Here is a 275,609-nt window from a genome sequence, read left to right as displayed (position 1 = left end):
CATTTGCCAATGTGAAATTGTGTTCTTTGTTACGTTTCTTTAATTGGAATTTTAGTCTTTCTCTTTTGGACCCTAGTCTCTTACCTCTTTCCCTTTCTCGAGCTTTAAGCCATGACCTTTTGGATCATACACTCGCTCCTCAGGTGGCTCTGTAGGAAACAGCTTCTTCTTTGGCTTGTTTGTTCTTAGTTCAGGTTCAATGAAAAGCTGTCAAAGCAAACGTCAGCAAGTTCCTTAATTTCTAGGGCTTAAGGTTTTTCAAACTTCATCAGACCTACCTCAATGGATCCAATGTTGGTCGCACCAACAGCAGCAAGTGCCATAAAGCCTTCTTTCCATTGCCCTTCAAGCACAACCTGTTAGTTAGATTAACAGCTGATGATCAATGTCTGGAGCAAAAAAAAAAGAGCAGACATATTTCGTTAAGACAGCTACAATGAATCACAAAATTTACCCTTTCATTTTCGACATAGAGATTCCTTATTGTTCTTGTAGCACGCTCATTGACAGGAAACAACCGGCCTGAAAAAGAGTTTCGAGAGATACTAATAGTTACAAAAGTCTAATTACGCATAGGTTCCAAAAATAGTTGCAAAAGCCCTACCACACTGGCTGTATGCTTAAATGAGAGGACAAAGAGTAACCAAACCTGCAAAGTGTCGACGAACCCTTGCATTCCAGTCAGCCGGAGAGTGTATCCGATGATAATCCCCTGGTTTCAGGTATATCACACAATAATAGAGCCCCTTCATTGGACTGCAACCAAGACTTGATGAAATAAGCGATTTTAACAGTACAAAGATGTTTAAGGTTGACTTGTGATTTTCACTAACCTAGCTGAGATGTTCTCCCGTAATTTTGGAGACGCCAAAGAGACTCTCAACCAACAATTGTCGCTCTTATCTCCAACAGCTTCTTCCTCGGACTCATTCTTACCTTCAGGTTCCATGGGAAGCAGAGAGTTGTTTCCTAGAAGAGCCGGAACAGAGTAAGAATGTCCTTTGACTTGCTCGATCATCCCTCTACTTCCTTTTAGCTCCCCAAACCTTAGAACGGTGCCATCCACAGGACTAACCTGATATCCTCGAAATATTAGAGAGCAAACTACAAAAAATAGTCTGCATGAAAAAAAAGTTACAACGTTATTGTTACCGGTTACCAGACAACAAGGATCGGGGTCGATAGGCCTGCAACCTTCTTTCAAGCTACGAACAAAAAAATCCTGTAGCGAAAGATATTCTTCAAGAGGCCGAGCTGCTTCTTCAAGATCTGAAAACACAGATAGATCAACTTTTTTTTGTTCTCTACATAACTCCAGATTCAAACCAACAGGAGAAAGAGATCATACTTGAATGGAAAGCTCGAGCCCAGGCTTTATAAGCATACGGGCGCATCCAGACTGGAATTTCCTGAGAGGAAAAAGACCTAACAATTGAAAACCAACCATGTTCAACAGTTACTACAAAAAATGCTACAACAAGAAGAACTCACCAGACTCATAAAGGAGCCCCAAGCCCTTGAGATTGATCGCATAGGCAGAATTCCAAGGAACGAGGCCTAGACAATCCCACGGATGAACACATTAAGATTCGAGAGCTTATGGACATTGAAGACTAATAAGAGAACAAGAGCAAAAAAGAGTTTTACTTTAACATCTTGGTGGAACTCAAGTTCAATTCCCATTTCCCGTTTCTCTTCGATCTGTTCATCAACCAGTAGAAAACAATATGAACCAAACTCTATGGAAAGAACCTTGACAATGTCTACCTACCAAATTGAGTCACTAAATTACCTTCTTGTCTTCATAGAGCCGTCTAGCATGAAGAGCTCCAAGCATAAGAATAGTAGCCATTGTTGCTCCGGGCAAAAGAAAAGCATTGCCTAAATTGAAGAATGCAAACAACGATTCAAGCTCAAAACCATAAAATTCAAGTGTAGTGTGAGAAGCAAATTAAACAATTCTCAATTGTAATCTCAGGAATTAAATGAGCTTCATGTATTGGAATTACCTTTGGAATCTCCGGTTCCAACTCCTCCGCCTCCGCCTCCACCGCCGCCGAGAGGAGTGGCGCGAGCGCCGAAGTTATTTGAACGGATATTGTTGAGGAAAGAGCTGAAGGTTCGGCGATGAGTATGGTGGAAGCGGCGGAGATGAGTATAGCGAGCCAACAGATAGACATTATGAGTAAATCGAGGTCTCATGGCGGTTATTTCCGGTGGCCCTTTTGCTCTGAGAGGGGTTTTAGTTAGGGTTGCTGCTGTTTGACTGTTTTGGTTGGTTGAGAGTCAAACAAACAAACAGTTTTCAACGACAACTAAAACGACTTCGTTTTCCTCTTGCTAAACAAAGACATTTTTATTCTTATTGGGCCTTTTGATAGCCCTCACTTTTTGAGCACAAACGAAGAAATTCGAAAATTGATGATTCAATTCACCGAAGAACACTGATGTTGAAGGTGTTATCCATGGCTGAAAGAGGTCCGATGCATTGAACTCCGGCGTTATTATTAACCGAAACATCGATCTGACCATACTCTGCTCCGATTGAACTTTGATCTCCTCCACAAAAAAAAAAAAAACTTGGGATCTTTCTCCAAAATCGATCATCGTCCTCTGCGATCGACTCGTCGCCATCACTCGATATTTAAAAGCTTCTTCGAGTATTGCTTGCTCTTATTACACGACGAATCGGTGTTTTCTCAGCTTTCAGGTTTGTCTCAAATCTCAAATGTTAGATCGGAATTATTTAAGATTTCGTCAATACACATTTGCTCCATAAGATCACATAATTTGGTTTTAATTTGAGCCAATTGCTTCCGTTTTGATTGTATCGTAGGATCTTCTCCTAATTTTGGTAGATTGGGAATTGGGAATCATTTTGTGAGATTTCGCGGTGACGTATAAAGCTTAACTCGAAATGGAAGATAGAGAGAATGCGAAGAAGAGACTAGTGTTTGTGACTGTGGGAACAACAAGTTTCGATGCTCTTGTGAAAGCAGTCGTGACTCAACATGTTCAAGACGAGTTGCTCAAGAGAGGATACACTCATCTTCTCATTCAGATGGGTCGTGGTACCTTTTTCCCAACTAAGGTTTCTTATTTTCTCTTCTCCACTTTACTTGATTAGTCTGTGCTGATGATAATTCGATTTGGGGCATAATTATGACTGAGTAACCACCATCGGAGAGTTATCCATCCTTCAATCTGTTAGGCTTATTACTCTATCATTCATCTCAATTTAACAACATTGTAGCAAATAAAAGAGTTACAATTTTGGTTTCTTCTCAAGTATCTTTTATCTTTCCTTTGCTTGTGTTGCTCTTATGTGTTTTGGTCTTCTCATTACTGATCCAGTGTGATGGAGCGGATGGATCGTTAGTTGTGGATTACTTCACATTTTCCTCATGTATCGCAGATCATATTCGATCTGCATCGCTTGTTATTAGTCACGCTGGTTAGTATAGTTGACAACTTTTAACAGTTTTAGAAAACCAGAGACTGATTTCGAAATGCTAGAATGTCATCGTGTATCAACTCTCAATGTTGCAGGATCTGGAAGCATATTTGAGACACTAAAGCTAGGGAAACCATTGATTGTGGTAGTGAACGAAGATCTGATGGACAATCATCAATGTGAATTAGCTGAAGCACTTGAAGAGAGGAAACACTTGTACTACACTCGTCCTCACACTCTTCATCAAACCTTGACGAAAATGGAGTTGGAGTCTCTAGTTCCATATACTCCAGGGGACGGAACCCCTGTTGCCCGCATCATCGACAGGTTCCTCGGATTCCCTGATGATTGAGCTGACATATGAGAAAACATGTGTTTTGTTTCCAGATTCAACTGAATATATGCTCAATGTAACTGGTGTCATAGATTCATTTTCATTAGAGCAAGGCTTTTACTAATGTTTAAATGGATAATCAGTTTTGGTTCAATTGGTATGTAATTATGTATCATACTGAACCTAATTTTTTTAGCTTCGAATAAAGAGTTTAATATATTGGACAAAAGTGGAATGAATCTATGACACCAGTTCCAATTGTCAATGGGATTGGCATTGCAAAGGTATTACGATAGATAAATCTCAAAACTGGAAATAGATAACAAAAACGTAAGCAAATATAAAATTCAGGTTTAAAGCATACTTAGAACGCAATTGTATAGTCTCCAAAATTTGCAAAAACAAGTCATCTTGCGAGAGATAAAAGTGCAACAACATGGAACCTAGACGATGATAACAGTAATAATAAAAGCAAAAGGCAATCAACGGTAACGACGAAGGGAGAGAGAGTTGTTCTTCTTCCATGTAGCTCTGCGAGATGGACGGTTCTTGTGGTTGTTGTGTCCCTTTCCACGAAGACCTCTGTTCTTCTTTCCCTCGGAAGTAAGTCCTCTGAGCTCACGGTGCTTGTGAACTGGGTTGCAGATCCAGTTAATCCTTGGGTCATTACGGACAGCATTGTGTGCCGGGTCAACCAAGATGATCTCGTAGTACTTGTAAGTCGAATCCTATTGAAAACAATTGGTAAGTTAACATCTGTATACCAGGAATCAACAAAATTAAAGAGTACTGGATTTAGGGAGTAGTAACTGTACCTCGTTGAGCCAGTAAGAGTTGACAACTCTGAGACCTCCCAATTTCCTGCCAGCACGCTCCTCAGCAACAGAACGCTTGCTACGCTGGAACTTGAGTTGTGTCACTCCCTGGTTTGTAGGCTTACCATACACAATACCCTTGGGCACTGGCCTCTTGCGTCCACCACGTCTCACACGGACACGGTACACAACAAAGCCCTAAACATAAATGAACAACCAAACTAGATTAGTAACAGGTTGTAAAGCCAAAGCTAGAAGAATATCATTACAATTCTCTAAAGACGAAATGGCGTGCTTCAAGAAACCACATAACGACTAAACGAGATATTCTTCTAAATCTCTACTAACAAGGTAAAATAACATCAGAATGAACCAACATAGGCTAGATCATACACAGATATCAACAAAAACATTTCGCTATCTACACTTAAAGATCTCATTTCTACCAAAATCAATCATCAAACCGTCATTATATAACAAATAAATCAGTAAAAACTAGAACAAAGACGAGGAATTTGGGTAGAATGGAGTCACCTGCTTGGCCTTGTAACCCAGACGACGAGCCTTATCAGGACGAGTAGGCCTGACGAGACGAACAATCGAAGGTTGCTGTCTGTACTCCCAGCACCTCACCCTCTGGAGAAACCTCATCACATCGGACTGTTTCTTCCTCCAAAGCTCCGAAACATACTTGTACGCACCTAAGGTTCACCATAAATCCATCGAATCATTAAGCTAAGAAGTAGTTCGCAATAACAGATCCGTAACACATACATCATTTGAACAACAAAAGAGACGCTACATCGATCTAAGAAACGAGGATAACGGATCTAGACCAAGGATGGAGAAGATCGATTTACCCATTTTCGAAGTTTCGCAGAGCCGCACAACACTGGCGCAGTGAAGGGTTTGTTCCTGATTTAAAGTAAAGGATTAGGGTTTTATCTCCACTGGGGCTCTTTATATTATACAAAATTGGGCTACTTTTATTAAAAATATAAATAGCCCATAAGCGTCTACCATCGTTGGGCTTTGAAATTCGGATTAAGCCCATTATCCCCAGTCCCAGCTCTTTTACATACCCCTTTTAGATATTTGAAAATGATATTAGGTAAATTAACCCCATCCACACTATTTAAGGGGTTATTAGTTTGAGATTTAAATAGAATTTTAATGACTTTAAAAGTTATATAAAATATGTTATTATTCAATTAAATTTTTTTAAAACTCTCTTAAAATTTAGTGTTATTAGTTGTGGATTTGTGAAAAGTTATCTAATTCTTCATAAATCTAATGTTATTGGATTAAGAGTTTTATAAAGTTATTAAAATTTTATGTTATTCAAGTAAAACAAAAGAATTTTCAATTGTTAATGAATTCAATTATTATATTATTAGTTTAAAATTATATATTATTTTTTTCATAAAAAGTCATAAAAACACTATCATCAAATAGAGAGATTATGAATAGAGTCCATGACTTTTTGTTGTTCTTTCGTAGAAAATGATATAATGAGCGTGGGTCTTCCTACCCATGTCAATGCCAACATTATTATAATTTCATAAAGACACAATTTGATGAGATGCGATGTGAGATGGTATAGAGCTTCCAACCGACGATGGAACCACATAAGACATCTATACACAACAAGACATGACGGTGGAGACAACAACATTAAGGGCTGAAGAAGCTTAAAAGAAGCTTTGATTCGAGATTCGTAAGCGACGATGGTGGAGGTGGACACTCTGAACCATCAGTGAACACTTCGGCGACAACAAAAGAGACTTATTAATAACGAGGTTGAGTCTTGTTCCTACAACAGATACCTACGACGATCCAGAACTGGTATATATCTCAATAATACTAAGATCGCTAGAGAAGTACTTGTCATCAGAGATGGTGATGAAGAAGCACATTTGATTATGAACAAATCATATGGATACAAAGATAGAGGTATAGGTATGTAGAGCTCCAAGAGAAGGAAACTAGAAAGGAGAAGGTATTGGTGTCGACGATTGCTGCACAAGAACGTGCACGAGCTGACCAAAGCGATGATGGAGACGGTGACTTTGAAACCGGCCGTGTCAGTAGCGTTAGGAGCAGAAGCCTTTGTCTACACGAATGATGTCTAAGAGAAGCCACATCTCATATTAGATGATGTTTGGGATTCTGAAAAATGGTTTTATTAAATTTCACATATATATACTTTTTGAGATGTATGTGAAAAGCCTGCAATATGTATAATAATGAAAAAAACTTCTAGTAATAAAACAATGTTTATGATGAACATATCTCACCCCATAAGCGTAGAGGATACATTCTAGTAACAACGTTTATAACAAATAAATACAATGTTTGGTATCACTCCCCTAATCCACACAAGCAAAGAAAAGAACAATATTTGAAAATTTTAAAACTTCAAGATCTTCATGGCATGCTCCATGTTCCTATAGCTTCTGCCCACATACTAGCAACTATTGTGTCTCTCCAATTATTAGTATAATCTCTTTGCTGAGATTGGAGAGTTCCGTATCTCCATTTCCCTCATAACTGTTTTCTTTGTGACCGATATTGGTTTCTTCATCACTGTATTCTTTGGGAGGAAACTCATCGGACCAATATTCTCTACGAAGAAAGTTATGTAATCCAGCATAAGCTAACAAGAGTTATGCTTGTACATTAAAAGGAAAAGGCGGTGCTGATTTCAAAATCAGAAAATGGGATTTGAAGATACCAAAAATTCTCTCGATCACATTTTTCAAAGATGCATGACGCAAGTTGAATAACTCATTTTGATTACTAGGATCACAATCTTGATCTCTAAAGTCTTGTAGATGATACATTGTACCTCTGAATGGAGCTAAAAAATTGCGTTGATTTGCAAACCCACAATCAACTAGATAATATTTTCTAGTAATTCATATATGAATATGATAGAACTAATATTAATAGTTATATTAACAAACGAGAAGTAATAATTTTCTATTTAATGCATATGTATATATCTTTGGGAACAAGTAGCTTGCTCTTACTTCTCGTTAAAGCATCACTTAATACTTTTGAATCGTGAGTTGTACCTTCCCATCCACTAAGGACATATATGAATTCTAGATCAAAGTTACAAGCAGCAAGAACATTTTGTGATGTGTATCCTTTCCAGTTACGATAACTTGGTGCATCAACAGCAGACACCATTGCATGAATGTGTGTGCCGTCGATAGCTCCAACGCAAACCTGTAAAAATTATGAATATTTAATTAAATTGTTTTGAAGCGTAATTTGAAATAGAATGTGTAGTAAACATACCTTGAAATAAGGATAACAGCGTGTGCTTTCTCTTATTTTTGCAGGAACTGTGAGTCCAGGTTTGACCATCCAACTTGGTGCAATCATGTTTAATGTATCAAAAACTTTGTGAAAATTTTTACTGCAGCAAAATTTGATCTCATAAATGTCATTGTATACTTATATCTTGAGCTTTGACCAATGATGAGCAAAAATGTAGCCACCATTTCTTCAAGACAAGTCTGTCGGGTATCTCTTAAAGACGATTTTTCTCTGATAATATCCATAATTTCAAAAATACTTCAGAGTACATAAAATATACCTCTCGAAAGCGTTTATGATCTCTCTTAAGAAGTTTCTTGAGGTAAATGTAGCCATTCTTGTGATAGGCTTATGAATTGACCACTCAATACGTTTGTTCATACAGTAAGCTCTTGTCGTATATTATCGTTGTAATACCAAAATGTCTATTTCTGATTCGTCATCTTCATGATGAGATTCATCCTCTTCCCAATCGTGTGATCCATGATATACAGTCCCTGGAAAAAAAATTATTAATCAGTTAGATGATAAATATGAATAAAGATAATTCGACGTGCTTATGTTTGTTAAATATACGTTCTAGTTCACTATGTATCAAACATATAAACACAAAAGGGAATTTCTGGGAATAAATATTAAATTCAATTCCAACTAGGAAAATATTGTCTCACCAAACAAGAGATTAAAAATATAAAAGAAAACTCAAAAGCAATAATCATATAGAGCCAACATTGCTCTGAATCCAACCAAAACGTTCTTCTACTGACATGTCCATGAAGACATTTTTCATTCCAGGCGAGTGAATCAAGATAACTGCTTTGTAGCGAATTTGATTTTCTAAATTAGGGATTTCCTTCATCGGTTCCTAGACATTGTTTTTTTTTACCTTGTTTTTCCTCAGCTTCCCGTCTTAGATTTTCTCTCAGCTTCTCTTTGTTGTCGTTCTTCTCTTTGTTGTATGACATTAAGGATCCTATTACTAACTATGATCATAGGATCCTCCTTATCAATTTTCAGCTTATCCACATTGCTAATAGCTAAGGTTCTAGGCCTCTTCCTTGAAGGAAGTTTTTCCATCCGTCCTTTTGGATTTGTGCCTTGAAAGGGTGGTGATATATCACATTCTCTTGACCATGATGGATCTTGACATGAATGTTCGAAAGCTTCATCACAGTTAATGTTATCTCTCACTCTTTTACTCTCCCCAATAAATCTTCGAGCTTCAGTGGTATCACCTATTCCAATTGCGGAACCACCGGTAGCTAAGCCACATCCAAATATGAGTTGATGATCCTCAAATTTTTTGTTTGATTCATATCGTAGATGTTTATGTTTAAGATGTTTCTGTAGATTAAAATATATATATATATATATATATATATATATATCACTCATAAGATATGTACATTTAAAAATAATGTTGTATGCTTAACCATATATAATCAAATACATACCTTGAAGTACTCTTCCCCACACTTCATCCGGAGCGGTGAACCTTTTTATTTCATGATCCCATTCAAATCAAGAATTGAAGGTCTAAATAATTATTGTACTTGCCTCTCAAGTACTTCCATCTACTTAGGTACTGATTGTGATTTTTTTTTTTGCATCAAAGTCTTTCATTGAGAAATGGTACAAAAATTTGCTCCACAATTAGCTTGCTAAAGTTACCGCTATTATCACGCCAGTTTCGGTGAACTCCATTAATAAGTAGCTCTAATAGCACTTTTGTCTCTTCTGGTCTCCACTGACTGTATGGACCTAAGCTGCATGGAATCGTCGGTCATGATGCGTTTCTCGCTCCCGAAGCGCCCTCGGAATCGCTTGGAATTGTTTCGAAATCGCGATTCTAAAAATGAGGCGTTTGGGTGTGTGGTGGAAGCGAACGATTCAAAGTTGGAAACGCCATGGATACAGGTCGGAAGCGTCAGTGGTGTAGATTTGAGATAAAGAAGATAAAGTTTCAACGACAAACCACTCTATTGGGCTTGTTTTTCTTAGACATTTGAGACGCAACTTCTTTCATTCCTTTTTAAGTTCAAACTTATTAGACTTTTAGTTAACTAGTTATATACCTATATCACTAAAGCTAAATTCTAAGACGCCCAATGTATTTTTAGATCAAAGTTATAGTGTTCAAGAACCAAACAAATGTTACAACCCACTAAATTAATGATTGGTTCTTTCCTTAAACGATTATTTAATTAAGACATGCACTTCAAATTTGTTGCAGTGTTTAAATTACGAATCTGATATGTTTTTCTGTTTGTTTAATATATATATTTATATGTACATCTATAACATACATGTATACGCTTCGAACACTTATCCGCTTCCTAATTGTTTAAAAAAACTTGCTTACACGCTTCTAAACACTTTCGCTTTCTCGTACCCGCTTTTGATTCCATACATATTAGGTATGGATCCTTTTCCTTACTCTTTTGGGAATTTCCCATTAGCTAAACATATGTATATATAAACAATGATAAAAAAAATATTGATAATCACTAGATTATCTCACTCAGTCAAAGAAACGAAGAATCAAACACCCAAACATAAGAAAGATATAATAATATATGAATACAAAAAGTAATGCATCAGAGAGAAGATGAGAAAACCTACTGTAACTTGGAGATCGAGTATGCTTTCTTGATAAAGCCAAAACCAACGCTTTATTACTTTGGCAAATATGATTATAAGCAGGAGATAATTGTTTTTGACAAAGGCGCTCAATAAACAAGAGAATATTGTGCAATATTTTTTTAGAGATTTTTTGAGAGATTTTACAAGATTAGGAAAAACAAATCAGCAAGGTTTCAAAAAAACTTTCTAAACAATCTTTTAGAATCCTTTATTTTATATTTTCTATGATTTTTTTTTTGTCAACCATTGGACCACAACAGGCCGGCCCATTAGCCTAATCCCTACATTTGTAGGGAGCGGGACTTGATTTTTGATGTGATGGTGTCTTGTGCATTAAGGACTTACCTTTGGCCACTGCACTAAGATCACTTCACTATATTTTCTATGATTTTATTTAAAGTCATTAAAATTCTCTTTAAATCTCAAACTAATAACCTCCTTAAGAGTTTTTTTAAAAGTCATTTTTGCTTTTGTTTATTTTTCAAAATTATTTCAACATTATTTCTGCAGATCAATTGGTGACAGTTTTTCCTGTGGGAAAGTTGTTAAAGGGTGGAGACCAGGGTTCGAGGAACGTCGGGCGCACCAATAACCTACTGGTGGATTTGGGATATCCACAGTGATGGGTTAGGATCGATGTCCTGCAGAACCAGCTTGGAGTCCGTTGGGGCGGCTAGCGGGAGACTAGCAGGATCCACGAACGGTCCATTGGAGCAGCTAGCGGGAGCTAGTGGGATCCGCGGGACGGGTTGTCACAATTATTTAGAGAAGTAATAAGAAAATAATTTAAAAAATAAAACAAATATTCAATCAGGATTCGCCAGTTTTAACCAAAATATATCGCCTAGATCAAATAACCAATTTATTTTATTGAACTAACATAAATCGCAGTGTGTTGCAACTATTGAGCGTCTAGTAACCATCTAAGCCAATATATTGAACATTGGTCTACGCAAATGAAAGATGATGGCTTGGATACAAAAGGTGAAATATATAGAGAATGATGAATAACATGAAAAAAATACTAATATACTCATAGATAAGCATCTATATATTTTTCTATTACAGAAAATAGTTCAAACATACGTATTAATGTGATACAAGCTTAATAGGGGACATAGTTGATCTTGTTATAGTTTACTATAAACTCATATATACACGTAACACGGGAACAAAAAAACTATCAACTATATGATAATGTCTCATGTTAAGAATAATCTCCTTAAGGCATGATGGAATGGAGAATTTGTCCTAAGATAAATCTTCTTTGTCATTTCCGTATTGACCTCTCGTTGGATGCTTATAACACATGCTCATTGAGTCATTGTGTACAACGAAATTTGACAAACCTAAGGCGTAAATTACGTAACAACTACCACAAGTGCACAAGTATGTTTTTGTTGGATATAACCCCAAGTTAGGTCTTCATTAATATGATATTGTCTGCTTTGGGTCGAGATGGCAAAGCCCGCACGGGTTTATTATTGGATTCTTTTCCAAAAAGCTTTATATTAAATAGGGTTGGACTTGACTTATATATTAGAAACTTCTTTGCTAATCTTCCAATGTGGGACATTAGTTTGTTTCCCAACAGTACTCTCCCTCAAACCAAGAACCACGAACCACAAACCTTAGGTCTCCTCTTCAGCGAAATCTTGTCACCATTGACTCGGTGCTCTTTATTCGCAAGGTATTCTTGAGATACCCTTCTTATCGTGTCACATTGAGGGGTTCTCCCATACCGACCATTAGCCCATACCCACTTCTTAGGTCTACTTGTTTCAACTTAGGCTTTGATACTAATTGTATAACACATATTTGTGGCTAAGTCTATATCTTCTAGTGTTGAGTGCAATATATATGAGCATAAAGTAACAACAAAGAGAATTTGTTAACAAGGTTCAAATTTTCCTACATCTTCGGGACCTAGTCCAAAACAAATCCACTAGAACAAAATTACAATTACAATTGCATATGATATCGAGCACTAGTGGGGCTATGCCTTACACCTTGTGTGTATCTTTCGAAATACCCTGAAGCACACAAGTTTTCATGAAATGTCCTCTTAGTATTTATAACAATTGTTCAACCTTAGAGTTCACAACTTTCTAATTCTACACTAATAAAATAACTCTTAAATAAAACTAATCCTAATTCCATAACTTGGTAGGATTAGCATGGCTTCCACCTCGAGCTATTTCCAAGCTTATTCCAACAGTTTTACTGTTCTTCATAGTCGCACGTATGACGGATCACTTTAACTACTTGCGGTACATAAGTTTTCTACTTTTTCTTTGTTTCAATCTTTTTAATAGAAGCTACGTTGATATATTAAAAAGTTTTTTTTGGTTTGAATAAATTTTACACTCAATTCCAAAAAAAATGCAAAACTGGGTACACTTTCTTATTTTTGTCGTGGGGAAGGAGAATCAAATAAATACAAAACAATCTAGTTCATAGGCTTATAAAAAAAACAATTGTATAACCCTATCCTATTTCCAAATCGTTTTTTCCGTTGTATATTCATGAAGTAATTTGGTCCATTGAATATCAATCTTCTCAGATCTGATATCTGCCATATATAGTAATTACTATATAGTATTTGCAGTGGTCAATCGAACTCACATTTGGTATATGTGATGCTTTCAGCTATTATCAGTGATTATCACCCCTAATTATCACTGGTTAATGTAGTTAAACTTCGTTTTCTCAATTATATCCTTTTTATGACCTAACTTTCAATGTAATATCAAACAAAATTGGTATGAGCTACGCCATATGTTTTTTTTACGTGTTTCAATTTATCACATTTATCAATATATATATATATATATATATATATATATATGCGTGTTCCCATTTGATTATAATTTTTTCTTTTCTTTTTGTCAGATATGCTTTTATTGATGAATAGAAATTTTTCATATTGTTATTTATGAGAGATTAATCATTTGTTTTTTTTTCTCTCATCAGTTACATCATCATTAGAAATATTTGATATAATCTTATTATGAAAATATGAAATTAATTGCAGTGTATAAATGTACATCAAGTGTAGTGCTTTGAGAAAGAGAACAAAATAAACCACAAAAGTGTATGTGTTCCATTTTCTTAACTCCGTTACAAATGGCTGCTCAAAATCTCTCCTTCAGTTCAGCTTTTGTTTGCAACAGTCATCATCAAAACACTCAGCATTTACCTTGCAACGCGGTCTCCAAAATGACCTCGGCTCATGCTGTCAGTACAGTCTGCCGCCGTTCCGCCAATTATCAGCCGCCTCTTTGGGATCATCAATATCTCCTCTCCCTCGAGAATATATATGTGGTACATACAAACAAACATATCATACTACTACTATACGTGCACAATTTATTTGTTTTAGGTTAAAACAAAAAAGATAGTCCATTTTTGTCTCCTAAAATTTGGCGTTATACGTTTAATTAGTGCTAAATAAGCTAGAACTTTTTTTTATTTTGTTTTAATTAACATACATATGCTTTAAACATGACCTGCATAGTATCATAATAACTGTATATACCTAGCTCTCTCTTTATATATAGAAAGAAGTTGAAACCACGGAGAAAGCTAAATTATTGAAAGAAGAGGTGAGGAAGAAACTACGTGAAATTGATCAAGGTTCTGTTGAGCAGCTAGAAATGATTGATTCTCTGCAACGACTCGGAATCTCGCATCACTATAAACACGAAATCCATGATATTTTGAAAAATATTCATGACCAACGCGGCAAAATCGAGAGGGAATCACAAGATCTTCATGCTACATCTCTTGAATTTTTTCTCCTAAGGCAACATGGTTTTGATGTCTCGCAAGGTTTTTTTTACATATAACACTATTATATTATAACAACTTCTAGTTTAACAATCATGTGACTAGTCAAGTAATATTTTCAAATAAGTAACTAGAAGGAGTTAAATAGTTCAGGTTCTTTCGTTATAAAAATAATAAGTATTCAGATTTCACATTGCAGATGATTTTGACGTTTTCAAAAGTGAGACCGGAGTATTCAGAAGAACTCTAAGCAGCGATATCAAAGGTTTACTCTCTCTATACGAAGCTTCTTATTTTTCAACTGATTCGGATTTTAAACTCAAGGAGAATAGACTTTATGCAAGTGAGCGATTAAGTGAATTTGTCGCGGAAAGTAGCAAAACTATTCGCAGAGAAGATGAAGCTTATATGTTAGAGATGGTGAAAAGAGTACTAGAAACGCCGTACCACTGGAGCATACGAAGATTAGAAGCAAGATGGTACATACATGTTTACGTAAACAAGCATGATATGAATCCTCTATTGCTAGAGTTTGCAGCACTTGATTTCAACATGTTACAAGCTAATCATCAAGAAGAACTTAAACTAATTTCTAGGTAACTATGAAATAAATTCTATACATGTGTTGTGTCTCTCATACTGGATTATATATGTTTATAATTAGCTGATTGTTACAATTTAATATAGTTGGTGGAACAGCACAAGACTTACGAAACAACTTGATTTCGTGAGAGACCGAATCACAGAGAGTTATTTTTGGACCATTGGAATATTTTACGAGCCAGAGTTTAAATACCACCGCATGATACTCACCAAAATATTTATGTTAATTGTGATTATGGATGATATCTACGATATCTATGGTACAATAGAGGAGCTCGAAATTTTCACAAATGTGGTCGAAAAGTAAGTTTATACAGTATCTCATTGATACCATTCAGAATTATTTTTGAATTATTATAATCATTAAAAAATACAAAAAGCTAAGTATATATATATGAAAACTATAATGCGACCGTTTTAATAATAATTAACTGTTGTCTTCTACTTTATTTAGGAAATTAAAAATGATTATATTACATCAAAGATATATATATGTATAAAATATTTAACATATATAGAGTTTTTGAAATGAAAAATTGTTTACCTCTAAATATTGTGCTTCAATAAAAAAAATGTGCTTCAAAAATTCATGATAAAAATTTAACGAAATAGTTAAATGTTTAAAAACTTCCTTAAAATGATGTAGGATACGTAAAAATATCTTATTCTGAATTGTGTTTCACATGATGCTAATTATTTTGGTCAACCACCATGATATAATATAGACATACTCTTTTTCAGATGGGATGTGAACCATGTTGAAAGACTTCCCAGATACTTGAAAGTGTGTTTTCTTTTTCTATTCAATGAGGTCAACCAAATCGGATACGATGTTCTCAGAGACAAAGGACTTAACGTCATTCCTTACCTCAAACAAGTTGTAAGTTTTTCTATAAACCATTTATTATATAGAAAATGTTGTTACAGAGTTTTTTTTTTTTCGTAGTGGGCGGATCTATTTAAAACATTCCTAACGGAAGCGAAGTGGTACAAAACTGGACACAAACCAAGTTTCGAAGAATACATGCAAAACGGTGTGATATCGAGTTCTGTCCCAGCGATACTGCTCCACCTTTATTTCGTCCTCTCTGACCACATATCCGACCAAACCCTAACTGATGTTTCCAAAAACCACCACTCTGTTGTCCGGAGCTGCGCCACCATTCTCCGTCTTGCTAATGATCTCGCCACCTCAAAGGTACACTTGAATAGTTAATTAGTTGCGCGTAAATTTGGTATATATCCATCTAACTCATAATTACCATAGATAAATATTGATTCTTCCAGCCCAAAAATTTTCAACAGATCCAAAAATGATTGATGGTGATTTGACGAATTGTACTAAATAATTTTTTTTTTATTGAACAATACTACTATATAATTTATTTATGTTTTCACATTCTAGAAAAAGTGATTCTCTTGTAAATTGTACCATTTACAACATATACATTTTAAAAAATGGGTTTGCTATATAATAATAATACACATTTTAATAATAGAAATTTAGTAATTTACAATAATTAGCTTTTTAATATTTCGTGATTATTCATATATAATCATTTTTTTAGCTTGAAATGTTTTCGCTATATATATTTTGTCATTATTTGGTTACCTGATAAATATGAAAGTGAGTTTGGATTGTCATAATGTAAAGCTTGAGAGATAACATGAAGAACAATATATATATATATATATAAATCATTTTGAATCCCCATTATAGTCCCCATTATATTTATTATAAAAGATAATGAAGATTCTTACCAATTGAGTTTCAACTGATTTTTTAAAAAATATTGAAAATATTAAACTCCCAAGACACATTTTAATTTCTAATATAGTTAAAATGAGAAGAAGAAAAAAATCTGTAACTTCATAATTACCATTAAATATCATTAGGTTTCAAGACTAATTTGCTGACAGACAAAAAAAAACAACACTAAGTACGTACTGAAATAGTTTCATGAACTCCGAAAATATATATATATATATATATATATATATATATATATATAAGCACTAAATTTTAGTTATTCACAGGAAGAGATGGCAAGAGGAGATTCACCAAAGTCAGTCCAATGTTACATGTACGAGACAGGAGCCAGCGAGGAAGAGGCCCGTGGACACATGCAAAGTATGATCAGTGACTCTTGGGACGTCATTAACTCCGATTTCAAAAGGGCACACACTTCTTCACTTCCTAGTGGTTTCGTGGCAGCCGCCGCAAATCTTAACCGAGTGGTACAGTGTATCTACCAGCAAGGTGATGGCCACGGCAGCCCTGAAAAGACCAAGATCGTTGATTATATCCGCTCCCTATTCTTCAACCCCGTTCCTGTATAGGACTGTAATTTTAATTTACCGTACAATAGATAAGTCATTAAAACAAAATGTTTGGTATAATTGAACAAACCTTATTTTTTAGAGTTACTTTTCTCCTTAGGGTAATTTTTTTGGTTTTGGAATCAGCTCTCTAAATCCAACTAGAGCTTGAATCATTTTCAGACGCAAGTTAAAAGTTAAGTTGTTAACAATTAAATTCATCTATCTGAAAAATAGATGTACTTGCATATTTAAGGTCTCCTAAACGACTATGGAGTCCGCATAAATCAAGTTATACGTTAAAAGTAAAAATCAAGTAAAAATTGTTTGATGTTATTTCAAGTTAATATATAGAAAAAAACAAAATCAGTTGTTTGACTGAATTTCATTTCATATTAAATTTCTCATGGCAAACTTTCATTTTTTTGTTTATACGTCAATTATACTTTAACTCCTAATACATTTATGAAAGCATGATTTTAATAATTTCCCTGCATGATTTATAATATTAGTATTCAAAAAACATTCTTAGATGAGACGGCTCTTTGAACAAAAAAAAAAGATGAGACGGCTCTAAAGTCATTCTGTGTCGTTTTTAACCTCAAGATCCCCATTTCACTTCTTTGTTTCTTTTGCCTATTTGGAATCTATCTCGTAAAGGAATCTCCTGACACTGATCACAAGATCTAAGTTGGAGTTATAACATCGCAGTAACTTATAAAATCCTATGAGCTAAAAACTCCGGTGAAACTACGTAAACACAAATAATTTACACTCGAGCTCCTGATATTATGACATATGAACGACAGAGAAGTGAGAGGAGCATGAAGGTCCCATGAGATAACAACGTAAAGCTATATTATATACAATTGTACTGTCTTTACATGGACTGTTGGACATCGGCGTGACGTCTTTGCTCACATGTGATTGTTCTCCACCTCTTTTGTTAGTGGTCCAGCAAGATTTCCCTCTCAGTTGTCATTCAAGACAGATATATATATATATATATATATATATATATATATATATATATATATATACGTGCAATCACATGGAGACCGAGTCGATAGTTATTCTTTGGTGTTTTTATTAAGATTTTTTTCCGAACCAAGAGACAAGGTTGCATGGAACTCTTCGTATGTATTGATCCGGATATTAAATTAGCCAATAAAATTACTCAGTTCGGTTCACTATTTGCCATGCAATTACCATGAACTACACTGATCTATCTCGTACTTGCTATCAAAAGAAATCAGTAAGATATATCTATTTTTCTTATTTTTTGGTGAAGACAGTAAGATATATATTTTTCTTCTTTTTTACTCTATTTGAAATAACATTATAATATAGTTTATGAAGAACTCTCTCAACTAGCAACTATAAGTTCTTATTAATTTTCAGTTTGTGAGCATATTAAAATACTCTTATATATGTGATTTTCTCTTAAAACTGAAATTTAACTCTTTAATTAAGTTATGTTAAATTTCGATGTGGAAATGTTTGGTTCCTAGGCTATCAAGAATAAAATTAAGAAGAAAAGTAGTTAGAGACGTGTATCCAATAATAAAGATTGGTTGGTGTCGAGATCATATATACTGTAAATACTGTATGTGTTTTAGCCTTGAATGATTTGATCACAAATTAGATAAGGTTTTGTCTTAAGATTAGCTATGTTACTTCTAATATACGTCTACGTTTTGAGAACGTAGACACATTGATGGATCACATCTGAATTTGTGTGTGCTACTGATTTTGGTATTTCATAATAAACGTCGAAATATGTATTTCTTCACTAAATAATTTTAGGAAAAAAAGATAAGAGGATTGACTGAATAGTGAATACATATTAATCTTATACTAGATAGTTATTCGTGTTGTACATCACCAGAGATATTTGCGTAAACTTTACTGTAATTTGTTAGTTAGAAAATAATAGTAGAAGTTTTATTAGATTTATTATATACATTATATAATATTTTACATTTAATTTACGTAGTTTGATATTCTGATTTCAACCCGGTACATGATATAATGTTCAAATCCGTGAATTATATAAATTTGATAATATTTATAAGATAAAACAAAACCCGTGTAACATCTGCGAACCAAATAGTGACATTTGGGGATGGATGTCGATCGACACCAGCTTTTCTGGTTCGACCATATTGTTTTTTCGCGATTTTGGGTTGGTTTGGTTTAATTGGTTTGTCCAAACCGAGTATATAAGGGGAGAAACGACGAAGTTGAGGGTTTTTGGGTTGTTTTGGGTCGCCGTTTAGTGAGAAAAGAGAGAGAAAGGAGAGAAAGCGTTTTGAGAGATTTTGGGATTGTTCTTGGTGTTTTTGGTGAGATCTGTGGCTGTGGAAGGGAGAGCTGTTGCTGGGAACGAAGGAAAAGCTTCTTAAGGTGTTGTTTTCACCGTTTCTCAACCAAATCTTCCTGTAAAAGAGGTGAGTGCTTGACCATGGCTGATCTAAGCCTGAGATCTCTTTTGTTTTGGCTGTTCTTTGTTGTTTGTGGTGTTTTGCTTGCGTGGTTTGGTTGATTTCATGTTTCCTTAGGTTCCTGAATCGTTTGGGAGAGTTTGGGATGGATTGGAGGCGATTTGGAAGGAGGTTCGACGTTCGGTTTCATGCAGATCATGTCTGCGAAGGCGGTGTCGATCGACACCAGTTAGGTGTCGGTCGACACCATGGTTGTGTCAGTATCGGTCGACACCGACCTAGCGTTGGTCAACACCAGATATAGCCAAGACTTGTTTTCCTGGTTTGATGTGTTGTTTGTGTTTTGTTTGTTTGCCTTAATAATAGTATCTCAGTTGCTTGTGTATATAGTCCAGTAGATGGGAGGCTGGTCTCACTGATTGTTTATGACAATACTCACGCATCTCAATTTGTGTTTGTGGTGCAGATAAAGGCAAAGTTTGATCGTGGAATCAAGGCGATAAAGAGGAGGATGATCTAGGGTCTAGTTGTGTGTTGTTGGTTACTTGGTTATATTGTTGTTGATGTTGGAACCGTGGATAGTATTATGCTAGGTTGTTAGATAGAATGGTTAGGAATGTAATTGTATTGTTAATATCTTGGTTTTGTATTGTTGGTATGTTTCCGCTGTGCATATTGGTTGTTGATGGGTTAATTAAGTAGTATGAAATGTTTAATTGTATACTATTATTAAAAAAACGGGTTGGTTTGTTTCAACCCGTATTGAAGCGGTCGTGTTTAGAAATCTCGATTTAACATTTTTATTTTTTTTTCTTTAAGCTGTATTTATTATATTGAATAAAGTCTAACATTTGTGATTTCTTAGATTTTAATAAGATGTCATTGCGTCGATGAACGTTGCGAAAAAGATATGATAAATCAGATATAGTATTTTATATTTTTAAAATATAAGTAGTGTTGTATCTTAGTTTAAAAATATATCTGTAATTATTAAAAGATTTATGGATGCAAATATTTAATTTTAGTTTATATATAAAATCAAGTTTTATAATTGTTATAAATAGTTTGTTATTGTTTCCTAAGATTTCTGAAACAATAAATGGAATCTGAGTTGTCAGAAAAAAAAATGGAATATGGTAAACAATTTTATTAAATAATTTCAAAAATATTTTTTTCTTATTTTATAAACCAATATAATTTTTTTGTTAGTTATTAAATTAATTAAAATGCAATGACAATTTTTGTAATATGCCACATGATAACAAGATTAAAATTCTAATAACATTGCTTAGATAAATATACAGAGATATATTATGGTAATTTGTTTTAGCTAAATTATTTTACATTCTCGGTAAAATTTGAAAGAAACCTAGCTATATTATTTATTTTCAATATTTTCTTCGTAACCATTTAATTTGTAGTCTAATATAATTTGGATGGATGTAAATATAAATATAAAATAGCATATTTTTGAAGAATCTGGTTGAAATCTAATTAGATTCCAGTACTCGTTCTTGTTCCTTTAAAACGACAATCATTTGCAGACTTAATTTGTGTTAGATATTTCTGCAGCCGGTATGGATCAAATGTATGTGGAAGATGAGACGCTCACAATTATATCACGTGAATGTTTTAAGCTAGCTCTGTGTTGATAGCTTTTTGTAAGATGGTGCTTGAATCTTGGCTTTACAGTTTGCTCCCAACGTTGTACTTCCATAACATTTGTATCCACAAATCTTGTATGCACAAAAATATCTAGGCCTCTAGAGATTTATTTTCGCACGCTTAATACATTAGTTTCGCAAAAATATTTTATTTAAATTTCAGATATTTTGTGGGACGTTGAAAGCAAGAAACCTTAATAAGATTGTGTGGATTATATAATTCCGAAATGTTTTAGCCATTACTTCTTCAAGATTTTTTTCTTTCTGGTGTAATACTTCTCCTTGGATGTTTTAATCAAGATATTTTTTCTTTTTTGAAAAAGTTTAATTTAGATATTTATGAGAACGCGAAGTCTCACTGAAATTTTCTTGCGGGTTTGATTGTATCCTAAATCGTGACTACATTGATTTAAACAAATATTATTTCCCTAGACCAGAAAAAAATGAAAATTATCTTCATAATCTGTGGTCCGAAACCCAATCCTTAGACTGTATAAAATATCATAGTGGAGTCTACAAGACGAAATCATCAAAAATTATAAGTTTTTATAGTTGAAGCAAAAAAATGCCTAAACGACAGACTCATACGCGTTACATTTGCAAGGCTGAGTCGGAAACACCATCACAGCCTCTTGTTGCCCGTCGCTCAGCAAACTATCAACCGTCTCTCTGGGAGCACGAGTATCTCCTCTCGCTCGGTCATACATATGTGGTACGTATATAAAGATGTACACGACGTCGTGTTAAATATAGCTATATATATAGTATATTACTATTCAGAAAGTTATAATAGTGATGATATTTTATACTATACAGAAAGACGACAACGTCGAGAGAGCTAAGTTATTGGAGAAGGAAGTGAGTAAAATGCTGAACGAAACGGAGGGTTTACTTGAACAGCTAGAGCTCGTAGACATTTTACAAAGACTCGGAGTTTCTTATCATTTCGAAAGTGAAATCAAGAAGATTCTAACGAATGTCCATGGAAAAAATGTAAGAGCACACAAAAACCGGATAGATCAAAGGAGATGGGAAGACTTATATGCGACTGCTCTCGAGTTTCGACTCCTAAGGCAACATGGTTTTAATATCACACAAGGTTGAAAATCGAAAATACAAACGAATATTGACATATAATCCATATTTTAGATTCTCGATTATAACTCAAACTTTAGAAAACAAACAATTTAATGTTGTTTTCAAGTTCTGACTCTATATTCTGTTTTTGGATGTTAACAAAAAGGAACACGATCATACTATTTTTTTTTTATATTAACATGTTTTACATAATCTAATAAAACTGCAATTCTTTATTGCAGATGTTTTCGACAGGAATTTCGGAGATGGTTTGGATAATGAAGACATCAAGAGTGTTCTTTCACTATACGAAGCTTCATATCTCTCGACCAGATTTGATACTAAATTGAAAGAGACCATATATTTTACAACAGAACGGCTTAGAAACTTTGTGAAAATGAAGAAGACAGAGACCAAACCTTATGTTCGGAAAATGGTAATTCATGCTTTAGAAATGCCTTACCATCGGAGAGTTGGAAGACTAGAAGCAAGATGGTACATAGGCGTGTACGGAGAGAGACACGACATGAACCCTATCTTGCTCGAATTCGCAAAACTTGATTACAATATCGTACAAGTTATACATCAAGACGAGCTCAAATATCTCTCTAGGTACGTTAACTTAAGTGACACATGATTCATGAACTTTGACCCTTTTACTCTTTATGTTTTTTTTTGTGTACCTGATTTCTCACTTTGTATATGTTTATGTTAAGTAATATATTATTCATTGTTTATTAATTAATTCTGAATTGAAATCTCTTGATTTCTCATCTTTTCTAAGAGTGTAAATAAACATGAATATATATATATATACCGATTAAAAAAAAGTTTGCTCTATCCAAGGGCATGTTAGAATTAATTATCATATTAAAAATGGTATATAACTGATTTAAACTTAGCTTTAGTAGTGTAGATAGTGTCGTACTGTCGTTGCTGACTATGAATTAGCAGCTGGTGGAGCAAGACGGGATTAACTAAACACCTTGACTTCGTAAGAGATCGAATAACAGAGAGTTATTTCTCGAGTGTTGGAGTAATCTATGAGCCTGAGTTTGCTTATCATCGACAAGTGCTTACAAAAGTTTTCATGCTTATCACAACTATCGACGATATATATGATATTTATGGAACAATGGAGGAGCTCCAACTATTCACAACCATAGTTGAAAAGTAATTACTAACCAAAATATTTAATTTGCTATACAGTATATCTATTTGTTTATTTCTTCATTGAATTGAAATTTTATGTAGATGGGATGTGAATCGTCTTGAAGAACTTCCCGAGTACTTGAAGTTATGTTTTCTCTGCCTCGTCAACGAAATTAATCAGATTGGATATTTTGTTCTCAGAGATAAAGGATTTAATGTGATCCCTTACCTCAAAAAATCCGTACGTATTCTTGTTACTACTACTACTATTCATGTATGGATTAAGCGTGTATTGTTGTCATTTAGTTTAGTGATACAGTACATTAATTAAGTTCAATTAGCTTTAGATGTTGTTAACGTATCAATCGCTATCACATTGAATTTTTGCTTCCAATCTTAGGGGAAACAAACGAATACTAACGTTCTTTTTACTTTTGTGAAATAATATTTTCAGTTGTATGAATCTTTATATATTTTTTTTCTCTGAATATCTTTATAAATTTATTGTGTCTCTCTAGTGGGCAGATATGTGTAAAACGTTTTTGAAAGAGGCAAGGTGGTACAAAAGTGATTACAAACCCAACTTTGAAGAATACATGCAAAATGGTTGTATCTCAAGCTCGGTCCCTACAATACTTCTACACTTGTTCTGTCTCTTCTCCGACCAAACCTTAGATATTCTTGTCTCCTATCATCACTCTGTTGTTCGAAGCTCTGCCACCATCCTCCGTCTCGCTAATGATCTCGCCACTTCTTCGGTCAGTCATGGTTAATTCCATAATGTAACATACAATATATAAGTTTTTAACAGATCATGACAAGCGTTTTCAAAGCAAAAATTGCAAGCTGACTTTTAAAATAAAGAAAAAAATTCAACCAGAAGAAAGAAAAAAAAAAAGCTGAAGAAAGAAAGTGACTATACGAATATATACAAGAAGGATTCTCAAATAGCCGGAACAGTAGGACGACGTTTTGGGGACTCACACAAATGTTTCAACTTTATCATGTTCAATGAGGTCTTAAACAGATAGTTGTTTTAACAGGAGGAATTAGCGAGAGGTGACACTATGAAATCCGTGCAATGTCACATGCATGAGACGGGCGCTTCGGAAGCAGAGTCACGTGCGTACATTCGAGAAATGATTGGTGTGGCTTGGGATGACTTGAACTTGGAGAAAAGGAGTTGTATGCTACATCAAGGTTTCGTAGAAGCTGCGGCTAATCTTGGACGTGTGGCTCAGTGCATTTATCAGTACGGTGATGGCTATGGCTGTCCCGACAAAGCTAAGACCATTGATCATGTCCGCTCCTTGCTCGTCCACCCTATTCCAATCGATTAATTAATTAGTCTCATATATAATGTCTTTTTTTTGGGTGCAAATATATAATTAATATTAACTCACAGATATAGGATTAGTTCAAAGAGTTGAGATGCATATATACTTCTCGCCTCACATTATATATAAATTGTGTACTTTTGTTAGCTTTTCTCAATATCAAGAGCTTGTAAAATCAAGTTAGATATGGTTTCAAATTGTAACATTTAGAAGTATAAAAAAATGAGGATAGTGGCTAGTTTTTCTTTTACGTCATCTTCAAAATTCTCATCTTTGTATTATATAAAATATTTTTTAAAAATGACGTATTAATATATATTCTACAAAATTCATTCTTTAAGTTATAAGCACTACAAAATAATTGTAAGAAAGAACAAAAATAATATAAGGTCTAAACATGAAGCCTCTTACCAAAGAAAAGATGCCTAATGCCTTATAGGCCCAACTTCCTAAAAAAATCATAGGTACAATACAACTGATGAACGCTCTATCAGAGATTCAGAGAGCCTAGAGATCCACGAAGTAGAAAAAAGAGAGTGGTCCGAAGATGGGTAGGCCAACTGATCCCATTGCTTTAACAATGTTCGTTTCTGTAATAGTGATTTTGTTTTCTGGCTTGTTACCTACTCATTTGATTATATTGAAAGCTAAATACAAAATGGATACCGTAAGATTTTTTTTTTTTTCAACCAAACATTAAACTAAAAGATGACTCCAAGATTGGTTGCCCAAGCTGGAGGAAAAGAGTTTACAAAAGTAAGTTCAGAAACTAAAGATCTTGAAAAACGAGCTAGACAATCTGCCCTCGCGTTTGACGTCTTCGGAATCTGGGTCAGAGTGAAGGAGGGGAAGGATAATTTGAGAGAATGGAAATCTTCCAGTAAATTCGAGAAGGCTGTCCAATCGTCTGGGGCCTGAACCATCGCAACCAGCTCGGAACTATCCGACTCAAAGTTCTGACAATCGACCCCCACCGCCCGAAGAGACTCCATAGCCCAAATTAAGGCTTGTAACTCCGAATGAAGAGGTGAAGGGCTGCGTCTAAGGCTTCGTGCTCCCAAAAGTAGCGTCTTATCTTCACGATTACCATACCACCATCCCAAACCCACCAATGGATCTGAACCTTTCCAGGAACCATCAACCTGGCATCGAGAAGAAATATCCCGTACCTCCAGGGATGACTGAGAATCCAAGTAATTCGCAGAGAAGGACTTAGCCTCCTCCCAAAGAAGTTTATCGTTAGACGCCTGATTTATGATATCAATTGGCTCTGCCTTGATTCCCTGAAAAACCTTCTTATTCATGTCCTTCCAAATTGTCCACAAAATCCATAGAAGCACATAACTGATACCTGAACCCCCGGAATGGGAAGAAACCCGCCAATAGAGAAAGTCTAAATTCGAATACACTGATCCATAGGGAAAGCCATCCAGGAGCAGTTGAACATGAGACAATTCCCAAACCATACGCGAACATACGCACTCAAAAAGAGCATGGTTAATAGACTCCACCTCATAGCCGCACCGTTGACACGTAACATCGCATCGGACACCCCGATGAGCGATCCGGTCCATCACATGAAGAGTACCAGACGCCACCTGCCAGAAAAAATGTTGGACCTTAGGAGGGACTTTAAGTTTCCAAGCTTGTGCTCGCAGGACTGCACGATGGTCCGTATTTGACTTCCTTAAGTAGTTCCCTAGCTAGCCTATAACCCGATCTCACCGAATACTTGCCGGACTTAGAATAATGCCAAATCAGGCTATCCGATTTGAATAATTTACTAACCGCCAAACTCCGGATAAGCAGAATGTCCGCTGGATCCATAAACTCCTTTAGAATAGGCATGTGCCAATCCATCATAAGGGGATTAATTAAATGGTTGACCATCATATTAGGATGTAGGACTCTCCCCCTACCATTAGCTGGTTTTGGCTAGTGATCCAGAATCCAAGGATCTCTCCATACCGAAATATTACATCCAGAACCTACTACCCACCGTACCCCTTGTTCCACTAGTCCTTTAGTTGAGAATATGCTCCTCCACGCAAAGGATGGAGAATACGGTTTAGTTGCCAATAAAAAATGTTTTTTCTTAAAGTATCGACCGCGCATCACCCGAACCATTAAAAAGTTCGGACAATGAATTAGCGGCCAAGTGATGGATATATTATAACAACATATCAAATACTTTCTCAACCAAGTGATGGATATATTATAAACATGCATGCAAAAAGGAAGAGAAATGGATTTTCTTGAATTACGCTAGCAGGCTATAGACTGATGTATGTAAACGTCAGCTCTCACACTAGAGATATAAGTAATAACACGATAAGATCCGATAATAATTGTATTCCTAAAATTGGAATTAATTAAGGTTAATTATAGGCAAGTTAAGCTAATAATACGGAAGGAAAAAAAAACATAACATTACCGTTACCATCTACTTAACAATAACGTCTCCATCCACATCTCTCTCTTTGGATCGAGAGATCTCCGATCCATTCTTCTCTGTCAGCTAAAATCCCCACTTCAAGAATCGCAAAGATCAATTCAAGGTATACATGTCCGTTTCTTGATTTAATTAGGGTCTCTTCTGTTTTTTTTTTTTTTTTTGCAGTTACTAGAATCTCAAATGGATCATTTTTTTTTTTTTGGAATGATCAGGTTTATTGATCTATTGCGGAATTAGGGTTTGAGAGTTTGAATCGGAGATTAAAAACATAAAGGAAGCCCTAACGGGATACATATATAAAATCCGTGATGGAGTGTTCATCACGCATAGATAAATTTTGCAATTAAGGGTTTTAATTTCTTTTTTTTTTAAGATGGTCAATGTGAAAAGCCCTTTACGGCTATTCATAGAGGTTTCGATAAAGGAATTAGTTAGGGGTTTCAGGAGACAAAGGATCAAATGGAGAAACGCGTTTCTTCTCGGTTCTATAATGACCACCATTGTGATTCTGCTTCACACACCAACGTTTTCAGTTTTCTCTGATGATGATAAAGTGACCGAGTCTTCTTCTTCTTCTTCTTCTTCTTCGCCTATTTACTTGAACGGTTCCCTGCATTTGAATATCCAAATTGTTAGTGAAGCAAAAGTTGAAAGTTTTGATGCTCTTACAACGACTCCTAAAGTGCAACTGAATGCTTCTGAAGAAAGTGGAACCGCTCTTTCAAGAAAAAGGCGAAAAAGGAAGAAAAGAAAGAAGACTAAAGATGAGCTGATTCTCCCTGATCCTCCACCAGCACCACGGCATGTTATATCTTCTTCAGAGGTCAGAATCAGAGGTTTTTTTTTATAAAGTTTCTCTGTGTTTTTATCTCAACGCACTCCAATGCAATCTCTACAATGGATGAGCAGAGACGTGCTCGTTCCTTCCCACCCAAGAAAGCTCTTGCTTATGCAAAACTGGAGATTCAGCGTGTCCCGGAGATCGTAAATGACACGGATCTGTTTGCTCCGGTGTTTCGCAATCTCTCTATTTTCAAAAGGTATATACAAATCTCAGAAGGGGACCCAAGTCCATTTGAACCAAAGTTAACACATGTTCTTTCACCCTTGTTATAGGAGCTATGAGCTTATGGAATTAATACTTAAGGTCTACATATATCCTGACGGTGACAAACCCATCTTTCACCAACCACATTTGAACGGTATATATGCATCAGAAGGTTGGTTTATGAAGTTAATGGAGTTGAACACACAGTTTGTCACAAAGGACCCTGAGAGGGCTCACTTGTTCTACATGCCTTACAGTGTGAAGCAGCTTCAGAAAACTATCTTTGTCCCTGGATCACATAACATCAAACCTTTGTCTATCTTTCTTAGAGACTACGTCAACATGCTATCCATCAAATACCCGTTCTGGAACCGCACTCACGGATCAGATCATTTCCTCGTCGCTTGCCACGATTGGGTAACAGAAATTTTTATATTTAATTAACAAATCACTACAATCTTTGTTTTGTTATGATCTCTGTTTCCAAAACCATCCTTGTGCAGGGTCCTTACACAGTGAACGAGCACCCGGAGCTAAGACGAAACACTATTAAAGCTCTCTGCAACGCAGACTTATCAGACGGTGTCTTTGTCCCGGGAAAAGATGTTTCTCTACCGGAAACTTCCATAAGAAACGCCGGGAGACCACTACGCTACATTGGAAACGGAAACAGAGTTTCTCAACGTCCCATCCTCGCTTTCTTCGCTGGAAACCTCCACGGTCGTGTCCGTCCACAGCTTCTAAAACACTGGAGAAACAAAGACAACGACATGAAAATCTACGGTCCGCTTCCACACAACGTAGCTAGGAAAATGACTTACGTGCAACACATGAAGTCAAGCAAATACTGTCTTTGTCCAATGGGTTACGAAGTGAACAGTCCACGAATCGTTGAAGCTATATACTACGAGTGCGTCCCCGTGGTGATAGCCGATAACTTCGTGCTACCGTTCAGTGATGTTCTTGATTGGTCAGCGTTCTCAGTAGTTGTGCCGGAGAAGGAGATCCCACGGCTGAAGGAGATACTGTTGCAGATTCCTATGAGGAGATATCTGAAGATGCAGAGTAACGTGAAGATGGTTCAGAGACATTTCTTGTGGAGCACTAAACCTAGAAAGTACGATGTGTTTCATATGATACTTCACTCCATTTGGTTTAACCTTCTTAATCAGAACCAAACTTCTTCTAATGATCATGATCCTGATTCCTGACAACATCATCCTTAATTATGTTTGTACATACAGTATATGTAAGCACTGAAAATATATATTAAAAAAAATATTTCCATTAACAAACGCGCCTTATCGATTAAGAGGCTCCCATATTTTATATCAATGGGCTTAATAGAATGGCATAGATGATCCTCAACTGAATGTGCAGAAACTAATCTTTCATGTTTATGTTATAAGCTCGCTGATTCCACTCGATTTATTATTATGAATCGGATTAGTATCTGTGACACAAGAGCGTTAAATGGATACAACATTGGGGATGCTAGATTCGATCTTTTTCTTGTTTATCATTTATAAGTTTTAGTTTACCAACTATGGATCGTTAAACACAAAAATAAAAATAAAAATATGTATATATATATATATATATATTTTTATTTTACATAAAATAAAAATAAAAATATGTATATATAAAAATAAAAATAAAAATATGTATATATATATACATATATATAGTTTGGTGCGATTTATTGTTCTTCTTGAAAATAAAATAGATTAATTCGTTGAAAGTTTAGTCCGCTCCATCCGTAACATGCACTTATTGAAAAGCCAAAATGGTAAAACAATTTTAACTGAAAAACATTTGTTAACGAAAAAAAAAATTATGGCAAGAGATAACAACACTATCAATACACTAGAATTACCAACTGTGTTTATATTATTAATCATATTAGCAGAGTATATACTGCACTGGTAAAAGGTTATCAGTCATATTCTTCTATTCCGTTTAACTTTCAAACGATTTAAATAATTCTTCAACTGTCATCTTCATTAATATAAAAAGATATATGTATAAGGGAGATGTTGTTCTTACAGAAAGAAAAAGAAAAAAATCGTAACAAAACCTTTATATATTCTGATCCTATATACATCGGAGGATTAATGTAATCAGTCACATGTACTTACATATATGAATAATTACATGAATACTCTGATATCCTAAGAAAAAATTTTGAAAGTACATCATGAAAAACTATTTCTGTGAACGGACTGAAGTAACGTATTATTGGAACGGCCCTATCAAATTTAAAGAATATGACAAAGTCTAACGACCATAACATAGACTTAAGACTGACATACACACCCATACTTAGACCGGTGGTCCTCTACGCAGTATTGTCTGTGTCTGCGTATATTGGTCAGTATAACCCTGCATATATACATATATTTTTAACGTAACGTTTTGACATTTGACTTCCACTTATTGGTTTAAAATTAAATTGTGAAGCTATGTCGCAACAACTGCTACCACGCAATACACTGTCCTTTTCTACTCTTAATTGACTTCACAATATTTATATAGTGTCCCCATCTTTTTAAATCCTTCAAACCCGACCCTATAAATATTCATGTTAAATAAAAATGATAGAAAACGTTTAAATTATAGATATATACGACATAATAGTTCATACAAAATTATTCCAGTGAAATGCCATTTAGTATTTACAAAAACTTCATAATTTTCTATATAGAATCCATATAAAATGATGGAACCATCCATCTCAAAATTCATGAAATTCTTACTATAAGATCATTTAAATTAAAATATGTGTTTATTAAAAACTACACCGTGCTAAGATTATATATAAATAATTTCAAATCTTTTGTTCACAATTTTTGGTTTACGGTCTCAACTCCCAAGTATATTCAAGATAATTTTACAATATAAGATATAGGAAAGAAATATTTGCAAAAATATACTCCTTTCTTGTTTTATGGGTGTTTTAGAGCATTTTAGAAACTTTCACGCAGAAAATGAACTATACTTGAATTTATGACTTTATTTTTCTCATTGGATGAATTGTTTAAATTAAATATTTAGTTATATATTTAATGTAAGAAAAGCAAAAAAAAATTAATAATAAGACTGTATTTAATATTGTTGTGCAAATGTTTGTAAAGCAGTTTGGGAGGCACGAGATTATTAAAAGTTCCAACCTTTGTCCGTACAATGTTGGACCGCAGAGACAGCCTCCATTGCTACGTGTCTACCGAAAATATCTTACACGTCACAGTGTAGATTCTCACTTGTCACTTCTCTCTCAAGTATACTTTTTTTTTTTTTTTTTGTCTCTTAAGTTTGCTTACAATGTTGGACCGCAGGGACAACCTCCATTGCTACGTTGTCTACCGTAAATATCTTAAGTTTGCTTACATTTTTTTTTTGTTTTTTTGCAGTGTCTCTCTTGTAAAAAGAAATTTATTATGGACACACTATAATCTTGGAATGGTTTAACTATATATCCTAAAAATTATGAACAACTAGATTTCATAAGTGTGCCTAACAACAACAACAATTAATAACTTCGGTTCGGCTAGAAATTGATCGACGATATTATTGGTATCAAATTCAGCCACATATATCTGACTACTAAAGTTTATTAGCATTTTTTTCAAAAAAAAAATGTTTATATAGCATAAAAACAAGCCAACGATAGAGTTCACTCTAACTAACTAGGTGGCTGAAACTTATCTCCATCAGTAGATATCTTTAAATGGGGTCAAATTTTAACAATATTCATATTTTAATATAATTGGTTTATTTAAAAATGTGAACTATTAAAAAAAAAAATTTTGGCAAATAAGAGTTTAAATGTGTCTTAAAGTGTTTGTGCAGAGATACTATCGCACTCTCTCTTATTTTTCTTAATTTTTTTTAACAAAAAGACATTTATTTTGTTTTAACCGTTATTACACCTATTGGTGAACCAGTTGTAAAATTCTCGTAAACGCATCTATTTTAAAACACAAAACTAATCATTCAAAACACTTAATAACGTTTAAAACCGCAATCATCCGCTTCTGTAATCTCCTGCAATCATAACCGCAAATATTGCGTTTAAACCAGTAAAATCCTAAATATTTTTAATGGAGATGCCCTTAAAGGCCATCGTTTCAACAATTTGATTTTGTATAGAATTCAACTTAGTAATGGAATTCGCAAAATTTTAAGTAAACCATGTCATGATGTCAAACATTTTGTTGACGATCAAATTGTATTTAATAAAAGTTTGTTGACGTTGTCTAATTAATGCATATATATATATATAGAGTATATATATATATACTATTACTATGTGTGTATTTGTGTACTAAAATATGTGGAAGACAATGATGAGAGTAAAAGTGTCCACATCACTATGTTGTTACTCCCATTTGGATTCTTGTAAGAATATTTACAATAGTTTTAATATTACAACATCCACTTTTTTCTTTTTAACATTTCACATTATTTTTTCTTTATTCTATATCATAATTCAACACATACATCATTTTTATACTCTACAATATTTTTGTTTAACAAAATTACAACAATTTATCCCACCAAATTTTATTTCATATTTTTCACCTTATTTATGTTTATTTTTTGTGACTATATATTATTAATCATATTTAATATCAAATGAAATTAAAATAAATAAAATAAAATAAATTTTATATAATAAATTGAGATTTTGTTTGGTGATTTATAGAATGATTTTGAAACTGATAATTGTTGGGAATTTGGGTGGAATTAAAAAAGTTATTATTAGGATCCATTTAAAACAAAAGGACGGGTAAAACAATAAACAAGAGTTTACGAAGGCTGATAGCAAAAATATAGTAGAAAATATGAGTTTTTTTTGTATGTTCAAATTAATTGAAACAAGTCTCTATTTATATAAAATAAAAAATAATGAAATTTGGTATAAATATATAAAAATAAAATTTTCATATTCTATAAGATAATTTATCTCAAATAACTAGATTAGATAAAAAAAAATATCTAAAATTTCACTATCCAATAGAAACATGATATATTTCTTTATCTAAATATTATCCTACAATTAAAAAAATAAACCAATCAAAACATATCATGTGGCAAGCATAACCCAATATTTTTACGCTTCAGTTCCGTTGAATGTCTTCAACTCAGTTGTTTCTACCTTACTTTTTTTTATTTTTTTTTAACAAACTATTGTATTGTTTCAACATCGTAAGTAGTCTAAGTGTATAAACTATGAACCACATAAATTTAATATGTTGTTCTCGTCGTATTAAATTTAAATTTTTATCCGGACACTAATTTTAACAGATCCAATTAAATACAAACACATATACAATTAAACTTTTTTTTTCTTTTCCATCAACTTACCTAGGGACAATAAATTAAAAAGCGACAGATTAATATTCTGTTACTGAATAAAATTTTTTTTTCTTATCGTCACTCTGTTACCAAATAATCTATCCTATAGTATGCGGTTTGAATGATTTAAAATAAGTTCATAGTAATAAAATACAAGAAAATTATTCTCGTAATTTGTCTAACCCTTTTAACTGCTTTGAATAGCATTTTTTTTTTGTCAAACACGATACTTTTTTTTTGGTAGGGAGGCCAAACAAACACGATACTTAATAGATTAATTAGTTGCAATTACAAATGTCTTTTAGGGCATGTTTTGCCAGAGCATCAGCTTGGAAATTATCGAGTCTAGAGATATGAGAAAAACTACACAAATCGAAACGATCCGAGAGAGAGTGGGAATCATATAGAAGCCCGCAGAGTTCTTTTGGAGAGGTCTTCCGATTGAGTGCTTGGACTAGCATCTGCGAGTTTGAAGCAAAGGAGATCTTGTTGAAACCCGATTCAATGGCAACTCCCAAAACCGTGAGAGTTGCTAGTGCTTCGGCCATCAGAGGTGATCGGATGTGGGTTGCCGTAGATTCACCTTGGAGGAGGATGTCACCGGATTGGTCTTTGAAGATCCATCCACAGCCCGTGTTCCCATTAACCTGCCAGACTGCATCCGTGAAACAGGTAATTGGGTTCTCAAAAGGTTGTATCGATCGTTGTCCAAGGATCAGAGATCTGGGTTGAACTGGTGTCCGATTGGATTGAGTCTGTTGGGCTTCCTGCCATTCTTTTGCCCGTAAGATGGCTAGAGAGATAATTTCAGTAGTTTGGATTTGGGTCTTATCAAAGAGTAGGCGGTTTCGAGCTGTCCAGCGAGTCCAGATGATCCAGGGTGCAAGGGGACCAGTCGCTATTCCAGTGGGAGGGAGGCATATGATCTTTGTAGATTCCACAAGGCCTGTTTTGAAAGATAGGGTTAATTCAGTGTTAAATCGATCTTTAAACGGTACCTGTTTCCAGACATTCACAACAAAGGGACACTGGAAAAAGATATGCGCTTCAGTTTCTGGAGCAGTAGTTTTAATTTCGGTGAGCACTTGAGATTCTAGATCTCCTTCTTCCATTTAAATTGGTTTTCAGGATTTTGTGGTATAGGTATTGGTATTGGATCTTGAACGTGTTTTTTCTGTTGTAGGGCTTCGTAATAGCCTGACTTGGCTGAATAGATTCCATCAGGGGTCGGGAGCCACGCCCAAGAGTCTGATCCTCCTTGCTTACTTGGTTTAGGGTTGAGGATGTTCTCCTCATAAAAGGGGAGGATTCTTTTGATCAGAGGAATATTCCATTCCTTAGATTGAGTGAGAAGTAAATCTGCAACTCGCAAGTGTTGGTCCTCTTTTTGTGGGGGTCCGAGAGGAGAAAAAGGTTGGTCTAAGGAGAGCCAAGGGGTTCCCCATATCGGTGTTGCTTCACCTGTTCCAAGTAGCTTGCTCAGGTCTGTCTTTAATAACTCTCTTCCTAAGCAAATACTCCTCCACCCGTGTGATGCATGATTTGGGACAGGACTCTCTAAGAAAGATGTGGTTTTATAGTATTTACCTGTTAATACTTTTGCAAGGAGACAAGAAGGTTGAGTAAGAATCCGCCAGCTGATTTTTGCTAAAAGGGCATCATTATAGCATTGTAAGTCTCTGAAACCCAGTCCACTGTCTTTGAAAGATTTAGTCATCTTGTCCCAAGCAATCCAACACATCTTCCTCTTGTCAGGTTTCTCATCCCACCAGAAGCGGGTTAGAGCGGATTGGATACGACTGCAGAGGGAATTTGGAAGCTTAAAGCACGACATTGTATAGGAGGGCATAGCTCCCAGGACTGACTTAAGCAAGGTCAGTTTTCCAGTGGAGGAGAGGAATTTGGAGGACCAGCTGAGAGCTCGTTGTTTTATCCTGTCTACAATCATGGTGAATAGGTCCTTTTTCTTCCTCCCGAATAACTCTGGTAGCCCGAGGTATTTTCCTTGTCCTCCAGTTTTGTTGATGCCAAGTTCCTGCTTAACCCTTTCTTTGATATCATTTTTGGTTTTTCTCGAGAAGGTAATGGAAGATTTGTCTTGGTTTATCTTTTGTCCTGAGGCTGCTTCATATTTATGCAGGATCTCCTTTAGTTGTCTGACACAAGTTTTATCTGATTTACAGAAAAACATAGTGTCATCTGCAAATAGGAGGTGGTTGACCCGTGGGCTCCCTTTTGCTACCCGTATCCCATGTAATTTACCATGAACTTGTGCTTTGTTACATAAGCCTGAAAGTACTTCACTACAGAGAATGAAGATGTAAGGAGATAGTGGATCGCCTTGTCTGATACCTCGACTTGGTTTCACCATTCCTTTGGCCTGTCCATTGAGGAGATAGGAATAGGATACTGAGGTGATACACTGCATGAATATATTAGTCCAATGAGGGTGGAAGCCCATTCTGGTAAGTACTTCTTCAATAAAACTCCACTCTAATCTCTCGTAGGCTTTACTCATGTCAGTTTTGACTGCCAGGTAAACTCGTTCTTGTGCCATGGATTGTTTCAGGTAATGAAGAGCTTCATGCGTGATGAGGACATTATCCGTGATTGCTCGACCAGGGACAAAAGCGGACTGATTCTGAGATATGCAGGTTTGTAATATGGATTGCAGTCGTTTTGAGATTATTTTTGCAATGATTTTGTAGAAGATTGAGCAAAGTGCTATTGGACGATAGTCAGCCACTCTTTTCGGACTAGTAATATTTGGAATCAGTCTAACATGAGTGTGGTTTGAGTGTGCCGGGAGGGAGCCAGAGGTAAAGAAGTCTTGTATCTCTGTTGTGACCTTTCCGCTTAAGGTGTCCCAATTTGGTTGATAAAAACTTGCTGAGAATCCGTCGGGTCCCGGAACTTTATCCGGATGGATGTCAAAACAAGCATTCTTGACTTCAGTTGGGGAAGGTATCTTCAGTAACTCTTCATTCATTGCTTCTGTAATACATGGTGTTAAAGCATCCCTTACTGTTGTGGACCTGGTTCTTGCAGTCGAGGTAAATAACTCTTGATAGTAAGAGGAAATAGTGTCAACAATCTCCTGTTCTTCATAGATTGCATCTCCCTGCTCTGATTCAAGAACTGATATATTGTTGATCGCCTTACGACTCTTTGTTGCAGCATGGAAGAACCCAAAGTTCTTGTCTCCTAAAGCTAGCCAGAGTTGGCGGCTGCGTTGTTTCCAAATCTCTTCCTCTTTTTGATAGGCAATTGTTAACTTTCTGTTTAGATCATCCAGTAGGGCTTGAGGGCTCTTGCCTCTTCTAGTTGATCCCTGAGGTCATTTACAGTCTGCTGATTGTTTTCTTGTTGTTCTCTTGTCCAGGTTATAATTGCGGTTCTGCACAGTTGAAGGCGTTTGTCTACTACCGCATCAGGGCAGGCGTTCCATGTGTCACAGATAAGTTTTTTGACTTCTGGTATGTGCCTTAGTCTTCTATCATAACGAAAGAGACCTTTTCTTCTTTTGCGTACAGGATCGAAGGAAGATACTAGAGGGCGGTGATCAGAGCCTTCAAAACGAAGATATTCACTTCTTCCTGACGGGTAAGCAATAGTCCATTTGCTGTTTGCCATAACCCTGTCTAGTCTGCACCTGACAATGTGTGAGTGTCTTTTCCCTCTCCAAGAGAAAAAGTTTCCTGTGTGTTGGAGATCGAACAGGTCGCAGGTAGACATAAGTGATCTTAAGTCAGAGAACGATCCTTCTGATCTGGGTGGGCCCCCTTTTTCTCATTGCACCCGATGATATCATTAAAATCTCCCGGTAGAAACCAGGGCTCAGATCGAGAGGATGTTTGCATTTTTAGCTTTTCCCAGATTTCAACTCTCTTGGTTCTATCAGGTTCTCCGTACACGAAGGTAGCAAAGAAATATCTGCCTTTTGCTTTTATTCTGGTATCGATTAGGTTATTACAGGAATTTAATATTTCCACTTCTAAGCTTTGTTTCCAGAACAGGGCTAAACCACCTGCCCCTGGCGAGAGGGGGGGAACCAAGTGGTGGGAAGGATGGTCGAGCCATTGTAGGGATTGTAGCACCATGTCATTCTGGTTTTTGGTCTCCATGAGGAAGATGAGATCATGACATATACGTTTCTTTATGTCCTTCAGTCTCTGGACTGTTGTGGGGTTCCCCAACCCACAACAGTTCCAGCTTACAAACCTTAAGGAAGAGGGGTCGGCGGATTCTGAAAATCCACCTTCTTCTTCCTACTTGTCGGGGAAAGGGAGACTCTTGGTGAAGTTGAATGAGCTGGTTGGTGAGGAGTATCGATGTCATGGGTTTGGGCAGTTTCTTGTTGAGTTCCCGAGTTTTGTGTTTGGGGTTTATCTTTTGGAGCAGAGGGTCCTGAAGCTGTTCTGACTGGTTTTTTCTGACTTTGCTTTGACGTACCAGGTTTTGATCCGCCTTTCACTTCATTTTGTTTCCTTGGGGAGCCACGAGTGAAGTTCCATTTTTGGGTTTTTGCTCCCAATAATGCTTGGTTTCCTTTTGCAGGTTGTTTTTGGATAGGGGGTCTACCTCGTCCTCTCTTGCTTGGTTCACCTTGGTCTTGAGCATGGGTAGGGGAACTGGTCACTGCTACATCGAGTGTAGTGTGTTTTAGTGAGAGATTATTAGGTTGAGGGTTCAACAGAGATGCATTAGCCAGGTTAGCTTCCATTATCGAATTGGTTGTGTTTTCCATTAGATTTTCAGTTTCACCTTGTAGTACCCTCATGCGTCTCACTGCACTCTCTTTTGGATCAGGATAGGCCATGTACTGGATTGTGACTTCTCTCAGTTCGTTTAACACTTGTTTTTTAGAGGGGAGTTGGGATCGATCCACTTGGATTCCCAAAGGTGGTGGGGTTTGAGGATCAAGGCTTGAGATATTTCTTTCCAGTGGTGGTCTTCTTGCTCTAGAAGATACAGAGGGTTCACCTTGGGGTTCCACTGATGAGTTTGATTTTTCTCTCCATTGTAGGTTTCTTGGTGGGGGAGGATGATGCCTTGAGTTCTTGTTGTGATACAGGTTGGAGGCTCTCGTTCTAGAGATCGAACGAGAGGGTGCTCTGGGTGAATATCTTCTAGCAAATGTATCCCTCTGATCCCGTGGGACAGGTCTTGTTTCAGAACGCGAGTGGTTTGGGTGTTCCAGTTGTTCATAGGAGCGTTTCCTAGACTCGAATTTGTGCCGTGTTTGGTAGCTTCTCTCCGAGTCTTGTGTTCTAATGTGTTGTTTTGGTGGTAGGAAGTTGTCCTGAGGTGTATAGTAATTCCTCGACACTGATGTACGAGTCTCACCTGAAATGGCTTGTTTTTGTTCAGTGGTACTTCCTTTCTTTCCACCTTCAATCCCGGGCAGTGATACTTGTAATGAGAGAGCCGCATACAGTAAGTACAGTAGTTTTTGAGGTTTTTGTACTCTAAGCAGATTAGGGCTTCACTGCCATCTGAAAACTCGATGATTGTTTCCTTTGTTATAGGTTGTAATCCATTAATGAGGACTTTTAGTTGGATCGACGAGGTGGAGATATTCCAGTCCAGAATCTCGCCAAGCGCTTCGCCAATAGAGAGAACCATTTCTTTTTTCCAATAGTGTTTTGGAAGGCCTTGAACTTCGAACCAAAAGGGGATCTGTGAAGGGAACGATGGTGAGATAACCGGTTCCCATCGTTGGAGAATAACCATCCATTGATCAAAATGATAAGGTCTGTTATCCATGACTTGATTGAGGTCTTCTTCGAGTTCAAATTTGAACTGAAACACACCTTGACCTAAATCGGCTCCCTCTGCTTTTCCTTTCAGGTTCCATCGATTAAGAAGGAAAGGGAAAATAGCCCACATACGTTGGTCAGCGGGGTTAGTAAGTCTGCCTATTAGAGTGAGAGAGTTTTCCCGAATTAGGTCTGTTGTATCCAGCTCTGGTGCCTTTATCCGCTTTTGGGGAGGGGTGAGTAGTTCATATCCACACATTTACCTTTCAGATGGTATGGAATACGGTTTGCCATGGAAACTCAAAGAGTTTTGATTCGCAGGGTTTGAAAAATAAAATTGATTGAAAAGGTTGTAGCAGCGGGAAAGCAGTTTTATATCAGGAAGGTTCGAAAGCAGGGGGTTCCTCAGCAAGCAAAGGTGGAAATAAATACAAAGAGGGGATTAACGTAATACCAGATTAGCAGAAACATTGAATTCTGGTAGGTGAAACTCTAAGATTTGCCATCGAGATGTGAAGACCAGATGGTTGGAGTGGGGGAGAAGGAAAATAATATTTTAATCATTTTTAACTGATAGAAACATAGGAGAGACTATCAGCAATTCAGCATTTTCGAGTTATAATCAAGGAAAAGGTTACTTCTAGAGTGGCACGTTGGTTCATATGTAAATTTGGTGTCGAACATATAATTTTACTAGGTGTTGGTCACGTACCAAGTTGTGCTCATCTTCATGATCATAGTGAGATTTGGAAATCTAGTAATATGTTTATGTTTTTCTAGGAAGAAAAACAAAACAAAGGGTGTCAATGAAGCAATCTGGGAGAGACACGCTCAAGGCTTGTTTGGCCCACTCAATTTGTTACTTTTTTGCTTATCAATTATCTCTCGCTTTTCTATTCCGGTTGGAAATGTTTTTTTTTTTGGAAAAGAAATTATTATTAGATATGATCCAGTCTTTTATCGTCCGATTAATTTTTAGGGTAAATAGTTATTGAGTAGCCAATTCACCTAATTATCTATCAGATGGTACTATTTCGACTAACAAAATTTAGTAATTTTGTAATTTTATATATGAGAAGTTTTAATTTCTCTCACTAGACATACATGATAACTCCTACTCACATCAGGTAAAAAGTATACTATATATATACCTATTTACCATCGTTGTGTGGTTTGTTAGTGTTTTCTTTTGTTGAAGATGTCAGTTTAGTTAATATTATAATATATGAAGTTGAAATTTCCCTGGTGTATATAATTAAGCATATAATTGACTATTAATGTAATCATATATATTGTTATGATTTAGAAATGTACGGTAAAATTGTTGCATACACTGATACACTGATTTCAAAAAATCTGTTGTTTAGTTAAGAGTTTGAATGTAAAGAACATATAAAAAGTAAATCACAACAATAGAGGAAGAAGACATGAAATGATTCCACTAAGTCCAAATTTAATTTTAATCATTATTTGTTTTGTATTAGTCTACTTTTTACGTCATAAGGTGACTATATATATATATATTCTCAAATGATATTTTCTGTAGTTCTAATAGTTTTTACAAACTGTTTCCATAGACAAACCACATTGATTCAACATATTTTAATAGAGATTGCAAAGCTCTTTTTATTATTATTTTATCAAGAAAAGTACGAAGAATTAAGGAGAAAAAGTGGTCTTCGAGCCTAGAGGCCTAGGATCCTCTATCCCAATTTAGTCTCGTCATCATTGTCATATCACATCATCGTGTTTCATTTAGATTAGCAAGTGTTAATAATAATTAAAAACTGTGCAAAATTATTTTTATTTTTCGAGTTTGGATTAGACCGAAGCATCTCCAATTTCACTCTATTTTAAAGTTAAAACTCTAATATAAAATAATATTTGCTTTAATTTTATTCTATATTTAACTCTATTTAATGATAGGATTGCTCAATATATATAGAGTAACTCTTTTTTCACCTCAATTTTTTTACACTAACTATATTTTAGAATTAAAAATAGAATAATACATTGAAGAAAAACAATACTTTATTTTAGAATTTTAGAGAAAAAAATAGAGATATACATTGGAGATGATCTGAAGACCTAATTACACAGTATAATGCGGTTCGGTATTTTTTTTTTTTGAACAACGCGGTTCACAGTTATTCTCTACATTTCCCATTTTAAACTTAAATATCCATGTTTTATAAAAATAAAGTTTAACTAACTTCTAGAGTAAACTTGTTTTCAGTATAATACTTTCGTAAAGTTTAAATAATTTTTAGAATAAATATTTTTTCAGTAGAATAATTCTGTAAACCAAATTGTATACCGGTAAAATTTACATACAATTAAATCAAATCAGAAGTGGAACAAACTCGAATGAGTTTCTTTTTAATTTTATACATAATATCAGAAACCTCTTAATTCTTAAGTAAATGAGTTATCGCAACATAATTTGAATTTTATATCAGAAATCTTAGATGTTAATCCAACATACAGCTTTCTTTTTTGAGTAAGTAATAGATGATTATTTGTTGTATTGATCCACTCTCAAATTATCAATACAACAAAAATAATAAATTTTAAAATGTAATTAGTATTAAAAATATAATAATCATTAAGAATTATGTGCAAAAATTAGCTCAGAGTAGTATGAACAGAAGTTGGCCTCCAATTTTGTGTGAAACGTGAAGGCTTTACATCCAGAAGAATAATTCTCCATCCTGCAAACATATTTTTTCACACTCCCGAAGATATATATGAGCTCTCTCGCAACGAAAAGGTTTTCTAAACATCAAACTATTGATAGAAATACAACTAAGTAGAAATGTAAATTAATAATTAATATCTGATTATTATTTTTTTTGTAAGAAGCCACTTAGGTCAAACAAGAAAGAAACCACAGCCGACATGAACATGAGATTAGTTTCTAGACGCAATATTTATTATGACACTTTGGTATGATCAGATCAATTAAATAATTAAATTGAAAATCTTTACTGACATGACATCAATTAATAAATAATAACATATGTAATGCAGCATCAAAGCTCAATCATATTCAATTCTGTTGCTATTATTTAACAATGATGTTAATTTGGTGGTCTATGCAACACACGGTTCATACCCTCCCACATAAAGGATATTTTCTAAGGCATTGTATGATATTTTCTACTAAAATCAATTATCCAAGAGACTATTTAGCAAAATATTGCTTGGATACTTGCTGCTAAATACACAACAGCATCAACATCAAGCGTCCGTGCAAAACAAGCAGTAAGCGTGTTCTAATTCGCGACACAAAGTGTCTCAGTCATCTTTTGATTTAATTAAAACGTTCAAATTAAGTTTTATAAACATATAATTTACAAAAATATAATAAGAATACTCAAACTAAAAAATATTTGAATTTCTGATTCAACTAGTCACCAATTTTGTTGACTAAAATTCTAATACCCATAACAATTTAGATATATCCATTACTTTTGTATGGTTTGAAAATCTTTATTTGTTTGTTTTTAGTTTCCCTTCTATAGGACTTTAACTCCGAGAACATCACTTCGTCCGTCAGCTTTAACTCGGAAAATATTACTTCGTTCTTCAGTTTAGCTTTCCTTTTTTAGACTATATTGTATTCTTTACTTGGTGTGAAACCAAGTTATAAATAAAACTTCGGATGAAAAAAAAAAATGTATATCCATTACTTTTACAATGTATTGAACGAAAGAAAAGCAACAGTATAAGAAGTGTTCCGAAAAAAGGTAAGAAGTGTTCACAAAATGATTACAAACGGACAAAGAGAATAGGAGAAAAGCACGTTTTCCAAAGTGCTCACCTTCTTTTTTTTTTTTTTTTTTGATAGAACGTATAAAAAACTAAAAAAGTCCTGAGTACAGTGATAATTGGTTTGATAAAAAAAAAGAAAAAGAACAGTGATAATTTGGAAAATGTTTATGACATGTGCAAATGCACGTAAACGAAGTTTTATACGAAAACATTCCTCTATTTCATTACAATTCCACCTTACAAAGTTTATTTTATCAGCTTTTTTAAATTATTTGGCAGAATGAAAGATTGTCATTGTTGGATATGGGTTGCGCCCAATATGCCACTCAGCCCAACATAACAAGCTAATTTTAATTTTGGCCCGATAAGATTGTGAGAAAGTCATTAAATATTCCGTAGAGGGCAATTTCGACAATTCGCACCGGGAACCCTACGGAACCCTAGATCAACAGTCCGCTATAAAAGGCAACAACATTTATTGGGATCACCATTCGGACTGTAGGACAATACCCTGAGAGCAATACTTTGCATCGAAAATTGTTATTGTCTTTTGTGTAATTCATTTCCGCTTTCGAGCTCGTCATTATTGGCTTGTTAGTTCTCATGTGAACTGACGAGCTCAATCTTGACTCGTGTTAGTGACGACCTCACGTTTTTATCGTTAATAAAGAACTAGCTTCACTCTTTCCCCAAAAACCTTTATTTACTTAGTATTGTGCAATCCCCGGTACAAACAGTCATCATTCGGTGTACATCTTATTCAATATGTTTGTTATACCATCAACAAAAAAAAATCTCACGCAATTGGTTTTTACTAGTATTATAAAAACAAAAGAGTGGTGTTTTTTTGGTAAGTCAACTCTCAAATAATTCTCAAACAAAATGCACAACTATTACAATTCATCTTGGCCACCATAGACATCTAATTAAAATGGTAAATGAATCTGATTGCCTATATATTTTGGCGATTAGTATATATGAATTCTGATTCAAAAACTACTTTGTGTTATGAAAAAATGCAAAGTTTGGTAACTTTTTATTTTTAAATAAACTATTATAGAGAAATTGTTAAAAATATTTTTTTTGTAGATATTGTAAATCTAGCAGGAAAGTTGTTGTTCCATTGATATTTACAATACTTTATATACATCGATACTAATCTCTAAATGAATACTATGAACGTGATACGTCAAAACTATTTGATATTTACATAGTATTCCTCAACACTCCACCTTAAGATGGCGCATGAAGGTACCGAATGCCCAACTTATGAAGAAGATGATCTAATTGTGGAGAACCAAGAGCCTTAGTAAGCATGTCTGCAACTTGATTAGAAGTGTGTATCTTAGCTGTCTTCAATACACTGACCATAATTTCATCTCGAACAAAGTGACAATCCATTTTCTTAGTACGTTCATGGAAGACCGGATTTACAGCAATATGTAGGGCGGCTTGGCTATCACAATAAAGTGTAATCGGGTCGGGATGAGAAATACCAAAGCATGAGAGTAACTCTTGATCCCATTTCAACTCATGTGTGGTATAACTCATAGCACGATATTCAGATTCCGCAAAAGACATTAAAACAATCTTTTTGTTTCTTGGTTTTCCAAGCAATCGGAAAACCACCGAGCAAAACAACATAACCTGTTAAAGATCGTCGCATTAGTGGACACGCACCATGATCTGAAATGGTGTATGTCGTTAAACGTAGATCAGTATGTGCAGCCAACAGGATGCCTTCCCCTACTCCTTTTAATTAATGAACAACACGAATAGCAACATCCCAATGCTTCATCTTTGTCTGTTTTAAAAATTGAGAAGAATGTGAACATGATAAAAACGTTTCTGACATGTAAAAGTAAGATAAACAAGTCGTCCAACAAGACGAAGATACTGAGCCGGGTCAGGAAGCAGAGTACTATCATCTCTACTCCTAATCATGTTTTGTTGACGTTCTTCTCTAATAATCTGTTGATACAACTGAGACAGTTTGGGAGGGACCCGATGCTGGTTATAGTTGAGCGTACCGTCCCAAATCTGACTGTATCCAAACCATTACGAAATGTATTTATACATTTTTCATCACGATCCTCCTCCAACTGTTTTGCAAGTTCACCACACGAACATCAGCGAATTGGTTTATAAACTGCAAGTTCATCCCACATTTTTTTAAGTTTTCCAAAGTACATCATCACCATATCTCCATGTAGTCTGCAGTTCACCATATCTCCACGTAGTTCACTAATTCTTGGACCATTACCAGCCGAAAACTGTAGTTTCAGATCATCCCATAAATATTTCACATCTTCAACCATTGAAACAAAAGTTCTGAGAGTTGGTTCACTACAAGAAAACAGTTGATTTGCGACGGTATTACGCCCTCGCATATTTGCGACGGATTTACGAGTAATTTGCTAGAAACAAGAGGGTACTTGCAATTCCCTCGCAAAATTTGCGACGGCAAAATCCCTCGCAAAATTTGCGACGGCAAAATCCCTCGCAAATTTGCAAGGGAGTTAATACAGTTTTGCGAGTCTGCGAATATTCCTCGCAAAAACCTCGCAACTCCCTCGCAATATTTCGACGGGTTAGCGATGAAATATTCCGTAGCAAATTTGCGAGGGAGTTGCAAGGGACAATGATATAGGCAGCCACGTTTTCCCTGAGTGTAACTGTTTTGTCGGCAAAACAGTAAAAGTCTCGCAAATCCCTTGCAAGAACATAAAATTTTTAAATATCCCTCGCAAATCCCTTGCAAATTTCCCTAGCAGTTATTTTTAGTAAGCCTATAAATAGCAAGTTCATGATCCATGGAAACCACAACACAAAACACTTCCAACAAAAACACTTTTACTACTAAAAAAAATCTTGTGAAAGAAAAAAAGACCTAAAAAATTTTAAATTCTATAATAATGTTTGGAGGCGGGCAGCATGAGATATACACAATGCGACAGTAGATGTACAATCACAGAGATCCGGAGACCGGTGATGTGACGAGAGAGTTTTGTGATGGGTTGCGCGCTTTCATGTACCAGGCGACAAACCAAGACTTTGCTCGTGAAAACGGTACAATATTTTGTCCATGTCCTAAGTGCTGCAACGATAAATATTTGGAATTTAATCTAGTGAAAAAGCATCTTTATAATAGAAGATTTATGCCAAATTACTATGTATGGTTTTGTCATGGAGAGGGTTGTAGCAGTAATGTTGGAAGTAGTAGTATGAATTATGCTGTTGATCAACCTAGTAATTATGGGCATCAAGAATCTGATCAATTTGGTTTTTATGGCTATAATGAGGAAAATAGATTAAACTACTGCTGCATTTCCTGAGAATAATACGGAAGAACCCAACGTAGATGCACAACATTTTTATGCTATGTCAGATGCTGCAAATCAACCTATCTATGATGGATGTAGAGAAGGGCATTCTAAGTTATCATTGTCATCTAGGATGAAGACAATTAAAATTGATAATAACTTAAGTGAGAATTGCATGGATTCTTGGACTGAACTCATTAAAGAGTATTTGCCAACTGATAATGTATCGGCTGAGAGCTACTATGAAATACAGAAGTTGATTGCGTGTCTTGGATTACCATCTGAAATGATTGATGTGTGCGTTGACTATTGCATGATTTTTTGGAAAGATGATGCTAAGTTGCAGGAATGTCGGTTTTGCGGGAAGCCGAGATATCAACCTACTCAAGGAAGGACGCGAGTGCAATATAAACGTATGTGGTACTTGCCTGTTGCTGATAGATTGAAACGTCTATACCAATCAAAACGGACTGCAGCGGCAATGAGATGGAACATTCTAATGAAGAAGGAGAAATTACACACCCATCTGATGCAAAGGCGTGGAAACATTTTCAATCGGTATATCCTGACTTTGGTCAAAAGTGTATGAATGTTTATCTTGGGTTGTCTACAGATGGTTTTAATCCATTTGGTATGTCAGGGAGGCAGTATTCTTTTTGGCTTGTTATATTGACGCCATACAATCTTCCTCCAGATATGTGTATGCAAAGTGAATTTCTGTTCTTGAGTAGTTTGGTACCAGGTCCAAAGCATCTGAAGCGAGCTCTAGATATCTTCTTGCAACCTCTGATTCATGAGCTGAAGCATCTGTGGTATGAAGATGTTCAGACATTCGATTTGTCGCGAAAACAGAATTTCAATATGCGGGCAGCGCTAATGTGGACGATTAGTGGCTTCCCTGCGTACAAAATGTTATCTGGGTGGACAACACACAGAAGATTATCATGTCCTTATTGTATGGATTGTACCGAGGCATTTCAGTTAAAGTATGGGCGAAAACCTTGTTGGTTTGATTGTCATCGTCGGTTTCTTCCCTTGCATCATCCGTACCGGAAGAACAAGAAGTTGTTTAGAAAGAATAAAGTTGTGTGCGTTCCTCCACCAATTTATGTCTCTGGAAATGATTTTTTTGAGCAGATTGATTACTATAACGCTCAAGAAACATGTAAACGTGGGGGTAACTATCACACAACATCAAACATGCCAGATGGATATTGAGCTGATCACAATTGGCACAAGCAGAGTATTTTTTGGGAGCTTCCATATTGGAAAGATCTTCTATTGCGGCACAACCTTGACGTGATGCACATCGAAAAAACTTTTTCGATAATTTCATCGTTACGCTTCTGAATGTGCAGGGTAAAACAAAAGATAGTATGAGATCTAGGTTGGATTTGGCGGAAATATGTGCAAGGATCGATTTACATATTACAAGAGATGGGAAATTACCAGTACCCCAATTTCGATTGTCAGCAGAGGCTAAGAAGGTGTTGTTCGAGTGGGTTAAATATGAAGTGAAGTTTCCAGATAGATTTATCTCAAAATTTTCAAGATGTGTGGAGCAAGGCCAAAAATTTTCAGGTATGAAGAGCCACGATTGTCATGTCTTCATGCAACGGCTACTACCATTTGTATTTCTTGAGCTCTTGTCAACACATGTTCATGAAGCTATTGCATGTATCTAAGTATATAATAATATATATTTATTTATGTATTGATATATATTTTGTTTAATTAATTTACCCATGAATTTTTTATACTTTGGTTCGTAGGTATCAGAGTTTTTTTCCGGGACTTATGCACTAGAACATTGACCATTGATGGCATAGAGCAGTTACGAGAAAATATTCCAGTGTTAATTTGTAATTTGGAGAAAATCTTTCCTCCTGCTTTTTTTGATGTGATGGAACATCTTCCAATCCATCTACCACATGAAGCTGATCTTGGTGGGCCAGTGCAATTTCGCTGGATGTATCCTTTTGAGCGGTTTATGAAAGCACTTAAAGGAAAGACCAAAAATCTTGCCAGAGTTGAGGGATCGATAGTCGTCGGGAGTTTAACAGAGGAAACGTCTCACTTCACATCATACTACTTTAGCCCCACCGTGAGAACCAAAAAAACACGTACTCGACGATATGATGACGGAGGCGTTACACCTACATATAACGTTCCTGATGTTCCAAATATCTTTGCTCAGATAGGAAGACTTGCTGAAAAGTTAAAGGAAGTTTGGTGGGAAGATCAAAGCTATTGTCGAGCAGCTCACAATTACATCTTGAGGAATCTAGATTATGTTCAAACTTTTGAAAGATATATTTTTTTAAAAACTAAAATTAATTTTATTTTCTAAGATAACAAACTAATAAATCTCTATTTTTAAGACTTTTTGAAATGTTGATTCGTGAAGCATATCCGAATTTAGAAGAATCTGACTATAAGGCTTATAAAGAGCGGGATTTTGCTAATTGGTTAAAATACTATGTAAGTATATATATGAAATAAATTAAACTATACGTATTACAATTTTTAATTTAAATAAACTTATGGTCTAAATATCTTTTTCGTTTATATAGGTTCAGAATGGATGTGGAAATGAACCCTTGCCTCTTTGGTTGCATGAGCTCGTTCAAGAACCAAGAGCGAAAATCACTACCGCTCCGATGTACTTTAATCGCGGTTATACTTTTCATACGTACGCATATGGAAGTCGCAAAGCTACAACAAATTATGGAATCTATGTACAAGCTGGTGATAGCGATTTCTATGGCGTTTTGCAACAAATATTAGAAGTTGATTATCGAGGCCTTCTGAATCTGAGATGCGTACTTTTCAAGTGTAACTGGTACGATCCATCGGCCCGAGGCGTTCGAGTAAATAATTGGGGAGTTGTTGATTTGAATGCGAACAGATCGTACCCCAAATTTGATCCTTTCATCCTAGCATCACAAGCACAACAAGTGAGCTTTCTGTCCTATCCTCGTTTAAGGCCAAGACGTGAAATATGGTTATCAGTCATTAAAGTTAATCCTCGAGGCCATCTAATCGGGTTAGTTGATGATCAAGTCGTGTTGCAACAAGAAAATGTCAGTGAAATTTCCATTCCAAACATATCAACAGAAGATGTTATCCACATTGATCCACAAAAGAGGCAAGTAGAAGATGTTGATGATATTTCTGAAGAAGAGGGTGAATTAGACGAATTTGAAGAGTCCGATGATGGAGAAGATTCTAACGATGATAATGTAATTTCTAGTAGTTCAGAAAATGAATCTGATTGACCAATTGTAGTTTTTGTTATTTTTTTTTTAAATAAGATTTATCAATTTGCGATGGATTTGCGTTGGAATTGCGAGTGAATGCTTACAAGGTCTCGCAATGTCGTCGTAAGTCCCTCGCAAAAGCCTATACCCTAAACATTATTTGTGAGGGACTTACGACTATACCCTAAACATTGCGAGGAATTTGCGATGGATTTGCTAGTGATTTGCGAGTGACTAGCGAGGGAATCTTGCTAGTGATTTGCGAGTGACTAGCGAGGGAATCTTGCTAGTGATTTACGAGTGACTAGCGAGGGAATCTTGCTAGTTCTCGCAAATACGTCGTTATTCCCTCGCAAATTATATACCCTAAACACTAAATGCTCAAACCCTAAGCTTTTGCACATTGCAATGGCTTTTTGTGTATCAATGTGGATAACATCTTCTTTTGATATGTTTGCAATGGAAATTTTAACATCTTTCAAGTTGCAACACAAATTGATCATCAACTAACATGATGATCCTCTAAACCCTAAAGTAGAAGATGTTGATGATGTATTTGAAGAAGAGCTTGAATTAGAAGAATTTTAATTATCTGATGATGGAGAAGATTCTAATGATGATAATGGAATTTCTATTAGTTAAGAAGATGAATTTGATTAAGCAATTGTGTTTTTTCTTGTTTTTTCAAAAAAGATTTATCGATTTGCGAGGGTTTTGCGATAGATATGCGAGGGAATGCTTGCAAGGTCTCGCAAAATCGTCGTTAATCCCTCGCAAACCTATACCCTAAACATTTAAATATTGCGAGGGAGTTGCGAGGATCCCTAGGTAATCCCTCGCAAAATCCTAAACCCTAAACACAACTGGAGTCTAGCTTATCCCTCGCAATATTTAAGTATTTGCGAGGGATCCCTAGGTAATCCCTCGCAAAATCCTAAACCCTACACACAACTGGAGTCTAGCTTATCCCTCGCAATATTTAATATGTTACGAGGGATTTGCGAGTGACCCTAGTTAATCCCTTGCAAATCGTAAACTCTAAACACCAGTAGCCTCGCAAATCTCTCGCAATATTTAATAAGTGCGACAGAGTTGCGAGGGCGCATAGGTAGTCCCTCACAAATTTTGTGAGGTTCCAAAAAGTTTATATATACAAACTCAATCGAGTTTGAGCGAAGCTCAAACCAGTCGCCGACAAAACCTAATCTTCTTCTTCTTCCTCTTCCTCCTCCGATCAAACCATCTTCTTCCTCTTCCGATCTAATTCTTCCTCCTCTGATCAAACTATCTTCTTCCTCTTCTGATCTGGTTCTTCCCCCGATCAAACCTAGTCTTCTTCCTCTTCCGATCTGCTTCTCTCATCTTCCGATCTTCTTCAATCGCAAACCCTAATCTCTCGTCTTTCGATCTTCTTCTTCAATCGCATTCTGAAAGGTATAAACCCTAATCTAATCCAATTTTGATTTTGTTTTGTATTTGGTTTTGATTTCATTTTGTAGAAACCTAATCTCGTTTTAATTTCGTTTATGTTTTTGTATAAACCCTAATCTAATCTCGTGTTTTTTATAAACCCTAATCTTGTTTTGTTTTTGTTTTGTATTTGATTTTGATTTCGTTTTGTATAAACCCTAATCTTCTTTTAATTGGCTTTTGATTTCGTTTTGTATAAATCCTAATTTAATTTTCGTTTTTATTTGGTTTTGATTTCGTAATGTATAAACCCTAATTTCGTTTATAAACCCTAATTTGGTTTTAATTTCGATTTTGATCTATGCATGTTACTGATAATACCACTTTGTATTAATTACTAATTTTGATTTCGATTTTCTTTTGTTATAGATGTTTGGAGGCAACGATTATACAAGATTCCTGACGGATCAAGGTTTAACCTCTCCCACTGCTTCTAATCGTCGCGGTCCCTCCGATTCTAACAACACAAACCCCAGTTCTCACAATAACCGCCGTGCAACCTCGCAACCTTTGCCTGTGACGCCTCCTTCTAATACGCCTTCACCATCTCATTTGCATGGTGGCACTGCGCCGAACCCTGACATTACTACATCTCAACCCGCGCGTTCCTCCTCTACAGTCATGTCCCAACATCTCAACAACCTGACTTTGGAGGAGTTACTCGATAGTCCTCGACGATCTGGTTTAACTAAACTAGATCCTCGCCGACCTCCAGGAACTCTGTGGTAAGTTTGTTTTATGTTTTTAAACGAACCCCTCCAATAACCACCAATCAACAAGTCTTTTGGAGAAGGCGGCTAGATATCAAAATTGAGAAAAACGGTTGAAGATGGTGGTTACAACCTATTTTTGGTGGTTACAAACACGAATCCTAACCACTATAAAAAAACAATGTTTGGCATCATAAAGAGGTTGCACAGTTCTTTTTTTTTTGGGCAAAAGGTTGCACAAATTTTATTTCTTTATTCACTGTTCAAATCATAATCTTGATTTAATATGTGTTGCTATTCTTCTCAATATTTTTTTTATGAAAAGGTTAGTAAGCCAAAAACAAAGAAATTTAGTAAATCAAGATTGTGATTTGAATAGTAACATGTTATTTTTTAACGAAGATTATGATTTTGTTAATATCTTATAATGAAGATTTAAAAAATATACATTTGATAATTTCACTAATATCACATCTGATCATTTAGTTAATATCATTGATATATATTAATATTTTATATTATGAATTAGATAATAATTGATCATTTCATTTCATTTCATTTTTTCATTTTTAACTAAATTAATTTCAATATTTTATAATTTATTATAACTTATATTATCCAACCGCTGTAATATTACATTATTACCAATCAAGCTAAATACTCAACCGCTTTCTTTTACTCTACAATTTTTTCTATCCGCTAGCTTAAACCGTTTTCTTTTTAACCACCTTCTTTACAACCGCTATAAAAATTTTAGCCGCTTTTTTAAACGTGGTTACCAATCGGAGCCTTAGGATATATCTTAGAGGGATGTGGTTTAATATTTGGAGTTCAGAATTTAAAATTTAATTATTTTAAATATAGAAAAGAGTATTATTGAAAATGGACAATAAGATATGCTATTTATATAAAAATGTATAGAAAACGAGTATTTTTACAAATGTTTATACTTTATAATTCATTGAGTATGAACAGTTTGATATATATATATATATGTAATTTATTAATTAAATTTAAAGTTGTAGAAATAATAACGAAAAGTTGGATGTGAAACTTAAACTTGAAAAGAAAAGTCTTAAGACAGGGAGAATATAAAATTTAGAGAACTGATTTCAAAAAGTGATAAAAGAATTCTTTTAAATTTGGTAAAAATAATACAATGATTAGGGAAAATAAGGACACAAAATGAACAGAAGAATGAAAATCAGTACTAACTAAAACGTACATTAAATACACCAACACATTTTAATTAATAAATGGGCCAATGGGTCCTTTAATTTTTTTCAACTTTATAAGGGCCAATAAGATGATACGAAAAAAGGAAGAAAATAAAAGTGGAAAATGGAAAATTAAAAATGACAGAAAAGACCATCAAGTTTGTCTCTCTTGTACTAATTTGCCATTTTTTCTCTTGTACTAATCTGTTCTACCTGCCGTGACTTTGGCTGCTGTATAGATTTCTCCTCAACATTAAAAAAAATATATGTTTTGAAGTATATATTCCCGAATAGATGTCGAGATATACTATCATTATAAATAAATGTCATAATACAAGAAGTACTAACCAATATAAAATATAGTGCATGATATACTTTTTCTTACCTTCGAATAAATGAGAAGTTATTTTGAGAGCGATTACATAACGAATAACAAATACAAGGTGTCATAATGATAGTAATAGTATATCTCGATTACATATGTCGATTCTAATAGCAGTACGTATACTTTTTTTTTCTTGCTTGAGTTATTCGAGAAAGATAGAAACATAATATTGATCTCAGATTTTTTTTTTTTCAATAATTAGATTAACGAAATAAGCCCCTGAAATGTATATATTCTTTGCCGGCTCTATGGAGTACTAAAGTTTATAGTCTCTGTCACAGAACTAAAAGATGTGAAAATAAAAGGGTCAAGGCCCCTAAGTAATAATAATGAATATGGAAGATAGCATCCCAATAAATGAAGAAACTTTTTCGGTAATTACGTACGTATTTGTACAGAAAAAGAAATTAAATAACCTGTACTTACTTACACATCACACATTCGGAAACTTACTCACACGTTTAAAAAAAAAAAAAAAAAAAAATCCAAACAAAGACAAAAAAAGGTACAAAACGACATCGGTTCATTATTTACCGAGAACCCCACCGGAAAACTCATTCGCCGGCAAGAATTTGCCTGCTAAAAATTCTCCAAGAAGAAAGGATCTTCGTAAGGAAACGAGTCCCAGAACCCATCGACTTTGTTGTGATCATTCACGTCTAGCAAAAGATCAGGGAGGTCGGAGAAAGCGTCGTCGGCGACCGGAGATGACGTCACAGTGCTAGAAGGAGACCCCGGTGCTTTCCAGTCAACTGCAGCAGCTGCTGCTGCGGCTTCTTGAATGTCTTTAGGGTCGGCGCTCGCCGGTCTTGGCAAATGGTAAGCTAGCTCCGGGAAATTGAGGTGTGCTGATCCACCTTTGATGGCCAAAGCTGCCACGTCGTGTGCACGCGCCGCCATCTCCGGCGTTGAGAAAGTGCCGAGCCAGATTCTTGATTTCTTTCTTGGTTCTCTGATTTCAGACACCCATTTCCCCCATTGCCTCATTCTTACCCCACGAAAAGTCGGATGCTTAGAAACACCCTTTTGCTCATTTTTAGTCTTTGAACTCTTTCCGGTTCTCTCCGGGGCCGGTGACCGGAGATTACGTTGTGAACCGAGGGAAGAAGAGTCTTGCATCTAAAAGAAATTTAATGTAACGAGAGAGAGAGAGAGAGAGAGAGAGAGAAATTTTGGTTGGAAGATTATAAAACTAAAATGTTTTGTTTTCTTTTTTTTTTGGTTGTATTTTGGGGTGTGAGAGTTTGGTTTGCTTCTTCTAATATATACATCCGAATACGAAGCAATTATTCTTGTGTGTATGTGTTTTTTTTCTTAATATGTATAAATCAAATATTAAAAGCTAAAAAAAGACTTGACTACCTTAAGATTTTATTTTCTTTTTCTTTTTGTTTTCCTCTTGCAATGATATTACTGTACTTTGATATAATAAGATATTCATTATTTTAGACTTGAATTGGACACTTGTTCGTTTGTATCAACTCCTAGTGTACTGTTCTCACTCGTTTCTCGCAACAAATCATCTAGTCCTTCCAAATTCAAATATATATGTAGTTGAACCAGGCCGCATTGTATTTAGCTCAAATTATTCTGATTGGTTTTGAACATAAAAATAAGAAAACGGCCTAAAATAACTAAACCACTAACCCAGAATATATAAATTGTAATGGAAATTGATATTACTTTATGAATATGATTTATTAAGAATCTTAGGTAAGATGATAATTGAGACATAAATAAATTAATAGATAAGAAGGTTATCACAAAAAAAAGTTTATAGATAAGAAAAATGTATTTTATTTATATATATATATATAAAATATTTAAATAACCAAAGTTATATGTTGATTTAAGTTTGCGAATCAAGAGTGGAATAAAACTTATTTTGTAATTAGGAGTAATATTAAAATTATACACGAGAGAGATTTATATTGGTTAAGCTAAGCATAGAGAGCTCCTTTAGAACTTTGAAAGAGATTATTATTTGTTTTCGGTTTCCATTTTAGATGTATGAGACTGATGTTCGACACTCATATAATTTTTAAATCCTGACATAGGCTTTGGTCCATCATTTCATTAAAGCTTGAAAGAAACTGTTTTAGTGTAAATTTACCATTTTCTTCTACATGTGGATATTATAACATCATATCTATTTTGTTTTTTCCTGTGTATGAAGACATTTTCACATGTACAGTAATTTTTAGGGGAAAAAAAGATTCAATCGTAAGTTGGGGGTCCTTATTTCCTTTTATTTTACTTTTACAAATTTTCTTCTAATTTCCATCTTTTGTTTTTTTGCCCAAAATTGTAATATCTTCGTTCCCCCGACCATGACCCATGTCTCTGCCTACAAAGCTAACCCATGTTTTTCCACTTGGATTAAGTTTGACAAAAGACAACAATTAATATTAACGAATACATCCTAAATCTCATAGTAGTTGATAAATTTAATCGTGCATACGAGTTTTATGATAATACTCCCTTTCTATTTGTTTACTTGTCATTTTAAAATTTAAATTTTGTTTTATAATAACTATCATTAAGATTTTGATGTTTGGTAAAAATAATAATTTTAATCCAACTATTTTAATTTTTTAATCAATAATATGTATATATATATATATTGAAAGGCTATATAAAATTGACAACTTAATTATTTTTAAATTTATTTATGTGAAAAACCTTTAGAAACAATTAATTTTGAATCGGAGGGAATAGTAAAAAAAATTCTTAAGAGTTATTAACTTAGCAAAAAATAATAATTGTCTTCATGAATTCTTTAAGCTTGATTTCATTTCTTAACTATATATATATATATATATATATACATGTATTTGTTATAGAATATATTTGTACTATAACGACAGAGACAATTATATTATAGTTTGAAGTTGAGATTCCGGAGCATCTTTTAGGACAAAACGATGATAACTTTATATAACCAGAAATGAGACAATAGTAATTAACACCGGTCAGTCGTCAAATGTGCTTGGACCTGCTTGGACGTTTGCTTTAAAGTCTCTATAAACAATCGACGGATTAGTTTTGCCCTTGGAAATTTGCGAATATACGGAATAATTGTAGAAGTTTTTGATATACTTTAGAATTTAAAGAAGACGCATTTTTAGTAAAGAAATTGATTAGAAGGCTGCTATGGACGACGCACGTCCGCAAAACGACGTAAACACATGTAGTATATATCTGTACATATGTACAAAAGCATGATGTTGAAAAAATCTGTACATTATCCATCATTTAGACGGAGCAAGTTACGTATTAATATTATCGTGGGGTCTGTTTGACGATTAAGACGAAACAAAATAATAATATAAACAAGTGTTATATAATTTACAAAGACTATATGATAACAATCTAGTGGTAACTTATTACTGTAAATTGTGGATTACAAATTTACAATTAAAACATCAGTTTGTTGTAATTTTCTAAAAACAGTTGGTTGATAAAGTAAATTACAACCAAAACATTAGTTTGCACTTTGCACTATATTAATTCACCTACTAAATTCGGTTATTAAATGCTTAATAAATACAAAGGTCTGGAAGTCTTATGTCCGAAAATGATGCTACTTAAACAAATTAAGCGCAATCCTGGAAACAGATTCACATGCGTGTTCCAATTTCAGCAAACCCTTTTTTTTTTTTTAACAAAAATTTAAGCAAAGCCTTTTTCTATATATATTGATGATGCAAACAATGCATTACATTCAAACTGTGAGTTAACTCCCAAATCAACAAAGAACTAACAATTTAACTTTATTTAACAAAAAAAAAAGATGGTAACAATTCGGATGTAATACTAATTAATACACAGCCGAATTGAATGCAATTCGATTCGCCATTGCAGGTAACGTCTAAAATCCCGTCTGATTCGAAAAAAGTTTTATGATCTTAAAAATCTAATTATCAGTATACAGTATTATAGAAAAACTTTTTGATCGCATTAACTAAAGAGACTTTCTATGAAAACAACAAGTATAAAACACGTTTTTCAGTTACAAACCACTATTTATGACAGCTAAACAAGATTTTCAGAAGAAACAAAAAATCAATCTAATTTATAGTAAAGGGAAAATTACTAGTTTGATCCAAATTAAGCAGTTAATTGCTAGATTAGCTCATAAAATTTGAGGGTTAGTTGGGTTATTTTCATACCTAAAATACCTTTTTTTGTTTTGTTAGAAAAAAAAAAATCAATATTACCCTTGATTAAAAATTCCTGCAATTTTGTTTATTATTTTTTATAATAAAAGTCTGCCAAACATGTAATGACAGATTTTTTGTCCATGACAGATTTTTGTTGGCAGACTTATTTTGAATGGCAGATTAATTTGAAAAGTTTGACGGCAGATTTGTTTTTTATGGCAGATTTATTTGAAGTATGTAACGACAGATTTTTTTTGAACACCAGATTTTTTAAACGCGAGAGACTTATTTATAAAGTCATGACATATTTTCTTTATTTTAGACAATTTTTGAGGAATTTTGTGGCGGATTTTTTTTGAATGTTGTAACAGTTTTTTTTCTTCCTTTAAAAAATCTGTCACATTGCGACAGATTTATAAACGGAAAAATAATTACTAGTTTGACACCTAGTGGTAACAGATTTTTTTTTAGTTATGACTGATTTTTTGATTGAAGGAAAAATCTGTTGTTTGATAACAGATTTTCTAAAGTCTTTTTAAAATTGTTATATTGACCTACATTCACACTATCTGTTGTGGCAGATTTTGTTTTTTCTTATGTTATGACCGTTTTGTTTTTTTTTATTATAAAATCTGCTGCTTAATAACAGATTTATTATATATGAATACAATGATAACATATTTTTTTTGTTAATATAGTGACAGCAGATTTGTTTTATGTAATGACAGATTAATTATTTTAGAGGTTACTGACATTTTTTCTTATATTATTGATTGATAACAGATTTTTTTTTCAGGGTAATGATAGATTTATTAGTGTGTTTTGCGACAGTTTTTTTTTTATGGTTAAGCGACATACTTTTTAAGTAGGTGACATATATGGCAAGAATCTAGGGTTTTCCTTATTCTTTCTTGTTTGTCTCGTGCCTCCCCCAATATCGACTCTAACTTTTTTTTTTCTCTTTTGGATTCATCTTATTTTTCCATAGATTCCTTCTTCCTTCCCTCCCAATGTGGATTTAATCATGCTATCTTTCATTATGGGGTTCATAATCGACTTCTCTGTTATTTTCCTTTTAGGTTCTTTTTTTTTTCAACGCCTCATTCACGTTAGAGTGCATCGTTATACAATAAAGAGAATATGAAGCAGGTGATTCTCGTTTGTAGTAATTGGATCTTCGACAACAATAAATGGTTGTTTGTTGTCGATAATGAAAGGGGTTCACGAATTCTAGAATGTAATAATCTAAGCAGTTTTGATGATTGCATTGGAATGGTATATGAGGATTACAGACCGGATAACAAGGTATTTGATGTTGTGTTGAGTTACAAGATCTCGACGAGGTTATTGCAGGATTTACCCGCTGATACACCACCAGTTATTATTGATAATTCTCGTCAGTTGCACACTTTTCTGGGACAATTGAAAAGGGATACAGGTCGTCTTTGTGTTGAAGTGAAGAAGAAAATACAGACTGATTCGAATCACAAAGGTAAGAAACGAGGAAGAGATGAAAACGATTTGGTTGGAGAAGAGTATCTTGATTTAACCAGCAAAGCAAAACATGAAGAGATCGATGAAGATGATAGTAGATTTGATTATTGTGATGATTCTGATGATACGAGCTGATTATTGTGAAGATGATAGTAGCAAAACATAGAACTCTTTTTAGTTGCCAAATTCTTTTATATTCTCTTGTTCTTTTTAAATCATAAGACATGTATTATATTGATATATAACTCTTTTTTTTTAAAAAAAACAACCATTACAATGTAGTACGTTCATATATGATTACAAGTGTACCACAAGTAATCCTAAAAACATTAGATAATAATTCTGAAAATTATTTAATCATTATGCATTTAAATTTAAAATTATAATCATTATGTATATTCGTGATATATTATGAACTTGCATAATGTAGTGAGTTCATATTATATTTACGTTTGTCCACTAATCGTAAAAGCATTAGATAATAATTCATGTAAAAAAGACGAGAACGTAGTAATTCACATGCAAAAGAAGAATAGTCTACAATGATAACGTTATTAAAAAAATGTAAGACAATGAAACAAAATAGTCTACAAGGACTCATCCATGAGGGAAGGGATTTTAATATCTTTAGCTCGAGAATATGAATCAGACATGTTCGGTGGTATGGCTAGTTCTCCAACTTCGTCATATAACTCCGCTGCAAGCTTAATCCGAAGAGCCAACATGTTCTCATCGCAAAGCCCATCAAATGCTTTCCCAAGAGCTAAACATTCAATATACTTTAGAGCGTACATACCACAATCACCTGGATTTTCATTCCGAGAGACATTCTTCTTCACCCTTCTCAATTCCAACATATGTTTACTCTTCTTACGGATCGTCTCAGGAATCATGTCACATAACATCGCTGGGATTATTTGCCTTAAAGACAAACATTCAAGAGCCATTTGATCGTCACTCACCATGCTTGGGATGCTATCATAGATGTAAATCTTATTACCCTGCAAGTCAATATCCAAAGCCACCCAATGGTTTTCATTGACAAAGAGACAAGCATATAAGTTATCCACATCAATCCACCATTTCTTGTGCATAGCTGACTCCTCCGGAAATTCACCATAAGCGTGTTTCACATAGGAATCCCTAAACACGAAATTCTTAGGCCCCATATCAAACTGTCTATAGTCATTTCGCAATGTTGTGATCAGATCTTGATCTAAGAAGGCAATGCGTTGTTTAGGATAAAGACAAGGCTCACGCATATATCTTCTCCGGAACATAGCCATTGCACAACCCATGTGCTACATTCAAAAAAACATAACTAGAATAAGGAAAATAACAGTAGTCATTAAATCAGTTGTACAAAAATAAGCAAAAATTTACTTACATGATCTGTCAACCATCCATAGTCATTGCTTGGCCAATGTTTCCTTGGAGTCATAATTTTCCAATAGAATCTCACAGCTGCATTGCTGGTGCTAAGTGGTTCTTCCCTGTTATTGGTTAAAATGAGTTAGTACAAATATAGATAATGATGTAACTTTATTAAACTATTAAGAGTTGTTGAAGTATACTTATCAAGGCTGAGGAAATCCATAAGTCTCTGATGTTTCTCATCATCTGCAGGCTTAAGATGATCGCTGAGCTGAGCTTCACCCTCTGTAATGATCCGCTTGACTGTCGAGTTACCAAGGTAAGGATATTTCTGCGATTCCGCCAATTGTGGGACGCGTCTTGGCTGCTTCGAAGGTCCAGGTCCATCCAACTTCGTTAAAGCATCTCCAATGCTTTTTAGTGTCACCTCGAGTTTCTTACTAGCTAACTGATCCTCCTGGTTGGACCATGTCTCTTCAGAACTGGAAGCTATTTTCAACTGAGCCTTCTGAACTTGGGTAGTAATATCTTCAACATCGTCAGAATGATGACCATTTTTCTTCTTTTTCTTGGAAGTGTTCTTCTTCTCAACCTTAACAGATTCCTTCTTCTCAAAGAGAGGAAGATTCTCTGATATCTCATCTTCTTCCTTCCTCTTATTGTTGACAGTGTATACCTTCCTCACAACCCTTTGAGTGAGAAATTCATCATGTGATGTCTGCTTCATCTCAACAATCCATGACTGCAACCAAACAGAACATTCCACAAAAAGGTAAGAAAACTATAACGTGATAAGTTTTTTAAAAAAAAATAGATCATGAGAAGTGAAAATAACATGAGAACGTGATAAGTTTTAAACAAAAAACAGAACATGATAAGTTTAAAAAAAAAACGGAACATGAGAAGTTAAAAAAAAAACGGAACATGAGAAGTTTAAAAAAAAAAAAGTAACGTGTTAAGTGAAAAAAAAACAGAGCATGATAAGTTTTAGAAAAAATCAAAACGTGATAAGTGAAAAAAAAAATCTGAACATGATAAGAGAAAATGTAACTTACAGGTGCTTTACTTGTTCCCTCATCATCTTCAATGGTGTGCGAAGTGGCATATTTTGGTCCATCAGCGTCTTTTGGCTCTTTTCTTTCTTTCTCCACTGCTTTAATCCTCTCACTCATCTTCTCTTCTAACACAGTCATTTTTTTTTCAACAAATGTTTCAAATTTGCTCTCCAAAGCATCTAATCGACTGTTGAGTGTTTTGTCCAAGTCAGAAATAGTCTCATTCATTTTCTCAATCGCCCTCCAAATATCCAAAGAAATTGACTTGTCATCCTTACCATCCTGCAATAACATGTTCCTTAATATCATAATAGAAAAGACAAAAAAATGGTAATCATGTTCGGTGAAGGATAACGAAACCTTACCTCCATGTTGGTTACATTTTCTCCTTGTTCACATTTTAGGATCTCTTTTTCTTAGGATTGCACCCTCTGTTGTCATTCACCTTATCAGCTTCAACACTTCTTTTCTTCTTTTATGAACTTATACCAACTGTTTTGACACAACTCCAAGCATCTAGAGACAAACGGTTATGAATAAGATCTTTAATTAGCTCGTCTAGGTGTGGATCCGTATGCTCATCTGCGTCAGACCATAGAGGATACATGTTTTCCTCTGAAACATGAATCATTTGCCTAACACGAACCTACAAGTCATGAATAAAGTGATTAACATTGGTAATAACTTTAAATTCACACAAATTATTTGTTGATGTCAAAAGTATTTTTAAAAAAAAAGATAGTAACAAACTAGCACCACTACTAACCTGTCCATGAAACTCCTTCTCGTTTTGGATGAAGTTTGTGAAGTTGATACGTTTTCGAGATGATCGCCAATCAAGAAGTGGAACACCAGTGGTTTTTGTCCTTCTAAACCCATAACTTTCTCCTATTTCAGTAACACTCATACAGCCAAATTAACATAGCATGAACACACCCGTGTATGGTGTATGAATCTCTGTCATAGTCAACCATCTTAACAGAATTCACTAGACTACTAAAAGCAACCCGACCCCATGGATGTTTTTCAAAAGAAACTGGATCTAAAACTCTCTTAGTGGTCGCCAACAGGATTCTAGATGTATGATGAATTCCATGTACGCATATTGACAACAGACATAACCTACCAACCATCATCCTCTTATCAAGATGCCATGATTTGCTAGAATCAATCACCTTTACCAACTCACTCCACATAGGACCATCAAGGGTTGTTGGTATTTTCATTTCTTTCCAGAAATCATGGTGATCAACATCAAAGTTGTCTAAAGGGTCAAACGCATCACAATTTAAGCTTGTTATCTCCGCAAACTCATTTAAAGAAAATCTAATAGGCCTATCATCGATCAAAGACCAAATCTCATGAATGTTGTTGATTCTCAGCTGATGTGTGAGTAGAAAATGAACTCTCTGCGCAGCCCATGTGTATTCCAATTCAGCAAACTTTATAAACACTCCAAGAGATGATTTCTTCAGATTATCCCACACGTCCACACCTAATCCTTCTCTCAAAATTCCAATTTTTGACACAAAACAATGTGGTTCATACTCCTATGTTGGAGAGGCGATTTCCCTTCTTCATAAAGTAGAGGAGGATATTTGATGCTATTGCTTGATGATGTCATTCCTAAACATACAAAAAAAAGAATCAAATGATAGGATAAGGTAGCAAACAATATGATAAATACTAAATTTGACCTCATTGATGAAACAAATCTCTCATTTAGGAAACACAAAATTGTTAGATACTTCTAATCCAAAAACAAAAAACAACTGTTAAGATAAAGCTAAATCATTCACAAGTTGGCAGTTTTAAAAAGACACACACACACAATACTTATAAGTGTGTCGTAAGGGCTGCCATGAAAGAAGTCTAGAGAGTTAAGATAAAGGCTTCAAAGAGAAACAAATAAGCATTCGAGAGTACTATTGAACAAATCGACACACACAAAAAAATATAAATTTGAGACCATGATCTTAACTCAAGATTGAACAAATCTACAAACAAAAAATATATCAATTCGAGACCAAATAATGCAATACTTCAAGACCCAAATCAAATCGAGACAAAATCTTATCATATAGACAAAAAGCCTTACCGGATTTATGAAGAACCACCGACCAAAGCTATTGGTTCCACCAAATCGAGACAAAATCGAGCTTGAAGTTCCACAAAAACTATTGAACAGCAAGACCCAAAACAAAAACAGGGTTAATCTACAATTGCAAACAATTCAGTAATCGTTTCTAATAAGGGAAAATAACAACACTCATCGCCGGACAAAATCGACCACCCCCGAATCCACTATAGTTCTTATTTCGCCGGCGGAAAATGAGAGCCAACTACGACCGTCTGTATGTGGCTGTAACAAAAGGGGACCAGTGAATGCTCTTCTAATTCGCCGACGCAAAAACCCAACAGATCGAGTTTCTTTTGGTTTCCCGTAAAACCTCTCCGTCGCCAGCGGTTGTGTCTATGTCTCGTGTTAGAGAAATAAAACCAAACGCATATCGGGTTTGTTTTGTTTGATAAACTCGATTTTTTCTCTTTTAATTTATATTTTTTTTTACATTTTATTTAAAACACCAAATTGGACTTTTGGTAATTTAAACAAAAAATTGTGTTAATTTAGTTTTTCCTAAAGAGAGAATGTCAATCGAGCAATATTTTTTCAAATGTGTCATTCTGGTCCATTTTCACTAAATAAAAAGCATATGATAAAGAATTTATTAATTTAGGAAAAGATTTCTACAGTGTGAAGATAAATTACTAAATAATTACGAAAGCAATCAAAGAGAAAAATGTCAACATTTGACATGATCTTCGTACATACATTCCAAAATTATAACATCCCTCAAGAGTAGAAACGATCAGTTTATTATTAATGTTTCTTGAATACTAAATTCCACCGTATTAGCTACTACTACATTGCTACATATATAAGGGCATCGCCAGTTTTTGAACCGGCGAGTTTATTCAAAGCAATAACCGGAACGTTAAGAAGAAGCAAATCAAACGTGCGATTAACCATATCGAGCAATCAAGTAAAACAAACTCTTTAGAGTCTAGCGGTACGAAGTTGCTGCTTGAGCACAGGTCGAAGGTATTCATGGTACCCGTCAGGAACCACCGAGTCGTTCAATGGATCCTTCCACGCTTCCTCAAACAGTTTCGGGTACACATTACCGTCGTAACGGCCCAGCACCGAGTTCAAGTAATGGTCAGTGTAATTGAACGCGTCCACAAGGGCAACCGCATTAGGACGAACCTATAGGAAAGAACACAAAATGTTAGAACTCAGCTTTTTTAAGGAATCAAATGTAGTGAGTAAGAGATGTAGAACCTGAGTGTATAAGGAGCGGAGCTTGTCGTTGGCTAGCGAGGCTTGTTTGGGAGTGATGGTGTTTGTGGAGAGGAAATCTCCGAGGTGTTTGTGAAGGAGATAGAGAGCGTAAATGTAACACAGATTATTCAGCTGTTTCTTCACTCCTTTGCCTCCTATGTCTTGCTCTAGTTTAGCTATGAACCTAACCGAGACAAAATTGGCAAAATTCAGGAGCTGACACAGAGAGAATCGCTAACTTATTTGATACGTGTAAACGTTTTTTGAAGAAGCTTACTTGGAAACAACAATCAATTGGCAATGCGCAATTGCAGCCTCAACCAGATCAGCCAAGAGCTCTTGGAATCCTATAGACAGAAGAAATGTTTGAGAGTTTGGTCTTTTGCCTTAGGATTCTGGATTCATGGAGTTAGATGAGTACCTTGTTCCTGATTCTCAAACTTGCTCAGATTTTTGGCACAAGTAACAGCCATTCTCAAAGCCCTAGCTTCAAAAGCTTCCAGTACCGCATCAGGGTTTAACCAATCCTCAGCTACATGCCCAATAAATAAAACCAACTATATCATTAACTCGGGAATCATATCGAGGAAAGATCATTTGTTTGTTTTTGTACCAGGACGAAGGATAGAACATATAAACTAAAAAACTCACCCTTTTGAACACCAGAACGACATTGCAAAAGATGTACTGCCCGTCCCATATAAGCAGTTGTGCCAACAGGAACCTTTCCAGATCCCAGCTGGGAGACGGTCTTCATAAGGAATCGAGCAACCTATAAACACAATTTCGAACAATAGCATAAATAACCACAAATGTCAAGGAGGCTTAGAGTTTTTCTTACTGTTGGAAATATTGGGGAAACAACAATGAACAAAAAAAACTTCAAAAGCTGTTAAGTGTGTTTTGCACATCAAGTATCAACCAAGAAAACAATCACAAATTACAGGTGACAAAAGCCAGAAATAGGTGAAATTGACAAAAACCTGCAAATATTTATATCTAAAAAGGTACAAAACTCACAATACGAAAGCATGTTAAATCAAGAACTCACAGCCGAAAGACCAGAGAGACATAAAATGAGAGCCACGTGCTAAGAAATCTATATGTGCTGACAGAGACAGTATTATTCTAGTCAATGAGAATAGCTCCCAGTTGATAATAAGTACCTGTAATTGCAGCACAACATTGTCTCCTTCGTATGTGCAGGCAGGAACATACACCGCAAACAACTCAGGGAGTCCACTGCACCACAAGTAGCCATGTCCACCACATAACTTACGACATTCTTCAATGCCATCCTGCACCCAATATAACGCTTAGGCTGAATTTTTCAATTCTAAATATAAACCTCCAAGATAATGTCAAGGAGGGAACAAAATTTCCAACATGTGAGCGGTTGTACCCTCAGAGCAACTAAACCTATCAGTCTAGTCTAATGAGCAAAAAGGATCAGCTCCGGAACATACCGCAGTGGCTGTGGTGGTGAGAGATTTCAATCCTGCAGTGCATGCATGAGCCTCTGGCAGAGTTGCGAAATCACTTGCAGCCAGTCTTTCAGTTACATCCGTGTACAGCCATTTTAGCCACTCTCCAACAAATCGAAATGCATATGCAGATGCTAGCAGAGGAAATAGCCTGTTCTGCTGAGTTTTATAATCAATCACCTGTGACAACAACATAGAAAAATATTACATCCCACCAACATAAATTATTCACAAGACGTTAATGATTGTTAAAAAAAAAAAAAAAAAAAAAAAACTCTACAGTACCAAGTCAAAGAAAACCACTTCAGCAGAAACTTACAGAAAATCTGCCTACAAGTAAGTTTTTAAGGTAGAAATACTTTGAAATTTGCTATGATCCAACATCAATCAATAGGTGTACACAGCTATGAGTATCCTTGGTTATGAAATGGGTATAAATGAGTACCTGTGTCTCAATGCCACCGTTATGTGCGCCAAATTGCCTCCGCACTGCACTGTACCTTGTAGCTATGCAAACTGCTCGAGATAGTGCATTGGAAGCATCTGCCACAATTGTTTGTCTCACATACACCATAGTACCATACACCAGCTGCTTAGGAACATCCGATGGAACATATTTTCCTTCCCTTGTAACTTTTGACAGCCTGAAATGTTTTGAAGGAGGAGAAAAATGTAGAACTATAAGCCCGCATTTAAGCAAAAGCATTTCCTCTAGAACTATCATTACATCGTGAATGCTTATTAAAATCAGACCATAAAGGCAAAGAGGGATGACCTCATGAGCATTTGATCTCTGGGAATGCGAACATGATCAAACATAAGAAACCCGTTGTCCATTGAATTATATGCTCCATTTCCCATCTTCGTCCCAATATCACCAACAGTTATATTTGGAAGAGGAGAATGATCTTCTAAGCTGCGTAGTTGCACAATGAATCCTGGAAGAGGAAGTTTAAGTAATCAATACCGGAGCAAGCAAAATTGAAGGAAAAAAAAAATACTAAACCTTTTTCTGTTTCCGGTACATACCATGGACACCATAGTCTTTGCCGTCAGTAATGAGACGAGCGTAAACAACAGCATGGGTAGAAACTTTTCCCAAGCCACCAGGCCACCACTATTCAACAACCAAAGCAGATAAGAATCTTACACAACTAAGTCACTGTGCATAATAATAATAATAACTCAAATCAAAAGGCTTCCTAGTCATCAACTCACTTTGGAAGCAGTCTGAGTAGGCGTGTGAATAACAAACTCATCCGTCTTGGGATCAAAGGTAGCAGTAGTCTCAAGGCCTTGAACATTAGAGCCATGACCAAGCTCAGTTTGTGCATAACACCCGATAATCTGCATCTTATTCGCCAGCGACAACCACTTCCGCTGCTGCTCCTCAGTGCCCTGCCCTTTAATAGCAGGCACAAACATTCCCTACAGAACAAAAAAAAAATAAAAACATGAATCAAAGAATCAAAATGGTGTCATTAGAAGTCATATATATTGATTGATAAAGAAAAGAGTACCCAGTGCAGATCAACATAAGCAGGCTGATCAACAAAGTGCCTCAATCGTCCTGCTTCTTCCTCTGTAACCAACCAACAAAAGACTGATCAATACAAAAAGACTTGAGAATCAACGAAAACAATAAGGAGCGTGAGAAGAAGGAATCCTTTATACCAGTGAGACGAAGCTCGATGATCCTCTTGAAAGCATGAGCACATTTCCTCAAAGTGCTCTTAAACAGCTCCTTCCTACTCAACCGAGCTCTATTGCTTTTCTCAAATACCTATATATATATATATATATATATATATATATATATATATAAACAAAGATAAAACACGAAAATTCAACAAATCGAACACGATGAGAAAAATCCCTAAATCCTAATCGGGAGAACAAAAAGAAGAAGGAGAATTGAAAATTGAGAAGAAGAAGAAAAGAAACCGGATCGGAGGCGACGAGGCGGGCAATTCGATCGGAAACCTCAAAAGCGTGGCGGGAACCAGCCCAGACGATCTTCATTTCGTCGACGTCGAACTCCGCCTTGTTCCTCTCATCAGCAAGGTGATCAACTCCTTCCATGATTTGGTAAATTTCAAAACTTTCCAGAGATTATTATTAAGCGATGAAGATTGGTGGCCAAATTGCCTTTCTTCTTCTTCCTTCTACCGATTTAATTGCACAAAAGTAGTTGAGCGAAGCAAAATATAAATTAAAAACTTTTATTTCGGAGCTAAAATAAAATAAAAAAAGAGAAAACAAAGACAAATCGATTTCTTTTTTTTGGGGGAAAATACCAAAAAAAACCTAAAATTATTTTTATTTGAACGTTTAATATTTAATAGTTTTGGATTAAAATAAAAATATATTATTTAAAACCCAAAATAATAAATGTTATTATTTTTATATTCACGATTTTTTAACAAAATCAAAATTCCAATTTATCCCTGATTTCTAATTAATTATTAAGATTTAACTGAAAAAATTTCGGTTTTTTATTAACCATATCAAACCAAAAATTAATCCCGGTTATCTATTTTTTTCTCTCTTCGTCCTCTTTCTCTCTTCTTCATCGTCCTCTTCTTTCTGGAAATTTTCTGTTTTTTAAAGCAAAAGAAACTTAATCTTTTTTTGACTGTGTGTGCCCGCGTAGGGGAGAAGATTAGGTGTTTCAGAGAAGTGATAACGTTTGCAGAACGTGACAATAATTATGATATTCAAAGGTATCAGTCAGATTTTGCTCTGATTTTTTTGTTATAGCACCTCTCTCTTTTTATTTTAATTTCGTTTTCTTATTCTCTGTAGCAGAAATTAATTGATTGTGTCTATGTTTTCGTGTTGGTGCTTGGTCTGAATTTGACGGAAACCAAAAAAAAAATCTGGAATTCAAACAATATTAGAACAAACAATGAATCGAATTTGTCGTAGGGTGTTTGGGATCCAAAGCAGACGTAACCCAAAAAGGAATCGAACTCCAATCTCAGATTCCGATTCTTCGTCCGAGCATCCATCCCAGACGAGCCAACATTGTCGTCAAGTTCCAGGATCTGTACGCTTCATCGTCAGAAGGAGATGAAACGACGACGATTAGAGAGAGAGGAGGAGGAAGAAAAAAAGAAAGAAGTAGAATTCCCGGTTTAAAAAGGAGTCGATTAAGTTTCTTTTGCTTTAAAAAGCAGAAAATTTCCAGAATCAAGAGGACGATGAAGAAGAGAGTAGGAGGAGGAAGAAGAGATAAAAAAATAGATAACCGGGATTAATTCTCGGTTTGATATGGTTAACAGAAAATCGAAAATTTTTCAGTTAAATTTTAATAATTAATTGAAAATCAAGGACAAAATTAGAATTTTGATTTTATTGAAAAATCGTGGGTATGAAATAACAACATTTATTATTTTAGATTTTAGATGACACATTTTTATTATTTGGTTTATTTTTATTCCAATCTAAAACTATTATGTATTAAACGTACAAATAAACATAATTTTAAGTTTTTTTTGGCATTTTTCCCTTTTACTTACTTTCTTTCTTTCTTTCTTTATTTATAAATTGATGAAATATTTTGTATTTATCTCATTTGACTCAGATCTCATTGTATTACTGTGTGACATAGATAAATAAATAAATAAATAAACGTGGAAATGAATCAATTTTTGGATTCTTTTCCGTACTAGTTAATATTTTTTCAACGCATATTGAAAACAAAATTAGATGGTCGGCACAAAAATTATGGAATTATATCCATTTTTCCCTCATATGGAACACATATTTTAACTATAACCAAAAAAAATCTATAGTACGTTATTAGTGTAGTACTAATAAAGTAAATAAATCAAAGTAAATTAAGACGTGTAATAAAAAATTATTTCCCGCCGTATGAAAACAATAAAATATGAAATAACGAAATGACATGCATCTCAAGAACATGTTGCTAAGACAAGAAAAACAAAAAAAAAGAAGAAGATAAAGGAATTAGACTAAAAAGATAAGATAATGTTTTGTTTTCTTATCTTTTAAACGTATACAGTTGCGTTATGGGCAGTTCGAATATAGAAAACACAACTTGTAAGTTGTAACGTACTTCTACGTATAATGATTTTTCTCCATGAATATTTTACCTTTGCTCTTGTCAACAGTGTATGAAGATTTGTGCTCCAATCTCAAGAGTACAGTTAGGTTAACCAGGCATTTATATCGTTTTGTATTGTAATCGTAAAAGACAAAACATATTTATGCTTTGGATAAAAGACATTGTCGTTATAGACCACAGACAAATTCGCAACGTGTATAAGTTTGGTCCAAATACGTAACCGCCCACTCAAGTTCCACGAGTTTTTTTTGTGCGTCTTTGACTAAATCATTTTCAAGTCCCACGGGATTCCTTTACATTTCACTAATTTTACATTTCGTAACCAAAAAACTTAGACTAGGAGGAGGAGGAGGAGGTTGCGTAGGTTAGCCTGAAACGCTCCTTAAGATAGTCGCCGGCCAGAATAGGCGGGAATCTACACGATAAAAAATATATGAGAAACGGACTCAAAACTTTTATTTTTCTACCATTCAAAATCAAAAAGATTTTAACAAATGTGCAATGGAGTAAAGATTCATTCAACCACAGTTTTCTCAAATACCTTGGGGGACAAGTTCCGCTGCAACAACTCTCCAAGCATTTTACATTACAATCTGGATTGGGATCTAAGAAGAACACCACCTACAATAAACTTCTCCTCAAGTTAGCTACTTTTGCCCAAAACTTTATCAATTTGTAAGGAAATTAGAAAGAATCAGGCAAAGTTACCGAGTAACGTTCTTTTCCAACCGGCATCACTCTGTGCAATGTAGACCTAAAACCCATTCACATATATTACATGAATAATCTTGAAATGTTACCTAGAAAACACACTCTAAGACTGATTAAAATTTACCGGAACATTCCATTGGTCCATCTCTCCATCAAATCACCAATGTTGACAATAAACGCCCTACAGTTATAGAAAGTCCCCCGGAATTCAACAATTATTTCTAATCAACAAGCATCCAAAATCCAGTAGCTATAAAAAAACGCTAAACTTTACCCTTTTATTCCAGGGACATCTTCCCAAATGTGTGGTTGTTTCGATTTGTCTCTACAAACCTATTGAGTTTTAACAGACGGTGTAAGAACATAGGGTTACTAAAAGAAGACGAGTATGAGGAGAGTTACAAGAAAAAATGAAAAAATAATTAACCTGAAGCCCCGGAACTCCATCAGTCAAAAGAAGAGTGACCATTCCATAATCTGAGTGAGCTGAGGCACCATATGTTTCTACATCTGACGAAATCACTTCACCTATATATATCATCAGAAGTGCAGAGATCAAAATCTGACTCGAACTCCTGGAATATGGATCAATTCTCACTGATTACATATGTTTAGATACATGTTCCTCTGGTTTATGTTAAGATCTAGTTCTTACCAAAGTCAATCAAGATTAATATCAATCATCAATCCAACCAGAATCTGATGTACATAGAGATACCTGGATAGCGTAAGAGGCGAACAACTGCTGCAGGATCATTCAGGGCTCCCACTTTTTCGAAGAAATCCTCATCTAAATATAATGCCAAGGCAATCAAGCCGAGCAATTTTCTACCCACGGACCTTAAAGCAGCAATGCAAACACACAACTAGCAAGTTGACCCAGGAGAAAATAATCATGAAATATCATAAATCTCCTTATATTTAGAAGTTGATTTATCAAGAACACCCATGGCCCAAAGATACTACATTTGTAGTTTTGTACCACCAATGACCAATGTAATTGGCTACGATAAACTATATTTGTCCCTACCATCGAGGTTCAAATCCAATTGTTGATAATGAACTTGAAAACCTATTATCAACTGAGGATCTATAGAGAAGACAGGGCATGAGGTTTTAGTTAGAGATTCATTTTGCAGAAGAGCGACTAAAGAGCAGGTGCTTACAGGATATTCTTGTAGTAACATTCCATGGTTTGTCTCCATGATGGCAAGAGATCTATATACATACACCGAACTCGTAAGAGAGACAAAGAGATTGAGATCAAAACAGATTAAAGAAACAGGTAGTAGGAAATAACCTTGAGAAGGCCATTGATTTGGGTAACGTTGAGCGAGAACACCTTCGAAAGAGCCAAAATAGAAGCTTTCCTTGGAATCACCTAACAAAGAGAGATCAAATCTTAAAGACCACCTCCAGCAACAAAACAAACCATATGCAAGCCATATACAAAACCACCAAACTGAATGAACCTATGGAGGTCACGGACGGGTCAAGTTTCTCAGCGTACAAAGGAGTATAACCAAGCAAATCACGGCGGAGTAAAGCCATCTTCTTCTCTAATGGAAGATCAAAGAAGCCTTTGCTCTCTTTAAAAACCCCTTTTATTAATTCTTCCTCGATGCCATGATTCTCGACATAAAAGAATCCATGTTCAAGACATGCCTAATTTTACCGACATAACAAAACAAAACAGTTTATCAGCAATCATAGAGAGAGACATGTCTTAAACAAATACCCAGTTCAACTTAAGTATACACAAGACCTCTCTTCAATAACCCAGACTAAAACCGAACAACTCAAAAAAAATAAAAAAAAACCCAATCTTCGTCAACTGATGGCTACAGGTACTAGTCCTATCACTTACTAATCCACAACTGAAATTGGAAAAATTGAACTCATGGCAATCATATGACTGCTGAGAAAGAAGAAGCAGGTAATCTAGTAGAAGAAGCAGGATACAAGTAACAGAGAAGTGAAGAAGAACCTGACGAATCAATTGTGCGGTGGAGATTTTTTCCGGCGAAGAGAGGTCGATGATCGGAAGTGGAAGCGACGTCCCCATTCTCTCTGTTTGGAAATTGATTTTGCTCTGATCGTTTTTGGCTTGTACGAGAGAACCAGACGTATACTGGAATACGACTTCGTTTTAGATAAAATAACCGGAACCGAGTATTTATTTGAACCGAACCAATCCGAAAAATATTTGAAGGGTTTGTTTGTGTTTTAGTACATTTTTAGACACTTAAAGCAGCAGTTGCTAATCAAAATTTGAACCTCGTTACCAATTACCATACATCTTTATCGCCTTTTCTTTGGAACCACAAGGTAAGCTTTTGCCATTGCAACGACAGTGCCTCCATCCAGTTTGATTACTTGTTCATCAACCCACATTTTGAAGTGTTTCCATCAATTTCATACTGGCTGCTTGTGTCTGCGTATACCCTCAAATTCTCAAAACCTTGTTCACTGTGGGACTGTCACACTCGACCTTTCTCTCTCTTACAAGCTTCTCGACCATATCTCGATTTTGGAGCTTACCGTAGTGAGTAATCATCGAATTGCAAGGTGAAACTTTGAAGAGGAATCCAAGCTCTCTCATCTTCTCAATGGTGGCCTCAGTTTTATCCAGTGTATTCTCAGATTTCGTATAAGAGAGCTCAGGAGAGTGGCCTGAGTAATCCCTCATGTTATCGGGAATGCTTTGGAGGAACTTCTCGGTAGTTCCGGCCGATATGACAAGCAACTGAAGCAAAGGATTAGGACATCAAAAATTTTAAGGCATTTTTTGTAATTTTTTAATGAAGTTTTTATATACATCTAAAGACTTTTTATAACAATAGAGACTTTAATATAAGTGCAAATCATAGTTTTGAGGTTAATTGTTAGTTTTGGTTTTGGTCTTTTTTCCTTTTGAGATTAAGTTTGATTTGTTACACTATTAGATAAACCTTTTCATCAAATCTAATGTTTTGGCTTTGGTTTGTGTTAATAAAATTTAAAAACATTAGACATAAAGTCTTATATACTACTCTCTCGATTTCATAATATAAGATGTTTTAGAGATTTTTTTGTTTTATAATATATGATGTTTTTAAGTTTCTATGCAATTTTTAGATTAATTTAATTTTTTTATATTATGCAGTCTTGTTCTGATTGGTTGAACTAGTGAAAAATAAATATTTTTTAATCTGCATACTTTTAGTTAAAACATCTTATATTTTGAAATGAAAGAAATAATTGGTTAAAATTTTCTGGTAATATACAAAAGGGCATGTTTTTTAGTTCTGCTTAGGACACTTGTAAATGCCAGACCCGCTGCTTCTTGGCTTCTTCCAAACCAAGAGATGAAACCATTTTATGGAAACATCTGTTCCAAATACGGAATCATAGTCCACAAGGACCACAACTAGTATATTTGACCAGTCGCAAATAATACAGCATCCGTGATATTGTTATAAGTACTTTATCACCTTTAATAATTTATTACAATAAGCACACGACTCAAACCCAAACATTGGAACAGGTTTTATTAACGTAGAAAACTCAAACATTTGACACATGCATGTCTTATTTAAGCAAATGTGGAGGAGCTTCTCATATAATACGTCTTTTAGCCGGAACCAGAATACGAAGCGAGAGTTTGACTGAATCGCTCGTGGAAATAATCTTTGACCCGGACCGGTGGAAACCTGATCAGGCAAGAAATTCACAAATCAACCGTACGTTTAAGCTTTCTGATAGAAGACCAAAACTTTTTAAGTTATCACAATATAACGAGAGTTATTAATATACCTGGGAGGAGAAGTTTCACTGCAGCAGCTCTCCAAGCACTCCACAACGCAGTTTGGGTCTGGATCGACGAATACAGCCACCTTCAAGTAATTAAAACGAACATGTTTATGTCACGATAATGATGACGATTAGTAAAAAAAAAAAGAGACTAATTCAAACAAATTACATCGTACGTACCGAGTAACGTTCTTTCCCCACCGACACCACTCTATGCATGGTTGATCTTATAATCAAGAAGCGATATATCTTAATTAAGTCAAATTATTCATCCTAAAAATGAGAAATATTGTAAACTAAAAGTATAGATGTTTTATTTTTTAGGTACCGGAAAAGACCATTAGTCCATCTCTCCATAAGGTCGCCGATATTGACAACAAAAGCCCTGTGATTATAATTTACACAAAGTCATCTTAAGTTTTAGGCCTTAACTACAAATAGAGTCAATCAAAACGCATATGTTTATGTAACTTACCCTTTGATTCCAGCGACATCTTCCCAAACCTTTGGTTCTTTATCTTTATCCCTACAAACCTTTTAGTACGTACGTACGTACGTAAACATTAATTATTAGAACTAAAACAAAAAGATTAAAAAAAAAAAACAAAAGAAACTCTCAGTTTTTAAAAAATATATATGAGATGAATACTTGAAGGCCTGCAACTCCATCCGTTGCAAGAAGAGTTATCATTCCAAAATCTGAATGAGCAGAAGCCCCACATGTTTCTTCTCCAGATGAATCCAACTCTCCTATTATATATAATGTGACAAGGAGGGAATCTAAGAGTAAAATAAAGAAACGAGCAGTGGTGGTTTTCTCATTTAGAACACAGGTTTGGTGGAAGACCTGGATAACGTATGAGACGAACAACTGCTGCTTGATCATTGAAGGCTCCCACTTGTTCAAAGAAGTTTTCCTCTAAATTCAATGCCAAAGCCACTAGGCCAAGCAATTTCTTACCAACAATATCCCTAAGAAGCAACAAAGACCAGACCAGTAAACAAAAACCACAACGTACAATCCAATATATAAGTACGAAAAAACAATAGTTTAGAAGTATTTTTGGTCAGCATAAGCAGAGCAAGTTTCCTTCTACTTGCATGACATTTTTATAGTAGTATTCCATGGTTGGCCTCCAAAGCGGCAGAAGCTCTAATACAAACATCCATAACCCATCATATAACATAATCAACATAACAAAATAGTATTTGATAGAAACAAAGAGGTTCAAAGTCCCAGAGACTAATTCTTGCTAAATATGTTTTTATTGTAGGTTAGGCTCTTTAGTTTCTATCAGTGTTTTAAACCTCAGACCAACCCCGCAAGGTCAGACCTTTAAACTCGCGACCTGATATGGTTTTGTTATATGTTAAAAGCCGTAGTTTTGTTTACCTGTTAGATTTCATGATCCTACTGGTTAGCAGATCAAAAAAATAAAAGTCTTTTGGTTGGAACGTTTTGAGTTTATTTAGTTGAAATTCCGTTTACAATTGGTAGCTAAAACAAACATTTCAGTAAAATATCATCTATCAATTATTATTTTATTTTTGCTGATGTTATATAAGTCAAAGATAAGATTTTTTTTTTATCAACATCTGGACCAAGAAAAACGGAAGAAGTCATGTTATCAGACTATTAAATTAAGAGTTTAAGATAACATTCATTATTAGTACAGTTTATATTATAATAAAGTAAGAATATATATAAATATATAAAGTACTAGTATATTTTAAGTTATTAAATTATGATATTGATCCGGTTTGGTTACCTGTTTCGTATTAAATATATATACTCTTTGTTTTCTACTTTTCTATTTATATATATAATTCTCGAGGGTTGGAAAATAGTTTATTATTAAAGAGTGACAATTATTAGAGAAGATTAATAGGAGTTCCATTATCAAATTCCTCAATTTCTTTATTTGTAAATTGTAATCCCGCACTATCATCATCTATTAAAGTATCAATTTCTATAATCTGTACTGTATTATCTTCTTATAAGTATTATATATCAAACAAATTTTACCTTCAAGAGGCCACTCGTTAGGGTAAAGTTGTCCCAAAACTCCTTCAGAAGATCCAAACGTGAACATCTCCTTGGAATCACCTTTTACATGAATATTTTCAATCAATCACACTTTTCCTTTTTCTCAACCAAAGCCAATTATAGAGATCATTACAACATGAATCTAAAGTAGTTGGACCAACCAAGAGTAACCTATAATATAATATAATTAAGAACCTTTGTACTTGGCAGAGGATTCATGTTTCTCGTCGTATAAAGGTGAGTAACCACGAGAACCACGACGAGCCATCACCATCTTCTCATCAAGACGAAGAGAGAATAGTTTCTTGCTCTCCGTTAACACTCTTTCCATCAACTCTTCCGAAACGCCATGATTCGTGAGATAGAAGAATCCATGATCCACACAAGCCTTATAAATATATATATAATCATCAAAATATCAGTTTAAAATCGAAATTTGCGTAGTAACATAAAGAAGCAATTACCGTTAAGAGTATATAGATAATACAATCAATGACTTCGCTTTGTTAATTTCCATGAAAAAGAAAGAAAAAAAAAAAACACGTAAAGGAAGAAGAAGAAGAACCTGACGAATCAATTGGGAAATAGAAAGCTTCTCCGGAGAAGTAAGATCGATGATCGGAAGTTTCAGAACCGTTCCCATTGTTTCTTCTGATCCCTCTATTCAAAATTCATACATTGTTTGACTCTCCTCCGCTTGTGGTATTCTTTTTAAGCAGCTGTCTGCACTTGTCAGTATGTCCGTACGGCGTCGTTTTTTGTTTTATTCCTTAACTTTTTGACACGAGTTTTGATATACACTGGGCTTTAGGCCCATTAAATATAGGACTACCGTTTTTTCATTAGCTCATGTGGTTTTCCCATTAAATATAGGACCACCGTTTTCTAAAAATGCTCTTACAGTTTGCAATTCAAAACAATCAAATGTGTAATTTGTGTTGTCTAAAAAAAATCGGTAAAAGAAAATAATAAGACAACTAGATTATGACCGTGCTAGAGAACGGGTTGAAATTCATTTTATTTATATTATAATTTTTATGTAAAATATAATTTATGTTATTGTTTTTAAAAGTTTTTTTGGATAAAACATTATGTAATAAAATCATATGCTAAATATGATGGCTTGAAAAAATACACCTATTTTTTAAGTTTTATATTGTTAAATGTTAATGATTCTAAATAAATACTCGTGCTATAACACTAGTGAAATTTTATTTTATACAAAATTTTGTATATTTTAACATTTTTAATATGTTGTATTAGATTATATATGTCAAGTTATTTCAACAATGTATATTCTACATCATAACTTGAATGTCATTATAAGACATAATTTTGTAAATTTATTTTTTAAAAAGTGAGTTATTATATTATGAGTAATTTAATTTATTGTCATACTTTTTGTTTTAATATACTTGGTTTCTTGAAATTCTTTCATATTATAGTGACATATTATTGACATTGTTATAATAAGTCAATTTAGAGTGTTGAGAGTTTCTAACTTTTATGTCAAGTTTCAATATATATTAAAAATATTTCAAAATAAATTATTTAAAGTTTATTATATTATATAAAATTATAAAACTCAACAAAAAAATATGAAATTGAATTTAAATATTCAAATTTTGACCTGTTACTCAGTAAAAAATTTAATTCAATAGATATTATTTTTAAAGAATAATATTACTAAAGCTTGAATATTTCATAGATTTTACAATTTATATTTGTTTTTAAAAATTCAACTTATGGTATATCCGGAAATAAAATTATTTTTTAATTATAATAAATAATATGATAATTTATTTGTTTCATAAAATAGACTCATATATAAAAATGAGAGGTGAAGTATAATGATAATTAACAAATTAATATATTAAGTTAGATATCAAAAGATTTTATTTGATGAATAATTTAATAAAGAAAATTAATATAGTAAGTTAGATGATATGATTATTTAGAATATTCTCTTTAAGATTTTCGTTATAACCTATTTGTAACCAATTAATCTATCAATTAATGTATAACATATTTGTAACCAATTTATTAAAATTATATAGTTTACAAAACAAAACTTAGAAAAGTCAATTATATAATTAATTTTATGTAGACTAGGCGGCATATAATGTATTCATAAAATATAATATCAACTACAATAGTTTAACCAAAAAAAGTTTTATGAACACCGATTATGCTAACACCGTTGATATTATTACAATCAATTACAGTTTGAGTTTAACATGTAGTTTACAAAGGTAAGGAAAACGTTGTTGGAATCTCCATCTTTGATTAATAATGCACGAGAAAAAGATAGAAGAAGAAGCCGAAGGAAGAGTGTGAAGAAGAGGAAGCGAAGAAGAAGTGTTGTGTGCGTAGGAGGAGGAAGAAGAAGAGTGAGGAAAATGGCCAAATGGGCCATGGTGTTGATTGAAGGTCCAAATGTTAAATGGATTATTTTGTGTTGTTAGGATCAGACAATTAAAATAAGTAGTTAAGATAAGATAAGTCTGAGTGTAATTAATGTGTTTGTACATTTAACAAGAAAGTAAGAAGGAAGAGAGTTAAATGGCTAAACCTAATATACCAACAAACGTTGATATGTACGACATATACTCTCAGTCAATATATTTGATCGATACTATTATGATTGTAGATTATTTGTTCATTAATGGACCTGATTTAATAGGTTCGGCCATCAACAGATTTTAGAAAGAAAAAAATCTTAGGACAGTGATTCCTTAATTAATGGAAGATTCAATAATAAATGCAGGTGGACCATAAATCTAAATATTGATGATACCAATGCCACATCCACAGAAGACATTTTGCCCAAACATGTTTTCTCTTATAGTTTTTGCTTTATCCATCATTGGACCTCTCCTCGTTTTATCACATTTTTAAGTATGGTGCATACTATTCAACTACAATGGTAACACACATTTATTAAACCGTCTACTGACAAATTCTTGCAGAACCCTAATTAATTCAATCATTTTCTATTGCCAAGAAGAAGAAAAAAAAAAACTAAAAAATATTCCCTCTTTCATAATTAAGTTTTTGCTAATTTAGTTTTAAGTTCTTCTTGTTTAGTCATTTCATAGATGAAAGATGGGGATTAAATGATTATATAGGAAAATTACAATCAGAATATAATATAGAGCCTTTCTGTTTTTTTTTTGGTGGAACAAAGGAGATGAACCCCATTTTATTCAAAAAAAAAAAAAAAAAATTACAACCGAATGTTTCGAGGGCGCACCGATCCATTTACATCCTCTAAGCAAAGAGAACTAACACAATCAGGACTAGAAGTAAACATATGAAACTTAAAGGAAGAGAAAACGCATAGTTTGCCAATCCGTTCGCAAGTCCCTATACACATGTGAGATACGAACTATCCAGTCCTTTGATAAATAGTCATAGCACAAACGTACTAGGAAAGACAGTGGATGAGAATCCTCAATCCATGTTCGTAGAAAATAACCACTATCTCCGAGTCGACCTCCAGCTCTAAGCGCGAAACACCTCTCTCCCACGCAATATAGAGGCCATAATAACCCCCCCCCCCCACAACTCCGACAACGGTGCCGAGCATATCACTATGTTCAAAGCAAAGCCCCCGCACCACAACCCATCACCGTCTCTCAAGACCCCCCTACTGCTGCCAATCTTGGATTCCCACGTGAGGCACCGTCTGTGTTTACCTTGAACCAACCAATCGTAGGTGGTGTCCACGCAATCATCCTCTCCTCTCGCCGAACACCACCAATACATTCCCTCACACGTTGATTGATGCTCATATATTTCACCTTGTTTTACCTTAGTTTATCTGCACATTTTGCATGATTTACTAGTTTGTTTAGCCATTATTGAGTAATTTTAGGATTGTTTATGCATTAGAGTAGGTTTGCATTGCATTGCATTGCATTGTTTCTTGCATAATCAGGTGATTTAGGATCCAAAGGAGCATGGAGAAGTGTTGAAGGAGAGTGGAGCTATCAAGAGAAGCAGACGAAGGAGCTAGAGCAGAGAAGAACCAAGGTCCGGAAGTCCACTCAACCAGACACTCGACCGTGTGAGGAGAAGGACTCGACCGATTGGAAGAAGCAGAAGAAGAGCTCACTCGACCGAGCACATGGTCGAGTTGACCGAGCATGGTCGAGTTGACCGAGTATGGTCGAGTTGAGCGAGCAGCCTTCCTATTTTGTATTCTAGCCATTTTAGGGGTTCCCTTCCTTCCTATATAAACCTATTGTACTCTATGGCCGCCAAGAAGCCACTTTAGAGAGAAAATATCTAAATAAACCTAGTTTTTACCCTTTTGGGAAATTTCTACTTTTGCTTAGATCATTATCCACTTTTTTCTTGTATTTTTCTCTAGATTTCTGATACTTGTTGGTTCCATAACTTTCTAAGTATTAAGAATTTGAGTTTGCTTCTTTGTTCATTATTGTAGATCTCTGTCTTATCTTTCTAATCATGCACTTTGCTTCTTTGTTCATTATTGTAGATCTCTGTCTTACACTGTTCACTTTGCATTTAGTTTCTTATTCTTAGTAATTTTACATCTGCATTTCATCATTGTCATTAGGGTGTTAGTATAAAACCATTTTCATATTTGGCTTAACTTAGATAAGTGTTCACATCCTGATTGCTTGCATCTTACTCATTATGGATTGCCATCTCTTATATTACAACAGCATAAGAGTAATTGAAACCTCTTGCATTCCACCTGATCATTCATCATTATCACTGCTTATGTCTCTGTTTGCATGTTGCATACATTCATAGCATAAGTATTATCATCTTCACCTCACACTGATATCACTAAAAAGATTAGTTTCAATTTGGCGTCGTTGCCATTTGAGTAATTATTTGTAACATTCAGGATTTACACAAGTTTAAGATTAAGTTCTATTGATCACTACTGATTAGCCTCTTCATCTACTTGGTTGTTTTTAATCTCAGGTACCAACTCGAACCAGCACTCGACCGTATGCACGATCGAGTGTGTGATCGAGCAGCCAACCAGATTTAGTCAGTATTCTCGTCTCAATCTTCAACTCGAGCCTGTGCTCGACCGAGTGTCAGTTCAAGCTAGTGATCGAGTCAGTTGATGCACACTAGATCCAAGGGCAGCCAGAATCTTCAGAGGTACCTTAATCATATCAACCGTTTACCAAGAGATTTGAGGCAACAAAAAACCAGAATCCTTCAGGAACAGGAAGAACAGTTACTGATGGATCAACAAAACAACCAAGATCAAAGGACAAGGCACATTGGTGCAGGAGATGCTCCAAATACACACAATCAGAGAGCTGGCATAATACCTCCTGCAGTAGCCAACAACAATTTCAAAATTAAAAGTGGGCTAATCACAATGATTCAGGCAAACAAATTCCATGGTCTGCCAATGGAGGATCCTTTAGATCATTTGGATGAATTTGACAAGCTCTGTGGCTTCACCAAGATTAATGGTGTTAGTGAGGATGGCTTCAAGCTCAGATAGTTTCCCTTCTCACTTGGAGACAAAACACACCTATTGGAGAAGACACTACCAACTGGTGCTATTACTACATGGGATGCTTGTAAGAAGGCATTTCTAGCTAAATTCTTCTCTAATGCTAGAACTGCAAGGTTGAGGAATAAGATCTCTGGTTTTGCTCAGAAGAACAATGAGACATTTTGTGAAGCATGGGAGAAATTCAAAGGCTACCAAACACAATGTCCACATCATGGGTTTAGCAATGAGTCTCTACTCTCCACACTATATAGAGGAGTCTTACCAAAAATCAGAATGCTATTAGATACAGTCTCTAATGGAAATTTCCTTAACAAGAATGTAGAAGAAGGATGGGAGCTAGTAGAAAACTTGGCACAATCTGATGGGAACTATAATGAAGACTATGACAGAACTGTGAGATTTGTCACTTCTGATCATGATGATAAGTATAAGAAGGATCTGAAGGTTGTTCATGAGAAGTTGGACAAGATACTACTCAGCCAGCAAAAGAATATCCATTTTCTTGGTGAAGAAGAGACTTCAGCTCAAGATGAGGAGAATGAATTTGCTGAGATTTCCTATATGCAGAACCAAGGAGGCTTCAAAGGTTAAATCAGTTCAAAAACAACAACCTCTCCTACATGAGCATCAATGTAGCAAATCCTGAAGATCAAGTCTACCCTCCTCAACAACCTCAACAGCACAACAATTATGTACCCAAGCAGCAATAACAAGGTTACCAGGCTAAAGAGCTATGATGCAGCAATTGCTACTTAGACAAGCAAATGGGCAGCTTGAGACAACCAAAATGTTTGTTGAGATTAACCAAAGGCTGGATTCTTCTTATAATGACCTGAACATTAAGTTTGAGAGCTTGAATTCTAAAGTCAAGTTCATGGAGAGCAACATTGCTTCTACATCAGCTCCTAAGCCAAACCAGCTACCTGGTAAAATTATTCAAAATCCAAGGGAGTTTACAGACAAAGCAATCCATTACTATGAAGAAGATGTCACCAAGGACAGTGAAGTTCAAGCTGGGGAGGTTTGTCTCAAGTTGAAGCTCAGAGTGAAGGTTTTTCACAGCAGACTGAAGCAGGCAAATCACTCGACCAGATGCTCGACCACACACACGACCGACTGATCGAGTTGTTCCCACAGAAGTTGTTAAGCCTGTCAGATACATTCCTCCTGCTTACAAACCACCTCTACCATTCCCAGGACGTTTCAAGGAACAAAAGCTGAAGGAACTCAGGGAAATAATTGAAAAAAGGGAAGTGATGGCTTTGAAACAAGAGGTTGTCATTGAATTCAAAGAAGAAGAGAGAGGACCTGCTTTGGAACAGTATGCTCAATATCCTCTCTAACAAGGTATGCTACTTGAGATATCAAAGCAAAAGGCTCAGAATCAGGACAAGAGGGATCTTGAGGAGATTGGGGGAGTTATTATCCCAACTAAACTTGAAGACCCAGGTCCATTCAATCTGCCTTGCTCCTTTAGCTACCTACACTTCAACAAATGCTTGTGTGAACTGGGAGCATCTATCAGTGTAATGCCTTACTCTATAGCACAAAAGCTTGGGCACACTGAATTCAAGTCTTGCAACCTCTACATAAGTCTGGCTGATGGATCAAAAAAGGATGTGGTTGGTAAATTGGAAGGATTTCCAGTCAAGTTGGGAAAGGCCAGAATTCCTACTGATTTTGTGGTTATAGATATGGATAAGGAGCTAGATCCTATCATTCTAGGAAGACCATTCCTAGCCACTGCAGGAGCTGTTATTGATGTTAAGAAAAGGCTGATAAGCTTGAACATAGCTGAGGGTTTAACCATGAGATTTGATATCAATAACCCAACCAACATGCCCACTAGAGGTCAACCTTTTGTTATTAAGGACAAGAGGGATTATGAGGTCCCAAGTGAAGTAGAGACTTCAAAGGCTAAAGTCTCATCTCATGAGGAATCAGTTGAAAAGCTCAAGGCTTCAGTTCAAGAGTTGACTGATCTGGTGAAGGATCTTCAAGTGCAACTCAACAAGAGGTCTTTGAAGAAAGCAAGGCCAAGGTTCAAACTTGAGAGGAAACAAGGTTTTATGGGTGAAGTGATCATGAATCAGCTTCATGGTGATCAAGTTGAACCAGGGTGGATTTCATCACCTCCTTGGTCTCCAAACCAAGCCTGAAAAGGCATCAAAAGTCAAGCTTAGAGACTTTAAACAAGCTCACTAGGGAGGAAGTCCCTAAGGTATCATTGTACATAAGTTTAATTTTCCTTGTGTTTTTGATATTTTTCTTTTATGTTTGTGTTGGGCAGGCTTTTATATGAGAGTATAGATGGGTTTGAGAAGAATTGGACTTGTAGAAATGGATTTTTGAGGCCACTCGACCCCACGTGGTCGAGTGCGGGTCGAGTGACAGCAAAAGTGAGTCAAAGATTCCCAATTCAAATTTTGAATGGAATGGACGCTCCACCCTTGTCTTTTTGTTCCCTTAGCCTCTTTATCCCAACACAAAGTGTGTGACAGACATACCTACAATATCCCAACACTCCTGGTAAAACATTGGTTGGTAACCATCAGGACCCGGTGCCTTAAACTTCCCCATACCCTTCACCACTGATTCCACCTCCGCTTCTGTGTAAGGTGTGGCCAAAGAATTTTTCTCCATGACTGTAAGAGAAGGGAACCCCACCTGTGGCAAACTCTCTACAACCACATCCACATCCACCAAGGAGTAGAGTCTTTGATAATATGCGATTGCAAGATCCTCCAATTCCTCTGTAGCAGAGATCCAAACACCCGCATTATTTTTCAAACTCTCAATATGATTGCGTCTTCGACGTATGATCATTGAAGTATGAAAATACTTCATATTACGATCACCCTCCACAATCCATTTCTCACGGGATTTCTAAAACCAAAGCAATTCTTCCTGCTCAAGAACCCTATCCAATTCACAAAACAAATCCTCCTCCTTAGCTAACAACACATCCATGGGAGCCACTTCCAACAAGTCTTGAACTGTACCAATTTCTGATGTTAATTCTGCCTTCTGTTTATTAACATCCCCAAAAACTTCACGGTTCCACCTCTTTAATCTATCACGTCATCCATTCAAAGCCACAGGAGTAGTTAGTTGATTATTCCAGGAGTTAGACAACAGCTCCCGAAACCCCTCATGCTTTAACCAAGCCGCCTCAAAACAAAAAGGTCTTCTCTTTGGGTCCCCTCTACTCTTCAGGCACAACTGCAGGTACAATGGAGCATGATCTGATGCAAAAACCGTCAAGTGAGTCACCACAGCCTCTTGCCATTTTAACCGGGCATGGGGACAATACAAAATCCGATCTAACCTCTTGGCAATGTATGTTTGCTCAGACCTTCCCCTATGCCAAGTAAAACGGTTGCCCCTAAATCCCATATCAATCAATGTACGATCATTAATCCACTCACCAAAAGCCAAGGAATCCAGAGACAAGCGGCCATTACCACTTGTCCTCTCATCCAACCTTAAAATAATGTTAAAGTCCCCACCGATAACCAGAGGACCATCCACTCCTCCAATCACTGACTTGAGACTCCCCCATAATCCACGCCTCCGTGTAACGGAGGGAGCAACATATACAAATTGACCTTCTCCATGTTTAACTTGATATTCGCATGAATAAACTGATCTGTCGAAACAACCACTGAGACTACACCCACCGTTGACCTCCACAGCAACGATATCCCTCCGCTCTACCTCATCGCATCAACGCGGAAGGAGTTATTGAAGCCCAAATTCTGACAAATCTGGCTTGCTCTATCCCCACTCGCATGTGTTTCAAAAAGTGCAAGGATATCTACACGAAACTTCTTCATCATGTATCTAATCGATCTTCTAAAATTGGGTTTATTTGCCTCCCCCCCCCCACCCCCGCAATTCCAGAACAGACAATCCATCAGATTATTGTTGTAGATAAAACGAATCACCGGGGCTAACCGTCAAGCTACCACCGCCTTATCTCCCAACACCGGTGGATCATCAACCCGGCCCACATCACCAGCTTGCACCCCTACATCCAATGCCGCCGATGCCAACACAGCGTTTCTCGTCGAACTTTGGCCCGAGAAGCCATTTGCACTTCGGTCATTTCTCTCTGTTGTGAAAAACCTCCCGATCTTCCCACGAATCCATCCTCAATACACAGCAGTTTCCCCGTCACCGAAACCCCCCCCCCCCCCCCCCCCATACAGAGTTGGACCAAACACATTACAAGTGAAACCTTGACATAAGAGGACTGGCTAAAAATCATTAGCCAATGATGCTTACGTCTTTGATCCTGGACAACATCTTCTCTTGAGATAAGTACTATTTTTATGTCTAATAAGCACGTCTATTTTCATTAATGACTTTAGATATTAAAAAGAAAATATATATAATTATATTTTTTGGTAAAACGTTTTAGATTTTATAAAAAAATATTTAGTGAAAAAAACGTTTAAAAGAAAAAAAGATATATATATATATATATACACACTATTTTATAATAAAATATTTTAAGAAGTATATATATATATAAAGAAATGATGCTTAATAGTTAATACAAGTTGGACACTCATTTATATGATTATTTATAATGTTTGTGAATTAATTTATTTGTTTAATCACAAATTTAAATCTAATTAAAATTAGATATAATATCATGTTGAAATATTTTAAATCATGTCTCCAATTTTCTTTGGTGAATACATTGAAAATCTAGTAACAAATTACTAAATAATGATTATTGATTATATTTTCTTGGCATCATTTCTATGAGCAAGTTTAAGTCCAAGTATATGACCATAAAAATTCACTAGTTCTTTAGAATAATCTAAAGAAAGTAAATGGACTAAAAGTCTATAAGAGAATATATACAAACAATTGAATTCCAATTATAACCATGATTATAATAGAAGATAATATCATTGTTGGAAATATATTAGAGAAAATATATTCTACTTGTCATAAAATATTGTTGTCATGCTGACACAATATAATGAAAAATATATCTTAAAAATATTATAATTTTGTTATTTGTGAACGAGTAAAATAATGTGATGTTGATCATGAATCACATCCTATTGTTTTGCTCTATTTTTGTGATTTATGCTATAAAAAAATAAAAAAAAAAGCAGCACTAATGACACTAGTCAAGAAAGTTGGTATAAAATGGTCATGAATTTGGATAAGATATATAAAGTCACGGTCAATGTCGATTAGTTTCTCCACTAGAAGTGAATAATAAGTATTATAGGTACTTATCTCATATACATATATGATGATGAAAGAAGCTAGTGTGAGACAATTTTTACTATTCACTACAATATTAAAAAGTAGTAGAAAAAATATTGAAAGCTCTTAAAAAGTATATATGATATTGTCTATGGGAACACAATTTGATATTAATGTGTTATAATCTCTCAATTAGTCTCAAAGTTAAAAGGGTCTAAGATATAATACATGACCCAATTTGAGAACTTTATTGATTACAAAGTGGGATTCAAATCGAGATTGATAGACATGAAGTGTCATCATCTCCAGGGGAGAATTGATGAATCCCACATACAGAGGTGATAGAAAAAAATTTAAAATTATGTTCACACCCAAAATGAGTTTAATCACTCATATGATAGAGCAAATCTTGAAGATTTGAAAAGTAATCTTGTTGAGACAATAAACAAAGAAAAATACTTTGAAATCATAAGTATTATTACCCAAGACAATAAGGGGGGTGTATTGAAACAATGATTTTGGAGGATTTTATGAGATTTAGAAAATTTGGAAATTTGATAGATTTTAGGGAAGTTGATATAATTTATGGTAAAATTCTTTCAAATCCCACCTAAAACAATGAGATTTGGATTTCTGTATTTTTAACTAAACAAATCTCCTCAAATCCTCCAGAATCCCTAAAACTTATTAAAATCCAAATCCACAAACTGTTTTGAATAACAATAGATTTTAAAGTAGATTTTTAAATCATCAGTTCAGTAACTGTGGATTTCAGGAGACTTTTTAAAATCTATGATTGAATAACATAGGATTTGTAACTTTTACATAAATCACTTAAAATGTCAAGTTGAATACACCCCCCTAAAAGTATTTTAGAGATTACATGGATTATCTAGAAGATGAAATGCATTATGAAAATCTCATTGTTTGGCATGACCGGTTAAGCCATTCCGGTTCAGTAGTGATGCGAAAGAATAATCAGAAATTTTGAAAAAAGATTCATTAGAGAACCTAAAGAGTTTTCGTAGTGATTTCTTATGTGTGCTGCTTTACAAAGCAAGCTGATTATATGGTTTTCACCGACCCCATGAATTTGGACAGTGTCAATTTTCTGGTACATATACAAAGAGATATTGTGGACTGATCCACCATATATATTTGTAATCAACTTGCAATTTCGAGTTTGCGAGAGTATTTGGTTAATTGACAATGGTGGTGAAACCTCACTATGTAATTGACATAAATAACTCTATTTGTCAATAAATTCGCATCAGGCCAACAGATTATCATGAGTACTCCCCATTACAATTGGGTTGGGTCAGAAACCATATATATCCCTTTTTTTTTTTTGGCAAACACCATATATATCTCATTTAAATGTGTTATACATATTGAGTTGCTCCACCACAGTGAATAAAATGAGATTTGAAAGAATGTTGGATATAAATCTCTCTTGATGATTGAATATCTCGAGATGCAGAGTCTGTTGTTTCGGTGAGTCAGTCTTTCCAACATGAGGGGGAGAAAAATAAACAACTGAAAAGAAATATATTGAGAGAAATTATCTTGATCCTTGTACTTTAAAATGTGCGCTAGAAATTGAAAAGATAATTTAGTAGCGAAGATGCTAGAATGCATTTTCTGATCTTAAGTGAAAAATTAACATATAACAGCTATGCTCCGATAAATATTAATATCTTAGAAGAATAAGATCAACTGCTAGTAAGTCTAAGAATCGCATGAAGTGTGATAGACATATGGTTCCAAATAGAGTTTTGTGCAAAAAAACCTTCCAAGTAATTTTTTTTTTTTTTTTTTGCAAGAAAACCCTCCACATCAAATTAATGCAGGTCAATACTACAATCTCAAAAGTCACTGGCAATATAATCCTTCTATGTATCGATGACGTGGCAATTCAAAAATCTTGTTGTTTTGGAAACAAATAAACGGCAAAGCATTGATTTTTTTTTAAAATTTTTAATAAAATTAAATAAAACAAAAAAATCTCTTATTCCTTCCCCGTCTTCTTCTTCTTCTCCCTTCCTCATCTTCTTCTTTTTTCATTTCTCTTCAACAGAATCAATGGCACTAACAGCGTGAACCCAAGAGCAAAGATTGATCTAAGAAATCCGATCAAGGAGCTCGAATATTTGTTCGTCTTCTTCCTTTGATTATATATATATTGTATGCAGCAAACGAAATTTCCAATTTCAAAACCTAAGCCCCTAAATCCAAATTCGAGAAATTGAGATCAATTTAGTATTAAAAATGAACCTTCAAGCTTAAAATTGAATACCTAATTCATAAAATCGAGTTTTTGTGTATAGACCTTCGGCCCCAATTGTGACTTTCAAAACTTATGCAACCTCGGGTACCGGAGATGACAATTGCGGAGGTTCCTTGCCGCGTTTACAGTCTCCGTGGTCAAGCCATATGCCTATATATTCGGTTTCCGGCCTTAGAACGGCGCTGCGTAGAGATCTGAGGAGAAGCTCGTGTGCTCATCGTGTCCATATCTCCCTCGCTTTGAAAGGTCTCGCCAATAATTTTGATGTCCCTTTCTAGAAGTCAATTTTGTGAACAAGAATGTTGTTTTTGTTATTTGATCTGAAATTTGGATTCTTGTTTGATTGATTTTTAGGGCTTGATTATGACTATATACCAATGAATTTGCTTAAAGGGGATCAATTCGATCCATGTTCATAATTTTTTTCTTTCCAGATTTGATTCCTATTCACAGTTATAGAGAACTTTGAAGAATTCGAGCTCCTTGACCAGAGTTCTTGCGTTAATCTCTGTTTTTGGGTTTACACTTATTACTGTTAGTTCCATTGATTTTGTTGAAGAGGAATCGAAAGCAGAATACGGGGAAGGGAGAAGAAGATTTTTTTGTTTTCTTTAATTTAATTTTTGTTAAAAAAGATATGAAATCTCAACAAGTTGAGTTATGTCTAGAATAAAAAGGATCCAAAAAGCAAATTGACGTCGTAAATATTTTTGCATGCAGTATTACAGTTAATGATGTTATGGATCAAATCGAGGATCATAAACCGCGATTTATAGAAAGATTTATTGAAAAGTATACACAAAGAATGATTGGTTAATCATTGAAAGAAGTAACTATGAAATAGTTCAAGTCTCTTAAAGATATAATATTTGGACTTGTAGTCCTTACACTTAAAAGTATAAAATGAGTGGAAAATATTGGGATCTTTATGAGAAATAAAGTACATGTAGTAATACAATGATTCTCATAAATACTTGATATTTAATATTTGAAATGCACTCTCATATGGTGGAAGCAACTATGTAGATCCCTAATGAGATTGAAAATAAGGCAAGACTTGATTTAGTCTATTTAGAAGGTTTTCAAACTATAAGAGATATCTCTTAAAGTAATTATATTGCTAGAAGCAATACTTTATAGTTCTCGAGAATATTGTAAAAGCAAGAGAAAGTCTTGATGTCTTTTGACACATTTGGAGAGAAAAGGGTGAGAGTTTATCTCTATGAGAGAATCTTGTGTGTAGATCATTGTTGTTGATCTTAAGGATCTCAAAGTGGGTTGAAAATAAATCGGGAATAAGATAGAGAATATCTTAGGGTTGTATAAATCCGAGATTGAACACTAATTGTAATTGTGTTCAAGAAATATTTTCAACAAAGTTTGAAGACGTAGACATTCGCTGAACCTCGTTAAAAGAAAAATTATATGTGTCTCTTGTCTCTTCAGCACTTACAAATGGTTCTTGTTAAAAGAAAGGTACAAAAACAAGTGCAAATATGTTGATGATGAAAATGTTATCTAATCTCCAGTAGAGATTTCACATACCAAGGAATATATGGAGAAATAATCAGTGATGAAATATTATTCCTGAAAGATGGAGAAATCAGATTGTATAGAATTAGATATTTCATGAAATTTCTTGAGGTTACAGATTTGACATCTGATAAAAGAGATGTTATCTCAAGATGCTTACATCATCTTACATAGAAAAATGGTATTGTAGTACCATACTAAGATGAAGATTGAAAGAGAAAGTTTTACAAGGAGATTATGAAGAACTCCGATGTATAAGATGATTGTTTGGAATATTGTATGTAAAAGAAGATTTGAGCTTATGTTCGATCTTCTATATGAAAGGGGTTCAAATGACTTTAAGTTCAATGACCTAGGAGAATATATGATGATTATCATATGAGTTTGTACTTTCAAGCTCTCTGTTTATAACAGTTCAGAAAAGATGATATATATGATCATAATGCATAATCTGAAGATGATGCTTTCAAGGGGAGAAATATGATCATGTGCGTGGTTGTACTCTTTTTTCCTTACCATGGTTTTTATCTCATTGGGTTTTTCCATGATAGGTTTTTAACGAGACAACAAAAAAACACGTGAAAGATAAACACCTGAAGAGAAATATTATGATTCCAATAGTGAAAGACTATAATCTTCAAAGTCTTTAAAATACATTGATGAGATTGTGAAAAACAAAGATAATGATAAAGATGAGTCACTTGCGAGACTCATGACCAATAGAAGAATGGCGATACACGTTTACTACAGATTCGTTCAAGTGAAGATTTGGCGAACCATTTACCATGGCGTTTTCAACCACTACTTTCAAGAAGCTACTTCATCATATTGGATCGATCATCTCGAAGATTTCAAGTGATGTACTCAAGAGGGGGAGTCAAAGCGCACTGCACTCTTTTTCCCTTAACCATGGGTTTTTTCACTGGGTTTTCCTCGTAAGTTTTTTAACGAGGCAACATCTCATATGCGCATTTGGGACTACATTTTAATAATGGTCATCCAAAAGGGAGTGTTATAAATAATTATATTATTGTATAGATGCCCATTATCGGTCCATTAGTGTAAACCTACATCATAATATTGTATCTCTATATATATGTTGTATCATATGGAATAAAGAATAATATAAGAGAACAATTCCCTAAAAATTTTATTCTAACATAAATATTTCTTTTGCCAACACTCAAAAATTGCAATCAGTAAATGGTATTGCTCTATTTGATTATACTCAGGTTTGCTTTAATGTCATATACTCCCTCTGTCTCACATAGTTTGATGTTTTGGAAAATTTTCTTTGTCACTCAAAGATTGATTTTCTAAATATTTTTAGTGGAAAAGTGGAGGAAAAGTCAGTAAACTAAATCATCACACAGATATATGAATAACCACAAATAAAAACAAATAAATTATCAGAAAAAATAAATAAAAAAATAGTTACATTCTCTCTCTCTCTTAATATGTGTGAAAAGTACTAAACATCAAACTATGAGGGACAGGGGGAGTATAACATTAGAGTATGTGCAGTGGAAGTTTTTTGACAAGTCTTTCACCTACAAGAAAATATATAATATTGAAAAAAGTAGGAAAGAGAATTATTCAGAGAGAAGTTATTTAACAAAAATACCATGAACAGTAACTTTTTTTAGCCAAAATGCCACTTTTTCCTTTTCTTTTCCACAATGCCACAACATTCACTTAAAAAGATATAAATGCCCTTCAATAAACACTATGTTGTTGATAGACAAGATATAGATGATGGACAAGATGAGGATGATGGACAAGATGTGGATGATAAACAAGATTCGGATGATAGACAATATGAGGATGATGGACAAGATGTGGATGATAGACAAGATGTGGATGATAGACAAGATGCCGATGATCAACAAGATGCAGATGATAGACAATATGCAGATGATAGATAAGATGTGGATGATGGACAAGATGATATAGAGAAGGATGTCAGCGAGAAACTCAATCCTCCACATCATCTTTTGGTCCAGAGTTATCTACATCATTCTCTTTTGGTCCATCATCCTCGACATCTTTTTTTGGTCCAACATCTTCTTATGGTCCACCATCTTCTTATTTCGACAACTTTATCCTTTTTGTCTAATTATCTTTCATAGACAACTTATCTTTAATAATATGGATAACTAATTTGAACTCGTAGACAACTTCGTTATTATAATTCTCGTAGACAAGTTATAAAAACAAAATTTGTGGACAAGTCTATGACTTCCTCTAATAATTTGTCCATTAGATCTCGTCCACGACAATCACTCTCTCATAGACAACTTATCTTTAATAATATGGATAACTAATTTGAATTCGTGGACAACTTCATTATTATAATTCTCGTAGACAAGTTATAGAAATGAAATTCGTGGACAAGTCTATGATTTCCTCTAATAACTTGTCCATTAGATCTCGTCCACGACAATCACTCTCTTTGATACAAGGGTCTTTTCGTCTTTTAATCATATATGAACAGTGAAAATGTGGCATTTTTAGAAAGATGAAGAAAATGTGGCATTTCCCAAAACTTTTATAAAAATGTGGCATATTTGGCAAAAATCCATTCAGAGAGACTTTGAGAACTTTGTAATAGACTCACTTGACACATGTCTAATTATAATTGTTACTAAGTTTTATTTATAATTTTAATTTTAAATAAAAAAATAAAATTACTTAAAATTTATAAAAATAATAGATTTGAGAGACTAATAGAGGTGCGCATGCTCTTTTTCGTCCCAACTTTTGTTTTTGTTTACTTATTAAAATTCCGACCAAGCTCCAAAGTCCAAACATGCATATTACATTTGAAAATTCATTCTAGTTTTATACTTTTATTCATAAGCCCAGGGCTATATATGTAAACGAAGCTTTGGAGCCATATAATAAAGTAAAGAGATCCTAAAGTATCCATGCCATGAACGAGATTGCAGGTGTGGCACAACTTTTAAGCAACATAAAACTACTTCCATTTCAAAATATAGGATGTTTTAACTAAATCACGTAGATTAAGAAGTCTTTATTTTTAACAAGTTTAACCAATCAGAAACAATATCGCATAATATAAAAGACTAAACTAATCTAAAAGTTGCATAGAAACTTGAAAATATCATATATTATGGAACAAAAAACTTCTCTAAAACATCTTATATTTTGAAACGGATGGAGTACTAATTAACAATTAATTATGGTTCTGATTGAAGCAAATGATTAGTGCCGTTTTTGATTTAGCAGTTAATCGAATGCGCCAGCTCAGCCAGTCACATGGCATAGACACGTGAGACCAGTTCCCGAACCACAACCTATTCCCAAAGCACACGCTTTGTTTGATTTTGTGTTTGGAAATGCACGTAGCCGCACGTGCGGCGGATTCTGTCATCGATGGACGATGGCACGATGGTGGTTTCCTCTAGGCTCCAGCTTTCACTGGACTGCTATGACTCAGGTCAGGTAAGTTTCAGTGATCATTGTATAATCCAACCAAACAAATTTGTAATTGCGTGAATCTGACCCCAAAACAAAAACAAAAACAATTAATTACGTGTCAATTTGAAATGACAATAGAAATATTTTCTTTCGGTGTTCATCAAAAATAGAAACTATAGAAAGAACATCCCATCTAAATCTAAACTTCTTTTGTTGTACCACAATTTCCATATATTTATATTATAAAATATCTGAAGTACAATAATCGGCTCAAAGTATTACGACAACAAATATTGATTAGACATAGAAATCCTCAAAATCCTTCCACCAGTTTTTTAGAATTATCAACTTATAACAATAATAATAGTAATATATTGACCAAATTTTTATATATAATGTTTTGGTTAAAACCACAAAATTTTTATGTATACATATTTTTATATAATTTATTACACTTAAAATATGTAATATTATTAAAAATAATTCAACCAAAAATAAAATTCATTGCTTGGCAGAAGGTTGCGATTTATCAAATATTTTTTAATTTTGCAGAAAATTTATATAAAAATAGATGAAGTGAATTTTTTTTTTAAAAACACTTTGATATCTTATACGATAATCACTTTGCATATCTTTTTTTTTATAGAATACATATCCTTAGTGGGTATTTTTATATGAAATGTTGAATATGTGCATGGCGCAAAATATAGTTTCAATACTATATATAAGTAGCTACTATTACATTTGTTCGTTCTTTTGTTCATTCCATATTGGAAACCAACTGAAAGCAGTTCCATTATTAGTAACCTTTTGGTTTCTTTGTTAATTTTTTTTTAATGGTGATGATATTACCGTGGGTTAGTAAGAATCGATCGTGCTATGTGTTTTTTTGTTTTTTCCATAATTGTTTCCTGGTTCTGTTAGAACATCGAATTAACCCTTAATATTTTGTAAGATATACATTTTGTGCATGATTAACTATGTATAAAAGGTGTATTGTTACTTATATCTGTTAAAATTAATCATTAAAGATCAGTACAAGTGATCTGATGAAGTCCGAAATGGGAACTCATTGGATTTTGGGAGATTCTTGACAGTTGAGGAGATGAAGCGTTATGGGGTAAACGAGGACACACGTGTGCTTCGCTGTCTTAGGATTCTGAATCGAGTGTGGAACTTCGAGCTCCACGTCCCTTCCACGTGAAGATGGTAATGGTCGAACCAACTTGCCTTTAGTTTTCGATCCCTTCCTGTCCTTTTTCAAATTAATGTTCTTTTTCTCGTTTCTTAATTATGCATATAATTTAACGTTGTCTGTCACTTTTTAATGGTATCGTGGTTTGCGTATTAAACTAATAATATATTGATATCATTATCATAGCCGTTTTAAATTAATCGAATAAGCAAAACAAATATTACACGTATGATTTATGTTGTTCCTGTAAAAATTTAGATATCTAATTCATCGTGCATTTGTTTTTTTGAAATGAAATCATTTAGGAAGGCCTGTTGGAAATAAATTAATTACCTTAGGATTTAATTTATGATGTTTTCGAATATATAGCTAACGCTAAAATCAAATTGCAGTCGTTGTAACTTGAACTAAGAGGCAGCCGGATAGATGGTGTAGTATAGTCTTAATTCTTAAATGCTCTCATGCATTTTAGCTTCTAGACATCCCAGTGAGGTTGATGTCGAAGGTCGGTTAGATGATAATTATAAAAATAAAATAAAAAAGTCTCGTGTGGGATCACAACATAATAGACGAATTTTATCACAACCGTATGTTCCGAGGTAATTTCATATTCAGAATATAAAGTGATATTAGATCCTGTTGATTCTTGCTTCATTCGTTAAAAAAATGAAGGAATTGGTACATCAAAAATGTGGGAAATTAAAGCTTCCAAATTTGATGACTAGAGACTAAAGACTAGCAGCCACTATATATTTTCTGTTCTGAAAGATTGAAAGATAGGAGTTTGACTTTTCTATCTCATTTTACTTATATAAAACTATATATAACATATACATAAATTCTCATGCATAGAAAACAAAGTTGGAATTATGTACATTTGCACCCCCTTTTTGGGGTTAAAATTGTACTTTTGCACTTCGAGTAATATACACTTTTTCAAACCGAGCATGTTACATACGCATGCGTGTATGTGTATGCGTCAACAAACAGTTTACTCAATAAATAAATAATTTAGTCTTAGATTTTTATAATTTCCAGCAAAACTGCACAACTTAGTTATTGGTGGCTTGGGGCCATACTGCCATAAGAGATCGACAATTCAATCGTCACAGAAAGGGAGGATTTATTCACATTGAGTACATTGGTATTTGATCATACTAATAATAACAAGCCCGTCGATAGCCTCATAGGTTGGTAAATCGTAACTGTCAGTTTTCACCAGACTCTTTAACTATTTTGGATACTGAGAAAATAAATGAAATATTCTTTTGTTATGTTTTAATGTAAATGATAGTACTCCAGTATTTAGTTTTTATGCTTCGCAGTAATACATGGTTTTCAATTTGATTTTATCTATCAAAGCATTTTTTGTTTCAACAAATATAATAGACTAATTCAAATAAACCAATTATGTAGAACATATATATTATGCGGTTCAGTACGAACTTTCATTTTTCAATTAATTTTTTAACTTTTATCTTTCAATGAATTTTTAATTAAAAGAAGCTCATTAACTTTTCTTAAGAAAATAAGAATATATATATATATATAAACAAATAATGTAACATATCAAATAATATATATATAGATGATAGAAAAAACAAAAACAAAAACAACGTACCACTTCTGTTGACATAAATAGATTTGTTGTTTAATTTTTTTTTTTAATGATTAAAATGAATATACGTACATAAATTTACATATAGATTATGGACGATATGGAGATCAACAAACTTATAATTAGAAATAAAGTTTCCCAAAAATAATGTGAAAATCATTTACGCTTACAAAAATAAAAAACTCTTTTTTGATTGCTTACCTGTGGAGTGAGTACAAAAGATTAGAGCTAGCATTCGGGTAACCCGTTTGGGTTCGGGTATTACCTATTCGGGTTCAGGTAAACGGGTTTAGAAAAATAAAATCATTAGGTATTTTTAGATATATGGGTTCGGTTCGGTTTGGGTTACAAATTTTAGAACCCGATTAGTACCCGAACTACCGGGTACCCGAAGAAATATAATTAAAACTAATTAAATTTATAAATTTAGTTAAATTTTGACTATGTGACAAAATATTTTTTGATATTTTGATTATTTTTGATATTTAGGTATAAAACTAAATGAAATATTCAAAATTATAATCATAATTTTGGGATAATTGTATTATATTAATGATAAATGTTATAAATATGTTTATATGTTTAATGGGACCCAAACGGGTATCGGTATTATCCGATCCTAACCCGAACCTATGGATATTAGAAAATAGAACCCAATAAAGTTTTAGGCAAATCCATATCTAATCCGAACCTGGTTTTTCGGCTCGAATTCCGGGTTGGATATTCGAGTACAGTTTTTATGCCCAGACCTACAAAAGATTGGAGATTGTTGATGATCAGAGGAGAATGAAGAAGCCCAAAACTGCAAAAGTCAAATCGGACAAAAGCACCGGTGGAGACCACAACATATAATTGAGACGAATACTACATTCAAAGACAAAATAGTCATTTAAACTCCTTTAGTTTTATGATTTTATCTTAGGACGCAGCCATCACTATGGCTATGGGGTCAGCTTCACGTGAAGTTCACATGCTTTTTATGCACCGTTTGGGTCATTCTGTGGGTCTTCTTTGCCTTTAAGTCACTTGTAGTCTTCCCTTTGATACAGACTTATTATTATTATGTATAGCTAGCTAATATATTTTCTATATTATTCTAAAAAATGAAATGCTCATAATACATTTACCAATCTTTTTCCCTATGTATATAACAACACAAAAATCGTGGTGCTTGTTATTTATTTATTATTTATTTTACTTTTTACTTTTTTTTGAATGACGAGGGTTTTATCTCTGGAATTTATTGACTATAAAGAAAAAATAGCTTACAACCGGATATGTCTCGGCCACGTATGGCCATCAACATCATCCCTCAACAAAGTAGCAACGACATTAGGAACAAAATCAAAAGCATGAAAATCAGGCGGTAAAGAAAATGCATATCCCGCTAAACCATCAGCTAGACGATTAGCTTCATGATACACATGTTTAATACGGACAATCCAGTCCCTAACAAGAAAGCCATGGCACAGACGCACCAGGAAAGACAAAGGATGAGAATCACTTATCCCTGTCGTAAGAAAACCCACCACCATCTCAGAATCTACTTCTAACTCTAACCATATGACTCTCTTCTCCCACGCTACATATAGCCCATAATAGACGCCTCACAACTCTGCCAATTGTGCCGAGCATTGACCAATGTTAACCACAAAACCGCTACACCAAGCCCCTACCGAGTTCTGCAACACACCACTTGCAGTTAGAGGACCCGGATTCCATTTGGACACCCCATCAGTATTTATCTTGTACCACCCCTGGTCCGGAGCCACCCAACCAATCTGTTTCTCCACTCGGACCACTCGAGCATTCTGTTCGCAAGGCAACGAATTCGCCATTGTTACCTCTGTTTCCAAGTCTTTAATGAAGCAGACCCTGTCCCGACAGATCCTTTTTTCGCCAAACACGTCACTACACCGCCATTTCCAGCTCCACCAGATAGCCACGGCAAACACTGTAGACCATTCTTCCTCCCTTGTGACAGTCCCTCGACCTAAATTCTCATACACCCATCCCAACAGTGACTGAGAGAAAAATACCAGTCTTTTACTATGCGGTAAAATACGATCCCACAGACCAGATATGGCAGGACAATCCCTGAGAACATGTAGAATAGTCTCTATACTTCCTTGACAAACCATAAAAACATCTGAATCACACAAATGACGTCTCTTTCTCTCATATCTAATTGATATTTATGTAAGGGATCTTACATTTGGACATGCATGTGGTTGGTCATATATTAAATAAGTGCAAGATAACAATCCGTAACATACAAGAAAATGTATTAAAAAAATGAAGAAAAATCAAGTTATCTTCCAAAAGAAAAGTCTAGAAAATTTGCCTTATTTATTATGTATGACTTTCAATCATATAATGCTCCCTAAAGAATGAATCAGTAAAATGTTTATCAAACCAAAAACAAAAATTCAGTAAAATGCAATGATTTATCAAAAAAAAAAAGTTAACACGATCGGAAAAACAGGAGGGGTTAACTATCATATCAAGAAATGGAGAACCGCTGGTTCCCTGTTGGTCGTGCTTCTGCCCTGAGTCCCAAGCCTCCCACCGCTGGTGGTAGTCCACCCTCACCTTTCCCACCACCCGTTCCCCCTGACCCTCCAGACCATTCACCCTCTTGTACCCTCTCCAACTTCCCTCCATTGTCCTCTTCTCTTGCTTCGAGCCACAAGTCGAAACTTCTCTCGCCTACTGCTAATCCTCAAAGGCCGGCTTCGAAAGTTTCCTCTGCACTGGGAGCGTCCTCTGCCTCCCACATCACTACCGATGTTGTGATGCAACCGGTTGAAGACTCAACTGCTAATTTGCCTCGATCTAACCCTAGATCTGATGCTACTGTTCAAACTCAACACACTGCTCCCAACCAAATTACTGAGAATGAGAAATTCACTGTCCTCACCCCCAAATCCACATCCCCTTTACTCACAAACAAAGCTACTACTCGGCCCACTGCTACACCCCAACAAACCACACCCACCAACTCCAACCAACCCCCAAACCCACCTGTGCCACACAATACTGCTTCCCCTAAACAACCTCTACCTCGAATTGGTACCCCTTCTCCTGAATCAGGACTGCCCCAAATCCCTACTGTCGCCACTCAGTCGGGCGCCTCAACACTTGTTGACAAACTCCGCAGAACAGCTGACAAGAAACTTAAGTGATTGACCCCAGTGTATTACACAGCTACTGGTCGTCCCACTACCCACATCCCTGAGTCGGTTTTCCTGAAAAGAGCAGAGGCCCATAAGGATTTCATCATCTGTGTCTTCAATAGTAGACCCCCTCTATTTCACCAAATCCAAAGTGTTCTAAACCATATGTGGGGAAAAGGGCGCCGGCTTGAAATCCATGTGAATCATCTGTCCAATTCGGTTTTAGTCAGAATACCTAATGAGTTCATCAGGGAAAAGGTTCTAGAGAAAGGCATTTGGTATATTGGTGACTCCATGTTCCACACTGCTCCTTGGGCCCCTCGTTACTCCTCTGCAACTCCACAGTTAGACTCCATTCCTCTTTGGATCCACTTGCATGACGTCCCCTTGGACCTAAGAACAATAGAGGGCATAAGCATTGTAGCTGGGTTAGTGGGAGAACCAAAAGAGACGGATGACTTTACCATCAATCTAGTCAGCCTCAAAGTGTCCCATGCCAAAGTCTTGGTTGACCTTACTAAAAAATTACCTGATGTTGTTGAATACACTAGGGATAATGGTGAAGTCGTAGAAGTTGCCATCACTTATCCGTGGCTTCCTCCCTCGTGTTCTCATTGCCATGAAATAGGACACACTGCTAAGAACTGTCTTCAACTACCTCCCCCACCTTGTGCTCCGCCTACAACTAAAGCTAACTCTATTCGACTAGAGAAGCGGGTGACGACGGATGCTTCTACTTCACCAGTTAAAGCAGCTCCTACTAATGCTTCCTCCTCTATGCGCACAAAGGATAATACACGCAAGAATAAAATTACTGGCAAGAACAACAGCCGTGCCACTGAGAGTGCCCCCCCCCCCTCCAACTCCTTTGCTCCCCTGTCGTTGGACCCAACTACTGTTCCCATCCTGGAACCAACTACAGCCCCTGCTGCTACTCAAACCATCCCAACTCCTAAAGGTCCAAACCTTCTTCCCTCTTTGCCCTCTTCGCCCCAAGCTCCCATACATACCAAACCTTTAGTTGCTCCGAGCATGTTGCCAGCCAAAGCACCAGACCCATCTCTTAACCTCCCTATGATTATTGGCCTCCCTGCAATCACTACACCCTCCGGACTCCCTTACCCCTTCTCTCCTCCACCAGATAAACAACCACCTCAATCCCTGAAGCGCTCTCGTTCTCACCCGTCCCTTATTAGCCCTACGCATTCCCCCCCTCTTTTACCCCCAGCCACCAACCCTCATTTGTCCACTAACCCTCTTTTGACCTCAGCCACTAACCCCCATACCATCTCTATTCCCCCTATGACTAAGCTACCGTTGGAAATATCACACCCATCAGGTGTGCCTCGTACTTGTAATTAATGAATACTAAACACTTTTTTTGGAATATCCGAGGTTTAAATGATCCGGATAAGCATAAGCCTTTTAGTAGTTGGCTTCGGAGTTACCAGCCGCTTTTTGGAGCTATTTTGGAAACACATGTAAAGGAACTTAACCTGAACCGAGTAATGACATCGGTTTGCCCTGGATGGAACTATACTACGAACCACTCGTCTGATGAGGATGGTCGCATCATCGTTATCTGGAAGGACCCTGCGTTGGTAAGAGTGTTGCATCAGTCAAGACAATCCTTAACTTGCAAAGTCAATATTGCCAATAAACTTCAGTTTGTCTATACATCGGTCTATGCTTCAAATTTAAGGGAAGAAAGAACTAACCTCTGGGTTGAGCTCTTACGTATTCAACAGTCTTTCTCTCTTGACACCTGTCCTTGGATTGTTGGAGGAGACTTCAACCAGATAATTCATCACAATGAGCATTATTCTCCCTCAGTCAACAGCCTGTCCCCACCAATGTCAGAGCTGAAAGACTGCCTGTCTCAAATGGACCTATTTGACCTTCGTTTCCAAGGCCCTCTTTTTTCTTGGAGCAACAACCAGCCCTCTAACCCCATTGCTAAGAAGCTTGACCGCGTCCTTGTCAACAACCACTGGATCACCCTCTTTCCAGATAGCGTTGTTACTTTCCTTCCCCCTCTACCATCAGACCACTGCCCAAGTCTAGTTGACCTCGCGTATCAACTCCCCAAAGCAGGCACCCGCCCTTTCAAGTTCTTTAACTACCTCACTAAACACCCTAACTTCCTCCAGCTGGTACATGAAGCTTGGACTCAGGCCGAAAGCTTTGCTCACAATCTTACTGATCTCTGCTGGAAGCAAAAGACCATTAAGGGAGACCTAAAAACCATAAATCGAGAGAATTTTTCAAAAATACAAGAGCGAGTGAGTGAAACTAACCGTTTGTTGCAAGATGTGCAGGTACAGGCCTTAAATCAACCATCACAACAAACTTTCCAGCTTGAAAAGGACCTCCACGACAAATGGACGTTTCTGAGGGACATTGAGGAAAGTTACTTCAAGCAGAAATCACGAGTGAATTGGCTCAAGGAGGGAGATCTCAATTCCTCTTACTTCCAAAAAATTTGTCAGGCTAGAGCAAGTTACAACACCATCCGGTCTTTCCTCCTGGAATCTGGTGACTTATTACTGGATCCATGTGAAATGAGCGACCACGCCATAGCTCACTTTACTTCAATCCTGTCGCCAAACCACTCTGTTTCACCTCCGCTCTGGTCTTCCCAGGAATGGTTACAATCATTAAACCCTTACCGCTGTTCTAGCGCCCACTCTCAAATGATGATATCCATCCCCACTCTTGAGGAGATAGCAAAGGTGATGATGAAGATCAATCCGAACAAAGCCCCGGGTCCCGATGATCTCTCTTCCGGCTTTTACACATCCACCTGGGGAATCCTAGGCCCTGAAGTCACTGCAGCAGTCACCAACTTTTTTCACACTTCCTTCTTGCCGGCTACCACAAACGCAGCTATCCTGACATTAGTCCCTAAACACCCTGGTGCTTCCAAGATTGTGGATTACCGTCCCATCTCCTGCCTCAACACGCTCTACAAAGTGATATCCAAGTTGCTAGTGGCCAGACTCAAACCTATCCTCCCTGATCTGATACTCCCTAACCAAACAGCATTTGTGCAGGACAGGCTTCTGCTGGAGAACACCATTTTAGCAGCTGAACTAGTCAATGGATATCATAAGGCTGCAGGTCCCAAGCGCCTAGTAATCAAGGTAGACATCGCCAAGGCTTTTGACACCATCTCATGGGACTTTCTGTTCAACTGTCTCAAGGGGATCTCTCTCCCTGACCAATAATTACGGTGGCTTCAAGCATGCGTCTGTACCACAAACTTCACCATCGGGTATAACGGAATGGTTCATGGCTACTTTAAGGGTAAGCGTGGACTCCGGCAAGGGGATCCATTGTCTCCTTACTTGTTTGTCATAGCAATGAACACCTTATCATTAATGCTGAACAAGGCAGCGGAGGAGGGAAAGTTTAAATACCATCATAACTGCGCCGAGGCAAAGCTAACTCACCTTTGTTTCGCTGATGATCTTCTTATCTTCTCTGATGGCTCGCTCTCCTCGGTCCAAAATATCCTGCAGGTCCTTAAGGAGTTTGAGAACAGATCTGGTCTGGCCATTAGCCTCCACAAAACTTCCTTCTTTGCAGGCGGGCTATCAGATCTAGAGATTGACACCATTAAACTCTCAACGGGTCTAACTCATGGCTGCTTACCAGTGCGCTACCTTGGAGTCCCTCTCTGCACTAAAAAATTGACACTACAAGACTGTGAGCCCCTTTTGCAGCAAGTGAAAGGAAAAATCAATAATTGGTGTTCTAAGCACTTATCTTTCGCAGGACGCTTGTTATTGATCAACACGGTTATTGCAGGACTATCTAACTTCTGGTGCTCCTCTTTCGTACTCCCCAAGAAGTGCATCTCCAAAATCCACTCTCTCTGCAGTGCTTATCTCTGGAAAGGCTGTGCAGAGGGACATCACACTGCTCGTGTTGCCTGGGATACTGTCACCAAACCAAAAGACCAAGGAGGCCTAGGGATACGGGATCTTTTCTTCTGGAACAGAGCTTGCTCCATCAAGTTAATCTGGCTTCTTTTCTTCCGATCAGGGTCAGTGTGGGTTGCGTGGATCAAACTCTATTTCCTCAAGGGTCTGGTGAACAAGTTCTGGACACTGAAGAAGCGCCAAAACTACTCCTGGATGGCGAATAAGCTACTCAAGTTCAGGGATGATGTTTATAGCTGGATAAAGTTAAGGGTGGGCAATGGTGTTACCTGTCGATTCTGGTCTGATAACTGGTCTCCATATGGGAAACTCTCTGACTATCTATGCTCGGGAAGGGACTCACGACTGGGGATCCCATCAACTGCAACACTCCAACAGCTCTTCCTTCGTGGTCAATGGTTGCTTCCTCATGCACGGACAGATAATCAGGTTTCTCTCCTAACCCACCTTACAACACTTACCTTAACAGATGAAGAGGATCGATTTGAATGGGAAGTAGAAGGGAAGGTGTATACACGATACTCAACTGGCATGGTTTATGGTCTCCTTCGGTCTGCTTCCTCTCTTGTACCATGGGCTAAAGCAGTCTGGTCCGCCGGCGGGATCCCGAAGCACAAGTTCCACACTTGGCTACTCACCTTAAACCGTTGTCCTACTCGAGATCGTCTCCTGGGATGGGGACTACAAACAGACCCACTTTGCCTTTTATGCAACGCTTCGCCTGAAAGCAGGGACCACCTGTTCTTCAACTGCACCTACGCCTTCGCTATCTGGACTCAAATCGCCACTCGCTGCCGATGCCAACCCTCCCCTTCCTGGGATACGACACTGGAACACATGCAATCTTTAAGGGGACCGAAAGCTTTGACTCGTCTAACACTATTAGCCTGGCAGTGTACATTGTATCTTCTTTGGGAGGAACGCAATCGTCGCCTACATCATCGTCAATTCCGATCAATTGACGCCCTGCTCCAACATGTGGACTCTATCATCCGTAACAAGATTACAAACATTAGGGAATCAAACCCTTCCTTATCATCGTCGATGTTCGATCTCTGGTTCTCAAGTTAAGCCGCCGTACACCCTACGACGTTTCACTGTTCCATCGGCTACAAACCCTATCTCTAGGTCCTTACTAAGTTCTTTTGACTATTGTGTTGTATTATTGGGCTCGCCTTTTACTAGGCCCCCTAATTTAAACTTTAAAGCGCTCGGCTTTTGTAACATTTTATTTCTCTTTTGCATTTAATAAAAAACCTCTTTCAAAAAAAAAAAAAAAAAACAGGAGGGGTAGAGTTCACGTGCATATCACGCGGGTAATGGTGTGGACACACGAGCCTCGTACGGTGTAGGAGAATAGAGAGAGTGGCACGAGTCGCACGTGGGATGTTGACTTGTCAATTAGCTGTAGGGGTGTGTACATAGTTAAATGATTAAGTACATTCGAATGAAAACATGCCACGAGGGGTAGATCTCAAAATTATTATTATTTTGTTTTGATGGGTTTTTTTTTTTTACTCAGTCACATCCACATGATTAATATTGGTCCCTCATCCCCATTTATTTTCCCCCAAATTTTAGTTATTTGAATTTATTTCGAGAGTGAATATATACATTAAAAAACTGTTAAATTAAAAACCGGACTATAAATGATTGAGAACAACGAGTGGAAAGGAAATGTAAACATTAAAATGTTGTTTTTTAAAGTTCTTTTGTTTCATCAAATCTAATAGAATATGTTGGTAAATTTAATATGATATGGTTTTCTTAACAAAAAAGATAATTTGACAATTAATCAGAGCTAACTCCTTCTGAGCTTAATTCATTATGATTTTATTACAAGCAATTGAATAAGGATGTATTGATAGTATTTATAATGTTTTCTATAGAATCCATTAGGAACTTTTTTTTTTTTTTTGGTGTGGCAATAGTGGATTTTCCATTTTATCTTAAATATTTTAGATATGCTATTTTATAAGATTTTTTTAAAAAACAATTTTACACATTATGTTTGAGTTTTCTTGGTTTCATTTTCCATTTTATGTTTGGGGTTTTGGTAAATATGTATTTCATATTTAAAAACTTCACAAAATGTATAGTTTTTTAAGTGGTCAAAAATGGAAAATCCAAAAAAAAATGGGTGATAAATTGACAATTTCAGCAATTAATATATTTTCAATATGTATGAAAACTCAATATAGTGACATAATAGTGGTATGTATTTTCCCATAAATAAGACTCATGCTCATATGATAGCGATTTTTGTTATATCATGAAAGTTTCTTCTTTAGGCTTGACAATGATTTAAATATAACAACCTGTCACATAAATATGAGTAATAAAAAATCCATTGTAAAATACATAAAACTCATTTTATAAAAAGATTTTCCCCAAAAAAAAATATATATATTAAAAATAGAAAGAAAGAAAATATCGACCGACAATAAGATTGTGAAGGGAAACCCAATAATTGAACCATTTAGGTACAGTGTAATAATACCCGCAGAAAATATCACACCACCTGCTCCTAGGGACAATACTGTACTTCAACTTTATTATCGAGACATGGAGACCAGGTTACATGAAATCCTGGAGATGATGATGCATAAAAACATTCACCAAAGTTTACCCTTTGAATTTAAGCCCTCCTAGCTTAGTGGCTAGCTATGACCATATATAGCCGACACCTCATATTCTATCTCGGAGTAAATTATGCGGTGAACAATATTCAGCTTGTGGTTCATCAGAACATGATGGAGAACAAATCAGTTACTACATATCAACAATTAGTATATGGTTAGGGTTTATATCACAATTTAACTTTTAGAAAATTATTAAAGCATAGATGATTAATCATAGCTTATATTACCAAGGTTTTAGTATTTTGATAATACAACTTGGATTTTAATTTTTAATCAACTAAAAACCCAAAAAAAAATCCCAAATTTTTATGAATAAAAAAAAGAGAGAAGGAAATACGTCAATACAAGTGGAATAAAATGCGACCAATCAAGCCGAAAGTGTACGTGCAACAGTATGTTATCGAACTGGAACATGTATCATTAAAGAAGTCCATGCTTCTATTCATTACTCGATACTATTTTTTTATACTAGTAAAACGAGAGGAGCCATGCTATAATGATAGATATGGTCATGGAGTTTGCTGTTTTTAGGGAAGAACCAAATTGTATCGTATCGTATGATTGTGAAGACTTCTTCTGTCGGCGCGTGATCCGACAATAGGACACGCGCGTATGTCTGAGTCACATGATTCGAGAGGCCTCGCACTGGCTCGTATCATATTTGGGTCCACGTGAATTTTCTTTATTTATTTATATATTTTTTTATATAAACTATTAGGCCACAACATACCGGTTCTTTAGCCAAATTTCTACATTTATAGAGAACGGGACACAATCCCTAATGTAATGGTACCTTGTATATTAAAAACTTACCATTAGCGACTACACTAAAATCATTTCACAATTTTTTTTCTTCTTACATTTGTTTTCTTCTTTCTCCCTTATGTAAAGAGTAAAATAGTTTTTTTCTCTTACAACCACAAAAATATACTCTTTAGAAATATATCTAGGTGGTTATCTATCGCCCTGAGTTCGACATCCCCGTATCCGGAAGAAAGTACGTGGAACTTGAAGTAGTTCTTCTTGCCGGGTTATGAAGCACAACTTTAGGAGTTCTGTTACGGTTTCGTTTAGGCAGTTTGACTTCTCAAGAGGAGGTTTTGAGTGTCGATGGTTGGCCGAGGGCATCTTTGATACGTTCTATCAAAGGATTTCTGGAGTTCTGGTTTCCTTGGTTGGTTCGATATGTCTCCATATTATCAGTTTCATGTAGTCTTTATCTTGTATTTGTTAGAGGTTTTCTATGGTGTTATTGTAGTATTTAGCCTGTTGTTGCTTTTCTTTTATAGGATTTTAGAATTTAGTGATATCTTTTTCTTTCTCCAGCTTTAGTCTCAAGAGATATATCTTTCATCCGCCTCTATATGTATGTATTTCACAAAATTTCACTTTGGTATTATTAATAACATCATATGACAAAAATATATATATATATATATATATATTTTATAAAATTTCACCCTTCCTATAAAATAACACTTTGGTAAAAATGTCACCATAAATTTCTGCACCCCCACGTGAACTCCACCTCTATTTTTTTTTTTATAACTTTTTGATAGACGACAAAAGTTTTAAACTAAATTTTGTAGTCATTTATGTAAGATCAACAGTTGTGAAGGTTTGTTTATTGAGTTGTACAGACGTTTTCGAAATTCTTCGGGCCATTCATTTAATTAAGTATGTCATTATGTGGTTGATGTGTTCAAATTGTTTTTTGATTTTAACATTGTGTATCCAATTTTTTTTTTATCAAAAACCAGCTAATTATAACAAATTATTTTTAAATTTTATTCCAACTATTTTAATATCTACATCAATAGAAACGAATTAACAGGATATATCAAAAGAAATAAAATATAATATGTTAGTTACGTTTTAATTTGTGTGAAAAATATTTAAACAACGAATAATTTGAAACAAAAAATATATGTAATTATGTATTAATTTTAATAGAACAAAACTTTCAATTAATTTCAAATACACAATTTAGTCCATATATTTGAAATTAATTAACGAAATTATTACTTTTTCGTCAAAGAAGAAAAAAGAAGTTTTTTTTCTGAATCATAAAAAAAAATATTTAATGAAAATAAATTACTTTTTTTTATTAGAACCAAAGAAAATAAAAATAAAAAGGAAACTTCTCTCAAAATCTGGCTCTTAATATATAATGTGACTGTGACTATTTTACATCGCATATAAGAAGAAAAAAAGGACCCACATTGATTATAGAAATCAGATGGACGAAAAGTTTGTGTGTCTGATTCCAATCATATTGATCCAAAAATTCTCTTCTTTCATATACCTATTTTTTTTTATGCTGGATTAAGTGGGGGCCAAGGCCAACCATGAATACGTTTTCTCAACCATTTGATCTTTTGTTTTCTCAGCTTTTAGTCGTGGCCGTTGATTTTATTTCAATCTCTATAATCATTCCTGTATAGCTAGCAGCGTGTCACTGGGACCTTCTTCACTGTGTCTCCACCAATGCTGAAATTAATATCCCCTTTAAGGATTTGGAAGCAAGCAAAAAAATCTTGTTGCAACTAACTAAATTAAAAGGATATCTCAGACTTTTCATGATAAAAAGAATGGTCAAGACTCGCGATACATGTTAAATCATTCAATTGGTTGGGTCATTTATAAATGATTTGACAAGTAACCAGTTGATTAAAACAAAATATTCAATGATTTCTCATTACAACCTTTATCTAATCATGCTTTATGTACTTATTAATTCTAAACTTTGAATTCTAAAAGTTGAATAAAACCCTGTATATGAATATGTGTATTTTTTGTGATATATACATGCACAATTGCACATATACGAGTGTGCCAATATTTTATAAAAATGTATATGTAAAGTTACACGATTATATAGCATACTTTTTTTTGACAACAATAGAATCAACTCATACGAGCCAATTTGGAAGAAAATAGTTCATCAACATAACATGTAGTGACAGTCGCGCTTGACGAGCCAGGGAATCCGCTATTACATTCGCATTACGAGGAACTAGAGATAGAGAGAAAGAAGAAAACTCCGCTTGATCTATCTTGATGTCGTCGAGGTAGGGTGTGAAAGCTGACCAGTCGTAAGGAGAAGACACCATTTTCACCAAGTCAGAACAGTCCGTATAGAAAGCCACGTCCCGGTAGTCGTGTCCGATCATGCACCACATAACCCAAATAAAAGCTTCTACTTCAGCATGAAGTGGAGACAAACTTCGTCGGAAATTGGTTGCTCCCATATCTGACCTCGAATCTTGAGGGGAAGAACAAACCCAACCTGCACCTGCAAAAGCATCAGTCGCTTTCCAAGAGCCATCAACGAAACACCGATAACCTGTAAAGGAGGTAGGCAGGGTACGTGTGAGCTCCCTTTGTCTAGGATTAGGGACAAGCGGAGTATGGGGATGATCCTCATCCTCAACCTCCACCTGGGCCTGCAACCAGACATTCGCCTCACCCTCCACCAACCGAACTACATCCAGTGGATTATCCATCACATCTTCAAATACACGAACATTTCGCGCTTTCCAAATATACCACATAAGCCACGAGAAAGCTATTATCTGAAAACCCGGGTTAGAAGAACCAATCCACATTAGCGTACATAGACTCCGTCGGAAAAGAACCAAAACCTACAGGAACCTGAGCTAAAGCCCATACCTAGCGAGCCAATAGACACCGGAAAATAACATGATTAATTGTTTTTTCCTCAGCCTTACACCGTACACACAGTGAATCACACGCATACTCTGATGTTGGTGATATATAATTTATCGTTCAACTATGACCAAAAAAGCAAAAAACAAAAACTATGACCAAAATATAGTAGTTTTTGTGTTAAGATCGTTGTTAGTCTTGGTCATCATCATCATGTGAATTTAGATTTGATAAAATCGTATAGTTGGAAAAAGGTAATAATTTCGCTTTGAACCAAAACAATTCTGTTTTCTTTTTTTTTGTAATTATGATAATCACTACTGCTCAGACAAACACGTCTATGGTATACACATACATACTCTCATTAGTCATAAACACCATTATAAGTTGTCGATAAGTTTAATAATTTGATTTTCTGGTACAATCTACTGTTTTTTGGTCATTAATTAAGTAGTTCAACGACAAAAGTAAAAACTCATGCGGTCGACCCATGCCATGCGTTAGAGAACAAGAAAATCTGAAAAAGAAGTTTGAATTCTTTATTTTTTTTTTCATAAAAAGAAGTTTGAATTTAATTCAACCGTTTTGTTTAGTTGTTCTTTAATTTTTTTTTTCTCAGTGATGATGCTTCAAAAGTAAAAGTTTTTGAAAGTATGCAACAAAGCGTGACTCTTGGCCTTTAGAGCCATTAATAAGGGTAATCATTTTTTTATACTCTTTCTCGACAATAGCAATAAAAACGATTTAGCATTATCATTTCTACCTTTAAAAATTCCATAAAAATAAAGTCAAATCTTGGCAAAAACTTGATAAATTCCTAGAATGTTACTAGTATGAAACTTTGACTGAACAAATATATTAGCTGTACATGGTAATTTATAAGGTATATAATTTTGTTTGGGTGTAGATAGTATAGTGGAAAGAATATGAAATGTCCAATGTTAATACATTTCAAAGAGGATTTGCAAGTTTTGTTTGACTAGTTCATATCTTCTCATGACCCAACAATCTAGTCACGTTATAAACCAGACCATTTGATTGAAAAAGAAAACGAAAAGTAATACTACATGCAAGCAATTGAAAACAATGTAAACCAAATCAAAATAAAATAATGATTGTTAGATTTTGTTCTAGTCATAATTTGTTTGTTAGTTAAGACTAAAGAGGAAGATGTCGACTAAAAGTCATATGAATATATCCTACAAAATGAACTATTAATGATAGTTTGAACTTTCAAATCATCTTTGACTGAGAAATTTTGATGTTATACATTAATATCAACATTAATCATTAATGGTGTGACTATAATTATTATTTTATCATACAACTATTTTTTTAGATTTGATTAGGTTGAGAGAGTTTAAGAGGGGGACAAAGAAGCAAAGTTTCTGAATTATTCCCTCCGTTTTAAAATATAAGATGTTTTAACTAAAATACGCAGATTAAAAAGTTTAAACTTTTAACAAATTCAACCAATCAGAAACAATACTGCATAATATAAAATACTAAAGTAATCTAAAAGTTGCATAGAAACTTGAAAAATCTTATATTATGAAACAAAAAACTTTTCTAAAACATCTTATATTTTGAAACAAAGGGAGTATAAAATTATTTGATTGAACCAAAGTATCAATAATTAATTGACTCAGCTAAGTCACACACTCATGATTGGAAAAATAAAATTTTTAAAAATATATTCTCTCTCTCTACCTCTCTATATTAACTCTTCTCCTTCTTCCTTATACTTGCCCATTCATCTCTCTCTCTCTCTCAAAAGAAAAAAAAGCAGGAAACTTTATTGCAAAAACAGAGTCTTTCTTGTTGTTGTTCTTGAGAAAAAGAAGATGATGTTGGAGAAAGACGACTTGGGTTTAAGCTTAGGCTTGAATTATCAAAAGAAACAGATGAATCTCAACTCAAATCCCTCTGTTGTTTCTGTTACTCCTTCTTCTTCTTCTTTTGGATTACCCCGTAGATCCTCCTGGAACGAGAGTTTTACTTCTTCAGGTATATACTTCATATCTTTCTCTGTTTTTTTTAATTTTCCCCGAGAAAAAATATTCATTTTCCAGGAAAAACTCAGCAAAGTCTCACTTTTTTAATTCTTTCTTGCTAATGTTATGCATGCAGTTCCAAACTCAGATTCATCTCAAAAAGAAACAAGAACCTTCATCCGTGGATTCGACGTGAACAGACCACCCTCGACGGCCGAATACGGAGACGAAGACGCCGGTGTATCTTCACCTAACAGCACAGTCTCAAGCTCTACCGGAAAAAGAAGCGAGAGAGAAGAAGATACAGATCCACAAGGCTCAAGAGGAGGAATCAGTGACGATGAAGACGGCGATAACTCCAGGAAAAAACTTAGACTCTCCAAAGATCAATCTGCTATTCTCGAAGAAACCTTCAAAGATCACAGTACTCTCAATCCGGTAAAATAAATTCACATCATTGTATTCAACGAGACTATTATTACTTGTTGACGAGAAAAAAAAAAAACATTTCTACTAGTAGTAGTATTGGTTTTGGTAACTCATAATAAATGCAGATATTAATTTGTTAATGGCATTTTCGTAAATTTCGACTGATCCAAGGTTGTTTTCAACTTTTTTGTTTACAGAAGCAGAAGCAAGCATTGGCTAAGCAACTAGGATTAAGAGCTAGACAAGTGGAAGTTTGGTTTCAGAACAGACGAGCTAGGTAAGATAAACCCAAAAAAATAAAACACATCTCTGTTTCCCGATTTGCCCCTGATTTATCGATTTGCTAATATGGGTGTTTTGGTAAATAATAACAGAACAAAGCTTAAGCAGACGGAGGTTGACTGTGAGTTTTTACGGCGATGCTGCGAGAATCTAACGGAAGAGAACCGTAGGCTACAGAAAGAAGTAACGGAGTTAAGGGCACTTAAGCTCTCTCCTCAGTTCTACATGCACATGAGCCCACCAACCACGTTGACCATGTGCCCTTCGTGCGAACACGTGTCGGTCCCTCCACCACCACAACCACCTCAGGCTGCAACGTCAGCGCACCACCGAGGGTCGTTGCCGGTCAATGCTTGGGCTCCTGCTGCGAGGATATCTCACGGCCTGACTTTTGACGCTCTTCGTCCTCGGTCCTAAGTCTTTTTTTACTTGGCAACCGAAGGGTGTTTTGGTCATTTTATTTAAGTTTCAGGGACCAGAATGCATGTATGTAGCTGTTAACATGTATGTATTTTTAGAAAGAAGAAAAAACAGATTAATATTTTTGTTGATTATTAAAACCAACATGTTCATGCTAACGAGTAACAACAAATGTCTACAGCCATATTTATCCGATATATTTTCTTATAAACATCAAAATCAGAAATTATCCGATATTGCGACTTGAAATCATTTTTTTTGTTTTGTTGCAATATATTTTTTTTTTGCAATAATTATTTTGGACAACTATGACAAGAAAATTTATTGCGATAATAATAATTAGAGTCTAGCGACAACAAAGGAATATACATTTTGATGTAGGAAATGAAAAAAACAAATGGTCCAAACTGTTTCATTTGGCGTATGTTAAAATACTAAATAGTGAACAAAAATAGTTGAAATGTGTACTTGTTTTCAGCCTATTTAATTTTGTTAATAGTTGAATTATTTAAAAGTTCGACTATGTATAGGTTGGGCCAAAATCTACTGGTGAATTGGTACCATTTCATCTTGCAACTGAGGATATTACCATATGGTCGTACATGAGTATGGGTCGAGAGTTTAGGCCTTATTGAAATGGAGGTTATGCTAATAGGCTACACTTCTTTCTTATCCACCCACTTAGCCCAAATATAAATGTTTTGATACAACAATTGATGATTTTCACGTGGAATCGACACTTCATGAGCGGAGATTTGTACCCGGGCTGGATGGATATGACGAGGAGATTATCCCGGTAAAGAGCCCGAAAACAATCGGGAGATCCTTGCACCTAGTATTTGCACCATCAGGTCGATAGGTAGTGTCATCTCAAAGAGACATCAAGGCCTAGAACTAGAACATTCACATCCCAAAGAAAAATGTGTCTTGTACTCTTGTTCAAAGAGCTCATTTCGATGGTGTTTCAATCAGACTGCTCTGAGATGCTGAATGCTACATGTCAGATTGGCAAGCCTTTTCCCACGAGTTAGATAAATTTTCTTACTTTAGGGATACGTTTAACGTTTTTGGATGTATTTGATTCTTGTTGTGATAATATCCGTATTAACTGGCTTTCTATGTAAGCAACTTGGTATTAGACTGACTCTCTTTGGAGACAAGCCTCATCTCATTCTCATCAGATCATTAATCTATGAAGCTTTTCGCCGCAAAGAAAAAACCTTAATAAGATCTTCATGTGAAAAAATGCATAAAGAGAGATAGAAAGAAGGGTATCTTCAATCTGAGTTTGTAATTCACATACATCTCCATTCCAGTTTTTATTTTCCTGGCTGAATAAAATGTAACAAAAATATTTGTTCTCCTTAATATTACAACCTTATGATGATAACCCCCAACATAAACTGAAATTGTATTTCTTTCCTATAATTACTACGTTCTACCTCGAAGCAGAGATCTTATTAGCAGATCTCTTGATAGACTCGATTCTCTGTAACCTAATCTGTTCTCTGAACTTTGCAATGAACTCATCTGCCTTCTTGTCTACGTCACTGACATTGTTGCTCTCACAAACTCCTTCTTCCTCTACTATCTTCTTCTCAACCTCGTCGTTGTGGATTTCATTTTCTCTTCTTCTATGCTCTTCATTCTCGAATTCTTCGTCTGCCTTGCTTCCCAAGTAACTTCTTTGATCATTCTTCTTCGTGTCTTGTTCCTTGGATGCCACGACTGGATCAGACCACCACACTTTTTTAGGAGAGTTTCTTCTCATCTTTTGCTCCAACGACTTTCTCCGTTCGCTACTTAATCTGAATTTCGTGGGAGGTGACTTGTAATACTCCACCGGAGGTGGTGGTGGTGGAGGTGGCGGAGGACGATGAAACTCACCTCCGCCTCCATATTTGGTCTTGTGAACTGATTCCCTCCGCTCAACCCTGTAAATTCCCGGTTGAACCTTTCTCGACGATGAGTTATAAAAAGCCGGTAGCGGCGGTGGAGGCGGAGGCGGAGGTGGCGGAGATGCAAGATTAGGTACAGGATTCGATTTTCTTGGAGAAGAGAGAGAAGAAGATGGTGTCAGATTCTTGATCAACGGCTGTGATTCAACTGTAGTCAGATTCTTAATGGACGGTAGTGATTCAATCTCCTTTGACGATGATGATGATCTTGACCTCCATGGAATCGGAGAAGGAAGCACATCACCGTTATCATCACCGAGAGTCTTCAAAATCTTTCTTTTGGATCTCACTTTATCCCATCGACCGGAGTTATCTCCGGAGGAATCAGGAACACGAGAATAGTTCAAGCTCCGAACAGGTAAAAGCAGAGGTTTGTCTCTGATCTCTGAACTAACTCGATCTACGAAACGAGTCTCAACCTCGTGGATTTTCATGTGGTACTTGTTCTTCCATGTCTGAAACTTACGGTGATCGCCGGAAGAATCATCGGACGGTTCAGATTCACTCTCGTGACCAACGTTAAAAACAGAGGATACTTCAAGAATCTTAGGGACATAGGAGTGCGAATTGTTGTTATGATGATGATCATCTTTGTTGTGATCACTATTGCTTAATCCTCCTCCTCCGTCGTAGTTACGGCGGCTGCTGAAGAGGCCGTAGGAGACGGCGATGCCGACGAAAATAAGGTGGAGAAGCTCGAGGAGTCTTGTTTGGTTAGCGAGCTCTGGCGTCTGAGAGAGGAAGACAGGTACGACGGCGCAGAGAACGGTGAGGATAAGAGCTTTGAGGATGAACCGAGAGTAGAATTTTGTAGGGTTATGTTCTTCTTTATTACCCAATTGGGTTGGTTTCTTCGAGCTTCTTGCTTCCACCATTGAAGAGAAAAAGTGAATGTTGTAGAGAGAAGTTTGTAAAGGTTCTTTATTTTGGTGATGAGAGAGAGAGAGAGAGAGAGAGAGAGAGAGATGAGTTAGTGGAAATGCTAAGACTTAGAGGTTAAGTTCTATTTTTTTTTTCCTACTATAAAAAATGTAAGAAGAAGAAAAAAGAGATTGAAGAGAACAAAATCTGAAATCCAACTTGATGTGTGAATTCACTACCAACTTTTTTTTTGGTTTCTAATACTATTCTAACGTTAAATTGATCACTGACAGCGACTAGAGAATCGCTACTTAAACTTGTCAAGAACATCCAAATGTTACATTAGAAAATTTGTAGTTTTATGGTCTTTATTAGTGCGTTAGATTATTATTATTTTCCAAATTTGATATAACGAATGTATAGTGCATGAACTACACAAGATGGAAACTGGATATTACAAAAATAATAATAACTATTAATGTTTATTGGTTTTAGTTTTAGGAGTGTATGAGTTGTAGAGGATATATATATATAAAAAATTACTGTTTCACTTTTGTGACGTCTAGAATTGTTTAACAAAGACTTGCTAGGCTGTATGATCACTTAACGAACGGCTAAATGACTTCTAGAACCAAATTTTTTTAGCATGTATGATATGTTAGTTAGAAGATGTTGAGAAAAAGGTCTATTACTAGTGTGTCCAATATACATATATGGAGCATATAATTGACCTCTAACCCAACAAAAATTCTTGTCTTAAACTAATTTTGTAACAGGAACATCAACACTCAAGAATGAGATGGTGTGGTTCGTCACACCGAAACAAAACAACCAATCAAAGACATACAGTATATGTAGCATGAAATTTAGATAATCAAAACAAATGGCACAACCATAATACCACCATACGATCGGTTCTAAATACTCAGAAAAAAAAATTAAGTTTTAAAAGACATTAATGATTAAAAACATTTAGAGAAATATGATTGTTGCATATAAGTTGTCAACCCTTACATAATCATAGGCCAAATTAAAATTAGCCCACTCAATAACCTATACAACCCATTCATGGTTGCCGACTTTAAAGAAAAAACGGAAAGTTTCCAACCTACGAGAAGAAAGGAAATCAGCTAGGAAAAGAGAAAATCAAGGGATAAAGCATAGGAAAATTTACAAAAAAAAAAGAGGAGAAGGATATATCAAAATTCAAAATTAACCTAGTGAATACGTGTATAAATATGGAGACTCTTCATTGGAGAAAGGGATAAGAAAAACTCATACCCTAGATCTAGATTCTAAGAGATTGATGATAGCTATGAGCCCTCCTTTCTCAAGTTTTTTTTTTTTTTTTCAGTTGAATCCTTTTTTTAGCAAAATTCTCCAAATCCCTAGATCAGTTTTCACTATCTAATAGTACTAGTTTAACAATTGACGTCGTATGTAGAAAATCAAAATATTTATCATCTTTTATAAGTTTAATAACTTTCGAAATTAGATGTTTGTTTTGATTCCCCACGGACGACGCCAAATTGTTAACTCGTATTTCAATCATGATCTACACCAGCCGATAATCTTGTTTGGTTGCATATATAATACAATTTAGAAAGCAAATTCTGAAAGTTTTTGGATGAAAAGGGTAGTAGAATAAACAGAGCAATTAATTGATAATACGTTTAGAGAATATGACAGAGAGTAGGTCGCGTAGGCATATGACCCTCGGAGGACTCTTGATTCTCTTCTTTTGGTTTATTTACGCTAAGCTTTATTTTCTTTTTAACGCAGCAGCACTTTGTCTGAAAACCCTAATTAAACACTAGCTAAATACAAGATCCTTCTAACATAATTACCACTGGACTTGGGAAGATAAAAAAATAAGGGACGATTCTTTTTCTTTAAGACCAAAACTTTGTCGATAAGGTATCTATACTTTCTGAATATAATCAACTTTGAAAATCGAAGAAAAAAAGGAATAGAACAAACGAATTTATCTTATTGTTATGTTGTTGAATTGTTAGGGTTTAAGATTTAGAATCTCTCAACACTAGACGTTTTAAAATTGTTATATGAATCCGACACTACTCGATAAATATTTTTTTCTTAGATGAATGGAAACATAGGTTTAATTAATATGGATTATGATTAGTCAAAGAATCACTAAAAAAAGTAAAAAATTAATTTAACAGGTCAAACTGAAAAAAGTGTCTAATCACGACCACATCATTTTGACACCACTTTGGTGGGGCGGTGGATCACTTGGTCGGCTACTTTTATCGACTCTTAATTAGTTTTTGTTTTGTTTTGTTGGGTTTACTTTTTCTTTGACAGTCAATTTTTATGTTTTTACACAACAAACTTCAAGAAGATGCATTTGTGAACTCAACAATTAGCTTAAAACATACGCATAAACCACTAGTTTTAAGTTTTGACCAACTTTAGTATTCTAGCTTGTGTGCTCTTTCGTCCTTTTTGGTTTTTCTATCCTTACACAAACACAAGCAGTGATATTTAAGTGTTTCTTGCTTACTGTGACATACACATAATTATAATCCTAAACCATTCGGGTTATAAACATCCACTGCAATGGTTATTGAAAGTTTGAAACTAAAGTTGACTGGACTCTAATGATGATTCATTCACTTGCAACTTGCAAGGTACGGTTTTCACTTGCCAGTGTAAAGAGGCTTGCGCTTCTCGGCAAAAGCAGCTAATCCTTCAAGACGATCTTGAGTATAAAGAAGCTGCTGATAACACATCTCTTCTACCCCCAAACCCGAACCTATATTCGTCTCTACTCCTTCATTAATCGCTTTCTTCGCCATCTTTATAGCCAATGGACCTTTTTCATTTATCTGCTGTGCCATTTCAATTGCTTTCTCATGAGCCTCACCTGCCGTAACACAAAGGTTCACAAGCCCTGCACCACAAAAAAAAGGAGTATATGAATCAATCCTTATTGGGTATATTGCCAAAACAAAACCACAAGTCGTTATAAGAAATGCAACTTGAATAGTCAAGGACCTTTAGTTGCAGCTTCTCTTGCATCAATCTTTCGACCTGTGAATATAAGTTCCTTTGATACCGATCTCCCAACCAGCCTCGAGAGCCTCTGTGTCCCACCAGCTCTACAGAGAAGCAAAGAGAAAAAACTTATCAGAGGAATGATAAGAAGGATAATAAGAGAAATCATTTGTCAAGAGTGATGAATTATTATATACCCAGGGATTATAGCAAGTCCTGTTTCAGGTAAGCCAAATACTGCATTCTCGCCTGAGAATTTCAATTTCCGAGTATTAACCATAATTGCTTCTCTTGGCCGGTTGATTATAATAAGAGTATGAACAGATATGTAAATACCGCAGATTCGAAGATCACAAGCTAGAGCCATTTCGAGTCCACCTCCCAGTGCCACCCCTTCTATTGCAGCAATAGTTGGGATACTCAGTACCTAGAAACATAAGTCTTTAAAGTCACTAAACACAAGTCTTCATATAAGAGTAGAACTACTATAAATTCCTTTTCACTACAAGTTGAAGACTACTGAATTCTGAATCTTGATAAAGCTGAGATAATTCTACAAATGTGGTATACATTAATTCCCAAAAATCTACCCACCAATGACAGTAGCAGCTAATCTATGAGCACCAACAAGGATAAATGAGAACATACCTCTATGAACGAGAACACGTAGCGCAACGAGTTGACATATGTGTGAACCTCAGATGGACTCATAGTTCTACGCTCCTGACATCCAAACAAATCATAACAAACCAGAAATTTTCAAGCATGGCTAAACAAATCGGTTATGAACATTCCGGGAGAAATGGTAGTGTAGTGACAAAACTACCTTCAGATCTGCACCAGCACAGAAAACTCCAGGAACCAGACTTTTGATCATGACAACCCTAGCTGAACTATCTTGATGTATAGACTCAAATGTGTTCTGGAGACTTTTCAGCATCTCGTTATTAATGGCGTTTTTGGCAACAGGCCTGTCTAGATTGACTTCGATTATACCTATAAATCATAAACACAAAGAAGTACTTTTTGTCATCTTTCCTTTAGCATCGATTTTGTCCAAACACTCTTAAGAAACCATTTCAGTAATCATCATCTACAGAAAATGAAAACTCAAAGAAACAAACCAATTCGACAAAGGGTGACAAGGAAAGGGCAAGGGTGAAATTACCGGAATCGGAACCAGAGAGACGATTAAGCTTGACAAATTCAGGCTGAGCGGTTTGGATTATAAGAGTCCGGCAGGTCTGAAGCATGTAATTACGGCTGAGATATGATTTTCCGGCTAATTGGAGCAAACTTTCTCGGCGGAGATACTTGACGAAGCTCATCTTCACCGACTCGGACCTGTGAACACACCCAAAGTTTTGATTTTTTTTTTTTTTTGCTTAAAGAGATTTGCTCTGTCCGAAGAAACGCTTCTTGGTCATGCAAGTTCTAGAGATCAAGAGAGAAACAATAAAGTAAACTAATTTAGGGGGAAAGCATCCTTATTGAGTACTAATTTGCTTCTTATTTATCATCATCATTCAACAACACCCATAGTCTCTGAAACAAGCTGTACCGGACATGACCGGTACAAATTCTATGCTCATTTTCAATTCCGGTTAATGCGTCTGGTTCGGGTTACTTATGGTTAGGCTCAGCTTATTATTAACATGGAGGAGGATTACAAAAGAGAAAGGAAAAGAATGCAATACAACATTGTTGGTGAAATGGTGAAGACTAATCAAAAGACTCAGACTTTATGTATCCATGCGTCAAGTCGAAGCTGCTTCAACGGTGGAACTATGTTCCTTTTGTTCTTCTGCGGGCAACGCCATTTTCCTGCGATCTCCTCTGCTCCAGAGGAGAACTGGTGATTCGACATTTCTCCCAAAACTCTTCTCTTCTTCTTTCTTTCCTCCTCAGCGATATTCTTTAACTCTTTACTTCTAGAACATTCCACTTGAACTCTTGTATTTGGTTTCATCATGGAACGATGGCCTCGTGCTTCTTTGAATCTTGCCTTTTTCGTTGCCACAAATCCAGCTTCAGTGCTTTGTCCATGATGAACATTTTCCTTGTCATCTGAGTCTTGCTCTATTGAAGACTTTTGTCTGTTGGAGTTCATGGAAATGGTTTCTTGGATATGATTAGGTCTCAGCTCATGTAAAGAAGATTCGTTCTTCGAGGGTGATTTACGTTTTTGGTTGTACCGGGAAACTTCGGGGTTAATCTTTGCTTCTTCTTTTGGTTCACAGCATAACGGTTCCTGCTCGAAGCTTGATTTTGGTTTCACTTCTTTCTCTGAGGCATTGAACAATCTAACTGAGAACTGCTTTTCCATTTCTTGGTCTGAATAAGCATTGTCTGATGAGACCTCCTTGGCCTAACATGTAGAATCGAGAAAGAGTCAGTGAGAACTAACAAAATCTAGAGTCAACCCAGCAAAACTGTGCAATTGATAGTAAATGACAACTGGATTTCATCTAATTTAAAAATTCTCCACACAAGTTTCTTTCTTTAGATTACAGATGTTGTGGCAAGCTTGCATACTATCTAATGCGCAGTAATGATTTCTCAATGTTTAGATGGTTCAAGAACATTTACTCACCGTCTCTGTGGCAATGGTATCCTTGTAGTAATCATTTGAATTTAACCTGCCAAGACCAACAGTCTTTTGCTTGCTCTTAATTTTTCGAAAAATACCAGAACCATTTCTGTCCTCTGTGTCACTCTCGTCAACGATTAACTCATCTTTCTCAAAAGAAGAAAATCCAAGTTCATCATGAGTGTCTGAAAGTGAAAGCTGAGGAGATTGATACTCATAGCTTGGAAACCAGTTTCTGACATCAGGAGGCTCTATAATAGAACAAGACATAAAACATGTAAGATTCAACTCTACAGTTTTTAACTATAAAACTGGGTCACTCAATAATAACACATTTCAAGAAAGCAAACATCAATAACATATACAAAAAAAACTGGCTTTACTCACCCGAAATAAAAGACAGGGACTGAGAGAAATCTGTATCCTGTAAGGAGACCAAGTCATCAGCCTGATAGAAAGAAAAATAACAGCAGATAATGAGAAACAATAAGCATAACAGCTAAGGAAAAATAGATTCAATTGCAATAATACCTTTGTAGAAGAAGAGACAAGTTCTTGCTCAAATAACCTAGGACAGACATCGGTTCTTTCAATACCTGTTTCGGTCTCCTTAATACATACACTTTCTCCAGGAAGAGACAATTCAAAACCATCACTTGTATCCAGCAATGGCGATTCATAGACATAGCTCGGAAACCAGTTTCTGACATCAGGAGGTTCTGAGAAGCAAATGGATTCAAAGTTACAAACAAAAATCCATCAATAGCCACATGATCAAGAACTTTAACCAAAATAGAAAGATTACCAGAAGGAAGTGATTCAGAGTGATCTGAAATCTGCCAAAAAAAAAAAAAAAAAAAAACAAGAAATTTATAAAAAGGGTTTTAACCAAAAAAAAAAAAAAAAAAAACCTAAAATGGTGAGATATTATGATCACCTGTTTCACCACAATTACTTCGTTTTCAATGTCGTTGATTGAAGAACATGATGGTACCGATTCATAGACATAACTGGGAAACCAGTTCCTAATATCTGGTGGTTCTGTACGAAATTACCCAAAAAATTGAAAAAAAAATGTTAGGAAAAACCTTGAATTTGCAATAAGAGAGATATTATTAGACCCAGTAAATTAATTATTACTCACCGGAAATGGGAGATAATGAATCGGAGTATCCAGGTTCCTCCTATAAAATATTAACACGGAGATTTCAAAATAAAATAAATCGAAACTAGAATCCAGAAATTTCAGCAACAAATTCATAAAAATGCGAACACAAAGGAGTAAGGAAATGATACAGAAATAAACTTCTCACCACTACTGAGCTAAAGTTCTCCATTGGAGCTCTCCGCTTCGTCTCTCTCTTTCTCAATTTTTTATTTTTATTTTTTTATTTTATTCGTTTTGAGTCTGCAAATCTGAGACTGAGAGGTTTGTTTTTTGCGTTTTCATTTTTTCAATGGTTTCGCGCGCTAATTTTCTTTTTAAGATTATTTGGGAGCGGAAAAACATAATTTAGTATTGGACCTTATTTTTCATTATGAGTGCGCCTATAGTTTAATACGATGATTAATTTAAAAGGCCTTTTGGGCTATTCAATTTAATTAGGGGAAAAATGAGATTTATTTCTTCGTATTATTATTAACTTTTTTTCTTTCTTTTTCCAATTGTATATATTTTGGGGATTTCTCGTTTTAATTTATTCGTTTTATAAAAAGACTTTTTTTTTTCTTCAATTTTTGTATTTTTTATATAACGAATATAGTAGAGGATTTTGTTTCCATTTTATTTCTTTCTTTTATTTGAGGATTTTTTTTCTCCTTTTTATTTCTTCTTCTCTATTAGAGGATTTTTTTCTTCTTTTTATTTTTTGTTAGGGGATTTTCCCCATTTTCTTTAAAAAGAAATAGTCAAATTAAAACTTTAAGTAGTTGTTACATTGCTATGAATTTTTGGTTCATACAATTTGCAAGAGCATTTGAGAGAGAAAAGTGATTAAGCATACACTTAATCTTAAATGTGGAGAAACAACATAAACTTAAAAGTAAGAAAAAAAAAAGGAAGAATAGACTGAAGAAACTAGCCCACTAGAGATCACCCCGACCTCCGCAACCACGACCACCTCGACCTTTGCGACCATGACCTCTATGGCTACTACTTCCTTGACCAAAAAGAGTATCCCATTTCATTTCTATCATCTCTTTTATCTTTGGAGTTTGTTTAATTGGCCTTTTTTCCAAACTCCTATGAAAAGGTGTGGTTATGGCCACAACTTGTGAAGATTCTATGTGGAGAGCTTTTACTCCTGCATCCAATTCATCTTGTTCCCCATTTATACACATATTTGATTCACTCCCTGATGCATGTGTAGTAGTTTCTTTGTTGTTCTCGCTAGAAAAAAACAAAATATTATCTAATTATTAGAAAAAATATTTATTTATTTTTTGCTCCAAAACAATAACAAATCAGAGATTTTTCAAGTACTTGTTTTTGCTTTTATGATTATTTTTGTCAACATCCATGTGTGACAGGCTAGTAGGGTGTTGTTGGATGATGGTATTGCATTTGGTAATGGTGGCTGCGTCAAGAATTCCATAATTACATTGTTTAATCATGAATAATCTCCAGCACCTGAATTATTTTAGTTTTTTTTCCAAGAAACAAAATAAAATTAGTATAGTGTATAATGTTTTATATATATATATATATATATATATATATATATATATGTTGGTTTTGGAGAGATAGTACTTACATGTCAAATTTTAAGTTATCCTGCAACTCTTTCTTGTATAATTTTGAAAATTCTTCACATGCCCAAGGAATATGAGCATCTGCCAGAATCCTGAAACATAATTCATAATTTTGATTATGTAAAATCATTAATTTATACTTTATGGTTTTTGAGTTCTTAAGCAAAACCATTTATTTGACCAAAAATGTTACCTATTCTTTTTTGCAAAAGAGTTCCAAACTTGTATGAAATTCTCCATAATTTCATCATCGTCCATAGAAGCATCAATCATCTGCAGTTTTTACAAGTTTCAAAAGTCATTAGCAAGTACATCTTCATATATATATATTTTTTTGTTGTTGGTTGTTTTATAAATCATGGAATAAACCAGATCTGAAGCCTCAGCCTCAGCCTTATTATCGGCTTCATTTTTGCTATCTCGGACGTCAGAGATTACTTCGTCAAGTGTCAATGGCTTTTTAACAAACACATGCAGTTTATGATTTAGTGGCAATAAAACGGAGACAACTAGAATATATATCGTGAATTGGGACCAAGTATACTAGAATATATAAGATATATCATAAGATTCATAACCTTAAAGTCAAAGAATAATATGTAAAAGAAGTAGGTGAAGGAATTTGATTCACCTGACCACTTTGGGAGTGATAGAACTGGTGTTTTGGAAGAGGTGAGTGGCTGGAGAAAACATTTTTATCCGGTAAATAAACAAACAGACAAATGGTAAAATAAGACAGCATGTCATGATTAGAACAAACCAAGGGCCTGGGTGGACGTGGACCTAAGGCGAGATTCACAAACGGGAACCCTAAACTTATTAGCTTTTGAAAAATTGTTCAAAGGATGAAATATACAAAAGTCAAAATATAAATAGAAAATTTCAGATTGTATAATCTCTAAAAGATTTTTTTTTCAAATACATTGAAATCATCTAGAGAATTTGTTAGAAAATGCCTATTTTGAGATGCCCTTTTCAAAAATACTCATTTTTTGAATATTTTTATTTTGACCTCTTTTACACAATTACAATATGTTAAATTAATTTTAAGATTTTTTTTTGTAGATTTGGGTTCTCTATTTTACATTTAGAGTACAGTTTTAAGGGGGTAGAGTTTAGTATTTGGGGTTTAGGATCTAGAATTTAGTTTTTTTTGTATATTAAAAAGGGTATTTTTGAAAATGGACACCATGAACGAGTATTTTTGAAAAGTTACATAGAAAAATGATATTTTTGAAAATGATCTTTGAATCTAACTGTAAAGTTAAAATAAAATAAAAATAGAAATCAAATGATTTAAGTAAATTGAAGATCAATTAAAATAAACATATTTTATTAAAAGAAGAAAAATAATGAATATTTTTTCGTAAAGATTTCTTCTTTTTTAAAATTCAATAAGAAATAAAGTCAAAACAAAGGAAGAGCAACATAATAATTAGAAGAAGATTGTTAAAACAAAGTTTAGAAAATCATTCTTGGAGTAAAAAAAAAGAGACATATGAAATTGAGGCTCTAAATCACACTATAATTACACACCTATCAACAAACATTGTAGCATTTGATAGGTTAGCAGGAACCTCAACTTCAGTGGTTACTGTATGGGGATCCATTAGAAAAACAAAGGATATACGTTGAATCTACAAGATAAATGTTATGACTATATTAATTAATTGTTATGTCTTTGAATGAGAAACCAATATCTAAGAGGAAATTAAAACTGAATATAATATCATATGATGGAAGTTAAAAAGATAACAAAACTAATGAAGCAAACTTATGCTAAGGTAATATGGCAGCTATATTTGCTAACGTAAACATGAAATTTTTGATAGATGTGCGAACTATGTATGTTGAAAAAAAAAATGTATGTTGAGACCTGATTGGTAAGAGTAGATGCATCGGGAGAGCAAAGAGATAATCATTGGCTAGATTAATATGAAAACTCTCTCTGCACTCTTTTTTTTGTTTCTCGCTAACTTTTGTGGTGTACTCAAAACATAGCTCACCTTATATATATATACAAATTTATTTACATTGTTTACACGCAAAAATAGATATTATTAATGGTATATAAGGTAGTCAATATTCAAAACTAAAAAGAAATCTGTATAAGTTAACAATGTTTTGTTTATATGACTAATATTTATTCATTTTGGTAAAGATATTAGTTAAATACGTCAAATGATGAGTCATATTTGTTGGATATAGATGGACCAAAAGAGAGCAATTCAACTATTAAGAAGTGAATGGAACTTTGTAATCTGGTAATAGAAGATTGACTTTAATTATAGCTGTCAAATAGTCCATCCATAGGCCAATGGGCTTGTTCACATGGAAAATTTTGTTTATGGACGATAGTTGGACAATCTTTAATGGATAATGGTCCAAAAAATGTTTGTGCCCAATAAAAATCATGTACAGATAGACATTCAAGTTAAAATGTTTAACTAATATGTTACTAGAGAAAAGGCATACAAAAATTGTGACTTTAACTCTTATACTACTTGAAAACTTTTTATATCTACAAAAATCATACAAGATATAATTTTATTGAAAAGATCATTAAACTACTTATGCCATGCTGTTGCAGTTGTTATGTTTCCCTCATGAAGACTTGTTTTCTCCGTACGTAAGAGATACTTGATTTGTTCTAAATATATATAATCAATAAAACTCGAAGTTTAGTTTGAGTATATGTTTTGCATTTGTAGATAAACAATAGAATTACTATTGCTAATAATAGTTAACCAATGCAAATAAATACAATTGTGCAAGATAATGTAAGATAATTTTATGCAACTTGTTGTTTTCTATCAAACGTTTGAACTGGTTAGGACAAAAGTAAAAAAAAAAAAGTTAAGGCAAAACTATATAATTTCCAATCTTTTTTCCAAATATGTATACAAATTCTCAAAATTTAAAAGTATTAACCATAGTGGAAGCTCTCTTGGCCCAATGATTGACTAATGGTTGATTAATGCTTCTACACGAAAAGGCAAAAATGTAATGGGTTCGAGCCCTAAGTAACATGATTTGTTAATTATGTAGATTAATGGAGGAATGTTTACAGGAGGAACGAGACTTCTGATAATCACTACCCTAGCTGAACTGGCTAGATGTATGGCCTCATATATCTTTCTTTTATTAGAAGATCGTTTCCTATGTTTGAGTATAATCCATTTTGAACTATTATGGTAGTGAACGGTAACTAAAGCAGATTTCAGTTGTTTTTGTTGAAAACCGTACTGCAGTCTCCAATCAATATTTTTTAAAAATAATTACGTTTAAAAAAAATTGCGAATTTGTCCAACAGATTATGAGTTCGACCGCTTTCTCAACATTTATGAATCTTTACCCAACATTTTTTTAAAACTGCACAAGATAGCACAGTTTTTTTTGTTTTAACTTTATATATTAAAAATAATACATATCTTATGCTACTTTATATAAATATAGAGATGCAAATACAAGAGAAAAAAAACATTCTCTCTTCTCTTTCTACTTCTATGTCTTCCAATTATCTGTAACTTTTTTAAAAATTTAAAAATATAACATTTGATTATAATGTATTTGCAAAATATATTTAATACAAAAATACATTTGTTAAAAGATTTAGTGGATTAAAATATTTGCTAAAAGATTTAATGGATTATACAAAATACACTTAAAAAAATTTATGTAAATTATTTTTTCACCAATCAAAGATTATTTTACATTGCTTATTTTGTATTAACCGCACTTGTCCCGCAATTGTATTTGTTCCGCATGTACTGTAGTAAAATTGTACCGCACTATCAAATTGCTTGTCAAGCACAACCAAATACGTTGTCACCATTTGTACCCTACTATATCTTTCCTTTATTAAAAATGCAATCAAATGCATACTAGACTACTGAACTTTTATGTTTGCTCCTACAACATAAGAAATAATAAAAAGTATATATCAAGATACATAGCTGTTAATTTCATTGTTGTCAAATCTATATCGTCAATGTTTATGTTGTAAAATGTATATACAATGGGTAGAACATAGACAATATGTATGTTGATGTCGATAACAATAACATTAAAGACAAATAGCTGGAAGATCTCTCTCTTATCGTTTACCGATTTGCCAATCCACATTATTATTGTTTTAATATCCTAAGGATGAGATCCACTGATAAAGTCCCAAAAGTTTAATTTAACAAAAGTAATATTTAGAAGATTATAAAGAAAGTAGAAAATGTGGAGAAGTGGCTTCGTAACTACGAGAGCAAAAACTTATAATTAAAAGATTATTTAAATAAAACTGTTAATCAGTTTTTACATTGACTATGATTTTTTTGGGTCATACAATTTGAAGGAGCATTTGAGAGAGGAATATAAAATGAAGGACTAGCACTCTAGAGATCACTAGATGAGGTTTCCACGACCGTCCCAGCCTTTGAGACCACAACCACTTTGGCCTTCACGACCATGAATTTTACGGTTACTGCTTCCACAACTAAAAAAAGTAGTCCATTTCATCTATATCATTTGTTTCATTTTTGAAATTTGTTTGATCAGCCTTTTTTCAAAGCTGCTCTAAAAGATGTGGTCATGTCCATAACTCGTAAATACTCTTTGTCGAGAGGTTGTAGTACCATCATCCACAAACAACCTAATACCTTAGACAACGCAAATCATCCCAATGACATAAACAATAAGAACATTGAAGACATGGATATTGGCAAAAATGACCATAAAAGCAAAAAAATCATTAAAATCTTTGATTTAAACGCATTGACGCTGTCTAAGGTATTAGGCTGTTTGTGGATGATGATATTGCAACTCTCGATAAAGAATCTTCTCAAGTTGTGGACAATATCATATCTTTTCAGAAGAGCTTTAAAAAAGGGTCGATCAAACAAACTCCGAAGATGAAAAAGATGTTATAGATGAAATGAGCTACTTTTGTTAGTTGTGGAAGCAGTATGCGTAGAGGTTATTCTCGTGAAAGCGGAAGTGGTTGTGGTTGCAGAGGCTTGGACAATCATGAAAACTTCATCTAGTGATATCTATTAGGCTAGTTTTTCATTAGAGATTTATACATATTTTATTGCTCATTTTTATTGGGATTGTTTCTCCGTTTTATTTCTCTATTTTTCTAAGTTTCTATTTCCATTTTATTTCTTATTTTTTTCGCAAGATTTTTTTCACCCATTTTATTTCTTCCTTTTGTTAGGAGATTTTTTTTTTAACAACGGATTTCTCCCATTTTATTTTTTACCTTTATTAGGAGATTTTCACCCCTCCCCCTATTATTGCAGATCCACACTATTATTGTTGTTAGTGCCCAAGAAATTAGGATGAGATCCAATGATAAAATTCCAAAAAATTAGGTTAACACAAATTTGTATAGTAGATTAAGTCTCTATAGAATAATAAAGAGAAATTAGAAAGACTCATTGAAAAAAAAAAAGTGATGAGGTATAGCTTCGTAATTACAAGTAGGGCAAAAACAAATATTTAAAAGACTATTCAAATGAAAATGTATCTATAACCAGAACTGTTCTTGGACTTTTCTCCCATGAACTATTATCGAGAAACCCTTCCCAACCGAGTTTTCTGGCGCCGGTGAGGCTTCTGTCTGACGCCTAATCGATCTCTCCTTTGCTTAGCTCTTCTCTGTTTCTTTTACTGTAATTTTTTTTCCCTGTCCCCCCCCCCCCCCTTTTAATCCTTCTCAAACCCTTATAAAATCTGTCTCAGATCCAACCAAAGACCACCGTACGCTCCCGTCGATCTTTCACTCACCGTGGAATTTTTTGTGAAACTAGGGTTCTCCCCAGTGGACCTAGTTCCCATTGTCGAACCAAACCGAGGCTATCAGTTGTTTCCGCCGAGCTTTTATTCACCGGAGATGCTCCTTACAGTGCAAACCTCCCCGCTACTCTCGGGCAGCCGTCACATCTTTTTTGCATCTTGGCAATCGGTTATAAAGCTAGGATTTTACCTAGTGGACTTAGCTTCCAATGGCGACCCTTACCACGGTTGCCGCATGCCATCTCCGATCTCTCACTAACCGGAGAAGCTTCTTGCGTTGCATTCATCTCCAAATCTCTCCGATGGCCATCACTATCAACAACCCCTGCGACTCTCTCCTCTGAAACTAGGGTTTTCCCTAGTGGTCCTAGATTTCAAGTTAAGCCCATTAAGCCAAAAAAGCCCCAAGTCCATCCACTCCTCTCAAGTTGCAACAATAGCAGTTTCAGGTCCATTACCTCACCTTCTGTGACTTGCCAATGTCGAGTTCTGTTTTGTTTCCCGATACCCTTTGGTCGAAGACTCCATTGGAGTAAGGTAACACCAATCCTGATTTGGCTAGTCATACATCTTATTGGGAACCTGGATTTAGTTGTTTTTAAGGGCTTGCAGTTTGAGTATAATTTTGTACGGTTATATGGTCTATCTTTCTCTAACTGTTCTAGCACAAGTGATAGAATAGTCTTGAACTCCTTATGTTCAACGACAGCTATCATTTAAGCTGGTCATGTGATGTTTCCAAGCATCCCTTCCAAACATCTCCCACCATCCGGATCCCATACCAAATAGTCCCAATTGCGGTTTATCGAAGTGATCCATTCCCTATGCTTTGGATGTTAAAACAACCCTTTATCGACTACAAGACCATAGTCTCTTGAATCTTTGAGGTTTTGTTACTGTGGGCAGTGATTCTTGCCCCAATGGACAACACAACATCGACTCTCTTATCAACGTCTCAACGTCCTTTGACCATGACCAAACAACCGTCTCTCGAAGTGTTCGAGGATGGCCTTTGGATTTACCAAGACCTCACATATGCCAATGGGATTCCAAGCTTATGGTTCACATCTCTCTTGGATCTACAATCAAAGAACTCTATTTTAACCTTGGACTTCTTGCTTCTTGTACTTATGATGTGTTTATTTTAAATGAATGAAAGCAAAGGGTTTTGACAAAAAAAAATGAAAATGTTGAGTAATTGTTACATTGGCTATGACTTTTTTGGGTCATACAATTTGCAAGAACATTTTAGAGAGAAAAGTGATTGAGCATACACTTAATCTTAGATGGGAAGAAACAACATACAAGCTTAAAAGCAAAAAAAGAAAAAAAAAAAAAAAAAAAAAAAGATAGAATGAAGGAACTAGCCCACTAAATATCCACTAGATGAGGTTTCCACGACCGCCCTGACCTTCTCAACCATGACCACCTTGGCCTTCACGACCGCGACCTCTATGACTACTACTTCCACGAGTAAGACCATGTTTATCGGGGCATCAGAAGGGGTGTTCTTAGGCCCTTTAAAAATGAAAAAAATTGAATAGTGGACTTAAGATCAGCGAGATTGGTCTTATTCAAGACCTGTTCTTGGGCCTGATCTTGTGTGACGTGTCTCTCTCTGATTGTGAAGAATTATTTTCCAACCGAAGCTTCGTTTCATTTTTCATTTTGTTCAGTCTCGAAAGTTTTGTTTTTCTTCTTCTCTCGCAAACGGCGAAACGACGAAACGGCGAAACGGCGAAACGGCGAGAGATTTTGTGTTCTCATCACCGTCATCACGGTTTCCGCTGTGTATTCCGGCCATTGAAACACCAAGTCAACCGATCTCCTCGTCTCCTCGTCTCCTCGTTTCCTCGTGTCCACTGATTCTCGTCGTCTCCTCTGTCTCCGCTGTCTCGTGAAGTCAAGAGATCTCCTCTGTCTCGCCAAGCTCAAGATCTCGTCGTCTTCTCTGTCTCCTCTGTCTCGTGTGCTTTATAGACAAGATAATCTCCGGCGATATAAACCTAATCTCATCTCTGAATTAGGTTTCGATTTAGGGTTTCGATTTTGGGGAAAAATTGATTTAGGGTTTCGATTTTGGAGAAAATTTGATTTAGGGTTTCGATTAGGTTTCGATATAGGGTTTCGATTTTGGGGAAAATTTGATTTAGGGTTTCGATTTAGGGTTTCGATTAGGTTTCGATTTAGGGTTTCAGTTTCGATAGGCAACACTGATTCATTATAGGGTTTCGATTTTGTGTGTTATAAACCTAATCTCATTGCGTGTGTTGTATTGAAAATCAACATTAATCGATTTTGGTTTGTTTATGAGGCATGTAGGTGAGGTTAAGCAGGACAAATTAAATCGGACCACCATCAACAACATTCCTTACTCGAAAGTAAAAGGTAAGTCAAAGTCACTATATGTAATGGAATGTTCGACCATAGTCTAAACTCACTATATGTAATAATATAGTCTACTGGTTTGAATCATTTAAAGATAGATCGGTCTATTGTATAATAGGTTTGAGTAGTTGCTTGTAAAGTATTGTTTGCTTGGTTATTGTGATGGTGTATGCGACGGTCTAGGTTGGTTTAACGCATGGTATTAAAGAAACTGAACTTTAGTTTTAGGGTCTGGGATGGTTGATTGGTTTGTCTATTGTATAATATGTTTGAGTGGTTTGTGTAGTTGTGTAGTAACTGGTTATTCACAGATTTTAAGTGATTGTAGTTGTCTTTAAAGTATTGTTTGCTTGGTTATTGTGATGGTGTATGCGACGGTCTAGGTTGGTTTAACGCATGGTATTAAAGAAACTGAACTTTAGTTGTGATGGTATGGGATGGTTGATTGGTTTATCTATTGTATAATATGTTTGAGTGGTTTGTGTAGTTGTGTAGTAACTGATTATTCACAGATTTTAAGTGATTGTAGTTGCCTTTAAAGTGTTGTTTGCTTGGTTATTGTGATGGTGATTGCGATGGTATATGTTGGTTGTTTAGTTGTGATAGTGTAGACTATAGTTGTAAAGTGAGTTCTATGCTTTAACGAAACCAAACTTTTTTGGTTTGTTTATTATCTAAAACACTAAATGACCTTTATTTACTTCTGATTTGACTGAAGTAGGTAATGGTTATTTAGAATTAAAATTCTCTACCAACACCAAACTTTGAATTTAATGATCTTCTTAACTTCTCTATAATAACCAATCTTATTTCCTTCTTTATTACCAATCTCTAAGAAGTTTCCAATAATCTCTCTTCCTCACCTTCTTCCGTTTTAAATCTTCTTGCTATGGAATCGAATAATACTCCTAGTAGTCAATCTCAAATCCCATTTTTTAGTTCACAAACTAGTTCACAGCCGAGTCAACCTCCTAGTCAAACATAAGAGACAGCAGAACAGCGTAGGGAGAGAAGGATATGGTCCGTTTAAACACATCGAAGGATGCAATAGTTGGGAATGATCAACCATTTGGGTCCTTTTGGAAGCGCATTGGTGACTATTATGCAACAAGTGATCATGTCCTTGGTGGTGGTGAACCAAGGCTCCCTGACCATTGTAGACAACGATGGCAAAAAATCAGCAGGGATGTTAGTAAGTTCTGTGGAGCTTATGCAGAGGCAAAGGGTGAAAAGGCAATGAAAAATCAGCAGGCCTGCTGGCATAAAGGCAATGAAAAAATCAAGGAACAAAGCTAAAGAGAAGACTGCACCATCGGCAAAGTTTAGTCACATGTGGGAGATCAAAAAGAAGGATTTAGAGGGCATGAAACAACTTCAAAAGATGTCCATTCTTGACACTCTCCTTGCCAAGAAAGAAACGCTAGATGAAGATGAAAAAGCTCTAAAGAAGAAGCTAATGGCTGAACTGTTTTAGCTTTAGGGTCTGCTGATGGTGTTCATTTTAAGTTTATGTTTATGTTTATGTTTATGTTTAGTTTTAAGTCTAGTTTATGTTTTTAATTAATCGGGTTATGTTTATGTCTTAACTCTAGTTTATGTTTTTAATGAATCGGGTTATGTTTATGTTTTAACTCTAGTTTATGTTATACTTATCTATGTGTTTTCGCAAACTTAAATATATGTTTTGGTTTCAGGTTGAAGAAGACATGTTCGCTGAATATGACGATGGCATAAACAGCCCATTAGACTATAGTTCCGATTCAGAAGAGGAGCCTGAGACATGTTACTATCAACCGCAACCATCAACCGAGATTGGACCACTACCTAGTCTGTCGAACCGTGAAGCTGAACCACTACCTAGTCTGGCGAACCATGAAGCTGAACCCAACGACCAAGTGATCCAGCTCAACGACCAAGTGATCCAGCTCAAGCTTTTAGTGATCCAGCTCAAGGACCAAGTGATCCAGCTCAAGGATCAAGTGATCCAGCTCAAGTAAATTTGTTTCGAATGTTTGTTGTTGTCGTTTGCTTCGGAATGTTGAACCCGTGAACGGCTTGTTTGGTTTTTTGTTTAGGATGTTGTTTTCTTTGTTTGGATTTTAGTTAAAAAGACAAGAGTCACAAGAAATTTTTTAAGTTTGTCTGATTATTCACATGCACCAACTAAACACTCACAAGTTCACAGTCTTGTAAACACTGACATGCACAAGTTAACAGTCATATATATATATATGACAATAGCACAAGAGTGTAAATCATCATAATCAAACATACATTTTCTTCTATCTTTTGTTCATTGCTTCTCTTCTATCTTTTGTTCATCTTATTCAAAAACAAACCAATTCTCTTCTCTCGCCAAAAACACACAATTCTCTTCTCTCTTTGTTCATCATATAAATACATACTTTATATGGCATCTTCTTCCAACAAATTTCACTACCATTATGATCCCAATAATGATAGTTTAAACCAATTCTTTCAAGAGCAATTTAGTAACCAGTTTGAAGCTGTTAAAGAGGATATTCCGGTCGAAAGGAAACCACGTACATATATCGATAGAAACCGAGAAGAAGGGCATGAACGTTTGTGGAACGATTATTTTTCTGATAATCCGACTTACAATGCTCACCAATTCCGGCGACGGTTTCGAATGTTGTTCTTGCGTATTGTGAATCTTCTCAGTGAAGAAGTTCCATATTTTAAGCCAAAAAGGGATGCAACCTTCCGGAATGGTCTATCACCCCTACAACAATGTACTGCAGCAATTCGACTTTTAGCATATGGGACTGCGTCGGACTCGGTTGACGAATACATACGTCTTGCTGCATGTACTGCTCGAAAATGTTTGGAACATTTTGTCGTCGGGATAGTTGACTTGTTTGGCACTGAATACCTACGCCGACCAACACCAGAGGATCTTCAAAGGCTACTGTTTTATGGAGAACAGAGGGGTTTTCCCGGGATGGTTGGAAGCATTGACTGTATGCACTGGAAGTGGAAAAATTGCCCAACCGCTTGGAAAGGAATGTATTCAAGAGGCACCGATAAGCCAACAATTGTTTTGGAGGCGGTAGCTTCACAAGATCTCTGGATATGGCACACATTTTTTGGAGCTCCAGGTACTTGTAACTATTTAAATGTCCTAGATCAATCACCAGTATTTAATGACATTATTTACGGTCGAGCTCCCGAAGTTACGTACTATGTCAACGGAAATGAGTATAATTTGGCTTACTATCTGACGGATGGTATTTACCCTGAATGGGCAACATTTGTTAAATCCATCCCACAACCTCAACACCCGAAACATCGATTGTTTGCAGAACGTCAAGAAGGTGCACGGAAAGATGTTGAGCGTGCATTTGAAGTCCTGCAATCTAGATTCGCCATGATTAAAAATCCATCTCTTTTATGGTCAAAGGGTAAAATTGCATATATTATGAGAGCATGTCTCATACTGCATAATATGATTGTCGAAGATGAACGAGATTCATACACACTCTATGACGAACAAGAATTCCAACAAGAAGATGGAACTGGAACTACTCCGGATCTTACCTTTTCAGTAACTATACCTTCAAATCTTGAGGGTTTAGGTGATGGCCATACAATAATTCGTGATAAACAAGCACATCGCAAATTAAAGGAGGATTTGATTGAGAATATTTGGAATAAATTTGGACATTAATCTATGTATTAATTAAATAAAACGTTTGTCTTGTTTAATTAATTAAGTAATATGTTTGTTTGTTTTTTAAAAAAAATAAATTATTTAAAATGTTTTTTTTTTCATAAAAATTTGGTATTGTATTTTGAATTTTAGTTAAAGTTTTTTGAGTTTGCAATTAAAATGTTATTTTCTAAATTATTATAATTGTAATATGTTTATAAATATTATATTATTAAATTTTAAGATCTTATACGTGTTCTCCCAATAACTAACTTCTTAACAAAAGTTCTTAACTACTGATCTTACATTATTTTTACAATATTTATACTCTAAGAACACCCTAAACTGATCTCCTTATAAATATGCCCTAACATGAGTAGTCAATTTCTTCTCTATCTCTTTCATTTTGAAGTTTGTTTCATTGGTCTTTTTCCAAAAATCCTCATAGAAAGTGTGGACATGTCGACAACTTGTGATGATTCTGTGACGAGAGCTTTTACTCTCACATCCATATCATCTTTTCCCCCATTTCTACACATAGTAAATTCACTACTTGATGCATGTGTAGTAGTTTCTTTGTTGTCCTTGCTAGCCAAAAGAAAAAAAAATCTAATGAATAGAAAATTAAATCTAGTTTTTCTCCTAAAAATAACAAAAATATAAAGTTGCAATCTTATAAACGTTATCGTTTACATCAGAGATTTTTCAATTACTTGTTTTTGTTTTGATGGTCATTTTTGTCAACATCAATATCCGAACTACTAGGATATTTCTGGATGATGATATTGCATTTGGTAACAGTGGCTGTCAAGAATTTCATAATCTCATTGTCTAATCATGAACAATCACTAGCACCTGGAATTGTTTGATTTTTTTCCAAGAAACAAAACCAAATTTAATATAGTGTATAATGTTATATATATACTATATTTGACCCGCGGTAAACCGAGAGACAAGTTATTTGGTAAAAAAAAAAATTTAAGTGTTATTTCTTTATTAATTTTCTTTGCTTTATTTAGTATTTTTATTAGTTATATGATATAACCCACGGTATAATGTGGAATAATTTATTTTTTACATAATATTACTTTAGTCAACTTAATTAGTTATATCTATTACTCTAATATTGATATTGTTAACAAAATAATGAAATAGTTTTTTTTACACGTGTATTACCGAATTAATGATATTTTAAATTTATATTAATATCAACCCAAACTCGTCTTGTCATATAACCCCCTTGCAAACTTCATAAAAATTTTAATATATTTTTAATATTTTAAAATTATTATAAAGTTTATTTTTTAATAAATAGAAATATTAATAATATTTAAACTTCTCATAAAGTGTAACATCCGTGAACCAAAATGTGCGTTTTGGGGATAGGTGTCGATCGACACCAAGGGTAGTGTCGATCGACACCAATATTTTCTGGTTTGACCAGTTCGATTTAATTATCGATTTGGACCAGTTTGCTTTAGAGAAAAATCATTGAACCGAGATATTTAAGGGAGGAAAATAACCTAGGTCGTGTTTTTGTTGTTGTCTCGCCGTTTTAGAGAAAACAAAGAGAGAAAAGAAGAGTTCTTGAGTTTTTGGAGATTTGTTGGCTTTTCTTGGGAGATTTGGAGCTAGGAAGGAGCTAGAAGCTTGCTAGGAAGGTTGATTTCGTTACTGTTGGTCAGAATCTTCCTGCAAAGAGGTGAGTGCATGACCATGGCTTATCTAAGCTGAGATCTCTAGTTTTTCTGTGATTTGGTGCTTATTTGATTGTTTCCTTTGAGTTTCTATGGTTTTTCGTTACTGATGGGGCTGGGTTTTGCTTCTGGGGATGCTTGGAGCGGATTGGAGAAGATTGGAGGCGAGATTCGGAGTTTCTGATCGAAGAAAATCGATGCTCGGCATCGGTGTCGATCGACACCAAATCGAGGATGGCTCAATAACTTTGGCGAGTGTCGATCGACACCATGTGGAGGTGTCGCTCGACACCACTAGGGTTTCGGGTTGTGTCGAGTACGTGATGGTGTGCTGGTGTCGTTTTTCAGTTACGACGATGACGTGTTGCTTATTATATTGCCTGGTTTGTTTATATTGTTTGTTGATTGTGGCATGTAGAGATCTTATTGCTTGTGTGTATAGCTCAGTAGATGAGAGGATTACCTCGCTGAGTGTTTATCAAATACTCATGCATCTCATTTTGTGTTTGTGGTGCAGGTAAAGGCAAAGTGTGATCGTGGAATCAAGGCGATGAAGAGGAGGATGTTCTAGGGACTCGATTGGTTGTTGTCTGGTATTGCTAGGTTGCTAAAGTTGAGTCATTAGAATGTGGTTTAGGTTGCTGTAACTATGATTCATGATGTTTGGAATACTGGTTTAATTGTTATGGATTATTATTGGTTATTTATTATTGATATTGATTATTGGTTATTTATTGGTATTGTTATCCGCTGTTGTATGTGTTTGTGGTTAGGTGTCTAGTGGGTATGAGACCACTAGTTGTAGAGTATTTATTATTATTACAAGGTTTTGAACCCACGCTACCCGTGGGTTTATTTTATATATTTTGATAAAAATTATATATGATTGATTACGGTAATAAAATATTATCTCATAAAAGAAATTAAAATTAGTACTAAGAAAAAAATTAAATTTCAGATACACAATTTTTTAAAAATATAAAAATCAGTTGTGTTATAAAATGAAATCTGATAAAAAAAAAATGATGAATTTAACTTGACGTACAGGCGAGGCAAATCAAACTGATGACCTCACATATCCTAAACCATTTTCTTTGACCACCAGAAAAATGAAACAATTATATAATCATGAATTTAACTCGTTTTCATATTTAATTGATCGCTACCACCTATGTTTTCGTGTTTTTTATTCAATGTTTTCTTATTTGTCATATTATTTCATGTCATTTTCATTGTCAAATTTTGTGTTCTCTTTTTCTTCTTCTTCCTCGTCAACTTCTTCACATTCTTCCACTGAAAAACCTTTTTTTTAGACTACCACACAACTTGTTAACCCATCAAACTCCAAGAACAAAATCATTTATTTTCTCATAAAATTTGTGAAATTCATGATTACCAGCATAGTCAACACATGCACCCAATTATTGATAATTTCATCCATATACTTATTTGGTTTCAGATCCACATGTTTAGAAACTTTTCAAACCAAAATCCTTACTTGCTTTATAATATATTTTAAAAACATAATAAAATATACTAATAATTATTTATTTAATATGAATCATATGATATATAGAAATATGAGTAAACTATAAGAACATATTAATTATAAATAAATAATATCAATTATATTATATCATCAAATAATATCAACCATATCATATTATCAAATAACCGTAACCGTATATAACCGTAAGCGCTTGAACCGGAACCGTATTTAAATGTAACCGTTTAACCATTTATTAAACGGTTCTGGTTAAGGTTAAACAAAATTTCTAACCATAATCGATGGCTAATAAACCTTAACCGTGACAACCGTAATCCTGGTGATGTCTATGTATAGCTAATAAAATATATGTGTTTGTCGTCAATATTTCTTCTTTAAACTTCAAAATTTGACTCAAACATCAAATTAAGGTCTTGTGATGTCAATCCTTCTTCCTTAGGGCATCATTAATGGGAGAACTTTTTTTTGTGTTCTTAGATTATATATATAGTGAAAATAATGTTAGATCAGTTGTTAAGATCATAGGTAAAAAAAATGGGAGAACTAATTATGGTGTTCTTAAAATAAAGATATAGTGAAATAATGTAAGATTAGTAGTTAAGATCTTTTGTTAAGAAGGTATTTATTGGGAGAACATGTTTAAGATCATAAGATTTAATAATATAATATTCATAAACATTTTACAAATTATAAAAACTTATAAAATAACATTTAAATTGCTTACTTATAAACTTGTAAATAAAATGTAAAAAAACAAACAAACATATTACTTAATTAATTATAGTAGATAAACATCTTATTTAATCAATAAATAGTTTAATGTCCAAATTTATTCCATATATGCTCTATCAGATCCTCCTTTAATTTCCCATGTGCTTGTCTATCACGAATTATAGTATGGCCATCACCTAAACCCTCAAGATTTGAAGGCATATTTACTGAAAACGAAAGATCTGGAGTAATTCCGGTTTCATCTTCTTGTTGGAATTCTTGTTCGTCATAGAGCGTGTATGAATCTCGTTCATCTTCGACAATCATATTATGGAGTATGAGACATGCTCTCATAATATATGCAATCTTACCCTTTGACCATAAAAGAGATGGATTTTTAATCATGGCGAATCTAGATTGCAGGACTCCAAATGCACGCTCAACATCTTTTCGTGCACCTTCTTGTTTTTCTGCAAACAAACGATGTTTCGGATGTTGTGGTTGTTGGATGGATTTAACAAATGTCGCCCATTCCGGGTAAATACCATCCGTCAAATAGTAAGCCAAATTATACTCATTTCCGTTGACATAGTACGTAACTTCAGGAGCTCGACCGTAAATAATGTCATTAAATACTGGTGACTGATCAAGAACATTTAAATCGTTACAAGTACCTGGAGCTCCAAAAAATGCGTGCCATATCCAGAGATCTTGTGAAGCTACCGCCTCCAAAACAATTGTTGGTTTACCGGTGCCTCGTGAATACATGCGAAACCATCGGCGAAATTGCCTCGTCGTGTAAGTCGGATTATCACTAAAATAATCGTTCCATAAACGTTTGTGGCCTTCTTCCCGTTGTCTATCGATATAAATACGTGTAGATGGTTCCTCCAAAATATCCTCTTCAGCAGCTTCAAATTGATTATTAAATTGCTCTTGAAAAAATTGGTTAATACTATCATTATTTGGATCATAATGGTAGTGAAATTTGTTTGAAGAAGATGCCATAGCAAAGAAGAAGAGAAAGAAGTATTTGTTTTGGGTAAGAAAGAATGAAATATTTTATTTTGGTTATAGAAGGAAATATTTTTGTTGTAGAGAGAAGCAAATGTTTGTGTTGGTGCAAGGAGCAAATGTTTCTCATCTCATATATACAAGTGAACAAACTAAAATCCAAAGAAGGCAAAGACATAGCAAACATCACGGGTTCATTCACGAGTACATAGCAACATCATGGGTTCAAAAGAAGGCAAAGACATAGCAAACATCACGGGTTCATTCACGAGTACATAGCAACAACCACCACACATCACAGGTTTGGTAATACTAAAGCAAACAACATCCGAAAGCAAACAACAACATCCACACATCACGGGTTGATCATTACTTGAGCTGGTTCACTTGGTCAGTCAGCTGGATCACTCGGTCCTTGAGCTGGATCACTTGATCCTTGAGCTGGATCACAAGTACCTTGAGCTGGATCACTTGGTCGTTGAGCTGGATCACTTGTTCGTTGAGCTGGTTCAGTTCAGCTGGATCATTTGGAACCTGGTTCCGGAGGCTTGTGAATCCAATCGCAGGAGCTGGTTCCGGAGGATAGTAACCGGTCTCAGCCTCCTCTTCTGACTCAATACTATAGTCTAATGGGCTGTTTATACCATAGTCATATTCACGGTCCATGCTTTCTTCAACCTGAAACCGAAACACATATATAAGTTCATGAAAAACATATAGCATATTAACATTGATATGGATTCACGGGTTCATATATAGCATATTAAAACAGTGAACAACAAACATAAACATTGATTCATTCTAAACATTGAATCAAATATAAAACATCCACATTCATGAAAAACATATAGCATAGATTCATTCTAAACATCGCTTAAACAAAACAAGATTGACAAACATCCGCATACATAGTTAAAAAACATAGTTAAAACAGTTCCGCCATTAGCTTCTTCTTCAATGCTTTTTCATCTTCGTCTAGGGTTTCATTCTGTTTTATCTCCCACATGTGACTAAACTCCGCAGATGGTGCAGTCTTCTCTTTGCCTTTGTTCCTTACTCTTTTCGTTGCCTTGATGCCCGCGGGTCTGCTCTCGTGCTCACCAACGACAGAACCCGTAGATGGTGCAGCTTCATCAGCTTTCCTTTTGTTAGAACTGGTTGTCCTTGGAGTGGGGTTCATAGCCTCGAGACTTGTCCATATCTGTTCATAGCGTAGAACATTCCAAGCATACTCCATACCGAACTTCTTCTTGTACAGGTTAGTGTAGATTTGGTAAGCATTTTGTAAAACATCTAGATCGTTCATCCCACTAGCTCTCTCACTCTCTGCCTCTGCAAAAGCTCCACAGAACCTGCTCACTTCCTTACTGATTTTTTGCCACCTTTGTCTACAATGGTCAGGGCGCCTAGGCTGAGCACCATCACGGACATGACTACTTGTTTCGTAGTAGTCTCCTATACGGATCCAAAAGGACCCTGCCTTTTGCCCATTCCCAACTACTGCATCCTTCGATGTGTTTAACCAGCCGCTTATTAGGACTAAGTCATCTTGAGTGGACTATAGCCTTCTCTCCCTTCGCTGTTCTGCTGTCTCTTCTGTTTGACTAGGAGGTTCACTCGGCTGTGAACTCGGCTGTGAACTTGGTTGTGAACTAAAAGAAGGAATTTGAGAGGAACCAATGTTTACATGGGGAGCAAAGCTGTCATATGGGAAGTTAAGAAGGCTAAAGTAGGGTTGAGACTGATTGTTAGGAGTATTGTTTGCTTCCATAGCAATCAGAATTAAACAAAGAAAAGATATTGTTCGAAGGTGGATGATAGAGGAGAAGTAAATGTGATGATAGATTGGAAGAAAAAAGCCAACAAGAAGGATGATAGAAGAGAAGTAAAACAGCGTGAGAGATTGATAGAAGATTCGGATGTAATATAGATCACTAAGAAGGAAACAAGATGGACTTAAGAAGCAAAGCGGGTGGAGGTAATGTAGAGAACTTAAGAAGCCATCACTAAATCAAATCAGAAGTTATTAGGGAGTTTTAATTGTAAATAACAACAACCTACTTCAGTCAAATCAGAAGTAAATAAAAGTCATTTACTATTTTTTCAAAGTAAATCATTCATAGATTTGGTAACTACTCAACTATATTTGTTAAATGATTTGGTAGCAGACAGTTTCACAAGTTTTTACATAACTCAAACCTACAAAACAAAACTACAATCACAAAGACTAGCTAAATCTAAGAGACATACAAACAAACCGAATGATAAAAGGTTAGATGGTGAGACATACAAACCAAAACAAAGAGACACTTAATTGACAACAACAATGTCTAACATCCGACACCACAAAACAATTTCCCTCATTACACAATCAAACCACAATTACCAAGCCACTTCAATCAAAACTAATCATTGAATAAACACTAATATCACAACTCAAATCAGGAAACCAACCTTGCGACTAACCTTTAACTTTCGAGCAAACGCAGGTTTCTTGAAGAATCCGATTAACTTCCACTAGTTGACCTCACCTACAAACCTCCGAAACAACGAAATTTCAAGTTTAATTCATGAGTTTTATTGTTGATAAAAAAAAACAAAATACAACTCTCGGAATTCAATCATAGATAAGCTCACTATAATCGTATAATGATTAATCCCAAATCCTATACTAAACCGAAACCTAATTAACAGATTTGAGATTAACCCTAAATCGATAAAACCTAACTCAAAGATTGAAAGAGGAAACGACTGTGACAAACCTTCTCTGTATGACCGGAGATTTGCCCGACAAAGGAGAGGAGGAGACAAAGGCGTTTCGATTTTTTTTTGGGTTCGTTTGAGATTTTGGTTCCGATATGCCAAAAGCCCGACAAAGGAAACGACGGAGACAACGACGGAGACAAGGACAGAATAGGACGGAACTAGCTTCTCTCCTTCCGATTTTGGTGTTTCAATTGCCGGAAAACAAAGCTTCGGCGGCGACTATGGCGAGAACGAAGCTGTCGCCGTTTTCGAAAGAAAACCAAAACCTAGACACGATTTTGGTGTTTCAATTTCCTTCCCATTTTTTCCGACCAATCAGAAGAGAGGAAGAATGTAAGAACGGGCTGTGGATCAGTTCTGAAACAAGACCAATATTTTTGATCTAAGCCCACTGTTCAATTTTTTTATTATATAATTGGGCTTAGAACAGGGAGAGTGTTATGCCGTTAATGATGGCCTTATACCCAAAAATAAAAAATTAATGAAAGAATATCAACGCATCTATAAAATCATACACAAAAATATGTTTTACAGCTCATAAGAAATAAAAAACACAAATGTAGATAAATAAGATAATTTATGTTTTGCATCAATATTTATAATATTTAAAACTTTTAAAAGGTTTCGAAATATAAAATTTGAACCTTTTAAAAATTTTCAATATTTATAATATTTTAAACTTTTAAAATTTAAAACTTATAATATTTTTAAAAAAATAAAAGCTAAGAACTTTTAAAAGTTTCAATATTTATAATATTTAAATTTTTAAATTTTTTAAATATTATAATATTTTTTTGAAACTTTTAAAGTTTTAATTTGATCAAATAAAAAACCAGATCAAACCAAATACACCTTTTAAACTTGGACGCCTGATAAATCAAGTTTTCCTGCTCATTCGTTGTTGGAAGCATATTAATCTTATTTATACTGGTTCTGAACCATTGTCTAAAACATTTCTATCCGATTTGGGATATTGTTCTTAGTTCTTTGATTTCCATAAATTTAAAATTTTCCTTTTTCTAAAAAATTCTGTAAATTTAAAAAATATTAATGAATGACATGTCAAATCATGATAGGTTTTTTAAAATAATTCTTAATATAGTAAATTCAGGAAATTGTATAAAATGTTAATAAGTGATATGTCAAATTTCTATTGGTTGTTTAAAATCCTATGTGGACGTCCTTAGGAGCTTATAGCTTCTACTTTTTATTAGTATAGATTATTATTCTTATTATTATTTATTAAAAAAACGTGTCGGGTCGTTTCATAAAGTATAAATATTTATAATATTTTGAAGTTTTTTAAAATTTTAAATTCCCTAAAATAAAGAAAAAAAATAAACCAAATAAAACTTTTAAATTTGAATGCCTAATAAATCAAGATTTCTGCTCATTCGTTTTTGAAATCATTTTGGTATCTCTTTTATAGTATTACTATGAATCTTTGCCTAGTGTTTTTAGGCGATATGGGATATTGTATACATATTTTTTTTATTCATTAGTTGAGTAATATATGTTGAAAAAATCCCTAATTTTATTAACTAGATATATTACTAAATAATTCAAAATAATTTAAATATAAAATCAAATAAAAATAAAAAGAGAATCATATATTTATGTTTTAATTAGATTGAGAGATTTCTTTATCTTTTAAATTTTACCTATAATTGATCTTAGAATTTGGATAACTAAATTTTGTAAGGATTAACATTGCAAATAAATAAATAAATATATATATATATATATATATATATATAACTACAAGTAGACACAAATTGTATTTCAAAAATGTTAATAGATGCTGGTTTTGGAATGATAGTACTTATATGTCAAATTTTTACGTTATCATGCAACTCTTTATTGTATAATTTTGAAAATGAGCATATGCCAGAATCCTGCAACGTAATTCATAATTTTGAGTTGATCAATTTTTTTTTTTTATTTTGCTAACGATATGACCAAAAAGTTCTTAAGAAAAACCATTAATTAAGATATTATCTTTAGCAATGGAATGTAAAACTGTTACCTATTCTTTTTTGCGAAGGAGTTCCACAGTTGTATGATTGTCTCCGAAATTTCATTATCATCCATGGAATCATCAATTATTTTTTCAGTTTTTACAATATCTCAAAAATTGTTAGCAATTATCTTTCATATTTTTTTTTTCCTTTGGTTGTTTTATAATTAACCATGGACTATACCAGATTTGGAACCTCAGCCTCATTGTTATTATTAATAATAACCTAGAAATAACTATTATTTTTAGGAAAATGTATTAAGTTTATAAACAAAAATATTTAAAGATATAGATATAACTCGTAATAAAAATACATAAATTAAACAAATCAAAATGTATGGATCTAAGTTTTAAGGCATTTTTATAAGTTCTAAGTTTTATGAGATTTGTATGCATTTATAATACATGTACTAGGATTTCACCCGCGGTACACCGCGAGACTAAATTATAAATTATTGTATTTTAAATAATAAATTTTAATTTATTAAGTTTTCAAATTTTCAATTAATTTATGACTACAGTAAATTTAACCTAATTACATTAAATTTGTTATTAGATAGAATATAAAATTCTAGATGTGTTTTATTCTCTAGAATTAAAAAGAGTATCTGCCTATATAGTATGTTAGTGTATATTTTTATGTGTATATATATATTTTTTTTTGGAATATTAAGAATGTGTTATAGTATGTATAATATTTTGTAGTTCATATACTTAATAATTTATAAGTTAATTTTCAAAACTATGATTACAAATCTATAGTATAAATGAGATAAACTAATAGTTTTAGTGTTGGTTCTATAGTCCAAACCCGCCATGCTAGACGAGTCGCGCAACATGTTCAAAGATTTTTAATCCGCAAAAACTCATCATACGAAACCCGTGAAAGTAAAAATTCGTTTTAAATACGTAATAAAAATATTACTTTCATTAGGAATCACGCATTATTACTTTGATTAGGAAGAATTTTTTTTTCAAATTTAGGGAATGCTATATTTGTTTAATTAATTAATAAATTACTATTTATTATAAATAGTTGTAGTTCCAATTTTTTTGGAAAGTTGAAATTATGGGGGAATAATTGTTTACAAAAATTGGAAACTTTATCATACTTTAATAAATAGTTAATTATAAATTAAAATATATTTAATGTCAATGGCATGATTGTAAATAGGTTCCAGCTCTAGGATTTATTTGCTAAATGTCTCCAAAAATGTATATATAGACTAGGTTTTCACCCGCGGTACACGGCGAGACTAAATTATAAATTATTGTATTTTAAATAATAATTTTTAATTAATTTTAGCTTTCAAATTCCCAATTAATTAACTTTTTACGCATATATGATATGTTATTGTATATTTTTATGTATATAAATTTTTTTATTTTTGGATTATTAAGAATGTGTTGTAGTATGTGTAATATTTTATAGTTCATATATTAAATAATTTATAAGTTAATTTTCTAAACTATGACTACAAATCTATAGTACAGTAAAACCTCTATAAATTAATACTTTATTAAATTAATATTCTATTAATTAATAAACACTACAAATTAATAAATTTTGCTAGTCTCAAGTCGGGCTAGTGTAAAAAATATTAAAATTTGATAAGATAATAAGATAATATTTTTTTTGAAATCCTCATGTGAAATATGGTCCTAATAATATCATAAATTAATAATCATGTAAATATATCTATATATGTTGATATATGTATACTTTAAAATTCTGAATTTTCTTTTAAAACTTATATCTATAAATAATTGTTATGTTGTCTTTTCAAACTATAATGATAGAGAATACTCTATACAATGTCACAAAAATAGTTAAGTTTTTTTTAAGTTTTCAATTTCTACATATGCACCATTTTCATTTTGATAGTTTATAGGGTATTTGTAATTTATTGTCAATAATGTTTTCTAAATATTACAAATTCAATTCTAAAGTGATAACATCTTAAAGTCTAATCTTATTTTGCTAAAATTGTCTCAATTCATAATTTTAAATATTTAAATGATTAAAGTATATATCTATAAATTAATAATTAATAATTTATACTGTAAAATTATAATTATTAATTTATAGAGATTTTACTGTAAATATCACTATAAATTATTAATTAATATCACTATAAATTAATAAAATGTCATGGTCTCAACATTATTAATTTATAGAGGTTTTACTGTATATGAAATAAACTAATAGTTTTAGTGTTGATACTATTATAGTCCAAACCCGCCATGCTAGGCGGATCACGCAACATGTTCAAAGATTTTTAATCTGCAAAAACTTATCATATGAAAACCCGTGAAATTAAAATATAGTATATGAGACTAAAAGTCACTTTTTATCAAATCAGTTTTTCAAATTTAAAAAAAAAAAACAATATCTCTTAACTCACCTCCTTATAAAATAAGAAAATAAAATTTGTATACATTTACAATTATGTTTATTACATTTTAAAACATTTAGTTTCTATAAAAATCGAATATAAATAAAATTAATTTGTTCATTAAATTAATTATTTAATGTCAATGGCATGCCTGTAAATAAATGTCAATTTCAGGATTTCTTTTATAAATGTCTCTAACAATGTATATATAGATTTCGGTAGGTATTTTGTATGCATTTAAGTCATTTTTGAAAGAAATAAGAAATTAGGAGGGAGCATATTTGAAAGGAGATATTAGGCAAAACTCATTTTTCACAAATTCTCTTAAATAATTTCAAAATTTTGAATGTTTTTTTTTCATTAGTTAGATGTATATTCTTAACAATAGCAATATACATAAATAATATTTTAACTTTTTATTCTTATAACTAATTTAAAATAACATAAATGATGTTTAAAATTATAAATACAATAACATTTGTGTTAAAAAATCGAAACTAAAACGTTATTATACATTTGCATACTATCCGTTAATGTATTTTTTTTTTTTTTGAACAACTCCATTTATATATGTATAGCTATTTAGATGATTATTAAGTCAAAAACATCAATCAATCCAACGGGTTAATAATCTAATATGCAGTAAAAGATGGGAACGTTAATATCAATGGGGTTTCCAACTGTCTCCTTTGTTTTGTGTGAATTGTGAATGATTCCATCTTGTACTTATTATTTGCCAGTTTGATGGGTTAGATGATAATGATTATGCAAAACGAAAAAAAAAAAAAAAAAAGGAAAAAGATGAAATTGTGTTTGTGATCGGTTTTGCAAAAGTAACTAAACCAAGTGATTAAACCGATTTATTTAACTTTGATAAGAGAATTGAACTGCGTTGCTCATTACTTTTTTTTTTGTTCAAACGATGATTCAATTAATATTAAACCGGGTTTACAATAAGACGGTTTAGAGCAAGCTTAGCAATCGCATCAGCTTCTCTATTACAGGTTCGTGGAACGAAGAAAAAACAAAATTTTTGAAAGTTGGAGGACAAAGAGAGGATGTCGTGATGCATCCCGTGGAGTTCCTTGGGTGGAGACCCCGAATTTATGGCTTCGATTACTTGTTTAGCATCTGAAGCGATGTGGAGGCTTGGAAAACCTAGGTTTCGTGCGGCTTAGATCGCATGTAGAATGGCCGAGGCTTCTGCAGTCACCGGAGATCGTGAATGTGGAGCGTATGTAGACCCTTGGGCAGAGAATCTACTATCAGCAGAGGTAAAGATCCATCCCAACCCTGCAATGTGCTGCTCAGAGTTCCAGGCAGCATCAGTATTACAAGTTATCATTCCTGGCTCAGATCTGCAAGTGGGTGGTTGGGTCTTCCTGGTTTGGGAGGTTGGGGAGCTCAGCTGAGCTTGATTCCATTCTCGCGCCGCGGAGATGGCCTGTGAAAGGACTTCAATTGGTTTAAGGTGGACATCATTGAAGATTACTTTGTTTCTGGCGGTCCAGATCGACCACAAAATCCAGGGTAGGAGGGGTCCTTGACTGAGTCCACTAGGGGGAAGGCAAGTGAGACTTTTTGTGAGTTCTACCAGTGATCTGAAGGAGGGTAATCGAGTTGGGTCTGGTGGGATCTTGAAAGGGGCAACTTCCCAGATCTGTTTGGCGAAAGAGCATTTGATAAAGAGGTGTAAGGCTGTTTCCTCTCCACAAAAGGGACACTTTGCCAGCGGATTGATGGTACGGTGTGCCAGCTCTGATCCTAGAGGTAAGGCCCCGCTCATAGCTTTCCATAGTAGAAACTTAGTTTTAGGAGATGTTTTTAGGTCCCAGATCCCCTTTTTCCAATTAAAACCTTCATTTAGTGGTGATTGCAGGTTATGGTTTGAGTCTGTATCTATCCGCGTATGATAACCCGATTTTACTGAGTATTCTCCAGTCTTCGTTGGGAGCCATACATAAGCATCAGCGGCGCCTAGTTTGCTTGGTCGGAGTTGTAGGATCTCATGTTCATAAGCTGGAAGGAGGTATCGAATCAGAGGGAGATCCCAGTCCCCTGAGGGGAGAATAAGATTGGCCACACGGAGGTTTTGGGACTCTGCTGGTGGTGGTCCCACAGGAGTGACTGGATTCTCCAGGGAGATCCAAGGATCATACCATAGGAGGTTTGATGTCCCGTCCCTATCACCTTGCCTAAGTGTTGTTTAATGAGGTCTCTGCCTAAACAGATTCCTCTCCAGCCATGGGAGGTGGAGCTCGGTGGTTGACATTCAAGGAAGGACGAGCTGAGGCAGTATTTGCCTACCAGGGTTCGGGCAAGTAGGCAAGAGGGTTTAGTAAGGATTCGCCAACTCACTTTGGCCAAAAGAGTATCATTGAAGCACTGTATATCTCTGAATCCAAGTCCACGTTTATCTTTTGATTTGGTGAGTTTCTTCCAGGACACCCACGATATGCTCTTTTTCTCCGCACTCTTGTCCCACCAGAATCTTGTTAGTACTGACTGAATCCTTTTGCAGAGGGAGCTGGGGATCTTGAAGCAAGACATGGTGTATGTTGGCATTGCAGCTAGGATCGATTTCAGCATGACTAGTTTTCCAACTGACGATAGGAAGCGTGAGGACCAGCTGCAAGCTTTTTGTCGTATTTTGTCCACTATACTGGTGAAGAGATCCTTCTTTTTCCTTCCAAAGAGTTTAGGAAGTCCCATGTACTTTCCCAAACCTCCCTCTTTTTGGATTCCTAGTTGATCTTTCACTCTTGTTCTAACTGCAGCATCAGTTTTTGCAGAGAAGGTGATTGCTGATTTCTGCGGATTGATCTTTTGGCCCGAGGCGACTTCATATTTGTGGAGAATATCAAGGAGAGTAGCACATTCCTCACTGTCGGATTTACAGAAAAACATGGTGTCATCCGCAAATAGCAGGTGGTTGGTTCTGGGACTTCCTTTTCCCACTTTGATCCCAGTCAGTTTGCCCTCAGCTTGGGCTTTAAGGCATAGTCTTGAAAGTACTTCGCTGCAAAGTATGAAGATGAAAGGTGAGATAGGATCACCTTGTCTGATGCCACGTTGAGGAACTACGGATCCCTTCGATGCTCCATTCAGGAGGTAAGAATAGGTTACGGTAGTGATACATTGCATAATCCAAGTTATCCAGAGGGGGTGGAATCCCAATCTTTTCATTACCATCTTGATGAAACCCCATTCCACACGATCATATGCTTTTGTCATATCGGTTTTGACTGACATGAACACTTTCTTTTTTGCTTTTGACGTGTGTAGGTAGTGCAGCATTTCATGTGTGATTAGTACATTGTCCGCGACTGCTCTCTGTGGTACGAAGGCTGACTGGTTTTCAGAGATCAGGTTTGGGAGGACTGGCTGGAGTCTCTTAGTAAGGATCTTTGCTATGATTTTGTAATAGATTGAGCAGAGGGCAATTGGCCTATAGTCCTTCATAGTTTTGGGGCTCTCTATCTTCGGTATGAGTCTGACATGAGTCTCATTTATCTTTCTTGGTAGGACTCCCGAGGTGAAGAAGCTGTGGATCTCCTGTGTTGCTCATTACAAGAGAAAAAAAAAACAAGAAAAAAAAGAAGAGAGTGTAGTGAGAGAGAAAGAGAGGAGAGCAAGTAGAAAGAGCAAAGGTTAATCTGAAATTTTCCAACGAGAGAGATGATTAGGAGGAACCCTGAATTTGTTCGGAGCAAAGAAGAAACGTTTTTCAAGATACTTCTGAGTGTAGATTCTTCACAAAACATGGTAACAATGCTCTCAACTTCAGAAACCATAATTGAGTCGTTTCTTGGAAAGATTGAAACTTTTCGTTTTCTGTAACAATGGGTATTTGTCTAAAGGTGGAATCTTGTTTGCTTAGTTTGGAAAGGTTGAAATTTGTTTCTTTTATCTGTAACAATGGGTCTTGTCTTAATGGTTGAATCTTGTTACATTTGTTATAAAGGTAGAATCTTTTCGTTAGCTGTCTTAATGGGTCTCATATATAACTCACTGGTTTTGCCCTCTCTAACGAACTCACTAGTTTTGTTGCTTCTCTTGGTTCTCTGTCTGACTGTAAAGATCTATGCTTTATCTTTAATGAACATGATTTTGTTTCTGAGATCTATCCTCTGTTCCTTTTCAAGGTCTTGTGGGTTTGTCATTTGGGCGTGTAAACCGTTACTGGTTTAGTTTAATTTCACTCTTCTGATATATTTTTGCCTATTCATCTTGTTTGCGAGCATCTAAAGCGAGCACTCCCTCATGACTTCACGAAAAGCTTCTCCAACAAAGAGCTCCCCGGCCGTAAGATGAAGATCAGAGCGCAATGGGGAAGCTCTTGGGAAGTAGGAGTCTCCAAAAACCCAAGATTCTACTTCATGGAGAAGTCCGGATGGGAGAAGTTTGTGAGTGACAATGCCTTGGGACACAGTGAGTTTATTACTTTCACTCACAAAGGGAAGATGCGGTTTACTGTGAATATCTTTAAGCAAGACGGCAAGGAGATGATGCAAACTCCAAGTAAGACTTGTTTTTCTGATTATGAAACAATGAAATTGGATAATTAAAGAAATTGATTCTTTATAGGTCTTATCAAAACAGATCATGTGGAAGATGACAAGAAGGAAGAGGTGGTGGTATCTACACAGTTAAGTAGAGGAACAAGGAAAAGGAAGCTAAACCTTGGAAAGAAGAAAGCTGAGGAATCCAAAAATTTCACGAGAACCGAGAAAGTGGTTAAGAGTCAGGAGAGATTCTGGAGGTGCCTCTTCATCCTCTGTTGCAGAATTCACCGTCATCATCAGAAAAACATACCTCAAATGGCTGGTATGATAAAGACGAACCAAAGACACTAACACATAGTCTCTTACTATGAAAAACCTGATATGTGAAATCAGTTTTCTTTTTGAGTTTGCAGAAGATCCCAAAGGATCATAGGCAGAAGGCGAAGAAGGCAATATTCAAGATCCATCACTCAAATGGGAGGAAGACATGGGATGTTGTGGTTTGTTTGGCGGAGGGCTACGCATTCTTCTCTGGTGGATGGGCATATGTAGTCAAGGAGTATCCTATTGCTGTTGATGATATCTGCACATTCAAATTCATCAAACCAGACGAGCTGATTCTTGTTGTCTCAAAACCCTAAGAGAGAGACTCGCTAATAATGATGGATGTGAGGGGTGTCTTGGAGAACAATATCTTAGTGAGGCAAAAAAGATTTTGTGATGGTGTTGTCTTAAGTTTTATGTTATGACTTCTTAAGTTTCGTTAAGTTGGTGTATAAAACTTTTCTTACTGTTTGTCGGATGGATCTCTCTATCTCTCTCAACTGTTCATCAACAAGGATATATTTTATAAAATCAAGTTTCTGAAAAAAGTATGAACCTAAAAAACCGACGAAATGACTCGAGACAATCAAGTGTCTCAGGCAAATTCGTGTCTCAAACGACCAGATTACAGTATTCACCAAAAAATGAGAGATCATTCAAAGCTGTCATGATATAACCATATCAGATGAGTTAGTGGCACCGCAGATCTTCCTTACTGACTTTTCAGCAGCTACAAATGCATCTCTTAGGTCAAAAGATCATGGCCTAAGCTTAGACTGTTCTTTAATTTGCCATGACCAATTTATTATCTGATTTTTTATGAATCCAAATTAGACATTCCCTCAATGACAGAGCAGAAGGAGCTGTCAGTAGAAGTAATGCCTTCACTTTTCATTTCCCTTAGTAGCTCCTCTGCGATTTCACCTTCGTAGTTTTTACTCAAATCCTATAACAGAGCATTATAGGTGAGAAGAGTAGCGAAAATGCACGGTCCATCAAAAGATCAGGCTGAAAACGCAAGAGCTATTGATATGTATGGAAACTGATGCACAAAGCTGAGTCACAAACTAAGACAGGGGTTCTTCAAAATAAAACTTCTTTATTAGATAATCTGTTTAGTAAACTTACAAGTTTCACTCAATCAATTATCTAATCTCTCTTGTTCATGAATCTATACCCAATCCAAGAACCTCTCAAGACAAACCCCTTAGTCCCCTTAAGCGTTATGCTTTCCTACAAGAACCCACATAATCTTAATGTCTAAGAATTCTCTTGCTCTTTTTCGCTCCCTTCTACAAAGGCTTAGCCCCCTATTTATACACAATAGGTCGTGGCCATACAAGCTTAAATTCCTATTCTAATCCTAATAGGAATTGCCAAATCTCTTTGCAAATTTCCTTTTCTTTTATGGAATAGGAAATTCTTCATCATGTTTCCTTTTCAACTAAAAAGGAATCTCTTCATGCTTCTAGACTCTTCTCCAAGCTTCTAGTTTTCATAAACTTCATGGTTTGAATGTTAATCGCCTTAGCTGCTAACCTTCTTTCAGCTCCATGTTATCTGCTTCGTTGAACTACTTCTTGTAGTACTCTGAACTAGTGCAGTGACTATATCAACATCTTCATATCTTCATCTATGCCTTTCATAAATGTCTTTTTATTTTTCTTTTCATCTTGTTGTAAAACTCAGTTAAGAATACATCAACACATGCTTCATTCACATGCCTAAAACTTTCTCAAACAACTCATCGGCTTCCCTCATTTTATTTCTTCTACACAGGAAATAAATAAAAGCGATGTATATAAGTAAACTGCGTAGGCTGAACTCCATCTCCATCGGTGAGCATTTCGTCGTGCAAAGCAAATGCTTTCTTTGCATCTCCATGCTAGCAATATCCATTTATGAGTAATATTGTAAGTAACAGAATCCAGCGCAATACCCTTCTCTTTAATCTCATGTATCAGTATTTCAGCACCTTCTATCTTGTTCTCCATAAATAAACCATGAATATATCAATGTGTTGTACGTATAAAACGTCGGCTCCATACCTTGTTTCCCCATCTCATCCCTGTAACTTGTAAGCTAAAGTTGTCTCCAAATCCCCATTGTTACTACAACCACGGATCAAAATACTGGTAGGAAACAGAGTCTGGAACCAACCCAATCCCCTTCATCTCCCTCGGAGGCTCTTCCTTCATTACATAACCAAGAAAGAATCGGATTGTATGTCTGCACATCTGGTTGAAAGCCTTTAGATTTCATTTCACTGGATAAACAAACGAGCTCCTTGGATTCGTCCTCTCAAAGAACAAGACTGTTGTAAGTGACAATGGTAGGCTTAATTTTCCGAAACTCTCCATGTTCCATAAAAATTCTTTGGCCTTCTTCAGTTGTTTACATTCGACCTAATCTCCATCCTATATATATCTTGCATTGAGTATGTGATGTGTTATTGCACAAATGTGCAGCTTACGTGTCATTAGTATTTTATTTATGATGTTGACTTATTCTTGTGTGTTAGTACTATTTTAGTATTTTCTTTAATTTACATGGTCGAGCTCGAGCAGTTACACAAATGTTCAATGCCGCCGCCGTTGCACTCTCTTTGGATTTGTGACGAATACTAGTATCTTATTGGTTACAGCTTACAAGTAATTAATGACATAATTGATTGACATCAAAGGTGATTTCAAATTCACCCAAAAAAAATTGAATAACTACTAGTGTACTTATTATTAACCAAAGCTGATGAACCCAATCCATAAAGTCGGTTTAAACATCCTTTTTGTATTTTTTTTTCTTGCATTTTAACAAAATGTAGAGAAACTCATGAGTTCAAAATATACCAAATAATAAAAACGTATCATCTAAACCCCAATTGTTTTGGAATAGAAATTATACCCAATTGTTTTGAATATCACAGTAATAATACCAAACTGTTTTGGATAAAAATACACTATATTTTTAAAACCTGTCATTTAAAATCTAAAACAATTAGTGTTGTTATTTTCATACTGACAATTTTTTAACCAAATCAAAATTCAAATTTTGTCCCGGTTATCTAATTAATTATTAATTTTTAATATAAAAACTCTTAATTTTCTGTTTACCATATCAAACCGGGAGTTGATCCCGGTTATCTACTTCTTTCTCTCTTCTTCCTCCTCCTCTGAGAGGCCGACTTTTTTTAGGGTTGGATAACCTATTATTGCCTCACTTAGTGAAAGAATGATTCCTAAAGTTCCTGAGAGTTCTAAATCCTTTCCCTTGAAGCTTTTGTGCATGATCTTGTGAGATCTGTATGTGAGAGTGGAGATTTGAGGCAAGAGGCGTGAGAGAAGCGGTTGGTGGTGTGATTTTCGTCATGGTTGTGTCAGAATCTTTTTGTTTAAGAGGTGAGTACGGAACCATAACTTATCTAAGCGATTATAGAAAAACATAAAAAAGTAGAGTGGTAAAATTGTTTAAATGCACTCAACTAATACTCTAGGTAGGCAATTTGATATCACAATGTAGCAAGTTGCACCCCACAAAAATTTTCTGTTGGATCCGCTCTTGATCCCAAATAATAATTTTACCATAATACTTTAATTTGAAACAATTTATTCCGCACATAGTCGGGGTTGTTACCTAGTTAATTTGTGATTTGTAAAAAATCATTTAAAATCTTAATAAATGTGGGGTTATTGGATTTAATTTTCTTATAAATTCAACAAAAGATTTGTGTTATTCAACTAAAACAAAAGAATCTATGATTATTAATGAATTCAATTATTATGTTATTGTCTATTGGTTTATGATTTTATACACTTCTCTTCACAAAATAAAATCATGAAAATTATGAAACTTTTATAAGTTTATGGAAAAACTAATCAATAAAATCATAGAAAAAGTCTAACAATCTTTTATAATCATATCGCTCACTTTCTATGATTTTATTGAAGCCATAAAAAATCTTTCTAAAGTTGAATCCAATAACCCCTTAAAGAATTTTGATGTTCCTCATAAGTGTTATATATATATATTTATTTATTTAATTTTATGTAATTATTAATTAATGATACTAATGAGACCATATGCTCTATTTTTAAAGTTTGTAATTCTCATGCTACACTTAAGTTATGTCTACTTCTGTTTTTATTTTATTTTATGTAATATAAAAAAGTTTATATGATTATGATATGCTCTATTCTTAAAGTTTGTATTCTCATGCTACACTTATACTATTTCTCTTAGATCCATATATGTATGCATAATAAAACATGGAAAATCATAAATATCAAATTTTAAATAGATATTTTTTTACAAATAATCAATATTTTATCTACATATAGGATAATAAAACAAATAGTACATTTGTGCTGTCGTAAAATTAAGTGTATAAAATCATGTACTATTCAACAAATAGTAGTCTAACAAAAGTTGAAATTTAACAGAAAATAATACATAAATATTAATATATATTTTCAACCATAAATTATTTTTTTTTCTGTTTCACAAAGAGTGTCATTTTGATATATTTCACACAAATTAAGAAAAGTTTGAATTATACATGTTTGCCCCTATTTAATTAGTTAATGATCTAAACTCAATGAAAGCTATTTTGGATTTAGGAGTAAAAAAATAAAATTTAGCATTAAAACACTTATTGGAAATGTAAAATGACATTCTTTGTGAAACAATTTTTTTTTAAAAAAAAAATTGACAAGGTTTATGAAACAGAGGGAGTAAATTACAAGCTTTGTATAAAACTTTCATTGCACCACCTAGCTAGATGGTTGATTAGCTATTTTTGTTACCCATTTACAAATTAATGAAAGTTAGGTGTTCAATATTTTTTTTAATATAGAATAAATTAATACTTTTCAAAAATTATATCATCTATTGTAACACGAATATCGTCTTGTGATTTTATATTGGCATAGTTTTATAATTATGTTTGCAATTGTTCAAATTAGTCATCTAGCTAACCATTGAATACTTCCTTGATATAAAATAAAAAAGAAGTTATTTTAATTAGTTGAAAAATAAAATACATTTACTAATAGATCATTTTATGGAGTATTTTATTTAGGCTCATTAAATGGCTGCTATTGCGTCTAATTGAACGGACGAACAATTTTAGTCAAAATTATGAATCGACAGGTCTGACTTTTCCACGTGTCATTAAGACAGCTGAGATGGACAGTAACCGTAACGGTTCAATTCAACACGCTTGGTTTGAGAGACTTGAGAGTTCATTCCAAATCCATCTTTAGCGATTACCAACAAAAGAAACAAACAAATTAGAATTACAATTTTGACATTTGCAAATTCCTGTTCACACAAAAGTTGATACGTGTACCATTTATGTTTAACAACTTTACTTGAAAACTTTTACTATCTACAAAAACAAGCATATACAATTGTTGAAAAGGTGAGTCTATGTATATAACTAGGTTTTACTAGGTGATACACTACGAGTCTATTATTTTATTGATATATACTGTTAACGGTTGTAGGTAGAATTTTATAGAAACTCTTGATTCGCAAGTTGAGAATATATATTTTATGATTTGTTAGTTATGATTTAGGAATGAATGATCTGACATATTCTTATTATGATTCTCAATTGATATTATTGGATTAATAGTATACATTTAAAGCTAATAAGATCTTACCAAATATGTAATCGTTTATTAAACGCAAATTAGATATTTCCTAAGATGTATTCATCTTGAATTAGTTGTTATATTATAGGGATGTGATTAAGAGGATGTGATTACATAATTTGGGTTATCAATTCTTTTTGTCAAACTCGGCTCTAAAAATTCGGCATGCAAATTAGATCTTTCCTAAGATACAATGAGCATTAATTGACATTAATTGGATATAAATAAATACGCTATGGATTAAAAACCGGTCCAAAATATTCAGTAATCTTAAGGAGGATCTGGATAATTGAATCGGTTATAATTTTAGTTAAAAACCCGACCCGAAGTTGGCAAAAAGTGATGACACCCTATTGTACTCCAAAAATGTAATCCGAGCTCTATATGTGGATATACTTGTTTGGTTACAAATATCCTAAGACAATTTTAAATATATATCCGTTTATAAAAATTCAAGTCACATTACATGCTAAAAAATCTAAAATTTTATTAACTTTATGTATTAAATAGTAATTAAAATAATTAAAAATAAGATTAAATAAAAATGAAAGGAGAATTATATTTTAATCTAACATATTGATTTAAATTAGATAGATATATTTTAGGAAATTAATATTATTAAATAAGGAAATGATTGTGTTTGGTTGTAAGGGTTGTAGAGAATTTAGCTGAGACTTGTTTGAATACAAAGATAAGAGAGGATGACACAAAAATGTACCTCAAAAATGTTAAGATAGATGTATAAAAAGGTCTAACATGTGAGTTGAAAATTTCCAAATTTATGATGATTCCAGTTTTCTTGATTTGGTGGAAAATGCATGCGATTTGCAACATGAATATTTAACCTGTTGTTGTCCAATAAATATATATATATATATATATATATATATATATATATATATTAATTTGACCTGTTAATTACCGTGCATGCATGATAATATGAGTACGTACTGCCTTATGCATTTGGATAAGTTTAATCAAGATCTCGTGTATGGAGAAGGGAACGAGTCTTTCATATGGCGAACGTCACAACTACGACAGCATGGCATCAGTACGTCGTTTCTTTTAGACAAATATACTCCTAACAAACTAAGTTGAGTTTGAGTTTACACTTTAACTTCACAAATTAAGAACGGTTCGTCAAGTTTGGATGAAAAGTGTCATTTATACAATTCTACAAAATGTAAAAAAAATCATGAGAATTTGTTGTTTATGTCAAACGTTTGAACTGGTTAGGCAAAAGTATAATTCCCAATCTTTTTAAATGTTAATATTTTGGAGGTTAAAAACAAATTATGCAAGATGGAAACTCTATTAAAATAATGTAAGATTTTCAACAAAAGATATTTGTGTATTGTAAATTTATAAATCTAATCACCAAGGAGAAACAAATAAGGGAAATATTATTGGAGAATTTTTTTAACCAAAAATCAAAGTAAAAAATATTTTAAATAGGTATATATATATATATATATAATACATGAGAGCTATTTTAACATTTTAAAATATATGTTTGACACAGTTGTGTGAAATGCAATATATTTGAAGCCCACATTTGGACCGAACGGTAGGAGTTGGTAAAAGGTTGTCTACCGTACTTGCAAGCACTTTATCACTTTCACACCTTAAGTTCGTACGTAACGACAACCGGTTTGGTAACAAAAATAAAATATAAATGGAATTGATTGACCAGGTTACAATTTTATACTGTACATACCAATCCAAACAAAGTCCTTTTATTTATTGTTTTGTCAAAGAGAAATAAAGTCCTTCAATTAGTTCGTCAAATACAGTTGAACCCAGCCTACGCTATTTGTTATCCGCGATGTCCTTTTAGGAAGCCTGGATAGTTTGCATGTTTGTCTTTGGCTCTTGAGTAGCACAATGTACATCCATCTCTTTATTCGTTGCTAAGACAAAAAACATGAATCCAAGGTTAACTGCTTGATCACCAGCCCCGGCTCAATGGGATGGCAAGAAGTGACTGTTTTTTATTAAAAAAAAATACTCTACAGAAAAGTCCTTTATTCGTTATTAAGACAAAAAAAAAAAAAAAAAATGAATCCAAGGTTAACTGCTTGATCAGCTTGACATGCTGTTTTTTCTTCCTTCTTGTACTTGGTACATGTTTTTTCTTCGGGACTTGGTACATGTATTTTCGTAAATAACTCTACCGTTTAGTCGTTTTAGTTTACATATTAATTAGTGTGCAAAGTTATTCTTTTTTTTTGGTTGCAAAATGACCCTTGATTAACTCATCTTCTCCACAGATATCCGGGAGAAGCTGCTGCCTGCTTGCACTATGGTTTTCTCAACGATTACTTCACTTGTAGACCACATGATCATATCATAACATTAACACAAATCTTAAAAATCATAGAACCGATTTTACAAAATTGATAAAACTGGTTGGATTAATTTATTTTAACGCCCCTAGCTTAAACTTTCGAGCACACAGCAAAAATCAAATGGCTTTTGCAAACCTTTTTTTTTGTTATCTCCTATGGAGTAACAAAAAGAGGCCAATATTTCCTTTTTTTTTTTTTTTTTTTTTTTTTTTTTTTTTTTTTTTTTTTTTCTACTATCGATTGTATCTTTCTGGCTTTATAGGAAAATCCGACCATCCTAGTATTGTAGTATAGGAAGACGGCTTAATAGACCAGTGCTCTATCTATTCTAACTCACATAAAGATTATCAAATTAAACTCGTCATTCTGACCGAGAATAAACTAAAAATCAAACTCGTCCATCAAAAAGGCAGATATATATCCATCATCGAAGAACAATGTAGTCCTCAAATTAGTTTTGAGTTTTAACTGAGAATACTGTCTGATAAGTAATAATTGTATTGATTAAATATCAAATTACATGGTCCTTGATCCTTACTAGTCCTGTAATACGATATATCATTTGCATGTGCAAAAGAATACTATCAGGACTTTTCTTGAAGACACACGGAACTTATGGAGACTTTCAAGGAAACGGTCCAAAACATTCTATAAAACATAAATGGCCAGCCAATACGGTTTCAATAGTTCCTTTAGAAAAAAAAGGATAAATCAAATAAAAACAAAGTCTAAGTCAAACAAACCATGGTCGAAATTGGTAATAATAACATTCAAACTCCAGGCTGATGTAAATTACGTCACAGCCACCTTCAACGTTTTCATTTAAATACCAAACTTAGTTTCATTCTATCTCCTGTTCTTGTCCCATCAAAACTTGAGCCATCATCTCTTCTCTCTCGGCGCGCAATAATATAGTTCACATGCAGACACTTACGCCTAACGCCGACATATTCCACCCAAAACGCATTCGTTTCACTTGCAGTAACCAAACCTCCACGTTGATCCCGACGAAGCCTCTCTCTGTTTCTCCGGCGAGAAAGACCAACAGAGAACATCTCAAAAACCTCGAGAACGTTCTCAAAAACTCGTCGAGTACTTCTATAGATCATATCGAAAATGTAACTTCTCGTCAAGAGAAGACGAATACATCGACGTCGTCGCTACTAGGAGGTTTGAATTTGGCACGAATCTGGCCTCAGATGAAAGCAGCCGTCGACGAAATGTCTCCTAAGAATCTGAAGCGGCTCCAAAGGCTTCTCTCGAAGTCATCGGAGGAACGTTCGCCGAAGAGTAAACTCGGGTCTAAATGGAAGGAGCTACACGGGTTAAACAACTGGGCCGGGTTGTTGGATCCGTTAGACGAAGATCTCCGACGAGAGCTCGTCCGTTACGGAGAGTTTGTACAAGCGGCTTATCACGCCTTTCACTCTGACCCGGAAGGGTCGCCGACACACGTGGCGTTACAAGATGGGTCGTTTAAAGTTACGAAGAGTCTTTACGCCACCTCATCCGTTCGTTTGCCTAAATGGATCGATGACGTTGCACCGGATCTACGGTGGATGACTAAACAGACGAGCTGGGTTGGTTACGTGGCGGTCTGCGATGATCCGAGAGAGATCCGACGGATGGGGAGAAGGGAGATCGTCATCGCGCTCCGTGGAACCGCCACGTTGCTCGAATGGTCAGAGAATTTCAGACCAAATCTCGTTTCCATGCCCGAACCCAAACCCGATTCATCAAACCCGACTCGACCCAAAGTGGAATGCGGATTCAACAGCCTCTACACTACGAGTAGCCAACACGGTCCAAGCCTCGCCGAGTCTTTAATCGGAGAGATCAGCCGGCTCGTGGAGCTCTACGCAGGAGAGGAGCTGAGCATCAGCGTAACCGGACACAGCCTCGGCGCCGCGATCGCTCTTCTCGCTGCGGATGACATCGCGGAACGTGTCCCACACGCGCCTCCGGTCGCGGTGTTTTCCTTTGGCGGGCCACGAGTCGGGAACCGCGAGTTCGCCGATCGTTTGGATTCGAAAGGAGTGAAAGTCCTACGAGTCGTGAACAGCCAAGACGTGGTGACCAAAGTCCCCGGGTTATTCTCCGATAACGAAAATAATAACGGGAGAAGTCGTCCGGGGGGTATAATGGAGATGGTGGAGAGGAACAACCCGTGGGCTTACTCGCATGTGGGAGCAGAGCTGCGTGTAGACATGAAGATGTCTCCGTACTTGAAACCGAACGCTGACGTGGCGTGTTGCCATGACCTGGAGGCGTACTTGCACTTGGTCGATGGTTTTTTAGCATCTAACTGTCCGTTTCGGGCAAACGCGAAGCGGAGTTTGAGGAAACTGTTGGATGAGCAACGGTCAAACGTCAAGGTTTTGTACACAGGAAAGTCTTTGAGATTAAACCGTTCTGTTCACGATAACGGAGATGTTTTGCCTAGTCCGTCGTCGTCATGAGCACTCTGATTTATTCTCTATTAGTAAATATTTTTTTTCTGTTTTTGCTATATTTATATTTCTTAAGACTATGATATTCATTTATTATTGGTGGTGGGAATTTATTTATTTCTTCGTTTGTTATAATTTCTTTGTCGTCATTTCGGTGATAATAATTAAAGTTGTGTAGTTTAGGATTTTGGGTTTGTTTTAACAAATTGTGTTTTTTTCCACAAAAGGTGTAATTTGTAAATATGATAAAAAAAATGGCGTTGCGTGGAAGCCCAATAAACTAAGATGAAATATAAGGTGTTGGTACTTGGTATTCTATTGTTTAATGTATTGACAATTTTTTCTCTACTTTTTTGTAGAGTATATTAATAAAGAGCAAAATAGTTTTTTTTTTTTTTTTTTTTTTTAAACTACGTGTGAAAAAAAACTTTAAAAGACACTGGTATTGAAATGAATGGAGTATATGTTTGAGCAGCAAAATAGTGTTGCAAATAGTATAAAGATCGTTTCTTTATGCATTAAAAAGTTATTAATTCATTGTAGTATGTAAATATTGTAAATTATAATAAGTATTTTCATATATTGTAAATTACTAAATTGTAACATGCTAAATGCAAAATTAAATTGAAAGAGTTATTTTTAAGTGTGGCTAAATGACCACATTTGACCCTTGAACGAATATTAGGTTAATTAAAACCCTTTAAACAATGAGATTTGTTTTAGGTGCAACAACCAGCAAGTTATTGTAATCTCACTTTATATGAGGAACACTACATCATACGGCTATATATAGGCAACAAACACTAGGAATTTAATGTTGGAAAACTAAATAGTCTTATATTATCCTATAAAAAATGTTTCATAATGCATCAAAATGATCAAGTAAATATATTGTAAATTGTAATGAGTATTTTCATATAAGTAAGAACACTTAATTGCAATAATAAATCAAAATTTACTGAAAAGGTCCCATGAAGAACAATATTTTTGGCCAATAAACGAGGTTTTTTTTTCTTTTTCTTTTGGTCGTGAAAATGGCCAATAAACGAAATAAGTTATTGTTTTCTTGATCGTACTACTTAAATGTGGTTCATAATACACGGTTAGAGCAATTCCAACCGAGACTGTGTAACAACAATTATAGTGTTAGTGCACTCCAACCGAACGGTAAAACAAACGCTATTTTTCTTAGTGTATTCACCATGGTGTAACACTATTCACAAAACACTAAAATATATATATTTTTTTGTGTTTTTGATTTAAAAATATATCTAAATTATTGTTTATCAACTAAAAACCAAATATATCATCAACATCTTTAAACCTATCTTATTACATTTAGTAATATAAACTATTAACTATAATTAATATAATATAAAATAATAATTGCGATAAATTTTCAAAATAAATATCAAATTTAATAAGATTAAAAGTTCATACTAAACTTCAATAAAATAGTGAAAACATAATATTACAAAATTAAAACTAAACAAACATAAAAATTAAATGCAATAAGATAATTTTACCAGACATAATATAATTTTTAACAACAATCTAATTTTCAAAAACAACGCTCGGTTTCAAAAAAATTTAGTACGATACAGACAAATTAAAGATTGTGAAGCACATATTAAACTTCAAAATTCATTAATTGAGCATCTGTGGTCCGAATTTACTAATTCTGGAAATTAGTAAAATGTAATTTATTTTTTTTTAATTTTAAAAAGGATTTTCTGTTATTTAAATTTATTGATTGTAATTTTATATCAAGTTGTACTGAATTGAAATAAATATTTATTGAACTATTAAAAAGAATTTTAATAATAACATAATTATCAAAATTTTGTTTTTAGTGTGAAATTTTGTGTTGTGTTGTGTTATCAAAAACTTTTTGGAACACAAACACACTAAATTTGATGTTATTGGTGTTTTATAGTTGAAGATGCTCTTATCCACCACCGTTTTTTAGCACTCCAAATTTTTACTCACATAAAAAGGCAAGAAAATATATACATATATTTCCCCACATTTTTATTTTCATTTATCTCTCTATCTCACCAACTCAAACAAACCCAAACAAGTTCCTCTCCCCCATTTCGTCTTCTTCATTCTGACGTTTACTCTTTTTAGATCTAATTTATCCATGGCTTCCTGTAATCACTAGTAGTGACTCAGTCGATGTGTGTTGAAGAAAATTAGGGTTTTAGATCACTCAAAATATATGGCAACTTTGAACCCTTTTGATTTGTTGGGTGATGATGTTGAGGATCCGAGCCAGTTCGCCGTTCCCATCGAGAAAACTGATAAGTCCAAGAAATCTGGACCTGTTTCGGGCTTGCCTGCTAAGTCAACTCCTAAGCTTCCCTCTAAGCCACTCCCTCCTGCTCAAGCCGGTGATGTTTCTTTCTTCTCATATAAAAGAAAATCAATACTTTAATTAATAAAAATCCGATCTTTATTTACTACTGGAGTAAGCTGACTGTATTGTTGTTTGAATTCTCTTGATTATTCATTGAGTTGGGTATTGTTGGTTGAGTGATTGGGATTGGTTATCTGATTAGTTTTTGATGTTGTGTTGATTAGTGAGAGAGGCAAGGAGTGATGCTCCGCGTGGTGGAGGCCGTGGAGGATTTAGCCGTGGTCGTGGTGGTTACAACCGTGATGATGGTAACAATGGATATTCAGGAGGATACTCTAAACCCTCGGAGGAAGGAGGCGTTTCTAAGTCTTCTTACGAGAGGCGTGCTGGTGGTGCTGGTGGTGGTCCTCGTGGTTCTTTCCGTGGAGAAGGTGGAGGTGGTGGTCGTCGTGGTGGATTCAGCAATGAGGGTGGTGACGGTGAACGTCCTCGAAGGACATATGAGCGTCGCAGTGGAACTGGCAGAGGGTCAGTCTTATTCTGTTTGTTGCTTACTCTGCCATTGAAATGACTGTCTCAGTCTCATAAGTTGGAGTTTATCTTTTGGATAGGGGTGACTTCAAGCGTGACGGATCTGGTCGTGGGAATTGGGGAACTCCAGGGGAAGATTTAGCTGCGTAAGTATTTGTTTCTGATTGCACTTGTTAAAATTGTATGTATCTATGTGATTGTGATTGGGAATTTGGACTAAAAGAAGCTTCTCTTGATCTTTAAGTGAGACTGAAGCAGTACCTGGTGTTGACACTGAAAAGGCTGTTGGGGAGACGCCAGCTGTTGATGCTGATGCTAACAAGGAGAACACTGCTGAAGTTGAGGAGAAAGAGCCTGAGGATAAGGTAAGCAGAGAATGGAATAGAAATGCTAGGCTTCTCTTTACTATTTTCCAAACTGGTTTCATGATATAAAACTCTAATATCCATTGTATAAGTTTCTGAAATCTCACTGATTGGTTATTGACTTGTGTTTCTACAGGAAATGACTCTTGATGAGTATGAAAAAATACTAGAGGAGAAGAAAAAGGCACTTCAATCATTGACCACCTCTGAGAGGAAAGTTGATACCAAAGTGTTTGAATCAATGCAACAACTGTCAAACAAGAAGGCTAATGATGAAATCTTCATCAAGTTGGTAAGACATACCCTCTATCATTTCGTTATTGTCGTCTAGTAACCTGCATAAAAAGAATCTGAACCTTCCCTTTTATCTATTTCCCAGGGTTCTGATAAGGACAAACGCAAAGATGACAAAGAAGAGAAGGCTAAGAAGGTTTAAATCATTGTCTAATCTGCCATTTGTAGAAGTCAATAAGTTTGCTTATTGATGTGTTTTCTGATTTGCAGGCTGTGAGCATCAATGAGTTTCTGAAGCCAGCTGAGGGTGAGAACTACTACCGAGGAGGTCGAGGTGGCCGTGGACGTGGTGGTCGTGGTCGTGGCCGTGGAGGTGTTTCTAGTGAAGAGCATGGTGGTTACCGTAATGAAGCTGCGCCAGCCATTGGAGACACTGCTCAGTTCCCATCTCTCGGGGGCAAGTAAGATCTATCTACGAAAACGTCGAAGCTCATGCAGCATCGTTAAAGGATATTGTGCGAGGGTTTACTGTTTACCGGGTCTCTCGTTGTCAGGTGTAATTGTTTAGGTGTCGTCAGTTTTTAGATTTTATGCAAACTTACGCCTGATGGTTTTTGTTTACTTTTGAAAACTACACTCTTTTGTGTTTACCATTTTAGTCTTTTTAGTTGTTTTCTTACTTATGAAACATGTTTTGAGACAAGACATACTTAAATGTTATGGGTTTTGAGTCTTTAACTCTGGCACCTTCCCTCTCATATCTGATCGTGTTCATTTTGACATTGTAGTTATAAGATACAAAGTTGTATATAACAAGATTGTCGCATCGGTTGCTTGAGAAAACTCGGATTCTCGTAATGGTTGCTACTAGTACATACCAAAGGTTCTCGTAAGGTTTTCATTTTGACATTGTAGTTGTATATAACATGATTGTCGCATCTGTTGCTTGAGAAAACTCGGATTCTCGTAATGGTTGCTACTACATATACCAAAGGTTTTGTAGGATTTGAACATTTTCTTGTGTTGTGTCATAAACAATGAAAAATGCTTTCTCGCTTCAACACTCAACAGCCATTGAACCGCTGTAAATTTCGATTCTTTCCGCGTTCCGTTGGAAACCCAGATGCCACTTTGGTGCGATCGTCATCATGTTTGTCTTCCTCTTGTTCATCGCCAGACCCATCTCTGGTTCGCTCCGATAACGTGACGCTTCAAACGACGACTAAACCTTTTGCCGAAGACCAGATTTTTCCGTTGAACAAGATTATAAGCAGATATGTACGTTCAGGAAATATAGATGGAGCTCTCAAAGTGTTTCACGGGATGAGAGCTAAGAACACCGTTACCTGGAATTCTCTGCTCGTGGGGATTTCCAAAGATCCAAGCAGAACGATAGAAGCACACCAACTGTTCGATGAAATCCCTGAACCAGATACTTTCTCTTATAACATCATGTTGTCTTGCCACGTTCGTAACGGAAACCTCGAGAAGGCTCAGAGCTTCTTCGATCGGATGCCATTCAAGGATGCGGCTTCATGGAACACGATGATCACAGGGTACGCACGAAGAGGTGAAATGCAGAAAGCGCGGGAATTGTTCTACTCCATGACGGAGAAGAATGAGGTTTCTTGGAATGCAATGATCTCTGGATACATAGAATGCGGGGATTTGGAAAAGGCATCACATTTTTTCAGAGCGGCTCCATTTAGAGGCGTTGTGGCGTGGACGGCGATGATCACAGGGTACATGAAAGCCAAGAAGGTTGAATTAGCTGAGGCAGTGTTCAAAGACATGACAGTGAAGAAAAATCTTGTAACTTGGAATGCTATGATCTCTGGTTATGTTGAAAACTCTCTGCCAGAAGATGGATTGAAGCTTTTCAGAGCTATGCTTGAGGAAGGAATAAGGCCTAACTCGTCTGGACTAAGCAGTGCATTGCTTGGATGCAGTGAGTTATCAGCGTTACAGTTAGGGAGGCAAATCCATCAGATAGTGTGCAAATCTACATTGTGTAATGACGTAACTGCATTAACGTCTTTGATTAGTATGTACTGCAAATGTGGAGAACTTGGTGATGCTTGGAAACTGTTTAAGGCGATGAAGAAGAAAGATGTTGTGGCGTGGAATGCGATGATTTCCGGGTACGCTCAGCATGGTAATGGGGAAAAGGCTCTGTGTTTGTTCCGTGAGATGAGAGATAACGAGATCAGGCCGGATTGGATAACGTTTGTTGCGGTTTTACTGGCATGTAACCATGCAGGACTAGTGGATATTGGGATGGCGTATTTTGATTCGATGGTGAGAGATTACAGGGTAGAACCGCGGCCTGATCACTACACGTGTATGGTTGATCTTTTGGGTCGAGCTGGGAAGCTGGAGGAAGCATTGAAACTGATAAGATCAATGCCGTTTAGACCGCATGCTGCAGTGTTTGGGACGCTCTTAGGGGCTTGTAGAGTTCACAAGAACTCGGAATTGGCTGAATTCGCAGCTGAGAAACTGCTTGAGCTAGACCCGAGAAATGCAGCCGGGTATGTGCAGCTCGCGAATATCTACGCATCGAAGAATCGTTGGGAAGATGTTGCAAGGGTTCGCAAGAGAATGAAAGAGAGCCATGTTGTGAAGGTAGAGCGAGTCAGAGTTCGATTCTTTATTCGAGTTTCAAGACTCTAAATGTATTCGTTTGATTGTTTCAGGTACCCGGATACAGTTGGATAGAGATTCAAAACAAGGTTCACCATTTCAGATCAAGTGATCGGATTCACCCGGAACTAGACTTAATACACAAGAAACTGAAGGAGTTGGAAAGGAAGATGAAACTAGCTGGATACAAACCGGAGCTAGAGTTTGCTTTACACAATGTAGAAGTAGAGCAAAAGGAGAAGCTATTGTTATGGCATAGCGAGAAGTTAGCTGTTGCATTTGGTTGCATAAAACTCCCTCAAGGTTCACAGATACAAGTGTTCAAGAACTTGAGAATCTGTGGTGATTGTCATAAAGCAATCAAATTTATCTCGGAGATAGAGAAACGAGAGATCATGGTGAGAGACACCACAAGGTTTCACCATTTTAAAGATGGGTCTTGCTCTTGTGGCGATTACTGGTGAAAAGAGAAGACCTTTGACTCTCCCCATTGGTCAAACCTGACTGTATTTAAAGACGTCATTGTGTGAAAAAAGTTTCGACCTTTGACTTGTCAAGTTGCGTTAAGGAGAGAGAGAGATGCGTAGATCGACGAGTGGTTCAAGAGTTTCGGATCAGTTTCCGGCGAAGACCCCGTCTCCGCCTCGATCTCAGAGTGTTGCAGCTATGGACGATGATGTGGAGCTGCTTTTGCCTAGGTACGACCCGAATTCTGAAGCGGGGAAGAGAGAGAATTCAAGATTCAGATCTGCAGAAAACGTCATTCATCTCATTCCTCTCATTCTTCTTCTCTGTGTCGTAATCCTCTGGCTCTCCTGTCATTCAGGTAAACCAAGGAACTGATTCAATATCTATGAGTCCACAATTGATCTGTGAAACTTAATTAGTAATTTCAGAAAGACCCATATGGATATTTGGGATGTCTCTCTGTAATGTTAGAATCTTGTGTTCAATTATGGTTTCATTTTGTTCGTAATAATCCTAATGCAGTGATGGATTTGGAAATTGTGAACAGGTTCAAGGAGTTGAGTTCAAGAAGCAACATGTTGTCTTGTCTCCATGGGAACTCAGTTTTGGGTAAGGAAACCATTTTTTACTGCCGGTGAATTTGTGCCGCAAACCATACGTATCTCTTGCATTTTTTTTTTTTTTGTTCTTTATACACATGACTAATATTTTCTCATATAGTCCTTTTTTTTAATTTAAATGTACAACTTTTATTAGTTTGTAATAACGATTTCAACATCACACAACTCAATATAATCATCATTCTATTGGTTAAAAACAAAGATCAATTTCAACTTAGCTAACTTTGTATGTTCCTGTGAGTTTCAGCGATAACTTTGTATCAGAAACCGTCCACGTTATGTGGCAATTGACCCCAAAGAGATCCTGAATATGGTCTTTTAAAAACCCTCTAATGTTGTGTTGTAGTCACTGTACTGCCATTGGTAAAAAAGGTAAAAAGAAACCAATTTTAGAAATATTAGTGGATTAATTTAGTCCAACTACGGTTTAAAAAATGGGCCATAGGCCCACAATTAGAAACAAACTTAAAAACCCGAAATATTATTTTTACATGTTCTCTATTCTCACAGTGAAATTCTCTCTCTCCCAATCAAAGCTTCTTCGAATTTTGCTTGCTCTTCTTCTTACACGACCAATCGGAATTTTCGCAGCTTTCAGGTTTGTCTCAAATCTCAATTTAGATCGGATTCAGAGTAATAACAATTGATAAAACCTAATTGATTTCGTTAATATTGTATAGAGTTTTAAATATTTTTCTGTAGATCCGGAATCCAATTTTTACCTTCTTTTTTCCTATACATACTGATAGCTTTAAGAAACGGAGCTTTGTTCTGGATTTTAAGATTTCTTGAATACACATTTACTCCAAAAATATCACACAATTTGATCTCTGAACTTGATGTTTCAACAAAGTTTCTGTTTTTAGAATCATTGCTTAAAGTGTCATTCTTTCACATCTGGTCCTGAGAGAACTCTGATCCTTCCAGATAAGTATGATTCTTCTGCTAATTAGCATTGGATAATAAAGGTTTTCTTAAAATACGCCTACTCTTGCCTGTGTCTTCAATGAACTCTCTTAGTCTAGGTTGCTAAAAAAGTCTTGTGCTGCATCAAACAGGACATTCTCCAAAAGCATAACATCTGTTTCTCTGGTTCTATTGCAGATATTTTACGAAGCCGGATCTAATTGTTGCACTAACCTCATAAATCAGCGCTGGACATCGTTGATTGTAATTGAAAACAAGAATGTGTAGGCAAAATTGTCGCGCTAAGTCCTCGCCTGAGGAAGTGATTTCAACTGATGAGAATCTCTTGATATATTGTAAACCTGTTCGACTATACAACATCTTTCACCTTCGCTCTCTATGCAACGTATGCTTTGCCTTCCTCTCTCTCATCATTTTTTTTAGCTCAGTAACGACTGTATTCATTTAATCTCCTGTGTAGGTTATGGCCTGAATCATGGCGAGTTTGTGCTTCGTTTGTCTCGTAATGTTATTTGAACTTGTAGTTTGTTGTTGCAGCCATCGTTTCTTCCAAGATGCTTGAACTACAAAATTGGAGCAAAGCGCAAAAGAAAGTATGAGTTTCTTCTTGAATGTAGTTGATACTGTGATATGTTCTTTATCTAACTTCTGATATGGAAGATGATGGCTTATTTATATTTGTTGAGTAGATATGGACATAATGAATGGTTTTCTAATTCTCTTTGTTCATGCTGTACACTTATATTTTTTCAAAATTGTGTGTTTGGTTAGGTCAAGATCTACTGGGATGGTAGTGTTCAACTATAAGGATTGTAATAACACTTTACAGAAAACTGAAGGTTAGTCTTTTTCTGTTCTTTGACAATATTCAATCTCAATTTCTACGTTTGTCTCTAGATGATTCTTTTATTAATTATTTTTTCTTCTGTATTGTCATGCAGTTAGGGAAGATTGTTCTTGTCCATTTTGTTTTATGCTATGTGGTAGCTTCAAGGTGGGCAACTATTAAAACTGAGGTTTTTCTTCCGAGGCTAACACTGTGAAATGCTACTACCGTTTCATGATGTATACTTGCAGTGTGCGGTTGCATATTTTTGTGTTTTTAGTTTTTCTTCTCACTCTTGAACTGCTGAGTGTGTCTTTGTCTGAGAAAACATGTTCAGATGGAGCTTACAATCCATTGTCTTGTGTCTATGCAGGGGCTTCAGTTTCATTTGAATTCGTCTCATGATTTATTTGAATTTGAGTTCAAGGTATATGTGGTTTTATGGAATTTCTTGTTTTGCTATGTCTTTTTTTTTTTTTTTTTTTAAAATGTTAAAAACGGTCTTTCCTGTTGTAGCTTTCTGAAGAATACCAGACAGTTAATGTTTCTGTAAAACTTGATTCCTTCATATTTGATGAGGTCAGTTACTTTAAACTTGGTAACTTGGGAAATCCTCTTGGTGGTGAAAAGTTTAGTTTATATTCCATCCTTCTTTGTACCAGGAAGAAGGAAGCGATGACGATAAATTTGAGCCCTTCTCTCTCTGGTAAATCTCAGAACCCCTTGATAAAAATACCTTAATAGCAGTAACTCCTTGCTTTTCTTGTCAGTACTTCTCTATAAATCCAACCATAATGTTTTTGCAGCTCGAAACCTCGTAAGCGTAGACAAAGAGGTGGCAAAAATAACACAAGACGACTTAAAGTTCAATTTTTACCACTGGATTCACCCAGTTTAGCTAATGGCACAGAAAATGAACTTGCCCTACTGAATGATGGTAAAATCACATCTTCTTCTGTGGTATTCCTTGTGGCTTTAAACTTCATATTAACAGGAGAAGATACAATGGCTTGATTGGTCAGTTTTTGTCCTTCTTCTTGCGAGGGTAATTCTACCATTACTGATGTACAAAATGAATGGCATGCTACAGGAAACCGTGGTCTAGGATATCCCGAGGCAACTGGACTGTTTGAGATGACTAGAAACACTCCGCCTGCCATAGCTCATTCTTCTCTGGGCGCTGATGCAAAAGTTGTATTAACAAGCGAAGCTGTGGTCTCTGCTACTAGGACAAAAAAGTTATCTGCTGAGCGATCGGAGGCTAGAAGGTTTGTTTTCATCCAAATTGCCATTCCTGTTGTTATGAATTGTTCTTCCTATAACGGATAAGTGTTTACTGTACTGCCATATTAACCGAGAAAATTTCTTCCAGCCACCTGCTTCTTCAGAAACGCCAATTCTATCATTCTCACAGAGTGCAGGTGATTCAAGTTCTTGCACCTACTTCTTAAGCATTTTCGTTATATTTCCGGCTATGATATCCTATCAAAGCATACTTGGTCCCGACGTGAAAAATATTATGTCTATGTTGTCTCTATTTTATTGCCACTAACCAAAAACTGAATGTTTCTGTGACAAAGCCAATGGGGCTTGAACAAGTAATGTCTGATCGGGATAGCGAGGATGAAGTCGATGACGTTGTTGCAGATTTCGAAGATCGCCAGGTATACCATGATTTCTTTCTGCGTTCAATTAAGTAGACAACATGAAAATGGTGTATTCGATATAACTTGCTAATGGCTTTTGAAACTTAAAAAAGCTGCAGATGCTTGATGATTTTGTGGATGTGAATAAAGATGAAAAGAAATTCATGCATCTTTGGAACTCATTTGTAAGAAAGCAAAGGTAAACTACATTTCTTACACTTTGAAGACACACACACTCACAAGGCTCAAAGTTTATTGTCAGTATCTACTGACATTGAAACGAAAAGACCTTATGTGTTACAGTACATATACGTTTGTAATGATTTTGGTTATGGAACATTATGATGCTAAAATCATATAATGATTAATGTTGCAGGGTTATAGCAGATGGTCATATCTCATGGGCATGTGAAGCATTTTCAAGATTTTACGAGAAGGAGTTGCACAGTTACTCATCACTCTTCTGGTAACCTCCAGAAATTATATATAAATACACCAACTACATACACATTATACACTTATCAGTTTCTGAAAACAATATAAATTCCAGGTGCTGGAAATTGTTTTTGATCAAACTATGGAACCATGGACTTGTCGACTCAGCCACCATCAACAACTGCAGTACCATCCTCGAGAATTGCCGTAATAGCTCAGCCACCAACAACAACAATAACATTGCGGATCATCCCAATGACATAAGCAACAAGAACATTGACGGTATGGATGTTGACAACAACAATGACAATAACACCAGAGACAAGTAAATTAAAATAGGAAGATCGTCGATTTAGATGATACCGATTTATCGGAATGTAACTTGTTCTTGTTTTATTTTAAAAATATTTAGGAGCAAACAAAGATGTATTCAACTGATTTACATTTTTCAATGTATTCTGCCTAATTTTTTTTAAAAAAATTTAAAACTGAAAAATATGAAAAGTTTGCGTAACTTTTTACTATTGTTGACTTGAGAAAATCTATCCTAATTAGTAAAAACTATCAAGTAAAATAGCATAAAAATAGGAAAATGGACAAAATATTGGGATCAGAATAAATTGAAAACGAATCAAAAGATAAAGAGTTGCGAGTTTTATAACAAAAACAGAGTGGCTAAGCTTAAAAACCCCAATTTTGACTTGTTCTTTGTCAATGTATCTCTCACAAGCAAGCTTCTTCGATTTTGCTCTTACACCACCGATCGGTGTTTTCGAATCTTTCAGGTTAGTTGCTCAAATTTTGTCTCCATTTCAATCTAGATCGGTGTCAAGTAATACAATTAATTGTCTAGAATTGGGATTTAGCGATAGATCGGGAATCCGGAATTTACGTTTTTTTTATTGTATTTTAGGTAATGGAACCTAGTTCTGGATTCATTGCGTTTAGTTGATTCTCGAATTGTTTGATTTCGTGATAAAGTTTAAAGCTTTGCAACAATACGCATTGTCTTGTCTGTGTTTTCTTTATGGATTGGATTCTCTGAGTCGGCTAAAAAAGTTTTGTGCTTTTAACTATTAACCACAGGTCACATACAAGCTGACATTAATTCTCTAGAAGCATAGCATCTACCAACAGCTGTTGAAAGCTTAAGCAGGGTTCCTATGTGCTTTTGTTTGAAATCATGATTGAGGTAAAGCGACCTGGTTCTTCCACAAGGATCACCACAACACTCGTTGATTCTTTCATGATTCTCTTCAGAAACAAACACATCTTGTTACCAATCTTTGCCCTCATAGCAATCCCTTTAGCAGCTTTACACCTCTCCTTAACTCTTACCTCCTTTCGCCTTAAAAACCATGTCTTTCGTCTTGAAGCCTTAGCTAACGTCGTGCACACTCGGTTTGAAGCTAGACAGATCTGGCAAGAGTCTAGAGAAGACGCTGTCTCGCTTTTACATCTCAAGTCTCGGTATTTCATCCCATCCTTTATCCTCTCTTGTATCGCCTCCATAACTGTCATTACATCAACTTCCTTCTCACACCAAGGCCTAAACCCATCTCTGAAGTCATCATTTGCTTCAGTGAAGTCCTCTTGGATGAGAGTTACAACAACTTCCGTCATCGTCTATGGTCTGCTCTTCCTCTACTCGCCAGTTCCCATGTTTCTATCAGCTCTTGTTGGTTACACACCCACATTGCGTTACCTCATCACGATCTTATGTCTCGTTGTTGAGGTATACATAATGGCTATAACAGGGCTTGGTCTTGTCGTCTCTGTATTGGAAGAAAGATACGGTTTTGATGCGATTAAGGAAGGAACGGCTCTGATGAAAGGGAGGAGGATAACAGGGCTGGCTTTGGCGGGTGTATTTGTGTTTCTATCGAGTTTCATTGGTCATGGGATGGAGAAGTTGGCAAAGGAGCTAGATATGGACTCAAGCTCAGGGTCGTGGTGGAGGTCGGTGGTTGTGGCCGGTGGGTGGGACGGGTGGAAGCTTGTTTGTATGTATGGGGCTGAGGTGGTGTTGAGTTACGTTGTAATCACTGTTTTTTATTGTGAGTGTAGGAATCGCAATGGTATCAGCGATGCAAATGTTGCTGATGACGCAGGTCTTGCTATTTGAAATTTTTAGTTCTAACACTTTTTTTGTTGTTGATAATTCTCTTGTGAAATACATTTTTGTTTACCCAAAATTATGATTTATTCGTTGCTTTAAAAAGAGAAAAATTCAATGTTTTGAACTAAAAAAATCGATAGATGCATGGTAAAATAGAAAAAAGCTGCCAAATATAAAGTTTGAAACGTGCATAGCTGTTAAATATCAAGTTCGAAACATGCATCTGATTCTGAATCAGGTTCCGGGATATCCAAGATGGGAATAACTGCATCTTGTTTCTCAGTTATCATGATATCAACACAGAAAGCTTCCTCCTCCAGAGAAACTGATGATGCGTCTCCCTGCCCTAACGAAAGCTCCAGATTTAGAGCGTCGGATCCTGTGTCCGCTACAATTTGGCCACAGGGTAAGTTGATATATTCTACAGATGTCATCTGCATAATAAATTCAAAGGATCGATTCTGTTAAGCAGTCTATGGTTATGTTGATCCTGGAATTTAAAATACTCTGTTCTAGTTATGGCAAGAAGGCTTACCCGCGTCCGCTTCTTGCTTCTCCTAGTCTCAACTACAACGTCACCTTTTCCTCTAGACTGTTGGTTGTACTCCTCTGTTTCAGAGCTTCTAGCAGGACCATCTGGAGATGGATAGACATTCAAGAGTCGTACACCGCATTCTTTTATCCTACAGGAGTAAGAAAACTTAAACTCCACATCGTTGAAAACCAATTTAGACGGAAGATCCATAGGTTGGAACTTGAAGGAACAAACAAACAGATGATCCGTGTTACCCCAGTGCAGGCCTGTCTCTTTTGAAAATAATTGCCAATACTTTCTGCCGTTGAAGACAGCGTTTACCAGCAAACATGAGTCCCGATCCTCGACCGCGGTTCGAAAGTCAACCACGACGCAAGCCTTGAATCGCAAGAAATCTTGAGAGAGAGAGCTATGAGGTAAAGTGACAGATAGGGAATCTTCATAAGCTCGACGCGTGAAATACTTAGGTACTTGTCCACCTAGTAAGACCGTAGGCTTGAAGTATGATTGTAGGATGAGTTCTCGCGCATCCTCATCCAGTTTGAAGCAATTCAAGAACTTACAATATACGCGATCAGTTATACAAGAAAAGTGATCTTCCAATGTTCCCATCACAGTGGCATCACGCAGTGCCGTAACGACACCTCCACAGTCTGTAAAGTCGAGCTTCTTAAGACGTGTCAGTCCAAAAATGTTTGGGGAGACATTTTTTAACCTCTTGCAACCACTCATCGTTAGTTCAACGAGCCTCGAGAAATTTTCAATGCAGTTGGGAACTTCTTTAATGGCGGTGTTTTCTAGATGGAGCGTGTAGATACTACTTGAAATGAGAGGAAAACTTGTCAAACTTGAGCAACCATTGAGACAGAGGCTTCCAAGACATGACAAGTTGACATCGGTTGGAAGAACCTCCAGCCCTGTGCATCCATCCATATACAAACTCCATAATTTTGGGAGATTCCCAATGGTGGAAGGAATCGTCACCAAACTTTTGCATCCACTGAGACCCAACTGCAACAATTTTTGGAGATTCCCAATTGTACAAGGTAACATCACCAAACTTTTGCATCCACTGAGACCCAAATGCTCCAAATTTTGGAGATTCCCAATAGTAGAAGGTAACATCACCAAACTTTTGCAATTATTGAGTTTCAAACTCTCCAGATTGGTGGCCTTTGAAAGATCCGGAACTTCTGTTAGGTTTTCACATTCTGACAGATCCATCTTCACGAGACTTCCAAGTGACTGAAAGTTGTTTGTTTCTTGTTTTTAAACCATTGGTATATATTCTTCAATCATCAATATCAGTGATATATATAGTCGTTTTAATTTTATAACGATAATAACTAAACTTTAGTATGTATGTAAGAATAATTAAACCGTGGATCACAAGGATCCACAAGGCATATTGACAATTTTTATTAAACCTAATTAGATTATAAGAGAGGTTAAACAAGAATATAAGCAAATGCTAAAACACTAACAATGTATGTACCTGGACGCCTTCCCATAGCTTCTCCAGCATTTTGTTGCCTCTCACTATAAGACGAACGAGATATTTTGGGCGAAATTCACAAGGCATACATCTCATAAGGCAGTCGAGATAATCCAGTGGAGGGAGATTCTTGTTCCAGAAACAATCTTCTACTTCAATCTTCATTCCATGTTCCAGAAACAATCTTCTACTTTTTTCAGGGAATTTTCTCAAACTATGGCATCCAGTGAGATCGAGGTATTCGAGAGATTCCAAGTTGAGATGAGTTGGAAAACTCTCTAGCTTTGTGCAACTCCTCATATCTAACTTCCTCAGTTTAATGGCATTCTGAATCGAGGAAGTAAGTGTCACCAAAGAAGTGCATTCAAAAAGATATATTTCCTCGAGGTTTATGGCATAAGAAAGATCTGGAATTTCATTTAAACATTTGGAACCATCCATAATCATCCTCTTGAGACTCCCAAGTGGCTGAAAACAAAATAGGGGGAAAAGAGAATACACACGTTCATAAAATTTTTAAACAGATTCATTTTTTAGCTTTTCTATCATATATACATGTGTTAATAACTAAAACAATGACTAAGAATTAGTACCTGAGCTCCTTCCCACAACTTCTCAAGCTTACTACACTTCATTGTGAGTTCAACCAGATACTCCGCCTTAAAATTAGAAGGCAAACATTTCAATGGACAAGAATTCCACTCTAGCCATTTGAGTTTTCGAGGCAAGTAAACGAGACCGTTAGACAGGTCTAATTTGGTTCCATTCGGTTGCCACCAGGAATGATCTTGAATTTTTAGAAATTGGAGATTAAGCATGCCTTTGAACGAGTTATCATCTAGTGAAACAAATGGCTTTCTGATTTGTAACGGTTTGAAAAATATTTCTAACACAGTTTCTAGGCCTGGGCATAAAATCCGAACCGAATCCGAACCGAATCCGAACCGAAAAAATCGGATAAAAACCGAACCGATATTGAGGAAATAACCAATCGGTTTTTGTTTTCATAATTTTTGGATATCGGTTTAAATCCGATCCGAACCGATATCCAATAAATATCCGAATATAACCGATAATATAAGAAACAACTTTATAAAAATAGATGTGATATACATGAATCATAGATATAGATATACACACCTAACTATATACAATATACATAAATCGTAGATATACTCCTATATCTACGTTATTGTTTACTTTGGTTTTTATTTTTTATCATTGACACGGTCTTATATCTCACTTTGGATGTTAGTACGTCACACTTTTATGTATTGGTATAATTTTATGTTAGTTTGAACTTTAAACTTGTTATTTGTTTTATTTCTATTTTTTCACATACTCGGTTAGTATAGTTTTTTTGGAAACAATCGTATTAAAAATATCCGAATAAAACCTTATCCAATAAATTTGGTTTAATGTTGGTTATCGACAATATATCTGAACCGATCCAAAATTTGAATATCCGAACCGAAACCGATCCGAATTTTTTGAAATATCCTAATGGATGTTAGAGCCAATATCCAAAAAATCCGAAATCCAAAATATCCGAACCGAATCCGATCAGATATCTGAACGCCCAGGCCTAACAGTTTCCGTGCCCTGTAAAAAAAATATACCGAAGTGAACTATTATCTTAATGATAGCAACATGTCAGTTTTTTCTTTATTACATTAAAATTAAGCGTTTTCTAAAAAATCAAAATTATTTATAGGCAAATTAATACTCCCTCCGTTCTTTATTAATCCATTTTCTAAACAAAAATATTTTAAAAAATCCATTTTTTAGTTTTCTGTGCAATATTAATTAGTTACTAGGTGATACCCCGTGCTACAGCACGGGATGACACATATTGTAATTGATTTATGTATATTTTGAATGCATAAAATATTTTGATTTATGTGTTTTTTACAATTTCGAAATTTTAAACAGTGTTCAGTAGTATATTTGGTTTACTTACATGATAAATGTTAAAATATATTTAGATAAGTACGTTGTTTAGACATCGCTAATCCTTTGCACGGTAACATATATACAATGATCGTTTTGCAGTTTTTAAGCGGTAGTGGTATGCTTATAAGTGTTACATCCAAATAACAGATTTTAATTTGGTTTTAGTTTGGACTATTGCACATATATAACCTACACATAAATATTTTAGAATGGCAATGACATTTCGTCCTATCCCGTCCTGTTTCATCTCGTCCCTACCCGTAAATTTTTTTATGTCCCATAACTGTTCGTTTTAAATAATTAACTATTAGACAATTTTTATCATCCAAAATTTTTGGGTAAAAAACATAACTAAATTTTTGCTTTTCTCACATTTTTTGACATATAATTTATTTTAGATATATTGAGTTGATATTAAATATATTTTCTATATCCATTAAAATAAATTTGAATTGATTTTTATTAATTTCACATATCTTATATATTAATTAACTTTCTATTATTAAGGCTATAATGAATACTTTACTATTTTAAAATACCTTTTAAAGTAATTTAATTTTTATTTTAAATTGTAATTAGTTCATTGTTTTCAAAATTAAAGTGGATTTACTTATATGTTCCTAAAACTGTGAGGAAAAATATGCACAAATATTAATTGTAATTTTCTTTTCTTTTTTTTTAAAGTTTTTTTCTTAAAATATTTACAAACAATCAGAAATTTAGACTTTGATTTATTATGTATTTAAACGTTTTCCTTATTTATTTCTGACGTATATGTTTTCATTAATTAAATATTCTAAACGATTAAGATTTAGGCAATATTATCTCAAAAGATTGTTTTAGATTTGCAGTTAATGAAATCAAAATATATGATTTAAATTAAAACCATTGAAAAAACCAGTGGCCAAGATTTAATTTAATTTTGAGAATCAATGGTTAATGTTTGATGAGAAAATCGGATCAACTAATTGGATATTAAATGACCCGCCCAGGGTCCAACGTAATTTGAATGGTTAGAGAATTTTAATTCCATAATATACTAATGTGTTAATAATTATTGATTACTAACCATTTTATTTAAAAACTACCAAAAGTCATGGTTCAAAAGTTAGTCAATGAGTACTCCTGCTTTAATAGTATAGACTAGATTAAGATCCGTGCTAGAGCACTGGTTGAAATTTATTTTATTTATATTATAATTTTTATAAAAAATGTAATATAATTTATGTGATTGTTTTAAAAAAATTTTTTGGATAAAACATTATGCAATAAAATCATATGCTAAATATGATGACTTGAAAGAAGACACGTATTTTGTAAGTTTTATATTGTTAATGATTCTAGATAAGTATCCGTGCTATAACACGGGTTAAAATTTTTCTTTATACAAAATTTTGTATATTTTATATTTTAAAATAAATTTTTAATATGTTGTATTATATGTTTTATTAGTTTATGTATGTGAAGTTATTTTAACAATGTATATTCTACATCATGACTTGAATGTCATTATAATACATAATTTTGTAAATTTGGGTTTTAAAAAGCGAGTTATTATACTTTTTGTTTTAATATACTTAGTTTCTTGAAATTCTTTCATATTATAGTGACATATTATTGACATTGCTATAACAAATCAATATAGAGTGTTTATTATAGTTTCTAACTTTTATATCAAGTTTCAATATTTTAAAAAGATTTCAAAATAAATTATTTAAAGTTTATTGTATTATATAAAACTATAAAATTCAACAAAAAAATATGAAATTGAATTTAAATATTCAATTTTGACCTGTTACTCTATAATTTTTTAATTCAATAGATATTATTTTTAAAGAAATAATATTACTAAAACTTGAGTATTTTATAGATTGAACAATTTACTTGTTTTTAAAACTTTAACTTATGGTATATCCAGAAATAAAATTATTTTTTAATTATAATAAATAATATGATAATTTATTTGTTTCACAAAATAGACTCATATATAAAAATGAGAGGTAAAATATAATGATAATTAACAAATTAATATGTTAAGTTAGATATCAAAAGATTTTAATATGGATGAATAATTTAATAAAAGAAATTGATATGGTAAGTTAGATAATATCAAATGATTCTTTAGAATATTCTCTTTATGATTTTCGGAAATAAACTTATAACCAATTAATGTATAACCTATTTGTAACCAACTTATTAAAATTATATTGTATACAAAACAATGTTGTGTACTTCCGTTTTATTATAAAAGATAATTGATAAAATTGTAAACTTCAAAAAAAACAATTGAATATTATTGGTTTAGAGTTATAGAAATTTGTGAATTACAAAAAAACAAAACATTTATAATCAAGTTTTAATATATATTTTTTTTTGAATGTGTGAAAAGTCTAAAAATTAGATCAATTAGGAACATAGAGAGTATAAAGTAGTAATGAACTAAAAGCAGCTGGGAAAAACTTACGGTTTTATCGGTAAATACGTCTAGAATTTCCTCGGCGTTGTTGAGAAATCGACATTTTCCAGGATTACCTATGGACTCTACACGAACAATTTCTATACCCAACTTCTCTAGCAAATTGTGCATCTCTAGCAAATTGTGCATCTCTATAGCCCAACACTATCTTCAAGTAAATCTTCAACGTTACTGACTCTAAAACCATTGAAAAAACATGCAATGGACAGAAACAACTCTTGATCTTTTTTATTTAACCTATCATAGCCGACTCTTAGTGTTTTCTCAAATTTATCATCTGAATCATTCCTGAGCCTAGGCATCATCTCCATCCACTCATCTTTTCCCCTTTCTTTTAAAGACGAACCCAAGACACTGAGACCCAAGGGAAGGTTTCCGGCAAGCTCGGCAACTTCAAATGCTAGTTTCTTGAATTCATCAGGTGGAGAGTTTTGTCCAAAAGCAAATCGGCATAACATCTTAAGAGCAAGACCTTCAGATGGCAGTTTCACGTCGTATACAAGGTCAATCTTATGAGCCTTGAGAAGTTGCCTATCTTGAGTGATCACAATAATTCTGCTTCCAGGTCCAAACCATTCAGTTTCACCCACCAAGGTCTTAAGTAACTCTAGATCATCCACATCATCAAGAACGATAAGAACTTTCTTGTGCTTTAACCTTTGCTTCACCTCACCTAAATTCTTTATCTCTATGTCCTTTTGACCTAAGATTTCGGAGAGAAGATTTTTTTCCCAACTCAACTTCATGCCCAGTAAGTCCTGCTCGGTGCTTTTATAAGTTCCGAAAGCGTAATGGGAGAATTGGCTAGATAGTTGACTGTATAGAAATCTTCCAATGGTACTCTTACCAATCCCTGATGTTCCGACAATCCCAACCATTCTAGCTTCCTTGGATTCCAAGCACAACATTGAATTCATTGCCTCTAAATGAGCTTCAATCCCAACAAAGTCGCCAAAATCATTAGATGTTGTAACTAGTTTATTAGAAACATCATTGGAGATTTTTTCAATCATGCTTGCTTCGTCACTCCTAAAATTAAGGGATAATCAAACCGTCAACAAATGAACACTCCTAAAAGCAAAAATAGCACCCAGTTTGAGATGAACCGTTTATAAAAAAAATCAAAAGGTACCCGTTCTGAAGATGCTCTCCGGCTATACTTGCTATCTCTGACAGAACTCGCATCCATCCTTGTTTCACATCTTCTGTTTTGTCTTTGCATGTCTCTTCAAAGGCCTTACCAAATTCACCCGTCTGTTTTCTAACTTGCGAAGGATCAACGTCGTAGAAAACTGGAATCACCATTTGACCCGACTCCTTGTAACACTTGTGGATCTCAACCAATTCATTCAAGCACCACGTGGAAGAAGCATAGTTCTTAGAGAAGATGACGACTGAGATCCTCGCTTCTCTAATCGCTTTTAAAAGCTCAGGGGCGATTTGGCAGCTTCTCTCGATCCCGTGATCCATGAATGTGATAATTGATTTGCGGTCGAGTTCCTTACGAAGATGGCTGAGGAACGTCTTGCGGACATCTTCCCCACTGAAGCTTGGGAAAACGTCTTATCTACGGCTGCCAGAAGAAGAAGCCGCCATGGAGATGATAGGGAAAAGAGACGAAGATTCGTAAATCAGCAATACCTAGATTGAGAGAGAGAGAGAGAGAGAGAGAGAGAAAGAGAGAGGAGAAACTTCGTCTTACTTTCCTCGAAGACTTGCATAGAAGACTTACTGTACAAGATATTTTTTTTAGTGGTTAAAAATCAAATTCCCGAACAAGACCATCATATTAATGATACAGAAACTCACTTCGAATGCTTTTACTCTAAAAACCCACTTGTATAGAAGACTCTCAGTCTCTAACGATAATTTTTGGAGATATCAATTCAAGACATAAATAAGATTTCAAGCTATCGTACTTTCTACGCAAATAGACTTACGAATACAAGATAGTGGTTAAAATACAAAATCAAATCCTCTAATTACGGTTGTGCATCTTGGCTACTTCACATAATTCTTCTTCACTGCCTCGTAGTTTCGCAATGTTCTTTATGTTCCTAGGAGTCGTTGTAAGAACTACAAAGGCTTTTTAAATTAGTTTCATTCCAACACAATAATTTGTTTTTGTCATTTCTCTGGTGAATTTGCTAAGTACAATTCCTTTTACCCGAATTCTAGTTTATTCTGCTGCTAATAAGGAGAAAAACTACCTTTGCTAACATACAGGTTGGGAGACGTATGTTTTTAAAAAAGGCAAGACTATTTTGGGTAGTACTTGACGTTCAAGTATGTAAACCCTAAGCTCACAGATTCAATGTTTCTTTGGATTAAATACATAGATGTATGGTAAAAATACAAAAAGCATGCCAGCAATATTTTTCCAGAATATATGCTAAAGTGTGGCTTATTGAAACATTTATTCTTTCAGTAATAGCGATTCAAAGCAAACACAGAGTGTTTCTGCATTCATAGAAAGAAAAAACTACAAACACTTTCAGGCTCCGAAGTTGGAGAGTTAAACGGATTGTGGTTCTCCGAAATCTCCAAGCTCCCCTACCATCTGCAGAAAAAAATGGCTTGTCTCAAAACCTATGAAACCGTCTTGTCAATTAGAGACTAGTCATGGTTGATCCCAAGTTATTCTAAAACAGAACAAAACAGAATAATAAGATGCTTCAGTTACCAAGATTAGGATCCAAGATAGTCAAGATGGGCATAAACTGCATCTTGTTGCTCAGTCATCATGTAATCAACACACAAAGCTTTCCCCCTCCAGACATGGATAAGAAGAAACTGATGATGCTTCTCCCTGCCAATCCTGTGTCCGCTACAAACGATTCTGTTAAATATTTGTCACTATGTTATTTGGATGCTGTAAAAAGAAATCGAAAGTCAAGTGATAACTTTTATAACTTTCATTTCTTATTATTTATAAATTATTATGACATAAGGCTTACCTGCATCCAGCATCCGCTTCTTGCTTCTAACAGTCTCTTCCATCACTATCATCTGGCTATGGAGACACATTCAAGAGTCGGACACCGCATTCTTTTATCCTATTGAAGCAAGAAAACTTGAACTCCACGTTGTCGAAAGCCGATTTAGATGGAACATTTTTAGGCCGGAACATGAAGGAACAAGAAAACAGATGATCCGTCTTACACAACTGCAGTTCTGCTCCATCTTCAAAAAACGATTCCCTATACGTTCTGCCATTGAAGCCAATTTTTACCTACAAATATGAAGACGAGTCATTGTCCTCGGTTGGAAAGTCAACCACGACGCAAGCCTTAACTCCCAATAATTCTCGAGAAAGAGTGCTCTGAGGTAAAGTGACAGTTAGGGAATCTCCATAAGCTCGATGTTGGAAATACGTGGGCACTTCTGCACCTGGTAAGGCCACAGGCTTGGTGCATATTCGTATGATGGCTTCTCGCACATCTCTTTCCAATTTGAAGCAGTTCTGCAGGCTAATATATTCACCACGTGAGGGTAACCTGTAGCAATTTGTACCCATCTCATGCCGGAAAAGCTTACGTCGTGGTGTATACTCAATGTTTTCATATAATGATATACCAGAAGGGTAATCTTCCTCACTGGCATCACCAAACGCAAGGATGGCACCTCTACAATCTGTAAAGTCGACGAACTGTAGACCTGTCATGCTGAAAACGTTTGGGGAGATGTATTTCAACTTCTTGCAACAATACATCATTAGTACAATGAGCCTCGAGAAATGCTCAATCCAGGGGGGAACTTCTTCAATGGCAGTGTTTTCTAGATAGAGACATTCGATACCAAGTGAAATCTGAGGAAAACTTGTCAAACTTGAGCAACCACTGAGATCGAGGATTTTAAGAGATGACAATTTGACATCGGTTGGAAGAAGCTCCAGCCTCGTGCATCCTTTCATGTATAACTCCATCAATTTTTGGAGATTCCCAATAGTAGAAGGTAACGTCACCAAACTTTTGCAATTGTTGAGTTTCAAACTCTCCAGATTGGTGACCTCTGTAAGATCTGGAATCTCTGTCAGGTTTTCACATCCTGACATATCCATCCGCTGAAGATTTCCAAGCGACTGAAATTTTTATTTTAAAGAACAAAAAAAACTTTGTTATGCTTTAATCATTGTCAATGAAATATGTATATATGTATCTATGTATGTACGAATAAGTCAATAAACCGTGGATCACAATCCATATTGAAAGTTATACTTAATTAGTAATCAGCAAATGCTATATAACATTAACAATGTAACGTACCAGGACGCCTTCCCATAGCTTCTCAAGCTTTGTGCAACCCATCATATATAAGTGACTTAGTTTAGTTACATTCTGAATCGAAGAAGGAAGTGTCACCAAAGAAGAGCATTCAATAAGAATTAATTTCTCGAGATTTATGGCATTAGAAAGATCTGGAATTTCTTTCAAATTTTTAGAACCATGCAGATTCATCCTCTTGAGCCTTCCAAGTTGCTGACGAAAATAGCAGAGAAAGGATTTATAATACGCAACATTCAAAAAATTATAAAACATCTTAAGAAAAAAAATGGAATTCGTACCGGAGTTTCTTCCCACAGCTTCTCAAGGTTACTGTTCTCCAATGTGAGTTCGACCAGATACGCAGCCTTAAAACTATTAGGCAAACAATTCAATGGACAGTTATTCCACCTTAGCAATTTGAGTTTAGGGGGCAAATAATCGAGTCTTGTAGGTAGATCCAATCTGCCCCTAGTCCCCAACTGTAGCCATTTGAGATCGTGATCACCGGTATAGCAAATTCGTCCATCTTCATATACACGCATATCCATAGGTATTAGCCATTTGCCTCCTCTTTTTTCTGCCCACAGGCGATGGTCAGAAACTATTAGAAACTGGAGACTGCGCACACATTCGAACGATTGATCATTTATTGAAAATGATTCTGGTGTATATGATGCGTCTAGATATATCCCAAGCACAGTTTGCATCCCCTGCCAAAAAAGATTCACATGAACATCGTAAGTTTCTTCTTTTTCCTGTGTGTGTGCCAAAATTAATGTAAAGTCATGAAATGCTTAAAAAGCTTACCGTATCATCATCGTTATCGACTAGTACATCTCGGATATCCTCAATATCAACCAGAAATCGACGTCTCTCAGGACTGTCAGACTCCGCACGGACAATTTCTCTACCCAACTTCTGTAGCAAATTGTGCATCACTACAGTTTGGGGCTGTGTTGTTATACGTATGAGGGACTTTTTAGCCAACATTGTAAGCCTAATGTCAGCATTATCTCTGAGCAAGTCACTGATTAAACGGACTTCGTCTCCATTGAATAAACATGCAATGTGAAGAAACAAGTCTCGCTCTTTTCTATCCAACCTATCGTAGCTGACTCTTAACGTTTTCTCAATTTTCCCATCCAAACCATTTCGGAGCAGAGGAAGCATCATCATCCACTCATCTTTGTCTCTTCCTTTTAAAGAAGAACCAAGGACACTGAGACCTAAAGGAAGATTACCGGCAAGCTCGGCCACTTCAGCTGCGAGTTCCATAAAACCATCGGGTGGAGAGTCTTGCGCAAAAGCAGATCGGCAAAATATCTTAAGAGCAAGAAGTTCAGATGGTAACTCCACCTCATGTATAAGTTCAATCTTATGAGCCTCAAGAATTCGCCTATCTTGAGTGATAACAATAACTCTGCTCCCGGATCCGAACCATCCAGTTTGTCCAACCAATGTTTTTAGTAGCTCTAGATCATCAACATCATCAAGAACTATAAGAACTTTCTTCTCCTTTAACCTTTCTTTGACCACACCTACCTTCTCTATCTTTAAGTCCTTTTAACCTAATATCTTTGACAGAAGTTGTTCTTCCCAATACAACTTCGGGCTATAGTCATCTCTGATGGTTCTCCTACAAGCTTCAAAAGCCCGAAGATGGAATTGGCTAGAGAGTTGACTGTATAGAGCTCTTGCAATAGTAGTCTTACCAATCCCTGAAGTTCCTAAAACCCCAACCACTCTAGCTTCCTCAGATTCCAAGCACAACATTGAATTCAATTCCTCTAAATGAGCTTCAATCCCCACGAATTCGCCAAAATCATCAGATTGTGTCATACTCTTTTTCAAAACATCGTGGGTTACTTTTTCAATCATGGCTGCTTCATCAGGCCTAATAATAGCAATACTCAATTGTTTCATTAACCAAGCAACGCTTAAAAAAGGCACAGCTGAGATATTAATAAAAATTGGAATATACCAGTTCTGAAGATCCTCTCCGGCCATACTTGCAACATCGGCTAAAGCTAGTTTCCAACTTTGTATCTCATCCTCTGATTTGCCCTCGCAGGTGTTATGAAAGGCTTTGCCGAATTCACCGGTCTGTTTTCTAACTTCGGAAGGATCAACGTGGAAGAAGATCGGAATCACCATTTGATTTAATTTCGTGTAACACTTGTGGATCTCAACCAATTCGTTTAGGCACCAGGTGGATGAAGCGTAGTTCTCAGAGAAGACAACGATTGCGATCCTCGATTGTTTTATTGCCCATAAAAGCTCAGGGCCGATTGGGCGGCTCCTCTCGATCTCATCATCTATGAAGGTGATTGTTTTGCGCTTGAGCTCCTTGAGGAGATGGCTGAGGAATGAGTCACGGACATCTTCTCCACGAAAGCTTGGGAAAACGTCGTATCTCCGGCTACCAGAAGAAGAAGAAGAAGCCGCCATGGGAGACGATAGAGAAAAGAAAGACTCAGTGGGAAAGCAAACTGAAGTAGATCAGAAATAAACAGTGAGAGAGAGAGAGAGAGAGAGAGAGAGAGAGAAACTTTGGATTCCTTTCTTCCGAAGACGTTGACGAAGACTTTTCTTTTTTTGGTCGTCAACGAAGACTTATCTTTAGAGGAGACCGAAATTTCTGGACGTCAGTTGTAATTAAAAAAAAGAAAATAAAAAAATCGAATGGGGTCAGTTCTGTGAAGTAAAAAATGATGGCTTTAATGGGAGAACTTTTTTTTGTGTTCTTAGATTAAATATATAGTAAAAATAATGTTAGATCAGTTGTTAAGATCATAGGTAAAAAAAATGGGAGAACTAATTATGGTGTTCTTAGAATAAATATATAATAATATAATATTCTTAAACATTTTACAAAGATGTAATTTATTATTAACTATAGACCAAAACTTGAATGTGAACAAAGATACAAACCAAATTCAATGATCCTTGGACAAAAAATTATTAATACTTACCTACAAAACTTTCAAATTAAAAAACAGAGAGCAGAGAGGTTCTTTTTACCCTTTTGTCTTAGAAAGATAAACCTGAGACTTAAACACTGAATCTCCAATTTTAAACCCTGGCATTGTGATGAACTCGACGCTTAAATCGTCTTGTCCTTCTTCTTTGTCATCACCCACAACAACAGATTCCATGTAGACACCTGAGAATCTGGTTCCTCTTCTGACCACAAAGATCTTTGTACTTGTACACAGGCGAGATCACTAGCAGCAGTTGATGGATAGTTTCCATCATCGCCTGGTTTGACGAACAAAGGAAGCACTTCTTTAAAGTAAACATCCCAAATCCGTTTGTTTATGTTAATGAATAAAGCCTTAGGATGCAAAACCTAAAGAAGAGAAGAGAGATTAGAATAGAAGCATTTAGAGTTCTTAGGGAAGTGTTTATCAAAATTTACTACATCATACCGTTGGATATTTGTGCGTAGGAAACACAGGGTGAGGAATGTTGTCAAGGAAGAATGGATTCTCTTCCGGGTTTTCGTATCTTCCTACCTAAAGATGCACATACATAAAGACTTTAAAGTGAACCAATCAACACAGCATATAGGCTCATATCCAGAAATCTCGAGTATAAGCTAAATGAGATGAATGTACCATGCAGAAACACATTCAGAACAAAAGTAAAACAACCCCTGTATGTATTGCCAATGTTCCACATATAGTGAGGTTCATAATGTAAAAAGGTGGAGCCTTTTTTTTTTTTGGCAGATTCAGACCCAATTCCAGACAAGAAGTTATCGCACAATTAGAGACAACACCAAGTTATCTTCTTTTGCGATGGAGGAGACACAAAACAAACAAACGCAAGCTAATTCAAGAATCTAGCCTTAGTGAAATTGACTTGTAGTTTGGTTTCTGCTACTTCCATGAAACAATCTATGGAAATTGATATAGCGAACCGAATCAAAACGAAGCATTGAACTCTAATTCTAGTTTTAAAAATGGGAAATGAACCTTAGCTTGGAGGAATTCAATTTCTCTGACGAAAAACTCGGTGAGAGAAGAGGAATTCACAGAATCCTCGAAAGCAAGGGCATTGAGGGGAAACTGAGATCTTTCGATCAAGCTGAAGACTATTGTGTCTTCTTGCCTAATCAACGATTCCCTGATCGATTCAAGACTCAATACATCGGAACCCACCACAGAATCCGAGTTTGACTCGTTGACTCCTGCCATGCCACTTCTGCAAAACGCCAACATTCCGACAAGATAAAACATCACAGTCATCGTCGATGGTGTAAAAGCTACAGATGAAGTTCAAAGGATTTACCTTGAACAATGAGTCAATGAAAGCTTCTTCTTCTTCCTCTCGTTTTTTGAGTCTTATGATGAGCTCAACCAAAGCAATAACTTCAAACTTTGGGTAGATCAAACAGACATGGAAGAGTATGATGAGCTCAACCAGCGAATCAATTACAGGACAAGGCTGCAAAATAAACAAAAATGAACAAACAAAACCCTCAATTCGTAAAGTTTATGCCGTCACATTCTTCAATATACGGACCCAAACAAGTAAAAATCAAAACTTTTAGGTTTTTAGCAACAAATTATGCAATTTATTTCAATCAATACGATCGAACCGAAGAGAGAAGACAAGTTGATAGAACACAGATCAGGGACAAAATCGAACCTTCGACTATTGGAAGAAGATAATTCCATGAACTTCATCTCCGGTTAGCCGGAGAATTTGGGAGAGATCGCCGTTTCACCATTTGGGAGAAAACAAGAAAAACCTAGCAGCCACTCGAATAAATGAAAAACGAAACGATCTCTCAGTTGCAAAAAAAATTGTTTCCAGTGAGACAATGCCACGTCACACAAGAACAAGCCCAAAAACTGATCTAGATTAAGATCCAAAAACCCGTTCTAAGTCCACTATTACAATATTTTCTTTTTAAAAAAGCCTTAGAACACACTCATAGTTGTGCCGTTAATGATGGCCTAACGAGTATACTAGATCAGAGTGGAGTTGATGTAGTCGTACCATCAGTTTAGTTTGTAATGTTTTGAACTCACACCTCACACTTTGTCTTGGAATGTAGGAAACGCCATGGAATCAGTGATGCAAATGTTGCTGATGACCAAGCTCTTGCAATTTAAAATTTTAGTTCCAACACTTTTCTGTTGTTGATGTTTTCTTTTGTGTGAAATACATTTTTGTTTACCCAAATTATGATTTATTTATAATATAAAGAAAATTTGAATATAGTGATGAAAAGTCATTTGTATATAGATTTCTAAAGACGTGCACAGTTGAAATGAAAGGAAAGTTTAAAAAATTCTCAATAGAAGTACAAATAAATAGATTTATAAAGATGTGAATATTTGAATAGACACAACTGTTGATAAGAGACAATTCTACATTCCACGGACATAAATGGCACAAATTTTTAGAGATGCAACCGTAGAAATTTTCTGTCAAAAAATAAAAATAAAATATTTTATGAAAAAGTACAACGAAAAGATGTGACTATTCTTCACATGTATTCAGGTTGCTATTATTATACACTAGGACTCATACCCTCCCGCGATATTGCAGGGGAAGCATTTTAGAAAAAAAAAAAAAAATTAAAATTATACATTACAAAATCAATTGAATGTAATAGAATAGTTTGAATATATAAACATTAAACATAAATTGTTACTAAAAACATAACCATCAATATTAAAACTTATAAAACAAAAAAATATTATGTAGAATAGACACAACTTTGCAAAAAACATTGTTTAAAGTATTATAAATATATAAGATATTTTATGAAGAATTATAGTAAAGAGTTACAATTAAAAAAATCATTATGACAAAGTGATCATAACTGAGAATATTGAACTAATGGTTGTAATGAGTAAATGTAATTTTTTATTAAATATTATAATTAAAAATAAATTTAATAATGAGTGAAACTGTATCAAAGAAAAATTAAAATACACAATTAAAAAAAAAATATTAAAATAGTTTTTAACGAAAAGTTACGATAAATAGGCGCAACTATAAATTCTATAGTAATTTTTATTAAATTTCTATATTGATAAAATCATTTCTAAAATTTTAGTTAGATTATAGAATAACGATGAATATTAGATATTAATATTCAAATTATTTAGATTGAACATAAAATGGAAAATTTGCTTCAACGAACAATGATTTGTTAGTTATTGATGAAGAGACAAATATACAGAAATTTAAAAAGACATGAATATTTAAATAGAAACACTTGTTAGAACGAAAAATTGTGATAAAAAAATATGAATAAAATATAGTGAAATGATACAACTCTACAATGAACAGATACAATTGTTTGAGTTTTAAAAAAATATTTTTTCACAAAAAATACTAAAAAAAGTCGCAACTGTTGTTTGCATTTATTCAGATTATTATTATTATTTTTAAATATTAAAATATTTTTTTAACGAAAAGTTACGATAAATAGATGCAACTGTAAATTCTATATTAAGTTGTATTAAATTTCACTATTGTTATAATCATTTCTAATAATTTGTTTCAATGAACTTTTTTTTTTCAGCAAAAATGATTTATATTAATGAATTGTGAAAGTCATTATACAAATAACTTGTAAGCCAAGTTGGAGGAATAAATTGTTCAAAATAAAACTATTAGATGTACAACCATGTTTTACTAATATATGAGCAACAGAATTACAATCTCTAGATGAGTAGACAAATTGGCAACTCTATATCTGTGAGGCCCAATACTTAATGTCGAGAGTGATGCTTTCTATAGATTGATCAAATGACTTATTGTTTAGCATTTTTGTAAGCGTATCATTGTCCCCTTCAAATATCATTGAGTTGAAACCCCGAATCCATGTTTGTTGGAGTGCAACTAATAGGGCTTTTGCTTCCGCTTCTAAGGGAGACATAGTGAATCCAATAATGGTAGCTCCCCATCCATGAGTACTTCCATGATGATCTCGTAAAATCCATCCACAATTTGTTTGATGTGTAATAGGATCAAAAGCTGCATCATAATTACATTTTATAAGGCCAGAGGGTGGTCTTGTCCATGTTTTCCTTCTTCTTTGTGTTCCATTTTGTACTTGTTTGTCAGAAAATTGATGTACTTGCTGATACCATTCATGCATATCCGATCTTGCTCGTATGACAACCGTATTTGGATTTTCCTGTGAACCTTCGAAAATAAACTTATTTCGAGATTTCCAAAGATGCCATAATATCCAAAATGGAAGGAACTTGAGGTTAGATGGCGTATTTCTGTTCTCATGAAAATCAAAAATAGATTCCAATAGAGTGTCAGTGTCTAAGTTAGAGTAGTATAAAAAATCAGCCTGGATATTGGCTTGTTGCCAAATAGAAGCAGCATAGGGGCACATAACCAAGATGTGTTCTATCGTTTCATCACTTTGGAAGCACCTTGGACATATTGGATCTAAATTCATTCCTCTGGTTGTTAACCTTGTCAATGATGGTAAAGCTTTCGATATGGCCCTCCAAAGAAAGTGTTTCAGTTTAGGCATAATATTAAGACGCCATATCTTTGGTTTCAATGAAATTGATCCATGCGGTCTTGGAGGCAGATAGTTTGGTTCGGTTAGATTGTGCATTGCTAGCCAGTAACCCGATCGCACTGTATACGTACCTGTCTTTGTATAATGCCAAACAATTTTATCTGGAGGGTCATTACGGGGTAGATAGATTTTATTGATGTGTTCATGATCTTCCTCTGTAAAGTGAACACTTATTTTTTCTGTGTCCCAACAATTGTATGTTCCACCTGATATCATTATGTCCCTTACGCAGGCATTACTGTCAATAGATGCACTATGAATTGGCATTGGTGGATCCGTGATAGTGACATTGTCTAGATTAATGCGGGCAGATGCACCATTCCCTACCTGATATCTGTAACCAGTTTTTATGATTTTGAGTCCCTCTAAAATTGAGGCCCAGCCGTAAGATTGGTTAGCTCTCTGTTTAGCATCAAGGATACAATCATCTTTGTAATATCTTGCCTTAAAAATGCGAGCAAACAAGGAATTGGGATGTTGTATTAATCGCCATGCTTGTTTTGCAAGTAAGGCATCATTGAATTTTGCCAAGTCTTTAAAGCCTAAACCACCTTCTGTTTTAGTGTGTTGCAGACGCTTCCATGCTATCCATGAGATGCCTCTATCTTGATTCCCTTTCTCCCACCAGAATTTTTGTAATATTGATTCAATTTCACTAATAATTCCCATAGGTAGTTTGAAACAGGACATAGAAAAAACAGGTAAAGCTAAGGCAACAGATTTAGTCAAAATCTCCTTTCCAGCTTGTGAGAAATAACGACCGCGCCAAGAGGATGTTTGTTCTCGTACTTTGTCAATAATATATTGGAACATCTCATTCTTTCTTTTGTCAAATTGTTCCGGTAATCCTAAATACTTACCTCCACCACCATGGTTTGGTATTTGAAGAATAGATTTCAATCTATTTTGAAGTTGTCCTGGAACTCGAGATCCGAACGTGATTAACGATTTACTGGTGTTTATTTTTTGGCCAGAATAGTATTCATAGACTTCAAAGGCCTCCTTGATTGCTCTGTAATTCCGTGCATTTGCTTGGCAAAAACAAAGTGAGTCATCCGCAAATTGTAAGTGTGTGATTGGTGGTACTCCATTTCCTATACGTATACCTCTGATATCTCCATCCGCTACTCTTGTTTTGATTAGATGACTCATAATATCAGCACAAAGAATGAATAAATATGGTGATAGGGGGTCTCCCTGTCGTATGCCTCTCTCTGGAACAATTATGCCACATGGAGTTCCATTAACAAGAACAGAATAACTAACTGATCGTACGAAAGCCATTATCCAGTCAATCCATTTGGTTGAGAAGCCAAAATAAGTACATTGTTACTTCTAAGAAATTTCACTCAACCCTGTCATAAGCTTTAGTGACATCAGTCTTGATTGCCATGTAATTTTGTGATACCCGCTTCCGAGTTTTTAGAGAATGCATCACCTCGTGGGAGATCATGATATTATCTGTTACTAATCTCCCAGGAATGAAAGCTGCTTGTGTATCAGAGACTATGGTGTCTAGATGTTTTTTGAGTCTGTTTACTAGACACTTGGAGATGATTTTGTAAAGAACATTGCATAGAGCAATAGGCCTGTACTCCGAAAGAGTTGTGGGTTCAGTAATCTTGGGGATTAAGCATATATTGGTATGGTTTATTCCTGTTTTCATGTAAGAAGTTTCGAAGAAGTCTTTAACCTCTGCACAGACGTCCGGACCAATGATGTTCCAGTAATGTTTATAGAATCTGGCTGTTAGTCCATCTGGTCCAGGAGCTTGGTCATCACCAATATATGAGACTGCATCATATATTTCTACATTTGTGAAATCTCGTGTTAGATCATCATTTATCTCTTGTGTGACAGTTGAAGGGAAGTCACCAAAATCAACAGGTGAAACCGGGATTCGACTTGAGGTGTAGACCTCAGAAAAATATTTCTGTGCATGATCTCCGATGTCTTTATCCCCTTCATAAACATTATTTTGCAAATCTTCTAGTCGGGAAATATAGTTTTTGGCGTTCCTATTTTTTGTGCTGGCATGAAAATAATTTGTATTGCGATCACCACAGTGTAACCAACGGTTCCTGCTTTTCGTATGCCAATAGGGTTCTTCATCTTGGTAAGCTTTAGTTAAGGCTTCTTGCAATCGTGGTATGTGGCGTCTGTGACCTCTGTTTGTACTCTCCATGGCTAAATTTAGCTCTTTTTGCAGAGTTTCAATCCTTTTTGCTGAATTTATGTTTGCTCTATGTTTCCCTTTTGACATTGAGCGACGACAGCTTGTTATTTGGTCACAGATTGTATAATGATTATTTGTTTTACATGAGTTCCAACCTCTTTCCACTATATTAGCAAAATCTTTAACCTCTGTTAGTCGTTTATCAAAGCGGAAGGGTTTGGTTGGCATTCGGTGAAGTGGCCTGATTGTTGTAAGTATTGGTTTATGGTCTGAACCATTAAATTCTAAGAATTCAGCCTCTGCATTGGGATATAGTGAGGTCCACTCAGAGTTCACCATAGCTCTATCTAAACAGCATTTAACTGTGTACTGATGTCTCTCTCCTACCCATGAGAACCTATCACCTTTATGCTTTAAATCAGTTAACTCACAAACTGATAACATGTGATTGAATCTCCTAAAAGTCCAGTCTTCTCGAGGAGGACCTCCGATCTTCTCTCTGTTGTTAGTTATTTCATTGAAATCACCAGACAATAACCATGGGCCATCTCTAGTTGTGCCTATAGATTCTAGAAGGCTCCATAAATGATGTCTCTGACTTGGAACTGGGTGACCATAGACACCAGAAAAATAGAAACCGTTATTATTATGTTTGATGTGCGTATCAAGGATACGATCATCTTGGTACAAAGTAGATAAAGCAACATTATCTGCCCACATCAGAGCTAAACCACCACTTCGACCACGGGGGGTTGAGTTACAACATTATTAAATCCTAATACATAAACAAGTTCATAGACAACAGAACAAGCATTCAGAGTTTCACACAAGAAAAGGACATGGGGTTTTAAAATACGACATAAACGTTTTAATCTACATTGAGTCAGCGGCAAACAGATGCCCTGACAGTTCCAGGAGACGACTCTCATGGAGGCATTGGGGGAACCGCCCCCCCCCCCCCCCCCCCCCCCCGCGGCTCCGTTCGTCATCAGACCGCTGCAGGATCCCTCAGATTCCAACCTTCCTCGTTTCTTGATATGACACAAGACCGCCAAATCTTCTTGTGCTTCACATTGCTGATAATGGAGTTCCATGTCCGACTTCTTCCTCTTAGTTGCATTGCCATTCGCTATCTCGCAAGCCATTATGTCTGAAGCTTCACCATTTGATGCAATGCTCTTACCCTTATTAAACTTCATTAGTAGTATCGAAGTCTCTCTGCAGTTAAGTCAGTATCTTCAAAGACACTTGGAGAAGAGGATCCATCCGATTCTGAGATCAAGAACTCCTTAGACTGACTCATCTTTTGGAGTCCAGGAATGTAACCGTCTGGGGCGATTGTCTGGAGAGTGTTTGATGGAGATTCGAACATGTTAGCAGTGTAATGGTGATGGTGATCTTGGTCATCAAGATCATTGTCACTTGGTCCATCCTCATGTGCCGGATCATCATTTGGTGGATCATCATTAGGGAAATCATCATGGTTCAGAGGACAATCCTTAGCATCATGGTTGAGCATACCACATTTTGAACAGAAATTCTTCAGACGCTCATAACGAAACTTTAGAACTGTGTTTTCTCCTCCAGCGAACTGAAAGTTCCTCTGGAATCTTAAGGGCAAGTCTACATTCCAATTAACACAAATCCTAGCAAACTCAACCAAATTTCCATTCTCATCGAAATCAACATCCACTACAGGGCCTATTCTCATTCCAATGTAATTAACCATAGCGGATGTGAGATACTGTACCGGTACGTCACGCACCTGAATCCAGAAAGGGATGAACTTCAGTTCTTCATCTGAAATGTTGGGGTACCAACGGTGAGCGGTTATCATCCAGTCATTGAATGCCCATGGACCGCGACGAAGCACTAGGTTCAAAGTTTCCTCTGTTTTGAAGATGAAAAGAACTTTCCCATTTCCCAGGATACGACCACGGCAAGAGTCCGAGAAACCCCAGATTTTGGGCATTTGACTTGTGATAGCACAAAGATTCTGCTTCTTTGGATTGAGAATCGTGACAATCAAGGAGAAACGATTCGCATTAACTGCGTTACCACACAGTTCTGGTGGAAGGGGGATTGGTGTATCATTGATACTCAAATCGAGATTTTGCAAATCACTCATGATTCTTTGGCAGTAGAAGAAAGGGATGGGTGAGAGGAGATTTGGTTGTGGCAATCTCTTCATTTGCAGTCGATATTTATAAGGTCGTTGCCATGGCGGTTTTCCGAAACAGTTATCGAACGAGAAAAACTGGAAAAAACTGTTAACAGTTAACTGTAACAGATTAAAACCGCCAAAACAATTCCAATTAAAAGATTTGTTTGTCGGAAAGAGACTCCAAGTCGGAGAAGGAGGAGGGCGAATTCAAAGAAGAGAATCGCCCAGGAAATCGCCATCAGAGCGAAAGGACGCCATTGTTTTTAATGAACTTATTGGTTACTGATGAAGAGACAAATATATAGAAAGTTCAAAAGAAATAACTATTTAAATCGACACACATTAGTGACGTCACTCACCTATTAGAACAAAAAGTTGTGATGAAAAAATATAAATAATATATAGTTAAAAGACACAACTCTACAATGAACAAATACAACCGTTTAAATTTAAAAAAAAAATTACGAAAGATACTACGAAAAATCGCAACTATTTGCACTTGATTAAACCTAATAACCTATATAAACTGCTTTTAAATAGAATGCATATTTATTACCATATTGAAAAGTCAAATTCAAAAACTCACTATATAATTCATCTAATTGTTGGAAAAAAACTCTACGGTATTTTCATTAAATTTTTATATTGAAAATTAACTAAAAGTTGTAAATTATATTCATCATTCCAAAAATATTTTGTTAAATCAAGAATTGGAGGAATTTCTTTATTTTTCGAAGAATGAATGCTAGAGAATAATTTAAAAAGCTGTAAAAACCGTTGAGATTGAAATTATATTATTTTGTGTGATGGCAAAAAAATGAAAACATTTCAAACAGACAAATATATATAGATTTCAAAAGATACGAATATTCGAATAAACACAACTCTACACTGAACAGTTGCAACTTTACAAAAAAACCATTACAATGAACAATCACAACTTTTTGTAAAACACACAATTAATTTCTTTTATAGACTTTTTTGGAAAATTATCCAAAAGGTACAATTGAAAAAACACAACCTTTGGTGGTATTTATTCAGATTGATATTAAAGTTGTAAATTAGATTCATCATTCCAAAAATATTTTGTTAAATCAAGAATTGGAGGAATTTCTTTATTTTTAGAAGAATAAATGCTAGAGATCAATTTAAAAAGCTGTAAAAACCATTGAGATTGAAATTATATTATTTTGTGTCATGGCAAAAAATGAAAACAGTTCAAACAGACAAATAAATATAGATTTCAAAAGATATCAATATTCGAATAAACACAACTCTACAATGAACAGTTGCAACTTTACAAAAAAACTATTACAATGAACAATCGCAACTTTTTGTAAAACACATAATTTATTTTTTTTACAGATTTTTTTGAAAAAATATCAAAAAGGTACAATTGAAATAAACACAACATTTGGTGCCATTTATTCAGATTGCTATTATATATAGATTAATTCCCTTTTAACTAAAAAGTATAAAGTTTATCAGAATTTTATTGCTTTGGTCACATTTGGTTTATTTTTTATGGAAAAACATAATATAAATAAAAATACATTAAAGAAAATATTATATTTTGTATATAATATAAAGTATTATTTAAATAATTCTCTTATCAATAATTTATGTCCGTTTTACATATTAATTTTTTTGGAGTATAGCTTTTTCTTTTATGATATAGGGTGTGAATGGTTGCAGCGGTTGGGACGGACAAATTTATCTACAGATCATACCGTTTTTTATTTACCATTCATCATGTGTAGTCCACAGTGGTGCGGTCTACAGAAAACAGAAACAAAACCGCAACGGACCAACTGTGGACCGCTTTTCCTTACAAATAGAGTTGGACCGCTGCGGTTTGTTGTCCACACTTAAAATAGGGCGGTCTGGTCTGTAGATGGATTTGTTCGTCCCAACCGCAGTTACCATTCAGACCCATAATTTATTTGATATATATTTTCTGAATATAACTCGGCAGCCATCACTTAGCAAAAAATATCTCGGCAGTCATCGACTACCACTGTTACCACCACTACTTTCGTCTAGACATGCGTCTAGCCCCTGTCTTCCTGTTATTTCTGAATATAACATACAAATCACATTTTACCACCACAACACGCGTGCAAGACACATGGTGTATTATGATAATCTCACAATGGCTTTTGACTACTCACTTAATTTCACGAGTTAGTTGGCTATATTCTTCGTTATTTTTGCCATTTTGGCTAGCAGGCAAATTCGTCCTAAAATGACTGTGCTTTGCCTTTTTTATCTTTTCTTTTTGTGGACTGATGAGATAAATATGTTTAACAACGTAACATATTTGCAAGTCCCACATGGAATGCTCGAACAAAACATCTCCTTCTTTGGTAGAAAATTATCACCAAAATCTTTCGTCCCACTATGAGAAACAAAAACATCAATGGCATTGACAAAGGCTGATAGACGGAAAAAAATAAACAAAACAAATGGTGCCAAAGAATGGAATTAAAAGTTCAAAACTAACTGTGACCAAAATAAATAGAAATTTAAATCATATTTACTTTTTCTGAAAATATTGATATCGACTAAATTAAAGATAAAATTTACAAAATTTAAAAAAATTAACATTTTCTATAATTAAATATCTACAAATATATGCCAGAGCCAAATATTTCAGATGAGAAATCAATCACACGATAGTTTTGCTTCCTAGCACAAACAGTTTCTCCTACCAAGGTCTTTAACAGACCTAGATCATCAACACCATCCAGAACGATAAGAACCTAATTGCTCTATCTTTATGTCCATTTTGACCAAGAATCGCAACAACTTCATGCCTCATCTCGAATTTTCCTGAAGGTCCAGCAATTCCTACCATCTTCCCTTCCTGATATTGAATTCGTTGCCTTTATGAGCTTCAAGTCCGATCAATTTGTCAAAACAATTTGATGGTGTGAGAATTTTATTTGAAACATCGTCTGCTATCTCTCTAACCATGGTTGCTTCGTCACACCTAATAACAATAGTTGAACGCGCCATTAAAGAGGCACCCTAAAAGCACAGCGGAAGTTTATGCAAAGATATAATGGAACAGAGAAAACAGTGTACCAGTTTTGAGAATTCTCTCCGGTCACATTTGCTATATCTGTGAGAGCTTGCATCCACCTTTGTTTCTGATCCTCTGGTCTGCCCTCGCATGTCTTTTCAAAAACCTTTCCAAATCCTCGGGTCTGTTTTCGAACTTCCGAAGGATCAACATTGTAGAAAATCGGAATCACCATTAGATCCAGTGTCTTATAAGACTCATGGATGGCCACCAATTCATCCAAACACCATGAGGAAGAAGCGTAGTTATCAGAGAAGATGACAATTGAGATTCTCGATTCTCTAAACGCCGATGAAAGCGAAGCGCTGATTGTATGGCTGCTCACGATTTCTTGATCCTTGAATGAAGTGATAGATTTGCGATTGAACTCCTTCAAAAGATGGCCGAGGAGTTCTCTGCGTACATCTGGTCCATGGAAGCTCGTGAAAACATTGTATCTCCGACTGGGAGAAGAAGAAGACGCCCTGGAAACGGTAGAGAGAAGTGATGAAAATTCTCAAGAGGAAGCACACTGAAATAAACTAGTAAATACATAAAGAGAGAGGAGAAACTTAACGTTCCTTTTCCTCAGAAGACTTACTGCTCAAGATAACTGATGGTTGATATTAATTCCGACCAAAAGAAACCGGTTGAATTGTACAATGAAATCTGAGGGAAATTTCTCAACCGGAAGCATCCTCTGAGATTGAGGTACTCCAGAGACTTTAAGGATTCCAAGTTGACATGAGTTGGAACATTCTCTAGCTTTGTGCATTCCCCCATATTTAACCTCCTCAATTTAGTGACATACTGAATCGAGGAATGAAGTGTCAACAAAGATTTGCATCCAAAAAGATATAATTTCTCCAGGTTTCTGGCATTAGAAAGATCTGGGATTTCTTTCAAATATCTGGAATTACGCATATTTATCTTCTTGAGGCTTCCAAGTGCCTGAAAACATACATATTCATTAGGGCTTTCTAACAAAAAAGTATGAAAACATTAACACAGTTTTGTTCCAATATCGAGAACTAAGCAAAACACCATTTAAAACTTTGAAATAAAATTTGGAATTTGTACCAGAGTTCCTTCCCACAGCTTCTCCAGCTTACTATCCTCCATTGCGAGTTCAACGAGAAACTCGGCCTTAAAATTAGATGGAAAACACTTAAGTGGACAATTATTCCAGAATAGCAATCTGAGTTTACGGGGCAAATAAACGAGTCCCTCTGGTAGATACAATCTGGCTTCATTTTTTCGTCCCCAGCCATAATCGCAAACTATTAGAAACTGGAGATTACGCATGCCTTCGAACGACTTTTCATATATGAAAAGTGGCTCATTGATATCTGATGTGTTGAAATATATTCCTACCAGAGTTTCCGTGCCCTGAAAAATAAAACTATTAATAAGCATGTGGAAGTGGAAACAATCGTAAAAGTTGATCAATGACCAAAAGACAAATCAATTACTAGTATAAAAGTCACACCACATTATGCAAATACGCAAATAACTTACAGTATTATGGGTAAATACATCGACAATATCCTCAGCATCCACTAGAAATCGACGTTTTCCAGGATTATCAATGGACTCTGCGTGAACAATTTTTCTGCCCAACTTCTGTAGCAAATTGTGCATTTCTATAGTTTCATATGGTGATGTGATGCGAATGAAGGACTTATCAGCCAACATTGTAAGCCTAACGCTAAGCCTATCTTCAAGCAAGTCTTTGATGTAACTGACTTGTGCACCATTGAATAAGCATGCAAATGCGATGTAAATAAATAACTCTTGGCATTTTTTATCTAACCTATCGTAGCTGCCTCTTAATATCTTCTCAATTTTTTCGTCCAAACCATTTTGTAGCTCAGGCAGCATCTCCATCCACTCTTTTTTTTCCCTTCCTCTTAAAGACGAACCCAAGATACTCAAACCCAAAGGAAGATTACCTGCAAGCTCGGCCACTTTAACTGTGACTTCCATAAAATCACGGGGTGGGGAGTCTTGCTCAAAAGCAGATCGGCATAACATCTTAAGAGCAAGGTCTGTAGATGGGAACTCCACTTTATATATAAGATCAATCTTATGAGCCTTGAGGAGTTGCCTATCTTGAGTGATCACAATAATCCTGCTCCCGGATCCAAACCATCCAGTTTGTCCTACCAATGTTTTTAGTAGCTCCAGATCATCAACATCATCAAGAACGATAAAAACTTTCTTGTGCTTTAACCTTCGCTCCACCGTTCCTAAATGGTATATCTGTAAGTCCTCTTGACCAAGAATTTTTGACAGAAACTTCTTTTCCCAATACAACTTCATGCCATAGTCATCTGGGATGGTTCTCTTAAAAGTTATGAAAGCGCGATAGTGGTATTTGCTAGAGTGCTGACTGAAAAGAGCTCTTGCAATGGTAGTCTTACCAATCCCTGAAGTTCCTAAAACCCCGACCATTCTAGCATCCTCAGATTCCAAGCACAACATTGAATTCACTGCCTCTAAATGAGCTCTGATCCCCACGAAGCTGCCAAAATCATCCGTTGGAGTACTAACAAGTTTATTCAAGACATCGAAGGCGATTTTTTCAATCATGGCTGCTTCATCAGGCCTAATAATAACAATAGTAAATTGTGTCATTAACGAGCACACCCTTTGCAAAAAAAAAAAAAAAAAAAAAAAAAAAAAACGAGCACACCCTAAAAGCTCACAACGGAAGTCTATGCAAAGAAACTCCAGTTTAGAGATTAATATATATATATATATATATATATATATATATATATATACACACACTAAAGGCACCTCCATCTCCAAAATACATTGTCTATACTCTATACTTCCCTCTAAATTCGAATTTAGAAGAAAATATTCTTCATACATACATATACATTTATATATAGAGGAACTCAATTTCTTCTTCTATAATAGAGTTAAAACTTTTTTATTTGCATAGTAATCCCTAAACTTTTATTTTTTCTTATAATATGATTAAAATAAAGAAAATAAATATTTTTAATGATTTAACAAAATAGAATAATTTTTGAAATTATTAATAATACCTTTTAAGTTATAAAATTTTATGAAAATTTTGTAAAAGTTAAAGTAAATGGGTTAATTTGCAATTTTTATAAATAAAATGTTTCAATACTAAAATTTAAAAAATAATCTATTTGGAATATTCATTTTTAGAATAAAAAGTTTGAGAAATACATGGGAGATGGTCTAACACACAACAATATGGAATGAGAAACAAATTACCAGTTCTGAAGATCCTCTCCGGCCATATCTGCTACATCTGCTAGAGCTTGCCTCCACCTTTGTTTCTGATCCTTTGTTTTGCCTTTGCATGTCTCTTTAAAGACCTTACCAAATTCTCCGGCCTGGTTTCTAACATGAGAAGGCTCAACGTCGTAAAAAACCGGTATAACCATTTGATCCAATTTCTTATAACACTCGTGGATCTTCACCAATTCATTTAAGCACCAGGTAGAAGAAGCATAATTCGTAGAGAAGATGACGATTGCGATTCTTGATTCTCTTATTGTTGATAAAAGCTCAGGGGCTATTTGAAGGCTTCTCTCGATCCCGTGGTCTCTGAACGTATTGATTGATTTGCGGTCGAGTGCCTTGAGAAGATGGCTGAAGATCGATTTGCGGACCTCTTCTCCACGGAAGCTCGCAAAAACATCGTATCTGCGGCTGCTAGAGGAAGAAATTATTTCGATCTCATCGTCTTTGACAACATGGCTACAAAACGATTTGCGGAAAACTACTCCGATGAAGCTCGCGAAAACATTGTATATCCATCTGAAAAAAGAAGACGCCATGGAAGAAGAGGAAGAAGAGGATGAGAAAAAAGATACGAAAATTCTCAGGTTAAAGCACTTCCATAATAAATACAACACTGATAGAGAGGAGAAACTTCGCCTTCCTTTCCTCGAAGACTCTTTCTTTCTCTTTCGTTACATCCAAATGGTTGACTTTGAAGACTCGCGTGAAAGACTCTGAAAGTCTAGGCTTTGAATGGTTTACACATAGCGAGAGCGGGAGGAAAAGGAGAGAGACTGAGAGTGGAATTTTTATTTTATTTTAATCAAAGCTTCAAAGTTCAACTTCAAACCTTTCAGCTTGTGCGCATAGGTAAAAAAAAAAAAAAAAAAAAAAAATCTATATAATATTAACAATACGAATAAACGCCAACAACAGACTTTTCACTGTAGCTTTCGTAAAATAATTTTATTTTTGAAAAAAAAGCATACGATTGCATTTCTTTATAAAATGGAGTCAGTTCATTTTAGAATTGCGATTTTTCACTGTATATTATTCACATTTTTCCATCACAATTTTTCTTCTGATGTCTTTTATAAATAGTTTGTCTATTCAGATGTTCATGAAAATTAAAAAAAAACAGAGTGTGGAAATTTCAAGAAGCACGGAGAAACCAGCGAGCATCCATGAGATCCATGTCGCCAAGATGAAAGCGTTTGATGGTCTTGTTAGCAAGATTGAACACGCAGATGTCAAGGTCACGACGAGTGCAATTGCAGGGAGTGACGGGTGAAATAGATGGAGTCTGTTCGATACCAAGGGAAGCGTTAGCAGGCACAGTGATATTGATCAGGGGTAAGAACATGTGATCAAGGAGATGGTGTACGTACGACTGTCCGTACGACTGTCCGTACAACCGTGATCAGTAGGCCATGAATCGAATAAGGAGAAGAGGCCTGGAGGATATTGAAGCCCAAGAAGAAGAAGAATCTAGAAGAGAGGTGTTGTGAAATATCTAAGGTGGTCAAGCATCACATGTGTACCTTGGAGGACGAGTTGGTGCGAGTCAAACAAGGGACGGGCAAGTCGCTCTCACCATTACGAGCTCACAAGACAAGTCAACATAGAGTCACTATCAATACTCTTCTTCTATCAAACAGCTATATGCTCTCTGTCCCTCTATAAGAAGCATTGTAACATACATTTGAGAAATACTATTGAAGTCTTTTATTCATTCTATTCTTTTCTCCTAAGTTACTCTCTTATCATCCTATTCTACACATTACATTCCGCAATTCTAACATGGTATCAAAGTCAGGTTGTTGTTCTTGACAATCTGAATCTCTCATTCTCTGGATTCTCTGCATTCTCAATCTCTCATTCTTCTTTAGTTCTGGGTTTACGTTTTTATTCTTCCGTTAAAAGTTTTATTCAACGGTCTATAGCAAACCACCATGGAAAACTCTAAACCTCTCGTGCTACCTACCGTCCTCAAAGGAGGAAACTATCTCTTGTGGTCAAGAACCACCAAAACCGCATTATGTGGCCGCGGACTCTGGAGCCATATTGAAGGTGGAAAGGCTCCAAAGAAAGCCACCAAGGAAGATGAGAAAGAAACCATCAAAGAAGATGAAGAGGAGGCGAGACTCGAAGAAGAAGCCAAATGGTTTCAAGAAGGTCAAACTGTCCTCTCCATTCTCCAAAACTCTCTTTAAGCTCCGATCCTAGAAGCCTACTCATACTGTGAAACGACGAGTGAACTATGGGAGACTCTCAAGAATGTGTTTGGCAACATCTCCAACCTGACTCGTGTTTTTGAAGTTAAGAAAGCTATAACCGACTTGAGCCAAGAAGATATGGAGTTTAACAAACATTTCGGCAAATTCAGATCCCTATGGGTTGAGTTTGAAATGCTCGACCAAACACCATGGATCCTGCTGTGCTCAACGAGCGAAGAGAACAAGACAAAGTCTTTGCTCTACTGCTAACACTCAATCCGACCTTCAACGATCTCATCAAACACATCCTAAGGTCTGACAGGCTTCCAAGCCTCAATGACGTGTGCGCTCAAATTCAGAAAGAGCAAGGATCACTTGGTCTCTTCAGCGGTAAAGGAGAGTTAGCCACATCTAACAAAGGAGTGTTCAAACCTGAAGATCGGAAATCAAAGGGAGGATGTGAACATTGTAAGAGGAAGGGCCACACCAAAGATAAATGTTGGTTTCTCCACCCTCACTTGCGACCTGCACTGTCAACAACAAAGATCTGAGAGCCAACCTAACCCACACCAAGGATGAACAAGGTCAATCCTGCCAATCAAAGAACGGTGGAGAGGTGGCATCTGGAGAATATGTGAAGAAATCTGATCTGGAAGCTCTCTTTAAGTCTCTAGCTCTAAAGGAGTCTGGTAAAACATTCTTAACCTTTAGTCCTAAGAGTTCTCTTATTGTTGATTCAGGAGCTTCACATCACATGATCAGTAATTCTAGTCTCCTAAACAATATTGAACCAGCTATAGGAAATGTCATAATAGCTAATGGTGATAAGATACCAGTTCAAGGGATCAGTAATCTAAAACTATTTAACAATGAGTCTAAGGCATTTTGTATGCCTAAGTTCACTTCTAATCTCCTATCAGTAAAAAGGGCAACCAATGACCTCAATTGCTATACTATATTTGGTCCTAATGATGTCTATTTTCAGGATATTGAGACTGGGAAAATGATTGGAGAAGGTGGAAGCAAAGATGATCTTTATGTTATTGAAGATATCTCACCAAGTTCTTCTAAATCATTTTCGTTTAATTCTCACTTAGGGGTTTCCTTTAATGCAATATGGCATGCTAGACTAGGTCATCCTCATTCTCGTGCACTTGAATTAATAATACCTAATGTCTCTTTTGATCATTCAAGTTGCGAAGCATGTATTCTTGGTAAAAACTGTAAAACCGTATTTTCTAAGTCTACTACTCTTTATGAAAAATGTTTTGACTTGGTTCATTCAGATGTGTGGACATCACCGTGTGTCTCTAGAGACAACAGCAAGTACTTTGTGACTTTCATTGATGAGAAATCGAAATACACATGGGTCACCTTACTGCCATCTAAGGATCGAGTGATTGATGCATTTGTGAACTTTCAAAATTATGTTACTAATCAGTTTAATGCTAAGATTAACGTGTTTAGAACAGATAATGGAGGAGAATACACAAGCAATCATTTCATAGAACACCTAGCAAAACATGGCATTATACATCAAACTAGCTGCCCATACACTCCTCAACAAAATGGAGTAGCCGAGAGAAAGAACTAACATCTGATGGAAGTGGCAAGATCAATGATGTTTCACACTAATGTACCTAAGAGATATTGGGGCGACGCAGTGATGACAGCTTGCTATCTAATCAATCGACTTCCAACCAAAATCTTGGAAGATTGATCAACATTTGAGGTATTAAATACTTTCAAACCATCAATTAGTCACCTAAAAGTGTTTGGATGTGTTTGTTTTGTTCTAGTGCCTGGAGAACTAAGGAACAAACTAAAAGCTAAGAGTACCAAGTGTATATTTATGGGTTATTCGATCACTCAAAAGGGGTACACATGTTTTGATCCTATCAATAATCGTATTTTTGTCTCTCGAGATGTCAAGTTTCTTGAAGAGCAAGGATACTTCGATAAGAAAGACTGGTCTGCCTTGAAAGACTTGGCAACTCTGACTGATCGGATTGCAAGTCTCAAGTTTCTACTCGATCATCTTGGTACTACCTCCGAATAAACTCAAAGAATGTCCCAGGATCCTCAACCTGACTCCACTGGTGAAGCAGTACCGACAACAACTTCGTCATTACCGGAAGAGCAGACCAATGATTTGATTGAGGTTCTGGTTCAGGCGTCAGAGGGGGAAGACGATGATGATGTGATGCAGGAGGAAATGATCAGAGCTCAAAACAGAGCCCAAAACAAAGCTCAAGCTCAAAACGATGCTCAAAACAGAGTTCAAACAGAAGAAGAGCCGATGTCATCACATCATGATCCGACACCACCACCAGTAAGGAGAGGTACACGGATCAAGTATCCATCAATCTGGAAAGATAAACGGCTATACTACAACAATCAAGCCATTGCTCATCTGATTCAATCCGTGTGCTCCCTGGCATTACTACCAGCTGATCATCAAGCATTTCTTGGGAAGTTAGATGAACATCACATACCAAGCACCTATGAAGAAGCAAAAGAAAGTAAAGACTGGTTAAATGCGGTAGATGATGAAGTTAGGGCCTTGAATCGCAACCACACCTGGGACGAAGCTGATCTTCCGCCAGGAAAGAAAGCAGTGAGTTTAAAGTGGGTATTCACAATCAAATACTTAAGCAATGGAGACATCGAACGCTACAAAGCTCGACTAGTGGCGCGTGGATTCACACAAGCCTATGGACAAGACTACAAAGACACGTTTGCACCGGTGGCTAAACTCCATACAGTAAGGGTAGTTCTCTCGCTTGCTACTAACTTATCTTGGGAGTTGTGGCAGATGGATGTCAAGAATGCCTTTCTACAAGGAGAATTAGAGGAAGAAGTATACATGACACCCCCACCAGGCCTTGAGGACACCATCGCCCCGGGAAAGGTGTTGCGACTGAGAAAGACTATATACGGGCTAAAACAATCTCCTAGGGCCTAGTATCACAAATTGAACACCACACTCATAAGCCATGGTTTTAAGAAATCTCATTCGGACACCACCCTCTTTACTCTCCAAAGTGCCAAAGGTATAGTTATTGTTCTCATATACGTTGATGATCTAATCATCTCCAGAGACAACCAAGAAGGTATTAAAGATGTCAAAGCTCATTTAAATTCAGTTTTTGACATAAAGGATCTTGGAGAGCTTAAATACTTCCTTGGGATTAAAGTATATCGCTCTCCTGAGGGCTTATTTCTATCACAACGATAGTATACTCTTGATTTACTGTGTGAGACAGGGAAGCTAGGAGCCAAACCTGTAGACACACCACTTCCAGATGGATACCAAGTTGAGCGAAAGGGGGAGAGAAAGGACCCACCATACGAAAATCCTTCTCGCTACTGCCGGCTTGTAGGTAAGCTAATTTACTTAACTCTCACCAGACCTGATATTTGTTATGTTGTGAATCAGGTAAGTCAATACATGAAAGCTCCCACAACATATCACTGGAGTCTTTTGGAGAGAATTCTTCACTATCTTAAAGGAAGCCCTTGACAAGGTATTTGGATGGGAAAGAACTCTAATACTGACCTAGTGGGATATAGCGACGCGGACTGGGGTGGTGATAAAACCGATAGAAGATCTGTAACGGGCTACTGCACATTCATCGGAGGTAATCTTGTCACATGGAAGACAAAGAAGCAAAAGGTGGTGTCAATGTCAAGTGCAGAATCTGAATATCGTGCAATGAGGAAGCTCACAACCGAACTTACATGGCTCAAGAGTTTACTCGAAGATCTTGGCATCAAGAAAACCACTCCTATTCCTATGCACTGTGACAATCAAGCAGCCATACACATTGCTACCAACTCAGTGTTTCATGAGAGAACCAAACACATTGAGTTAGACTGCCACAAGGTTCGAGAAAGGATTGAAGAAGGTGTCACTCTTCCATACTTTACACCAAGTAAGGATCAGCTTGCTGATATATTCACCAAGGCCGCAAGTCGTCAAGTATGCTCCCATATCTTTAGCAAACTAGGACTTGTGGACTTGACTCGCCCTTGATCTCACGTTCCCTCTCTCGGAGTCATCACACTCTTTTTCCCTCAATATAATTTTGTCCCAAGTGGTTTTATATATTGAGGTTTTTAATGAGATGATGTCTCACGGGGTTGCAAGTTTAACCATTGCATTCGGCTAAACTTGAGGGGAGTATTGATCAGGGGTAATAACATTGATCAAGGAGATGGTGTCCGTACGACTGTCCGTACAACCGTGATCAATAGGCCATGAATCGAATAAGGAGAAGAGGCCGGAGGATATTGAAGCCCAAGAAGAAGAAGAATTTAGAAGATAGGTGTTGTGAAATATCTAAGGTGGTCAAGCATCACATGTGTACCTTGGAGGACGAGTTGGTGCGAGTCAAACAAGGAACAGGCAAGTCGCTCTCACCATTAAGAGCTCACAAGACAAATCAACATAGAGTCACTATCAATACTCTTCTTCTATCAAACGGCTATATGCTCTATGTCCCTCTATAAGAAGCATTGTAACATACATTTGAGAAATACTAATGAAGTCTTTTATTCATTCTATTCTTTTCTCCTAAGTTACTCTCTTATCTTCCTATTTTACACATTACATTCCGCAATTCTAACAAGTGAAACCCAAGTCAAGAAGCAGGGCCTCACCACCAAGAGAAGTAACCTCAAGAACAGTGTGGCTGGAGGCATCTGGGTTTTCCATGTTAAGATTCTTCTTGTAGAGGCGGAAGAAGGTCCTATTGCATGGATGATGGATCACTCTCAACCAACAAAACCTCCCCTGATGTAGTAACAACAATGCTAGAATCGCATGATCCATGACGAGAAAGCATTGGGAATGGTGTACCATCAGTGATGTCCTTGTAGAAACCTTGCTGTCCAGATAGATCTAGGACCCGCACATAACGACGATTTGTAGAGATATAAAGACGGTAACCCTGTAGTACCATTTCAGATAAGCCATAACCAGTGTGAGTCTCGGTGGTGAAATAGAGGAATGTCAGTGCAATGAGTATCCCCTTGCTTGCAAAAGCTTATATAAGCGTGGCCAGGGAGGTCAAAGAACCACACCACAACAACCTCTTTTCCACTCTCGCCTACCCACAAAAGGCCCCTCACAACATCAGAACTCAGCTTGTCGATTCTTCTTTTACAACCAACCGTTTTTCACTAATTTCTTTGAATCCGGTCACGTTGGTCTCTCCAGCGTCGGTCAGCCTTATCTCCATTTATTTTGTTCTAGTTCCTTGTTTTTTTTTTACAATAATCTATCAACATGATTGTAAAGTTTCAAAGATCATCATAGAGTTTTCAATGGTTAATTATCCTCCTCCTCTTTTATCGAGTGAGATATATTCATACCACTATTCAACAATTCCATCGTTTAAGTCTCGATCGACACCACACACCAAAAATTCTCAAATACACCGACTTAAGATAAAACGCTTGTTTTGTTGTGTTTTGGGTTTGAGAAAGCCTAGGGCTCAAGTATTTAAGGGATTTGTGGTTATTTAATATTGGTTATTGGATTATGTTTATGTTGGTTTATTTATGCTTGTTGTATTGTTTGTTGTTAGGTTTTTAGCATGTATGGGATTGCTATGTAATTTTTTAATACAAACGAGACAAATTGTTTTAATTTGGTATCAGAACCCTTACGGTTCTTAGGCGGGTTTAATGGGTTGATTGTGTTTCTGTTGTGTGTTGTAATTAATTAAGTCGTTAATGAATTGTGTGGCTTGGAGTCCTAGTAACAACCTCTTCAGGCCTTCAATGAAATTCTACGATAAGTTGTTTTGGTGTGTATCGATTGTGTGGTTTCTTAGCCTCTGTTCTCGTAAGTGTAGATGGTTAGAGGAGCTGGAGCTACTAGTCTTGGTAGTAAAGACGCTCATGGTCATGGTCGTGGCCTGGGGCAGATTACCCAGGCCAGTGATAGTGTAGCCCAGAGTATCACAGGTGAGAAGGTTGCTGAGTGACCAGTTCATTAAGGGGACTTGGAGACTTGGCTTGTGGTGTTATCGACAAGGCTGGTGAACTCGATATCAATGTTGGTGTTGCCTCAGGTGCGGACTTGCTAACATCACTGTTGGAGTGGTTGACAGCAGTTGTGGCATTGCAGGCTCTAGTAGATGTTTCGTATGGCTGGTGTGCAGGCGGGTGTGGAGCCAAGAGCTTTGGCCAACTGAGGAGCTCCCATCCTACAGCAGGATGATGGTGCAGTTGCAGCGAATTGGTAGCACACTCGAGCTGTAGTCGGTGCAGTGTTCCTATGTGGATAGCTCGCCACTCTATGCTCCAAACTATTACAACTGAAGCATCCTAGACCACTCGAGCATGAACCAAAGAACCAGCAATCCTAGGATAAACCTTACGTGGTGTTTACAGATGCTTTCAGATGTATCGACCAGTCAAGCCACCGGCTAACCTTTCTTCAAATAAGTTCAAAAACAAGGAGCATAAATGCTTCAGAGTAAACCCGGGGAGCAACAGCGTCGGAAAACCTTCCAAGGCAAGGCAAGGTTTGGGGGCAGCCACCAAGAACCTGGGTGTAGGACAAGAACTTGTATTGCAACATTCATCGGATGAATGCAACGTTCTCTAGAATCATATGGCTGACAGTGGTCCTAAGGAAACCTAGCGAGCTTAAACTTAGAAGAATTCTTCTTGGCCTATACCTTAAGGAAAAAGAGGAAGCTCAAGCTCATTTTATCATTCATACTTGGCAATTTGTAAAAGTTTGTTAAGATTCTTCTAATAAGTTTTTTAATGGGATTTCACGCTTGATTCATTCTTAATGAAAAATTCTCGGGTCTCATTCACCCCCTCTTAATTAGTCAATCAAAATAAAAGAATATATCATGTCATATTATATTTAAAAAATAAATCAAAATTAAAATCAGAAAACAAAACAAATTAAGGAAACATGTTGATTTTTTATTAAGGAAATTATAAGTATTAAAAAATTATATGTCGGTTTGGATTTATAAAATAGATATTAGAGTTTATATCTTACAATTAAACAAAATTATATGTCGGTTTGGATTTATAAAGGAGAATTAGGGTATATATTTAAACAAAATTATATGTCGATTTGGGTTTATAATTAAAATGCTTAGGGTTTAGGTGTATAATTTAGGGAAGTTATTAGAAATGCCTTTTTTGGTAGACCCCTTTTCAAAAATAGTCTCGTTTTGGCAATTTTCAGTTTTTCCCTCCTTTAATTTTTAATGATCATTTTATCCCTACTTGAAAAATATTTTAGTCAACCAAATGGAAAAAACAAAATTTTTGAAAAATATTTTAGTCAACCAAATGAAAAATATTTTAGTCAACCTTATAAAAAAAACCCTATGAAAAACCTTATTAAACCTTCTAAAAATCTTAGAAAAACCTTATAAAAACTTTGTAAATGCCTTATAAAAACCTTATAAAAAAGCCTTATAAATATCTTATTAAAATCTTATAAAAACCTTATAAATACCTTGTAAAGACGGGTTTTATAAGGTATAAATTTCATAATTTTTGGCGAGAAAATCCAGTTTTGTAATTTTGGTGGGATTTATTTTTATTTTCGGTGGGAAATTATTTGAGTTTGGCAGGAAAATGTTTCGATTTTGGTGACTGTGCATTCTTGCTGTCACTTAAAGAAAGAGTAATTTGATCATTTTGAACATAGAGATGGGTAGTTTTGAAGATGATCAACATGGAGGAGTATTTTTGAAAAGAATGATGGAAAAGAGGATTAATGTTAGGATTTGATGAAATTATATGTCGGTTTGAATTTATAAAAGAGGATTAAAGTTAAGATTTTACAATTAAACGAAATTATATTTTGGTTTGGTTCTATAAAAGTGTGGTTAGGGTTTAGATTTTATAATTAGATGAAATTATATGTTGGTTAGAGTTTATAAAAGAGGATTAAGGTTAAAATTTTACAATTAAACGAAATTATATTTTTGTTTAGTTTTCTAAAAATATGGTTAGGGTTTAGATTTTACAATTAGATGAAATTATATGTTGGTTTGAGTTTATAAAAGAATGGTTAAAATTTAGATTTTATAACTAAAAACTATAAACAATGTTAAGGTTAATTATTAAAAAATCAAACGTAAGATTTTTTATCTTATTAAATTATGTTGATTTATTTTAATTATCTTATTTAGATAATATTAATTATTTTAGTTAGCTTGGATTAATTACATGGTAAATTTTGATTGGGTACTTAAAATTAATGGAGTGAATAAGAGAGATTCATGTTTAAGGGTGTGAACCCAAGAATTGTTCATTTACTAATTGTTTCCAAAATTCGTTAAAAGCCCATCTATGATTCCCATAAGTTTTGTTTGTGATTAAGAATGAAAATCGCTTTTAAAAAAAATAATTTTGTTTCTAATTCTTAATTTTCCGGGTGAGATCGGTGTGAATCCCACTAGTAATTTTGGGTTAGAAAATGATGTACTTGATTCATAGAAAATGAATGTATCTATGGAGAATTGAATATGGAATATATTTATCTTTGAATTTATATATAGAAAAAGTGACTTCGTAATGAAGGGAAGATTTATAGGTAACTGACCGTTAACATCAAATTTTGTAATATAATTCAAATAGCAAACGGGCCAATTAGGATGCATGATTCAAAAAAAACCTTTAGTGTAGACTGTAGAGTTATGTGGAGAGTAATATTGAATAATCGATTAAATACGATCTATGTTACTAGGATTAGGGTCATTAATTAGCTAGTGACGGTAGGCAAAGTATCTTACTAGTAAAATCTTAATAGGATAATTTGTAAACATTTTTTGGGCAAAAATTAATGACTTAACCTAAATCATTTTAGAATATTAAGGATAGGATTCGATTATAACATGTCATTCAAAATTATTAACATCCAAAGCAAAAATAACACTGATAAGACTGGTTTCTAATATATGTATTCAAATAGTTCTATCATAGAAATGCTAAAGGAAAAGCATGGAACGATAAAGAAGTAGTGAAGCTACCCGTGATTCTTCTTCAAAAACCTCCCAGCAAATTCAGTCAGATGTGCATCTATGTTTTTAAGGGCCTTCTGCATGAAACCTTCACGTGTAACATCAGTGTTACCTTCCAAAACCAGGAAGATTGAACATGGGTGATCTGTGAGAGTTTTGAGTGAGTACCACCAGTGACAGGATCTAGAAATTATTTTTATTAGGATCAAAACATAACTAAATATTTTTTTAAACATAAATATAAAAACATCTTACAAAACCCACTTTATGAATTTTCATATATTGAAATCTCTTCGTCACAGTTTCATTTGAAATAGATAAAAATATATTTTTTCAATGAAACAAATTAAACAATCATTAAAAAAATTGATCTTCAATCCACTTGCTAATAAGCTATCAAAAGCAATGGCCTTCTTAGAAGTACTGGAATCTACGTTTGCTTGATTGCCTTAGAACAAAAAAAAAATTGAAATCTACATAAACAATAATTAACAGTTCATGTTCTTTGTAAAAACCATGTATTTCATAGCAATGGCAAATATTAGATACTAATTCAGGAATTCTGATTGGGAAAATTAGTATTTTTTAATAAATTTTATTCAGTTTTCAACATGGATATATAATAAATATGTAATTATATATATGAAATATATTTTTAGAACAATATCAAAGAAACAAAAAATCGATCTGAAAATTTGACTTGAATAGTTGAATTAAGATGACAACGACGATGAGAAAGAGAAGTTGAAGGCAAAAGAAGAATAAATCTTCTCACGTAATCTTTGTGTTATTAGGTTAGAGTTTTGTGTTATTTAGTTAGAATTGTTTAAGTGTTTTGTTAAGGAGAATATTAATGGGCCACTAAAAATAAAGTTCACCAAATATGTATATATATATATATTTTTTTTTTTGGTTTTCTATGTGGATTGAATAAGGTGCCGGCCTTGAGTACCACCATTTGGCTTGGAGTGAAGTGGAGCGAAACGATTTGTTCAAGAGTGGTTTTGTTTTGTTTTGTATATATTATGAAATAAAATAATCTAAAAATATTAAAATTTCAAAATTAAATTTCAATTTATAATTATACTAGATTAGGATTTGCACATCGTGCGAGTTTTAAAATTACTTAATAAAATTAAAAAATTAAAAAATATAGAAATAATTTTTTGTAAGTGAAATAAATTTTCCGAAAATAAATAGATAAATAGTTTTAGCTAGAGAGAAGTTTAATTTCTATTTTTTATTTTAAAATTATTATTACAATTCATACAATAACCTAAAGCTAAATTATAGACCACCAAAATATTTTTTAAAAATTAATCATTATGAATATTATTATTGTCAAATTTTAAAAACGTTCAACAACTTATTCACAAATTTTTTTTACATGCAATCAACCTATCAAAGCGTCATCTTATTAGCATTCATGTACAATCTTACTCTATGTTTTACCATTAATAATGTGTTCTTACACCCTAAAATATTTTATTGTTAAAATATGCTCTTTATCACCACGACACCACCTATAAAATGTTTCTGTGAACAAATTAAATCAATTTTGTCTCTTTACTTTCAATTTGACGTAATTTTTTTTCACCACTAAAATTTGTAGTGACAGTTTGTATAACCACTAAAATTGTTTACTCAAAAAATATTTTGGATGAAAAAATGAGAAAAATATATCTACACGATTGCAATGGGTTTATGACCAACCCAATAAATTTGAGAAATTAAAAGACAGTTAAAAGAATAAAAAATTATAACCACGATGATATAAGAGTCCTAGATTATTATAGATATAGAATATAAACTAAAATAAAAAATCTAAAATTATTACAACATAAGAAATTTGAAATATTTATTTTAAAAGGAATAAATAAATAAAGATCTTACATATCTTTAACTAAAAAATAAAAAATAAACTCAAAATAATATAGAAAATTTTATTTTAAAAATATCACCAATTTCTAAGAAGAAAATCAAATTTAACTAAATAATATAACTAAAATCTAAAAATGCTACAGAAGAATTATATTAAAATATTAAAAAGAAGAAATAAACAAATATTAATAGTACGTAGATTCATATCCAAAATTGTATAAGACAAATAGAATAAAAGTCCTTATCATCGTCTAAGTTGCGAACAACTTGTTCATAAAATGTCTTATATGCAATCAACCCATCAAAGCATCATCTTATTAGCATCCACATATAATTTTACTCTATGTTTTACCACTAATAATATGTTCTTACACCCTAAAATATTTTATTGTTAAAATATACTCTTTATCACCATGACACCACCTATAAAATATTTCGGTAAGCAAATTAAACCAAATTTTGTCTCTTTACTTTCACTTTGATGTAGTTTTTTTCACCACTAAAATTTGTAGTGACAGTTTGTTTAACCATTAAAATTGTTTATTAAAAAAATATTTTGGATGAAAAACTGAGGAAAAAATATCTACACGATTGCCATAGGTTTATGACCAACCCAACAAATTTTGAGAAATTAAACGACAGTTAAAAGAATAAAAAATTATAACCACGATGATATAGGAGTATTAGATAATATATAGATATAAAATATAAACTAAAATCAAAAAATCAAAAAATATTACAACATAAGAAATTTAAAATATTTATTTTAAAAGGAATAAATAAATAAAGATCTTACATATCTTTAATTGAAAGATAAATAAAAAAGAAACTCAAAATAATATAGAAAATTTTATTTTAAAATATCACGAATTTTTAATAAAAAAATCAAATTTAACTAAATAATATAACTAAAATCATGGTTTATATTTTTTTCTTTATTGTTCATGTTTTTCTAGCGTACTTAAGATTTTGATTTGATATGAGAGACCACTTAGTATACATCTTTATATAATAAGATATATGCTCTATTTACTTACGGTGATAGGTAAATATTTTCTTTTTGCTTTTAGATTAGTGTTTTTTTGTTTGGCAAATATTTTTTTAACTTTATTTTCCTAGCGATTAACCTAGACATTTGTTAAAATCTAAGATCATTAATTTGACACATTTCGCAATCATGTTAAGCAGTAATCTGGACACGTGTCGATATCTTATTGATACAATTGACACGTGTCACGATCTCGTTAATGAGTAAAAATTTTATTTTAAAATATCACGAAATTTTAATAAGTAAATCAAATTTAACTAAATAATATAACTAAAATCATGATTTGTATTTTTTTCTTTGTTGTTCATGATTTTCTAGCGTACTTAAGATTTTGATTTGATATGAGATACCACTTAATATACATCTTTATATAATAAGATATATGCTCTATTTCCTTACGGTGATAGGTAAATATTTTCTTTTTGCTTTTGGATTAGTGTTTTTTTTGTTTGGCAAATATTTTTTTTACTTTTTTTCCTAGCGATTAACCTAGACATGCGTCAAAATCTAAGATCATTAATTTGACACATGTCGCAATCATGTTAAGCAGTAATCTGGACATATGTCGATATCTTATTGATACAATTGACACGTGTCACGATCTCGTTAATGAGTAATTTTGATATCAAACTTTATATAATAAGATTATGGAATGCTTTGAAATTAGTGAAATAATTTGAAAGTTTAGGTTACAAATAAAAGTAAAATTATCTTTGAAATAATAATAAATATATATGAGATATTATTAAACATGTATAACTCTGTTTAAAAAAAAAAAAAAAAACACAACCATAAAAAAAAAAATTATATATATGAAAAAATTTAGGTTATTGTATAACGTTGGATATTGAATATTAGATTACTGAATTAAAGAATTTTAGGTTCGGCTTAAAACAAAAGATTTGTGTCAACTAAACATGATTTGTTATGTTTAGTTGTCGAATAAGAGACAAATCTATATAAGTAAGTTCAATGAACAGACACAACTGGGACGTGCCCGTGATATTAGGCATTACATCAACAAGTGAACTATTTATTTTGTTCATGATTATGGCTTTAAGCCGAACATTTCCTGGTCCCAAACAACACAATTTAAACATACGAGAGCATCATAAATTAGAACAACTTGAAATAGATAATAACAGAGGTTCCATCCATACATCATTCGAGATACCAAAGTACCCAGAGTTTTCTTGCCACTCGGGCTTTCCTTCACACAAACCTACTTCTAACCTACTACTTTTCTTCAAAACTTTGATCCCAATCTCCAAAATTTCTTTTCATAGCTTTCTCCTTTGCAGCTCGCACATCTGAAGTTTCAAGCTCATAGCCATATTTACTCTTTCCACCACTTCTTCAACTCTGCAATTGTTTGTGTGGGATATCAAACTTCAGTCTCCTGCTATCTACTCCAGCAACTTGATACAGATGATCAAGCAATTCGTTAAACTTCGTCTTTCGCTTAAAGGAGGGAATGGTTCCCGATAGTTGTCTTGTCTCCTTTGAAGCAGCCTGACATAACTGAATACTCACATACAAAAGCAGCAACGCAGTTAAACCTGAACCAAACTTCATTCCTAACTCTTCCTACTAGAGCCAAAAAGGGTGTTTAAATTGGGCATGAATGAATGAATCCCAAGGAGCTCATGCTAATTCCCATATCTCTTCTCACTTACTCACTCCACTCCTCATCCGCTTGGTTTGGAACTCATTTTGGATCATCGCCTATATAGATAACTTTTGTGGGGTGAGATCGATTTCGAACTTGCAAGCTGTAAAAAACAGTTTAAATCAACACAAGTTGCAGAGACAACTTCATAGGTGAAGAAAATAAAACGATCTGATCTTAACTCATACCAAGACGCTTGAGGATGTCAGCGAACGCATTCTGGCAGGGAAATAGCAAAGCTATTGTTAGACTTAGATATCAATTTATCTTCTGAGACACATAAATTCCACCACTTTCAAGATATCAACAACTGCATTTCTCAACTCTTCATCACTAGGAGGCTCCTTGGTTTTGTCATTTACTAGATCAAACAAACACAGATAAACAAATGGCGTCAGAAAGATATATCAGACTTGATAACGACACTACAATACTTCCTGTTTATGAATCTAAGGAACCTTCTTTTAATAAGTAATTGAGTTTGCTCTGAATTCTAGCGTTGACTAAAGCTATCTTTTGTATTGAATTTATCCTTGCCTTTGGTAAATTCGAAGTTAATATTGAAATTAGAAACAATACAATGCAACTACTAATCTTTATACCGATTTTAGTTCAGTTTTCATTCATGATTCTTGGTTTATTAAGACTGTCAAATCAAATTCAGGATGAATCGAGTGTTAGCTCAGGGCACAGCAAAATGCAAAACTAGCAAAACGCAAAACTCTCGTTGATTTTCACAAACAAAAGCAGCAACACAAATGTCTTTGTTAAGACACTAGGATGTATAACCAAAACCGGTTCAATCATACTTGCCGAAAGGCCTGAAAGTCAAAAGATACTACATAATCACCAATCAGTTAGCAGAATTCATGCAAAAAAGCTCTTCAGGTTTGACTCAGTTTCGTACCAAATCCATCTAACGGGTTCAGATTTTCGTCTTACTAGTCTGAAAAGTAGTTTTGCAATTGGACTTACCTGTTACGTTAGGTGGTGGCAGAATGACAGGTGGAAACAATGTTGGAACTCCAGAAGCTTCTGGCCAAGCTGATACTTCCGGAACAGGAGAAGATGTGGCAGCATAAGTTTTGTATAATCGGTCGAGAGTGTAACAGTCGTCTAGATACTGTAAAGGGTTGATTCTCAGCTTCTCGCAGACTGCTAGAGCGTGCAGACACGTGATAAGTTTAGATTAGTAAAACTTGTAAAGAACACAATTTGTAAAAGAGATTTCTTTATTGATAGATAACGGTAAACAAGACCAGAGTTTTATTATAAGGAGTCTCTCCCTCCTACCTTACAATCCTCTACCACTTTCTTGATACCCTTTTTCCTTTCCTCCCCTTTTACATTTATACTACTCCTTTATTCTTATCCACGACAATGCCGTTAGACCATGTGCTAATAGCCAAGTGACAGCTAATTAACCCAACGTCCTTATTCCTAACCATAGTAACCTGCTTAACCTTGATGACTCACTCCTATGATTACCGCTTCACTGCTCAAGGATTTCTTGAAGCTTCTAGACTTTCCCACCTCATCACTTGTCAATCTTTTGGGCCTTGTTTCTTCTCTTGTATTGATAAAGGATCGGAACATGATGGGCCTCATATGTATCAATACCCCCTTCTTTAAAACTTACCTTGTCCTCAAGGTTGAAATGAGGAAACTGCCCTTTGATAGTTGACCTCCACTCCCACGAACATTCAAAATCCGGCAACCCTTTCCATTTGATCAAAACTTCAGATTGTCCTGACACAGGATGGATGCGTGAACCTATCACAGCCTCTGGTTCCGCGTGTAACACTCCGTCGTGAGTAAGTTGCTCCGGAATTGATGCTGCTACCACGTGTCCTCCCACTGCTCTTTTCAACTGAGACACATGAAACGTCGGGTGAATTTTGGCTTCTGGTGGCAACTTCAAACGATAAGCAACCTTCCCCACCCTCGCTTCCACCCGGTAAGGTCCGTAGAAACGCGCTGACAGTTTCTCGTTTATCCTTCTGGCCAGAGAACGTCGACGGTAAGGTCTCATTTTCAGATAAACCATGTCTCCCACTGCAAACTCTACTTCCCTTCTGTGCTCATCAACCCTCCCCTTCATACGTTGCTAAGCTTTGTGCAAATGCCCTTTGATTATAGCCAGAGTCGCATCCCTCTCCTGCAACTGTTTCTCCAAGTCTGCATTCGAGGTTGAGCCTGTTTCATATTTCACCAACGCTGGAGGCTCTCTTCCATAAACCGCCTGAAATGGGGACATTTGTATTGCTGAGTGATAAGAAGAATTGTAACACAGCTCAGCCCAAGCTAGGTATTGTGCCCATGTTCTTGGTTTATCTCCTGCAAAACACCTCAAGTAAGTCTCAAGGCTCCGGTTGGTCACTTCTGTCTGCCCATCGGTTTGAGGGTGGTACGCGGTACTGAAACACAGTTTGGTGCCTGCCAATCTGTATAGTTCCTTCCAGAAATAACTGGTGAAAACCTTGTCCCGATCAGAGATAATCGTCCGGGGAAACCCATGCAGTTTGATCACCTCCTGTATGAACAAGTGAGCCACCTCTGTGGCAGTGAACGGATGTTTCAGCTTCAGAAAATGGGTGTACTTGGACAACCTATCCACTACCACCAGTATTGAGTTATAGCCTCCAGATTTTGGCAGCCCCTCTACGAAATCCATGGAGATGTCCTCCCAAATCTTCTCTGGAATGGGCAAAGGCTGAAGTAAGCCTCCAGGAGCCAGTGTCGAGTATTTGTATCTTTGACAGACCTGACATGCCGCCACATGTTGGCATATGTCCTGCATCATTCCCTCCCAGAAGAACAAATCAGAAATCCTTTTTTGAGTCTTCAAAACTCCTCCATGGCCTCCCATCTTGCCATCGTGGAATTCTCGCATAATTAATCCGGTGATAGGAGACGTCTTAGGGACCACCAACTTCCCTTGCCTGAGCAGTCGTCCTCGGACCAAGGAAAAATCCGGGTGAGAGTCTGCATTCTTTACCAAGTCACGAACAATAATCTGCAGGTTTGGGTCTTTATCCACTGCAGAACAAATTTCCTCTAATTGTATTGCAGCAGGAACCAACAGAGCAAATAATGTAGAGGCCACTTCTTTGCGAGAGAGAGCATCTGCCGCCTTGTTTTCCAACCCCGGTTTGTAGTGAATGTCAAATTCAAACCCGAGCAGCTTTGTAAGCCACCTTTGGTAATCCATATTCACTTCCCTCTGCTCCAACAGAAACTTGAGACTCTTCTGGTCAGTTCTTACCACAAAACGTCGTCCCAATAAGTAATGCCTCCACTTCTGTACTGCGAACACGATGGCCATGAGTTCCCTTTCATATACTGATTTGAGTCTCTGCCTCTCTGTCAAAGCATGGCTGTAGTAAGCAATAGGCCTATCCTTCTGCATAAGGACCGCCCCTAACCCCGTTCCTGATGCATCTGACTCCACCACAAAAGTCTCCTGGAAGTTTGGAAGAGCTAACACAGGCACTGTTACCATAGCTGTCTTCAACTTTGTAAACGCCTCTCTTGCCTTCTCTGTCCAGACAAACTGGTCCTTTCTCAGCATTTCTGTCAAAGGACGAGCTATCTCACCATAACCTCGTACAAATTTGCGGTAATATCCTGTTAACCCCAAGAACCCCCGTAATGCCTTGATATTGGTCGGTTCTCCCCATTCGTTCATGGCCCTTATTTTGCTCTGGTCAGCCGACACTCCCTCTGCTGATATCACATGTCCCAGATACTCTACTTGAGTGCTCCCAAATTGACACTTCTTGTGGTTGGCAAACAGCTCCTGTTGGTGAAGAACTTGCAAGGTCTTCCGCAAATGCTCTTGATGCTCCTCCTCAGTCTTACTGTAGACTAGTATATCGTCAAAGAACACTAGCACAAAACGTCGTAGGAATGGCCGGAACACGTCATTCATCAATGATTGAAATGTGGCGGGTGCATTGGTTAGCCCAAAAGGCATAACCAAGAATTCATAATGGCCATCATGTGATCTGAAAGCTGTTTTTGGCACATCCTCTCCTTTCACCAAAATCTGATGGTAGCCAGAACGCAGGTCAAGCTTGGAGAACACTCGAGCTCCCTGTAGTTCGTCTAACAGCTGGTCAATCATGGGAATTGGGTAGCTGTCAGGAACAGTAGCTTTGTTGAGCGCGCGATAGTCCACACAGAATCTCCAACTGCCGTCTTTCTTCTTCACTAACAAGACAGGACTGGAGAAAGGGCTCCCACTTTCCCTTATGATCCCTGCTTTTAACATTGTTGCAATCTGTTTCGCAATTTCCTCCTTCTGCGCATGAGGATATCGAAACGGCCTGACACTCACCGGTTCTGTTCCTGTCTTAAGTGTGATTGCATGCTCCTTGCCCCGTGAAGGTGGTAAGCCTTTTGGTTCTGCGAAAACTTGCGCAAACTCCTCAAGTAGGGCTCTGTACTTAGCTGGTGTTGTAGCACAACCCTCCTTTTCCTCACTCTGTACCCTTCTAAACTCCACCAATATGCCCTCCTCCTCCTGACTTAGTGTTTTCCATAGGGTTTTGAAGGATACAGCTGTGTTGGCTAGACTATGGTCTCCCTTGACAGTGACAATTACCCCCTTAATGAAGAAACGCATCACCTGCTCCTTCCAGTTTACGGTCATATCCCCCAAAGTCTCCAACCACTACATTCCTAAGATTACGTCTACTCCTCCTAGTTCCAACGGTAAGAAGCTAGTGATAAGAGTATAACCTGGTAATTCCAGGGCTACTTCCCGACATACTCCAGTCCCGGTTACTGTTAGCCCTGTTCCCATTCGAACTCCATAATCCTGAGTCTTGCGGGTTGTGATGCCCAGCAAGTGAACCATCTTCTGTGAGAGGAAATTGTGCGAAGCGCCGCTATCAATCAGGATCTTTACCTCACACCCTCTAATTCTTCCCCTCAGCTTCATGGTTCTTGGGGACGAAATCCCCACAGCCGAATTCAGAGATATTACGGCACATTCCGTCATTGCGCCACCCCCGTCAACTTGCTGTCCTTCTTCTCCATCAATCATGGACCCGACATCCTCCATTTCCTCACCAACGACCAACACTTGTAGCTCCTTCAGGCGGCACTTGTGACCCACGTGGAATCGTTCGTCACAGCGGTAGCACAACCCTTTTATTCTTCTCTCGTTCGCCTCCGCATCTGTCAGTCGCCGGTAAGGCGGTCGGCGGCCACCACTAGGTTTATCCTGCGACATGTGTTTTTCCCCCAAAGGACGAGACGATGTCGTTTGTTTTTCATGAGAGTTATTCGTCTTGTGGTTGGACGAAAATACCCCCCCCCCAGTAAAACTTTGACTGCCACGTATGGTACTTCTCTCCCCCACGGTTCGCAACGTCGTCTTGTTGCCACTTCCCGACAAACCCTCCTCCGTTGCTTCGTCGGACCACTCTTCCACCTTTCTTGCCATCTCCATCATTTTTTTAAGGCTCCGGGGCTCGAACATCTTAACTCCCGCCCGGATTTTAGGTTTGAGTCCAATCATAAACGTCATCTCCAAAACCCTTTCTGACAGCTCCGGCGCGTTTGAAGCTAGCGCGATGAACTCCTTACAGTACTTTCCGGCTGACTCGTCCTGTCTTAGTAGTAACAATCTTTCTCCTGCACACAGATCATGGGTTGACGCAAAGTTCTCCAACACTCGATCCTTCATTTGCTCCCAACTCAGAAATGGGTTTCGATCTCGCTCCCAACGGTACCAGGTTAACGCTTCGCCATCAAAACACATTCGGACAGCCCTGAGTTTTTCCTCTTCCGTAAACTCCTCCATCTCAAAGTACTGCTCCACCCGCTGCACCCATCCCTCTGCCCCTTCTCCATCGAACAGAGGAATCTCGATCTTCCTTGTTAGTGGTTCATTCTTCTCGGAGGTTCCACCTTGGACTTGCGTCTGTACCGTCGCCGTTTCTTGGCTTGGTGTGAACAGACGCTGAACGACGTTGGTGGGGTTGATCGTTGTCTCTGATGCTGGGTTTTCTTCTCCGGAAGGCTTATCCGTGACCCATGACCTTCGTTCTTCTCCCATTAACCTTTTCTGGATCAACTCTAAGATATCGAGCTTCCCCATTTGTTTCTCCATCACGTCGAGTTTTTCGAGTTGTTTCTTCATCCCCTGAACGTCCTCCTCCAACGCGGTGATCTTTTGAACATCCTTCTGCAGATCCGTAACCATCTTTTCAAGCTCATCCATTTTCTTTGTTGGCATAGCGAAAACGTGTTCCCAAAAATGGCACTGCTCTGATACCAAATTGATAAGTTTAGATTAGTAAAACTTGTAAAGAACACAATTTGTAAAAGAGATTTCTTTGTTGATAGATAACGGTAAACAAGACCAGAGTTTTATTATAAGGAGTCTCTCCCTCCTACCTTACAATCCTCTACCACTTTCTTGATACCCTTTTTCCTTTCCTCCCCTTTTACATTTATACTACTCCTTTATTCTTATCCACGACAATGTCGTTAGACCATGTGCTAATAGCCAAGTGACAGCTAATTAACCCAACGTCCTTATTCCTAACCATAGTAACCTGCTTAACCTTGATGACTCACTCCTATGATTACCGCTTCACTGCTCAAGGATTTCTTGAAGCTTCTAGACTTTCCCACCTCATCACTTGTCAATCTTTTGGGCCTTGTTTCTTCTCTTGTATTGATAAAGGATCGGAACATGATGGGCCTCATATGTATCAACACGGAAACTTCTTTGATTGAAACTTACCACACGTGCAGGTGCATTCATTCAGCCGAACGATCCATTCATCATTCTCTAACGGCATTATAACGTGAGTGATGGAATCTGTCATTAACTCTTCGAGCTTGTCCATGACGGGGTTTGGTGTACATAACTCCGCGGATAACCCAACCACTGCTATCACAAAGACCCGTGTTGAAAAGCAATCTCATCTCATCAAACAGAAGCAGTACGGTTGCTGTCACTGGCAGAACAAGAGACTGAAAGCTTTCGCAAATTGCAAACACATTTTCTGTCTCGATCGTCATAACTCTGTATCTTCTCCCACTGTCATGAGCCAGAGCCCACTGACTTTGAGGGAATTGGTCTAACCATTTCCGAGCTACTAAGTTCTTGTTTTCAATGTCCTTCATGTAGGAATCAAATTCTTCCTTCTGATTCGTGGATCCAGCCTCTTCCACAAGGCTCTTCAGGTAGTCATCTTGAAAAACATCATGGAACCTGAAGCGGAAATAATCCAGACAGAACCTGTGATAAGCCCAGGGTTCTTGCCAACGGGACCCAGGTTCGTTAATAACAGCGAGTATGTCCGGGTGGGGACTGGAGATGAGGCCAAATGACTGTCTTTCCTTTGTGTCACCTTCTCTCTGATTTCTGATTTCAGTGAGAAACCAACGCCAACTACCTGAAGACAGTTCTGTGGTAACCGCAAATGCAAGCGGGAAAGAGCAATCATCAGCTTCCATTCCTGAGGCAGTCATCAACTTCATAGGGTACTTACCGTTCAAGTCTTTAGTGTCCACTATGATCAGAGGTCTACAGTGTTGAAAACCTTCGATGGACGCCCAAAACACACCACGAAAGGATGCAAATTCAGGATTTGGAAAAAGATCGTATTGCCAGTCCACAAGTAGCCCATAAGATGAGTGAAACGCATCCATCAATTTGGGTAATACTCTGAAACTCCGATCCCAATCTCCAAAGACTTTTTTGATCACTTCCTGTTTTGCTGCTTGCATTTCTGAAGTTTCAAGCATGTCGCCAAATTTTCCAAAACACACTTCTGTCTTTAAAACACAACCCTACACGCAACTCAGGATCATCAACCCACAAACTGGACAGAGGCTACGGATTTGAAGCACTTGACTCCTCACCTTTACTTAAGCCCGCATTCGCTGATGCCTCTAAATCTGACACATTATTTGCTGTCAAATTAACAACCTGCTCCACCCCATCCAAACCTGAGTTTGCTTCCATCATTTCTCTATCTTCATCTCCATGAGTGCTACCGTTTCTAAAAGCAGCATCTGCTCACCCGTTATTGGTATCCAATCCCTGAACCTCTAACCCATGGTATAATTAAACAGATGGAGGATGTGTCACAGAACCAGTAGCTACTTGCGGATGTTGGGTTCTCTGTCTTTTCAAGGAACTAACCGGACTCTCCAATGGAGATGAACAAGCAGCAGGATCATTAACTCCATTAGATGTCGATTTCACTTCCAAATACAACTCCACATCTTTAATAGAATGATGATTGCTTGGAACCTCAAGCATAGCCTCTAAACTAGAGTCGTTCACCACGGGGAAAGGTACTACGTAGAGATATGTAGTGTAACAACGACAGGTAAACCTACCAAAGATTTCAATCTTTGATCTCTGCTCATCTAATCCAAAAATTGGATAAAGGCCATTCAAAAATGTGCTTAACTCAGTCTTACCCCTAACTCTGATCTTCTTAGGCGTAGATCCTTCATAGTATACGCCATCAGGACCATACTTAATAGAACCATTCGAGTAACACAACACCGTAACCTTTTCTCTCAAGGTTTCCATCGCCATGAGCACAACAGTCCTGCAGTGAATTCAAAGAAACTTTTTAGGCCTAAACTCGTAACATACAAAAACCCAAAACTCCATATCTAAAAGGAAGGCTAAAGCATTTTATGGATAGAAACAGATAAACCCATTCAGAAAACATGAACCCTAAACACTGATACTCAAGCTAATGGCGCACCTGGAAAATAAAAAGGGGGGAATTTTTCGAAATGGGAACGCTTGGATTTCTCAGAAAAAAGCAGTAATTTCACCGTTTCTTCCGGTGATGTGACGCCGATGAAGACCAAAAGCTTGGATTTTTCAGAGAAAGTAAAAAAACTCGCTCACGAATATAAACATTTCGAAAAGTACAATTGGGCCGAAAGAACGAAGCCCATTAGAGTTTAGTCCGTTCAAAACAAAAGTTCAAGATTCCCGCCTAAACTTAACGTTCATGTCCCAAAATCTATATTTCTTGTTTACAAAATCTATAAATCAAATTTTTATTTTCTATTCGATTTCTTCAATTTGCAGATAAAAAACTTTGTTAAAGAAGTTATACCTCAGAGACGTTAATTGGGAAAGAGTTCGTAAAGAAGGAGAGGAATCTAGTTTGTAAGGATGGTTTAAGAACTTATAATAAAGAATAACTCTCTTTATTCATCACCAAAGAAAATAACTCAAAACTTTGGTGTCTCTCAATCTCTTAAACACAATGTCACAACTCAACACAACTCAACCTAGCTTTTTATATCAAAACACATATTCTAATCCTATGAGGAAAACACCAATATTTAGATAACTCCTAAATATTATTTGAGCTTATCTTCTCTTGAACTTTATCTTCTCTAATCATAACTTAGGAAGTCTTCCTCTTCAAGCTTATCCAACATTCTCCCTCTTAACCTTGAAGTCTATCTTTTTCAAACCTTCAACACCAATGAGATCTCTCATCCAGAAAATGTCACCGTCTCTTTCTTTGTGTTTCTTACGGCTCTGTTCTCTCTTATGCTTGCGTTTTGTCTTTTTGCTTTGTCCCTCTTCCTTTAATATCAAGTCATCGCCGACTTGGATACATGCTTCAGAATTGGGCGAACATCTCTTTAGTCCAAGAAGAGAATACCATAAGCTTAATTTGAATGGGCCAGGAAATGTGATTAAAGCCCATAACTTCACAATCTCGCTTTTGTCAACTTCAACTTCTTTCTTCACAAGTCCAGCCCATGAACCTTTCTTCCTCTCTTTCTTCTCCAACGATGGAGACGATCCGACGAGACTCTTCTTCTCCAATGACCAAAAATTGAACGCTATTCTGACGACGACAACTCCGGTCACCTCCATGTTCACCGGAGACTTCTCCGACTCTACACCCAACACCTAAGAATCCTCTAAGGCTTCTCTTTACCCGACGAAGCCGCCGTTTTTCTCTTCCTCCATGGCGAAACCGAATACTGATCTCTGCAACTCCGGTACCTATCAAACTCTTCTTCATCTCTACTATGACGACTTCAGTTTGATTTCTTCTGAGATTACAAATTTTCTGAAGTTTTTCAGAATTTTGATTCTTCATTTGACAGCTTCTCGGATGAACAAACGTGTCTTCTTCTTCTTCTTTGATGAGCTTTGGTAACCTTTGAAACAGTGATCATCTCCTTCACACTTTATCACTTACGATTTCATAAACCCGTGAAATCATGTCTTTGATTTCACTATCCTCCTCACAGAAACTCACCTGGAACCGATCACTCTCCTTCACGGCTCCAAAAACTCCTCTAGGTAACTCCATGAACCCATTAAAATGGTACCTGCGGTGTATATACGACACGTTATCTTCTTCTTTGCTAGTGAAATCAGATGCAAGTTTCTACCACAAATCCTTGTATCTCCGGTGATTCCTCTATCACCATTACCCTCTGTACTCTCAGGTATTCTCAAGCTCCTCTTACCAGCTCTTTTTTTTTTTTTGTTTAAAGTATGAAATATTGACTCTTGATTCCCTGATTTTCTTTCTCGGCAGCTTCTCCGTTGAATCACCATCCGTGTTCTTTTGCTGCTCCAATATCTCCTTATTGCAATTCCAGAACCTTAACTAATCCACTTCCTCGGATTCTTTTACCACTAGACACTCCACCTGAAGCTTAGAATTTCCTTCTCATAAGCTTCAGAACTCCACAGGTAACTCCATTTCTCCTTCTCTTTGTGTAAACAACTTGTTTTTCTTCCTTTCACATGAATCTACCTCACATAATGAACTCACCTAAATCTTTTCTTCTCTTTTCTGCGAGGTCATTGACTTACGGGAGTTACCTGGAGTTGCTTCTTCAGTTAGTGGATATTAAGAAGCTCACAACCACGCTGGAACTTCATACTAGGTACCACTTCCTTCTGAACAACTTCTCGAATCTCGCTTGTGTGAAACTTTGGTAGTGTCACGTCCTTTTTGTGAAAAACTCTTCTCCTTTTGTTCTATCTCAAATCTCATTTTAGTAACCATAGAACACTTCTGTAATGATCTCCGAAAGGATTTTTCTTCTTTTCTTTTGATCAAACATTTATCACCATCACGCATATCTTTCTCTTCTTCATCATCATTGATTGTGTGTCTCAATAACACATTAATCCAAGCAATGACACAACATGAATTTCAAGCCTCAAATTCTTCTCTTTTTTCTTATTATTTCAGCAGCTGTAGACTCAAGATACGAACACGATCTCTTTATTCGCTTATATGAACTTTGCGAACAATTTCTTCTTGAAGCCTTCCAATCGGATTAGTGGTCCACAAACACACGTTCCCATCAATTTCCGAAAGGATCTTTGAGATCCTCTGTCTCTCAGAAGCATCATTACACAATAATTTTAACTCCTCTTTTTTGTACTCTTTCCGGGACTGATTTAATTTCAACAGACATTGACCCAAATTTCCAAGCAATCGAAAAATCTCCTTCCTTTCTTCATCTGTTATTGATTCACGGTCTCTGTACCAGTTGTAGTCTCTGTAGCAGCTCATGTTGCAGATGTGATTTTTCCACCATAAACAAAATAGGAATCTGAGTTTGAAGGCTTTCCCTTGAATCCAAGACCATGTCCATCTGTTTTCCCAATGTTCAGAAGATGATCCAATTTGTCTGTACCACTATTAAGAAATTCTTTTGAGTTTCTTGAAGTCCGATTCTAACTTGTAATGCTTCTTCTTCTTTCTCTATTGCATACTTTTGTGCTTTAACAATTTGAATCTCTAACATGGCTTTCTCTTTAGACAGCACTGAATTTTCCTCAATCAATTTAAGCCAATGCTCATACAATGCTTTGTAATTTCCAGCAAATTTTTCATCACCGATGCTTCCTGTCATGCTCTCATTTTCTCTTGCAGGTTTTGCTGCAGTTATAGGTGCTGCTGTAGGAGTTCTTGTCATATAGCGAGAATATCCACTACTAGTAGCCCCATGTTCTTTTGTCACAATTGTCATATTGCACCGAAATCCAAAATCTCCTGTACTTCCTGACCTTCTTGATGTATCCTGATTCAGATCAGATTTTCTTGACATACCTTTTGATGCATACAGATCAGATTTCTTTACCCATATTTGACTACGATATCCATTCTACGAAAATTTTCCTTGACGTCTAAGTTTGTATACTTTTTCCCAGTACTTGTAGCAGTAAGCTCTTATGTGTCCTTTCTTTCCACAAAAGTAACATCCAGTTTTTTTTTTATTGTATTACTCTCTGATTTGTCTTGTACTTGTTGAGCGACACCTCTTGACACAAACTTGATTTGTCCTGTGTTAGATCCTTCTTGTCCAATATAACCTAATCCTCGGTTAGACTTCTCTGTTCTTCCATAACTCAAGATTTTATCAAGTTTTTTAGTCCTAGCAAACATGTGAATCTTCTTGTATTGTTGATCAAGCTCTGATTGTAGTCGGGCTATATTTTCCTTTTCATTACGTAAATCCTTCTCTAGATTGTCTACTTTAGCAGCAAGAGCCAGCTTGTCTTGCATCAATGTCAGACTCCTTTGATTGATTTTCTTCTCATCCTTCAACTCATTCTGCAGTGATTCAACAAGTGAATCAAGGCGGATTTTTTCTTTTACCAAAACTTGATTCTCCTTTCCAATATTAATCAGTGCCTCACGAACTTCCTTGTAGCTTTCAACAAGGTCGTCTTCTTGTTCTTCTTCTAAATCAGATTTTGAAATTTCTTCTCCTTCTGAAAGATCTTTTCTTCCTTCCTCCTTTGTTTTTTTGATAACATTAATATCTCTCATACTTTTGATTGTAATCGAAGAAGCTTTTCCTTCTCTTCTTTTAGTCACAATGGCAACTTCCATCATAATTCTCTCTCACGATCACCGAACATGTTGCTCTGATACCAAATCTAGTTTGTAAGGATGGTTTAAGAACTTATAATAAAGAATAACTCTCTTTATTCATCACCAAAGAAAATAACTCAAAACTTTGGTGTCTCTCAATCTCTTAAACACAATCTCTCAAACTCTCTCTCAAAACTCATAGCTTATGTCACAACTCAACACAACTCAACCTAGCTTTTTATATCAAAACACATATTCTAATCCTATCAGGAAAACACCAATATTTAGATAACTCCTAAATATTATTTGAGCTTATCTTCTCTTGAACTTTATCTTCTCTAATCATAACTTGATTAGGAAGTCTTCCTCTTCAAGCTTATCCAACAAGGAAAAAGTAGATAACAAATTACGTTATACAACCTGAGCTGGATTACTCTTACTTCTCAGACATCAAAAGATACTACATAATAACTGATCAGTTGATATAATCAACCAAAATGCCCTCCTCGGTTCAACTCAAATCCATCTTTCAGCTCTTCTTCTTAGTAGCGTGGGGAGTTGTTTTGCGTTTGGTACCTAACGACACGAACTACAGCAGGAAGCAATCTCGGAACTCCAAAAGCTTCTGGCCAAGCTGATATTTCTGGAGCAGGAGAAAAAGTGGCGGCACAAGTTCTGTTTAACCGTTGAAGAGTGTAGCAGTCATCCACATACTGCAAAGGGTTGAACTTCAGCTTCTTGCAGACGGCTAGAGCATGTAAACATGGGAACTTGCAGCGTTGAAACTCGCCACACGAGCAGGTGCAGTTGCTCAGCAGAACTATCCATTCATCCTTTTGTGATGGAGTTGCCACCTGAAACGCGTTGCAAAGTGAGTCACGGAAGATGTCCTGAATTCTTCCAACTTGTCCAAGACAGGTTTGGTGTACACATCGCCGCAGTTAAGTGAACTACGTCTACAACTAAAAGACTTGTCAAAAGAGGATCTCAGCTCATCAAATAGAAGCAACATGGAACCTGTCACTACATGATCAACCAGACCAAATGCTTTGCAAACTGCAAACAGAGATGTTGTATCTATCTCCATGATTCCATATCTCTGACCATCATCATGCACTAGTCCCCACTGATTTTGAGGGAATTGGTCTAACCATTTCCGAGCTTCGGGGTTGTCTTTCTCAATGTCCTTCATGAAGGAATCAAATTCTTCCTTCTGACTCGTGGATCCAGCCCGCTTCCAAGTAGTAGTCTTGAAAAACATCGTGGAATTGAGAACGCAGATGACTCAGACAGAACCTGTGATAAGCCCAAGGTTCTTGCCACAAAGACCCTGTCTGCTACTATTTGGTCTGGTAAGTTCGAACATTCTTCAGATGTTCCTGATGTAATCTGCATTCTATTAAATAGTTCACCCTATGGTATTGATTTTGGCATAATTTTGATCCAAAAGGCATACCAGCTTCCGCTTCTTACTAACCGCTGCACGCAAACTTGTCCCTTGTCGCTCGAGAGGATAAAAGGATGCGGTGTACGACTGTTGAATGTTTCTCCATCTCCAGATGATGCTGCTAGAATCTCTAGCCACTTGGGCTTTTCGTCTTCCTTTGGTAGTGAAAAAGCACAGGAGGATGTTAGACCTTAAATGTAACATGATCCACCTTACATGAGTCCACGTCAACGTAAAAATGATGTACACTGCTTTTGCCTCTGAAGTACCAGCGCACTCCGATGTTTCCAGAACGATCATTGGGCTCAGTAGGAGGTTCAAGCATGATGCAAGCCTTGAATCCCCAATTTTGTTGAGAAAGAGAGCTCTGAGGTAAAGAGATATCTAGGGAACTTCCACCAGCTTGATGCGTGAAATATGTTGGCACTTCTCTACCAGGTAAGATGACATAGTTGAAATCCGATTGTATGATGAGTTCCCGCGTATCGTGATCCAAACTAAAGCAATTATAGAGTTCAAGACCACTCATTGGATTGAGGAAGGAGTGAGATACAATCTGGAGCGATTCACAATTCTTTGCACACACTGTTAAGATTGAATACGGCGAGTAAAAGCGTTCGCCACATAGATATATTATTGGAGGATTTAGTTGTACTGTTGCAACCATACTTGCACTACCTAATGCTGTGACTCCTCCACAAACTGAAAAGTTTACCACCGTAAGACTTCCCAATTTAAAAACGTTAGGAGAAACGTTTTTTAACCTTTTGCAACCACGCATCATTAGAGTAGTGAGCCCATAGAAATTCTCAATCCAAGAAGGAACTTCTTCATTTGAAGTGTAGTCTAGATAGAGCAGTGAAATGCTTGTCGAAATCTGAGGAAAACTTCTCAGCCGTGAGCATCCACTGAGATCGAGGTGATAGAGAGATACCAAGTTAACATCATTTGGAAGAACCTCGAGCCTAGTGCATCCTTTCATGTTCAGCTTCTTCAGTATGTTGAGATTCCTTATTGAATAAGGAAGAATCACCAAACTTTCGCATTCGGTTAGATCCAAATACTCGAGATTGGTGGCCTTAGAAAGATTTGGGATTTCTTTCAGGTTTTCACTTCTTGACAAATCCATCTTCCTGAGATTTCTAAGCGACTGAAACAGAAATAAAACATACTGTTATCAATTAGCAAATTTTGGTGTTAATTGATTTTTGTAATGCAATTATGTTAAGGTTATTGAACTTGCCATAGTATAAGGCTTTACTAAAAAAAATCTACTCTTAACTAAGTCTGCTGGTCAAACAAATCATATAGCTGAATAATATTAGCAAAGATTTTACGATAACTTTAACTGGACTCCTACCCACAACTTCACAAGCTTGCTACCTGGCATTGTGAGCTCAACGAGATATTCTGGGTGAAAAATAGAAGGCATATAATTCATTGGACAGTCACTCCAAACAAGTTCAGTGAGCCCACAAATTTCACCAATAAAGAAACAGTCTTGGTCCTCTTCTATGGCAGTTCCATCTAGAAAGAGCCTTGATATGTTCCTTGAAACCCGAGGAAAACTTCTCAACCTTGTGCATCCACTGAGATTAAGATTATTGAGAGATACCAAGTTGACATCAGTAGGAAGAAACTCGAGTTTTGCACATCCACTCATGCGCAACACCTTGAGTTTATTGAGATTCTCAATGGAGGAAGGGAAAAAAACCAAAACTTTTGCAATCGTTGAGTTCCAATCTCTCAAGATTAATGGCCTCTGAAAGATCTGGAACTTCTTTCAGGTTTTCACTTCCTGACAAATCCATATACACGAGGTTTCTAAGCGACTGAAAGCAGAATTGAGAAAAGAATGCATTAATTGAAATTTGAGGTGAAGAAAAGAGACAAACTTGAATACAAAACCTAATTATGAAACTTTAGAGAAAAATACTTGGACTCCTTCCCATTGCCTTTCAAGTTTGCTATTTCTCATTGTGAGTTCAACGAGATATTCTGGATGAAAGTTGGAAGGCATACATCTCATGGGACAACCACTCCAATCGAGGTTAGTGATCCCACAGATATTCTCAATGCTGACAGAATCTTCTTCTTCTATTGCAGTTCTTTTAAGAATGAGCCCGAGATGTTTCTTGAAATCCCTGGAAAACTTCTCAACCTTAAGCATCCACTGAGATTGAGGTAATCAAAAGATCCCAAGATGACGTCATTTGGAAGAGTCTCGAGTTTTATGCATCCCTCCATGGTCACTTTCCTAAGTTTAATGAGGTTTCGAATAGACGAGGAAGGAAGTGTAACCAAAGATGCACATCCCCAAAGATTCAATTTCCCGAGATTTATGGCCTTTGAAAGATTTGGAATTTCTTTCAACTTTCTAGACCCGTCCAATCTTAGCTTCTTGAGATTTCGAAGTGGCTGTAAACAAAATACGGCAAAAGAAACACCACAAATTCAAAATAATTTTGAATGAACCTTTAAAACTATAAAACTAAATGTAAACATTAATAGAAATTTCTACAATGTAAAAGCTAAGTAAAATTGGTTGAGAGTAAGAAACAAAAACATTAAAGTACCTGGATTCCTTCCCACAGCTTCTCAAGCTTGCTATTCTCCATTGTGAGCTTAACCAAAGACTCTGTCTTAATGTTAGAAGGTATACCCTTCAATGGAAATTCGTCCCAATATAGCAATCTGAGTTTACGGGGAAAATAAACGAGGCCTCGAGGTAAATCCAATACCCCTTCACTAGTCTCTCGTGACCACTCCTTGTAAATTTTTATAAATTGGAGATTACGCATTCCTTCGAAAGAATGTTCATCTATCAACACTGGCTCATGGATTTCTGATGTGTTAAAATATATGTCTAACACATGTTCTGTACCCTGAAAAAAATCCCCCCAAAAGAAAGACAATATCTTAAGAAACATTCTATGAAATTTTCCATATAGAGTTAGACATGTCAATCATATGCAGAAGAACTCACAGTGTTTTCCGTAAATAAATTAATAATATCCTTAGCATCCACCAAGAATCGACGTTTTCCAGGATTGTGAATAGACTCTGAACGAACAATTTCTTTACCTAACTTCTGTAGCAAGTTGTGCATCTGAACTGTTTTATGCAGTGGTGTTATACGTATTAGGGACTTGTCAGCAAGCATTTTAATCCCAATGTTAACACTATCTCCAATCAATTTTTTGATATAACTGACTTTGTGACCATTGAGTAAACACGCAATGTAAAGGAATAAGTCTTGATCTTTGCTATCTAACTCATCGTAGCTAATTCTTAAAGTTTTCTCTATTTTACCATCTAGACCATTTTGGAGCCTAGGCAGCATCTGCACCCACTCCTCCTTGTCCTTCCCTCTTAAAGAAGAACCTAAGACCGATAGACCCAAAGGAAAATTTCCGGAAAGGACTGTAACTTCACCAGCTAGCTTCATGAAATCACTAGGAGGAGAGTTTTCACCAAACGCAGATCGACAAAACATCTGCAGAGCCTGATTTTCAGATGGGAACTCCACCTCATAAATAAGATCAATACAATGAGACTTGAGAAGCTGCTTATCTTGAGTGCACAACGATTCTGCTCCCTAATCCAAACCATCCAGTTTGTCCCACCAAGGTCTTTATCATCTCAAGATCATCCACATCGTCAAGAACGATAAGAACTTTCTTGTTCTTTAACCTTTGTTCCACCGCACCTAAATGCAAAATTTTGATGTCCTTTTGACATAAAATTTCTGATAAAAACCGTTCTTCCCAACACAGCTTCATGCCATAGTCGTTTCGGTTGGTTCTTTTATAAGCTACGAAAGCGCAATGGTGGAATTGAGTAGAGATTTGAGTAAACAAAGCTCTTGCAATGGTAGTCTTACCAATCCCCGAAGGTCCTACAATCCCAACCATTCTAGCTTCTTCAGATTCCAAGCACAACAATGTATTCAATCTCTCTAAATGAGCTTCAACACCAACAAAATCACCAAAATCACTCGATGGTGGTGTTATGAGCTTATTGGAAACATCATTGGCAATTTTTTCAATCATGTTTGCTTCATCACACCTAAAAAAAAAATCAATACTCAAATAGTCAACAAGGAACACTCTACAATCGCAGTCTTAAGCCTAATCAAACAAAATATTCGAAACAATACCAGTTTCGAGAATCCTCTCCAGCCATATTAGCCACATCAGTGAGAGTTCTTATCCACCTTTGTATCTCATCGTCTGTTTTTCCCTTGCATGTCTCTTCAAAGACCTCGCCAAATACATCGCTCTGTTTTCTAACTTCGGAAGGATCAACGTTGTAGAAAATTGGAATCACTATTTGATCCAATTCCTTGGAACAGTGGTGGATCTCAACCAATTCATTCAAGCACCAGGTGGAAGCAGCATACTGGTTAGAGAAGACGACGATTGAAATCCTTGATTCTTTAATCGCCGATAAAATCTTAGGGGCGATCGGGCGGCTTCTCTCGATCCCGTGGTCGATGAATGTATTGATTGATTTGCGGTTAAGCTCCTTGAGAAGATGGCTGAGGAATGATTTGCGGACATCTTCGCCGCTGAAGCTCGGAAAAACGTCGTATCTCCGGCTGCCAGAAGAAGAAGCCATAGAGAAGAGATACTAAAATTCAAATTCTCAATAGCAATCGTTCTCAACATTGAGATAAATCAGTATTAGGCATGGAGAACAAGACCTTTTGAATTTCATCCCCCGAAACTTCTCTCGTAAGTGCGTGACTGTCACCCTCAGAGCAACGGTACACTAACAAACTCTCCAGCTTTTCCACTGTAACCCCCTCAAAACTGCTGGGGATAGCTTGTAAAAATTCCCTAAAATGCCGTTCTGCCTCTACTTTAATGTCATCCTCTTTCACTACCACACGTCCATCCGGACACTGCACTTCTTTGATAATGTTGTGTGCTTTCCTCAATGAAGCCGCCTTGTGAAAGGTTTTGTTATTACTATCTCCCACCTGCAACCAATGCAGCTTTGACTGCTATTTAAGATACTTCTCCTCCAGACTAGCTAAAAAATTCCATCTCGTATAAGCCACATTTTCATCCGCCATAGTCTGCGGAGAAGGATTCAGCAAGTTAGCTTGTTGTTTCTGACATAAGCTGTCGAAAGCCTCCTTCTTCATACGCGCAAGATTTCCCAACCTGTTGCTTCGCTAAACCTCTCAACAGGGGCTTGAGCCCTTTTAACTTCTTTGAGAAACGGAATAATGTGGATGTAGACAAAAACAGAGTTTCTGTTCGCGCCAATAGTTACTCACAAGTGGCAGAAACTCCTCCATTTCAACCAACACATTAACAAACTTAAACGGTCTACGCTTTTGAATAGGCTCAACCCTTCCCTGTACCTTAAGGCGACAGTTCAAATGATCCGAACAGCCCCCTGCAGCAAACACAGAATAGCTATGTGGGAAAAAATTGTCCCACACTGCATTCACCATGACCCGATCCAATTTTTTGAGAATTAAGTCATTTTCCCGCTTGTTGCACCAAGTGAAAAGGGGTCCATGAGAAGCAATATCCACCAACGAACAGTGATTGACAACAGCTTGGAAATCACGCATCCCCGCTGTGATCAATGGACTACTATCAACTCGAGAACGTTCTCCAATATCAAGAGTTTCATGAAAGTCACCCAAAAGAACCCATGGCTTATGCTAGAACAAAGGGGAAGCAAAATGATCTCTTAGCTCCTGCCATAATGCTTTCCTTGCCTCCATCGTATGCAAAGCATACACAAAAGAGCAAAAGAACTCTTCCGATTGATCCTCTAACTTCACCGAACACGTAATTATCTGTTCACTCTTGTAAAACGGATCCACCTTCACGTTTCCTCTCCAAAGCACCCATATGCGACCTCGACTACTATGTTCATAGTTTTTCATGACCGACCAGTCCGGAAACAATTTATTTCCCAGCGTAAGAGCCTTACCTTCTTTCACATGAGTCTCCAACAAACAACCAAACTGATAAATCTCCTGGCCCTGATGATAAATCTCCTGCATCCGGTTGAGGAATTTTCATGCCTAATGATAAATCTCCTGGCCCTGATGGCTTCACTGTTGAGTTCTATAAAGCAACCTGGTCTTTGGTTGGTAAAGAGGTTGTTTTAGCTGTTCAATCTTTTTTCGCAAAAGGTTTTCTGCCTAAGGGTCTAAACGCCACTATTCTTGCTCTCATACCAAAGACCTCGGAAGCAAGGCAAATGAAGGATTACCGACCTATTTCATGTTGTAATGTGTTGTATAAGGTTATCTCTAAGATCCTCGCCAATAGACTTAAAATAGTTCTCCTGAAGTTTGTCTCTCCAAATCAGTCGGCGTTTGTTCAGGATCGGTTATTGCTCGAAAATGTGTTGTTGGCAACAGAATTGGTGAAGGACTATCATAATGACTCTATATCTAGTCGCTGTGCTATTAAGATTGATATCTCTAAGGCATTTGATTATGTCCAGTGGTTGTTTCTGTCCAAAACTCTCACGGATGTGCAGTTCCCGCCTTTGTTTATTCATTGGCTAATGCTTTGTGTTACTACTGCTTCCTTCTCGGTCCAGGTAAACGGTGAACTTGCTGGCTTTTTCAGAAGTACACGAGGACTTCGCCAAGGCTGCTCTCTATCGCCGTATTTATTCGTGATTTGTATGGATGTCTTATCGAACGGGTTTTTGGTTATCATCCCGTTGTCAGAATCTTGGTTTAACTCATTTAAGCTTTGCGGACGATCTCATGGTTCTTACTGATGGTCGTCCTCGCTGAATAAAAGGCATCATTGACGTTTTTGATGAGTTTGCTAAGTATTCCGGACTACAGATTAGTATGGAGAAATCAACAATGTATATGGCCGGCTAGTTTCTCAGGGAGACTCACTGTGGGTACAGTGGGTTCGGGCGAACTTACTAAAACAGGGATCTTTTTGGTCTAATAAAGACTACAAGTCTGGGTTCATGGATTTGGAAAAAACCCCTTAAATATCAGGGTTTGGCTGCTTCTTTTTGTAAGGTTGTCGTAGGGAATGGGGAGACTACATCATTTTGGTTTCATAGATGGTCGGATATGGGCAAACTATATGAGGTGGTGGGGGAAAGGGGATTTATTGATTTGGGGATTTCACGGCGGAGTACTCTGGCTGAAGAGTGGGCCTGTCGTCGCCGTCGGAGACACCGGGTTGCTCTGCTTAATGAGGTGGAGGAGGCTTTGTATTCACAGCGGAATCTGAATCAGGGAGCAGACAATGGTTTGGCTTGGCAAAAATGATGTTTTCAAACCAACGTTTTCTGATATATCATGGTTTTTAGGTGTTTTTAGCCATGATATAAGTCTTATTTATAGAGTCTTTTTGGTATTTTTAGAGACTTTTGAGTCTTTATAGGAATTAGCATGGATGAGAGCTTAATGGAGCTAAAATAGGAAGATTTGGAGCTTAATCAAGCATTGAGGCTGAAGCTGCAAAGTTGGGAGACGAATTCAGAGAAGGCATCGACCGATGCAAGTAATGGTGTCGATCGATGCAGTATCCACAAGACAAATTGGAAGTTTTCCCACAAGTTTTGAAGATTTACAAATCTGCCCCAAAGTTTCCATATTTGCATCATTAGTTCCCATTCATGTTTTAGAAATATATATAGGATTTTTATGGTCATTGTCTAGACCTAAGCTTTATTTTTCCTGCAACTTTTGAGAGAAGACCCTGAAAGATTTGAGAGAGATTTTGGAGAGAAGAATCAAGACTCCTTCTAGAGAAGATTCAGAACTCATTTTCTACTTCTTTTAATCTCTTAGTGTTATCTATTTTATTCATGATTTGTGTTCTTGCAATTATGTCTGAGTAGATCTCTTGTTAGGTTCAGGGTTTTTTCATAGGATTTTTATGATTTATTAGATCTGTTATTTTTAGGATTCTTTATCTTTCTAGATCTTTATCTTAGGTTGTTCTTCATATTAATTCTTGATTGATCACCTAGAATTAATACCTAGAAAAATAAATTGATATGAGAATATAATTGATTTTCTTGATAAAACCTTTTGATGAGCAAAATTACTTTCTGCAAAGAGATTTGATTTAGTGATTTTGTGAACAATCTAAACTTGTTTTTAAAGCTGATTTATTACCTAGAATTTTGCAAAGAGATTTGGACTTTCTGGTTTTAAATTTAGATAATATTTGCAGTGAGAACTGATTTATTTTACAAAAGAGTTTAGAGTTCTAGATCTGATCTTAATTGCTTGAATCCTAATTTATTGATTGATTTAATATTTCATAAATTCTTGAGAAATTCCTTAGGCCTAGCGTTTTTAATTCCTGAATTTACAACACTTTTGAATTTTGTTTTTGCATCGCTTTTAAATTAATATTTCTGTTTAGCATAATTAAAAGATTATTAAACCTATTGTGTGATCTAGAGTCCTTGTGGATATGATCCCTAAGTACTACAATTGATCTCTTGATTTGAGAGAGTAGCTCTAGAGTAAATTTGAGCATATCAAAATTTGGCGCCGTTGTCGGGGACTCTTTTGATTCACCATTAGATTAAAGTCTTTGATTTTGTCTAGATTTTTATTTTTCTATTTTACTCACACGCTTTTGTTTCTTTTCTCTTGTGTGTTTCAGGTACATGCCTAGGCCTAGCACCAGGAAAAATCCTATTGGTCCAGTTGTAAAGCTTACAAACCAAGAGTTAGGACAATTAGAGCGTGATAAAACAAAAGCAGCCAAGTCAGTGAAGATGGTCAAAACATTCATATTGAGACCTGATGAGGCTGGAGTTTTGAGAGATCAAGAGGGTCATGTGTACAACGAACAAGGCCAGAAACTTGATGCTGACGGATGAGTTATTCAGGAAGAACTTGTCGTGGTTGAGGATGATGCATGTGGCGTCGAGCAACGCAACGACGACATCGATCGACGCAACCAGGAAGGCATCGACCGACGCAACCTTGGCATCGATCGATGCAATGCCAAAGGCGACGGGATGACAATGGAGAGCTTGTCAAAACTCTTGCGGACTTCAACAGACCAGACTTGTTCTATGAGAACCGCTCCGCAATTGTCCCTCCTCCATTCCCAAGGAATGATTTTGAGCTGAAGCCTGCCTACTTCGCTCTTTTCGGCCAAAGACCATTCCAGAACCTGCCACATGAGAAGCCTCTAGACCATATTGAACACTTTGAGGATATAGTCACAAGCATCAAGGCTAATGGAGTCACAGAGGACTATCTCTACTGCAAGCTCTTCCCCTACTCTCTTGCTGGGGAAGCTTCTCATTGGCTAAGGCAACTAAAACCGGGATCTCTGACAACCTGGCATGACATCAAGGTGACATTCTTGAACTACTTCTATGATGATGCGATGTCTGATGAGCTGAGGATTAAGCCCTCCACCTTTAGACAAGGACCAGCTGAATCTTACAAAGCTGCTTGGGTAAGGTTCAAATCATACCAGAGAGATTGTCCGCATCACGGGTTCTCAGAGGTGCAACTGATTAGTATTTTCTTCAGCGGGATTGATTGGAGGTATCAAATGTCTTTGGATGCTGCTAATGATGGGAACTTCAAGACAAGGTACCCAGATGAGGCTGAAAAGTTGATAGAGAGTCTAGCATCAAGCAAGAGTACCAAGAATGTAGACTTATAGCGGAAAAGAGCACATGAAGGCAATGGTTCAAATTAGTTTGCTGCGGTGAATGCTAAGTTGGATATAGTGCACAATCTTCTTGTGGGAAAGAAATCTGTCCATTTTGCTGAAGATGTTGAGACTTTTGAGCCAAAGCCAGAGATTACAGAAGATGTCAACTATTTATATGGAGTTGGGTATCAAAATCAGAGATTTGGTTAGAAGAACTCATTCTCAGGAAATCCAAACAGCAACTTCACAAGGACCTATGGATCTTCTTCTTACCAACCCCTCCCTCCACCCAATTCAGAGAGCAAGATGGAATCAATGATTCAGCAGATTCTTCAAGGTCAACAGAAGTTAACAGTGGACTTCAATGGAAAGATTGATTCTGTATACACGGAGCTGACTGGAAAGTTTGAAGCATTAAACACTCATGTCAAGAAGCAAGAGAATCAAGTGATTCAGACTGCTGGGTCTGTTAAAAGACAAGAGGAACTTCTTTCTAGAAGAACTGAGAACCCCAACCATGCTTGTAATGCGATTTTGGTGAAGGAAGGAGACGAAGATACGTCTGTTGAGCCAGCATCGATCGACACTTCACAAGAGCATCGATCGACACTTCACAAGAGCATCGATCGATGCAGTCACCATCAAGTGTCGATCGACACAACATCAGCATCGATCGACACACCCCACGACCAGCTCCAGTTTCTCCTCAAGCTCCACCTGCTTCAGAGCAAGCCTATAAGCCTAAGGTTCCTTTTCCTAAGCCTAGGAGGTCCAAACAGGAGATTGAAGAAGCTAGATGCAGGGCTATGATTGACAAGGTAATGATTGAGATGCATTTGATTGATGCTGTCAAGTTTTCTCCTGAGATTAAGCGTTATGTGAAGCGGATGGTCACCAATGGTTTGAGTCCTGAGGAAGGAGCACTGCTTACAAAGGATGTCAGCTCAATTCTGTTGCAGCAGCCTCCACAGAGAAAGAAAGAAAAGAAGCAGCAAGTGGTTGTTTCTAAAGAAGTGAGTGCAGTAATTCAGTGCAGGACTGCTCAGAAGTTACCAGATCATGGAAGCTTTGTACTTGATTGTTCTATCTCTGCAGCACAGTTTGGTCACTCTCTTTGCGATCTTGGCTATAGTATTAACCTGATGCCACATTCTGTTGCTGTGAGACTTGGGATGATAGATTTCAAGCCAACTATGATCTCTCTTATCTTAGTTGATCGGTCCAGAAGGATTCCTGAAGGTGTCTTAGAGGATATTCTAATCAAGATTGGAGATTGCATGATTCCCACTGACTTTGTGGTGTTGAATTATGACAATGAGCCTAGTGATCCTCTCATCTTAGGACGTTCTTTCTTGGCTACAGCTGGTGCTATCATTGATGTTAAGAAGGGACACATAGCCTTGAATGTAGATGATTTGGTCATGAACTTTGAGATGGACAAGCTGAGAAGGGTTCCCACTATTGATGGTCAGACATTTTCTGTGGAAATTGCATCTGATGATGATCCGATTACAGACCTTCATGAAGACATTACTGTTGGGTATGTCAAAGAGTTGGAGACTGTTGAGAAAGTGAGTAAGCAAGTTGTTAAGCTTGAATACTAGAGTGGAGATCATATAATCAGTACTAGAGACCATGATGAGGTTCTGATCCATGGCAAGTCGCTGGTAGATGATGTTTTTGTACTGGAAACATGGATAGCTGAGGAAAGTTGCAGAATCGTTGAAGAGACACGAGTTGCAGGCTCAGCATCGATCGATGCAGCTGTTGCATCGATCGACACACCTTCACGAGAACGTCCGGACTTGTCCAAAACCAAAGATTCTCGAGTTGATTCCTTAGCTGCAAGTCCTAGACCGGTTGTAAAGCTGAAACCTCACCATTCCACAGCCAAAAACCCACAGGTAAGTCAAAGGTATGCATCTTCTTCACCCAAACTCTCTCCTATCATCAATAAGAATTTCAAAGGTACAAAAACTGTTTTGCAGTTAACTAAGCCACAAGATTATCGTAGAGCGCCTGTTTCTTCTGTTGATGATTTTGCAGGACTTAAAAGAAAGCCACCCATTCCTAAGTCCTGCCCAGGTCTTGTTCCTCACATCCTTGGCAGATCTCATGCACCTAAAGCTTATACACCACCTTGGATGAAGAGAACATTCTCCCGGAAGAATTCATTGCCATGTTCTGATCCACCGGATGCCTGAGATCCGACACAGTCAAGCTAATGACTGAAAACAAGCGCTTAGTGGGAGGCAACCCACTCTTAGGTTTTTCTTTTCCACTTTGAGTCATTTTTATTTTTGCTTTGAGTCAGTTTAAATTTGTATTGAATTATGAACTTCTATCTATCATGTTGCGTTTAATCTTGTGTTTGAGTGATTCTTAGCAGTGCTAACATCTAAGGAATGAGAAAAACACAAATTAACCGCAGCTAACTCAGGAGTAATGTTCGAACTCTCTACATCTGCAGAGTGCATCGACCGACACACCATCAACATCTGTCGACACATAACATTCAGATTGGTAACACGATTTTGTTCACAATTTCAATACTTATTCGTTTTTGTTTATTTTTCTTCGCCAACCTCTTACTTGATAGCACCGGGGACAGTGTTGTTTAAGTCTGGGGGAGGCAGTTACTAACTACGTATTTATTCAAAAAAAAAAAAAATTGTTTTATTGAGTCAAAATTTTTGTTGGGAACTATGATTTTTGTTTTTAGTGTATTGCCTTGGTTGATTAATGCTGCAGATTGAATCCAGAATCCAACTAATGAAAAATCGAAAGGCTGACCAGTGAACCAGAGACATCCAAATTTTCAACAGAATCCATAAAAGCCTGAGGTAATTTCCATACTTTTATTTTTACCTCATCAAAGAGATTGATGTTCATAGAACTTGACTCCTTGTTCATACCTGACAAGTAAGATTTCAAAAGAAAAAAAATTGGTACTCATCTCCCTTATTTAAATTCTAAAATATTTTTCCTGAGAGCTTTGTTAAAAAAAAAAGAGTGAATAAAAGATGAAATGATTTTGATCAGTTTAGAGAGGTAGGTAAATTACCTGTGACCTCATTATTCTACTCTTGAGTCAAATGATCACACAAAGCTTGGAAACGAGGGGTAGGTAAATTACCGATGACCCCATTATTCGCCTACACCTTTGATTAAAAAAAAAAGGATAATAAGAAAAACAAAGCTCAAAGGAAGATTAAATAGAATAAGTGTGGGAGAGAGAAAGAGTACCACATGTGTTAAAGATATTATCTTGCTTGTTATGGCATTGTACAGGAATGAGTCTAGAAGATTCTTGACATTGATCAAATTGATGAGTCCCACCGATGAAGGCTTAATGGAGGAAGTACTAGAATTTGGTTTGAATTTGGGATGTTATGAAAGTCAACGTAGAAGTACATGGTGGTTCGATTTGGATTTATCTGCTAAGCATATGGATTATGGTTAGGATGATCATGGCATTACTTTAAAAAGAAAATGAGTTTCCGTGTTTTTAAACCTCTTTCACAGGTCTAAGTTTATGTTTTGTTTGAGGACAAGCAAAGACTAAGTCTGGGGGAGTTGATATATCATGGTTTTTAGGTGTTTTTAGCCATAATATAAGTCTTATTTATAGAGTTTTTTTGGTTTTTTTAGAGTCTTTTGAGTCTTTATAGGAATTAGCATGGATGAGAGCTTAATGGAGCTAAAATAGGAAGATTTGGAGCTTAATCAAGCATTGAGGCTGAAGCTGCAAAGTTGGGAGACGAATTCAGAGAAGGCATCGACCGATATAAGTGATGGTGTCGACCGATGCAGTATCCACAAGATAAATTGGAAGCTTTCCCACAAGTTTTGAAGATTTACAAATCTGCCCAAAGTTTCCATATTTGCATCATTAGTCCCCATTCGTGTTTTAGGAATATATATAGGATTTTTATGGTCATTGTCTAGACCTAAGCTTTATTTTTCCTGCAACTTTTGAGAGAAGACCCTGAAAGATTTTAGAGAGATTTTGGAGAGAAGAATCAAGACTCCTTCTAGAGAAGATTCAGAACTCTTTTTCTACTTCTTTTAATCTCTTAATGCTATCTATTTGATTTATGATTTGTGTTCTTGGAATTATGTCTAAGTAGATCTCTTGTTAGGTTCAGGGTTTTTCATAGGGTTTTTATGATTTATTAGATCTGTTATTTTTAGGATTCTTTATCTTTCTAGATCTTCATCTTAGGTTGTTCTTCATATTAATTCTTGATTGATCACCTAGAATTAATACCTAGGAAAATAAATTGATATGAGAATATAATTGATTTTCCTGATAAAACCTTTTGATGAGCAAAATTACTTTCTGCAAAGAGATTTGATTTAGTGATTTTGTGAACAATCTAAACTTGTTTTTAAAGCTGATTTACTACCTAGAATTTTGCAAAGAGATTTGGACTTTCTGGTTTTAAATTTAGATAATATTTGCAGTGAGAACTGATTTATTTTACAAAAAAGTTTAGAGTTCTAGATCTGATCTTAATTGTTTGAATCCTAATTTATTGATTGATTTAATATTTCATAAATTCTTGAGAAATTCCCTAGGCCTAGTGTTTTTAATTCCTGAATTTACAACACTTTTGAATTTTGTTTTTACATTGCTTTTAAATTAATATTTCTGTTTAGCATAATTAAAAGATTATTAAATTTATTGTGTGATCTATAGTCCTTGTGGATACGATCCATAAGTACTACAATTGATCTCTTAATTTGAGAGAGTAGCTCTAGGGTAAATTTGAGCATATCATTTTCTACAAAAGACACTTGGAACCATATTAGAACGATCTCTACTACAGTAGCGTGGCATAAGGGGGTCTGGTTTACACACGGTACACCTAAATTTTCCTTTTGTGTATGGTTGGCTGTCCAGGATCGTCTATCTACGGGTGCTCGTATGGTTACCTGGAATGGGGAAGCTGCGGGGACTTGTGGATTCTGTAATCTGGCATTAGAAACTCGTGACCATATGTTTTTCTACTGCATTTTCGTTTCAGTAGTGTGGTCCTCTCTTGTGAAGGGTTTTCTCAAGACAAGATACACAGCTGACTGGTCTACGATTCTTGCTTACATTTCTGATCCACTACTTAATCGTGTGGAGGGGTTTCTCCTAAAGTATGTTTTCCAGGCTACGGTTTACAATCTCTGGCGGGAACGAAATAGGAGGCGACATGGGGAGGCACCTACTTCAGCTGGCACTTTGATTACCCTGATTGATCGACAAATTCGAGATAAGCTCTTAGCGGTTGGCATCCTGGGAGACAGGCAGTACGATGATGCTTTCCCGCAGTGGTTGCAGTCTAGGATTTAGACTTCTCCAAACTGTTTGTTCTAATTGTTCTGTATCAATTTTCTTTTATCTATGAAACCGCTGCACTAGTTGTAATAGAGTATTTTTCTTTTGGAATATAATTTAACATTAATTTCAAAAAAAAAAATCAGTATTATGGAGAAGGAGATAAAAAGAGAAACTTCGTAAAAGTGTGAGAGTCGGAGAAGAAGACTTGCGCGAAGACTTTTTTTTTTTAATATAATTTCGTCTGTAATTCACTAAAATGACTGTGCTTTGCTTTTGCGCCTTTTCGTATTGACTGGTGAGATTTTTTAAAAGTATGAGTATGTTTTTTCTTTAAAGTTTAAAAAAAACAAATGTTAACAAGTTAAGATAATCTTTTGCCGTATTTTGTTTATTTATCTTTGATATCGACTAGTTTGAAGGTAAATTTACAAAGTTAAAAATATCAACATTTCGTCCATACTTATTCGTAATCAGTTCACATGATAGTTTTGCTTCCTAACACAATTAAACCATACAGTTTCTCCCACGAAGGTCTTAAACAGACCTATGATCAACACCATCAAGAACGATATATATGAACTTTCTTGTGCTTTAAGCCTTTGCTCCACCACACCTAATTGCTCTATTTTTATGTCCATTTTGAGTGTTCTTCCCAGTGCAACAACTTCATGACATAGTCATCTCGAATTGCCCTGAAGATCCAGCAATTTCTACAATCTTCTCTTCTTGATATTGAACTCGTTGCCTATATGAGCTTCAAGTCCGACCGATTCGTCAAAAAAATTCCATGGTGTAATAATGTTATTTAAAACATCTTCGGCTATCTTTTTAACCATGGTTGCTTCGTCACACCTAATAACAATAGTTGAACGCGTCATTAGAGAGGCACCCTAAAAGCACAGCGGAAGTTTATGCAAATATATAGTACTAAATAAACCAATAATGGAACAGAAAAAACAATATACCAGTTTCGAGAATCCACTCCAGCCATATTAGCTACATCTACGAGAGCTTGTATCCATCTTTGTTTGTCCTCCTCTGGTCTGCGCTCGCATGTCAATTTAAAGACCTCGCCAAATTCACCGGTCTGTTTTCTAACTTCCGAAGGATCAACGTCGTAGAAAATCGGAATCACTGATCTCCTCCCCAACAATGTCTTACAAGACTGATCATGGATCTCCACCAATTCATTTAAGCACCACGTGGAAGAAGCGTAGTTCTTAGAGAATATGACGATTGAGATCCTCGATTCTCTAATCGCTGATAAAAGCTCATGGCCGATTGAGCGGCTTCTCTCGATCCTGTGGTCTTTGAATGTTTTAATTGATTTGTAGTCGAGCTCCTTCATAACATGGCCGAGGAATGATTTGCGAACATCTGCTCCACTGAAGCTCGGGAAAACATCATATCTGCTGCGAGAAGAAGAAGACGCCCTGGGAGACGGTAGAGAGAAGTGATGAAAATTCATAAGAGAAAGCACTCTGAAGTAAATCAGTAAAAACATACAGAGAGAGAGAGGAGAAGGAGCTTTACTTTCCTTTCCTCAGAAGACTTACTGCTCAAGATAACTGACGGTTGATATTAATTCCGACCAAAAGAAACCGGTTGAATTGTACAACGAAATCTGAGGGAAATTCCTCAACCGGATGCATCCTCTGAGATTGAGGTACTCTAGAGACTTCAATGATTTTAAGTTGACATGAGTTGGAACACTCTCTAGCTTTGTGCAATTCCCCATATTTAACCTCCTCAGTTTAATGACATACTGAATCGAGGAATGAAGTGTCAACAAGGACTTGCATCCAAAAAGATATAATTTCTCAAGGTTTATGGCTAAAGATAGATCTGGAATTTCTTTCAAATATCTCGAATTACGCATATTTATCTTCTTGAGGCTTCCAAGTGCCTGAAAACAAACAGATTCATTAAGGCTTTCTAACAAAAAAGTATGAAAACATTAACAACTAAGCAAACACCATTTGAAACTTTGAAATAAAATTTGGAATTTAGTACCTGAGTTCCTTCCCACAGCTTCTCAAGCTTACTATCCTCCATTTCCAGTTCAACGAGAAACTCGGCCTTAAAATTAGATGGAAAACACTTTAGTGGATAATTATTCCAGATTAGCAATCTGAGTTTACGGGGCAAATGAACGAGGCCCTGAGGTAGATACAATCTGGCTTCATTCTTTCTCCCCCAGCCATAATCGCAAACTATTAGAAACTGGAGATTATGGATGCCTTCGAATGACTTTTCATGTATGAAAAATGGCTCACTGATATCTGATGTGTTGAAATATATTCCAACCAAAGTTTCCGTGCCCTGAAGTGGAAACAATGCGTAAAAATTGATCAATGAACAAATGACAGATTAATTACTACTGGTATAAAAGTCACGACACATTATGAGAATACGCAAATAACTTACAGTATTATGGGTAAATACATCGACAATATCATCAGCATCCACCAGAAATCGACGTTTTCCAGGATTATCAATGGACTCTGCGTGAACGATTTCTCTGCCCAACTTCTGTAGCAAACTGTGCATCTCTATAGTTTCATATGGTGATGTTATACGAATGAAGGACTTATCAGCCAACATTGTAAGCCTAACGCTAAGCCTATCTTCGAGCAAGTCTTTGATGTAACTGACTTGCGCACCATTGAACAAACATGCAAACGCGATGTAAATAAATAACTCTTGGCATTTTTTATCTAACTTATCGTAGCTAGCTCTTAATATTTTCTCAATATCTTCGTCCAAACCATTTTGTAGCTCAGGGAGCATCTCCATCCACTCTTTTTTTTCCCTTCCTCTTAAAGACGAACCCAAGATACTGAGACCCAAAGGAAGATTACCCGTGAGCTCGGCCACTTGAACTGCGACTTCCATAAAACCACGGGGTGGGGAGTCTTGCTCAAAAGCAGATCGGCATAACATCTTAAGAGAAAGAGCTTTAGATGGGAACTCCACTTCATATATAAGATTAATCTTATGAGCCTTGAGAAGTCGCCTATCTTGGGTGATCACAATAATTCTGCTCCCTGATCCAAACCATCGAGTTTGTCCAACCAAGGTTTTTAGTAGCTCTAGATCATCAACATCATCAAGAACGATAAGAACTTTCTTGTGCTTTAACCTTTGCTCCACCATTCCTAAATGGTATATCTTAAAGTCCTTCTGGCCTAGGATGTCCGACAGAAATTGTTCTTCCCAACTCAACTTCATGCCATAGTCATCTCGGATGGTTCTCTTATAAGCTACGAAAGCACGATGGTGGAAATTGCTAGTGAAGAGCTGACTGAAAAGAGCTCTTGCAATGGTAGTCTTACCAATCCCTGAAGTTCCTAAAATCCCTATCATTCTAGCTTCCTTGGATTCCAAGCACAACATTGAATTCAATGCCTCTAAATGAGCTTCAATCCCCACGAAGCCGCCAAAATCATTAGATCGTGTAACCAGTTTATTTGAAACATCATTGGCGATTTTCTCAGTCATGCTTGCTTCGTCACTCCTAAAATTAAGGGATAGTCAAACGTCAACAACGAATGAATACTCCTAAAACAATAAACCGTTTGTTTAAGAAATCAAAAAGTACCCATTCTGAAGATGCTCTCCAGCTATACTTGCTATATCTGACAGAACTCGTATCCATCCTTGTTTCACATCTTCTGTTTTGTCCTTGCACGTGGTTTCAAAGGCCTCGCCAAATCTACCGGTCTGTTTTCTAACTTCTGACGGATCAACGTCGTAGAAAACTGGAATCACCATTTGACCAAAATCATTAAAGCACTTGTGGATCTCAACCAATTCATTCAAGCACCACGTTGAAGAAGCATAGTTTTTAGAGAAGATGACGATTGAGATCCTCGATTCAGCTATCGCAGTTGAAAGTGAAGGGCGGATTTGGCAGCTTCTCTCGATCCCGTGATCCATGAATGTGATGATTGATTTGCCGTGGAGCGCCGCGAGAAGATGACTGAGGAACGTCTTGCGGACATCTACCCCACTGAAGCTTGGGAAAACGTCGTATCTCCAGCTGCGAGAAGAAGAAGAAGCGGCCGCCATGGAAGATGATGAGGAGAGTGAAGAGACAAAAAAAAAATCTCAAGGGAAAGCAAACTGAAGTCAATCAGTAATAATACATGGCCGAAAGCCACGAGAAAGTTCGTCTTACTTTCGCAGAGAGGACCGAGCTTTCATTTGTGAGTATTGGATAATATTTATAATTTCTAATAATATTTTATGACTTTTAGCCATTGGACTAAAGTAAACTACAGTAGAATGAATTAAAAAAACCGTTGCTCATTTCCCAGCAAGTGAGAGGTACGTACATGCGTATTTTGCATATACAGACAATTTAGTGGTTGACAGTAGAGTTGCTCTTCAAATTATTTTAGAGAACACCACTTAATAACAAACCTTTGAAAAAGAAATTCAAATTACCATAGTTTTTAATCAAAAAAAATGACCATAATTATTTTTCTTTTCATTTACAATCACAAATATATACTCCTACAATTATTTAGCTTTTCTTTCTTTTAAAACAATAATTTTCTATTATACTTTCACTTTTTTCTTTTGAGGTTTTACCAGAAATCTTCTCTACACATTCCTGAAACAACAACACAAACTCTACCCAAATTCATCTCTCACGATCATCTATCTAATCACTTTGTTAGTAATTTACATTTTTAAGATATATCATGTTCTGGGAGTGAGTAGAAGCAATAGAACGCTAACAAGGAAAACCCTTTTTGTAATATTTGAATCCAAATGCTGGCGGTAAAGTAGAACAGAGCATGTAAATTATGTCACACTAATGCAGCAATCTATGAATAAAGAGTTTAGAAGGGTGGTAAGATGAGATGTTACCTCAGGGAAAGAGGTTTCACGGTTGTGTAGCTTGGCTACTTCCCATAATTCTTCAATGCCTCGTCGTTGTGCAATGTCCATTACATTTCTGGGAATCACAAGGTCGTTGTAAGACGGCAAGAAAGAAAAATATAGTGGAATCAAGTGATGGTGTATTCAGTCAAGTAAGATCTTAACTGTTCAGGGTCACCAGTGAAAGGTGTCATTTCCATCATGAGGTATAAGAAAGTAACTACCACAGACCACACGTCTATCTTAGGTCCTTAGTGCAAAGATCTGAAGAAAATTCAGTCAAGAACAGCCTCAGAGAATTAGCTACCCATGCTAAATGTTCTAGTGAGTAGTTCAGGCGTACAACTTTCATCTCAAGGAGTCAAGGTACACGATTTATATAATAACTAGTAACTCCGAAGGAAAAACCCACTTTCACTCTTTACCATATAATTAAAACTTCAAGAGTAGTGAGTGACTGTTACAGTTGATATACCTCTGGAGCTCTGAAGCCTTTGGTTTTTGAGCACGGACCTTCTTTCTTCTGATTCACATCCCCTAGTTAAGTCAGAAAAAAAAACAAATAGGATTAAACTCTGTGACAAAAACAAGAGCCAACAACGATTGCACCAGAAATGCACCTGCTTTAGATCGACGACAAGAGACTTAGAGTGCGGCGGCATGGGGGTCAGATAAAGAAGCTCCTTCTTAGCTTTCCCTGGAAGAGCAGCGACATGTTTTCTCATAGAGGTAGGATAGCTGAATGATACTTCATGGTCTGGAATTGGGCCAGACATTGTCTCCTGCAGAAAGTTTTAAAGCTTTTTCCTTCACTTAAAAGATTATTCCTTATGTTGGTCACATACCTGGCTGGTTAAGCTAAAAACGCATCTGACCTTCTGGTATTGTTGCTGATGACGGGGATCTTGCTATTTAAAATTAGTGTCAGCACATGCACATTTTTGTTTACCCAAAGCCTGATTTGTTCACTGATAATAAAGAGAAAAGCAACATTTGCTAATATACACATTGATATCTATGTTTTTAAAACAGCAAGACTATTTTAAAGAGATAAGCAACATTTGCTAAACCCTAAGCTCACAAATTCAATGTCCTTTTCGTTTTAAAATAGATAGATGTATGGTACAATACAAAAAGCATGCCAAAGATATGCTAAAGTGTGGCTTTTTGAGACATATATTCTTTCACGAATAACGAAATTTACAAAGCAAACACATAGTGATTCTGCATTCAGCTAAAGACGAAACTACAAACACTTTCAGGCTCCAGAGTTGGAGAATTAAGATTTTGGTTCTCTGAAATCTCTCCATATAGCAACTGCAGAACAAAAATGGCTTGTGTCAAAAACTATGAACAAAACAGCACAAAACATAATAATAAGATGCTTCAGTTACCAGAATGGTAAAACAAGTTATGCAAGATGGGAATAACTGCATCTTGTTGCTCAGTTATCACGGAATCAACATAAAAAGCTTCCCCCTCCAGGGAAACTGATGATGCGTCTCCCTGCCGTAACGAAAGCTCCAGATTTAGAGCGTCTAATCCTGTGTTCGCTACAATATGGCCACAGGGTAAGTTGATACATTCTTCAGATGCTCCCAAAGCCATCTGCATTATAAATCAAACGACTAATTCTGTTAAATAGTCTGTGTGGTATTGATCCTCGAAGAAAAATGAGTCAAGACATAGCTTTATAATTTTCAGTTATAATTATGGCAAAAGGCGTACCCACATCCGCTTCTTGCTTCTCCCAGTCTCTACAAAACCACCTTTTTCACCAGACTGTTGGTTCTACTCTGTTTCAGAGCTTCCATCACTATCATCTCGAGATGGAAACACATTCAAGAGTCGTACACCGCATTCTTATATCCTCGTGGAGGAAGAAAACTTAAAACTTTACATCGTTGAAAGCTAATTTAGATGGACGATCTGTAGGCTGGAACTTGAAGGAACACGAAAACAGATGATCCGTCTTACACAACTTCGGTTTTGCATCTTCAAAAAATGAGTGCCAATACTGTGTGCCATTGAACCCAACATTTACCTCCAAGTATGGATACCAATCATTGCCCTCGGCTACAACCACGACGCAAGCCTTAAATCGGAAGAATACTTGAGAAAGAGAACTCTGAGGTAAAGTGACTGTTAGGGAATCTCCATAAGCTCGATGTTGGAAATACGAAGGCACTTTCCCACCTAGTAAGTCCGCAGGCTTGAAGCATGATCGCAGGATGAGTCCACTCGCAAATACATCCAGTTTGAGATTCAGGAACTTAAAATATTTCCCATCTATTGGTCTACAAGAAAAGTGATTTCCATTGTTCCCATCACAGGGGTATCACTCAATGCCGTGACCACACCTCCACAGTCTGTAAAGTCAAGCTTCTTAAGATCTGTCAATCTGAAAATGTTTGGGCAGATGTTTCTTAACCTCTGGCAACCACGCATCGTTAGTACACGCAGCCAGGAGATATTCTCAATGCAGCAAGGAGCATAGTTCTTAGAGAAGATGACGATTGAGATGCTCGATTCTCTAATCGCCGATAAAAGCTCGGGGGCGATTGGGCGGCTTCTCTCGATCCCGTGGTCGATGAATGTTTTGATTGATCTGCCGTCGAGAGCCTTAAGAAGATGGCTGAGGAACGTCTTGCGAACATCTTCCCCACTGAAGCTTGAGAAAACGTCGTATCTCCGGCTGCCAGAAGAAGAAGCAGCCATGGAAGACCAAGAGGGAAGAGTCGAAGGTTTTTTATTTTAAGAGAAGTAAATCAGCAATACATAGTGATTAGTGTGAGTGAGAGAGTGAGAGAGTGAGAGAGAGCGAGAGAAGAGAAGAAACTTCGCCTTCCTGTACCAGTCCTTTTTAGTGAGAGAGATAAGATGAGCAATACATAGGTCTTGTTTCCCTATACTGTGATTGTGAGGATTTTAACACAAACAATAATACAGTGAAAACACTAACATACAAAACTATCTACTTTGCTAAAATACTCTCTCAGTTTTAGAGTTGTGTGGTGTGGTCTGTGGAGCTAACTGTGGAGTGAAGATTTTCATATAATGTTTTTGTTATGTACTTTTACAATTGTAATGTTAATTTAGAGTTTGGCCTACTGGCTACTGCGTCAGCAACCACTGAAGGCTGCGGTTGCGTTTGCTGCTGTTTTAGGAGCCTTTGGTTTCTTAGGGTTTCATGTACTGGTTGGAAGAATTCGTGCTTGAGAGCATCCTCTGCGCTGATTCGTCGCCTCGGGTTAACTGTCAAACATCTATCAATGAGGTCAAGGAGCGACTGTGGAATTGCTTCTAGAAACTCTCTGCGTTTTGTGTTGAGTTCGCACCATTTTCTCAAATCCATACCTTTCAAGTACCTTGACTCGTACAATTCCTGAAACAACAACACAAAACTCTTCCTAAATTCATCTCTCACGATCATCTATCTAATCACTTTGTCAGTAATTTACATTTTTAAGATATATCATGTTCTGGGAGTGAAGTATAGAAGCAATAGAACGCTAAAAGTGTTAACCCTTTCATGTGATATTTTAATCCAAATGCTGGCGGTAAAGAAGAACAGAGCATGCATATTATGTCAAACAAATGCAGCAATCAATGAATGGAGAGTTTAGAAGGGTGGCAAGATGAAATGTTACCTCAGGGAAAGAGGATTCACGGTTGTGCAGCTTGGCAACTTCCCATAATTCTTCACTGCCTCGTAGTTGTGCAATGTCCTTTACATTCCTGAAAATCCCAAGGTCGTTGTAAGACAGCAAGAAAGAAAGAAAAAAGAGTGGAATCGAGAGATGGTGTGTTCAGTCAAGTCAGATCTTAACTGTTCATGGTCACCAGTGAAAGGTGTCCTTCCCATTATGAGGTATAAGAAAGTAACTCCCGCAGACCACACGTCTATCTTAGTTCCTTGGTGCAAAGATCTAAAGCAAACCTGCACAAACCAATTCAGCCAAGAACAGCACCAGAGAATTAGCTTTCCCATCTTAGATGTGCTAATGAGTGGCTCAGGCCTACAACTTTAGTCTCAAGGAACACAAGATTTTCATATGGATTTAACTAGTATTAAAGGAAGTGAGCTATAGTTACAGTTGATGTACCTCTGGAGCTCGGAAGCCTTTGGTTCCTGAGCAAGGACCGTCTTTCTTCTGAATTACTGCCCCTAGTAAAGTCATAAAAAATATATATACATGCGGTAAAAATTAAACTCTGAAATAAAAACAAGAGTCAATGATTACACCAGAACTCACCTGCTTCAGGCCGACCGTTAGAGCGCAGTGGCATTGGGGTCAGATAAAGAAGTTCCTTCTCAGCTTTCCCAGGAAGAGCAGCTACCCGTTTTCTCATAGATGTAGGAGCTTTGGATGATACTTCATGGTTTGGAATTGGAGCAGACATTGTCTCCTGCAGAAAATCTAAAAGCGCTTTTCTTCCATGACATGGCAAAGGCTCTCTCCTCTTTTCGCCTGAAGGGTTGTTCCTTATGCTGGTCACATCTTTAGCTGAAGTTAAGCCAGACCCTTCTGCCCCTTGGCTATTGAGGATCTTTCCCACGGCTTTCATGAGCCTATTGGGCACTAAAGTTCTCTGAGAAGATTTGTTGGTCCCTCGATTTCTCGCATCAAGTGATTTAACCAATGTATGATGTTTCTTGCTGGCGGTTGGAAGATCTGAAGCTTCTTTTGATTTATCTAGAGAAGATTAAGAGAGATAGCTTTAGTTTCCATATTTATAGCCAAGTACGACAGATATGCATGAGAGGCGAAGTTTACCTGCTCTGATGTACTTCTGGTGCAAATCCTAATTAAGCCATACAGGAAAAAAAAAAAAAAAAAAAAGAGAGATTAATATCGGTGGGTGGGGACGGGAACGTAACGGTAAATATCAACATAAACGTTTGTGCTCCTCAAGTTTTTCAGTGTCTCTGTTAGACACTGACCTTAGAATTGAATATGCAGGTCTTTTCGTTACCTCAAATTCTATTGTAAGAAACACTAACCAAAAACAGTTGCTAGTAAAATTTTGGTAAGAGACGGGTGCTAAATAAAATGCTAACCATGGCAAGGTTAAAATCAATGAGATAGCCTTTATTGGTCTTCCTAGAGAAGAGGAAGTTTCCTGGCTTAACATCCCTATGAACAACACCCTTCAAGATTGCAGAAAAGAAACAATAGAACTAGTTAGTTGCGTGATTGAAATTTGAATGCTTAAAATAATTCAGTCCAAAATCTGCATTACCTGCTTATGCAGACTCGATAGAGCTTTGAACATGCAGTAGCCGTACCACTGTAGCTGATACACGTCTATTTCCCTCTTCAATAAATCAGGTCTGTCATGTGCAAGGTGCTCAAGGATGATGCAATCAGAATCTCCATTCTTGAGACAACCTTCATGCTTTATTATACAGTTTTTCCCCCTAAATGAAACAACATTTTCAGCAATTTCAGATCTGTATGTTGAAAAATGTGGTCCTTCATGCCTAATCATACTTCGTTACTTACCCAAAACGCTCTAGCATTCTGATTTCATTATTTACATAGTGCTTCTGAGCACCAGCATGAGGGCCTGCAAGGAAAACACATGAGGCAAGTCTTCCAACAAAAAACACTCATGCAGTGAAAAAATCTAGCTACATATCATTTTCTTTCCCGTACATTTAATGGCAAAATATGTTCCATCAGTTTTCCTCTTCGCCTTATAAACAATCCCGTAGCCACCTACATTTGGATTTCACCAATGATTAGTCGATAACCAGTCAAGTTGTTTCAACAAATGGGGAATGTAGATGCAAGAGTATGGAAAGACATACCTGAACCTTCTTCCTCTACAATAGTGTAAGAATCAAAATCTGGAATTGTGTTATGTCTTGACTGATCCTAAACCACAAATATGAGAACTTTTAATCTAGTGTGCATTAGTGCTAAAAGTCAGTCCCAAAGTGTTAACGTAGAAAGCTTTATATAAAGGCCACAATAAAAGTGAAATTGCAAGGGACTCACGCTAGAGGAAACAGACATGTCTACCTTCTGATCTTTATGTTGAAGAGAGTTAAAATTCTGCTTCGACTTCTGGATAGCTTTACTTTTTCTGGTGTGTTTTTTCTCAGGGGAAGAGCTGTGCGTTTTGCTGTTTCCTGGCGATTTGCATTGATTCTGAGTTTTCTGTACCAAAGATTTATCTTGATTAGCTTCTGTAGCAGAAGGCTTCAACGGTAGATCTCTGACAGGGGTGCTACAGATGTCCACAGTGCGATCTTCAGTATCCTCCACAATCTGCAAACAGGTAGTTTGTATCTCCTCCTTAGGGAAGAGATCTTTCCTGTTTTTATCATCACCGTCTTGGAATGATACTTCGTTGTCAGCAATTTGAAAATCTTCAGTTTCAAGTTGCTCGCAATATCCACCCTCCTGAGGATATGGCAAATCTTCCTTGCTTTGCTCCAAGGGACGCGTAGGATTGACATCCACTAAAGCATTGGCAACAATCTCACTACCAAAAATTTCAGTCTGCGGACCAGGCTGAGCGTTAAGATCAAAAGCCATTATTTCTCGGTTATGTGCATTTAACTTCAACGAAGCTTGGGATTCTAAAGCTATAATAGTCCCAAGCATAGATCCACCAGCAACAGTTCTGCTATCAATTACAGAGTAATTCACCTAAAGAAAAAAAAAACAAAAACAGAATAACTCAATCCCTACCTAAATGTTTGAAACTAAACTAAATCGTGAGAAACTTCATATTTATTAAGAGATTTTACTTACATCATCTTCATCCTTTCGGCTTCTTTTAAGCAATGGCATTAACTGTAGCTCTTCTTGTTCCTCATTTTCTGAAATATTTCCATAGATAAACCCATAATTGAGAATTAAGATCTCTATGTAAAGTACGACTACTAAAACCACAATAGCAGATACCAAAACACTATTTAGTACCTCTCATATGCCCAACACTAATTTGCTTTGGCCTCGGAGATCTCGGATCCATAAAACGCCTTAATTGGTCAAACAGAACATTTTCCGGCAGACCCAAAGGAAAGGCGAAACTAGCCGGAGCGGAGAGAAACTCACACGAGAGAGTCACAGTGAAGCCATCTCCAGCAAGGGAAATAGGAGAATTAGGGATCGAGCAGAGAAATTGTACGAGATTAGGAGAACCTTGGAAGTATGTACACTTTGAAGAGAGATCTATAACGGATTCTGGATTGCCACTAGAGAGTAAGAGACTACAGAGCTCAAAGGCTTGCCGATAATACCGAAGCTCGTCGTTGCCGTCTGACTCGGAGAGACCTAGAGCTATGAGCTCTCTTACGGCTGTAGAACTCTCGAGTTGACGCGGTTCCGAGTCATTGCAAATGCTGTGAATCTGAGGGTGGAGAGAGAGAGAGAGAAGCTAGGGATTTGATAATTTAAGATTTGGGGGCGCAAATGGAGAAGGAGCGGGAGAATGGCACGTGCGGTACGTGTGATGTTTGTTTCGAGTTTTTCGCACATAAATGTTCCCGCTCGTTTATATGGGCCTTATGCGTCTTTAGGCCCATATACAATGAGCTCACGGTCTCTATTTTATACGCACACCTGTAAACCAAAGTATACCAAACGTAATTCTTGAAATATTTTTTTATGAACACGGCTAATGATATTAGTGAATTCAAGTTATTTTCCCGTGATTTTTCTGGACTATGTGTAGTTAGTTGATTAATGGCGTTCGGGTGCCGCCTAGTGTGTGCTTAGACGGCTAGGTCTAGATCTCGATTCATCTTATATTCGGAAAATTTCAAACTAAAACATAAAGTAATTACAAGATTAAAAAAATGGTAATCTTGTTGTTTAATGCTTTTATAGTGGTCAGCCATTGAGGTTATAGTGTGAAAAAAAACAAGCTCAAACCTTACTTCTCAAACTAACATAATGAAACCTTTCAACCACTAGACTATTGTGAATTGATCGTAGTCTTGTAGATATATTTTAGAGCATTGCTTCTTCAAGAGGATCAACCTTGTTGCAAATTAAAACCAATTCGGTTTACAACAATATACAATGAGAAAGCTGGAGTTTGTGGTAATATAAGACAACAATCCTCGTCGATTAGACATTCAAATCAATCCTATTTTATGCATGCATGTAAGATACGAACATGATATATGTATATAATATTTATGTACGTGGGTGGGGATGGATATATAGAACATGTGCGTTTGTGATGGTATATTGTAAAGATGGATAAATAGTAAATGAGGGACACCGAGTGCTCGTGAGAGACAAAGGAAATTGTATGGGGTTAACCAAAATGTCGGTTAGTGGGTGCGGACATAATATTGGCCGTGGAGCTTTATTAGGCTGTGTGACCAAATACAACAGCAATGGTCCCTTTTTGTTTTCTGTCTTTTGTTTTGTAACATAGCATTATGCTCTTTTATCTTTTCCTATGAAAAATTTGTCATCTTTCTGATACTACTGTAAAATAACTTGATATGGTTATAATTTTCTGTTAAACTATCAAGAAAACAACATCGTTCTAGCATATCAATGGCTAACATCATTAATGACCTGTTCTAACAAATATGATATGGCCCCTTCAAAAACCAACCCGTGAATCCGATTGATCGTTCCAAGATAAGTTGTATAATATAAATTTATAAAGAATCTTTAAAAATATAAGGCATTGTAATCATAATATCCCCATTTTGCATATATATTGACTATTCTATCTGTACCTACAAAGAGATTTCACTTTGGAATTTTCATCTTTTTTTTCTTTCCAATATGTGGAGGAAACTAAATCAGCATCTCATGATACCTATCCATCGACTGATACGTATCACACAATGTATCCAACGATCTAAAAATCAAAACATATAATCTCATAATATATATCCTTATAACACAAAGAACCTTCACTTTTCTCTTTCATTCAACTCTTCATTTCACTACTACTTTCACATATCTCTCTCTATATATCACTTTACTTAAACCACCATTCAACACAAACACACATAACCATGGCCTCTTCTTCTTGTTCACATACCTTCCTCTTGCTTGCATTGTCTATGGTTTTAATTCCTTTCTCTTTAGCTCAAGCTCCCATGATGGCTCCTTCTGGCTCAATGTCCATGCCGCCTATGTCTAGCGGCGGCGGTGGAAGCATGGTCTCTCCTCCGGCGATGTCTCCGATGCCAATGATGATGACTCCACCACCTATGCCTATGACGCCACCACCCATGCCTACGATAACTCCACCACCTATGCCTATGACTCCACCACCCATGCCTATGATGACTCCACCACCCATGCCCATGGCTCCACCACCTATGCCTATGGCTTCACCACCAATGATGCCAATGACTCCATCTACCAGCCCAATGGCAGCAAGCCCAAGCCCAGTAACAGTTCCCGGTATGGCTTCCCCGCCGATGCCATCCGGAATGGAATCCGCACCTTCTCCGGGACCCACGCCGCCGGCCATGGCCTCGCCTGATTCCGGAGCTTTCAATGTTAGAAACAACGTCGTAACACTTTCGTACGTTGTTGGAGTTGTTGCAGCACACTTTCTCCTCGTTTGAGATGGTTATTGAATTGGTCAGTCTCGTGTCCTTGTAATTTTCATTTTTTTCTCACGAATTATTATTAGTGTTGGTCATTTTATCATATTTGAGTTTGTGTTTGATATGTACGATTCAGACATTTGTTTGCATTATTTGCTTAATAAGTTTATCGTCAATTCTAGTTGAAGAGAGACTTTGTATGTGATGTAAATTCTTATCTTCTATCTATATTGTCACGGAACGTTATATTCGTAATCATAGCCTCATAGGACAAATATATCATTACAAAAAGAATAACACAACATGATCAATACTACCTCTCGTACGTTGTTAGTTGATGATATCGATGTATATTAATCGCAAGAAAAGAGAGAACCAAAACACACAATCTCCCTAATGTTCAGAAATAATACTATTCTGATAAAAATAAAAATAAAATAAAACGAATGTGCTTCCTAAAAATTACAAGAGACAAACCAGAGGAAAAAACTAAAACTGCAAGCTGTCATTGGAATTCTCTATAAATTACATTTTTTTTAATATATATTTTCATTAACAGAGGCCACGTATAGAATACGTGAATAAGATTTCATTCTCATGAAAAATGAGAAAATATCAAATATGTTATATTTGAGAATGGAAGAAGGACCAAAATCTAGTATACTCTTGCAATTAAAAGTTTATTCTCGTATTCCCCTGCGAAAATAACAAACTATTTTTTTTTTTTTAAATCAAAAATGTGGTTAAAGACAAATAAACCTATATCATTTCTGTTATTTACAGATCCAACCACCTTATATCCACCTAAACCCACAAAATTCGGATAATCCAGTTGAAATCGGATCTCTCCTTTAACTACCCAACTTTTCGAATTCCTTCATTCACGACTCCACTCTCCCTCGTTCAATTCCCGTTAATTATTCTTCTCCCTCAAGTGCAACTAAGGATAACTCGATTCTGGGTAAGTTGAAATAGGTTGGGGTTTTTCGAATTTTGGTTATTTGTTTTTCAAAATCGGGTAATATGGGTTTCGATTTTCGATAATTTGGTTTTCAATTTTGGGGTTTTGTCAATTTTTTTCATGTGTTGATTCCTCAGAACGTTGAAAGTCATCAGATTTTGGGGCGTTTGTTTTATGTTCAATTTGGTTTGTGGAAAAGCTTGGAACAAACGTCTGTTTCATCAGATTATGTTCAATTCTGATGAAACAAAGTCCTCAAAACGTTTGTTTCATCAGATTATGTTCAATTTGGTTTGTGGAAGTTGAAGTTGAAATCAGTTGTTGTTTTTTTGTGTGCATGTGTGGAAGAATCATAATGGTTCGTACAAAGAACCCAAGCTATGTGGAAAAATCGAATCCCCCAGCAGATCTCGAAGAAGAAGCAACTCGTGGAGATGAATCAGAACGTGATTCTGATAAAACGGACTCAATTGAGAAGTCAAATGATAAGGATTCATCGGTAAGTATCTCTCCCTATATTGGTATAACCGTATAAGAATTCGTTCTAAAAAGTATAACTGTATAACTTGGTATAACTTAGAAAGGGTATAACTTAGAAAAACTTGGTATAACTAGATATGTGTCTTGCAGGAATCTGAGGATGAATCCGATGTAATGCAACCTTTGAGTATGTACTTTGATTACTCCCAGTATACGAAGCCTTTCAAGATGTCTGGAAAGTGTTATATTTCAGAGGCGGTAAACTTATTAGGCGGTCATCTTAAGGAAGAGGAGTTGGATTGGTTCTTAGGGCACCCACAGTTCAAGCATTTCTTCCATATGCCTAAGGATTCGAATCATAAGTTGATGGGTATGTGGATGTTGTTGCTTCGCACAGCGCATTTGGAGAAGAAAAATGAATGCTGTTTCATTGTTAATGGGACTCCCATCCGGTATTCTCTCAGAGAAATGGCAATCATTTCTGGGTTATATTGCCATCAGTATCCAAAATTCAAGGATGGTTTGGGCAGTTTAAATTTTGCTCGGAAGCAATTTAAAGGTGGACAAATAATACAGTATGGAGATGTCAAAGCGAAGCTACTTTCGATGAAGAAACCTTCAGAGGATCGTTTGAAGATGGCCGTACTGTATTTTTTATCTAGTGTCATCATAGGGAAGAAAAAGGGTGGAAAGAATGCACCCTCTGTGGAGCCTTTCTTTCTTAGAGCTGTGGATGATCTTGATTTGTGTAGAACATTCCCTTGGGGTTGAATGGCATTTGATGAGAACATGAAAGACATCTTTCATTTGATGGGACACTTTGGCGGAGTTGTGGGTCCACAGTGGGTCTTTCCTAGTTTCATCATTCCTTTGGAGGTAATTACTAGTTTTCAAAATATACAACTTAGTATAACTGGATCCAACTAAACATTGAATGTTCTTGTGTTGCGTGTAGCTTCTTGCGTTTGAATATAACTGGATCCAACTAAACATTGAATGTTCTTGTGTTGTGTGTAGCTTCTTGCGTTTGAAGCAATTCCTGTGCTAAAGAACACCTTCCGAGAAGACGTTTCTGATTCACATGCACACTGTAACTGTCCTCGGATGTGCAAGATGAAGTTTAAAGCAAGTAAGAAGAAAGGTTTTTCTTTGAAAGAAATATATGACCAACTTGGTACAACTAAGGTTAGTTATTCATATTCATTATTTATGTAAATTACTTATCAGATTCATTATTTATGTAACATTGGTTGATAGGAGATTGATAGTATGTTATGTTTGTTTATTTTGACAGGAGATTGATAGTATGTTAACTCGAACTCCTCGGGAGGCACGCCTTTTAGCCATGATCATAGATGAGGATGGTGGCTGTGATGATGCGGATGATCCAGTTGCTGATGGTTGGAGCAAACGTTTAATTGAAAAGCACAAGTCAATTTGGTTTGAAGAGCTTCACAACCTAGATGTGGCCGCCCGATCATTTGAGGCAAATCCGGTGATTGAGAATGTGGATCCGGATGATGTGGATTCGAATGATGTGGCTAAGGATGATGCGAATTCGGAGAATGATATGGTAGGAGGTAGCTTGATTCAGCTAAGAGCTAGCTTGATTCAGCTAGAAGATCTGGTGAAGAAAGGGTTTAAGGAAATCAACGAAAAATTTGATGACATGGATGCTAGGATCAAATCGGTGGAAACATATGTGAACTGGGAAAGAAATGGAGAAGGAGTTTTTCCAAGCGAGTTTGGTGCAAATGAGTGTGACGGAGTTGGTGCAAATGAGGCTATAGAGGAGGAGGATGCCGAGAAGGAGAAGGCCGAGAGGGAGAAGGCCGAGAAGGAGAAGGCTATAGAGGAGGAGAAGGCCGAGAAGGAGAAGGCCGAGAAGGAGAAGGCCGAGAAGGAGAAGGCCGAGAAGGAGAAGGCCGAGAGGGAGAAAGCCGAAAAGGAGAAGGCTGAAAAGGAGAAGGCGGAGAAGGAGAAGGCTGAGAGGGAGAAAGCCGAGAGGGAGAAGGCCGAGAGGGAGAAGGCCGAGAGGGAGAAGGCCGAGAGGGAGAAGGATCCAATGGAGAAGGATCCAATGGAGAAGAATCCAGTGGAGAAGGATCTAGTGAGATACGAGAGAAAAAAGAGAACAAGAGAAGGATCCAGTGGAGAACAACTTGGTACAAAGGTGAAGATTATAAGTAAGAAGGGGACGGGACCTTCTGTTGTCGTAAGGAGTCCTATTATAACAAGGCAGAAGCCCTCCAAAAAGTAATGAGCATGTAATCTTGTATGAGTCAGTATGTGAACTCTTTGGTTGTTTTTATGTTTTTTGTTAAGTACTCGGAATGTTTAACTAGGTACAACTCTGTTTTTTTAAGTACAACTCTATGTTTTTAAGTACAACTTGGTTGGAATGTTAAAGTCAGTATGTGAACTCTTTGTGTGTTTAAGTAGACAAAATAACGGTAGTATGTGAACTCTTTGTTTGTTTAAGCAGACAAAATAACACACAAGAACAAGACAAATTACCGGCAATCGTCAAATGGAACCAGACAAACGATCCTTAATTATACCATTACAAAGAACAAGTTTTACTTAGTTGTACTATTACTACGTAGTTGTACCATCTTCCAAGAACAAGTTCTACTTAGTTGTACCATCTTCCGAGACATACCACAAGAAGACATCCAAAAAAAACGAGAAAACAGATCTGCTTAATTTTCTTCATATCTCTGCTCCTATCCATCTTCAGCTGTCTAACTTCTTCTTCGAAGACACCCACTTGAAAATCTAATTGTTGTACTTCATCCACCAATGCCTCATCCACCCATTTAAATACATGTGTGTCGTTGACAAGCTACATGATTATCAACGAATATTAGAATATATTTACCTTTCTTTGTGCTGCATACGCACAACAGTAGTAGCGACGACAAGGGTTTGAGATCGAGTGAGAGATTATCTCAACTACTGCCGAACCACAATGACATTTTTTTTGGATGCCTGGAAACCTTACTCGATTAGAGGAATTGCCACATGAGGTCCTCGATGCTCCAGAATCGTAGCTCATTTCAAGATTTGAGAGGAACCCAGAAATCGCAAGATAGGGAGAGAAATGATTTTTTTTGTAGGAACCCAAAAATCGCAAGAGAGGGAGAGAAATGATTTTTTTTTTGACCCAGAAATCGCAAACCCGCCCTAGCATACTTGGCTTCAATTTTAATTTTTCAAAAATTGAAATTTTGTTTGGGACACATAAAAAACACGTGTAGCCGCCAATTTGCACACGTGTAGCCGCCAATTTACACATGTGTAGCCGCCAAAATGCACTAGTTGTTCCAAGTTTTCAGATTGTACCGATCTTGACAAGTTGTACAATTCCGAATTTTTTATTTTTTTTAGTTATACCATGTCAAAACCCAATAATTGTAGTTGCACACATGGTTTACGGTTAATTGAGATACATTTACACATGTTCATGCGATCATATGTTTGAAAAGATAATTTCCTAAACTTTTGTAATTATATGTGGTTTTAAACCACATATGAACCCTTAAAGTATATGGTGTTTCATGGTAAACCTTGAATATGATGAAAATTGTTATGACAATTCTTTCTTTCAATTAGTTATATAATATTTTTGTTGTTAACAAATATCATATTTTTTTTTATTTGAAAATTTATAAATAATAACTATGTTATTTTGATTTTTTTAATTATTTTTAATTATAAAATTTTAATTACAATTTTTAATTATAAATAATATATATAATTATTTTTTTCAACTAACCTAAGGAAGATAATCACAATTTAACTGAAATAAGTTTTCCCATAAAGATAAGCAAACATGTCTATCAAGATAATCCACAAAAACAAACACACACAAATTACAATAGTTGTACCGAGGAAAAAACAAGTTTTACTAAGTTCTCCAAATAAGAAACTAAGTCCGAGAACCCTCACTATCAAACCAGCTCCTACTCGAATTTTTCTTCTTCTTCCTGCGTCCATGTTCTCCGGCTGATGGAATCCTTTTTGTTGGTTTTCTTCCTCTTTTTGTGACATAAAACTTAGGAAGAACAATCTTAGCACGTACATCGTCAGAGACCATCCACATAGACATGATAGGAACTGGATATATCGTCCTCGAATACCCCAATGTCCACTGCTCCATCCAATAGTACTTACTGCACAAGTCATGCAGTTGGATCTCATTACCAGCGTTCCTTGCTGCTTCCATCGCAGCAGCAATTGCATGCACACACGGATATCTGTCAATATCAAATTATTTACAGTAGCACGTTTTCCTTCTCAGATCAACCACATAACTACTACCATCAACTCCAGTCACGCTGTATTCCAGAAAATAGCTGTTTAGTTCAGTCACTGGTAAGAGCTTTGCTTCAGAACACCTTGTGTGCATCAGTGTCTCAACAAAAGGGACTAGTTTCTGCTCTTTTGGAGTCTCTAAGGATATCTTCCTGTATTTGTTAAACCATTCAGCCACTTTACTAACAATCGCATCAATCATTGGTAATAACGGGTATGCCCTTGCAAATCGAAAGACACCATTGATAGATTCAATTGTATTAGTGGTGTCTATGTTGTATCTAGCTCCTGGAAAATAACATCGAGCCCATTTGTTCTGTCCTACATGATTATCAAGATAAGTACTTGCAGCTGGATACCTTCTGATAAAATCAGCATAGAGTTTCTCAAACTCAGGCTCTGTGTAAGCCTTAGCACATTCCATGAACTTCGTCGCAACTAAATCCCTGTTCACGTTTTTGCAGCTCAATTTAACATTCTGGGACAAATGATAAATACAATACCCATGATGAGATAACGGGTACACCGTATTTATTGACTTGATTAGGCTTTGATTTCTATCAGAACAGAAGACCAGGTCAGGACAATCTGGTACAACTGATTTCAATTTGCTGAAAAACCAGGTCCAACTTGTATCTTTCTCACCATCAACTACACCAAATGCAATCGGATAATGGTGATGATCCGGATCTTGAGCTGTAGCCACGATTAGTACTCCACCATAGACATTTTTAATACTTGTTGCATCAACAATGATCACCTTTCTCATAGCTTTGAAGCCTTCAATGCACGCTCCCAAGGCGAAGAACAAGTACTTAAACCTCTGTGCTTCATCCAATTCAACAAATGAAATTGTACCTGGGTTCATTGTCTGCAGCATGTGCATATAACAATGCACCAACTTAAAACTATCCTCTGGAGTACCGCGAAGATCATATGCAACTAGTTTTTTTCCTCTATTTGCGGTCGAGTAAGACACTTTAACACCAACTCTTGATTGAACCAAAGGGATGAGATTTTTGGGAGTTGGAGTGTCTATCAAACATGGGTAATCTTCACGCAAAACTGATGCAACTAAATGTGGTGTGCCTCTCCTTTTTCTCCTCATTGTACTTGTATCTGACCTCAAGCACGTATGCGTCTTGTTGTAAGTTCTGACCGAGAAACTGTTTGAATTCCCATTCCTCGCAGCTCGTAAAGACCACTTGCAACCCCTTTTAAATTCACAGCATTTAACCACAAACAACATAGTATCCGACTTCACAATAACAAACTCAAAACAGTTCTTGTGTGCAGCTTTTTCAACTAAATCTTTAACTGCTTGCTTGCTTTCAAATTCTTGACGTAAAGTCAAATCCAAACCATCTTCCCATTCACGATTTACAACTGGTGTGACCTCAGAACCTTCAATCATATCACAGTTATCTGTTATTGCTCGTTCTTCAGACTGTTCTTGATAAAGAACCATGTTCCCATCACTATTCTCCATCATCTCAAAACGTTCAGACGGCTCATTAGAATCAACTCCTCTACTTGAAATCAACTCCTCATTAAGTGAACAACCTACAGTCCCTCGACTTTGCTCATCCCCCTGATTTATTTCAACATCATTCACGACTTCCACATGCAAAACTTGGAATTGATCTGGATTCATTTCCAAATAACACATCAGATCATCATCATCATCATGTATGTGTATCGGTCTCTTAGGATGCACTGATTCGGGAACGTAACTCAATTTCAGCTCAGTCATAGTTTCATCAACCTTCGCATTTCTGCATATTTTCTGCACCAATGCAGAATAACTGACCTCTTCAATAGATGTCTCCATTCTAAGAGATTGATGAACTTTTTCTCTTGAAATCCATCTTAGTTCATTTTCCCTTGTTGCATAATATCCCCCGTAATCAAAAACGATGATTATCCGACGATTATTATTCATTGTGCCTGAAATAAAATAAAAAACTCACATTGGAACCTCTGTCGTGTAAATAGTATTACCAAGTTGTACCAAAATTGTATCAGTTGTACCCGTTTAAGTTGTACCAAACTATTACCAGTTGTACCCGTATCAGTTATACCTAGTCTACCAGTTGTACTACATCGACTCCACAAAATCACTATTTATTTCGGAATATTTTTACGATTCAGTTCGAATGAAGTGTTACAATCCACTTAGTATGCGACCCATTTCGACACTAATAAAAATGAGAATAAATTGAATGAGCATTCAAGGTATATATCCTAATTGCTTTAGGATGAACCTAAAGAACCCTAATTGCATTGGTAAATAAATGTATGAATATCACCTGAATCTTCTGCTTTGCTTTGCTGTTTGCTTCAATCCCAATCTTTTGCTTTCGTTTGGAATCAAATCGATTTCTATGGATTCGATTTGTATCGATTGGAAGGGGGAGAGGAACAAAAATGGGGGAGCGGGGACGAGGTCGGGAGAGAGAGGGGAGAGAGAAGGAATCCGATTGGTGGAGAAAAATTGATGGGGTCCATATGTTTTTAGGGGTATATGTTGGTCCATATGTTGGTCAACCTTTGTCAAAGGGTATTTAGAAAACATAAGGGTATTGATGAATAAACTTTTGATTGCAAGGGTATTGTAGAGTTTGGTCCATGGAAGAATATGATAGAGGGTGGGTATATAGTGAATAAATGGTAGGTAGGGAATATAGATAATAGATATGCCCCGATCGACCCTAGAGGACAGCTAGAAAGAAAGTGACATTCACATGACTGTCTTTCTCAATTGCCCATACCATTTTTCAATGTGTATTTAGTAATACTAGAAACTAAACCATACGTTTAAAAAGTTCTGTAGAAAAGTGTATACATATACATATGCATTTTTTTTTCCAAGTCATGTAAGTAATTCATTATTTTAAACGTAATTCTTTGTTGCGCGTAAATATACATATGCATAGACGCCTCGGATTTCTAAAGTAATTGCGTAAATATGTTAGTCATTGAATTTGTTGCATATGTTTCAAGAACAATATGATGATTATTGCGCATGGATTTAATACAATCATTGTATAAGAACTTATGTAATGTGCAAAGATTCCTATGCACTTAATTCTCT

General features: G+C 35.9%; 39 protein-coding genes, 4 long non-coding RNA genes, 1 other non-coding gene and 10 pseudogenes across 94 annotated transcripts in view; 20 read left to right on the top strand and 34 right to left on the bottom strand.

Annotated features, from left to right (window-relative positions):
* LOC104723434 (phosphatidylserine decarboxylase proenzyme 1, mitochondrial-like) overlaps positions 1 to 2,271 on the bottom strand; it is a 2,671-nt gene extending 400 nt beyond the window's left edge. Inside the window, exons 1-11 of the mRNA XM_010441811.3 lie at positions 2,010 to 2,271; positions 1,793 to 1,881; positions 1,648 to 1,701; positions 1,492 to 1,557; positions 1,349 to 1,409; positions 1,160 to 1,269; positions 834 to 1,075; positions 650 to 756; positions 455 to 522; positions 279 to 356; positions 85 to 207 (exon numbers count right to left, since the gene is read on the bottom strand). Of these exons, the coding sequence (XP_010440113.2) occupies positions 85 to 207; positions 279 to 356; positions 455 to 522; positions 650 to 756; positions 834 to 1,075; positions 1,160 to 1,269; positions 1,349 to 1,409; positions 1,492 to 1,557; positions 1,648 to 1,701; positions 1,793 to 1,881; positions 2,010 to 2,202 (1,191 nt within the window). The 5' untranslated portion in view covers positions 2,203 to 2,271. The remainder of the gene's footprint in view (positions 1 to 84; positions 208 to 278; positions 357 to 454; positions 523 to 649; positions 757 to 833; positions 1,076 to 1,159; positions 1,270 to 1,348; positions 1,410 to 1,491; positions 1,558 to 1,647; positions 1,702 to 1,792; positions 1,882 to 2,009) is intronic.
* Positions 2,225 to 4,017, top strand: LOC104723431 (uncharacterized). The gene is made up of 4 exons (XM_010441808.3): positions 2,225 to 2,710; positions 2,837 to 3,091; positions 3,355 to 3,454; positions 3,550 to 4,017. The coding sequence occupies exons 2-4, from the start codon at positions 2,918 to 2,920 to the stop codon at positions 3,804 to 3,806; spliced, it is 531 nt and encodes a 176-aa protein (XP_010440110.1). The 5' UTR covers positions 2,225 to 2,710; positions 2,837 to 2,917; the 3' UTR covers positions 3,807 to 4,017.
* Positions 4,018 to 4,134: 117 nt separating this feature from the next.
* LOC104723432 (large ribosomal subunit protein eL15z) lies at positions 4,135 to 5,572 on the bottom strand. The gene is made up of 4 exons (XM_010441809.2): positions 5,464 to 5,572; positions 5,138 to 5,304; positions 4,604 to 4,801; positions 4,135 to 4,516 (listed from the first exon to the last, which is right to left on the bottom strand). Exons 1-4 carry the CDS (start codon positions 5,465 to 5,467, stop codon positions 4,271 to 4,273), a joined length of 615 nt encoding a protein of 204 aa, XP_010440111.1. The 5' UTR covers positions 5,468 to 5,572; the 3' UTR covers positions 4,135 to 4,270.
* Positions 5,573 to 7,560: 1,988 nt separating this feature from the next.
* On the bottom strand, positions 7,561 to 9,964 carry LOC104727992 (uncharacterized). The gene is made up of 5 exons (XM_087476352.1): positions 9,385 to 9,964; positions 8,817 to 9,192; positions 8,211 to 8,427; positions 7,910 to 8,030; positions 7,561 to 7,837 (listed from the first exon to the last, which is right to left on the bottom strand). Exons 3-5 carry the CDS (start codon positions 8,309 to 8,311, stop codon positions 7,586 to 7,588), a joined length of 474 nt encoding a protein of 157 aa, XP_087332478.1. The 5' UTR covers positions 8,312 to 8,427; positions 8,817 to 9,192; positions 9,385 to 9,964; the 3' UTR covers positions 7,561 to 7,585.
* Positions 9,965 to 13,425: 3,461 nt separating this feature from the next.
* LOC104723429 ((E)-beta-ocimene synthase, chloroplastic) lies at positions 13,426 to 17,388 on the top strand. Of its 4 annotated transcripts, none has more exons than XM_010441807.2 (7): positions 13,426 to 13,897; positions 14,134 to 14,404; positions 14,562 to 14,958; positions 15,050 to 15,268; positions 15,707 to 15,845; positions 15,912 to 16,163; positions 17,003 to 17,388. In XM_010441807.2, exons 1-7 carry the CDS (start codon positions 13,670 to 13,672, stop codon positions 17,303 to 17,305), a joined length of 1,809 nt encoding a protein of 602 aa, XP_010440109.2. In that variant the 5' UTR covers positions 13,426 to 13,669; the 3' UTR covers positions 17,306 to 17,388. The 4 variants fall into 4 exon arrangements, with proteins under 4 accessions (XP_010440109.2, XP_087330388.1, XP_019088220.2 ...); XM_087474262.1 differs by having other exon boundaries at positions 13,438 to 13,897; positions 14,224 to 14,404; XM_087474263.1 differs by having other exon boundaries at positions 13,762 to 13,897; positions 14,116 to 14,404.
* Positions 17,389 to 21,599: 4,211 nt separating this feature from the next.
* On the top strand, positions 21,600 to 25,208 carry LOC104723428 (terpenoid synthase 3, chloroplastic). Its single transcript, XM_010441805.3, has 7 exons — positions 21,600 to 22,104; positions 22,209 to 22,491; positions 22,712 to 23,081; positions 23,424 to 23,642; positions 23,724 to 23,862; positions 24,140 to 24,379; positions 24,665 to 25,208. The coding sequence occupies exons 1-7, from the start codon at positions 21,958 to 21,960 to the stop codon at positions 24,959 to 24,961; spliced, it is 1,695 nt and encodes a 564-aa protein (XP_010440107.1). The 5' UTR covers positions 21,600 to 21,957; the 3' UTR covers positions 24,962 to 25,208.
* A 451-nt stretch (positions 25,209 to 25,659) lies between these two features.
* Positions 25,660 to 26,818, bottom strand: LOC147933961 (uncharacterized). The gene is made up of 3 exons (XM_087472409.1): positions 26,747 to 26,818; positions 25,746 to 26,556; positions 25,660 to 25,691 (listed from the first exon to the last, which is right to left on the bottom strand). Exons 1-3 carry the CDS (start codon positions 26,816 to 26,818, stop codon positions 25,660 to 25,662), a joined length of 915 nt encoding a protein of 304 aa, XP_087328535.1.
* Positions 26,819 to 27,390: 572 nt separating this feature from the next.
* On the top strand, positions 27,391 to 29,756 carry LOC147933960 (putative glycosyltransferase At5g25310). The gene is made up of 5 exons (XM_087474261.1): positions 27,391 to 27,516; positions 27,626 to 28,236; positions 28,323 to 28,453; positions 28,530 to 28,878; positions 28,965 to 29,756. Exons 2-5 carry the CDS (start codon positions 27,787 to 27,789, stop codon positions 29,670 to 29,672), a joined length of 1,638 nt encoding a protein of 545 aa, XP_087330387.1. The 5' UTR covers positions 27,391 to 27,516; positions 27,626 to 27,786; the 3' UTR covers positions 29,673 to 29,756.
* A 4,341-nt stretch (positions 29,757 to 34,097) lies between these two features.
* On the bottom strand, positions 34,098 to 39,872 carry LOC104727990 (uncharacterized; annotated as a pseudogene).
* An 8,371-nt stretch (positions 39,873 to 48,243) lies between these two features.
* On the top strand, positions 48,244 to 49,953 carry LOC147933959 (uncharacterized). The gene is made up of 4 exons (XM_087472407.1): positions 48,244 to 48,352; positions 48,448 to 48,987; positions 49,059 to 49,156; positions 49,249 to 49,953. Exons 1-4 carry the CDS (start codon positions 48,259 to 48,261, stop codon positions 49,951 to 49,953), a joined length of 1,437 nt encoding a protein of 478 aa, XP_087328533.1. The 5' UTR covers positions 48,244 to 48,258.
* A 4,118-nt stretch (positions 49,954 to 54,071) lies between these two features.
* Positions 54,072 to 54,959, bottom strand: LOC104723426 (ethylene-responsive transcription factor ERF039). Its single transcript, XM_010441803.3, has one exon. It carries the CDS (start codon positions 54,834 to 54,836, stop codon positions 54,297 to 54,299), a length of 540 nt encoding a protein of 179 aa, XP_010440105.1. The 5' UTR covers positions 54,837 to 54,959; the 3' UTR covers positions 54,072 to 54,296.
* Positions 54,960 to 59,928: 4,969 nt separating this feature from the next.
* Positions 59,929 to 63,427, bottom strand: LOC104727987 (uncharacterized; annotated as a pseudogene). Its single transcript, XR_015571331.1, has 6 exons — positions 62,570 to 63,427; positions 62,297 to 62,449; positions 61,804 to 62,085; positions 60,949 to 61,490; positions 60,762 to 60,867; positions 59,929 to 60,675 (listed from the first exon to the last, which is right to left on the bottom strand). The product of XR_015571331.1 is annotated as an uncharacterized LOC104727987 (transcript).
* Positions 63,428 to 64,662: 1,235 nt separating this feature from the next.
* Positions 64,663 to 68,959, bottom strand: LOC104723425 (peroxisomal acyl-coenzyme A oxidase 1). The gene is made up of 14 exons (XM_010441802.3): positions 68,575 to 68,959; positions 68,305 to 68,413; positions 68,151 to 68,212; positions 67,849 to 68,058; positions 67,660 to 67,747; positions 67,406 to 67,568; positions 67,076 to 67,274; positions 66,613 to 66,810; positions 66,313 to 66,444; positions 65,798 to 65,918; positions 65,568 to 65,678; positions 65,424 to 65,493; positions 65,147 to 65,330; positions 64,663 to 65,071 (listed from the first exon to the last, which is right to left on the bottom strand). Exons 1-14 carry the CDS (start codon positions 68,710 to 68,712, stop codon positions 64,862 to 64,864), a joined length of 1,995 nt encoding a protein of 664 aa, XP_010440104.1. The 5' UTR covers positions 68,713 to 68,959; the 3' UTR covers positions 64,663 to 64,861.
* A 277-nt stretch (positions 68,960 to 69,236) lies between these two features.
* On the top strand, positions 69,237 to 70,036 carry LOC147933958 (uncharacterized). Its single transcript, XR_015571937.1, has 2 exons — positions 69,237 to 69,353; positions 69,531 to 70,036. It is a non-coding gene; the product is annotated as an uncharacterized LOC147933958 (long non-coding RNA).
* Positions 70,037 to 70,827: 791 nt separating this feature from the next.
* LOC104723424 (kihadalactone A synthase LFS) lies at positions 70,828 to 73,576 on the bottom strand. Of its 4 annotated transcripts, none has more exons than XR_015571936.1 (11): positions 73,419 to 73,571; positions 72,904 to 73,096; positions 72,732 to 72,812; positions 72,598 to 72,649; positions 72,150 to 72,521; positions 71,859 to 71,959; positions 71,706 to 71,764; positions 71,556 to 71,612; positions 71,429 to 71,474; positions 71,262 to 71,341; positions 70,828 to 71,135 (listed from the first exon to the last, which is right to left on the bottom strand). XR_015571936.1 is itself a non-coding variant. In XM_010441801.3 (11 exons), the coding sequence occupies exons 1-11, from the start codon at positions 73,494 to 73,496 to the stop codon at positions 71,057 to 71,059; spliced, it is 948 nt and encodes a 315-aa protein (XP_010440103.2). In that variant the 5' UTR covers positions 73,497 to 73,576; the 3' UTR covers positions 70,828 to 71,056. The 4 variants fall into 4 exon arrangements, 3 of the variants coding, with proteins under 3 accessions (XP_010440103.2, XP_010440100.2, XP_087330386.1); XM_010441801.3 differs by having other exon boundaries at positions 72,150 to 72,271; positions 73,419 to 73,576; XM_010441798.3 differs by having other exon boundaries at positions 72,150 to 72,271; positions 72,895 to 73,096; positions 73,419 to 73,565.
* A 1,235-nt stretch (positions 73,577 to 74,811) lies between these two features.
* LOC147933957 (azadirone synthase LFS-like) lies at positions 74,812 to 78,035 on the bottom strand. The gene is made up of 11 exons (XM_010441799.3): positions 77,836 to 78,035; positions 77,466 to 77,658; positions 77,250 to 77,330; positions 76,325 to 76,376; positions 76,071 to 76,195; positions 75,873 to 75,973; positions 75,699 to 75,757; positions 75,552 to 75,608; positions 75,404 to 75,449; positions 75,227 to 75,306; positions 74,812 to 75,123 (listed from the first exon to the last, which is right to left on the bottom strand). The coding sequence occupies exons 1-11, from the start codon at positions 77,911 to 77,913 to the stop codon at positions 75,045 to 75,047; spliced, it is 951 nt and encodes a 316-aa protein (XP_010440101.2). The 5' UTR covers positions 77,914 to 78,035; the 3' UTR covers positions 74,812 to 75,044.
* Positions 78,036 to 82,899: 4,864 nt separating this feature from the next.
* Positions 82,900 to 83,006, bottom strand: LOC147933956 (small nucleolar RNA R71). Its single transcript, XR_015573339.1, has one exon. It is a non-coding gene; the product is annotated as a small nucleolar RNA R71 (small nucleolar RNA).
* A 2,668-nt stretch (positions 83,007 to 85,674) lies between these two features.
* LOC147933955 (uncharacterized) lies at positions 85,675 to 86,627 on the bottom strand. Its single transcript, XM_087472406.1, has 3 exons — positions 86,506 to 86,627; positions 86,021 to 86,437; positions 85,675 to 85,861 (listed from the first exon to the last, which is right to left on the bottom strand). Exons 1-3 carry the CDS (start codon positions 86,625 to 86,627, stop codon positions 85,675 to 85,677), a joined length of 726 nt encoding a protein of 241 aa, XP_087328532.1.
* A 3,375-nt stretch (positions 86,628 to 90,002) lies between these two features.
* LOC147933954 (uncharacterized) lies at positions 90,003 to 91,012 on the top strand. Its single transcript, XR_015573137.1, has 2 exons — positions 90,003 to 90,172; positions 90,348 to 91,012. It is a non-coding gene; the product is annotated as an uncharacterized LOC147933954 (long non-coding RNA).
* A 19,756-nt stretch (positions 91,013 to 110,768) lies between these two features.
* LOC147933953 (uncharacterized) lies at positions 110,769 to 111,464 on the bottom strand. The gene has a single exon (XM_087472405.1). The coding sequence runs from the start codon at positions 111,462 to 111,464 to the stop codon at positions 110,769 to 110,771; it is 696 nt and encodes a 231-aa protein (XP_087328531.1).
* A 1,709-nt stretch (positions 111,465 to 113,173) lies between these two features.
* On the top strand, positions 113,174 to 114,790 carry LOC104723423 (homeobox-leucine zipper protein HAT4). The gene is made up of 4 exons (XM_010441797.3): positions 113,174 to 113,532; positions 113,656 to 113,957; positions 114,146 to 114,225; positions 114,323 to 114,790. The coding sequence occupies exons 1-4, from the start codon at positions 113,190 to 113,192 to the stop codon at positions 114,645 to 114,647; spliced, it is 1,050 nt and encodes a 349-aa protein (XP_010440099.2). The 5' UTR covers positions 113,174 to 113,189; the 3' UTR covers positions 114,648 to 114,790.
* A 1,118-nt stretch (positions 114,791 to 115,908) lies between these two features.
* On the bottom strand, positions 115,909 to 117,704 carry LOC104723422 (uncharacterized). The gene has a single exon (XM_010441796.3). It carries the CDS (start codon positions 117,481 to 117,483, stop codon positions 116,089 to 116,091), a length of 1,395 nt encoding a protein of 464 aa, XP_010440098.2. The 5' UTR covers positions 117,484 to 117,704; the 3' UTR covers positions 115,909 to 116,088.
* A 2,246-nt stretch (positions 117,705 to 119,950) lies between these two features.
* Positions 119,951 to 122,034, bottom strand: LOC104723421 (putative enoyl-CoA hydratase 2, mitochondrial). The gene is made up of 7 exons (XM_010441795.3): positions 121,656 to 122,034; positions 121,314 to 121,483; positions 121,136 to 121,210; positions 120,824 to 120,914; positions 120,685 to 120,736; positions 120,488 to 120,591; positions 119,951 to 120,383 (listed from the first exon to the last, which is right to left on the bottom strand). Exons 1-7 carry the CDS (start codon positions 121,813 to 121,815, stop codon positions 120,130 to 120,132), a joined length of 906 nt encoding a protein of 301 aa, XP_010440097.2. The 5' UTR covers positions 121,816 to 122,034; the 3' UTR covers positions 119,951 to 120,129.
* An 80-nt stretch (positions 122,035 to 122,114) lies between these two features.
* Positions 122,115 to 124,533, bottom strand: LOC104727984 (uncharacterized). 2 transcript variants are annotated; one of them, XM_087474259.1, is made up of 8 exons: positions 124,391 to 124,533; positions 124,222 to 124,261; positions 124,015 to 124,118; positions 123,883 to 123,913; positions 123,609 to 123,796; positions 123,465 to 123,501; positions 123,081 to 123,328; positions 122,115 to 122,855 (listed from the first exon to the last, which is right to left on the bottom strand). In XM_087474259.1, the coding sequence occupies exons 1-8, from the start codon at positions 124,412 to 124,414 to the stop codon at positions 122,223 to 122,225; spliced, it is 1,305 nt and encodes a 434-aa protein (XP_087330385.1). In that variant the 5' UTR covers positions 124,415 to 124,533; the 3' UTR covers positions 122,115 to 122,222. The 2 variants fall into 2 exon arrangements, with proteins under 2 accessions (XP_087330385.1, XP_087330384.1); XM_087474258.1 differs by having other exon boundaries at positions 123,465 to 123,525; positions 124,391 to 124,532.
* Positions 124,534 to 125,162: 629 nt separating this feature from the next.
* Positions 125,163 to 132,331, bottom strand: LOC104727983 (polycomb group protein VERNALIZATION 2-like). The gene is made up of 9 exons (XM_087472404.1): positions 132,079 to 132,331; positions 131,806 to 131,982; positions 127,365 to 127,422; positions 126,460 to 126,508; positions 126,198 to 126,284; positions 126,022 to 126,101; positions 125,831 to 125,920; positions 125,560 to 125,706; positions 125,163 to 125,466 (listed from the first exon to the last, which is right to left on the bottom strand). The coding sequence occupies exons 1-9, from the start codon at positions 132,329 to 132,331 to the stop codon at positions 125,163 to 125,165; spliced, it is 1,245 nt and encodes a 414-aa protein (XP_087328530.1).
* Positions 132,332 to 142,779: 10,448 nt separating this feature from the next.
* On the bottom strand, positions 142,780 to 145,767 carry LOC147933952 (uncharacterized). Its single transcript, XR_015570321.1, has 3 exons — positions 145,365 to 145,767; positions 145,069 to 145,133; positions 142,780 to 143,280 (listed from the first exon to the last, which is right to left on the bottom strand). It is a non-coding gene; the product is annotated as an uncharacterized LOC147933952 (long non-coding RNA).
* Positions 145,768 to 150,477: 4,710 nt separating this feature from the next.
* On the top strand, positions 150,478 to 155,007 carry LOC104723420 (B3 domain-containing protein At2g16210-like). Of its 20 annotated transcripts, XM_087473965.1 has the most exons (11): positions 150,752 to 151,055; positions 151,138 to 151,551; positions 151,661 to 151,948; positions 152,024 to 152,209; positions 152,303 to 152,493; positions 152,565 to 152,892; positions 153,067 to 153,178; positions 153,307 to 153,546; positions 154,032 to 154,302; positions 154,384 to 154,608; positions 154,700 to 155,007. In XM_087473965.1, exons 8-11 carry the CDS (start codon positions 153,460 to 153,462, stop codon positions 154,717 to 154,719), a joined length of 603 nt encoding a protein of 200 aa, XP_087330091.1. In that variant the 5' UTR covers positions 150,752 to 151,055; positions 151,138 to 151,551; positions 151,661 to 151,948; positions 152,024 to 152,209; positions 152,303 to 152,493; positions 152,565 to 152,892; positions 153,067 to 153,178; positions 153,307 to 153,459; the 3' UTR covers positions 154,720 to 155,007. The 20 variants fall into 20 exon arrangements, with proteins under 20 accessions (XP_087330081.1, XP_087330076.1, XP_087330073.1 ...); XM_087473963.1 differs by having other exon boundaries at positions 150,648 to 151,551; positions 152,012 to 152,209; positions 152,574 to 152,892; XM_087473954.1 differs by having other exon boundaries at positions 150,648 to 151,551; positions 152,012 to 152,209; positions 152,574 to 152,892; positions 154,369 to 154,608.
* An 8,375-nt stretch (positions 155,008 to 163,382) lies between these two features.
* Positions 163,383 to 165,355, top strand: LOC104723419 (phospholipase A1-Ibeta2, chloroplastic). The gene has a single exon (XM_010441794.3). The coding sequence runs from the start codon at positions 163,530 to 163,532 to the stop codon at positions 165,066 to 165,068; it is 1,539 nt and encodes a 512-aa protein (XP_010440096.1). The 5' UTR covers positions 163,383 to 163,529; the 3' UTR covers positions 165,069 to 165,355.
* A 1,563-nt stretch (positions 165,356 to 166,918) lies between these two features.
* On the top strand, positions 166,919 to 169,281 carry LOC104727981 (RGG repeats nuclear RNA binding protein A). Of its 2 annotated transcripts, none has more exons than XM_087475231.1 (7): positions 166,919 to 167,452; positions 167,643 to 167,946; positions 168,030 to 168,095; positions 168,194 to 168,314; positions 168,451 to 168,606; positions 168,694 to 168,744; positions 168,819 to 169,281. In XM_087475231.1, exons 1-7 carry the CDS (start codon positions 167,281 to 167,283, stop codon positions 169,011 to 169,013), a joined length of 1,065 nt encoding a protein of 354 aa, XP_087331357.1. In that variant the 5' UTR covers positions 166,919 to 167,280; the 3' UTR covers positions 169,014 to 169,281. The 2 variants fall into 2 exon arrangements, with proteins under 2 accessions (XP_087331357.1, XP_087331358.1); XM_087475232.1 differs by having other exon boundaries at positions 167,165 to 167,457; positions 167,647 to 167,946.
* A 103-nt stretch (positions 169,282 to 169,384) lies between these two features.
* On the top strand, positions 169,385 to 171,655 carry LOC104727980 (pentatricopeptide repeat-containing protein At4g16835, mitochondrial-like). Its single transcript, XM_087475222.1, has 2 exons — positions 169,385 to 171,173; positions 171,245 to 171,655. Exons 1-2 carry the CDS (start codon positions 169,593 to 169,595, stop codon positions 171,653 to 171,655), a joined length of 1,992 nt encoding a protein of 663 aa, XP_087331348.1. The 5' UTR covers positions 169,385 to 169,592.
* On the top strand, positions 171,626 to 172,390 carry LOC104723417 (uncharacterized). Its single transcript, XM_010441790.3, has 2 exons — positions 171,626 to 172,017; positions 172,207 to 172,390. Exons 1-2 carry the CDS (start codon positions 171,771 to 171,773, stop codon positions 172,218 to 172,220), a joined length of 261 nt encoding a protein of 86 aa, XP_010440092.2. The 5' UTR covers positions 171,626 to 171,770; the 3' UTR covers positions 172,221 to 172,390.
* A 993-nt stretch (positions 172,391 to 173,383) lies between these two features.
* LOC104723418 (polycomb group protein VERNALIZATION 2) lies at positions 173,384 to 176,637 on the top strand. 7 transcript variants are annotated; one of them, XM_087475226.1, is made up of 14 exons: positions 173,384 to 173,591; positions 173,667 to 173,799; positions 173,978 to 174,045; positions 174,148 to 174,200; positions 174,406 to 174,459; positions 174,549 to 174,611; positions 174,695 to 174,738; positions 174,839 to 174,969; positions 175,123 to 175,300; positions 175,405 to 175,453; positions 175,613 to 175,696; positions 175,798 to 175,877; positions 176,055 to 176,144; positions 176,229 to 176,637. In XM_087475226.1, the coding sequence occupies exons 3-14, from the start codon at positions 173,994 to 173,996 to the stop codon at positions 176,440 to 176,442; spliced, it is 1,092 nt and encodes a 363-aa protein (XP_087331352.1). In that variant the 5' UTR covers positions 173,384 to 173,591; positions 173,667 to 173,799; positions 173,978 to 173,993; the 3' UTR covers positions 176,443 to 176,637. The 7 variants fall into 7 exon arrangements, with proteins under 7 accessions (XP_087331352.1, XP_087331355.1, XP_087331353.1 ...); XM_087475229.1 differs by having other exon boundaries at positions 173,452 to 173,591; positions 173,744 to 173,799; positions 174,148 to 174,271; positions 176,229 to 176,630; XM_087475227.1 differs by having other exon boundaries at positions 173,452 to 173,591; positions 173,744 to 173,799; positions 174,148 to 174,271; positions 175,792 to 175,877; positions 176,229 to 176,630.
* Positions 176,638 to 176,761: 124 nt separating this feature from the next.
* On the top strand, positions 176,762 to 178,342 carry LOC104723415 (uncharacterized). The gene is made up of 2 exons (XM_010441787.3): positions 176,762 to 176,898; positions 177,200 to 178,342. The coding sequence occupies exon 2, from the start codon at positions 177,297 to 177,299 to the stop codon at positions 178,236 to 178,238; it is 942 nt and encodes a 313-aa protein (XP_010440089.1). The 5' UTR covers positions 176,762 to 176,898; positions 177,200 to 177,296; the 3' UTR covers positions 178,239 to 178,342.
* A 40-nt stretch (positions 178,343 to 178,382) lies between these two features.
* LOC109127736 (disease resistance protein RPP5-like) lies at positions 178,383 to 181,203 on the bottom strand. Its single transcript, XM_087475219.1, has 4 exons — positions 180,856 to 181,203; positions 180,263 to 180,730; positions 178,768 to 180,012; positions 178,383 to 178,666 (listed from the first exon to the last, which is right to left on the bottom strand). The coding sequence occupies exons 1-4, from the start codon at positions 181,078 to 181,080 to the stop codon at positions 178,430 to 178,432; spliced, it is 2,175 nt and encodes a 724-aa protein (XP_087331345.1). The 5' UTR covers positions 181,081 to 181,203; the 3' UTR covers positions 178,383 to 178,429.
* Positions 181,204 to 184,681: 3,478 nt separating this feature from the next.
* LOC147933951 (disease resistance protein RPP4-like) lies at positions 184,682 to 186,555 on the bottom strand. The gene is made up of 2 exons (XM_087475220.1): positions 185,824 to 186,555; positions 184,682 to 185,720 (listed from the first exon to the last, which is right to left on the bottom strand). Exons 1-2 carry the CDS (start codon positions 186,159 to 186,161, stop codon positions 184,823 to 184,825), a joined length of 1,236 nt encoding a protein of 411 aa, XP_087331346.1. The 5' UTR covers positions 186,162 to 186,555; the 3' UTR covers positions 184,682 to 184,822.
* A 573-nt stretch (positions 186,556 to 187,128) lies between these two features.
* Positions 187,129 to 191,533, bottom strand: LOC104727979 (protein SUPPRESSOR OF npr1-1, CONSTITUTIVE 1-like; annotated as a pseudogene). The gene is made up of 7 exons (XR_015572417.1): positions 190,938 to 191,533; positions 189,764 to 190,850; positions 189,256 to 189,666; positions 188,957 to 189,169; positions 187,649 to 188,772; positions 187,375 to 187,509; positions 187,129 to 187,280 (listed from the first exon to the last, which is right to left on the bottom strand). The product of XR_015572417.1 is annotated as a protein SUPPRESSOR OF npr1-1, CONSTITUTIVE 1-like (transcript).
* Positions 191,534 to 192,059: 526 nt separating this feature from the next.
* On the bottom strand, positions 192,060 to 193,300 carry LOC147933950 (chorismate mutase 2 pseudogene; annotated as a pseudogene). Its single transcript, XR_015571328.1, has 4 exons — positions 193,250 to 193,300; positions 192,934 to 193,162; positions 192,385 to 192,471; positions 192,060 to 192,305 (listed from the first exon to the last, which is right to left on the bottom strand). The product of XR_015571328.1 is annotated as a chorismate mutase 2 pseudogene (transcript).
* Positions 193,301 to 203,382: 10,082 nt separating this feature from the next.
* On the bottom strand, positions 203,383 to 208,068 carry LOC104723413 (protein SUPPRESSOR OF npr1-1, CONSTITUTIVE 1). Its single transcript, XM_010441785.3, has 6 exons — positions 207,189 to 208,068; positions 205,449 to 206,538; positions 205,011 to 205,319; positions 204,532 to 204,881; positions 203,954 to 204,415; positions 203,383 to 203,858 (listed from the first exon to the last, which is right to left on the bottom strand). Exons 1-6 carry the CDS (start codon positions 207,755 to 207,757, stop codon positions 203,717 to 203,719), a joined length of 2,922 nt encoding a protein of 973 aa, XP_010440087.2. The 5' UTR covers positions 207,758 to 208,068; the 3' UTR covers positions 203,383 to 203,716.
* Positions 208,069 to 208,353: 285 nt separating this feature from the next.
* Positions 208,354 to 214,811, bottom strand: LOC147933949 (F-box protein At2g14290 pseudogene; annotated as a pseudogene).
* Positions 214,812 to 224,239: 9,428 nt separating this feature from the next.
* Positions 224,240 to 229,891, bottom strand: LOC147933948 (uncharacterized). Its single transcript, XM_087472403.1, has 2 exons — positions 229,786 to 229,891; positions 224,240 to 229,304 (listed from the first exon to the last, which is right to left on the bottom strand). Exons 1-2 carry the CDS (start codon positions 229,889 to 229,891, stop codon positions 227,701 to 227,703), a joined length of 1,710 nt encoding a protein of 569 aa, XP_087328529.1. The 3' UTR covers positions 224,240 to 227,700.
* Positions 229,892 to 229,974: 83 nt separating this feature from the next.
* On the bottom strand, positions 229,975 to 230,893 carry LOC147933947 (uncharacterized; annotated as a pseudogene).
* LOC147933946 (uncharacterized) lies at positions 230,815 to 231,608 on the bottom strand (annotated as a pseudogene).
* A 1,186-nt stretch (positions 231,609 to 232,794) lies between these two features.
* Positions 232,795 to 239,586, top strand: LOC147933945 (uncharacterized). Of its 7 annotated transcripts, XR_015572419.1 has the most exons (8): positions 232,846 to 233,045; positions 233,154 to 233,202; positions 233,301 to 233,352; positions 233,422 to 233,501; positions 233,594 to 233,751; positions 233,862 to 233,948; positions 234,260 to 234,757; positions 234,950 to 235,271. It is a non-coding gene; the product is annotated as an uncharacterized LOC147933945 (long non-coding RNA). The 7 variants fall into 7 exon arrangements; XR_015572420.1 differs by lacking the exon at positions 234,260 to 234,757 and having other exon boundaries at positions 232,795 to 233,045; XR_015572424.1 differs by lacking the exons at positions 234,260 to 234,757; positions 234,950 to 235,271 and adding an exon at positions 239,448 to 239,586 and having other exon boundaries at positions 232,849 to 233,045.
* Positions 236,300 to 237,447, bottom strand: LOC104727977 (uncharacterized; annotated as a pseudogene).
* On the bottom strand, positions 237,391 to 242,089 carry LOC104723410 (disease resistance protein RPP4-like; annotated as a pseudogene). The gene is made up of 6 exons (XR_015572418.1): positions 241,501 to 242,089; positions 240,328 to 241,409; positions 239,918 to 240,226; positions 239,278 to 239,759; positions 238,679 to 239,173; positions 237,391 to 238,483 (listed from the first exon to the last, which is right to left on the bottom strand). The product of XR_015572418.1 is annotated as a disease resistance protein RPP4-like (transcript).
* LOC147933944 (uncharacterized) lies at positions 242,005 to 243,372 on the bottom strand. Its single transcript, XM_087472402.1, has 3 exons — positions 243,082 to 243,372; positions 242,629 to 243,024; positions 242,005 to 242,325 (listed from the first exon to the last, which is right to left on the bottom strand). Exons 1-3 carry the CDS (start codon positions 243,370 to 243,372, stop codon positions 242,005 to 242,007), a joined length of 1,008 nt encoding a protein of 335 aa, XP_087328528.1.
* Positions 243,373 to 252,681: 9,309 nt separating this feature from the next.
* Positions 252,682 to 257,970, bottom strand: LOC104723408 (disease resistance protein RPP5). 2 transcript variants are annotated; one of them, XM_010441776.3, is made up of 10 exons: positions 257,831 to 257,970; positions 257,686 to 257,747; positions 257,376 to 257,474; positions 257,199 to 257,286; positions 255,922 to 256,362; positions 254,748 to 255,837; positions 254,334 to 254,642; positions 253,877 to 254,226; positions 253,286 to 253,753; positions 252,682 to 253,172 (listed from the first exon to the last, which is right to left on the bottom strand). In XM_010441776.3, the coding sequence occupies exons 5-10, from the start codon at positions 256,257 to 256,259 to the stop codon at positions 253,031 to 253,033; spliced, it is 2,697 nt and encodes an 898-aa protein (XP_010440078.1). In that variant the 5' UTR covers positions 256,260 to 256,362; positions 257,199 to 257,286; positions 257,376 to 257,474; positions 257,686 to 257,747; positions 257,831 to 257,970; the 3' UTR covers positions 252,682 to 253,030. The 2 variants fall into 2 exon arrangements, with proteins under 2 accessions (XP_010440078.1, XP_010440077.1); XM_010441775.3 differs by lacking the exons at positions 257,199 to 257,286; positions 257,376 to 257,474; positions 257,686 to 257,747; positions 257,831 to 257,970 and having other exon boundaries at positions 255,922 to 256,990.
* On the top strand, positions 257,963 to 258,126 carry LOC109127541 (uncharacterized). Its single transcript, XM_019232482.2, is given in 2 exon segments — positions 257,963 to 258,060; positions 258,062 to 258,126. Coding segments are annotated over 2 exon segments (141 nt in total). The 3' UTR covers positions 258,105 to 258,126.
* Positions 258,127 to 258,360: 234 nt separating this feature from the next.
* Positions 258,361 to 259,928, bottom strand: LOC109127201 (protein SUPPRESSOR OF npr1-1, CONSTITUTIVE 1-like). The gene is given in 6 exon segments (XM_087472401.1): positions 258,361 to 258,527; positions 258,605 to 258,818; positions 258,939 to 258,954; positions 259,006 to 259,103; positions 259,105 to 259,549; positions 259,642 to 259,928. Coding segments are annotated over 6 exon segments (1,098 nt in total). The 3' UTR covers positions 258,361 to 258,489.
* A 318-nt stretch (positions 259,929 to 260,246) lies between these two features.
* On the bottom strand, positions 260,247 to 264,691 carry LOC104723409 (uncharacterized). Of its 7 annotated transcripts, none has more exons than XM_019232480.2 (14): positions 264,149 to 264,691; positions 263,978 to 264,045; positions 263,240 to 263,872; positions 263,026 to 263,092; positions 262,871 to 262,933; positions 262,718 to 262,781; positions 262,455 to 262,632; positions 262,273 to 262,362; positions 261,989 to 262,016; positions 261,467 to 261,907; positions 261,317 to 261,378; positions 261,041 to 261,150; positions 260,861 to 260,948; positions 260,247 to 260,595 (listed from the first exon to the last, which is right to left on the bottom strand). In XM_019232480.2, exons 1-14 carry the CDS (start codon positions 264,198 to 264,200, stop codon positions 260,287 to 260,289), a joined length of 2,253 nt encoding a protein of 750 aa, XP_019088025.1. In that variant the 5' UTR covers positions 264,201 to 264,691; the 3' UTR covers positions 260,247 to 260,286. The 7 variants fall into 7 exon arrangements, with proteins under 7 accessions (XP_019088025.1, XP_019088026.1, XP_087331342.1 ...); XM_019232481.2 differs by having other exon boundaries at positions 263,026 to 263,086; positions 264,149 to 264,679; XM_087475216.1 differs by having other exon boundaries at positions 261,317 to 261,372; positions 264,149 to 264,677.
* Positions 264,692 to 266,214: 1,523 nt separating this feature from the next.
* LOC104723407 (uncharacterized) lies at positions 266,215 to 267,012 on the top strand. The gene has a single exon (XM_010441774.3). The coding sequence runs from the start codon at positions 266,215 to 266,217 to the stop codon at positions 266,773 to 266,775; it is 561 nt and encodes a 186-aa protein (XP_010440076.1). The 3' UTR covers positions 266,776 to 267,012.
* A 200-nt stretch (positions 267,013 to 267,212) lies between these two features.
* On the top strand, positions 267,213 to 270,622 carry LOC147933943 (uncharacterized protein At3g43530-like). The gene is made up of 4 exons (XM_087475211.1): positions 267,213 to 268,217; positions 268,349 to 269,074; positions 269,216 to 269,383; positions 269,493 to 270,622. Exons 2-4 carry the CDS (start codon positions 268,970 to 268,972, stop codon positions 270,456 to 270,458), a joined length of 1,239 nt encoding a protein of 412 aa, XP_087331337.1. The 5' UTR covers positions 267,213 to 268,217; positions 268,349 to 268,969; the 3' UTR covers positions 270,459 to 270,622.
* Positions 268,074 to 268,969, top strand: LOC104727974 (uncharacterized protein At3g43530-like). The gene is made up of 2 exons (XM_087472400.1): positions 268,074 to 268,217; positions 268,349 to 268,969. Exons 1-2 carry the CDS (start codon positions 268,074 to 268,076, stop codon positions 268,967 to 268,969), a joined length of 765 nt encoding a protein of 254 aa, XP_087328526.1.
* Positions 270,623 to 272,041: 1,419 nt separating the features above from the next.
* Positions 272,042 to 274,296, bottom strand: LOC147933942 (uncharacterized; annotated as a pseudogene).
* Positions 274,297 to 275,609: the final 1,313 nt, after the last annotated feature.

Source organism: Camelina sativa, chromosome 11, assembly GCF_030686135.1.
Source record: "Camelina sativa cultivar CO46 ecotype springtype chromosome 11, ASM3068613v1".
Taxonomy (NCBI): Eukaryota; Viridiplantae; Streptophyta; class Magnoliopsida; order Brassicales; family Brassicaceae; genus Camelina; species Camelina sativa.
Note: the sequence above shows the minus strand (reverse complement) of the source record. Positions and strands in the feature narration are given on the sequence as shown.

Bases quoted from the DNA above. Each gene is read 5' to 3' on its own strand.
- LOC104723431 (XM_010441808.3), top strand. From the start codon at position 2,918: ATGGAAGATAGAGAGAATGCGAAGAAGAGACTAGTGTTTGTGACTGTG. The intron at 3,092-3,354 runs GTTTCTTATTTT...TTACTGATCCAG, and splicing joins GTACCTTTTTCCCAACTAAG to TGTGATGGAGCGGATGGATC. The intron at 3,455-3,549 runs GTTAGTATAGTT...TCAATGTTGCAG, and splicing joins GCTTGTTATTAGTCACGCTG to GATCTGGAAGCATATTTGAG.
- LOC104723432 (XM_010441809.2), bottom strand. The intron at 4,802-5,137 runs GTGACTCCATTC...ATTTATGTTTAG, and splicing joins TGGGTTACAAGGCCAAGCAG to GGCTTTGTTGTGTACCGTGT. The intron at 4,517-4,603 runs GTACAGTTACTA...TGTTTTCAATAG, and splicing joins ACTCTTACTGGCTCAACGAG to GATTCGACTTACAAGTACTA.
- LOC104727992 (XM_087476352.1), bottom strand. From the start codon at position 8,311: ATGAACAAACGTATTGAGTGGTCAATTCATAAGCCTATCACAAGAATG. The intron at 8,031-8,210 runs GTATATTTTATG...ATTTTGCTGCAG, and splicing joins ATCATAAACGCTTTCGAGAG to TAAAAATTTTCACAAAGTTT. The intron at 7,838-7,909 runs GTATGTTTACTA...TAATTTTTACAG, and splicing joins GCTGTTATCCTTATTTCAAG to GTTTGCGTTGGAGCTATCGA.
- LOC104723429 (XM_010441807.2), top strand. From the start codon at position 13,670: ATGTGTTCCATTTTCTTAACTCCGTTACAAATGGCTGCTCAAAATCTC. The intron at 13,898-14,133 runs GTACATACAAAC...CTTTATATATAG, and splicing joins CCCTCGAGAATATATATGTG to AAAGAAGTTGAAACCACGGA. The intron at 15,269-15,706 runs GTAAGTTTATAC...ACTCTTTTTCAG, and splicing joins TTCACAAATGTGGTCGAAAA to ATGGGATGTGAACCATGTTG.
- LOC104723428 (XM_010441805.3), top strand. From the start codon at position 21,958: ATGCCTAAACGACAGACTCATACGCGTTACATTTGCAAGGCTGAGTCG. The intron at 22,105-22,208 runs GTACGTATATAA...TATACTATACAG, and splicing joins CGCTCGGTCATACATATGTG to AAAGACGACAACGTCGAGAG. The intron at 24,380-24,664 runs GTCAGTCATGGT...TTGTTTTAACAG, and splicing joins ATGATCTCGCCACTTCTTCG to GAGGAATTAGCGAGAGGTGA.
- LOC147933961 (XM_087472409.1), bottom strand. From the start codon at position 26,818: ATGGATTGGCACATGCCTATTCTAAAGGAGTTTATGGATCCAGCGGAC. The intron at 26,557-26,746 runs GTTAGTAAATTA...TTTTTCTGGCAG, and splicing joins TGCTTATCCGGAGTTTGGCG to GTGGCGTCTGGTACTCTTCA. The intron at 25,692-25,745 runs GTTTTTCAAGAT...CTTTTCCTCCAG, and splicing joins GAGGGCAGATTGTCTAGCTC to CTTGGGCAACCAATCTTGGA.
- LOC147933960 (XM_087474261.1), top strand. From the start codon at position 27,787: ATGGTCAATGTGAAAAGCCCTTTACGGCTATTCATAGAGGTTTCGATA. The intron at 28,454-28,529 runs GTATATACAAAT...CCCTTGTTATAG, and splicing joins AATCTCTCTATTTTCAAAAG to GAGCTATGAGCTTATGGAAT. The intron at 28,879-28,964 runs GTAACAGAAATT...ATCCTTGTGCAG, and splicing joins TCGTCGCTTGCCACGATTGG to GGTCCTTACACAGTGAACGA.
- LOC147933959 (XM_087472407.1), top strand. From the start codon at position 48,259: ATGAAGAGCCACGATTGTCATGTCTTCATGCAACGGCTACTACCATTT. The intron at 48,353-48,447 runs GTATCTAAGTAT...TTTGGTTCGTAG, and splicing joins TGTTCATGAAGCTATTGCAT to GTATCAGAGTTTTTTTCCGG. The intron at 48,988-49,058 runs ATATTTTTTTAA...TATTTTTAAGAC, and splicing joins TGTTCAAACTTTTGAAAGAT to TTTTTGAAATGTTGATTCGT.
- LOC104723426 (XM_010441803.3), bottom strand. From the start codon at position 54,836: ATGCAAGACTCTTCTTCCCTCGGTTCACAACGTAATCTCCGGTCACCG.
- LOC104723425 (XM_010441802.3), bottom strand. From the start codon at position 68,712: ATGGAAGGAGTTGATCACCTTGCTGATGAGAGGAACAAGGCGGAGTTC. The intron at 67,569-67,659 runs GTATGTACCGGA...TTCCTCTTCCAG, and splicing joins CAAAGACTATGGTGTCCATG to GATTCATTGTGCAACTACGC. The intron at 65,494-65,567 runs GTACTCATCTAA...TTCTGTCTATAG, and splicing joins GTTTGAGAATCAGGAACAAG to GATTCCAAGAGCTCTTGGCT.
- LOC104723424 (XM_010441798.3), bottom strand. From the start codon at position 73,496: ATGGGGACGTCGCTTCCACTTCCGATCATCGACCTCTCTTCGCCGGAA. The intron at 72,650-72,731 runs GTTATTTCCTAC...GTATGTATATAG, and splicing joins AAATCAATGGCCTTCTCAAG to ATCTCTTGCCATCATGGAGA. The intron at 71,342-71,428 runs GTAACTTTGCCT...AGTTTATTGTAG, and splicing joins TTGGAAAAGAACGTTACTCG to GTGGTGTTCTTCTTAGATCC.
- LOC147933957 (XM_010441799.3), bottom strand. From the start codon at position 77,913: ATGGGAACGGTTCTGAAACTTCCGATCATCGATCTTACTTCTCCGGAG. The intron at 77,659-77,835 runs GTTCTTCTTCTT...TATATTTATAAG, and splicing joins TTTCCCAATTGATTCGTCAG to GCTTGTGTGGATCATGGATT. The intron at 75,307-75,403 runs GTACGTACGATG...AATTACTTGAAG, and splicing joins TGGGGAAAGAACGTTACTCG to GTGGCTGTATTCGTCGATCC.
- LOC147933955 (XM_087472406.1), bottom strand. From the start codon at position 86,627: ATGATGAAGAAGTTTCGTGTAGATATCCTTGCACTTTTTGAAACACAT. The intron at 86,438-86,505 runs GTAGAGCGGAGG...TTGTTTCGACAG, and splicing joins TTCCGCGTTGATGCGATGAG to ATCAGTTTATTCATGCGAAT. The intron at 85,862-86,020 runs GTACCTGCAGTT...ATGACGTGATAG, and splicing joins GCATCAGATCATGCTCCATT to ATTAAAGAGGTGGAACCGTG.
- LOC147933953 (XM_087472405.1), bottom strand. From the start codon at position 111,464: ATGTGGATTGGTTCTTCTAACCCGGGTTTTCAGATAATAGCTTTCTCG.
- LOC104723423 (XM_010441797.3), top strand. From the start codon at position 113,190: ATGATTGGAAAAATAAAATTTTTAAAAATATATTCTCTCTCTCTACCT. The intron at 113,533-113,655 runs GTATATACTTCA...TTATGCATGCAG, and splicing joins CGAGAGTTTTACTTCTTCAG to TTCCAAACTCAGATTCATCT. The intron at 114,226-114,322 runs GTAAGATAAACC...AAATAATAACAG, and splicing joins TTTCAGAACAGACGAGCTAG to AACAAAGCTTAAGCAGACGG.
- LOC104723422 (XM_010441796.3), bottom strand. From the start codon at position 117,483: ATGGTGGAAGCAAGAAGCTCGAAGAAACCAACCCAATTGGGTAATAAA.
- LOC104723421 (XM_010441795.3), bottom strand. From the start codon at position 121,815: ATGAGCTTCGTCAAGTATCTCCGCCGAGAAAGTTTGCTCCAATTAGCC. The intron at 121,484-121,655 runs GTAATTTCACCC...TATGATTTATAG, and splicing joins TCTCTCTGGTTCCGATTCCG to GTATAATCGAAGTCAATCTA. The intron at 120,915-121,135 runs GTATGTTCTCAT...TTATGTTTCTAG, and splicing joins ACGTGTTCTCGTTCATAGAG to GTACTGAGTATCCCAACTAT.
- LOC104727984 (XM_087474258.1), bottom strand. From the start codon at position 124,414: ATGGAGAACTTTAGCTCAGTAGTG. The intron at 123,526-123,608 runs GTATTATTGCAA...TCTTTCTATCAG, and splicing joins TTGTCTCTTCTTCTACAAAG to GCTGATGACTTGGTCTCCTT. The intron at 122,856-123,080 runs GTGAGTAAATGT...TCTACATGTTAG, and splicing joins ATACCATTGCCACAGAGACG to GCCAAGGAGGTCTCATCAGA.
- LOC104727983 (XM_087472404.1), bottom strand. From the start codon at position 132,331: ATGATAGCTGTCGTTGAACATAAGGAGTTCAAGACTATTCTATCACTT. The intron at 127,423-131,805 runs GTAAAATCCTAG...ATCCCCATACAG, and splicing joins TTGGAAGCTAAGTCCACTAG to TAACCACTGAAGTTGAGGTT. The intron at 126,285-126,459 runs GTGAATCAAATT...TTTGTTAAAAAG, and splicing joins ATCACTCCCAAAGTGGTCAG to CCATTGACACTTGACGAAGT.
- LOC104723420 (XM_087473947.1), top strand. From the start codon at position 153,460: ATGATTAGGAGGAACCCTGAATTTGTTCGGAGCAAAGAAGAAACGTTT. The intron at 153,547-154,031 runs GTAACAATGCTC...GAGCATCTAAAG, and splicing joins TAGATTCTTCACAAAACATG to CGAGCACTCCCTCATGACTT. The intron at 154,609-154,679 runs GTATGATAAAGA...ATGTGAAATCAG, and splicing joins AAACATACCTCAAATGGCTG to TTTTCTTTTTGAGTTTGCAG.
- LOC104723419 (XM_010441794.3), top strand. From the start codon at position 163,530: ATGCAGACACTTACGCCTAACGCCGACATATTCCACCCAAAACGCATT.
- LOC104727981 (XM_087475231.1), top strand. From the start codon at position 167,281: ATGGCAACTTTGAACCCTTTTGATTTGTTGGGTGATGATGTTGAGGAT. The intron at 167,947-168,029 runs GTCAGTCTTATT...TCTTTTGGATAG, and splicing joins CGCAGTGGAACTGGCAGAGG to GGGTGACTTCAAGCGTGACG. The intron at 168,315-168,450 runs GTAAGCAGAGAA...GTGTTTCTACAG, and splicing joins AGAAAGAGCCTGAGGATAAG to GAAATGACTCTTGATGAGTA.
- LOC104727980 (XM_087475222.1), top strand. From the start codon at position 169,593: ATGCTTTCTCGCTTCAACACTCAACAGCCATTGAACCGCTGTAAATTT. The intron at 171,174-171,244 runs GTAGAGCGAGTC...TGATTGTTTCAG, and splicing joins AAGAGAGCCATGTTGTGAAG to GTACCCGGATACAGTTGGAT.
- LOC104723417 (XM_010441790.3), top strand. From the start codon at position 171,771: ATGCGTAGATCGACGAGTGGTTCAAGAGTTTCGGATCAGTTTCCGGCG.
- LOC104723418 (XM_087475223.1), top strand. From the start codon at position 173,466: ATGTGTAGGCAAAATTGTCGCGCTAAGTCCTCGCCTGAGGAAGTGATT. The intron at 174,612-174,694 runs GTCAGTTACTTT...TCTTTGTACCAG, and splicing joins ATTCCTTCATATTTGATGAG to GAAGAAGGAAGCGATGACGA. The intron at 175,697-175,791 runs GTATACCATGAT...AACTTAAAAAAG, and splicing joins CAGATTTCGAAGATCGCCAG to CTGCAGATGCTTGATGATTT.
- LOC104723415 (XM_010441787.3), top strand. From the start codon at position 177,297: ATGATTGAGGTAAAGCGACCTGGTTCTTCCACAAGGATCACCACAACA.
- LOC109127736 (XM_087475219.1), bottom strand. From the start codon at position 181,080: ATGCTTAATCTCCAATTTCTAAAAATTCAAGATCATTCCTGGTGGCAA. The intron at 180,731-180,855 runs GTACTAATTCTT...TTTTGTTTTCAG, and splicing joins AGTTGTGGGAAGGAGCTCAG to CCACTTGGGAGTCTCAAGAG. The intron at 178,667-178,767 runs GTAAGCCTTCTT...TTTATTATGCAG, and splicing joins GAAGCAAGAAGCGGACGCGG to ATGACATCTGTAGAATATAT.
- LOC147933951 (XM_087475220.1), bottom strand. From the start codon at position 186,161: ATGGATCACGGGATCGAGAGAAGCTGCCAAATCGCCCCTGAGCTTTTA. The intron at 185,721-185,823 runs GTACCTTTTGAT...CCTTAATTTTAG, and splicing joins GGAGAGCATCTTCAGAACGG to GAGTGACGAAGCAAGCATGA.
- LOC104723413 (XM_010441785.3), bottom strand. From the start codon at position 207,757: ATGGCGTCTTCTTTTTTCAGATGGATATACAATGTTTTCGCGAGCTTC. The intron at 204,882-205,010 runs GTACAAATTCCA...GTATGTTTTCAG, and splicing joins AGCTGTGGGAAGGAACTCTG to GCACTTGGAAGCCTCAAGAA. The intron at 203,859-203,953 runs GTACACTGTTTT...TATTGTTATTAG, and splicing joins GGAGAGAATTCTCAAAACTG to GTGTGACGAAGCAACCATGG.
- LOC147933948 (XM_087472403.1), bottom strand. From the start codon at position 229,891: ATGGACAAGCTCGAAGAGTTAATGACAGATTCCATCACTCACGTTATA. The intron at 229,305-229,785 runs GTAAGTTTCAAT...ATTTGGTATCAG, and splicing joins TGAATGCACCTGCACGTGTG to AGCAGTGCCATTTTTGGGAA.
- LOC147933944 (XM_087472402.1), bottom strand. From the start codon at position 243,372: ATGCAGGAGATTTATCATCAGGGCCAGGAGATTTATCAGTTTGGTTGT. The intron at 243,025-243,081 runs GCAAGGAAAGCA...CCTTTGTTCTAG, and splicing joins ATGCTTTGCATACGATGGAG to CATAAGCCATGGGTTCTTTT. The intron at 242,326-242,628 runs GTGAGTAACTAT...CATTGGTTGCAG, and splicing joins TGGAGGAGTTTCTGCCACTT to GTGGGAGATAGTAATAACAA.
- LOC104723408 (XM_010441775.3), bottom strand. From the start codon at position 256,391: ATGGCGGCCGCTTCTTCTTCTTCTCGCAGCTGGAGATACGACGTTTTC. The intron at 255,838-255,921 runs GTACTTTTTGAT...CCTTAATTTTAG, and splicing joins GGAGAGCATCTTCAGAATGG to GAGTGACGAAGCAAGCATGA. The intron at 254,643-254,747 runs GTAAGTTATTTG...TTTCCACTTCAG, and splicing joins ATGTATTTACCCATAATACT to GGCACGGAAACTTTGGTTGG.
- LOC104723409 (XM_087475213.1), bottom strand. From the start codon at position 264,200: ATGGATCCGAGATCTCCGAGGCCAAAGCAAATTAGTGTTGGGCATATG. The intron at 262,934-263,025 runs GTATGTCTTTCC...ATCCAAATGTAG, and splicing joins TGTAGAGGAAGAAGGTTCAG to GTGGCTACGGGATTGTTTAT. The intron at 260,949-261,040 runs GTTAAGATCTGA...TGGGATTTTCAG, and splicing joins TTCACTGGTGACCATGAACA to GAATGTAAAGGACATTGCAC.
- LOC104723407 (XM_010441774.3), top strand. From the start codon at position 266,215: ATGGCCTCTTCTTCTTGTTCACATACCTTCCTCTTGCTTGCATTGTCT.
- LOC104727974 (XM_087472400.1), top strand. From the start codon at position 268,074: ATGGTTCGTACAAAGAACCCAAGCTATGTGGAAAAATCGAATCCCCCA. The intron at 268,218-268,348 runs GTAAGTATCTCT...TGTGTCTTGCAG, and splicing joins CAAATGATAAGGATTCATCG to GAATCTGAGGATGAATCCGA.
- LOC147933943 (XM_087475211.1), top strand. From the start codon at position 268,970: ATGGCATTTGATGAGAACATGAAAGACATCTTTCATTTGATGGGACAC. The intron at 269,075-269,215 runs GTAATTACTAGT...TGTTGTGTGTAG, and splicing joins GTTTCATCATTCCTTTGGAG to CTTCTTGCGTTTGAAGCAAT. The intron at 269,384-269,492 runs GTTAGTTATTCA...TTATTTTGACAG, and splicing joins ACCAACTTGGTACAACTAAG to GAGATTGATAGTATGTTAAC.